This window comes from Eretmochelys imbricata, chromosome 8, assembly GCF_965152235.1.
Source record: "Eretmochelys imbricata isolate rEreImb1 chromosome 8, rEreImb1.hap1, whole genome shotgun sequence".
In the NCBI taxonomy this organism is placed as follows: domain Eukaryota; kingdom Metazoa; phylum Chordata; order Testudines; family Cheloniidae; genus Eretmochelys; species Eretmochelys imbricata.
Genome location: NC_135579.1, coordinates 71,031,759 through 71,320,116, shown reverse-complemented (window position 1 = coordinate 71,320,116; position 288,358 = coordinate 71,031,759). Strand labels below are relative to the sequence as shown.

At 41.1% G+C, this 288,358-nt stretch overlaps 4 protein-coding genes and 1 pseudogene across 11 annotated transcripts; 3 read left to right on the top strand and 2 right to left on the bottom strand.

Moving 5' to 3' along the window:
- Nucleotides 1-32,466: 32,466 nt before the first annotated feature.
- LOC144269682 (U2 spliceosomal RNA) lies at nt 32,467-32,671 on the bottom strand (annotated as a pseudogene).
- A 42,012-nt stretch (nt 32,672-74,683) lies between these two features.
- Nucleotides 74,684-113,964, top strand: PALMD (palmdelphin). The gene is made up of 8 exons (XM_077825211.1): nt 74,684-74,728; nt 83,900-83,980; nt 94,805-94,935; nt 105,732-105,846; nt 106,942-106,975; nt 107,079-107,192; nt 108,246-109,343; nt 113,895-113,964. Exons 1-8 carry the CDS (start codon nt 74,684-74,686, stop codon nt 113,936-113,938), a joined length of 1,662 nt encoding a protein of 553 aa, XP_077681337.1. The 3' UTR covers nt 113,939-113,964.
- Nucleotides 113,965-118,833: 4,869 nt separating this feature from the next.
- FRRS1 (ferric chelate reductase 1) lies at nt 118,834-146,176 on the bottom strand. Of its 5 annotated transcripts, none has more exons than XM_077824815.1 (18): nt 145,870-146,012; nt 145,117-145,271; nt 144,398-144,533; nt 135,181-135,376; nt 134,716-134,852; nt 134,102-134,196; nt 133,141-133,291; nt 131,580-131,759; nt 129,743-129,841; nt 128,638-128,785; nt 127,904-128,020; nt 126,087-126,199; nt 125,691-125,777; nt 124,689-124,786; nt 124,409-124,467; nt 123,376-123,519; nt 121,190-121,251; nt 118,834-121,104 (listed from the first exon to the last, which is right to left on the bottom strand). In XM_077824815.1, exons 4-18 carry the CDS (start codon nt 135,374-135,376, stop codon nt 121,012-121,014), a joined length of 1,779 nt encoding a protein of 592 aa, XP_077680941.1. In that variant the 5' UTR covers nt 144,398-144,533; nt 145,117-145,271; nt 145,870-146,012; the 3' UTR covers nt 118,834-121,011. The 5 variants fall into 5 exon arrangements, with proteins under 5 accessions (XP_077680941.1, XP_077680940.1, XP_077680939.1 ...); XM_077824814.1 differs by lacking the exon at nt 144,398-144,533 and adding an exon at nt 138,344-138,488; XM_077824813.1 differs by lacking the exons at nt 144,398-144,533; nt 145,870-146,012 and adding an exon at nt 146,052-146,176.
- A 26,066-nt stretch (nt 146,177-172,242) lies between these two features.
- On the top strand, nt 172,243-229,237 carry AGL (amylo-alpha-1,6-glucosidase and 4-alpha-glucanotransferase). 4 transcript variants are annotated; one of them, XM_077823492.1, is made up of 34 exons: nt 172,243-172,306; nt 172,604-172,753; nt 176,526-176,736; nt 178,148-178,314; nt 178,788-178,991; nt 183,371-183,552; nt 183,780-183,891; nt 184,637-184,757; nt 184,987-185,089; nt 185,192-185,289; nt 186,866-187,005; nt 189,548-189,735; nt 192,543-192,666; nt 193,275-193,438; nt 194,031-194,132; nt 194,415-194,570; nt 194,651-194,801; nt 197,160-197,284; nt 197,382-197,494; nt 197,649-197,783; nt 198,718-198,848; nt 200,322-200,458; nt 203,831-203,964; nt 205,183-205,358; nt 207,670-207,772; nt 209,764-209,989; nt 210,563-210,674; nt 210,998-211,133; nt 216,125-216,237; nt 221,596-221,807; nt 222,321-222,418; nt 223,039-223,126; nt 223,223-223,356; nt 225,479-229,237. In XM_077823492.1, the coding sequence occupies exons 2-34, from the start codon at nt 172,672-172,674 to the stop codon at nt 225,594-225,596; spliced, it is 4,596 nt and encodes a 1,531-aa protein (XP_077679618.1). In that variant the 5' UTR covers nt 172,243-172,306; nt 172,604-172,671; the 3' UTR covers nt 225,597-229,237. The 4 variants fall into 4 exon arrangements, with proteins under 4 accessions (XP_077679618.1, XP_077679619.1, XP_077679621.1 ...); XM_077823493.1 differs by lacking the exon at nt 192,543-192,666 and adding an exon at nt 192,050-192,173; XM_077823495.1 differs by lacking the exons at nt 223,223-223,356; nt 225,479-229,237 and having other exon boundaries at nt 221,596-221,761; nt 223,039-223,124.
- Nucleotides 229,238-234,781: 5,544 nt separating this feature from the next.
- Nucleotides 234,782-281,892, top strand: LOC144268885 (putative ferric-chelate reductase 1). The gene is made up of 17 exons (XM_077824177.1): nt 234,782-234,901; nt 249,496-249,694; nt 250,655-250,791; nt 252,218-252,309; nt 252,755-252,839; nt 258,009-258,194; nt 260,711-260,812; nt 262,343-262,484; nt 265,221-265,334; nt 270,350-270,462; nt 274,023-274,109; nt 275,437-275,534; nt 277,236-277,238; nt 277,738-277,796; nt 279,329-279,472; nt 279,565-279,590; nt 280,613-281,892. Exons 1-17 carry the CDS (start codon nt 234,782-234,784, stop codon nt 280,700-280,702), a joined length of 1,797 nt encoding a protein of 598 aa, XP_077680303.1. The 3' UTR covers nt 280,703-281,892.
- Nucleotides 281,893-288,358: the final 6,466 nt, after the last annotated feature.

Below are 288,358 nucleotides of genomic sequence, written 5' to 3'. Positions count from 1 at the left end.
CACCTGCCCGGGGGAGCGCAGAGGTTTGGGCTTCCTGCCCACAGTGGGGTGAGCCGGTGCTCATAGCTCTAGCTCTATGGGGGCAGCTGAGATTCGGGGTTTCCCCCCACAGGGCTGGAGCGCCATCATGGGGAGGAAGCCCCAAGTCTCTGCGCCGCTCCCCTCCTCCCCCGGTGGGTGAGTTGAATGTGTGTGGCCCGCAGGCTGGATGAAAATGAGCAAGGGGCCAGATCTGGCCCAAGGGGCATCGGTTCCCCACCCCTGGCTTAGCGTTTCATAGACATCCTCAATAGACCAATTCAGCACCAGACTTAATGAAGTAGACGAATGTTGATCAGGTTCACCTAACAGAGATGTCAAAAGTACAGGCCGTAATCAAGAAGCTGAAAAATAACAAAGCTGCAGGAGATGATCATATAACAGCAGAAATGCTAAAAGCATTTGATACCATCATCCTAACAAAACTGACAGAACTGTTTGATAATGTTTGGGGAAAGAGACCCCTCAGGACCAGTGGAAACATGGAATCATTGTCAGAATACCCAAAAAGGGTGAGCTTACTGACTAAGTCGTAGTGAGGAGTTACACTACTCTCTGTTGACAGAAGGCTTTCCCTACATCATCAAGGCCACATACAGTGATCTATAACAGTGAACAACCAGACAAAATGGTACAGTGTGCACACTGGCATAAAACAGGACTGCATTTTATCTTTGTTGTTTGACATTTCCATAGCTTGGATAATAGAGAATTGTATTAGTGGTATAGCATGCTTAGATGACAAATGCCTTGAAGAGCTAGACTTTGCTGATGAGATTGTGCAATTGTACTGTGCAACACCTCAAAAAGTTACAAAGACAGATAACCTGGCAGCATCATACTGGCCAACAGAAACCTCAAAAAATAAGTGCAACAATAGGAAAGACATCCTCAGCATGTACTAAACTTAGTAAATGTATAGAAATCAAAGATACATTGCATCCTAACAAAACTGAGAATTTTCAATTCAAACAATTTTCTGTGCAAACAAACCTGCAAAGCTGGACAGAAAACTAGATGCCTTCAAAAATAAGTGCCTACTTAAGATTCTGGAAAGCGGTTAGAAAGACTTCACTACCAACAAAGAGCTCTAAGAAATCACCAACCAGCAGCTTGTTTCCGTCAGAATCAGAAGGAAATGCTGGATATATTTGGGGCATGTACTCCACGTGCCAACACACAGACTCCCACATGATGCTGTCAGGGGGAAACCAACTGGTGTGAGGAAACAAAGGCACTCAAGAGAAACCTTAAGAAGAGCCCTTATCGGGGAGGGCAGAACAATCAATCTCAACACCATACAGCAGATGGAAGCAGCAGCTAATGACAGAGAGGAATGGAAATCGGATAGTTTGCATCCTGTGCACAAACATTGGCTCAGAACGTAATAATGAAAATACTGTGAAATATTCCACAGGTATTGATTACCATTTCTGAATGAATAGTCATTGTGTTTGATTTTGCTTTCTGCAAACATTTCTGAGATTGAATATTACCGATATGAATGTTCATGGAAAGTGGATTTACAACTTTTCACATTAAAACACTCAGTAAAAGTGAGCTGCAAATATTCTTTCCATGAACTTCTCCTTCAGAAACTCGATTGTAAGAAGGTTACATCCACTCAGATAAAACAATACTATGTGATGCATGTGATTGCAGAGCCATTGGCCATTATCTCTGAAAACTCATGGCGATCGGGGAGGTCCCGGATGATTGGAAAAACGCAAATATAGTGCCCATATTTAAAAAAGAGAAGAAGAAGAATCCAGGGAACTACAGACCAGTCAGCCTCACCTCAGTCCCTGGAAAAATCATGGAGCAGGATACCTCAAGGTATCCATTTTGAAGCACTTAGATTCATCAAGGGCAAGTCATGCCTGACCAACCTGATTGCTTTCTATGATGTGATAACTGGCCCTGTGGATATGGGGAAGCGGTAGACATGATATGTCTTGACTTTAGCAAAGCTTTTGATGTGGTCTCCCACAGTATTCTTGCCAGCAAGTTAAAGTAGTATGGATTGGATGAATGGACTATAAGGTGGCTAGAAAGCTGGCTAGATCGTCGGGCTCAATGGGTAGTAATCAATGGCTCAATGTCTAGTTGGCAGCCGGGATCAAGTGGAATACCCCAGGGTCAGTTTTGTTCAAGATCTTCATTAATGATCTGGATGATGGGATGGATTGCACCCTCAGCAAGTTCGCAGATAACACCAAGCTGGGGGGAAAAGGTAGATAAGCTGGAGGATAGGGATAGGGTCTAGAGTGATCTAGTCAAATTGGAGGATTGGGTCAAAAGAAATCTGATGAGGTTCAACAAGGATCGGGGGGAGGGATAGCTCAGTGGTTTGAGCATTGGCCTGCTAAACCCAGGGTTGTGAGTTCAATCCTTGAGGGGGCCATTTGGGATCTGGGGCAAAAATTGGGGATTGGTCCTGCTTTGGGCAGGGGGTTGGACTAGATGACCTCCTGAGGTCCCTTCCAACCCCGATATTCTATGATTCTAAGGACAAGTGCAGAGTCCTGCACTTAGGACAAAAGAATCTGCAGGTTGGGGACCGACTGGCTAAGCAGCAGTTCTACAGAAAAGGACCTGGGGATTACAGTGGACGAGAAACTGGATGTGGACGAGAAACAGTGTGCAAGGGGTTGGACTAGATGACCACCAGAGGTCTGTTCCAACCCAACCTTCTATTATTCTATGTGACCAAGCATAACTAAGTAACAGCTTGAATTTGGATTTTGAAGAGCAAGTAAATAAAATGTGTAATAAATATCATGGAATGTCAAATAAAATATAGCTAAGAAAATCATGATCTGTGTATGGACATTTTGGGCCTAATTCCAAAATGTTTTTCTACGCAAGGCACTCTTATGAGAAAGATAACCCATGTAAAGGAAATGCATTATAAATATTTATCTGCCTTAAATAAATATACCTTTTAAGAGAGTGATGATAGAATGATATACATGAAGAGATTCATGGTCCCAATTCAGAAATTATGGCTAACATACCTTGTTAGGCCTCCCTGAACTTATTTAGACCCCCTAGCATTAGAATTAGAACTTATTTAGACCCCCTAGATCTGTTTACACCTGTTCTAGCCATGTGTATGGGAGGATAATTTGATCCAACTTCTGGCTCTTTGGCATCCAAGTTACTCCATCTGTGACTCCTTTAGACATGCATGGTGGTGGAAGGTGTGTTCAATATCCCAATATGCTTTATTACTGCATTTAGTCTATTATGCTATATGGGAAATGAAACCTCCAAGTTCCTGGAGCTGGGCAGGCCATGCAGCCTTCATGGCTCTATGAAGTTCAGAGCTTGCTGCTGCATCATAGTTTTAAATGTTTTACAAACAATCTAGAAATGAAAGTTAAATATTTGTTATGGTGGCACTTTCAAAAGTAATTATCAAAATCACTGTCACACCCAGAGCAGTACAGAAATTTTCCATTTAAACAGTTTTGTTTTGTTCTTTTAAAAATATGGAAAATTTGGTTTTTCCAACTCAAGAAGTTTTTTCATGAAACGTGTCAGCTTTCCAGGGAGAAATTTCCATTTGGATAAAAAATGGAATGTCCTCAACTCAAAATATTTCATCCAAAACCTGAAATATTTCAATTCTCAAATGCTGCCATGGTGCCTCCTTGGAGTTGTAGTTCAAGTGCCTCATGCTCCCACTCTCCTCTGTGGATCAGGTTTCCCAGTGGACTCCATCTCCCATGACAACTGCATGGCTGCAGTGCGTCATGATGTACTGCCACACATCACCAAGAGGTTGTGGTGTGTGATGGGAGATGTACACTCACCAGGATGAGCCCATGAGGCACCCCAGCCACATTTCAGAAGAGAAGTATTTCATTTTGGGGCTGAAATATTTTGAGGTTCCATTTTTCTCCAAAAACTCAAAATTTTCCACAGGAAAAAAATCCTATTATCTTACCATAGATATATCACAGGGTTTGTTCTGGATCAGATCTTCCCCAGAATTTAAGAAGCAAGTTTGGATGCAGGTTCAGGACTTTTGGTTCAGGACTGTCTCTATATTTAATACGTATCATGCAAAATACAAAGCAAATAACGATAATACTGGGGCAGATTGCACACATTTAAAATGGCGTTCAAAATGCCAGAATTTTACATGGTATGGAGAGTTCCATTGCAGCTTCCATTTAGTTTCACTGTCTTCCTTTGCACTCCATTGGTTTTATTAAAAATACCTTTAAAAAGATGTTTAACCAATATCCCTTCCTGGCACCCATACTATTAGACGGTACATATATCTCCTACTACCTACCTACCTCCATTGGGGATTTAGAATTGCCTGTGAGCTAGTTGACACATTTTTTCTATTCCTCAGATGAATCATCTGGGATTTTTTTACAGGTCTAAGATAGACTTTAGCTTCTGCTCTGTAATTACTTTTAGAGTCTTTTATGATTTTTTTGTTCAGAGTTGAGTATTCAAAGTAGTAAGACTAAGTAATTATTCATTGTGAAAAGTATTCCTTGAAAGTTCATCGATTTTTTCTGATTTCTGCGCATGTATTTGTTCATCACAACTATTTGCTGGGTAGTTGGCATCACAGTTACAAGCTGAGCTGCACTTTAGACCCTATTTAGTCTCTCAAGTGAGGACAGGTTTCACTACCTTCACTAACACTGCATGGAGCCATATGGCCCTATCACTCTTAGAAAGGAGGGCTACAGCCTAGAAATATGGTTTCTCAACCATGTTAACATAGCAGGCCCAACTACATTTGGTACCTGTTAAACCCTTTCTTTCCAGAGACTCATGACAGCAGCTGATAAAAGCAACTCTAAAACAGAATCTTCAAAACAAATAATTACTTATTCACCACCACCACTCCCAAAGGCACAAAGCAAAGAGCAAAAACAATAAGAGGCCTATACTGATGGGTTTTACTATTACCTTAATCTTTCTTTGCCAGCTTTCGTAAATTCCCCTAAGCCCAGCTAACCCCTGTCTCTGGCTGGGTGAAAAAGAATGTCCTGCTTGCAGCATGCACCTCCTATTTCTGTGACTCAGTCAGTCTGGATGTCAGCTTCAGTCTACTGACAAGTCTCTCACCTCTCCTGCTTCCCCAAGCCAGTGTTTTTAAGGTTTAGAATCCCCTTTGATCCTAGGCTGTCAGTCCTGGGTACAGTAACCTATGCCAGCCTGGATAGAGCCATTGCCAATGGATGGTGCAGCCATTGATATCTTAACTCCTTCAAAGCTAAAACGAGGAGTCCTTGTGGCACCTTAGAGACTAACAAATTTATTGGTCATAAACTTTTCGTGGGCTAGAAACCACTTCATCAGATGCATGAACACGGCTACCACTCTGAATCCTTCAAAGCTGTTTACCCCAGGTGTCTTGTCTTTGTCACTGTTTCATTTCCTGTTGGTTTCTCCCTTAACAGCCTCTTTGATTTTATTTCTGTCAGTCAGGCATGTTAATATCAAACAGATATGCCCCTCAGGTTACAATATTGATTTAAAAAAAAAACTGACCTACAACTCCCTCATACTCCACAGTTGGGATGAACGGTGTTCAGACTATGGACCATTCACACAGAATTTCATTCAATTATTGGAGAATTCTCTCTCAGACAAAGATACATGGTATAACAAGTTCAGGCAATAGACAGTTGTGTGAGTGTGGCAGAGTGGGGCACGGTCGGGGGGGGAAGCAGTAGACAAAGATGGTTTCCAGGAAAGAAGAATATTTTAAGGAGGGATTTAAAGGAAGAACTCTGCACTTGTATTTATGTCTCTGAAGAATACCAGTTTATGGTCCCAAGACTCACTAGGACTACATTTCACTGTACAAATAAGTCATTGAAATATCTTCGAAAGTAGGTTTCCTTTTTTAATATTCCTAGACACGAGTATGATGCTACAAACTTTGTATAACTGGGCATGATTTAAGCCTCAGGCTCCTGCTACTGTATTCTCAGAATAGACAAAAATGTTGTTACAGACTAGAATCATAGCATATTACAGTTGCACATTATTTTCAAGCCATGCTCAAGAAAAGGTAAAGAATTGCCAAAATACTGCACATGGTATTTCAAAGACTGCTGTATATCGCAGCATGGAAAATTATAGCAATTTATTACATCCCATATTGTACTGCCCTTAAAACATTTGCAATGCTATCATATGATGCACTGTTGTGTGACTGTTTACACAGACTTTCCTCAGTATCTCAGAAACAGTACCATACACTTTAATTGAAGTGGAGGCTGATTATTGATTGTTTACCAACTAACAGATGAAGAGGACAGAAAACCAACATTCAATCAGACAAACTCATGCTGCTGCCTAGTGTGGTACACTCTGCTTTTTTTAAGTTCTCCTTAATATTGCTTTAACTGAATATCTGTCTGACTTTGCCCCCTTGTGGCAGTGCGTGGCATTCCATCTTCACCTTGGATTTGTTGTTCTGAGAAGGATGGGGGGCGGGAAATACAGTCAGGAACAACTTCATACACATATAAAATTAGCTCAGGAGAGGGGTTAGTGAAATAGAGGAAAGGCAATTATGCAGTATTATGCAGTATTATGCAATATGCAGATTTATGTTGGCTGAGTTACAGTTTAATAGAACACATGCATGTAAAAAGCTCTTTCAATCTTTTAAAAAAACAGCAGCAATGTAGCAATAAATATCCTTTTGTCTTGTGATGCTTCTGTGTAATCTATACAAAGCTGTAAGTATCAAGCAGAAATGGAATAGGAATGGGTAAAATAAACAGAATTATATCTATGATTGTTTAAAAAGGATGTAGGTTTTTGCACAAAATCTGTATTTTTCTACAGTTGAGAGAATGAGTTTATTCTCCTTTATGTCTAAAATAATCTCTCTCTGTAAAGATGAGAACATGTGCTACACCTTGGTAATTTATAGGGTAGTTTATACCTGAAGGATTGGGTCAGACGCCTTCCAAATATCTTCTAGGCAAGCTAATTTGTGTCATCCATTTGATTGCTGCTTCCTACAAAATGACTTCTTGTGCATCACCAAACCATCCAGGCCCTGAGTTTCATTAGTCTGCCTCTATCTTTTAGAATCGTCCTTTGACATAGCTCTAGCATGAGCTCTTACTCTCTCTTCAGTCTTTAAACCATTCAGGCCTCACCCAGCATCCCTGTGAACTCTGGACATTACTCCCAACACAGCCACCAGGAATGGATCACGTTCCTTTATATTAAGCCCAAGCTGCTGCAAATTTGAATATCATTCTCTGGAGCATGCAATACACTCTGCTCTTGTCTACACCAGTAACTTCCAGCAAAAAAGTCTGCCCTCCTTCCCTCCCTCCCAGTGCTGCCACTGGCTAGAGCCCCCAAATCCTCTGGATGCTGCTAGAGACTTGGTTGCAAGAGAGCTCACACCAGTGCAGCTGAACTGATGGTAGAATCAAGGGGGATTTTTTTCCTGCATGGCCTAGGTGCAGTCCAAGTGTATAAAATATTGGAATTAAGATGCACTGGAGCCCAGGAGAAAGACTGAAGGGAGTGGGACCTGTCACTATTGAGAGGATTCATGCTGCACATAATCTAGTACCTTTGTTGATTGCAGCTGCTGCAATTTGGTGCAAGGAAAGAAGCAAACTCTCAATCTGGACCCAAACCAACACCTTCAATTCTACTGGAAATTCACTAGAAGCCAGTGCAGTTTCCAGAGCACTGGTATTATGTACTGTCAGCATAAGGCCCTGCTCAGCCAGTAACTGAAGTTCCTGAAGAATGTGACAGCCTTTCAAGCAGTCTCCAGATGTAGCCTCAGCCACCTATTATCAAAATGACAATGGCACATGTAAGAGTAGCAAGGCCAGCATAACAGGATGTCTTTGCTGGGCTGGAGATCCTGGGGCCAAGCTAACCCTGATTACAGCATGAGTCCACCTAAGAGGAATCAGGCAATTTCCTATAAGGAGCAGCAGGTGGCCACAGTAAGGGGAAAGTTCAGGAGGCTGTAGTGAGATGGAAGAGAATGAGAGGGACTCCTGCAGGGAGGGCCCTGAGACTAGGGGAACTGCCCCAGCAAGGAAGGGCTGGGAGTAGCGTACTAAGACAGGAAGGACTCTGCCCAAACCATGGGAGCTTGGGTGTACCCAGCTGAAGGATGGAGGGAAGACTTTTGAATTTAATTAATAAATCAGACCCACGCTAAGGAGCGCAGTTGGGGTTGAAGTGGAAAAACCCTGTATGGGGATCCAAGTGGGTGAGAGGCTGTCTGTAGGGCTGCCCTGAGGCAGCCACTCTTCTATAGTCAACGTAAGAAATAAAAGGTTTCTCACCAAGCACTGACGCAAAAAGAGTTCCCTTGATCCCAGCTACCACCTGAAAGCTAGCTACAGCCTCAGCTCCATCCTGACCCACAAATTATGTGTCTGTTACCATTGACAGCCGCCCTGCCTTCTATCTGTTGTGCCATTATTATCTCTACTAATTCTTCTGGTTGCTTTGTCTAACCTATCAGCTTATGCCACATTGAACTCTATCCACCTAGCTCTCTTCTAGTCCCTACTTTACACTGGATCATCCCCTCTTGGTGCAATGAATGATCTTTGCATTAAGTCAAATAGATGTTCATAAATCATCTTACCCTTCATTTATTACAGCAGATAAAAAGAATTGCTTTTGAATTAGTATGTAAAACAATGAATAGCACTGACTAAACAGAGTGCCCAATTCTGATCTCACTTAACTGTATAAATCAGGAGTAATGTCATAGAAGTAAATTACATAGTTGCAAAATGGTAAAACGGATATCAGAATCAGACCCAGAGCATTTATGGTGCCTATACCCTGTGGCCCAGACCATCAGCTGCTGTAATTCAACATAACTCCATTCACTTCAATTAAGCTGTGCCAATATACACCAGCTGGAGGATCTACCCATGTGTGATTGTTCTGGGCATAGAAATAGAAGAAGGCATTACCCATCTTATTACAATCGTGTAACAACTCACCACACTGTGAACTTACAAGTTACAGAGATGGAATGGCCCAGCAAGTGTGTGTGTGTGTGTTTTGTAAAATGTTGTAAAACACACAAGTGTTGTAAAAACTCCTTTGGATAAACAGTACATAGTGAAGAAATGTCTAATTTTAAATGATAATGAACACCATAAGAGAAGTAGTTTGCACCAGAAATTGGTTGGTTTCTAGTAGCTGCCAATTAAAAAACACAAACAAAGAAAAGTTAGAGAGCAGCTTTAAGTCTCCATCTGAATCTGAAGAGGAACCAACCAACCAATTCCCCACATGTCAAAGCAATGACTGGCAATCAAGACTGATTCTTTCACAGGCATGTGAGAACTGGATAGATCTATAGACTGGTGAGTGGGGGATTTAAAAAAAAGTTGTGTGTGATAAAATCTTAATCCTATACAATCTAAATAAAGAAATAAGAGCCTGATTCTATTACTGTCATTGAGAGATTCTGGTGTACCACCACTGACTTGATTGGAGTATCCCCCAGTTTATCTCAGGGTAAATGAAGTGAGAATCAGTCCCTAAATAATTAAAATGAGGACCTGATTCTGAAGCCTTTATTCACGCTGAGTAGTATCAGATGAATTAACTTTTTAAAAAATGGGTAGAAGGAGCAGTATAAATCATTCCTACATTGTTGTGGATTATCAGAAACTCCCAGAGATCTCTTGGGGCCTGAACCAACACTCATGGACATTAGTGAGTGTTCCCATGACCCTGACACAGATAGCTCAGAACACTTCATACACCCAGTGTGCGATTTATATTAAGACAAAGGGAGCAAGAGAAAGGAAATGTGAGAAAGTACACACATATTGGAGTACCAAGAAATTGGCAACAGGACAGATCTGGAGACTTGCCTTTAGCATAGGTATGTCACTAGTTTACATCCTTGTCAGGTCAGTAAATCAATAGAAGTAAGGAGCCTAAATACCTTTGTGGATCTTGGTCTAGTTGTCTAAAGTTTCCATCATCTAATAGCTGTTGACAATCTAAGCCTAGCTCCTTGTGGGCAGCTCTGCACATCACATAAGCCGTCATTGTCACATTTGGCCCCAACGAGCACCTTTTCGGATGTCTCAGCAAATACACAAATGATTTGCCACAGATATTAAATTACCTCTCATCCTTAAAGATACTGGGTAAGGTTCTGTGTTAGCACAGCACTCAGAGCCCGGGATAAGGGGAATACTGTGGCTTTATCCACCTTTGCATCTTCCAGATCCTGGATTGGTCAGGGAGCTGGAGCAGCCCCCATGCACACTCTGTGCAGCTCTGAGGGCCTGTCTGAGTTATGGCAACCTTCATGGAACTGCACTATAGACCACAGCAGTGCTATAGTCCTACACCAGCCAACCCCCAGACACCAGAACTTATAAAGGGGTCCTCAGAGGACAGCCTAATCGCTAAGAGCCAGAGGAATCCTTCCCTAGTGTCACCTGGGGCTTTTACAGCCTCTTTACACCACTCCGCCCCTTTCACCCAGTACAAAGAATTTGGAATGAGGGCAGGGATCTCACCTGGTCCTGTTCCTATCAGCTCCCAGGCACAGCAGTGGGATGGTGTGAGGAAAGTTGCACAGCCACCACCAATTCTGTAGTAAAATAGAGGTCTGCAGTTTCCAGAATTCTCAGTCCAGCATCATTCTTAAAAAAACAAACAAACAAACAAAAAACCCCTCTCATAGAAAGTAAGCACAACATCTGTTTAATGCTAAGGTGGGAGTGATGATCACACTGTTTCTTGGTGCTCGTGTTACTAATATGGAATGTTGACACACCCACATTTAAATTATGCCACTGGCTAAGAGCTAAACTTCAGTGTGTTCCATTTCATGCCACTCCCTTTACATGGCATATCCCAGGGCTGGCCCCATAGACATCCAGCTTAAAGATGTGCTTTAATGAAAGCAGTGCTGAAGGAGGGTGGTGTTTCATCCATCTTCTAACAGTGATACGCAGACCCATGGCTCTTTAATGGGTCTCCTGTGGCTCTTTGCAGTACATGATGGTAAAACACTGTGATTTAATTATTAACCAATCAGGGTGCTTTTAATATGTTATTAACCAATTGTAGTTGATAAAATAATAATATTTGGTTAGTCATTTTGCTGTGAAAATAATAATATATATAAACTAAATATTTCCCCTAAATATTTCCCCCTAGTTAAATATGAATAGGAAATTAAACAATGAGTTCACACTACTGTGGCTCTTAGGTATTTTTGATCACTAATTTGCCTCCTGAACCACTGAGGTCTGAGTATCACTGTTCTAGAAGGTGGGAAGGCTCCTGTATAAGGTGTAGGTCTCTATATAGCCTTGGACAGCCTGACATACCCATGGAGAAATGTACAAGTTGGCATTCCCCATGGTCAATCATAAGCACAGGGAGCTGGTATTTAGGAGTGTTTGGGATACATATCCCATTATAACACCACTAGGGTGCTTCTGTTCTTATACTTGTCTTGAGCACAGTCAGTACCAGTTATTGGAACCCCCAAAAAAGATTTGAATGATGTTTACAATGAAGAAACAAAGAATGTATGCCATAAGCCTGAAGGACATATTGCTTTTCATAGTAGTATTACATGCAGCAGAGCAGGAAATAAGCATAAATAATCAGTGTTATACAGATAGTATAGTAAACATGAAAAAAATCCCCATATTTGTAACAACTTTCAGCCAAAATATTTTAAAAATCCATTGGCACTCACATTCTGGAAAGCTATATCATGCATGACACAGTAACAAAAACTCACTTTGTGCTGCACAATCCAGATTTAAAATATTTGTTTTCTCTATTAATAGAAACACACTTGAAGTGAGCTGTAGCTCACGAAAGCTTATGCTCAAATAAATTGGTTAGTCTCTAATGTGCCACAAGTCCTCCTTTTCTTTTTGCGGATACAGACTAACACAGCTGCTACTCTGGAACACTAACTAACTGAGTATCACATTGCCTTTGAAAAAGGAAACAATGAGAATGGAGCCTAAGAGGGCTATTTGAGCTCAGCTCACTGACCAGAAATTAATAATTAAAGAACCTGCCTCAATTGCAGCATGTGACATTTGTCTGTTTATTATGTGTTTAGTAGTTTGGATCTTCCTCCCCTCGACACTCCTTTCATTCCATTTCCCCAGCCTACTGCCATGAACTAGTGGTCTCTGGCAGGGATTGTGTGCATTTATTGTTCCCTAAGGCCTAAGTAACCATGTTTGCTTCCTTTTTGTTTTCCAATGATGTAAAACATAAACCTATGTCATAAAAAAGGCAAAAGAAAAATATCAGTTATTACTAATCTCAGAATGACAGATTCTAGCCCACTTTCCCCCACTGCCGCCTGCGGCGTTTTTCACTACTGCTGCTTCTTTTTAGAAGCTAGAAAGAGCTTTGTGTTGCTCTGTCAGAGGGTTAAAAAAGAACCAGCTGATCAGTGTTGTGAGGTTCTCCATCCCAGTTATCTTATGGTTTGTTTGTTTTTGAGGGTGTGGGAGTTGTTTCCCCCAGCTGTTTGGAGAGGGTGGAAAGCAAGGCTCTTCAGCCTCATGATCCAAGTTCCCTGGACTCTACAAGTGCTTGGGCTACTTCCTATTCATAGAATCATAGAATATCAGGGTTAGAAGGGACCCCAGAAGGTCATCTAGTCCAACCCCCTGCTCGAAGCAGGACCAATTCCCAGTTAAATCATCCCAGCCAGAGCTTTCTCAAGCCTGACCTTAAAAACCTCTAAGGAAGGAGATTCTACCACCTCCCTAGGTAACGCATTCCAGTGTTTCACCACCCTCATAGTGAAAAAGTTTTTCCTAATATCCAATCTAAACCTCCCCCACTGCAACTTGGGACCATTACTCCTCGTTCTGTCATCTGCTACCATTGAGAACAGTCTAGAGCCATCCTCTTTGGAACCCCCTTTCAGGTAGTTGAAAGCAGCTATCAAATCCCCCCTCATTCTTCTCTTCTGCAGGCTAAACAATCCCAGCTCCCTCAGCCTCTCCTCATAAGTCATGTGTTCTAGACCCCTAATCATTTTTGTTGCCCTTCGCTGGACTCTCTCCAATTTATCCACATCCTTCTTGTAGTGTGGGGCCCAAAACTGGACACAGTACTCCAGATGAGGCCTCACCAATGTCGAATAGAGGGGAACGATCACGTCCCTCGATCTGCTCGCTATGCCCCTACTTATACATCCCAAAATGCCATTGGCCTTCTTGGCAACAAGGGCACACTGCTGACTCATACCCAGCTTCTCATCCACTGTCACCCCAGGTCCTTTTCCGCAGAACTGCTGCCTAGCCATTCGGCCCCTAGTCTGTAGCGGTGCATTGGATTCTTCCGTCCTAAGTGCAGGACCCTGCACTTATCCTTATTGAACCTCATCAGATTTCTTTTGGCCCAATCCTCCAATTTGTCTAGGTCCTTCTGTATCCTATCCCTCCCCTCCAGCATATCTACCACTCCTCCCAGTTTAGTATCCTCCGCAAATTTGCTGAGAGTGCAATCCACACCATCCTCCAGATCATTTATGAAGATATTGAACAAAACCGGCCCCAGGACCGACCCCTGGGGCACTCCACTTGACACCGGCTGCCAACTAGACATGGAGCCATTGATCACTACCCGTTGAGCCCGACAATCTAGCCAGCTTTCTACCCACCTTATAGTGCATTCATCCAGCCCATACTTCCTTAACTTGCTGACAAGAATACTGTGGGAGACCGTGTCAAAAGCTTTGCTAAAGTCAAGAAACAATACATCCACTGCTTTCCCTTCATCCACAGAACCAGTAATCTCATCATAAAAGGCGATTAGATTAGTCAGGCATGACCTTCCCTTGGTGAATCCATGCTGGCTGTTCCTGATCACTTTCCTCTCATGCAAGTGCTCCAGGATTGATTCTTTGAGGACTTGCTCCATGATTTTTTCCAGGGACTGAGGTGAGGCTGACTGGCCTGTAGTTCCCAGGATCCTCCTTCTTCCCTTTTTTAAAGATTGGCACTACATTAGCCTTTTTCCAGTCATCCGGGACTTCCCCCGTTCGCCACGAGTTTTCAAAGATAATGGCCAATGGCTCTGCAATCACAGCCGCCAATTCCTTCAGCACTCTTGGATGCAACTCGTCCGGCCCCATGGACTTGTGCACGTCCAGCTTTTCTAAATAGTCCCTAACCACCTCTATCTCCACAGAGGGCTGGCCATCTCTTCCCCATTTTGTGATGCCCAGCGCAGGAAGGGCGGGAAGGGTGCAAATAAGGGCAGGGAAGAATAAATGGATCATGAGACTGAAGAGCCTTGCTTTCCACCCTCTCCAAACATTTACAATAGATACACTGAGGCCAAGTACTAGGATAGTATTTGCTTTGAAAAAAACAGTGGCGGGGAAGGCATAGTACTCAAAATTAGCCGAGTCAATAGCACGCCCGCAAGATCACCAGATGTGAGCAAATCTTATCAGACAAAAAATGACTATAATTAGGGTGTCTAAAGGAGAAATAACTAGTAAATATGTAGCAATGCAGAACTTCACTCCTCATATACTGTATATGTGCTAGATGCATAGCTGGAGGATACAGAGTATTCAGTCTAGTTGTGCAGGGTTCACCATAGACTGCACCATGCTGCTAACTGTAAAGTGTCTATTCCATTAGTAGATAAAAGAGGTGCAACACTCTGCACGCTGATATGAAGCTGTTCTGACAAGATTTTCACAGATTTGGGATCTGTATCATTGGCTTGTAAACACTTCTTTTTATACATTTTACAGGGTATGCTATGTAGTTACTTGCACAACTGCTTTAACATATACCCTTCTGCAGTTTTTGGCCACTTATTAAAAAAACAAAAAACACTGAAGGGCATCATGGTCTCTATGAGAGAGTGAGATAAGCAGGACTTTAGAAATGAGAGTCTAAGAGACAGGAAGCTGAGAGAGAGAGAGAAAGCGAAAGTTTAAAAAGAAATCTCAGGACAAAGGGCATTATCAAGGAATCCAACTAAGTGAAATTCATCCAGATGAGAGCTCTCTTGATTATTGTATTGATAGCTATATTGATTATTTTGTTGTTGTTGGATGATTCCAGACAGTTCTTGTTAGAATGTGCTGAATTCCCTCCCCCCATAACTTCCCACACACACACACTTTCCTCTTTTTCCAAGGTAGCTTCATTTTAATAATAGGTGAAATAATCTATGATTCCCCACAGTCAAGAAAGCATCCCATCCAATCAGCAAAGAAAAATATAAAAAAAGATGAAGAAACACCATAGATTATTTCACCTATTACTAAAATGAAGCTACCTTGGAAAAAGAGGAAAGTGTGTGTGTCTGTGTTGTTCATCTGTTATTCCAACAGATACTTACAGTACAACAAAATGAAGCTTGTTATATAATAAACCCCTTCTTCTGAAAGATCTGTGCATAAGATACAAGCCCACTTATCTTCTATTAGTTGTTCAGGGCAATCTGAGTTCAGGTTGGGGAAGACAGCCAGAAACTCAGACTTCTGGAAAATTTTCATGTAAGGATCAAGTCTTTGTCTTACACATCTGGGCCCTGATCTGCAAATATTTTCATAGATTTGAAGGCCACAAAACAGGACATAGAATTTCATCCAGTTAATCAGTACGAAGCCAAATAACTTGTGTTTGTCTAAAGCATATCTTCTAGGTAGGCCTCCAGTCTTGATTTGAAGACTTCAAAAGATGGAGAGTCCACCACTTTCCATTGATAGTTTGTTCCAATGGTTGAACATTCTCATTGTTAAGAGCATGCCTTAAACACTTAGAACATGCATAGCTTTACCCATATGAGTAGTTCCCTAGACCACAATGGATTACGTATAAGTAAACCTACACACGTTTTAAGTATTTGCTGGACCAAGACTCAGATTTTTACAGTCTGAGGTTAGAGAAAGAAGGTGGTACTGAATGGGCAGAGAGTCCAGAATCCATCCTGCCCCTTCAGTGCTGTGAAACATCGGTGAGCTTGTTTTTCCAGGCCTGATTGTTTTCCCATCTGATGAGCACTGCAAATATTCTCCTGCCCCTGCTGCTGAGTGGGTGAATTAGGAGAGAAGGCTGTCTGTGCCTCCTCTCTTCATTAGATTCACCCAATTTACACCATCTGGGGATGTGGCCCTTCATTCTTTCCCTTGGAGTAGACTCAGGGATGGTGTGGGGAAGAAATCATCATGAGTTATAAACTGCTGGCTAGAAAAAGATTTAGAAGTCACCCTGTTATTATTATTTATCTTTTACACTGCAGTAGCAGTCAGAGGCCCTGCATTAGGAATATGAGCCCCATTGTACTAGACTGTCTACACATGAAATATAAAAGCATGTTACTGGGCAAACAAGTTTACAATCCAAGTGTGTGTTAAGAGACAACAGATGGAGAAAACCCTAGAGTATTAAAACCACACACCAGAAGGGATTCTTTTTCCACAAATGAATTATACTGTACACTGTTGCTACTTGTACTGAATATCCTTGGACTAATACCACTTTATGCAGGAATGGAGGTGGAATTAGATTTTCTTTCAAACTCTCCAGACTGAGTGCTGCCTCCCATGCATTTTGTTATCCTGCTGTCAAAGGTCATTCTGACTTGCATTGTCATTTTTATTTTGAAGATATTTTTAGATGACAGGGGCTGCAATGGAAAGAAACACCGACACAAATTTTGCATGTTTTTCTGTAAGCAATAGAGAAGGAAAGGAGTTTCTTTCCATCACAATCAGTGCATCCAGCTGGTCAGAACGTTGTGCAGTTCTGATATGAACGCAGCATTGAACATAGCTGCAGGGAAAGCTGTCATTTATCTTTGTCTGCACCCCTTTTTGTGGCCAGATACTGGGGATAAAATTAACTATTTAGCAAATTCTCCTATGTAGAGGTAGAGTTTGTGAGTTCAGCACATTGCTAAAGCCAGCCAATTATTGAACCAAGTCCCAAGTGGTTTGTTAACAGTACCTCTAACAACTTGGTTTCCCTCTGACCAAGCCAAATTAAGCTCTAAGCTTGTTTCTACTGTCTCTTGCATATCTTAATTCAAACACTATATTTTTCATTTTTGAGTGACTTTGTTTCTTTCTGGTGTCTAACATATTTGAACTTCTTTAGAAGTACCAATCAAATAAAAAACTCTTCCTTACATACCAAAGATAGATGAACATCCACTAGTAAATCTTTATTTTTATAAAATAGGACATGACACTTGTGGACCCAGCTGTGCTTCCATTGACATTACTAGGAGTTTTCCCCATGGATTTCAACGGAAACAGGAACAGGCCATATGGTACTAATGCTAACATATACAGCACCATTTATCCCCAAATATCACAAAGCAACTTTGCAAATATATCCTGTACAGAAAGAATTTCACTGAGCACTGAAACGCAAACACCTTACGGGTGAAAAATGGCAGATGTTTAACAGCACACAACAATATTACCAAAATGACTTAGAACCAGCAGTGAAGAATACCATCAATCAGACAAAGTGCATTTGGAATCTAGGTTGACACAATATAGTTACCAAAAACTGAGGTTATCTTGCACAATTTGACACTCTGTGAAGCAACAATTCTTTAGGGCTAAATTCTGCTTATAAATGCATACACACAGCTCCTACTAAGTGACAGGTGGGGAGGGGTTACCCACAATGACAGAATGTGACTAATAGTAGTGCAGATTTATTAACATATTGTGACCTTTTATGTATCAACTTATTGGGCTTGTTTCTTCAAAACAGTGCCTTCTTAGGTTAGCTTCTCATTGCTTTTTGAATGACCCAACTTCTTTTTTCCCCCCACCTCTGAACATGTTTTGAGATGCCTCATGTGGATGTATTTATATTATGATTTATGTATACCACCAAGTCCAATCCAAATACTGCTCAGCAAATTAAATTAATCTTTTAGCTGACAAAATGTAATTGAATTTATACTTTTGTATTTGTAGAGTACACAATTTTCCAGGAAACTATTAATAGAACTTAAAAGGAAAGAACAAAAGGTTAATCATCCCCATGATACTGTACATTCATATCAATGGATTTGGGATGGGATTTTCAAAGGAGCACTGAATTGGAGTTGGTCATCTAACACCTTTGACTCCTTTGAAAATGCCAGCTGGTGGCCCACCATTTTGTCTGTCTTTTTCTAACAGCGGGGACCCTCCAGTGCCAGGCACCATAGCTTGAGTATACTACATCACACTATTGACCGTATTGATCTTAGCAGCATTTCTTAAACCTAGCTTTTGGTGGTCTCCCTCTTCACAGAAAAGTGGACTATGTAGCCTCCTCTAATCACTCTAATCACTGTTACTGACACTCACTTTTCTGATGCCTTATTAACTGACCAGTAGGTCTTGCCCTCACTGGAGATCACTGGAGATCAAGTGTAGCAATTTACAACTGACACGTTACACCCCATATTCTTCATAGAAATATATGAATATGGCATAACTAAGATATACTTTATGCAAGATGGGTCATGTAAGATATCATTGGAAAGGTTATGATTTACTGAATGTGATTATCCAATTTATATGCATGTATCATTTCTGTATCTAAAGTTAGGAATATGGACTATGTAACAATTACAACTGTGTGTGTACTTGGGGGGAACGCCCACAAGACAGTAGGCAATCCTCCTGAATGACCCATTTAAGAAGGACAATAGAACTCTGAAGATGCTAATCTCCCACCTTCCTGGGGTGCTTCCTGGGATGCTGCATTGACACTATAAAGTCAGGTGATAATGTCACCTGATGAAAATACCCCCTTGTACACTGCTGGTACTTTTCCTCTGTAGGAGGATGGGGATCAAACAAAGGATTCCTGCCTTAGGTAAATCCTTTTTAAGGGCTGGGGTGGGGATTGATAGGGACTCTCCTCCATTGCCTACCCAAGAAGACTGCTGAAAGTACCTGAGGGGAAAGGCAGGGGTCCAGTCTGTAAGAAGAGATAACTGGAACTCTAAGCCACAGAAATTCTTTATCCTGCCAAATTCAACATTTAGGGTGAGAAATTACATTTTGCAACCTGTTTATTTAGTGAATCAAGCTTAGTTTGTATGTTTTGTTTTATTTGCTTGGTAATCTGCTTTGTTCTGTTTGCTATCCCTTATAATCACTTAAAATTTGTCTTTTGTAGTTAATAAACTTATTTCTTGTTTATAACATAACCCAGTTTGTGCAATCCATATCTGGGGGGCAAGAAGCTGTGCATATCTCTCTTCACATTGAGGGAAACGGCGATTTTTTATGAGCTTGCACTGTGCAGATTTTTCTATACAGCGCAAGACAATATACCTTTGGGTCTGCACTGCAAGGGAGATGGGCACCTGAGTGCTGGGGCAAGTCCCCTGAGCAGACTCTTCCCAGAGATGATCTCTGTGTCTGTGACTTTCTGCAGCTGGGTGTGGCCCTGCCTCTGTGTGTGCATGCTAGAGGAGGCTTAAGAGCCTGTCTCAGCAAGACAGAGTAAAGGGGACTAGGCTGGTGGAACAGACAGGGTCAGTGTCATCCCACTACATCAGGTGTCACCTTAAAGTGGGACAACCTGTCACAACAACATGCCTGATCTTTGGGAGCCTGGAGTGCAGCCTTATCATCCTGGCAGCTTTACTGTTATTAACCCCTGTATGGGTAAATACTTCATGGCCTTTCCCCCTTGAAATCAGTTACTGATTAGGAATAAATGTTTTTTTAAAGCTATTCAAATGCTTAAAAACTAATAGCAAAAAGAAATATTATAATATTTCTGTCCACTCCAAAGGAGTAACTGCAAAGTATGCACAGTATGAATACTGCTGCTTTCCTGGCTTGAAAATTATAGGGTAGAAAAAGAGGTAAAGATAACATGAATAGAAATTAATATTTCTGGAGAAAGCAGCAAATAAACATGCTGAGCCACCATGTCATGTGCCTAATTAGTATTCTAAGAGAGATCCTTCATCTGTTTATAACACCATTTCTCCACAATTATGAGGCCCTTTGTCATGGACATGTTTTGTTCACATGCCTGATTGTAGTGCTTGTAATCAGGGATGCAGGCTAGCATGAATGCAGTGTACTCAGCCTCAGGAGCGATTTTGTTCTTTATTTCTTTTTAATAAGAATCATACACTCTAAAAGGATGTGAAAGGACTATTATTAAAATACCTTTAAATATGCTTAATGGTGCCACCTGCTGACTCAAAAATCCCTTTCCTCCAAGCCTGTACAAAGGATTTTGGCTAATTGTAAGTGCCCTCATCACTGTGCCTATAAATGTACCACGTCATTCATTCTTTTCAGAAAGACTGGATAAAGACTCATTTCTAATAAGAAGCCTTAAGAGAAAACTCAAATATTTCTTCTCAGAAGAGCAAGCTTAATATCTAATAATAATAGCACGAACTGTATTTTAGATCTTCAAAGTGCTAAAAAGATATTAATTAATCTGTGCCTCCATTGGAAAGGTCTGAATTTAACTTTGTGTTGGATGATGGGAAATGAATATCAATAGATAGCCGGTTTCCCTCTTTCAGTTAAAGTATTTTCCTTCCCACCTTATCATGTATAACACAAATTAAATTGTGGCAAAACCTCTCTGTTTCTTTGGGAATTCCAAAGGGCCATCTGGAATTCCATATGACTGTCTTTTTGTAGTGTATGAGATACAGTAACAAGGGGCTGGTGAATTTTCAGTTTTTCTGGTCTTTTTTCCTCTCATCCCCTATCAGTTTTCCTCTCTAGAGGTTGCCAGCCTAAAATCTATTCTCCCATCAAAGCAGAGAGGAGTTCATCAGATAACAGTCATCAATGCTTACTTATTTAAGGCTAAATTATAACACTATCTTGAATAGGGGGTAGCGCAGAAACATGGTGCCCCAGATGGAGCTCAAGGATGGTTCAACACACGTCATTCCTCCCTCTCCCTACCAGTACTTCCAGCCCACTCCATAGGCTGGTGTGTAGGGGGTGGAGCCATTAGCCCTGACTCCTCTGCACTTGACAACCAGGCACACATAGAGGGAGCAGTCCATGCATTCTCCTAAGTGACTTGTCCCTTGTGTACCCAGCACAAGGGGGTGCAGATCCCTCTAACACCTCCTCATGCCTCTCACACCTCTTCCCTGCACACCTATGGAAAGGCCAAGGAAAATCCAGCCCAAAATTTGTATCCAGCACAATTACAACAACATAGCCCCCTCTATTTTATTTTATTTCTCCAGCTTGCCTTCAGAGATCATCAGCTAGAGCTAAAGTTAGTTTTAAATTAGCAGGTACAAATAACTCGCATCCAAGAGTTTTAAAAAGCTGGCTGAAGAGTTCACTGAACCCTTAATGTTGATTTTCAATAAGTCTTGGAGTACATGGGACATTCCGGAAGACTGGAAGAAAGCTAATGTGTCAATTGTTAAACTGATTAAATTTGCAGATGACACAAAAATTGGGGGAGTGGTAAACAAGAGGACAGGTCACTGATTCAGAGTGATCTGGATCACTCGGTGAACAAGACACATGTAAACACTATAGTTTTTAATAAGGCAAAATGTAAATGTACACATCTAGGAACAAAAAATCTAGACCATACTTATGCAATAGGGGATTCTATCCTGGGGAGCTGTGACACTTCTTCAGAGTTCAGGATTGTGGGGTGGACAATATCAGGGTTGGAAGGGATCTCAGGAGGTCATCTAGTCCAACCCCCTGCTCAAAGCAGGACCAATCCCCAATTAAATCATCCTAGCCAGGGCTTTGTCAAGCCTGACCTTAAAAACCTCTAAGGATGTAGATTCCACCACCTTCCAGTGCTTCACCACCCTCCTTGTGAAAAAGTTTTTCCTAACATCCAACCTAAACCTCCCCCACTGCAACTTGAGACCATTACTCCTTGTTCTGTCATCTGGTACCACTGAGAACAGTCTATATCCATCCTCTTTGGAACCCCCCTTCAGGTACTTGAAAGCAGCTATCAAATCCCCCCTCATTCTTCTCTTCAGCAGACTAAACAATCCCAGTTCCCTCAGCCTCTCCTCATAAATCATGTGCTCCAGCCCCCTAATAATTTTTGTTGCCCTCTGCCGGACTCCTTCCATTTTTTCCACATCCTTCTTGTAGTGTGGGGCCCAAAACTGGACACGGTACTCCAGATGAGGCCTCACCAATGTCGAATAGAGGGGAATGATTATGTCTCTTGATCTGCTGGCAATGCCCCTACTTATACAGCCCAAATGCTGTTAGCCTTCTTGGCAACAAGGCACACTGTTGACTCATATCCAGCTTCTCGTTCACTGTCACCCCAGGTCCTTTTCTGCAGAACTGCTGCCTAGCCATTTGGTCCCTAGTCTGTAGTAGTGCAAGGGATTCTTCCGTCCTAAGTGCAGGACTCTGCACTTGTCCTTGTTGAACCTCATCAGATTTATTTTGGCCCAATCCTCTAATTTGTCTAGGTCCCTCTGTATCCTATCCCTACCTCCCCAGTGTATCTACTCCTCCCAGTTTAGTGTCATCTGTGAACTTGCTGAGGGTGCAGTCCACACCATCCTCCAGATCATTAATGAAGATATTGAACAAAACTGGCCCAAGGACCAACCCTTGGGGCACTGCGCTTGATACCGGCTGCCAACTAGACATGGAGCCATTGATCACTACCCTTGAGCCCAATGATCTAGCCAGCTTTCTGTCCACCTTATAGTCCATTCATCCAGCCCATACTTCTTTAACTTGGTGGTAAGAATACTGTGGAAGACCATATCAAAAACTTTGCTAAAGTCCAGGAATAACACATCCATTTTTTTCCCTTCATCCACAGAGCCAGTTATCTCGTCATAGAAGGCAATTAGGTTCGACAGGCATGGCTTGCCCTTAGTGAACCCATGCTGACTGTTCCTGATCACTTTCCTCTCCTCTAAGTGCTTCAGAATTGATTCCTTGAGGACCTGCTCCACGATTTTTCCAGGGACTGAGGTGAGGCTGACTGGCCTGTAGTTCCCCGGATCCTCCTTTCCTTTTTTAAAGATCGGCACTTCATTAGCCTTTTTCCAGTCTTCCGGGACCTCCCCCAGCTGCCATGAGTTTTCAAAAATAATGGCCAATGGCTCTGCAGTCACATCCACCAACTCCTTTAGCACTCTCAGATGCAGCGCATCCGGCCCCATGGATTTGTGTTCGTCCATCTTTTCTAAATAGTCCCGAACCACTTCTTTCTCCACAGAGGGCTGGTCACCTCCTCCTTATGCTGTGCTGCCCAGTGCAGCAGTCTGGGACAGTCTTGTTCGTGAAGACAGAGGCAAAAAAAACATTGAGTACATTACCTTTTTTCCCACATCCTCTGTCACTAGGTTGCCTCCCTCATTCAGTAAGGGGCCCACACTTTCCTTGGCTTTCTTCTTATTGCTAACATACCTGAAGAAACCCTTCTTGTTACTCTTAACATCTCTTGCTAGCTGCAACTCCAAGTGTGATTTGGCCTTCCTGATTTCACTCCTGCATGCCTGAGCAATATTTTTATACTCCTCCCTGGTCATTTGTCCAGTCTTCCACTTCCTGTAAGCTTCTTTTTTGTGTTTAAGATCAGCAAGGATTTCACTGTTAAGCCAAGCTGGTCGCCTCCCCTATTTACTATTCTTTCTACAAATCGGGATGGTTGTTCCTGCAACCTCAATAAGGATTCTTTAAAATAGAGCCAGCTCTCCTGGACTCCTTTCCTACTCATGTTATTCTCCCAGGGGATCCTGACCATCCATTCCCTGAGGGCATCAAAATCTGCTTTTCTGAAGTCCAGGGTCCACATTTTGCTGCTCTCCTTTCTTCCTTGTGTCAGGATCCTGAACTCGACCATCTCATGGTCACTGCCTCCCAGGTTCCCATCCACTTTTGCTTCCCCTACTAATTCTTCTAGGTCTGTGAGAAGCAGGTCAAGAAGAGCTCTGCCCCTAGTTGGTTCCTCCAGCACTTGCACAAGGAAATTGTCCCCTACACTTTCCAAAAACTTCCTGGATTGTCTGTGCATTGCTGTATTGCTCTCCCAGCAGATACCGGGGTGACTGAAGTCTCCCATGAGAACCAGGGCCTGTAATCTAATAACTTCTGATAGTTGCTGGAAGAAAGCCTTGTCCACCTTATCCCCCTGGTCTGGTGGTCTATAGCAGACTCCCACCATGACATCACCCTTGTTGTTCACACTTCTAAACTTAATCCAGAGACTCTCAGGCTTTTCTACAGTTTCATACCAGAGCTCTGAGCAGTCATACTGCTCTCTTGCATACAATGCAACTCCCCCATCTTTTCTGCCCTGCCCGTCCTTCCTGAACAGTTTATATCCATTCATGACAGTACTCCAGTGTTGTGAGTTATCCCACTAAGTCTCTGTTATTCCAATCACATCATAATTCCTTGACTGTGCCAGGACTTCCAGTTCTCCCTGCTTGTTTCCCAGGCTTCTTGCATTTGTGTATAGGCACTTAAGATAACTCACTGATCTTCCTGCTTTCTCAGTATGAGGCAGGAGTCCTCCCCTCTTGCGCTCTCCTGCTTGTGCTTCCTCCAGGTATCCCACTTCCCCACTTACCTCAGGGCTTTGGTCTCCTTTCCCAGTGAACCTAGTTTAAAACCCTCCTCACTAGGTTAGTCAGCCTGCTTGCGAAGATGCTCTTCCCTCTCTTCATTAGGTAGAGCCCGTCTCTGTCTAGCACTCCTCCTTCTTGGAACACCATGCCACGGTCAAAGAATCCAAAGCCTTCTCTCCAACACCACCTGTGTAGCCATTCGTTGACTTCCACGATTCGACGGTCTCTACCCAGGCCTTTTCCTTCCACAGGGAGGATGGATGAAAACACCACTTGCATCTCAAACTTCTTTATCCTTCTCCCCAGAGCCACATAGTCTGCAGTGATCCGCTCAAGGTCATTCTTGGCAGTATCATTGGTGCCCACGTGGAGAAGCAGGAAGGGGTAGTGATCCAAGGGCTTGATGAGTCTCCGCAGTCTCTCCTGAGTCTGTCAAAATCTGAATTCTAACCCTATCCTCCAAAGTACTTTCAACCTCTCCCCGCTTGGTATTGTCTGCAATTGTCTCTATGCCATTATCCAAATCATTTATAAAGATATTGACTATAACTGGATCCATTACATATCCCTGCAGGACCCCACTCAATACTCCCTTCCAGCTTGACTGTGAACCATTGATAACTGCTCTCAGAGTATGGTTTTCCAACCAGCTGTGCTCCCACCTTAAGTAAGTTCATCTAGGCTATGTTTCCCTAGTTTGCTTATGAGAAAGCCATATGAGACAGTATCAGAAGCTTCCCTAAAGTAGAGAGATATCACATCTAGTTCTTCTTCCCATCCACAAGGCTTGTTACCCTGTCAAAGAAAGATTAGGTTGATTTGACATGATTTGTTCTTGACATGTCCAAGTCAAGTGTTACATATCACCTTATCTTCTAGGTGCTTACAATCTTATTATTTGCTCCATTATCTTTCAGGGCACTGAAGATAAGATAACAGGTCTATAATACCCTGTGTTGTCCTTATTCCCATATTTATAGATAGGTACTACATTTGCCCTTCCCCAATCCTCTAGGATCTCTCCCATCCTCCACGAGTTCTCAAAGATAATCACTAATGGCTCAGAGAGCTTGTCAGCCAATTCCTTAAGTATTCTAGGATGTATTTTGTCAGGTCCTGCTGACTTGAAGACATCTAACTTGTCTAAGTAATTCGTTACTTATTCTCGCTCTATTTTAGCCTCGGATCTTACCCCATTTTCACTGACAGTCACTATGTTTGTCATCTAATTGGTTGGTGAAAACTGAAACAAAAAAAGCATTTAACACTTTAGTCATTGCTGCATTTTCTGTTATTGTCTTTCCTGCCTTATTGAGTAATGGGCCTTCTTGTCCTTAGTCTTTCTATTGTTTCTAATGTGTTTGTAAATGGTAACAAGCAAACATTTTATGTCCCAAGATAATTTAATCTCATTTTTTGCCTAGGCCTTTCTAATTTTGTGCCTACATTTTTGTTTCTTTTTAAATTTTCATCCTTCATAATTTCACCTAGTTTCCACTTTTTGAGTTTCAGGTTCTTGATCTCCCAGTTAAGTGACAGTGGTCTCTACCATACTTTCTCTCTCTCCTACGCATTAGGATAGTTTGCTCTTGTACCCTTAAATAATGTCTCTGAACAACTGCCAATTCTTGGAGACCACCATTTTTCTCCATCACCCACATACCCCTTGTAGATGGCCAGGAACAGAGTTGAGGCAAACTGTATTATCCAAGGCAAATGTCATTTCTGCTCCAGAGATTCGGTGGCAGCTGGAGCTTGTGTAGCAAGAGTCTGTCACTACAGCAATGTGTTTGAATTATGATGGCTAGAATAATTTGACATTCCCTGGGGCACTTGAACTTGGGTCTCCTGCACCACCACCACTGCTCTGAAGCCACTATGTTGGCACATTGAAATATTCCTTTCAATTCACAGTAGCTTTAGTTTTTGTAAGTTTACAGCTGTCTAAACTATTCTTTTTCCTGTGGTTTCTAATTATGTCAAGGAGGATGGGGATTTTGCTAAGCTAGACAGTGTTAATTTAGCAGTCTCCATTGGCAGGAAAATATTAAATGTTTAAGTGTATGATAGAAATTATTTCCTGGATAGTCTGAGGATAAATGACCATGAGCTTATAGGGGGAAATTATGCAAATGGATATTAAATACAATCATTGGAACAGCTTGACTTTTAGAATTTATCCAGAAGTTGAGAATTAAGAAGCAGGAGTAGAATATTGCTGTGTGTATCACATCACCTGCTCCCACAGAGAAACTACAGAAGAGGACTTGAGAGGAAGAAAAAGTCCATTATGTTTATCAGATGGAGATCCTTGGGAATTACGCTCTTTAAGGAAGTCTTGGGGTGGAGCACAGAGTTTGCAAGGGTGCTTCCAAACAAATGCAATAGATCCTGGGAATCCACAGGCAAGGGGGGGTCCTCATTAGCAGATATGAGCAATCCTGCGCTGACAACCGGCCATCCAGATGGCCGCCCTGCCAACATTCCCTGCCCCTAGCAGCATGGGTCTGGCAAAAGCCCCACTGCTCTTGGTTAAGTCCCCTGTGTCTGCTTGGGTACAGTCGCAAGGTGACTTAACAGGAGTTAACACAGCACCAAACCGTGCTACCTCCCAACTGTATTTGCACATAGAACCTAGTGGGCCTAGAGAGACTGGTGCTGGTACAGTGGCCCTCTGCCTTCAGCCTCCACCCCACGTGAGCAGCACCCCCTAGGACTCAAGTAAAAGGACACAAGCAGTGGCATTGCAACAGCAATGGCACTTCCTCCCTGTCACATGATCAAAGCGAGTGCTCAGCTTCTTAAGCACACAGTTGTCTAAAAAACAGCTATTCCTTCTGTTATGCTCTTTCCTTGACGGGCCGGCACTGGTGTGGGGTTTGTAAGCCCCATCACATTCGGTATCATCTTCTGGGTTCTGCTCCTGTAGCCACCAGGTTTATATTAGAAGTAACGATAAAGGTTTCAGCAGAACTGCTTCCATTGACATCACATAGGAAAGATTTTTCAGTGGTTGCTGCTTCGGAGCTAATAGATTGTGTAGGCCATTAAAGGTCTCTTTATGTGTAAGGAAAAAAAATCATTGCTTTCCTTTCTCCTTCCAAGGGTCACAAGTGATTGCTACAAGAGCAGCTTCCAGGAGCAGGTGGTGAGGTGGGAGGGTCCAAACTTGTCCCATAGCAGAGGTGAGGGCTGAACCCCTGGTTCTTTTATTTGCTATTTAACGTGGAGATTTACATAGCTTTCTAACACATTCTATGCTGCCACCATCTGGCCCTTGGTATAATCTTAAATTGTCTAGTTTTCAATTACCTACAGCCCTATCAGTTTTTTCCATGGGCTGGAAAATAGCAATACTTTTCCTGAGGTGATTTTAGAAGACTTTAAAGCCTTGCCCTTGACCAAGAAGCCCAGGAGCATTTACACTGATATTTGTATCACAGATATGTACCTCAAAATCTGTCAGCATAGGAAAGGCTGGCACCCATCAACATGAATAACTATCTGTGGCACTCACTGCAAAAGTGCAGACATTCTGACCTGCTCTCCCTCACTTCTTCTCCTGAGTGAGGTGCTTAAATGTCCCTTACCACCAGGATATAGGCCAGGTCTACACTACACACTTACTTCGGTATAACTACGTCGCTTGGGGTGTCACTCCAAATAATCTAGTTATAACAATCTTAGATGCCCCCCGTAGATAGCACTATGTCGGTGGGAGAACTTCTTCTGCCAGCATAGCTACCACCTCTCGTGGAGGTGGAGTTAAGCCGACAGGAGAGCCATCTTCACCAAACGCACTACAGCTGCACAATGCAAGTTTGTAGTGTAGCCCTGCCCATAGTAAGCTAGAGCTATTTTCTGCAGCCAATGCCTTAGAAATTCTGCAACAGCTTTATTTGAATTAAATACTAGAATATTGTGCAATAATCAGCATGCTGTTTACTTGGATATTAAATTCAAATTACAGGGTCCCTACATTTTCAGTTTTCAAGGTGGGCAGGGGGTTTTCAGCACTTAGGGAAATGATTTGACACTCTGCAATAACCTAAATGTTTCTGCCAATATGATCAGCAATGAAATAGTTAATCATATTGATATTTAAATTATTACACTTCCAAGTTAACATCCCTTTGCGTGAAGGGCAGCAGCTCAGAGCACTCCGAGCTATTGTTTCAGGCTGTCTGCAGCCTCGGGGAGACATTGCTACATCAAGTTACACTCTGGTAATATTTTCAATGTTTTCTTCATGGCTAAAAAGACCAGAAACATTTTAAAATGAAAGTTTGAATCTGGAGCAGTATTCTTCAGCTACATAATGAAACAAATTTCCCTAGGTATGCTGTGTGCTACCCAACATCCTGACTGTGGGGTGTCTACACAAATGGGGGAGAGAGGTTGTGAGGGACCAGGGGTGACTATACTATGGTCACATGCATGTGTACACACATATAGTTAGCCTGTCGTGATCCTTCCATCTCCGTATGCATCTACTCCATGGGAATTATTTACATCTTCTTAATAGATGGAGAAAGGGAGCAGACTTTGTAGAAGGCCACTTGAGTTACGGGGAGTTCATGTACAAGAGACACATGGTACCTCACACATCCCTTTCAGTTCCAGTGACAGATGAAGTGTCAGATCCCTCTGTGCTCCTTCCATATCCAGTATATTCTTAGAACTGGTCACGCAAGTGACTGATCTAGAAAATAAGATATATATTCAGTGTACTAATTAGAGGAGCAGCTGTTTTCAATATCCCTGGGTTGAAAACAACTGCTTCTCCAGTTAGTATAGTGGATGCTTATTTTCTTGTTGAAAGTGTCAAACTGTCATTACAACACATACAGAAGACACTTTCAACAAGAAAGAAAGGAGGTATTTCAATCTATACTAAATAGCAGCTTCCCTTTGTTTTTAAAATATAGACTATTTTGATTATATTATTTCAGTAATAGTACATATTATGATGCTATTACTCACTACTACTGCTGATATGCCAAATTATGTAAAAATAATTTGAAAGTTAAAAAAATGAAATTTTTCAAGATGAAGTGTTTCCATTTATTTTATTAATTGAAATAATATAATTTCATGATAAAATATTCAATTCCAATTAAACAGCTTTTTCCGACAAACAGTTTTGATGAAAAATTTCCTACCAACTCTACTTAGGGGTTCAAAATCTGAATCTGAATTTTGCAATCTGTGACCACCTGCATTTTAAAAACATTTGTCAGTGTCAGTTTTGTTATTTCTATGTTATGGTTATTTTGCACACACAGAGAATATCAAGTACTTTCTGTAAAGATAACCTTTGATATTAGTATAAAGAAAAGAACAAAAAGAAGAAATGTCTCCATGTCCATGAGACAACACACAGTGTATGTCCATCCGTTTTCTGAAAAGATCATTGAACTGCATACAAAATGGCTGCCTTCCTCTAGTCCACAGCGATTTAGAATGAGATTTTCAAAACTGCCTAAAGGAGTTGGACTCCCCAGTTCCCATTAAAGTTAATAGAAATCCCACAGCCAAAATGCCTCAGTTTTAGAGATACTATACAAAGAAAGTAAATGCTTGACAATTATATAATTAAATCCACTAGAAAACAAAGTTTTCGCTTCTAAAATGGGATCATTACAGAATGGTTTTGTATCTGAGCTATAAGACCAAGAACTGTTGGATTTTTCAGTTAGTTGGCAATTTTTAAAGAAAAAAATCATTCCGGATTGAATGAAATGTTTTGTTCAATCCACAAAGTGTTTCATTTTGGTTTTGAGCATTTAATATTTAATTTTAAAAAATTAAGGGATGTTTCTAAATGAAGCCATTTCAAAAATTTTAAAAATGAAACATTTCATTTTGAAAATATCAAAATGAAATTTTTAAAAAAATTTTGGTTTTTTATTTTCACCAAATTACATCAGCAAAAATTAACACAATTTTATGAACTGTTTCGGTGTCACCAAATCTGTATTTTTCCACCAAAAAAAGTTTAGTTCAAAAAAATGGTCACCCAACTCTAGTTGTAAACCTTTGAAAATAGGTGTTTGCATCAAAAATATGGACAAACCTCAGAATTATAGGTACTAGTTTAGTATAGTTGGTGCTTGCTCATATATCCAGTTTCTCTGGCCCCAGATTTTCCTTAACCATATTTTGGTGGGAGGGGTGAGGAGAAGATGTGAACACTATAGGAACTGGCGGGCCAGATGTTTCCTCACTTATGGGGATGAACAAAATAAAGAACGCTTCATTTCATTTTTAAAGCAGGCTCTGAGTGATTTGGGAGTACACTGATGCCCTGTGATATCTGCAGAACACAGCACTGGGACTGTAAACTCTGTATTCCTCCTTACTTTTGTAATAAAAGAATAATGAGCTCAGTGATGCAGAAGCAACACACCACACTCAGAAAGATACCTCAAAGCCCATTCTGCCGCTTCATTGGTGTGTATTAAAATTAATGAGTTTCTGCTAGAGAAGGAAGGAGGTGTTCCTACATGCAAATGAAATCTCTAATTTTTACATTGTAGCACTACTGCGGAGCAAAGCAGCAATTTTTAGTCTCAAAAGAGTTGGCTGCTTTTTTTCAGGGGCAAAGTGGGGACAAAGTGAAGATGCTGCAGGAGGAAACAAAGCTTTTCATTTGCATGTTAACATTAGTGAAATCTGGATTGCCAGGAACCATTGTGTTTTCCTAATTTCATTTATATAACAGAGTAAAAAAAACTGACCATGCTGAAAGCCAGCCAACACCTGAGGCTGCTAGCTCAGCCAATATAACCCTAACAATTAATGGATCTCAATTATCGATTCTTTATTTTTGTTCACAAGAACAGATATCTGGAAATGAATGCATGTGAGTTACACATTTTGATTAACGTGTCTTTCACAGTGGTTTTGAGCCATTAATGAAACATAATTGTGAAACACCTATTGCATTGTTACTTTATCCAATTATAAAAAGGTGGTTTCATTAAAACTCTTCGGTTTCATCCCAAATTCTTCAAGTTTCCATGTCATTTCAAAGATGAATCAGTAAGACATTGCTGCATCAACATCTTTTTCAAGTTTTTTTCCTGCTTCTGAGGTCCAGTGGTGGATCTGAAAAGCTATTCACCATCCTGAGGAAGAAATCAGGAAAGTTTGACAGATGGAAAATCATTAATTTTACCAGCAGTTTCAGGACTGATGTCTGGTGGTGGGCTATGTTACCTGGAGATCTGTGCAGCATCAGTGTGCTTTCTGCATATTTTCTTGAGGTTCAAGCCATGTCAGTTAGTACCCACCGGCCTCAGTTTTCAAAAGGGGCTGATAAGTTTGGGTATCCAACTTGACAAACTTCGGAGGATTTGGATTCTCAGCAAGTGGAGATCAGCACTTCTTTGAAAGCTGGGTCCCTTCCAATGTTCTTCAAGTTGAGAAACTGAGCCACCCCAAATCACCAGTAATTTTTGAAAATGTAAGCCCTAAAGTTGAATGTTGGGCCTAATCCTGTGAGCTGTGCCATACCAGCCTCATGGGACGCAGAGAGAGGCCAGCTTAGTGCATAAAGGAGAAAAAAAATACCACCACATGGGACAAGGGCAAAACAGTGCCACTCCCTGGAGCTGCACAGCCTGCAGAAGCTGTTCCAAGCCCAGTGCTGTAAAAAACCCTGCAGGGATCAGGGAGATGGATGGGTCCCAGAGGGTGTGTTAACAGAAAATATACATGTGCTTAGTGGGAAGGAGGCCTCTTCTTCCCATGAGCTCTGCATAGGAGCTGATAATGGTAGAGTAGATAATGGTAGAGTAACCTGCTCCATCATTACTGAAGAAGGGGTTCTGCACTATGACTTTTTGGTGCACCTTTCCTGGAGGTACTACAATAGTAGGTCGATGTGTGGAATGGATGGAGCAAGCTCCTATTCCATCACCCTGTTCTAAAAATCCATTTAATATATAGTCCTCAGATAGAAGACGTATCAGATATTAAACAGATAATAACAGATACTACAGATCTTAACTGCAGGGTCCTCCCCCCTCCAAATGGAGATTGGTGGAGAGCTCAAGGCAGTCTCCCTGGCTGTGCTCCCTACCAGGGTTGTTCACTCAGGAAGAAGGATTCAGGCTATTAATCTTCGTACAGACAGATTTTAGGCCAGTAGTTGTCCAAGAACCTTCCACTAGGGATCAAAACTCACAGAAGCATTAGAGTGATTTTTTCAAAGCATGAACAGAACCTCTGGCTATACAGCACCATCACATGAGAACTCCGATGCATACCTCACTTCCCAAAGCCCTCTACCCTGGGATGGGAGGAAGCACAACTTAAAGAAGATCAGTCTTTTCTTATAGATATCTAGTGGGCTGAAAACAAGACTTATAATGGAAAGCTAGCATCAGTCTTAACTATGGAGTTACTAATGCTGAACTGTAATAAAAATCAGTGCCCAAAGACCACCTAAAACTAACCTGGCTCCTCCTATAGACACCAAGTCTGTCTGTTTAATTGAATTTACAGCCATTTGATCCCAAATTCAATTTGAATTTCATGTGCTCTGGGGATTTCGCAGAGAAACCTATTCAAGCTTTTATGGGCAAAACTCTGGAGAAGCATCACCAGCTCAGTCCACGAACGTGGGCAGCTTCCCAAATTTGTTTAGCACTTTGTGGCTCTAATTTATAGCTGAAAATCTTTCCCATTGATTGATCTAGGTCTCCATGCTTCCACAATATAGCCGCAATCTGCTTCCTGTTCTAATTTCATCAGGTTCTGCCTTTTAATAGAATTCTATAAAGGGCAACTATTCTATTTATCTCATGAAAATCTAACATTGTGCTACACTGCTGCAGAATTAAATGCCAGGCCATTTAGGGGCATTCCATTATGGCTGCATTAGTTCATCATTACTGCAATTTATTTTTTTCAGTTTAATCTCAGAGTAAAAGTCTTCCCCAAAAGTGGTAGGAGTGCAAAAATGGGACATAAGAGAATTACCCACCTTCCCCTGCCTCCCTCAAGGTAGCAGAGAGGGAAGAGAGGATAGGGAAATGGGTTCTTGAAGCCAGCACAGAGAGGAATGTAGGTGGTACAGCAAAGCTGCGGTCCAGTCTGTCATTTCCTTGCTACTGGCTGGCAAATCTCCCTGTAGTTCTTTCTCCTCTCTTCTACTCTTTCTAGTAGAGTTGGGCCTGCAGCCAAATTCCAGATCAGAACATCTCCACGGAAGCCTGAGAAAGTTCAGATCCAGAAGTAGCAGCTCACTCATCTTCTCTGATTAAGCCAAAGCAGAACCCCAGCTCTGAACATCCTCCCACACCTTTAGGCAACATTCAGCTTGGACTCAGCTCTGTTCTCTAACCCACCACCCTTCCCCACAGAGTGGAAGGCACAGCTGGAAGTGTTACAACAATGTAACTGTGAAGAAATGCTAGTGCTTTAATAATGGGCCTCTCAATTTGGAAGGGACAGGTCTCTCCTGTGCTAAGAGGACTGCATTGGTAAGATCCTTGCATTATGTGGAGATGCCCAAACTACTCTAGTAGGGAGCATGAGAGAGAAAATATTCCTATGGGCAGCAGATTAACCAGGGTTTCATGTTCACAGTCTGAGTCAGGGCATGCCTTATAAGGAGAACTGGTCACAGTTGCGAAAAATGTGGAAGAAAACCAAATTTCAAAACCTTGACATCAGAATAAAAATGAGACTGAGTTTTTTGAAAGAAAAAAAAGAGAGAGACCCTGCCCTGACCCCACAATAGCCAGCTGCAATGTAGGGACCCCAGGTTCAAGTCCCTGCTAGGCCTGATATGGAGTAGGGACTTGAGCATCATCTTCCCACATCCCAAGGGAGTGCCCTGATAACTGGGCTATTGCAGGGTGAGTCAGTCTCTCCTGTAGGAGCTGTTCCACTTTGTTTATGTAATGAAATATTAATTGGACGAGACAGAGAGAGGAGTGACTCTATAGGAACAACTGAATAGGGCACAGCAGGAATTTGAACCTCAGTCTCCTATGTCCCAGGTGAGTGCCCTAACCAGCAGGCTACTAGCTATGCCGATATACAGGCTCACGTTCTCTCACTGAGAGAATCCCATCGCTGACCTGAGCAACAGTTGAAACAGTTTCAACAAGTTGGCTTTTTCTGACAAAAAGACACATTCAATCACAAAGTCCCCAACCAGCTCTATAAACTTAGGTTCATTGAACTACAGGAAGGAGGTGGGGTTCTTCAACCTGGAGAATATTTAATGGGAAGAGATCATCTAAGAGAGAAATCTTTTTTAAGAGTGGAGATTAATTGAAAGCAGGTGGTTTAGTATCAACTCCTGATTCACACAATGGTAGGTGCCTGGAGTTGTGGTTTGGTACAGGTGTATAGCAGTCTAGCTTTCCTTCACCTACTCTGAGGGCCTGACACTCATCTCACTTTCTAAGTGAGATCAGATCATTTTCTTGGGTTAAGGGTCTGAATACTCAGCATGCCAATGTCTGAGTCCTTAACCTGCCTGGGTTAGAAATACATCCACTTGGGCTTGTCTACATTAGCTAGATTGATGGGCAGCGATTGATCCAGCAGGGGGTCGATTTATCATGTCCAGTCTAGACGCAATAAATGACCGCTGAGCACTCTCCCGTCAACTCCACCACGGCGAGAGGCGCAGGCGGAGTTGACGGGAGAGCATCAGCCGTCGACTTACCGCAGTGAAGACACCACGGTAAGTATATCTAAGTACATCGACTTCAGCTACGTTATTCACATAGCTGAAGTTGTGTAACTTAGATTGATCTCTTGCCCCGACCCCAGTGTTAGAAACACAAACATTTAAGTCAACAACAGAGAAATGAGGCACAATCACAAACACACAACAATCATCTGTTTTCAGTAGGGAAACCACCAGATATTAAGAGTTTTTTATTTGGAAATCTTATCTCCACACATACTTTAAAAATAGATATCTAACATAACATAGGTACCTAAATCCCACACACTCAATCAAAGCAGCACTCACGTTTCAGTTGGGTATTTGACTGTGTTTCTCATCACACTGTCCACTTATTGGAGGAGATCTGTATAACAGGACAGACACATGAAGTTGGTTCAAATTTGAACAACATAATCTATAGTATGAAACAATGTGCTGTATTATAATAAATTATAGAAAATTGTATTTAATTAGTATATTAATTTTAGAAAAGATCTAGTACTATGTCAAATATGATAATTAATGAGTGAAGTTGGACCAGTCCTTAGTTATTACAGACAAAGTTTTCAAACCTGGGTACTTAAAGTTGAAATGTAGATTTACAGCCTAACATCTAAATAAAGCTTCCCAATTTTCAGAAGTTCAAAGCGCCGCATTGACTTCATTGGCATTTGTGCAGCCATTCTTGGAAAATGTTAGCATTAAATACTTTGCTGCTGCCTCACATATCTGGCAATTTGGATAAAATACAACACCATGTGCCAAGTACATCAATTGCCAATGTGCCAAGGCACTGTTACCACTCCCTTGCCAGGGCAGAACTCAGCAAGGAAGTCCTGTACACAGGGTCATGGGTTGTTTCCAGATGCAAAGAGTGAATCGCCTTTGTTTGCACTAAATTGATTTTAAATTACAGAGTCAATAAAACAGGAAAGGCCCAAAGTAATGTTACCATGAGAATATGTGTTGCCTCGATCATTCAGCAGCAATCCTGAGAACAAAATGGCTGCCGTTTCTGCACACTTTAAGCAAACTTATAAAAGCAAATTTTACAGTCGGGGGATATGAGGAAAGGTCCTCTCATGGCTCAGAAACTTTTAAAAGACAGGAAACAAAGGGCAGGAATACATGGTCAGTTTTGAGAAACCAGAGAAATAAATAGCAGGATCCTCCCAGGATCTGTACTGAGACCAGTTCTGTTCAACAAACTCATAAGTGATCTGGAAAAGGGGGTAAACAGGAAGGTGGCAAAATCTGCAGATGATAAAAAAGTTACTCAAGAGAGTTAAGTCCAAAGCAGTCTCCAAAGAGATACAAAGGGAACTCTCAAAACTGAGAGATTGGGCAACAAAATAGCAGATGAAATTCAATGCTGATAAATGTAAAGTAATGCAAACTGGAAAAAATAACCATAACTGTACACACAAAGAGATGGGGTCTAAATTAGCTGTTTCCACTCAAGAAAGATCTTGGAGTCATTGTGGATACTCCTGTTTTGCAAGATTAAGTCTAAACAGATATTCTCGTAAGGACTTGAGACTTTCAAATTGCTCTTAAAGTAATTGTTTTGGTGCATTTGAAGCGCTAAATTTTAGACCTAGACTTTGATTTTCCTCTGCTTACAGCAATCTTGAGGTACCATGTAATTGGCAGAGTTATCAGCTCTTTTGTTTTGCCTATATTGCTGGTTGTATGTCTGATGCTTAAGCACTGTTAGTCACCCCATTTTTGCTGATTTAATGCAAGTTATTCAGCAGTTATCCCAGAAAGGCAGAACATGAGACACACAATTCCTATTTCCCCCTTGATTTCTGAAAGAGCACAACATTCACTCCTTCCTCAAGTAGTCAGTCACTTACTCAGTCCACCCTCCCTATGTAGCTGGCATACACCCCCCACACATATTTTTGTGTAAATCATTGCAATACCACAGAGCTCCCACAAGGGGGAACTTCACACTAGACCTAATTATTTATTTAAAATGTAACTACTCTTATCAAAGTCAAATCAACATCTATGGCTGGACAAATAAGGACATTTGGTGAGACTTAACTCACATGTATCCTTTTTTAAAAGCAAATATACTAAAAAATAAATAAATATTGCTTCTTATCTGATACAGAGATGTGAATTGTGCTGGAAAGCAGTTGGGCATACATTTACTTGTAGTTAAAAAATTTAACAAATAAACATGTTTTTATATATTATTCATTAATCAGTGTTTAATATAGTTTTAAAACTTCTCTCTGAAAGCAAACTGCTTGGGCTGTATTTACGTAGCAAGTATAATTTCATCAGGAGTTTTCTCTCTCTAAACTACACAGAGTGCACCTAACAGAAGGTTTGATTTTCCAAGTCATTAGGCCTACTTATCTCAAATACGTGATCACTAGATTACCATGGGACTGGGAGTTAAAGGGAGGCTGGGTAGGTAGAATGGATTAATCCACTAACCTTCAACTCTGGTAATCTGAGGCCAAACCCTGATTTAGGTTAGAAGTGAAAAGGAGTTGTCTCTCTTACCTTAGTCTCCAAACTGTAGGCAGATATCAAAATAATTGAAGGCCAGATCCTGCCAGCCTTACTTACATTAAGTAAGCCTTAGTTCTAGGGATACTCCCACTGAAATCAGTAAGCCTACTCTTAGAGCAAGACTCTTCTCAGTCAAAGTAAGGCTGGAGGAATTTGGCCCTAAACCACCACACAACTGGCCACTCTGATATTACAACATCAATTCCAGTGGAATACAGCTCAACATTCCAGTTGACCATTAAATTTTGCAGTATTGTATCACAGGTGAAGACTGTCAGTTTGGACAGAACTGACAAACTGCCTTATTATGGCAGTTTCGAGATAGCACCTTTGCAGATACCCTCAGTTCTAATTTTAGCAATAGCAGTTTTCACCAAACACTCGTATTTATTTCTCATCTCTCTCTCTCTCTCAGCAGGCCTGTGTGTGTGTGTGTGTGTGTGTGTGTGTATATGTTTGTCTTGTTCCCAAAGGATCCATTTAGACGAGAGATTGATATACAGTGTGGGGGCTGTGTGTACTCTTTTGGCCAAATCCTTTGCCATTTGATCCATACATTCACTGCAACAGAGAGATAGATGGTATATTTTGAGCTGTCTAAGTATTACCCAGCTGGAAAGCCATACTTTGTCTCCTTTAAAACTTGCAGCAGCGTTTCCTTTCATTCTTCACTCCCTATAAATTGAGGTGTCGTAAAAGTCACCACACTGCAAAATTCACTGGTTGCCATGAAATTACTGATCTCAAAGCATTCTGGTATGAACCATAATGCATACTGATCCCTCTCCCTGAGGAAGGGGGCATGAAAGAGGCCTTTAGGAAAAATTATTCTGTCCCTTAAGTGATAGTACTGCTTTCCTAAAGAAGAAAAGGAGTACTTGTGGCACCTTAGAGACTAACCAATTTATTTGAGCACAAGTACTCCTTTTCTTTTTGCGAATACAGACTAACACGGCTGTTACTCTGTTTCCTAAAGAAGCTTTAGATGCTGTTCAGAAGTTAGTTGGTCATAGAAGTTAGTTTTTAGAGGGTTTTTCCCCATGGCATTTTATGCTATTATTGGTAATGTATTTAGCTCATTCATACTAACTCATGATAAGTGAAGTTTTACCTTTTTTGCTAGAAGTAACCCATAAAGCCTGCCATTTTCCACACTGACCCACAGGGGTTCAGATTTGGAGGCAGTCCTACAATTGTGTCCTTTACACCTGCTGCATGAGACTTACAGCAGCTTAGCCTCATTTAAATTGAATTAGGCCTCCTCAGAATTTGGGTCAGTATGGGCAGACCTGTTCACATCTGAGGAAAACATATGTGCCTTTGCACCGACTCAGCGAGCCTAGAGTCAGGCAGTTTTCTGGTCAGATGTGTTCTCAAGAAGTGGAAATGCTGTGGTGATTATTTATCTCTGTTCCTACTCATTAATGAATAAATATCTATTTTCTGTTGCCCTGTGGGTCTGATTTTTAAGAGAGACTTTACTTAGCTTCCAGTTTGTAGGTACTGTACTTGTGATATTTACCTCAAGTTTATCCAAACCCAGGATTTTAAATGACTCCTGTCTCATGACCCTCTACCATTCCTATGGAGTGTGCTTCACTGCCCCCAAAAGAAGCTTGTAGCAGCACTGGTCTTTTTCCTGCTCCTCTCAAATTTGGTACCTATGTGGCTTCCCAGATACAGATGCCTCAGACTGTAGAGGACTTGTAAGCTCTAACTAGTCTGAGACTTCCAAGACTGTTGTGCCTTTTAGGGTACCATTCTCGGGGAATACTCTAGACAGCAGCAGCAGATTGCCAGTATCCAATAAAAGGCAAAGATGAAGGAATTTGAATAACTTTCCCCAATTTCAGTCCAGTTTAGATTTGGTTCTAGTTTAAGGTGGCTGAAGCCCCATGATGTTCACACACACCCCAACCCTTCTACTGCTAACGTTTTTTTTCCTTAAAACTTTTTATCTTCTCTTCTGAATGAGAAATATTCACAATCACTGTTTTTTCCTTAGGAATGTCATTTCCCATTCTCCATGGAGATTTTGTGGTCACAGTGGTGCTATATTCCATTTCAATACACTTCTTTCATTTGGTGGAACAGTGAAGTCAGTACAAATTTGACCTGAGTAAGCACTGAAGGATTTGGGCCAGTTGGCCAACTCATACATCCCTTCTTATAGGCACAGATCAGGCCTTGTTACATAGGGGGCAGGACACAGAGCCCACACAGAGTTCATTCCTGCTGCACACTACAAAGCTGTGGATGAATCCTTCCATGTCACAGTATACAGACACAGATTCCCCCCGTCATTTCCCTGTGGAGAAAGATCAGAATATACTGCATGTGAGGGACCCTGAAGTTGTAGTAGTGGCATTAAGCTACACTGACTGTCCACCCAACTGCTAATTTACCCAAGCAGTGTCCAGAACAAAGATTTGCCAATAAAGCCACACCAACATACATTACACAGCCCCAAATTCCAGATCTATCAAGTTAAATATTTACTAATATTGCTGTGACTAGCAAATCTTTTACAGTAACAATACGAGAGTGGGGCTGGCATGTTTAAATCAATACATGATTTCCTAGAATATACCCTGCTAGTGTGGAGCTTTTAGCTCCCCTGAGGAAAGTGGTTTCTAAAAATGACTCAAGCTATCAGATTTAAAATTTGTTTATTTAATTGGTTTGGTAAACACTGGCCAATCATTCATGCAAGCATCTGAATAAAGGAGTCCAATAGAACAGCATCAGATGGAGTCTATCACTATTATCTCCCTCCCATGCAGTCTCTGACCCACATTAATTTTGATGTGGCAGTGATGACCATGACAGAGTGAGGCAGTCTCTTGATTTCATTTCTACAGAGAGTCATGGAACAGAAGGTAAGAGCCCAACTTAAAACTTACATAGCCTGAATGCTATTTTTGAGAAACTTGGCACACAAAATTCAGGTCATTTCCTTGCAAAGAGTTTTACAATCTGCAGTTAGCTTTTTCCTTGGAGTTATTTAAAAAAAAGTTTTCTTGTTATATATTTACAGTGTTCTGCATTTGTGTCAGACAAGAGGGTAGGCCAGATCCCCCACTAGTTTAAATCAGCATAACTTCAGTACAGCTATATCAATTTACAACAGCTGAAGGATCTTGACACATATTCAAAGTTTGAGCTACAGAAGCCTTAATATACCTCAGTGCAATTGCAACAATTCTTTGGGAAGGAATTTAACTTCAGTTGTGTTGAATAAGAGCGATGTAACCCTCTTTCTATAGGTTTCATAAGATCCTGTTTTATTATCTAATGACAGGAGGTTGCAGTAGCACAAAATGGACTTAAACTGTAAACCAGAGGAGCCCTACACATCAGCAATCACAGCTTACTTATGTGCTTTTGCACTAATTTGTACTATCTGAAATGGAACGGTCTGTTCTGAGGTAAGGAAGTCTGATTAGCTGCCTTTGGTTTAACAGGTATTCTATATAATATGGTCAAAAGGGGTGGAAAAAGTTATTCTGAGATGTGTCACCACAGTAAGACAAGTACAAACAAAGTAACCATTTGGCCATTAATGTGCCTCTTATTGTTCAGTTGTTTAAAGTCCAATACAGGGTTGTCTTAAGAATTCCACACAATAGGGCTTTTATCACTTCTCTCGGGAAAAGATTCCACAATCTGAAATCTCACTCACACGAAGTTCATTTTTATCTTCTAGGGTTCATTTCATTATTTCTAGTTATTCCATTATTTATTCCTCTCCACTGGCACTTCAAGTATTTGCAGGCTGCCTCCTTAAGTATTTGCAGGCTTACTCACTTAGTTAAGCTAACTATTCACGTTTAGCTCTTTTAATTTTTCCTCCTAAGTCAAAACCTCCAGCTGTCTGATCATTTGTCACTCTTCTCTGAATTCTCTCTTATGCGCCTACAACTTCTTGCAGTTGGTCTATAGAATCACCCTGGAGACATGGAATCCTTTAAAATACATGTGATTCTCTCATGGCTAGTTCTTTTTGCACATGTCCTCCTTTAATATTAAGGCCTCCAATTTTCATTTCAAAACAAACACTCAAAAAATAAATTAGATATGGTCAGACATTACTGTGCTTTCAAATAATAAATCAGCAGTATCTGAACTAGAATCTGGATAAAAATTTACTGACCTCTTTCCATACTGTTTCCTCTATCTCAACATCGCATTTAATAATAAAGGATTAGCGTTCCTTTAATTTTAAACAAAAGCAAGAGCATAATATAAGCGATTTAATTTCAACATGTTTACTTAGAAGCATTATTAAAAGTTTTCCTGGTTAGTATCTGGGAATGTACAATCTCACTTGTTGCCATGATCTTGGCCCACAATAATCGTATCAGGTCATGAAGTTCAAGAATGAATGTGGTGACAAGAGGTTAGGTTGCATAAGGAATAGAGTAGTAAATACGACGAGTAATATTATAAAGCCTTTATGTAAATAAATGGTGGGGCCTCATCTGGAACACTGTGTACAGTACTGGTTGTCCTAGCTCAAAAAGGATATTGAAGAACTATAAGGGGGGTCAGCAGACAAGGGCAAGGACAATGACCAAGCACCTGGAAGAATTCTCCTATGAGGATTGATTGGAAAAGATTGGATTTTTAAAAAAAGCCTTAGAAAGGAGACTAAAGAAGAGTCCATACATAATGAATGGTATAGAGAAGATAAATCAGGAGCTGTTCTCCCTGTCTCAAACACACAAGAACAAGCAGACATTCAAAGTGGAAAATTCAAAAAAAAAAAAAATATTTTCACATAATGTGTAGGCAGACTGCAGAACTCACTGGGCATTTATATGGATATCAAGAATTAATTATAAAGAATGTTAATTAATAACATTATTGTGGAAGAGAGATTAAACTTCATGCTTCAGGATTTATCTTGATTTCTAGTAGTTGGCGATTGGCATGAGAGCTCATGTGAGGGGGCAGATTATTCCTCATTTACCTACTGCAAAGTTCTTATACCTTCCTCTGAAACACCCAATACTGAACACTGAGAGACAGGATACTGGATTAGATGGGCATTGAGTTTGCTCCAGTATGGCTGTTACTAAGTTTAGTTACAGTCACAGAGCTGTGAAAGGTTTCAGAGTAGCAGCTGTGTTAGTCTGTATTCGCAAAAAGAAAAGGAGTACTAGTGGCACCTTAGAGACTAACCAATTTATTTGAGCATAAGCTTTCGTGAGCTACAGCTCACTTCATTGGATGCATCCGATGAAGCGAGCTGTAGCTCACGAAAGCTTATGCTCAAATAAATTGGTTAGTCTCTAAGGTGCCACTAGTACTCCTTTTCTTAGAGCTGTGAAAATGATGCATTTTGCCAGCAGTTCTGAAAAATTGGGGAAAAATTCGTTTTGGGTTGAAGAAAATGTTCAGTTTCAATTTTGACCATTTTAAGGTTGATAAATAAAAATTAAAAAAAGACATTTTGAAGAAGAGTTGTTGCAAATTGGAAAAATCCAAATGTTCCATTTAAAAAAACATCAAAAAACTACACTTTTATTTTCACTAGGGTTGTTTTTTTAATATATTTTGTTCAAATGAAAACAATTTGGTGAAAGAGACAAAAATTTGTGAAATGTTTTGGTGTTGCTGAAACTGCATTTTTCATCAAAAAAGTTTGGGCCAAAATATTTTACTCTAGTTAGCAGTCCTATAAGAGTTGAGAGGTTACTAAATGATCAGGTATTATGGCAATGGATGTGGTCCAAAAACCTAGATGAATAAAATACAAGCTTCTGCTCTTACCAAAGCTGTTCCATTTTGTTTGCAGTCCTTGTCGACCCTCACTTGCCTAGAAATTGGAAATGTCCTAAACTCAAACCTTTTATGCAGAACCCTGATTTGTCGACAGGGAAACAAGTACATCATCATCATTACAAACCCCACTCCAGAACTTTCGTGCTTCATATAAAATATCTTCCCAGCAATGTCACGGGAAACCCCACTCAGAAATCCAGGTTCTGGTGGAACATAAATTAATTCCAGAGCCCACAATCCCTCACCCAGAATGCCTTGTTGCCAGCAGAAAGGCGGTATTAGCTCAAGTACTTTGGATTTCAGCTACTGTGATCTCACACAAACAGAGGCAGTCGCCCAAATAGCTGAGGCTCAAACCATTTTAAAAAGGGGTCTCAAACTGGGCACCCAGGAACTGAAGCAACGCAAGCACAATAACTTAACCTTCACCCAGCAAATCAACTGGTAGTCAGTGCCAATCACAGAGCAAGGGGGAGAGATTCTCCACTGTCAACAGAACATTACAGTGCCTTTCATTTTGGCCAGCTACCTCTGACAGCACTACTGCCTTCCCTGGATCCTCAGAGGGTTCAGTTTGCTGGTGACTGAAATAGCTTAAGTGCAGGAGAGATTCATTTTAAAGCATTTTTTCCCAGGGTCAGAGTACTGGCTGGATTGTGTCCCAGCGGGATACAGCATGACTACAAAGAGAAAAAGGCACACAGCAAATAGACACAGGCACAGCCTGGCACCATGTGTATCACCTCAGTGCTCTGGTCATGGACTTTATGATCACTTACAACGGGCTATGCAACTGATAGCAATGTTTATCTTGCACACAAGGCTACGTGAGTCCACGTGATTTCACTAACGGAATAATTTGGATGCAGCAGAAAAGCTTCATGCTGGTCTGGGTCTTGTTACGAAGTTCTGGAGAGGAGCTGTGGAGAGGACAAAAAGGCCAGGGTGTTGAAGGTGGTGGTCTAGAATGAATCAGAATAATATCGGGTAGTTGTGTGTGCAATTTGTGGCAATAATAGAGCATAATAATCAAGGCAGTAATCACAAGCCACCACTTGCCTAGCTGCTTTCAGATGGCAGTTTTCTGTAAGTATCCCAGCAGAGGAGAACTTTAGGGAGGGATTTGTATAAGGACAAGGTGGTACTTCTAGATTGTTAATTTAGGACTCTAAGTAGATTCTTGTATTTTGCTTAAAGAGTCTTTAGCTTGAGTGATGTGGAGTCTCCAGATAAGAAAAAAATTCACCACCTAGTCTGGGACCAGGGCCAGATCCTCAGCTGGTATAAACATTCATAGCTCCATTGGCTATCAGTTTACACCAGCTGAGGGTCTATGCCATATATTTTTGGAGAAGGGGACAACATGGGCTTCCTCACCGCCTTAGAGAGTCAGTTTAATCTGTGCAGAGAGGATGTAAAGTACTACCCTTCTGATTTACCGCCATCTCACAATGCTTTGCATTGGTGTAAGTGATGACAAAGTGCAGGGCAGTGAAGAACAAGGGCTGCAGCAAGCACTCTAAGGTTTAGTTATACCCACCCTTCTGTTATCTCACACTGACCCCTTCACCCATTAACCTCATTTGCCTCCATTGGAGCTCATGGAGTTCTGCTGCCACCATTTCATCACAATCTCTGTTCACTGCAGCGTGAGTTAATTTATACGGATTACACGAGTCAAAGAAGCAGCAAGATTCTAACGTGCCCGTGATCAGGCAGGAAGCGAGAAAGACCCTTGCTAAAAAGACAACCTAAATGAACACCAAAACTGTGAATCACAAACCAAAACGTTCCAATCATCGTGCCATAGGACCTGTTGGCCAAGAGTTAGTTCTGCAGCTAGATTAACTAAATTTGATGAACCTACCTGGGAAAAGGAGCTCTCAAATAGTATTGGAGGCAGAATAATTTTTAAAGAGTGAAGAGCAATGCAAAGAGTCAGAAGGATTTGGATTATTTTAGCTCCCTTATGCTACAATTAAATGCACAGAGTTTTGTTGTGCTGACAGTCCAGTTCATTTTCCTTGGTGGACATACCAAGCACTGAATAAATAGATCAATACAGGTCTTTGGACAATTTAAATCACAGCAGAACAGGTGAATTTTGTTTCCTTGTTTGCTTTATAACTTTGAAATCATCTTTGACCTGCAATAAAATCCCTGAAGGATGCATACGACAGCAGTTCTAGGTACGTTGTCACACAGTGCATGCTCCGAGGGATCACTGACACAGCAAGCATTTGACAGGCTTCTCAGTTAATGTTCTTATGAAAACAAATAGGTGAAGCAAGTGAGAGGTTCTTGAACTTCTCAGTATTTCTGCTGAGTGACCTGACACCAAGTGATTTATCAGTCACGGTCTCATGCCTCCAATATTTCTGCTAGCAACTATTTTCCACATTTACACTGAGATTTAATACATTTAAATAAATTAACTTAAAGTGCTGCATTGGTAAATGCCACAGGAAAATTATAGTAAAACATGAATTTACTTTGAACTGAACAGCCCATTCATCAGATTTTTTCCTCCCCACAAACTCAAACTATCTACCCTAAAGTGCCATTCAGTTCTACAGGTAAAGTCGCAGAATGCAGGAAATGCAAATCTTAAGATTTTTTTCCAGTGATGTCAACTTAGTTGTGGGCCTGTTCTCATTTACACTATTTTTTTCACCTGTGAAACTACATCAATAGGTCCAGAGAGGAGGAGTAACTTTGTTGACACATTTCACAAGAACTGCGTCGTCCCCTGACTGCATGGGGGATAAAGTGACTAGCAATGCTGTTATAGTGACATAAAACTGCTGAGAGGAGGAGAGAGAGAAAGAGCTAGCGCTGCAATATCACCTAGCCTCCATCCAAAACTGCAAAAGGCCCTTTTTTTTTTTTTTTTAGGAGCACTGCATGCATCGCCTCACACTCTGACTGTGCCCGTCATTTTTGATGGTGCTCACTTCTAGAGCTGGGTCAGCCAGCTCATAGGAGAGCTGGGGATGCCTTTGCAAGTCTACAGCTCCACTCTGAGATAGGCATTTAACCACCAGAGACCTGGGCTTCAGTTTCCGTTGGTGGCTACTGCTGGAACCTGGGAGTGAACCCATCTGTTTTACATATCTCTAGATGAGCAGGAGGAGGTAGACCAAACCAGTATCCATGCACAGGGTTACATTTCCTCCTGCATTGCCTGCCCTCCCTCTTTGCCAAATCTCCCTTTTGTAAATAAGGCCACCTCCCCTACACTTATATATTATATATATATATACACATACACCTCCTCTGTGTATATAAATCTCCCCACTGTATTTTCCACTGCATGCATCCGATGAAGTGAGCTGTAGCTCACGAAAGCTTATGCTCAAATAAATTTGTTAGTCTCTAAGGTGCCACAAGTCCTCCTTTTCTTTTTGCGGATACAGACTAACATGGCTGCTACTCTGAAACCTCCCCTAAGAAGAAAGTCTACAGGAGCAGAAAGGGAGAACAATCTTCTCAACTTAGTGAGATGCTTACAATGCTCATTTCTATGCAAATTTCCAGAATGCTATACTAGCTCACAGCTATTTCAGACAAGTGCCCAAGGCATAAGAACAAAGCCCATTCTACTTGGGTATTCACAGTAAGCTGCCTTTGTGCTTTGTCTATAGCCCCTGCGCAATTACGTACTTTCCCTACAATTGGCAGAAGCACAAGAACAGGCTGATGCTTCCTTCAGTGAAAAGTTTCCATTAGGCTGGGAACAGATAGAATTGGCACTGCTGGCTGGAGAAACAGTGAGTCAGAAAATACATCATCTGTTACTTAAGAGCATGAAGTGGGAAACTAATGAGTGTCACTGTTAATCTTGAAGCATGGGTTTGCCCATCAATTAGAGTTCAGGTGTGAAGGCTGCTTGGTAGCAAGTTCTGTATTTGCAGCTAAATATTTGTGTAGCCCCTGGATGTGACCCCAGGCATTTGACTTGCATTTGTAATTTGTGGGAATTTGTTCTACTGAAGTCACCTAAAGGAGCTTGCTAAACCAGTGAGATCAGACTGGAAATCTAATTTAAGGACTGTGAAGTATGCAGTAGCAAAACCACCCATTCTTTAGAGAAACAGGCAGCCACAGAGAAAATGCCATGGCCAGTAGCAAAGATCTGGGGTTGGATTATGCCTTGGCCCTTATGTGGGTACACAGACATGTGCAAAAAACAGCTTCTACTAAATGTCCTGCTTCTTAGTGGAAAGGCCCCATCCTTGCACTCAAGGGAGCACAGGTTTTTCACCCTTGAGGTACAACCCATGCCAAAGGTGGAGCTGAAACCAGATCCTTCTCCACTTGTCCCACCCTGACGAACAGACCAGGTGAAGAAAGGGGAGCACTGAGTCATATCCTGACCTACCCCTGGGAGCGCTGGGAAGCTCCTTGTGGGGTGGTGCCGCTCCTCACTTAACCCTCATACAGGATTGTGTACAGAATACCCTATTTTGCCGTTTCACTGGTTGCTCTACTTACTGCCGGATGGCACTGCCTCTTGGCGGTTCTGGGGATTAGCTCAGTCAGGCTGATGCTCCTTCCAGTGGTTACACCCTCCCAGTTTCTCCTCTGTACCTCCTCTCTCACTCTCAGGGGCCAGAGTTGTCCTCTTCATGGCTCCACTCAGGTCACGGTTGTGATTTCCCCTCCTGGGGGGCAGAGGGGAGCATATCAAGGTTCCTGCTCTCCAGCAGTCCCAGGCAGTTTTCTACTTCACAGTGCCACTCCCACAATGGCTGGCAGGGGAACCCAGGCCCACCCGCTATTCTAGGTTCTGGCTCAGGGACCCTCTACACAGCAGCTAAGGTCCATTCCCTGCACCTTTCTGCCTTTCCCTGTATCACTTCCATACCTCCTGGCATTCCCCATTCCTCTGGGTTTGCCAGTCTCTTCTATCCCTTCTCCCAGAGAGTAACTTTAAGCAACTTCCAAGCACTTCTCCATCTTCCCAGGAAGAGGCTGCTTCTCTCTAATTACCTCCTCCATTTGCAGCCTAATTAGCTGATTGGGTCCACCTAGCACAATTCAGCTCTTGCAGGGCCAGTGTGTGGAGCACACCCCATCTCCAGCCAGTAATGACAGAAAAACCTACACAGTATTTTTGGCATTAGGAGTCCTTTAAATGCAGTAACAGAGATGGAATAGCACCAGTAAAATAAACTCCACCGTAAACATCCTGTCTTCTCATTAAACTACAGTATAGTGACTGTTCAATCAGAATGCTAAAGTGTTTTCATATGATTTATATTTTACTGACTGATGAGATGAGAACACTATCACATATATCCATAGCAAATCAGACTTAGAGAGAGGGACGGGGTGACTCATGCTGAATAATAAAGGAGCTGAGCTGCAATGCAATAATTTAAAGAAAAGCTTTCAACATGGATCCTCCCAGAGGGCTTTGTTGAGTCCTCAGTGCTAAGACTATATGGGCCAAATTCAGCTATATTATAACTCCAACTTCAGTAGTTACACCAACGATGAATTTAGTCCAGCTGGCTTCTGTCACTCCTGCCTCACTATTATATTCCAAGTAGTAACTTAAAAGTCTCAAGAGGTACTAAGCCAATCAGGTTTCCATCTCCCCTAACATACTGTATGCAAACAAGAGAGTTCCCCAGCAGATTTAGAATGGCCATGCTGATTTGTGTCTTGGCTATCATTTACTCACATGCTGCTGCTGGAGAGCAAAGATTTATCCTTTCCGAACAAATCCTCTCCAATTGTCCTTACAGCTGGAGAGTAACTTAAACAGTGCAGTGAAACTTACCAGCAAATGAATGCACTTTGTCAGGGGGTTTGAACTGGGGGCCAAAATGAAATCTGGTACAGACCAAATCCCGCTATTGCTACCATTTGTTTTCATAAAGTCCTTGCACTAGTACTGTTCCTGAGTCTGACACAGGATCTGCATGTGCGGATCTTTGCACCTGGCAAGAACTCCAGAATCACCTCCACAGTCAGTGCACCGCACAGGAAGTGGATAGGTCTGCATAGTCTAAGAAGCAGTCAAACAACAAATCAAATGAAATAACCTGCTAACCATTGTACTGCTCATTATAACAGGACCCAGATAGGAGACGTCTCTCATTCCTCCTCACTTTTCAAGATGGCCCCTTCACTACAGCAAGTTGAAAACTAAACTCGATTAGTTGCTAGAGAGGGCCATTTATACTTTAGTTTAGAATTAAACAGTTCTGTGACAATTCTGGTTTTGGTCATGCAAAGCTGTAAGTGTAGATAGGGCCAGTAATCAGCACCTACAAGTGGGATACACACACACACACAAAAAGATGTAGCTTTCAAAATATGTAGCTCACTCCAAGGCACCTCATTCCTCACCATGATCCCACAGCGTGCATAGAGGGGACCTCCTATCTAAAGTGGGAATTCAGCTGGAAGTAAAAAGTGATATTTCCCACACCTTTCAAGGTCTTAGGTGCAGGAAAGATTTGGATTCTCTATTCTGACTAGTATAACTTCACCATATCTATCAAAGCAACAGGCTGTGGTATTTGATTTTCTTTACAGACACCATTCTAGAGGTACCTGACTACGTGTTTGGCTTTATAAAACTAACCCACATGAAAGAAAATTATTTTAGAAAGCTAATCCCAAAGGGCCTACAAATGGAATAAAACCTGAATTTGTTTCTCCCTCTCAAAGTTACCCTATGCAATCTAGCTTCCTAGTCCACTTTTGAGCGTTATAATAACAACTGTTACCTTGTGGCTAGTCCCCTATGCATAGAATAACTGCTAAGATGTTTTTTTCAAAGCTTCGTCCCCGGTGATGCTATAAAGAAGAGAAATTATGCTGCAGTCAGAACCTTCTTAATGAGACTGCTCTCACCAAATAATTAAAGCTATAGTTTTCCCCCACCAAGTGAGAGCTAGCTCAGTGTTGTAATCAATGGATTAAAGTACTTTTGAACCTAACATTTCAGACCTGGGATTAACACCACTTCTAGTTGTTTTTTCACAGAGAACCCAAGTCTCCACATATTTATGCTTATGTAAATCTGAAGCAACTCTGTTGAAGTCTATGGAGTTAAGTTACTTTTGAAGTGGTGTCAAGGAGAGAAGAATCAGGCTCACTATATTTAATCTTTGCCAAGTTTCTCTCAGCTGATTCATTTGATAATACTGTTTCCCCAACAACATAGCCTGGAAAGGCAAGAATTAATATATAGGGTTTCCATATGTTACTGGTGTACAACTGATATCTATCCACCCATGGAGGTACTCAGGTAGCACCCCTAACCATAGTATCTAAGTGCTGTATACATTAGCAAAATAGGTTTCATCTCCATCATGAAAATGTGTTTTAGGAATGGTAGGAATAACTGCTGGCAGCTGTCACTGTGAGCAGTCACCATTTCAGGATCTCAGAAGAGGGGTATCACCTATTACTACTGTAATTTTCAGTGTCTCTGTTAGCGGTAGGCTTTGTATCAGCTGGGGATTGTGCCCTTGTGTTGTTTTCAAGCCACACTGCAGCCCATATGATGCTCCATCTTTACATGGCATGACAACAATCCAGCTTTCTTCATGGACAGCACTGGAGCTTACCATGATGTGCCGTATGATAAACATAGAATCTACCCATCTGCCACAGAGAGCAAGTCTGCAAGACTCGGCAGGTTCAACTCGGCAGTACTGCCAGCCTCTGTGATTTTTGATTGGAAGTGCTGCCTCTGACTCCTGCTGAATTGGCAATGCTAACTGTGCTGTCAGTCATCCCTTTCATTCTCTCCCTTCTGCTACAAACAATGGTTTGTCACTCTGCCAGTCCTCTATTATTCCACCCGATGCCACAGTGGCTCCTGCTTATTGCTTGTCCTGTAACTCAATTTATTTGTCAGAATGGGGAGATCAGCTGAGCACGCTGGCCTGCCTTATTCTCAGGGTATGAGCAGGAACTGTTGATCAGAAAACTTTCTACTTCTGACATGCCACATCTGTTTTTGCTCAGCACAGTGACCAGACTGCAGAACGTGAGCATTGCTTTACAAGCAGGCTGCTTCCTCCAATACCCATCGATTCTTTCCAAACAGCCCATGTGACCTCTGGTTCTCATGGTTCAAGAAGGATCTTGATAATTGGAGAGGGTTCAGAGAAGAGCCATGAGAATGATTAAAGGGTTAGAAAACATGCCTTATAGTGATATACTCGAGGACCTCAATCTATTTAGTTTAACAAAGTGAAGATTAAGGGGTGACTTGATTCCCATCTATAAGTACCTACATGAGGAACAAATGTTTAATAATGGGCGCTTCAGTCTAGCCGATAAAGGTAGAACATGATCCAGTGGCTGGAAGTAGAACCTAGACAAATTCAGACTGGAAATAAGGAGTAATTTTTTAACAGTGAGAATAATTAAACTTTGGAACAATTTACCAAGGATTATGGTGGATTCTCCATCAGTGGTAACTTTTTAACCAAGACTGGATGTTTTTCTAAAAGATATGCTGGAAGTTCTATGGCCTGTGTAATACAGGTGGTCAGACTAGATGATCATAATGGTCGCTTTTGGTTTTGGAATCTATGAATGATCACATCCCGAGAGCCCCACTTCTTGGAGTGATAAAAACTCTAAGATCTGTTCCATACACAGCCATGCCCTGTCCAAATGTAGTGTATTATTTGAACATTTCAGGAAGTATTTATTGCTTTGCAGCAGGGAGCCAGAGTTAAAAGCAGATCAGTGGCCAAAGAAGTGCTACTGAAAGTCAGAGGAAGGCAACCAACAAATAGGAAGCAGACTGGTTGCTTTTTTGGTTTCATTTTATCCTTTGTTATTTTTCTAGCTCTGCACTATCCTTTCTGGGCTAATTTCCCACCCTCCACCCCCGAGCAGCAGCCATCTGTCAATACCACCAGCCCTGCCATGTCTCCCATAATGATATACTTGCCCTTTGATGGACTCACCTGCCAATTCCCTACAGTCACCAACCCATCTGCCTGCTTTTGAAATAGCTTCAGGCAGGCCTTACATTGTGTTTGTCCAGGGTCTTGACTGAGAGTCTCTCCTGCTGTTGCCCCCATTACATTGGATAAGCTCTACAGCATCCTGTCAGGCCACGTCTGCAGTGGGGAAATGTGTTTAATATATTTTCTAACATGACATTAAACAACTTAGCAGCCAATGTTATATGGCTGCGGTTAAACTTAGGAGGCGGCCCAGGGTTAATCAGCTAACATGTTTTTAAATATGACAGTCCTCGATCACACTAAGCCCAAACCTATGGTGTGTTAGAACATGTATTCATGCACTTTAACTAACACACTGCACTTTCCCCAGTGTAGATAAGGCATCCTCTTTTTCTGGAAAGGCAAAGCCTGTTAGAAAGGGAGGAGCAGATTGGATCACAAACCCAATGGCTGGAAGGCATTGGGGCAAGGCCTCCATGAAGGTCCATTTTATCTTCTAAGTTCCTCAGGGCAGGGACTATTGCCTGTGTTTGTAGGACCCTAGCACAATAGGATCCCAATCCTCATCAGGGCCTGTAGGTTTATAAAGAACCTGTGATATCTCTGCAGACCACAGCTGCCTGGAGGAAAAGAGAAGTTATTTATATAGTAGATGTGTGAGAGAAATATCTGATTTTTCTGGGACGTAAGTAAAAAGATACACATTTTCCCAGCGTGCACAGAAAGCAGGTGACTAGAACTGAGTAACATGTTGCTATCGCGTCTCCTAGATACTGTGGTGACTTGTGCTCTATAAATACCTTAGATATAATCTGTCTTTGTGCAGTGCCAGTTACTGAGCCAGACGCAATTATATGTCTGAGAATCCCTATGCATTGGCATGCCAAATGCTCTTCAGAATCCAACACGCAGTTACCCAAGTCTTTGAAAATAAAGCAACCTGTACTTGGTTGTTTGCAAAAATGTACGGTTATTACACACTGAGGCAAATTTTCAGAAGTCTGACGCCCACTCTCCAAGCAGATTTTCCAAAGCGTTCACATCTCACTTAGGTGCCAGATTTTCTAAAGGAGCTCAGCACGTTGGGGGTTGAACTATTTAGAAAAGTCAGGCCATTAAGTGACACAATGGGAACTGAACTTCTGGAAAAATCTTCCCCCAGTTGTGAATACTGAGCACTTGAAAAATCTGGCCCCTCATTACCACATGATGACTTTTGAAAAAGGTAGCTGGGTGTGCTACCACAGCTATACAAAGTCAAAAAGATTTTGCTGTGCAGTGCAGAGATCTTGCAGGAGGCAGTCACTTAATTCCAAAGGTCGTCTTTCTGCTGAATGAGTATATCCACATCATTCTTTTCTCCCCGTTATCATCCATCATCATCTCATCAAGCTGACCCTTGCAGAGACAAACAGAGTTGTCTTAAGCCCTGCTAGTTATATTTCCCCCTCCATATCAAAATGGTGGCCTTTGCACCAGCCCAGGATTTCTCCTGCAGCTAAGGCAGCCCATGTCTGAACCTCCATCCTGCCAGGGTGAAAAACACCCCTCCTTGCCAATTCCAACTTCCGACATCTGTGAATTCCTAACGTCAGTCTGGGGGCTGATTTAGGAGAGCACTAAGATGTGATATGAACTGTGGCTCTTCAAGCAGACAGTCAGCCTATTGTACTTGAGCAGCCTCAGTGTGCAGAGAATTGAGGAGCCAGCCAAGCCGCACTGACTCAGACGTTTTTCAGAGACACTAAATCACATGACAGGCTCTTCCTTTGGCAGAGTGACAGGTGCAGGTTGCACTTATTAAATGAAGCTACTACTAAAAAAGGATGGTGAGATCATGAAAGGATTAGCATATGCACGTCTGTTCAAGGGCAAATCACATTTGCTGATGACAGCTTTGGTTTATGTGGCTGCGGCTGTGAATGAGCCATCCTCTCAGTCAAGGATTCTTCCCAAGCAATTCATTAAAAATAATAAGTTATGGATTCCAACAGAGCAGAGAGGTATACTGCAGTGGAAATAGAGTAATACCAGGAAGGGAAGAAGTGTTTTGGAGTCAGAATGTCATTTAAAAAGCTAGAGAATATGTTAAGGCTTAGATTTATCACTGCCAATCACAAGGTAGGGTTTTATCCTGAAAGGTACTAAGCACTATTGGCTTGATACAGTAAAATATTTAGGTGTATGCTTAACTTTAAGCACGTGCTTCAGTCCCATTGGCTTCAGTGGGAGTTAAAGCACCTCTTTAAGTACCCTTTTGGATTGGGGTGAGAAACAGTAGCAGAATTATTGAAGTCACAATAATTTCTGAGATCAGCTACTTCAGTGGAATAATTTTAGCAACAATCAATAATTAGCTCTTTACTGTCAGTTGTTACTGGTATTCTGCTTGAACGCTAGTAAGGAAGAACTGCTGCAATCAGTTTTCTTGAAAGTACATCTTTTTTCCCAACAGACAAACTGTAGTTTCATTTGGAGTCAGTGTTCTTTCCTGGCCTAAATTGCCATGCAGTGAACCGTTAAATAGCGGCTATATTCCTCCCCAAGGGTGGAAGGCATTACTCTGATGAATGAAGTGATTTCTATATAGCTATAGAAAGCATTTTGGAATCTCAGGATGAAAGGCCCAATAAAAGAAAAAGAGGATTCAGTGGATCTATCATACATATAGAATATCAGAGCCTCTCACAATCTTTTATGTATTTGTCCTCAACACCTTTGCAAGGTAGAGAAGTATTGGCCTGCCCATTTTACAGATGGGGAAACTGAGCCGCAGAGTGAATAAGTGACTTAACCAGGCTCAGACTTGAAGTCTGTAGTGGAGCAGCACTGATTTTTCCACTGGTGCAACTCCATTGATTTCCATAAACTTATTCCCAATTTACATTCACAGTAATAGAGTGAAAGGAGAATCAGGACCTATACTTTTGGTTTAATACTAAGAAGGACAGAACTTCTTTTCCCAAATTCAGACCCCACTTGAAAGCCCTTGATTTAAAAGAGATTTAATATCTCTAGATTTAAAAGAGAACTCAAGATGTACAAGGTTCCAAGCATTAGACTATAAGCAATTTGGAGCAGTAACCATCTTCCTATTAAATGTTTGTGCACGGACATGTACATAGGGAGCCTGACTGAGATCTTAACTGCTACCAAAATAAATGCAATTAACCACCAAGAATACCATTTGCCTCTGTCATATAGCAAGTTTTAGCCTGTATATTTTTAAATTTATTTTCCTGATTATGCTAGAAGTCAGGCAAAAATTAGTTTTAAACATAATTTTCAATGTTTACATAGCACAGGCCATGTTCTTAGAAATACATTAGGGAGAAGGTTAAAATTTAAATTTGCTCCTGGGAAATAATGATTTCAATTATGATGAAAACTATTTCATGAACTGAGAAATTTCACTTTTTTTTTTTAAGTGAAGCATCAGTGGTGTCACAAAACCCAAGATACCATCCAACTTCCCAGTCCCTAGTAACTATGAATAATTAAGACTGAATGCTTTCATTTATCTACAATTCATAATCCCCAACTAATACTAATCTCCTGTAAAGAAGTAGCTGAAGAGATCATTGTATTCAGTGGATACATTGTTCTGATATGGCTAGTCTTAATTAAACTTAGTTTTTAAACGAGCCATTTTTTTATTTGCAGTATTGCTCATGCCTGATGTTTCTTCGGAGGAAGGCAAGGAAAATGCCTTATTGGAACCAAAAATTGATATTTGAGAACTCTCTGGGAAAATTAGGAGTTGCCACAACTTCTTAAAAATTGCACTAGAGAAACTGGGAACAGAGAGCCTTAGAGATGGCTGAAGATGACAAAATGTCATTCAAGTGTCATGGCTTCATGAGAATATACTTATGTGAGTGAGTAGTCTGCATTTGTGTCATTCACATTTTCAGCTCCCCAGCTGTAAGTTCAGAATAGCAGTAGCTCTGAAAATCATGTTGGGTACTGAGACACCAGAATGAGGTGTCCCTTCATGCAGAATTGTTGTCTATCATCCAAAAGGCTAAGGTCAAGATCAGTCAGAAATAGGAGAGAGGCAACATCAATTGTTTTTCCCTCCACAAAACCAAGTTTTCATGAAATTGCACCATACTTGTATATATATCTTTAAGCTGCTCCACTGAGGGAAGGAATGGAAAAAGATGTGTGCTGGGAACTAGCTGAGAGGAGCTAAAAGCAAAGGTCACCTGAGACAAGGTAGAAGAGATGGAAATACAGGAACAAGGGAAAAGAGTAATGAAAGCCAAGAAAGATAGTGAGAAATGGAGCTTTAGAAAGAGAGGACAATAGGGATTGAGATCCTGCAAATAAAGAGGAATCTGGCTCTGGAAGTAAAGGAAGTCTAAGTCTGAAACTAGAAAATATATACTTTAATATGATAATTTCTTTATTCAGCTACTAGGTATCTGTATGCCTTAGAGTTTCACAGTGTGTGTGGTCCCTAGTAAACCCTGGGGACAAAGTTGGCACTCCAGTTCTGTAGAAGCCTGTTTGTGCCTGTAATTTCCTATAATCAAGACCCTCTGCATTCTGCAGGATTTACCACAGAATTTACCCCCATAGCAAAGAACTGTGCTCCAGAATCTGACCTTAAAATTAAAAAAAAAAAAAAAAGTTTCTTGCCCTTATGGTTTCAAAGAAAACCTCAAACACTAACATATTCAGTTTCATCAGCAGAGAGCCTGAAACAACAGCTTTGCCAAATGCCATGTGCCCCATTAATCTGAAAGTAGTGTGGATTTCATAAGTCCGCATCTCTATAAATTGGCATTTCCCCCACACACGACAACGTGCAAAGCAATTCAGAGTTTTTGCCACAAATTCATCATTTTGCTTCAGCCAGCCATGCACCCACCCAACCAATAAACTAATAAATGGCCCCTGTGCAAGACAGCAATATCAGAGCCCGTGACACTCCAAGGAATGGTTAAGAGGCTGAGATTTGGAGGGGGGGAGAGAGTAACTATGAGTCTCACCGAAAGAGAGAGAACCAAGGCCAAGACTTTAGGTTTGGTTTTAATACCACAGAAGTCCAGCAGGAGAGTAACATAGTCAGCTAGAAAGCCACATGGTAATTTGTGTAGTTGCAATGCATAGAAAGATAGATGGATGTGCAGACTGTTTCCCCCACTAGTATCCTTAGCCATATTTCATTCTGCTGCTGGACTTTGAATTCTAACCATGATCACCCATAGTGCTGGAGGAAGATTAATTTCAGTTTTTGCTGAACTCTAAAGCATTGTCAGTTTGCAAGAAGAAGTTGTGATATATAATCTATGAAAAAAGGCCTTTCCCATCATGATGAAGATAAGCTGTATATCATCAATATACTTGTTTACTCTTGCAACATAACGCAACAAAGAAAAACTTTTGGAGATGCTAGTAATTTTCCACCACTGACTTATTAATCCTAAAGCACATGCCACTTTAGTTGAGAAATCTAACATCAGGGAAGCCTTTGCCAATTGTGTTAAATGTTTTTGGGGTTGTTTGCTATTAATCAATTTCTATCTGTAAAAAACAAAACAAAGCACACATCACTGCCAAATAGATTTCATAGTACAAAAGTCTTCTTATAATTTGAGAAACATAATAGTTTTCCTACTGACATGAAGCATTTTGGATGTTGTTCAGCTATATTAGCTCCAACCAAAGTATTTAATTTTGGGAACTATAATAATGAGACAGCTACTGTCTTTTACGTTATTCCTTCTATGTCAAGAAACTTGATTTTTTTTTTTTTTTAAGGACTCACTTTCTTAGATCTGGAACAGGCATATTCCCAGCAGTTTTTCATTTCTGAACTGCACAGGGAGCAATTGTAAAAACTCTGTCCCTCTGTCGTCATAACTGGCAAAAGGAAGACTAGAAACAATCTCTTCAGTTAAGAATCTTCCTGGTGTTCTAGGAACCCAAAGGAGACCCAAAAGTTTGTGGTTTATCTGTCCTTTCACATTCCTTATATTGACAATGTACAGTGTAACAGAACCTAGCAGCATACACATCTGTGCACGCACACACAGACACTCACGTGCACAACCCTTGTTAGACAAATCTAATGGTTTTATAATTAAGCAGATTGGAGACAGATGCCATCAAAGATTTTCTCTGTAAACTTCTGTGGATGGAGAGAGATTAAACTAGGCTGATTACTAATTTATCCTACAGATAAAAGGTAATGCATGACACACAACTCCCATTCTGTTTACAATGCCATCCCTCATCCACTAACTCAAAGGAAGAATTGGCACCTGGATTAAGAGTCCTTATAAACCTTTTTCCTTTATGTGGGAAGATCCAATTATTCAGGATGATTGAATGCCAACTTAATTGAATATAATCAAAGCTATACAAACCTGAGAATTAAAACAATTCTTATTCCACTTTCATATCTGAAGCTCTGGATAACTAGGGATCAGGTGCCTGAGTTGCAGAGAATTAGTCATTGTCTCACAATAGGAATTTCATTATAAACCAGACCAAAGTTTATTGGCTAGTCATTCAGAACATGGATCAGGTAAATTAAAGGCAAAGGTAAATTTCAGATAAAACTGATAAATTAATCTAGACATGATATTATAGGATCTAATGGGGATGGTGTGAGGAGAAAGCAAATAAAAAACAACGGTTAGAACTACAAAAGCAACTCAGATGTATCCATCTTCTGCACCAAATGGTTTTCATAACTGCATTACAAACAAATTTTACCTGCAACAATTAAACAATCAACTAAATTACTACTTAAAACAGCAAGTTAAAAGGAGAAATTTTGAGTTAAGAGGGCCTTTATGAAGTCAAAGTGTTTTTTTTTTAAATCACATTACTGAATTGCAATTCCTCTTTTAAGGCTCAATGTAACACAAACCAAATCCTAATATCCTTGCTTATGTGAGTAATCTATTGATTACTAGTAGTCTATCCCTCATTCATTGCTCATGGCATTTTCAAAGCTGGCATTTTACTGCACCCACACTGACAAAAAGCCCAGTGGCTGGAACTCACCAAGAAGGTGGCTTGGAAGCATGGTCTGGTGTACAGATGCCCACAGAGGATTTGCAGAAGGGCCCAGGACAGCTCCAAGGCTGTTCTAATCGCTCAAAAATTAGTTGCAGTCTAGATACAATTAAGCCAGGAGACACAGGCTATAGTGTCCAAACAGCAGCCCAACACACACACACGTAACTTGAAAGACACAGAAAGGGGCAGACAGGTTTTATAGGATTAGTATGGGGAAGAAGGAAGGGCTAGGAGTGGTGAGGAAGAGGAAGTAGAAGAGACTCAGAGAAGAGACACTGTGGGTTAGGGGAACAGTATCAGGAAGAGTCTCTAGAGCAGCATGTGATCATGTGGGACTGGTACATCATGAGACAATTTAGATAGGAGCCAGTAGGCCAGGGGTCGTCAATAGGCATACCACAGGCCAAATCCAGACCAACAGATGCTTTTGAACAGACCCCCAAAATTTTTTATTTACTTATTATTATCAGTATTGTTGTTATTTTCTCTGGAGTCTGGACCTTAACTATACCTTGGCCAAAAAATTTGGACCTTGACAAAAAATAATTGACTGTATCACTGAAGTGGAAGCAGGACTCAGAGGAGGAGGTGCATTTACTATCCGAACAGGATCTATGAGCCTTGAAGGACTTTCATCATCCTAAGGCACAGGTCACACAGAGATATAGGCTATTCTACCCTGTTCTATTCAGGTTCTTATGCCACACTCAATATAGTGGCATTTGTATGCCTAGACTCACTGATGAAGTCATCCAGCATCTCTGTACTGAGCTGAAGGGGAAGCTATGGAGGAAGCCATGCCACCTCTGTAATAGTCAGGGTCACCGTAGCATCCAGTAATTCTTGCCACTTGTCCTTTCAACGGGTCCTCTCTGTACCTAGAGGATGGCTTAAAGGCTACAATCCACAGGGGTTTAAGCTTCCCTGTGGATCAATAGATCCAATACCAAAGTATATAGTTATTCTTTGCCGTGGATCTCTTCCCATCTGTACTGGGCACGGCACAAACAAGTTCTGAAGGGACCAAGTGGAGACGGTACAGTCAATACATAGACCACATATCTATTCCATGGATAGATGGATTGTTATGGTGGCTATCTACCCAAGAGCATGTCACAGGTTTTATATCCTGCCATAGACACACACAGCATTTATCCAGGGCATAGCCTGAAGGCACAGACTCTACATATTGTCAGCACAGAAGGTTTGTAAATATTTGCCGAGGAGCTCATCCTTGAGAAGGAGTATTTCTGTCATTCTGGTGTAAATTTCTTAATCTCCTTAGATAAGCTTCCTTTTGTCTGTCCCCATCCTCTCATCACCTGTCCCTGCCTGTAGCAACTCTCCAAAGATGCTTAAAATAGCATATGATTACCCTGCTCACAACTGGTATCCAGGCCTCAGACATGATGTGCTAATTTACAACTGGCAGGTTCCTGTTCAACTCCCACTCCTCAGGTAATTGGCATGGGTGCAAGCACCAGGTGCTCAGGCAATTTGGGTGTAGCCAAACACAAGCTTTGAAAATTCCCTGGGTGCTCAACTTCCACTTTAGCCCCTAGATCGAGCTCCACATTGTTATTTGTGCTTCTCCAAACTTTTTAAGAGGGTAAGCCACAGCGTGTAGAAACTGCTCCTTGTCCGCTTCACATTCCACTTCCACTACATTTGAGCAATGTGTGAAAAGTTGTCTTCACTTTTGAAAACTGACCAATTCTCCCTGTTTATTTGATGCTATTTCTGAAGCTCCATGAATTTAGAGGCTGGTGAGGCCATTTTACTGTCCCAGCAGGCTACAGGTGCCCCATGAGAGAACTGCTGAGGTGACTTGCATGAGTGACCTTAGAGCAGCAGGGAGAGATCATGCATTTAGAAATAGGAGAGCACAACATCATCTAGCAGTGAAGATGTGACAATCCCTGTGCCTGGGTACCCAGCAGAACTGAATACATAAATGAAATGGGCTCCCAGAGTGGTTAGATTTACAGAAAGCACCATCTCATTCTACTTTGAAAATTCCTTGTTTGAGTTTCCAGAACTCCTTGCTCACATCCTCTGCAGAGTGTCCAAAGGGGGCCATTTGAAAAATCCCCCGGATGTCTCTTAGATGAAACACAGAACCTCAAGCTTAGAAGCTAGTTAATTTTGCCAATGGATCTCTTGGCCTCCTGCTGTCTATTGCCACATGAGAATGAGAGTTATGTTGTGTTCTGTACACTCTCTGCATCCTTATTGCAGGAAATAAGATTGTATCTCACTAGTAGGTTAGGATGCAGTCCTCCAATAGGAAACTTTAGCTGTTAAATTGAAAAACATCTTAGCCAAGGCTGTCCAATTGTTCTCATTCCTGTCTCCTCAAAACTGTCTGAATTGCATTAAAAATTGACCCATGTCCTCACTGTGATCAAATAATTCTGAAGGGATACAAACAGATTCCAAACTGATGTGATCAAAAATACCAGCTATACAATTTGCTTAGAATGGTATTACTCTAAAATATAGCTATAAATCAAACAAGCTATTTGCAAATGGGCACATTTCTGTAGTCTTTATTTGAGCAGAATTCTCATTTGAATCTGGGTCTTGGAATGTGTGGACTTTATGGAATTTAGTGACTTTGATGCTTTTAAGGAGTCAGACTGGATATCCCACACAGAGCTTTTTGGAGCCAATTCTGCCAATGGGCCCTGATCCAGCAAATCATGTAAACATGTGCCTAACTTTAAGCATCCAAGTACTCCTATTGAAGACAAATGGGACTATTTGCTTTTCAGGGTCTATATGAGGGCAGAATTGGCAGCTAATGAAAAACCTTGTAGAGAAAGAGTCCTGTATAACATACAGAGAATACCACACCTCACTCTTATACAATGTTTTTGTTCTATAGATCTCAAAGCACTTTACAAAAGGAAGTAAATTTTATCATCCCTGTTTTACAGATGAAAATATGAGAGAGACAGAAAGATGAAGTGACTTACCCATAGGCACCCAGAAAGCCAGTGTCAGGCCCAGGAATAGAACCCAAGTTTTATATTGATAGGGGACAGAATAAGAGTTTTAGGAGGTTTGGGTCTTAAGAGTCAATTTAATTTTACTTATTCAGGCTTGTGTATTGCAATTAATATCCAGGAAGGAGCCTGTAATCCTGGTCAGGCAATACTGTACTGAGATCTATAAGGAATTTTAAAATAAACTGTGGAAGATGATTTCAGGAGTCTGCCTGATGATTAACAGGCATTAGTTCTCAAGATCTGCACCAGCCGTGAAATAAATTCCATACAATTACATTGGTTAAAAAATAATCAGCTTATAACAATAATGACCTTGATGTGGGGCATTTCCCTTGGGATTAGTGGACACATGAGGCTCCTTGGCTGTGTTTTAAGCCATCTAGTCCTTCCAGCTGGCCATTAAGCCCTACAAAATGCCCTCCACCTCTTGCATCATTGTCTAAATTGATGCTATTAAAAAGTCACACTTTAGCTTTGTTATTCCAGTTTAAATTTAGGGTTAGGGTTAGGACCCGCTGAGTCCTTGCTCAGATTTACCCTAGGAGCCAGCCTCTTTAAATCTACCTACACTGCAAACTTTTAAAAATAAAAATATATAAATAGAAAGTATGCTTCACTGCATCAGGACTTGAGCTAGCTAAATTAAAGCTAGTTTGGGTTTGTCTACACAAACTGCAGTCACACCCTGTGACTTCAGTGTGGACATATCCTGAATCTTATCCTTATTGTCCTCATGTATCAAGCTTCCACAATGCTGTAGGGAAGGTGAATGTAACCAGTGGACACCTTACCCAGAGGTAAAAATATATATATATCCTTCTTGATCCACAGCAAGCCTGAAAAAACAGCTCTGACAGCTGCACCAATATGGTAGGGACAGGGCAGCTTTCAGCAGTAAGAATGGCTACTGTGTGTGTCCAGGAACACTTAGACATACGGGGAAGGTGGATCTGAGGGATCCCTCAGACAATGGGTCAGTCAGCTCCCTCAGACAATGGGTGGTTAGAGGAGGTGGTGTTTTACCCTATTTTTTCTGGTCCATGGATACCCAGGTGTGTTCTGGTGCAGTGAACTACCTGGAGGGTGTCCATTCCCCTGGTAGACCAGACACCACCCAAGTCTTAGCAGGAATTAGAGGCATTTGGACAGGAAACCAGGTGACAGGGGCTCTAGAATTCACTAGCAAAACCTAGTTTGGTTTCCCTGCTGATACTTCACATTTTTATTCTCTGACGTATACTACTCCTGGGGGAATTCTGCACCGAATTTATGCGTGTCCCCTCCCCCCGATTTTTTTGTTTCCCTGCACAAAAATTATTTTCTGATGGGGAAGCAAAGTCACATCAGAGCGGACATGTGACTCTCCTCATCAGCAGGATATGTTTTATGTACCCAGGGCAGCCAACAGAGAGGTAAATCACTGGGGGGCAGGGGACCAGACTGGGGAAGACCTGGCTGATGGCTCCTACCCTGCACTGGGCTCAGCTGCTAGTCCCAGCTGGGCTGGGGAGGATGGGACTTCCTCTTCCCCTGCATGGCATCCAAGGCTGGGTCAGACCCACCCCCAGATTTCTCCCCCAACTGCAGAAAGCTCTACAAAATCACACACACACACACGCTTCCTGCACCCATCATTCCTCAGCTGCAGGGGGAGGGATCCCTGCAGAGGGAGCTGCTCCCCCATCTGCCCAACCCACATGCATCCAGAACCCCTCATACCCAGACCCTCCCGCTGAACCTCCCCCTCTCATCCCCTGCACTCAGAACTCCCCCAATGAGCCCCACTCTCCCTGCACCTGGACCACCCCAATGAACCACCTGCACCCCCATCCCACTGATTCCCCAACCGGCTGCACCTGGATCCCCACCCCGCTAAGCCCCACTTGCTCAGCAACTGGGCCCCCCACACCCAGATCCCCCTGCCAAGCTCTATCCCCCCAATACCCAGACCTCCCCCCCCCCCCCCCCGCTGAGCCCCAACCACCTTCACCTGGACCCCCCTGCAAAGTCCCATCACTGTGGTACCCAGAACCTCCCCCTGCCAAACAAGCCCCTGTGCATCCAGATCCCCCCTGTACCCAGATCCCCCACTGAGCCACCCGCACCCAGATTGCCCCACACAGGACCCTCTCAACCCACACCTGGATCCTGCCCCTCCATACTTGGATCCTGCCTTGCTAAGCCTGCCTGCCTGCCCACATTTGGTGCACTGGGCATGAAGGGCCAGGACCCTGGGGTGTTTCTGGGACAAGCCTGGTCCTTGTGCTGTGTCAGGATTGGGTGCAGCCTCACCACTGAGTCCGTGTCCCGGGGGGAGCTGCACAGTGATCTCCCACCTCTGTGCAGCCAGTGGACTGTGCTCCCCAATGCCATGCTGGAGCCTCCACATTTATTTGACAAATAAAATTTGCAGAATTTTTCAGCATTTTAAAATATTGTGCGTATACATTTTTTTGGTGCAGAATGCCCTCAGGAGTAATATACTGGGCCTTATTCTTTAAGAGACTGGTGTACAACCAGTATAGCTCCATTGACTTCAGTGGGGTGTCTTCTGATTTCAGCCAATGAAAATGAGAGGAATATGAATATCTGGTGCTTAGCTGTAGTTACCAAACATAGTAATCTAAGTAATTAATAGTACTCAGTCTGTGATATTAATGATAAAAGTCATAAATGGACAATACTAGACAACTACATTAAACTGTGTATTCCTTGCCTCTGTATAGTTCTCACTATTTTGTCATATTTGGTGGATACTTACCAATACTGAATACATTAGCCAAAAAAAGAGCCAGGATTGGTTTGCAGAGTATGTTACTTGCTACAAATAATTTGTTCTGCTCCACTGACAATGTTATGCATTAGCTCCTGCCATTTCTTTTTGCTCTTTAGTACTATGAAAAGCTTAAGCAAAGTGACTCCCGTGTTAGCTGGTTTTCTGACCACCCACGCTCTACAGGATATAGTGGAACTGAGAGCATGGCAGGGATTGACAGATGTCTGAAGTCACCATTCTTTCTAGCAGTTTTAAATTTCAAGGAAACAGCTGGGTGCATAAAGGAAGTAAACAGTAGCTAGACAACTGTTACACCGCTGACCAAAGCTCCAAAAGTACAATATGTTTTGAAGCTAGGGGAAGGTTTAAGCAACGCACTATTGGGAAAGTTTCCATACATTGTAACACTAGTGCAGATAATCCAAAGACATTATTTCATATGTAGCTACATGAGTTACATATTTGCAGTCCAAACAACTGCATGGATGTTTTCAGTAAGTGTAAGCATTCCAAAATCAGTGTTACATCTAAAAGGACTGGGGCTGGAGAGAAAGAGAATGGACGCTCACCTCCACTGAGCTTTATAGTTTACTTAAGGTCCCAATCATTCTCTTGCTATGACAAAACTCCTATTGGAATTGGTGGGAATTTTGCCCAAGACAGATATTAGGACTGAGTCCTAACTTTTGTACAGAAATCCTGACCTGCCTTACACATCTGCGGAAGACTTAAAACCGATTAGCCATGAAATGGAGGCCATAACCAGCAGAGTTCCCAGACAGAGGGACTCTGCACATCCCTGAGCATTGTGGTGATCTCAGTAATGGATCTCTGCAGCCCCTTACTGTGCACCCACACACTACTGATCTACCTGGTCAACACCCCGTATGGAAGGGGAACAGCAGGCTGCATCTGCTTTCCCCCTAATGCTCTGTTTGAATAGCTGCAACCCAGCTGCGTAGGAAGCCTGGCTGATTGGAGCACAGGTGCTCAGCCGCAAGCCCTCTAAAGTGTGTGTGCACGTTCAGCACAGTGCTTTTATGTGAGCTTTGTCCCATTCCCCAGGGTTTGGCCTCGCTTACAATGTGTTGGATTTAGGTTAAAATGAAAACAGCTCTACTACAACTCAGGTTTGAGTCTCACAGCGCGCTGCTAAATATTCCCAGCACAGTTGGCATTGTGGAGTTTTAAGTCCTGCGCTATTCTTAGATGGAGCTGCAGCAGTTAGAAAATGCTCGGTTGCAATCAACACATCCCACAACATGCTCAAGGGCTGCTATCTTAAAGAATCCTGCCGGCTCTCCTGGCTTTATTTATTTCAGTTTGTATAAAAAGCGCTTGTCCCTGCTCTAGGCACTTGAATCATTTCTATTAAAAAAAACCAACAACCAATATTCATATCAAAACAGCAACTTGTTTTAAACTAAAGTTGCAGCTGAAGTGGGACATTTAAATACTAAATAGAAACCATTTCTTAGTTTCTTTGGATGAATTTCCATTTTCAGAAATGTATAAATGCTTTTCCAGGTATTTAAGGTCCATGAATTGCTATATTATCAAGGAATATATGGTAAATCATGGAAATGATTCCAAAAAATTGAATATATTTGGTCAGTTTATTGAATAATCCTAAAAAATGGACAAGATACAGTTAGTACAATCGCTTTTGAGGTTGATTAATCTGTGTAATAGCAGGTGTGTTGGATATAGATCCAACACAGATATATACACAGTAGACGCTCTCCAGGATGTGCTATGCTAAGCAAATATTCCTAGGACAATTATACAGAGAAGTTAATCTGCAATGTAACATTTATATATCATCTTTTATCAACTGTGACAAAACATTTTACTATAAAATATGATCAAGATAATCAAAGTTTTAAAATGATCAAAAAAGGCAATGGCAAACAACTGTTTCTTTAGTTTGGTTTAAAAGCTATAACAGATTGGGGGTTATGAATAGAAACAGGAAGGGAGTTCCACCAACAGAAACAATCACTCGGAGCTCTTCCTCCCAAAGATTCAGGGTGTGGGCTTGCTTGGGCAAGCAAGGAAAGCAGGATTTTTTCAAGGGAGCTCAACATGCTGGGTACCAAGTGCTTGACAGTCTGAGCTCTGGAAAAGTCTGACACCAAGGGTGAAATCCTAACCCCGTTGTCATCAATACGAGTTTTTCCATTGACTTCAGTGGAGTCAGGACTTCACCCTTATTAACTAAGAAGGAGCTAGAGAGAGAGATTTAAATTACTATGTAAATTGATGGAAAGCCAATCTAAAGTAATACGTTACATCTACTGGGTACCTTTGAGAATACAGGACTACTGTAGTGTCATTGTAAAATATAATAGGGAACATCTGCAAACAAGTTAACAGTAGCTAAAGGGAGTCAGAGTAAATCTCCCAGCCTGATGATACCATGCGTATGGTTGGAAAACATTCCATTTTCAAAATATGTAATATTACAAGTCAGTAATAAAGTTCATAAACTCTTTAGTCACCACCAGTAACTACCCATGTTCTAAGGGTGATATTTAAAAAGCCATGTGTTCCCAGTTCTTCTAATTGTTTTAAAGCTCGCTCATATTTGGGACCATTTCTTATTATGGAATCCTTTCATGAGCCATTGCCCCTCCCAATCCTGCTCACAATTTGTAGTCGTTGTGGATACAAGTGTTTTCCAAAGGCAGTATCAAGATCCAATGAAAATAAACTCCCTTTAATGTGCTGGGTGTTGCTTGTTGGTAACTTCCTCCCATTTTGTATTGTCCCTGTGTTATTTGTTTCCATTCCCTGCATTTAAGATTTTATGTTTTTGTGACTGAATCTTCTCTCATTGCCTAAGTCTGCCAGTGCACCAAATCTCCAATTCATTTGCAGGTTGTTCTGGCCTACTTGTGAAACATCTGTTCCGTGGTGTGCTTGTTGGTCAGAAAGAGCCTCTATAACCCACAAACAAAGTTCTAGATGGGGTAAAATGAGCAGGGCATATCTCTGGCTGAAAACTGACCCATGCCACAACATTCTGAAAGCCAGGGCTGGCTCCAGGCACCAGCTTTCCAAGCAGGTGCTTGGGGTGGCGTTCAGAATGGGGCGACCGTCCGTGTCCCGCAGCGGCAATTTGGTGGCAGCTCCGCCGCTGTGGCAATTCAGCGGCAACTGCTTGGGGTGGCAAAATTGGTCGAGCCGCCCCTGCTGAAAGCACAGCTGGATGAAGCAGCTCAAAGTGCATTTCAGAATACCAGTGAAATTGGTCCTTGAACTTGAAAGACATTCTGGGTAGCCTAAGGGTGTAACTGCTGGATTTCATTCCTCAATGTTGAGAAAGAATACACATAGCTGATGGGCAGATCTCCCCTAGCTTGTTTAGATAAGTGCCCACAAGTTTTTTATGCTTATCTAAGCTTCTTTTGTTTATCATAAATTCACCATGACTTCCAACATTGACGGGAAAAAAAACCAAACAATCTCTCATGAGAATGGTCTTACTTGTTGTATTAGTTATCTTTAAAGAACTAAAATTGCATGCAAGATACCACCTCCTCCTCAATGGTATTACGGCATTCAAGTTCAGCTGAGCCACTCCAGCCAGCAGCCTTCTGGTTTAATTAACAAAAGGTTATGGCAAGGCATTCTCAGTGAAAGAGGCCCATGACTCTAGAATTTATTCCCGCCCCCTTCCCCTCCCACACTCTGACAAAAAGACAAACTTAAAGCTACATATAGACAAACTCATGGTGAAGGCAAGTTTACTCTCTTAAAAACAATAATAGCACTTTGCAGGAAAGAGAGACTAGACCCTCAGCTGGTGTAAATTGGACTCTCTCCATTGGATTTAAAAAAAAACAGATGTTAATGGGAGCTTGCCAATTTACACCCACTGCGAATCTGGTCCTATAACTGTAGTCAAACTTCTATTCCCTAACAAACAAAGGGGTTATTACCTGTTGACTAAGAGGAATTGCTTATAACCTCAATAATACAGAATTCTCTTTTGATTTAGTTTAGTGTTTCCCTTCAGACTGAAACTGCAATTTCAGTTTTCAGGGCCCATTTCTATTTTCAGTTATGCTGGATTACACAGTTTAACACTATTTTTTACAATTACCATTAAAAGACATAAGCAAGGATATGGAAAAGTGGGTGAAGGGACAGCTGGTGCAGTTCTGATGTGGCATGATTTTTCTGTGCTGCTCTTTAGAATTTGCTTTCAGGAGCACAAATCTCAGAAACAAGATCCATATTCATTTCCAGCTGTGAATGTGTGTCTTCAGGCCCACTTGTGAACTTTTATCACAATGTTCTATTCCCCTAAATTCCCACCCACTTCATTACATGACTATATAATGCAATTGTTTCACCATTTGGATACACATTAGGCGATCTGACTCCTACATTAGGAATCCATGGCAAAATGGAAACAAATGAATAAAGGGGATGAACACAAAAGAATGTGGTTTCCATGACAGATCAAGTGGCACAACCATCCTTTTCCAAGTAACTCAAAATATCAGTCCATCCAAAGTAGAAATATACATTACATTACCACCTACCATAAAAAAGATAAGTTAAATACACTTTTCCACTTGAAGATTTTTTTTCCTTTTAATTTGTGGACTAGGTAAGATATTTCCAAAGGAAACTATTTTAGCTGTCAGCTTTCAGAAATCTTGCAGACTGAAAGCACAGCTGTTTGGATCCACTGATTTGACAATAAGTAATGTCTTAGTTATTGCACTGTCATTGGTGAAACAGGCTTAAAGGCAGACAAAGTGACAGCTGGCCCATTTCTTGTTTTGCCATGTAAATCCAGTTTAGAATAGGATTAACATAACTGGAAAATAACCCAGCGGCTGAACCAAAAATTCTACCTAGCAACAGGTTAATTGAGAAACACACTTTAAATACTTTCATAATAATGGGCACTTACAGAGCCCAGTAGCATTACTCATACTTGCCTTTCCTTTTTAGAGTAACCATGAACTCTGCAACATAGATGAGGGAAAGAAAACATTAACTCTTAGCTAGTACATCTCCTTATGGCCACTTAACTGGTAATAAAGTACTCTTTAATAAATCCCACCTGTAGACTAAGTGATTTAGGAACTTACTTCCTGTTGAAAGTCATTTGGACTTAGGCACTTTAAGAAATGTTACCATACATCGATAGCATCTACTATAGTTGAAGTTTGAATGATACTGGTAGACACCAAAGGAAGTCTCATCTAGCTCCTTTCAGCTGGAGGTGTGGTAGATAGAGAACACCTGATTCTGTTCCCACACACCTTGGGCAGTCATTTACATCAGTGCTAAGTATAAAATGCTCCCAAATCCAAGTGGCAGGATTTTACACCCACTATGCAAAGGACATTCAACATGGATTCATCAAGGGCAAGTTATGCCTGACCAACCTAGTTGCCTTCTATGATGAGATAACTGGCTCTGTGGATATGGGGAAAGCGGTGGATGTGATATATCTTGACTTTAGCAAAGCTTTTGATACAGTCTCCCACAGTATTCTTGCCAGCAAGTTGAAAAAGTATGGATTGGATGAATGGACTATAAGGTGGATAGAAAGCTGGCTAGATTGTCGGGCTCAATGGGTAGTGATCAACAGCTCAATGTCTAGTTGGCAGCTGGTATCAAGCGGAGTGCCCAGGGGTCAGTCCTGCCAGTTTTGTTCAACATCTATATTAATGATCTGGATGATGGGATTAATTGCACCCTCAGCAAGTTCACAGGTGACAGCTGGGGGGAGAAGTAGATATGCTGGAGGGTAGGGATAGGTTCCAGAGTGGCCTAGACAAATTGGAGGATTGGGCCGAAAGAAATCTGATGGAGGCTCAACAAGGACAAGTGCAGAGTCCTGCACTTAGGAAGAAAGAATCCCAGGCACCGCTACAGGCTGGGGACCGACAGGCTAAGCAGCAGTTCTGCAGAAAAGGACCTGGGGATTACAGTGGACGAGAAGCTGGATATGAGTCAGCAATGTGCCCTCATTGCCAAGAAGGCCAATGGCATATTGGGCTGTATTAGTAGGGGCATTGCCAGCAGATTGAGAGAAGTGATTATTCCCCTCTATTCGGCACTGGTGAGGCCACACCTGGAGTATTGCATCCAGTTTTGGGGCCCCAACTACAGAAAGGATGTGGACAAATTGGAGAGAGTCCAGCAGAGGGCAACAAAAATAATTAGAGGGCTGGGGCACATGACTTACAAGGAGAGGCTGAGGGAACTGGGCTTATTTAGTCTGCAGAAGAGAAGAGTGAGGGGGGATTTGAGAACAGCCTTCAACTACCTGAAGGAGGGTTCCAAAGAGGATGGAGCTAGGCTGTTCTCATTGGTGGCAGATGACAGAACAAGAAGCAATGGTCTCAAGTTGCACTGGAGGAGGTCTAGGTTGGATATTAGGAAACACTATTTCACTAGGAGTGTGGTGAAGCACTGGAATGGGTTACCTAGGGAGGTGGTGGAATATCCATCCTTAGAAGTTTTTAAGGCCTGGCTTGACAAAGCCTTGGTTGGGATGATTTAGCTGGTGTTGGTCCTGCCTTGAGCAGGGGGTTGGACTAGATGACCTCCTGAGGTCTCTTCCAACCCTAATATTCAATGACTTTACAAGGGTGCAGATTAAGGGTGAATCAGGGCTAATAACTTGGATAGAATGGGGGCTTCTCAGAGCTACTCCTTCTCCAGAAAAAGATTGCTTATAGATTTAGAAACATTAAAATCTTTGTCTTGAGCTGAATTACTACGCACATCTAGCTGAATCACTGCACACAAGTTGTCTGCCCACATGTAATTACTATTTTGGGGCTTGGTCTGAAAAACATCACATCAATAGCTCCACTGGGCCTAGTTCTCCAATGCCTTGCACCTTGTGTAGTCATTTACACCTCTCCAGAGTGAGTGTTACCAAACCAGTTCAGAATGGTAGCATTTTGTACACTCTTTCCATAGGTGTGAATGATTACAAGAGGTGCAAGATAATTGAATTCAAGGGGCTATTTGGGCTCAAGTTTGAACCCATACTGGTTTTACATCCATGGAATTCCACCGATGACAGAGCAGAATTTGGCCCCAAACCTGCTTCTTTATTTTGGTCATTAGCATTCATCTCCTTTAGGAATAGGTTAGGTTCTAAAGCTCAAGTAAGTATCCAAAACTTAAGACAATTCCTATAGATTCATTAGGCCAGAAGGGATCTCTGATCATTTATAGATTTTAATAAGGATGAAACAAGTAGGAGTCTATGAAAAAGTAATAGGTTCTATAGAAGTATATCATGTTACAGAAAATAATTGTCTCACTATAGGACTCTATAACAGGGATATTATTAAATTCTATGGGTATAGTTAAAAAGTTGTTTTCTTTTAAATCCATAAGGGAATGTTTATCTGGACATATCCAAACTTCCATGGGCTACCACACTTGCACAATCAGGCTCTTGTGATAGCTCGGTACTTCAGGCTTTGAACAGCAAACTTCACCTTTCTTGTGGTATTTTTAATTTTAGGTGCTGACCCAAACCAGGAAGAGCAGAACATGTTAATAGTGAAACAAATTAGTTCTCTCATCACACAATGAACATGGGTTAATTTCAAGTTTTGAACAAGAGTTCAAGGTGGATCTTGAAGACATTAATGCATCCCTAATCTCTGCCTGAAGGGAAGCGTACTGCTTAGATGCATGGGCAAATGATGGCATAGCATAAATATGGGATATGCCATTAAGTATTGAATCATAGCAGGATCTGTCGAGGGAAGATTCACTCACTGGATAGATCACTTGTAAGTTGTCAATTCTGTTACATCTCAGCATTTGTGAGGAGCTGGTCTATACCCATTATGGTGATGTACTGCTAGTTATGTACGTGGGCAGCTTTTGGACCCAGCCAGGGGAATAAAAAGTGTTAACTCAGCAGCCTGAGACAAAGGGGGTAGGATTGGAAGTGGCTTGGATCTTGCCTGTGGTTCAGGAGCAAGGTACTGGTGGTGCTGACTCAGAATGGAACATGGAGGGAGGGAAAGATAGTGAAATACCAAGGTACTTGCTGGACGTTTTTACATCTGTAAAGAGAGAGGATCAATGGCACTGAGGCAGGTTTGGTGCTTTGCTTTGCCTATGGCTATCAACCCTGGCACAGGGGGGCATAAAAACATACACACCTACCATTCACAGCATGAGAGGTTAGAGCAACAGGCAAATAGTCTCATCCATCTCTCCTTAGCATAGGTGAAAGTCATTTCCTTGCACTAACTCATTACATGTGAAGTAATCCCATGATTTGAATCACAGTCTATTTAGTGTCTGTGCATTAAGTGTAAAAAGAGTGGAGACACCGACAGATCCCTGCATACACCGAATTTGCAGAGATTACAGTTACACTGCTGAGGTCTGAAGCGCTTCCAGACTCAAGTTCCATCTGATGTATACCCAGCTTCAGCTTTTACACATGTGCTGGGATTTTTTCAGTGAGTGGATTTTATTTGAGGCAGTTCCACCCATTCTGCAGGTTTCCTTGTGTGATTTTAGAAGGCTTGCTCCCACTCATGTAACCAGAAAGGTGAAAATGTACACCATCCCTTAAGCAGCATAATACCAAGTTCCAAAGCACATGACAGATATACACATCTCATTCCAGTCAGCTGAATAGCCACCCACTATGAGAGCTCTGTTAGAACACAAGCAGTAGAATTGCAAAAGGCATACTAGTAATGTTCAAGTAGAGAGCCTGACCCTGTAGTTCTTATCCAGGTTGTTGAAGCCTCTGAGAATCTGACTCCTTTACTATGTACAATTATTGGTGCTCTCAAGTCTGCAGCATATTGCTTTAAACTTTTTTCATTAAAGACTACATATGAGGAAAAGTGGCATGTGTCTGAGTGCATTTGTGCCATGTTCCTGGAAATTGTGCTTTGGACATGAAATAGTTAAAGAAACTATGGCCAGCTAACTGTGCACATTAAAACAAAGAGTTGGCAGCTTCTGAAGGAAAAGGGCTTGTGCTCCACTGTTCAAACTTGTCTGTCAGCTCATGCCAGCACTCTCCACGGCTGCCTCCCCACCGCACCCTCATTACATGTGGTCTGCCTCGGCTGATCTGCTCATCTGTTCAGAGACTCGTCGGATAAGTCAGGCATTCTCCCTTCTCTCTGCTGTGGAATTGGATCACAAACCACCCCGCTTTTCTTGAAACCCTCACAGGTGGCTCTTTGCCTGTGGTATCATTTCTTCTCCCTTCACCGCTTGTCTGTTTTTAATTTCCAGAATGGAAGAAGCTGAACTGCTGAAGGAAAGATTCCAGGCCATAACAGTAAGTGCTTACAGTTATAACTCATGAGGATAGTCTTCGAAAAAGCAATGTATTAATGCAGTACTGTATGTTTTCTGAAGAATCATTTGTTCCATAAAGGAACAAGAAAAGGCATCTATTTCTGCTTGAAATGGTTACTTTTCCTTTATTTTTCTTTGTAGGTTATACGCTGTGATACAGTAAATTTTATTATGGTTTAATAGGTTTGAAGACTAAAGCCAGTGCACTGAAGTCATTATTATACCTCATATCATACATACGTAATGCTATCTTCATATCAGAGTGTGTGTGTGTTTGAAGGACGCCAGGTCAAAAAGCAGGTCTTCTTGAGCTAGAAGCTCTGCAACTGATAATTACCATATTTCACAGGCAAAAAGTAACTCTGCAGGATTTCTAATTTCTGCAAATGTTAAAGCTTAAGTTATAAAAGTCAGAAGGAAGAGCATGGGCTGACTGAATTCTAAGCTATCAGCTTTCTGTAGAACAACAGATTGAGGGATATTCATAAAGAATGTAATGTATGCCAAAGACTGTAGAAGACACCTTCATTCCTGCTCTAAACAGAATTCTGCTTTGAAAGTCTGAACGTTTTTTTGTTGGTTTTTTTTTTTTGGGGGGGGGGGGGACTTTTTGATCTCTTTAAAACAAGGAGCATAGATGGCGGAAGTTAATGTAACAAAAAAAAGTCACTCAGATCTACAGGACCCTGATTTAACCCCCAACAAAATCAATTAGATTAGAGAAGGGTTAAATTGGGGCAGACTTCAGCTCTGGGTGAGAAAAAAGAAAAGAAAATCTGTAGTAGGATAGTTCAGGTTTGATTAATTACAGGCAACCTTTAAGCCAGTGCCTTTATTTTCAAGGTCCCCCCCCCCACACACACACACACACTCTCGCTCTCTCCATGTGGTGGGTTAGCATTACATGATCTTGCAATTAGCTGACAAAGATTATATAGTTTGGATAAATAGCCAATGGCATTAAAAAACCTGACCAGCACTAAGCACATCATGGATAAACATGAAGGATCCTCGATGGAAATACTGATAAAGAGTTGAACTGGAGTTTGTTTTTACTTGTTGCATCTTAAAACACCACCCATCTACTAGACACTAGGTGGAAGCACAGCAAACAGCATATTCATTTAAGGCCTGATCAATTCCCCCCTAAGATCTTTGGATGCGTTTTCATTAATTTTAATGGGGTCTAGACCAGGCTCAAGCTGCAACCTGGTTTTCAGTGCACAGCCTCAAAGCTGAGAAGTTTTTTAGAGGGTTATCAGATGGAATAGCTGGAAGGGGTTGCACTTTTCTCTCTCCACACAAACACTTGAGAAGCAGTTTTTAAAGACTTGTGACCGCTTCCTATATCCTCTGCTGCCTATTATAAGGCATGGGGAGTCAGGCTTGGGATTTTAGCCAGGTTCTTATATATTGCACTTGCTGCCTGAAGCAAATACTTGCCCCTAACTGTAGAATCTGTAATATTTGCCATAGCAAACTCAAACTGAGACAAAAACCAGGGCTAAGTCCTCCCTTCCATGGGAAAAGGTCCTGGTGATGTCAAGGAATTATGACGTGATTGGAATAACAGAGACTTGGTGGGATAACTCACATGACTGGAGTACTGTCATGGATGATTATAAACTGTTCAGGAAGGACAGGCAGGGCAGAAAAGTGGGGGAGTAGCACTGTATGTAAGGGAGCAGTATGACTGCTCAGAGCTCCGGTACGAAACTGCAGGAAAACCTGAGTGTCTCTGGATTAAGTTTAGAAGTGTGAGCAACAAGAGTGATGTAGTGGTGGGAGTCTGCTATAGACCACCGGACCAGGGGGATGAGGTAAATGAGGCTTTCTTCCAGCAACTCGCAGAAGCTACTAGATCGCACACCCTGGTTCTGGTGGGTGACTTTAATTTTCCTGATATCTGCTGGGAGAGCAATACAGCAGTGCATAGACAATCCAGGAAGTTTTTGGAAAGTGTAGGGGACAATTTCCTGGTGCAAGAGCTAGAGGAGCCAACTGCGGGGGAGCTTTTCTTGACCTGCTGCTCACAAACTGGAAAGAATTAGTGGGGGAAGCAAAAGTGGATGGGAATCTGGGAGGCAGTGACCATGAGTTGGTTGAGTTCAGGATCCTGACACAGGGAAGAAAGGTAAGCAGCAGGATACGGACCCTGGACTTCAGGAAAGCAGACTTCGACTCCCTCAGGGAACGGATGGGTAGGATCCCCTGGGGGACTAACATGAAGGGGAAAGGAGTCCAGGAGAGCTGGCTGTATTTCAAGGAATCCCTGTTGAGGTTACAGGGACAAACCATCCCGATGTGTCGAAAGAATAGTAAATATGGCAGGCGACCAGCTTGGCTTAACGGTGAAATCCTAGCGGATCTTAAACATTAAAAAGAAGCTTACAAGAAGTGGAAGGTTGGACATATGACCAGGGAAGAGTATAAAAATATTGCTCGGGCATGTAGGAATGAAATCAGGAAGGCCAAATTGCACCTGGAGCTGCAGCTAGCAAGAGATGTCAAGAGTAACAAGAAGGGTTTCTTCAGGCATGTTGGCAACAAGAAGAAAGCCAAGGAAAGTGTGGGCCCCTTACTGAATGAGGGAGGCAACCTAGTGACAGAGGATGTGGAAAAAGCTAATGTACTCAATGCTTTTTTTGCCTCTGTCTTCACTAACAAGGACAGCTCCCAGACTGCTGCGCTGGGCATCACAACATGGGGAGTAGATGGCCAGCCCTCTGTGGAGAAAGAGGTGGTTAGGGACTATTTAGAAAAGCTGGACGTGCACAAATCCATGGGGCCGGACGAGTTGCATCCGAGAGTGCTAAAGGAATTGGCGGCTGTGATTGCAGAGCCATTGGCCATTATCTTTGAAAACTCGTGGCGAACGGGGGAAGTCCCGGATGACTGGAAAAAGGCTAATGTAGTGCCAATCTTTAAAAAAGGGAAGAAGGAGGATCCTGGGAACTACAGGCCAGTCAGCTTCACTTCAGTCCCCAGAAAAATCATGGAGCAGGTCCTCAAGGAATCAATCCTGAAGCACTTACATGAGAGGAAAGTGATCAGGAACAGTCAGCATGGATTCACCAAGGGAAGGTCATGCCTGATTAATCTAATCGCCTTCTATGATGAGATTACTGGTTCTGTGGATGAAGGGAAAGCAGTGGATGTATTGTTTCTTGACTTTAGCAAAGTTTTTGACATGGTCTCCCACAGTATTCTTGTCAGAAAGTTAAAGAAGTATTGGCTGGATGAATGCACTATAAGGTGGGTAGAAAGTTGGCTAGATTGTCGGGCTCAACGGGTAGTGATCAATGGCTCCATGTCTAGTTGTCAGCCGGTGTCAAGTGGAGTGCCCCAGGGGTCAGTCCTGCGGCCGGTTTTGTTCAATATCTTCATTAATGATCTGGAGGATGGTGTGGATTGCACTCTCAGCAAATTTGCGGAGGATACTAAACTGGGAGGAGTGGTAGATACGCAGGAGGGCAGGGATAGGATACAGAGGGACCTAGACAAATTGGAGGATTGGGCCAAAAGAAATCTGATGAGGTTCAATAAGGATAAGTGCGGGGTCCTGCACTTAGGACGGAAGAACCCAATGCACAGCTACAGACTAGGGACCGAATGGCTAGGCAGCAGTTCTGCGGAAAAGGACCTAGGAGTGACAGTGGACGAGAAGCTGGTTATGAGTCAGCAGTGTGCCCTTGTTGCCAAGAAGGCCAATGGCATTTTGGGATGTATAAGTAGGGGCATAGCGAGCAGATCGAGGGACGTGATCGTTCCCCTCTATTCGACATTGGTGAGGCCTCATCTGGAGTACTGTGTCCAGTTTTGGGCCCCACACTACAAGAAGGATGTGGATAAATTGGAGAGAGTCCAGCGAAGGGCAACAAAAATAATTAGGGGTCTGGAACACATGACTTATGAGGAGAGGCTGAGGGAACTGGGTTTGTTTAGTCTGCAGAAGAGAAGAATGAGGGGGGATTTGATAGCTGCTTTCAACTACCTGAGAGGTGGTTCCAGAGAGGATAGTTCTAGACTATTCTCAGTGGTAGAAGAGGACAGGACAAGGAGTAATGGTCTCAAGTTGCAGTGGGGGAGGTTTAGGTTGGATATTAGGAAAAACTTTTTCACTAGGAGGGTGGTGAAATACTGGAATGCATTACCTAGGGAGGTGGTAGAATCTCCTTCCTTAGAAGTTTTAAGTTCAGGCTTGACAAAGCCCTGGCTGGGATGATTTAATTGGGGATTGGTCCTGCTGTGAGCAGGGGGTTGGACTAGATGACCTCCTGAGGTCCCTTCCAACCCTGATATTCTATGATTCTATGAAAAGCAGTAGTGGAAGTACTTGGGAACAGTTCTAGATCACGGTGTTTCCTTGGCCTCATCCCATTAGGGTGACATTTCCCTCCCTGCAGAAGAGATGAGGGTGTGTCCTTAAAAGGCTATTGTCTACTTGGATGAACAACAAGCACTCCCAGGAATCCTTGTAAAAGCAAAGGTGCACAGGCTGGCTGGTTTGCTGTTCTGATAGCTCTAACAATACGGACCCTCTGCTGGGGGACCTCGCAGACAGGAGAAGAAGATGGAACTGCTGGGAATGAAAGACTATGGGTGCATTAGGACTTCTGTGTCAGATAACATTGATAGGGTCTGTATTTTCTTATGAAGTATACTTCTCCAGCTCTGGTGGTGGAGGAGACCGTGGAGAGTGCTAAACGTTGGCTCCACGCTACCAAAGATACACATTCACAAGCAGTGGAACCGCAAAACCATATACAGTTAGCCTGGATTGGAAATTGGAAGATCCATGATGTGAGACTGCTGTCTCTTCCCTTCCCCTCCCACAGGGTTTGCACAGATTCCTCCCCTCCGCACATGAATTTTGAAGGGCTTAAGGTGACCCTGAGTATTTAGTTAGGCAAGACTCCCATAGACTACAATGGGAGTCAAAAATTAAGGCACTGGGCCATGTCCCACTTTGGTATATGGATGAGAGAAAGTGGCGTAGGTGCCTCTTCACCCTCACACAAACAGGGCAGCTCTCTCTCCCCATTATGAAGAGTGCTAAGAGGAGCCTTGCCTGTAAGCCTCATCTTCAAGGAGTGTCCATACCCAGCTGACTAATACTTAACATTCATTCATTCAAAAAAAAAAAAGGAGTACTTGTGGCACCTTAGAGACTAACACATTTATTAGAGCATAAGCTTTCGTGAGCTACAGCTCACTTCATCGGATACATGCAGTGGGAAAATTTCCCACTGTATACATTCGATGAAGTGAGAAAATTTCCCACTGTATACATTCAATGAAGTGAGCTGTAGCTCACGAAAACTTATGCTCTAATAAATGTGTTAGTCTTTAAGGTGCCACAAGTACTCCTTTTCTTTTTACGGATACAGACTAACATGGCTGCTACTCTGAAACCTAACATTCATTCAGTTATTTAAAATGTTCAAACCGCTGTGCAGACCCTGTACAGACAGCAGTAAGATCTAGACAATGCACAGCAAAGTGCAGCTTAGGGAATGCCCCAACCTGCTTTAAATCCTTTCATGACTAGCAGGCTGCACATGTACTCAGACTGTGTGTGGAATTTGGCCCACTGTGTTCAACAATCAATTTCAGACAAAGTGCTGTCCATACAGCACCAAAAATTTATTTTACTTTACTTAGTTAATGGGTAGTTACTTAGGGAGGTGTTAGCAATAGCCACAGATATTATGAAGGATGCAAGTACAAAACCTGAAGATGAAGCAGAGCATAGGAGGAAACATGGGGGTAAAGTAAAATAAATGTGCGAGGAGTTCGCTTAAAAAAAAAATGATTCCTTCTTTTAATGTTGTACATTGATCTCATTTTCAGTTGGATTGTTTTTTTTTTGTTTGTTTCTTTATTCTACTTTTATCCCTTTAGGATTGCCTTTTTGTATAGTATTCTTATACGCTACTCATCTGTGTTAGTTTGGATACAGTACAGAAAAATGGTTCAAGAGGAAATTATTGTTATCGCAGGATTTTTGTCATTTTGAAAGTGTATTTGCTGCCTGATTGTTTACTTTGACCTCTTAATGCTAAAATAAGATTTTTTTTTTAAGTGAGTATGTGGACTCCCAGGGCATCTTTCATAATTTACTATTTGTACCAAAGTTAGCACTGGTATATTTTAGCATAAACTTAAGCTGGGTGCATTCTCTGGCTTAAAGTGTGACTATCAAGAAAACACGTTCCTTAGAAAGTGGACCAGTCTGAAAATGTGTGTAGTCAGTCAGTTCAATGATGACGTTTTCAGAATCCACAAAAAGAGAGAGCCTGGAGTGACTCTGAAGTCCAAAGCATGATGCGCATGCTCATGAGCAGATTGGGCAGACAAAGTCATCGGTGAGCACCTTGGTAACTATAGCAGTAGTAACAGGTTTCAGAGTAGCAGCCATGGTAGTCTGTATTCACAAAAAGAAAAGGAGTACTTGTGGCACCTTAGAGACTAACCAATTTATCTGAGCATAAGCTTTCGTGAGCTACAGCTCACTTCATCGGATGCATCCAATGAAGTGAGCTGTAGCTCACGAAAGCTTATGCTCAGATAAATTGGTTAGTCTCTAAGGTGTCACAAGTACTCCTTTTCTCATAGCAGTAGTATGATGCTTTTACCTTGCAGCTAATAATCTATTATTGATGTCCTCTTCAAAGGCTTGGAAAGCTCTGAGTGTTGTGTGCTGATCTATTTAATGCAGCCTTCTCAAGATCATCCAGTTTTATTGCACCAAAGTGTATGCTGTTCTTGATGCTGTCCTTGTAGTACTTTCTGGAGCAGCCTTGAGTCCAGTGTCCTTGTGCCAATTCTCCATAGAAAATTTTTCTGGGGAGTCGATATTCAGACATCCTAATGAGGTGTCCAACCCAGCGTAATTGGGCTTTTCTCAGCATGGCCTAGATGCTTATGGCATTTGACTTTTGGAGAACCTCCAGGTTGGTAATTTTGTCCTGCCAGCAGATCCCCATAATGGTGAGCAGAGATTGCATATGGAAGTCCTCTAGGTGTTTGATATGCCATTTGTATGGTGTCCAGGTCTCACAGCCGTAGAGAAGAGATGTGAGCACAAAAGAATTATAACGTTTTATTTTTGTTGAGAAGGTTATGTTGTGAGATTTCAGGACTATGTTAAGTAACTTTCCTAATGACTGAGAAGCTTTCTGTATCCTATTCTGTAAATGCAGGCTGACTTAGTGACCTGTTCATCTAATGATTGGATTAATTCAGGAACACTTATACAGTGATATTAGGAAAGTTCTGTATTAAAGAAAGCTGTGAAGTTCAGAGATGGCATATTCTTGAAATCAGAATAAACGGAACAGTAAGAAATCTATGATAGCAGTTCTTAGCCAAAGCATATTTTATAATAGATGCTGCTGACAAACAACACCCACAAATATCTTAAATCCATTGGTAGTTAGGCAAATGAGTTACAGAAGAACAAAGAATCTTTGATGGATAAATGTTATAGGGACTGTGTCAAGCTATATTCCAAATCTAAACTCACCTTTAAAAGTTGTATCTTGTATCGCAGAGGTAGGTCAGTAGCACCTTTCAGGGAGATGGAAAACAGAAGTTATGTCCACTTGTCATTTGACACTTTTCAGAAGAGAAAGTGTGTCAATGCCAATTCACTTACTACATTCCAACATAAGGCAATCATACTCTGCCAAGCTACATTCCTCCCCGTGTACTTCCAATTGATTAGGTGTTTATCACTTGCTGTCTCCCCCAGTCAGGTACTGTTCCTACCAAGGGTCACACAGTTGACAGCCTTCACAGGAGAAGTGGCTGACTTTCAAAAGCAAATGAAGGGTTTCTCTGATAGCACACTAGCAATCCCTGTGTCTTGAGGCTACATCTCCATTAAGGCAGGTCCAACATCAATCAAACACACATGTTCCATCTCAATCATAAGGGGGAAAATAAACCATCACTGCAGGGCAGTTTCCTTAGTCATGGCCCCTAACTGTAATGCCAAAACAGGGCAGCCTCTCCCCACCCCTACCCCAAAATGTTCATAAATGATCAAAATATAAAAGGATTGCCTTGCACCAAGGAAGGCTTCTCGTCCCCTATTTACTCCTTTTCTTGCTTGGATCAGGCACTTCCAGGCAAGACAGTGGAGTAAAGACCAGCTCCTCTCCCTTCCAAAAAGAGACTGAGCAATCCTTTGGGAGATGCCACTTCCCTTTTCTCCACAGCTGTCACTTCCTCCTCCTAACAGCTAGGCTCATCCTGACTACTCTTTCCACCAGGTTTGGCAGCTCAGGTAGTCTTTGAGAACCAAACGTCTTCCTCTTTTCCCAGTAGAAGGGCATAGCCTTTTCCTAAGTGACGTGGGAGGACCATACACCCCTGTCAGAGATCCCTATATGCAGTCTTTTATAACCTCTAGTCATTACATCAGTTTTTACTATGGTGCATCAGTTACTGTATAGAACAGCAGGTGAGACATGAGTTAGTTATTGCCCTACCACACATTAATGTAAATGAATAGGTGCCAAAGTTGTTATATCTAATAGCAGTACTTTGTGGAAGCAATGATTGGCAGCAGAGTGGCCCGTTAGGGGTGCTTGTAATGGTACAAGTTACTCTGTGCTTGATTCAATGCCCACTGAAGTCAATAGGAGTCTTTCTTTTTACTTCAAAGGGAGTTGGATTAAGTCATCTATCACCATTGTATGTTCTCCCCTGATTCAGGAGGCTACTGAAAGTGGTACTGGAACAATTTTTATAGTGCGGGTACTGAGAGCCATTGAACCAAACTGTATATGATGAAAAACACTTTAAGCCAGGGGGTGCAGCAGCACCCCCAGCATCTATGCCACTGGGCGCCAAATCAGTAGTCTCCTGGTGACCGGTAGAGCAGCCACAAGTTTATTTTATATTATGGCAGCTATCTGTGGCTCCAAGAGGTCATCCCAGCAGGTGAGAATTGCCTGGGTGTAGGGACATTCCAGGCATAACCCTTTCCCTTAGCCATGACCTCTGTGCTGTAAATAGGAAGGAAGATGGTGCTGTGGTGGTGCTGTATCACTTGAGAATTCCCCTCGGAGGTCCAAGTTAAAGCACCAAAGCAGTGACATGTCATTTTTAAAATTAATTTGTGGGTTTTTTAAATTTCCAGGACAAGAGAAAGCTTCAGGAAGAAATCACACAGAAGCGTCTTAAAGTAGAAGAAGAAAAATTAAAATACCAGCATTTGAAGGTATTATTTTGTCAATATCAGCAGCTTGTTATTCAACATTTCAAAATATCTATAAGAGTCAAATAATAAAACACAAGGAAAGTCCTAGCCCTGCTATTAGCATTAGGCACGACTGCTATAATTAAGTGTTGCTTCAGCCTTCAATCTAAGCGTCCTTACATTTATGGGTTTAAAACATGCCTTTACTGTTACATTTGCTGAACAGTTTTGAGTTTTACCAGGACTCCAATGGACTTTAATAGGCATCGTGCAAAAGCTTCACACAAAGGGGTTAATGTTGTTTGATAATTTTTGTATCTTAAAGTGAGATCAGAACCAGAAATAATTCCCAGCTTAAAACTGGGCTTCACATGTCAGACTGAGTGTGTTCCCATCATAATTTCAGCACAAAATGCAATATAATCATGGGATGCAACCAAATGGCAAATAACAGCTTCTTGCTAAAATCATTGAGTAGCAGATTATTTTTATCTAGCAAAACGTCTATCAATTTATTTAATGCATCTCCTAAATGAAATAATGTTGTGACCCTGTATGGGAAGCATATAGGAAAAGCGTCTGCAAATTTTGCACTGATGTCAGACTTGGCAAGTTCACCTTAGTATGGTGTTCAAAACACTGATGTGACCGGACAGCCTGGAAGGGCCACACTGAGAATGCTACACTCAGGGCAGACTCCAAGGATTAGGGCAGACAATACCTCAAACTGCGGGTTTATTCTGTAATTAGATTCACCAAGCCAGTAATAAAATAACTTCTCTAATACCATGTTGGTTAACAAGAACCCAAATACAGCCCCCTTTAAGCGTTCCACACTTGACTCCCATCGAGACAGCCAAGTCTAGTATAGTGAGGGGTTATTGAAAACCTGATCCACCATAGGTGAGTTTCACCAATCCCAAAGGACGGGACACTTATCCCCAGGTCAATATGAGTCTCAGATCTTACCCAATAATCACGCCAATCGTTAATAGCTAAATCTAAGATTTGAATAATAAAAGGAAAAAAAGAGTTGCAAATGGTTAAAAGATCAATATACATACAAATGTGTGTAAAGTCCTTGGGTCAGTTTCATAGCAGAGATGGTGTGGCTGCTGATTTGTAAAAGTCTTTCTGGAATCAATTTAGGCAGTCCAGATATAGAGTCTGTCCCAGTCTTTCCACGCATCTTCCAGGTTATTCCAAATCATTATTTGAAAGATGTCTGTTTTACAACTTGTACTTTCTCTGTTCAAAGTTTAAGCAGACTAGGGATGAAAAAGATTAGGCCCAGGGCTTCTTTCTAGTTCTTCTAGCAGGCTGACAAGCTTCCTCACAGATATTGTCACAGCAGGGCCTTCTCGGGAGGAAGAACACACAATGTATTCAAAGCAAGGTCTTTGCTTTGAAGCTAATCTTCTATTTCTTATGCATACACTGGTAAACTAGTTACACTCATTCACATAAGGCAATTAACCAGTCATGCATTGTAACGGAGATATTTAAACCAAAGACAATGTGGATAATATTATTAGTTTCCTGCAGTATCTTATATCTTTGATCTTAAGGTTAACTGGACACAGTTGCATACATAATTAAGGCAAATAAGACATGAAAGGGAATTAGCATCGACAAGATAATCCGGTTACATTGTTAAACTTCTAACAAGATATAGGTAAACACAGACCAATACACTTAGCGGCTACTCTTGATTCCTATTATTACAAATGAATGAGCTGATTGCTAGTCTAGTACAGCTCTTTGAAATTCACATACAAGTAGATTGTCTTGATTACCATTTCAGAGTAACAGCCCTGTTAGTCTGTCTTTGCAAAAAGAAAAGGAGTACTTGTGGCACCTTAGAGACTAACCAATTTATTTGAGCATAAGCTTTCGTGTAGCTACAGCTACAGCTAAAGCTTATGCTCAAATAAATTGGTTAGTCTCTAAGGTGCCACAAGTCCTCCTTTTCTTTCTGATTACCATTGTAATGCCTTCTGTTACATTGTTATGGTTCATACACAGGTTGGCTGGTCTGTCCGGTGTCACAACTGATGACTCAAATGCTCCACCTCTTCAATCATATTATTTAAAAAAATGGGATGACTATTTTCTCAGGCATCCCTTCTGCCTAGGACAGATTGGCATTTCAAGTAATTTAAATAGGACATAATGCTTGCTTCTTGAAAGTATGTAGAACTGATATTCTGCTATCATAAAGATCCTAAGCATATCTTGGCCCATATTAATTGCGTGTTTGGAAGGAGGCATCCAGCAAAGGAGTATTGATTTCAAAACCAGGGGTTTGGCTTGCTTTCCTGAACAAGTTACACAGAATCGCCTCTCCCACGACACAGAAGTGTATCTAAAACTGAAACATCTTCAAATTAAGCACAGGTAGCCGGTCCCATTCATCTTCCTCTTTCACCCACACAAGAACATAGGAAGCTGTGTTTGCCATGCTAGATCATTACATCCTTCAGTGCCATGTCCTACTGCTTTAGAGGAAGGCAGGAAAAACTGCAATAACCTGACCCGTTGTGCAGTGCTATATGTGGAAAAAGAAACTCTCTCCTCCATAAAACCTGCAACTAACAGACTGCAGGCAAATCATTTGCTTGTCCCGGTTTTAGCACATATACATATGAAGTAGTAATTTCAAGGGGATAATACCCTATTCTTATACACTTCAAATATTGACAGCACCAGAGGGCTCTGTTCTTGACTATTACCTCTAGGCCATTTGTAGGCAACCTGCAGCCCATCAGGGTAATCCGCTGGCAGGCCACGAGACAGTTTGTTTACATTGACCGTCCACAGGCACAGCCACCTGCAGCTCCCAGTGGCCGTGGTTTACCGTTCCTGGCCAATGGGAGCCGTGGGAAGTGGTGGCCAGCATGTCCCCGTGGCCCGCGCCACTTCCTGCAGCTCCCATTGGCCAGGAACGGTGAATCGTGGCAACTGAGAGCTGTGGGGGCCCATGCCTGCGGACAGTCAATGTCCGCAAAATGTCTCATGGCCTGCAATCAGCTAACCCTGATGGGCTGCATGCGGCCCGCAGGTTGCCCGCCACTGCTCTAGGCCCTACCTTGACTCAAATAGTGGATTTAAAAGATTTGTCTCTCTGTGTCCCCAAGCACTTGCAGTAAGTGAAATATCTTCCTATACTTAAGGAAAGGGAGGCCACGTGATCTTGCAATCACTGCAGCATGGCAAATGGGGCCCAGTGTCACTGGTGGCCAGTGATGCTCAATCCCATTTTAAGTCCCCTCTAGCTCTTCTTTCATAATAATGGTTTTTGCAACCTCCCATCATATTTAAGCCTGGCAATATCTACAGATATCTTATTTGCCATTCTCTGGGCTATTGAAACTCAAATATCTCTTTCCACATGCTTCCCAAAACAGAATACAGTATTAGGAACACGAGTGTGCCGCTATTTAAGATAGCATCATTGTAGTATATTCAATACTATTTATTTTCTGTCCTTATATGAACAAACTCAAGCATCCCTTTTGTTCTTATTAATGCTAGGGCATGCTGAAGGGCAACTCCGCCCCCCCCCCCCCGGCCACCTTTCAAGGACATGAAATTGCCTCAGTTTTAGTAAAAGTTAAGATGCCATGTGGAACTGGGGGACATAGTGACTATGGAGATTCTTTCCCCTTGTTCCTGGTATCTTAAAATACACAAAAACAATCCCTATGTTGCAGGAATAATGACCTATAATTATTTTAAATAGTAAAAGTGTACACACTGCCCTGCACAGGTGCATATTAAAGACAAGATCTTCAGTTGGTATATATCAGTCACACTAACTTAGTGTCTGGTCCTTGAGAGCTATTTTTTTCAGAACCCAATTGTATATGGGTATGGATATGGATACACACACACACGCTCACACAGTTTGAGGAGTGAGAGGGTGGGTGGGAGGGGAAGAGAAGAGAATGACTTTAAGGGCTCTTTAGTTTGTGAGCAGTAATTTCCTACCCCAATATTACCAGTGCATGTTCCTTGGTCACTGCATTAGAAACCATGTAGAAGCTACTTTACGTTGATCATGGTGGACAAAAAGACAGGTAGATGTGTCGCAAGTACAAGGCATAGTCTAACTTTCAAACTAGATGTGTTTGAAAGTTGCACACGGTACACCAAAGTGATTTAGGCATCTAACGCCCATTGACTTTCACTTTTGAAAATGGTACTTCTAGTCCATCTCCATTCTGCTAATGCAGAATATTTCATTCATTTGAATTTGTTCCCTATTACACAATTATCAGTACTTTTTCCAGTCTATCTTTCAATGACTCACACAATGGAACAAAGTTGTTCCTGATACTAAGACTGGATTTTTCCTTTCCTAATTTTGTCCTATGATTCCTGTGTGTACTCCCTGGTACCAGCCTAAGTACATTATTCTCTTTCATTAGTGTTTACTCTCTTCAGGTATTGTTGGCTATCCTATCCCACTTTAGTAGTTTCAGCTAAGCTACTAAAAGAGCTAATTATCTATCTTTCCCCATTAATCAAATCCTCTGTTCCCCAAATAACTTTGCTTGCTCTTCTCTGAACTACCTCTAATTTGTCAGTGTCTTTCTGGTAATGAAAGGTTTCAGAGTAACAGCCATGTTAGTCTGTATTTGCAAAAAGAAAAGGAGTACTTGTGGCACCTTAGAGACTAACCAATTTATTTGAGCATAAGCTTTCGTGAGCTACTCTTAGTCTCTAAGGTTAGTCTCTAAGGTTCCACAAGTACTCCTTTTCTTTTTGGTAATGAAGTGTCAGAATAGAATTTAATATCCCCATGTGTGGCCACAGCAGAGCCATATGGAGAGGGATTACCATCTCCTTTTCCATGACTGGTTGTATTAGCACACAATATATAAACCAAGATTATATTGGCCTGTTTTGCTTGCATATTACACAGCAAGCTGATCTCTCATTAACCATCCACTATCACCCCTAGATCTAGTTCAACATTATGGCTTTCCAGGTTTGTCCCTTTCACTGAATTGCTTTGTGTTGCGTCACTTTTCTCCATCCCATAACTATGGGCTACTTGCTCCTCTCCAGTATGGTGGTAGAGGGAAACAAGACTGGGCAGGTAAGCCCCCAACCTGAATGAGGCTTTCATGGATTAGCCCCCTTACAGCAGTCTCACTCCCGATCAGTTAGGTTAGAGCTCTGTGGGTCAGGAAAGGAGGTTCCCCAGGGCCAAGGGTAGCATGCCTCCCCTAATCAGAGGGCACATTAAATCTGCATGGGAGTGATTACTGGTGCAGCCAGCAGTAACTCCCCTCTGCACCTACAATCATTCCCATTGAGAGGATGGGAAAAGGTATAGGGACCAGAGCTGTGCGGCTGGAGGTGGCGTGCAGAGAGGATGGGACTCTCATAGTTCTGGGTAGACTTTCCAGCAGATTTTATGGATCCTTTCATTTTACCTGCTGAACCTGTCTATTCCCACCCCCTTCAATGTGTCTTTGACTCTCCGAGTGCTATCTCATGGAGGTCACATGTGTTACCATCCCAGGGGTTTATTCTGTGAGAATAGTAAGTGACCCTATTTTTAAAAGCTGTTAAAATGTGAAAAACTCAGACCTCTTGCTAGATACAGTGTATGGGTTTGCATTTTGCACATTGGGAAAATAAAATATGCATCTTATGACCAGCCACAAAATTTACATCAGACTGTGGAACACCTATGCAGGGGACAAAATGATGACATCCTGCTACATTACTCCAGACTTGTTCTGTGGTCCGTGACCAGCTATACCCCACCCACCCCCCGAGCATGCTCAGAAGTTTGTTCACAGCAGTGTAATCTATTGTCAGTACCACTAGCATGACAGAATATGAACCACACGGGGCAATGATAGCATTCCAGCCATTCTGAGAGTCTTAGCTGATCATATTGTATTCACATCCTTTTCCTCTACACAATGTACAGAAGCCAACATGATATCATGCACTCAGAGGTACAAACATACTGTAGCATGCATAACTTTGTACTGTACTAGAACCACTTTCATTCTTTGTAATGAAGGAAGAGCAACATGGCTCTGCAGAAAGTTTCTGAGTCCCTAAAGGCAGCTGGTATCGCTATACCTCAATGAATTATACTGGTTTCAGTGGAGCCATGCAGGATTCTTCTCTAGCCAGAGCTTCTCCCTTTATACAACAAACATTTCCAAATTATACAGCATGTAAGCCATTCATAAAAGTGTGACTAATTAAATAAAATGTGCAAGAAAGCTATTATAGGAAATTTACCCACATTTCTTATTTTTTAGATTATTGTACTAAAATGGATGGTGTTCTGTTTTCATAGGGATTATCCTTATAGTCCTTGTACACAAAACTTCCATTGATTCTAATAGACAATATGCATGTCTGAGAACTACAGGATCAGATCCTATGTCATATTTGGAAATTATAATCTCCTTTCACCAAAAGCAGTGCTAGGTCAATTCAAAGCAGAGCAATACCTGGAAAGTCATTACCCTGAAAGCCCTACCTATCATACACATTTAAATAAAAGATTCCTTACCTTAAATAAAAGATAGGTAATCAGACTAGATTATTGTAGGAATTGTCCTGATCTGGCAAGGGGAAGACACTCTTTGAGTGCCCAATCTTATAGATTCATCGATATTAAGGTCAAAAGGAACCATTATGATCATCTAGTCTGACCTCCTGCACAATGCAGGCCACAGAATCTCACCCATCCACTCATATTCTGGCTTAATCCCAATTATCTCCTTTCTGGTCATAGACTATCAGGGTTGGAAGGGACCTCAGGAGGTCATCTAGTCCAACCTGCTGCTCAAAGCAGGACCAATCCCCAATTTTTGCCCCAGATCCCTAAATGGTCCCCTCAAGGATTGAACTCACAACCCTGGGTTTAGAAGGCCAATGCTCAAACCACTGAGCTATCCCTCCCCCCCACAATCATGCCAAGACCAAGACACATTCATTGACAGGGCTTGGTGAAACAGTTACAGAAAGAGGATTGTGCTTGCCTTGTCAGATGTACACTGTCCTCTCTCTTGTTTTAAGTCTCTACCCCCCTTGCAATAAAATGATGTTCTGTTACTCAGAGTTACCAAATGCAAGTCCAATGGAGGCTGCATTAATATTCAGAGCTGAACAAATAATTGGGGGGTTTGGGGGCCAATGGCCAAATTTAACCCTCCCCCACCAAAAAAACCCCAAAATTGGTTTCTTTGAACCAAACTGGGTTTTTTTCAGTTTTTCCCTCAACAAACCAAATATTAAAAAGTGTTTGGGGGTGAAACAAAAATTTTGAATGGCAATTTAAGAGTGACATTTTGCACTGAAATAGCTTATTTCGAATATGCTGAAATCAACAGTTTCAACCAAAAATAAGGCAAGGATTTTGGGGGAGGGGTTTGGCTGAAATGATTTGCCAAATTCATAAGGTTTCGGTCACTCCAACGGTGTCTCTTTGAATATTAAATTTGTTAATGTAAAGAAATCCACCCAGCTCTAGTAACATTTTCTTTGCCCCCTCTGCACTGGCCCCCCTTCTTAAAGGTAGGGTCCCAGAGGTGATTGCTAGCTGGGGAGTCTTTGGCAGCACTACTGTGATGGAGTTGTACTGCCTCGGAGTTGAAAAAAGGACAAGGAGGCTCCAGAGCTAGTTTGGAGGCACAGGGCTTCAGATTCTGCAGGTCCACAGATCCACAGCTTATGGAGGCAAAAAGAGCTGGCCATTCTGCCACGGGGAGGGGTGAACCCCATCCTTGTGCTCCACAAAGGAACCATCTCAGGAAAATACTGCAAGGAGAATCACACAGATCCTCGATCCACATTTCCCCTCCAGTGGGTACTTCCATGGAAGAAAGTGAGGGATCCAGGTGTGTGTTAGCAGCCAACGTCCACCTTTGTCACATGCGTACATGGGAACAAGTTTGAAATGGGTCTTTTGTTTGCACTCTGTCCCCAATATACCCTCTGTCTTCAACTGCCCTCCATCAATAACCCTATGTCTAGTGCAACGTGACTAAAGATTTTCAGAATCAGCCCAGTCCAAAAAAATGGGTTGTGTGCCTTTCTTCTTTGCACAAGCACAGACCTAGCTTCTTGTGGTGGTTTAGTGGTGAACGAAACGAATCCACTTCCTGTCCAAACAGTTGTCATTAGGAAGCTGATGCTGTGCTGCCAAAATGAAGGAAGCATTTGTCAAGTTACAGATTGCTCGCAGAACACAGCAAGGGGTGAACAGACTAGGGATCAGCCAAGGGCTTCAGTACCCACCAACATCCCGGGGTGGCCTCCAATCTTAGGCTGAAATATTATGTGAACATAAAAGTAAGTCAAAATGCCAGTTTAACATCTCCTCCTAATTGTTTTCACTAGGCATTTCAATATTGTCCTGCAAGGCAAGAGGCATTATCCATCTATGGCCCATACGATCTGAGCACTTAATCTTTGCATTTCTCCTCATACCACCACAGTGAGGTAGGGAAAAGCTGTTCTCTTCATTTTTCAGATGGCGAACTAAAACACAAAGAGGCTAAGTGACTTGCCCAAGGTCACACAGGAGGTCTGTGGAACAGCAGGAATTTAATTCAGGTTTCCCAAGTCCCAACCATAGGACCACGCATCCTCTGCCACATCTGCATCAATCAGCAGCAGGTTGGAAAGATACAGGGAGTGCAGTTCTTAGGGATGGAAAGGCTATTCCTGGTTGTCTTCCTCAGGGCTACTCTTCCAGGCCTTCGAAGTGCAAGCACATTGAATTTGGCTTGGAGAAAGTTTCAAATGCTGATCAGCTCCTCACAGCTCAAGCCTATTTCTATTTGAAAATGAATCTACTCAGTGAAAGAAAATGTATATATGCGTGAAAATACACTTGTAGCTTCTTAGATGCACTTTGACAAATTAACACATTTCCTCTTATTTATTTTAGATTTCAGTGTTGAGTGCCTACACTTTGCATTCTAGATGTCTTTCATTTACAAAGTCTGGGCAAGACTCTCTACACACAGTTATGGGGATTTGCAAACTTTCACAAACACCCCAGAGAGAATTCACCTGTTGGAAGGGAGCTCCCTGCTGGCATAAACATGCCGGATCTGGGCCCTGTACCCAACGCATCCTTCCCCTCTCTCCCCACTCCCTCAGTCTTCCCAGCACAGGAACGCATCAGGATAGGAAGGGGCATGCTGAAACATATCTCTAACAACCCTACACCAGTGGTGCAATTTAGAGGAACCCAGCAGCTGTGTTGAGACTAGAGCAGCTCCTGTTCTTGCACCAAGCACAACTCTGGCATAGGAGAGACTATAGCCATCTGCCCCAAAACAAGTTCTCAGACAATGGGAGTAATAACTGAGTGTGCTTTATAATCCTGTGCAAAGTGGATCAGCAGCCACTTCATGCAGTTGACAAATATATAAATGAATAAGTGACTTAGAGCACCTTCTGTGTGATCAATTCACCAGCTCAAAAAAAATAGAAACCACAGATGAAAGACAGGCTTATGTTTTAATTAAGTAACGCTCATTAACAGGTGCAAAAGTCCAAACACCTACCACAAATGCATGGTTCCACTCTTTAACCAGCCATGAGTGCCACTTCATTCTACAGGGACTGGGATGTCTCCATCTGTACTGCTGTGGTTTTATCTTTGAGGGGTTTAAGGTTTAGCCTTACATTCAGGAGGCTATGATGGGGCACCACCCGCAAGCATGCCCCTTCACAGCCCACTACCCTTTTACTGTCTTGTAGTGATTTACTCCTGCACCAGAGTACTCAAAGGCTAGGATTCCTGCTTTCTGGGACTTATGTATTCATTCTCATACAGAGTCCAAACTCTCTAACGCCTCAGCACCCAGAAGAAGGGCAGACCTAATTCAGGCAGGCCTCCTTTTCTAAATTCAGGAATCCTACCACCTCCCCCTAGGTCTGTGTAATAACTCAGGTAGGCTTACACTGTTGGTATTGAAGAGTCCCACATGTCTTATCTTGGGGTCTGCTTTAATAATTCAGTCCTTCCAGTCCTGCACTGGGAAAGCTGAGCAGGTAACAATTCTCCTACTGTTTTTAGGAGCTCCTCTAAATAACCCTTGCAGCAGGAATTTTGCACACACAGCAGAAGACTGACCCAATGAGAAAAGGGCAAGGCAACCTGGGACTCTAGGCATGCCCTGATACAGGCCACTCCCCTACATCATAGCTCCACCTCTGCAGCCCCACTCTTGTACGACATTCAACCTCCAAGTGAGCAAGTGACACCTCTCAGAGCTATTGTTTCAGGCTGTCTGCAGATTCAGGCAGTCATCACTTTGTTGACCGTTTCAAAGTTTTCTTTATAATGATCCTGGCTGGAAATGGTCATTTAAAAATAAAAAGATATAAATATACACAGATGTAATTGCATGACTTCAGTAAGCTGGGGCTCTAGGCATTAGCCTATAGAACCTATGCTTTAATGCAGCACAGAGTAAAACAAAAAATTTCAAACACTGGGTCAGTTTACAAATGTTAACCATCACAGCTAATAAGTGACATGTGGTCTGCTCGCCTGTTAATTCAGCCCATCTGTAAAGGCAGAATGATTGATAATGAAAATGTTTTGCTGTTAATTACTCTATTGTTAAACCAATCACTGAACAACAACAGTTTATTCTTGTTCATTTATATTTCTATTATGGGAGTCCAGATGCCCCCCATCAGGTCTCGTTGTGCTAGGTGCTGTACAAACATATACAAAGACATAGTCCATGTCCCAAAAAGCTTACAGTCTAGGAAGCAGATAAGCAAAGTTACTGATTAGCATTTTTTAAACACACTTGTCTTTATCTTTCCTGAAATTAGAAAAAGGCCCTTCGGGAGAAATGGCTCTTGGATGGTCTGAGTGCTCTCACTCCAAAAGAGCAAGAAAATATGCAAAAGCACAATAAGAAAGACCAAGAATGGACCAACGAGCTGGAACAAAGCATCCTCAGGTACAGCACAAATTTGTTGTGGCCCTCTGTAGTCATTAAAATGATTCATTCTTAAAAGCATGAAGAAAAGGAGAGGTCCCACCCTCCATTGTTACAGGTAAAATGAAGTATAGGCTAAGGCTAATAATTTGCAGTGTTTTATTAAATTCCAAGGGTGCAAGACAGTCTTTAATATATTCTAAGGGCTCCTACAACTATCAGAAGTATAGCATGTGGGTTTGAAAGTCATTATTCCTCAAATCTATACAATACCCCTAAAGGATTTGTTTTTCTGACTCCAAATTCACCATTCCCTGTACTCTACAGAGGCAAGCACCAGCATGTGGTTTTTGCTCAGAGATGCCAGCAGTTGAATGAATATTTTAGTAAATCAGATAATGCACACTTAAAATTAAGATAACCAATAAGTTCTTAATTTTAGCTAAAGAACATGTAGCCTTCAAAACTTGACCCCTTGCAAAGCATTCCACATCACAGTATAGTACCTCTAAGTCATGTAAGCATTCGTGTCCTGTGATTATCTCCAGTCATGCTTTCACTCATAACCTATAATGTTAAGCACGTCCTAAATTTAATCCTCAGAACCCTCCTGCAGAGTCCTTCCTTTACCCTTTTGCTACCACGTCATACCAGTGTTTCTACAAATCTCACAGCTTGGCTCTCCACCACATATAGCTATTTTAAAGCTGCATAAACAGATTCAGACATGGTGGACCTATTGGATCACAGGCATGTTCTTCAGGATTGTTAGCTGCATTCACTACTTCTTGACGGCTGTGGGGTTTGTACTGTACACATGTTGTCACTCCTCTGTGGTTAGCAGTACCGACATTTGCCGAGTGAGGACTACAGCAAAGATGAAGAGCTGTTTCTTTAGATCCACAAAATTGCCTTGTCCCTGGAGCCTTGATGAAGCTTCTTCCTACCTTATTTTAATTTAACAGCATCTTCATCTGGAGAGTCCTCTTCCTCAGCTCTCCTCCTCCGCCCACTCCTTTGGCTAAATTGTCGTCAAGATTATCTCCTATCCACCTCCTCTCTACTTCTTGTCTTATTGGTACAAGTGATATTTATTTGCTGATGGGCTGCACTGCTGTGCCAGCTTGTGTCCCATAATTAGACTGATTCCTTCCGTGAAGCACTTTTCTCAAGGGGAATCACTTTTTGAGTACATCAGTGGAATGCTTTGTTGTGGTGACAAGGGTATAGCTGCCTCGCTGGTTGTAATTATGAAGACCCAGGTAAAATGCATCAATGTATTCCACTGACAATGTGATTTTCAAATATTGCTCACACACACACACACACACACACAGAGGGAAGGATAGGCTCAGGACCAAGCAGAGGACACACAGCATGCTATGAGCTGCTCTCCTACTGTTAAAGCCACAAGGAATCCTGTTTCTCGGATATACCAGGAGGAGACTTTTTCCAAGGCTTGCTGACTTTCAGGAGGAATGGGGCATCTAACTCCACTTTGAGCCTTTGGGAAGAGAAGAAAAAAAACAAAAAACAAACCCCAACCTAGCCTCCCCAGCAATTTTTTTAAAATGCTATTTTTAAAGCCATAGAATCAGGTCAAGACTGTTCGTGTTTTTCCTTTCTCCTCCCTGCAGCAGTCCTCTACACTGTTTCAAATTCATTCAGTGGCACCTAAATAAAGAACAGTGCCCTTATCCTGCAGCTCTGTGAATAGTAGTAGAGCTAAATTGAGAGTTATTGAACTCCTGACAGATTAAATGCCTTGGAAACCCAGGCACCCCAGCGGGAAAGTACTGTAACTCCAGAGTATAAATCCAATTTGTCACCTGATGAAGGTACCTTAAGTGTTCTCAGTGCCTGAGTCATAGTATCTGGCAGGTCTCATGGCAACAGTTGCTGCAGGTCTCCTGCATCCTGTCAATAGAGAGGACTTAGAATGAGCATCAAAATAACTCCTACAGTATTAGCTCAAAGCTTACAGCAAGTTTTTAAATCCTTATAATAAGTGGTCAGACTATTGCACTGAAAAAAAAAAAAAAGACACTACATTCTTAAAATTGACTTAACCAGGTTTCTAATAAGGTTAAATCCTATTAGAATCACCTGTGTAGTGATGATATTTTTGTATCTCTTACGATGCTTAATTCCTAAGGACTGTTAAGGATGTTGCAGGATCTCATTACAGAGTACATACTGTCCTTCGATGCTGCCTTTATTCAAAATATAGCCATTATTTCCTCCTGGACAGGAGGTTGTATACACTGATCGTACACTTTCTTTTGCACCATATGGAACCTTTCTATTTCATCTCACTTATCATTGTTCTTACTATAAAGTCAACATACTGTAAAGGAGAGAACCACCCCCCTCCAAAAAACACCCAAAACAGAACTAAATACTTCTTTGTATTTCAGGGAGGTGGATTAGAATCAGAGCCCCTACTTTTCATTCCAGGTTGAATACAAAAGTAGACCAGGGGTAAAAATTTCAGAAGTGCCTAAGTGACTTAGGCTCCAAAGTCCCATTTTCAAAAAAGTTACTTAGGCACATAGATGCAGGTAGGCTCTTAGTGAGATTTTCAGAAGTACCTAGGCATCTAATTCCTATTTACTTCAATAGGAGTTAAGCACCTAGATACTTCTGAAAATCCCACTAAGTGCCTATCTGCATCTTTAAATGCCTATAATTTAAAAATATGGCCATTAAGCTCCAAGGTCACTTAGGCACTTTTTTGCATTCTAGATCATATTTTTACCAAAGCCTAGTTTGTGATTCTGGTTCAGATGTAGCCAAAGCTTTACAGCAACAATAATTCTCATGAGGTTTGGCCCAGAGATGTTGAAAAAAAAAATCTCACTGCTGGCAAGCTTTCTACCATTTGGAAATAAAACTGCATAAAACCAGCTCATAGCTATAAGTGTCATCTAATCCATAATCTAGATGTAATTCAACCTTGAACCTGAGCCTAAGCATAACCCTCCAACACTGATCCAAAGACTTTCTTGTCCCTAGCCCATCTCTGATAGTTTTCCATTAGTTTTACATGCAGAAAACAATCAAATAGCTTAGTTACAGAATACAAATATCCATTAAATTCCTAGTGGAATTTTAGCCTGAGAGTTTTTAATTATTTCCACTCTATCTTCACTGAAGATCTATTTGAAAATCCCTTCCCCAAACACACAGTGTTTTCCCGTATACCGGGAAGCCAATTTTTTAAAAGCTAACTTCTATTTCTGTGCCTGTACATTTCAGGTTCGAGCAACTGTAAAAGCAAATTTGAGCCTTCAGTTGTTTACAGGCATGATTAACATGCCGTGGGTGTCTAAGCACCTGACTGTGACCACAAATCAGTTATTTAGATTGCAAAATTATTTCAATTGCTCCCACAGTCATTTACAAATGCAAAATCAGAAGCTTAGTTAAACTCAGGATGAAAATTTCATCTGAAATGTCCACTGCCCCGCAACATTAAAAGCTTCCTCTCTTCATATTAGTCTACTTCATTTTGCTATTCATGAATAGTGGAACCCAGAACTGTTGCTGATTTTGTATGTACCCTTGTGGCAGGTGACCTTTTGCAGTGCGATATGGACATTTTCTCAGCTCTGTGCTATTATTATTTGCGTCATCTACTTAATTTTGTTGCCCAGCTAACTTCTCCTTCCCTTTGACCTTTCTTTGCAAGCACTCTTAGATCATTTTCTCCTCCAGAGGATTTCCACTTCTTGATGCACATACAAAATATCCTAGCTTTAACTGAAGTGCAAAGAGAGCCTGACACAAATGGCATGAGTATAAAACTGCCAAGGGAAATGCAACACAGAGACAGTCACTGTACCCTTCTTAAAGTGAGAAGATCTAGTTATGATGTAATGCTACTTAAATAGAAATGAGTGTCAGTAAATATCACTTAGTTTTGTTTTGAATGTGCTGTGTTTGAACGAATGTAGAAAGGAATCAGTGCTATTACTCAGCAAAAATATCTCCCAAAAGATATAAGCGAACTCAAGTGTAGAAGAAATCGCAGACACAGCTCTTTCACATAACTCACATTCTTTAAGCTAACACATTTGGCAGCCAAAGGACTACATTTAGAACCATTATAAAATACTGCGGGGGACGCCCAGAGCTCTGAGCCATTGTGTTTTCTCTCTGCCTCAGGAGGAGTGGGTTTTGCTCGAGATTAGAGTGTGTGTCAGCTCCCACCCTGCCCCCATAATGTGTCTTCCTCACTAGCCATCTCCACACTCTTCCAATCTTCACATGCCTAGCAGGCAAAAGTTAGTGAACTCCAGCCCCAGAGCTCCTCAGAGATGTCTTTCTTCAATGCACAGCCCCATCACTGCACATTCACTGAAAATACTACATCTGTTGCTCCTTTAAACCGTCAATACATTTCAGCTCGTTAATGTAGCTGGTATTTGACACTCTTATTTCAGTCACAGCACTGAACTGGTTTATAGTAAAGGTAAAACAAGATTCCACAGAAAGCCATAGGTTTAAGTGATACCAAGTACTAGGAATAAAGGTAAAAAGGTTTACAAACAAACAATGGTAAGAATACACTTTCTAAAGGGCACAGACTTAATTTAGCAAGCTGTAGTCTTCATTTAAGGTAGCTTCCCCACTAATATTCCTTTTCCAGCAATAGCTGATTAGCTCATAACCAGGCCCTGGCTTTCCTTGTCTCCTCAAGTGAATGATAGTCTTTGTGTGTGTCCTTATATCTCAAAGTCTGCCTTTCTTTCCAGGGTCAAATTGATCCCTTGGGGTTCAGTCTGCTGTCTCCGCCAGGAGACCAACTGCATCTTGATTAAGGTGTCCCCTGGTGTATTCCAATGTGATGGGTCCTGCTGCCATTTTACAATGCAAATGTCCCTATAGCAATTCCCCATGCCAAATGACTGGGAATTGTCCTTCCTTTTGTTTACCACAAACGTAAATTACAATCCCATCATCATTGATCAACCCTGCTTTGTTTGTATTCAACTCCTGGGCAGACACGTTTTCTACTTTGTTCAGATACAGACTTTACAGGCTAATATCAGAAGCCATCCACACTCAGCCTTGGCACATACATTTCACAATGATATCAGTGACCAGTCTGTTGTAACTTGCCAAAGGATACCTCACAAGGCATACTTTGTATAAATATTTATTGCAATAGTGTGTAGGGTGTGAATACAAGGGTACCTAGTGAGTCACACCCAGGTCTGACATAATGCAATTTAATTCCCAGAGAACTTAAAAGACAAGAAACAGGAATCAAGCTGAAATGAGTAACACTCCAGGAAGTACAAAGGTATAATGAGATGGTGTTAGCTGTTGAAAGCATGATCTGAATATCATCAAATTCTAATACCACAAAATAGTTGGGGGTTGATCAAACTGTAACAAGCTAAAACTCCATGCGAGCAAAACATAGCATAAAAGCATTAAAATCTTTGCAAGTGAAAGCCTCACCATCTTAGTGCTGATCTATAGATGGCCTTGTGTGGGTGTGCCAAAGAGGAGAGAAAGTGTAAGAAACTCCCATCATTTCACCACACCTGCTAGGTGTAGTTCAGCTGTCTGCGCACAGGAGCACAAAATATAGTGACCTCCTAGCACTAACCAGGCCAGAATGGGTGTGGCTATGGTCCAACCTTCCTGTACACTGGTAAGTGCTTGCAGGTGAGCACAGTTATACCTTTTTAAAAGATATAGCAAGACCTACTCCTGATCAGACTTCCCAGGCCCTTTGTTCTGTATTATACAGGTGTAATAGCTCTGTCTACCATTGGCGGAGATCTAGATATGCTTTAAAGGTTTTCAGGACCTTAATATACAAGAAACACCTAACTATTTACATGAGCACCTCACAATCATTAATGGATTTTATCCACAATACCTGTGAGAGGTAGGGAGCCATTATCCCCATTTTACAGATGGAGAATTGAAGCATGGGGTAGATTAAGGCCCAGACCACAAAAAGATGTAGGCACCTTACTCCTATTGAAATCAATGGGAGTTAGGCCCCTAAATACCTTTAAGGATCTGGGCCTAAGTGTCTTGCCCAAGATCACATAGGAAGTCAGCGTGTGAGCAGGGAGTTGAACCTAAGTCTTACAAATCTTAGTGTAATGTCCGTTCCAATAGCCCACCTTCCTACCACTGTGCTATAACTGCCTATCCAACAGCTCTGAAAGAGAAGACAGATACACTGCTCATGTGCACACTTGCCACTGAGTAACACTATATTATTGAAAATCCCAGAGAAAGAATTTTACTGTTCATCTGAATGTCAAACTAGAGAGTGGCTGTCACATGTACTACCAAGGGGTGAGTTATTCTGTGCTTCTTTCTTTCTCACTCTTTTTAAAGAAAAACATGTAAATTCCTTTAAGGAATATTACAGCATTTCTTTAGCTCCTGGTTTCTTTCTGCAGTTGCAGGCAGATTTCATAGTGAATGCATGCATCTTTCCCTCTCATCCCACTACGGGGCCTCCAGTTTGAACCATTTCTTTTTTGGAGTGCCCAGTAGGTCCCTTCCAGGGTTAATTTGTACCTGTTGATCATCCAGTACACAAGCAGGATTTCTGCTTTTTTAGATAAAAGAGAGAGTTCCGTTCTTTGTATCAATACTGAACAATTAACAGTGACCTGAGCCAAAACTGCAGGCGAGTAGTTCAACACTCAGGTTACAAGCCGGAATAGCATTCACAGTATCTATCCCATAATACTCTGTTTACATGGTAGAGGTTACAGGGCATAAAGCCACACATTCTCAGCTGAGGGTGCAAACTGGCTGCAGAATCAGGTAGACATATTTTGTCACTTAACTGGACAGCTTGGTTGCAAAAACCGTTCATTCTCGGTAGAATTAGTTGCTAGACAACTTATTTAAAAAAGATTACAAATAACAACATGTTACCAAGCACCATCCAGGCAGTTGGGAATATCCAGTATACTCCCAATTATCCAAATAGCAATGGGAACATGGATTTTATTCAGATACTCAGGAATTTGGATCATTGAGAGGGCAGGAGCCATTCAGCAGCTGAGTGGCCTCCCCTGCAGCCTGGGGCTTATCCTCTGCCTCTTCCTCACCGTCCTGACCAGGGGTTTCTGCTCTGCCCACCAGGACTGCAGTCTTCTCTGCACCTTGCACCTGCAGGGATTGGGTGTCCCCAGCCTGGTGGCAGCCCTCTGCAACTCTGCTGTAATGGCCCCACTTACTCATTCCTGTGACAGTGGTCTGCCACAGGAGCCATTGAGCAGCAGTGTGGCTCCCCTGCCACAGAGTCTAGTCCTCCTCTTTGCAGTCCTGGCCCAGGGTCTCTGATTAATTATTTGAACCTCTGCATTATCCAAATCCATCCCTTGTCCCCAAGCATGAGATACCTGCCTTCTGCAGCATGCATCTCATGCTGCAGGACAAGGAAGGGGCCCAGATAAGGGGAGGTTCGGATAATAGGGTTTTGGAAAAATAGAAGCTGTAATTTATGAAGGGAAGTTATGGCTAGATGGAGCCCAGAGCTGCTAAAATGTTGGCCCTCCCCGAACTGACTTTTCCTCTCTTTCTGGTATCCTCCAGCCAGACTCTTGTCTTTCTTTCACTCCTGCCTGGGTCCTTGTTCTTTCTTCCAGGTGAGGCAGAGCTGCCTCTCCCTGCAAGCAGCAGCAATCAGCTGTGTGCTGTACTGTTTCCTGAGTCAGTCACTGCTCTGATTGGGCACTCTCTGACTTGAAGTCCCATTTCCAAAGATCCTGCCTTAATCTACTGATGGAAATGGGAAACTGCCTTGAGCCGTGAATGTTACTCAAGGGCAGATGGACAAATACCCACACCAGGTATTTAATATCAGTAGATATGCCCAGCTTCCCTACACCTGAAACCTGTACAAAGCAGTGAAAACCTCCAAAGATAAGTACCCCATAGCAGCCAAATTCCTCTCACAGCATATGTATTTTTAAAAAAATAAACACTAAGAATGGGAAATAGTTAAATATCAGAACTTTTTTCCCCCAAATAGAACATTTAAACATTTCTAAATCAGATTAAAAAAAATAAATTACAAAAAGCTATTCTGGCACAATTTTCAGCCTCTCCAGCTATGCACGTGACACATGCAGCACAGGGCTTTTGCAAGAATGCATCCCTACAAGCTTCAATGTGCAAATGTATAAGATTCTTTGCAAACTGACCCTAAAAGTTTTATACATAAACATGAAATGATAGAAACAAGTGCAAAAGCAATTATTTTAGATCCAGATCACTGAAGTCAAGGGGAATCTTTCGATGAATCCAGTGGAAATGTACCTATGGATTTAGCTTAGGACCATAATTACTGTTCTCTGCTGTGGGCTTGAGTAACATATAGAGGGCTGGTGAGAAAACAAGCCTTCCTTTTCACAGAAAATTACAAAGTTTCAAAACCTTCATGACAACGTTTTCCTCAACTCCAATCCCTTTCTGTGAAACATTTCAGTTTTGACAAAACAGCATTTTTGATGGTAAAAAGTTGTGCTGAAGCATTTTTGACCAGCTGTAACATACAGTTCTGCATAACAACAACAAAAGAGAGAGGGAGGGAGAAAAGAATTGTGATTCCCTATAGATATACAGGATGTACAGAGAGGCCACACACAACTAGTAAGAAGACAGGGTGAAATCCAGCGTAGACTAAGAGATGAATTCTTTCAGCTGGGTATCAATGTGCCTCTTCTGTAACAATAAAGGCTTTAAAAGCTCTCAGACACCCAACATGTCTGGCAGGGAGGCTATTTTGGGTTAGTACTATTGAAATCTGGAAGGGAGATAGTAGGATCTCCAGTAATGGATACACTGTCTTATTAATACCCAAATTTAGTTTACTAAATATTCGTGGAATATTGCAAAACACAGTGGTATTTTAGGTTTATGCTTGCATTGTATCTAATCTGCTTACAGAGGCCTTTGGTTACAGCCAGGCATGACCCAAGACACTTTCCTTTAATAAATGGGTCCCTTAAAATTACCTTCTTGTTATAGAACACCTAACCCAAGTGAGAAGAAGGTTCAGAAAGGGGATGTCATTAATATCCCGCTGACATATATCCTGCTTATTGAAGCTGACAAGCTTCTCTTGCAAACTGGCTGCAATTATGAGGACATTACCTTGTACACTTGAGGCCCTGCCTCAGCAAGCACAATAAATGTTGTTCAGCTTTCCGTGCTGCCTGTCCTTGGTGCATTGAATCAGCATTTCTGGGCGTATTACTGTTCTTCTGAAAAAGAGAGACTTCCAGAGATGTGGAGCCAGCACTTCTTCCACAGAGCAGGATGTATAGCAATGTTGAGTTATAATGGTAAAGGGCATATGGCAGGAAGGAGGATTTTAGAGACCATTGATAGCTGGGACATGGCTTTATGACTCCATCTATTTAAAACTGGTCAATGTTGTAAAGTTGTAGAAGGTACACATCCAGTTCTCTACTTGGACTAAGGTGTGCCACATCTAAAACCCCATCATCACAGTACTTTGCATTTATGCATCACCCTTCCTTTCACAATTAATCAAGCCTCATGCAGTAACATGCCTGGGAGTCAGGTATTGTTACACCCTGTTCGTGGATTGTAAAGTGAGAGACAGAGATGGGGGGAGGGTCAATGTTCATATATATGTGCACTTGTGGACACACATACAGAGGAGCAAGTGTTAGACCATTCATCCCCCAAACCCCTTGTCACAACTGTAAATCAGTTGTACTTGGTCCCAAACAAATGAAAGTGAAAGAAGTAAAGCTTTAATCCCAGACTTTGTAGAAGTTTTTTGTACATGGGTGGCTTTGTTTTTGCCAGATACACAATTAACACTGGTTGGAAGGATTTGTGCTAGTATAATACTATCATCAACACAATTATGATTTGTAACAACAATTGTTTTCTAAATTGAAATAATTACACTGAAGAAAGATAATGAGATAACTTTATTGGTTTACTTTAGTCCTACAAAGTGAACTTTAGGTATTTGTAGCTGTGTTTTAAAACTCAAACAAGTGCTCATAATCCCAGTTCCACTGTGTGCCAGCAACAAGGAACAAATGCAATTTTATCTCCAAGGGCAGCAGTTTAGCTCTCTTATCTTCCTCCACTCTTTTGGAGCTCACTTCTGCCACACTTACTCACACAGAGTAGCACCTTACTCCACAAGAAGTCCAACTGAAATCATTGCCGTTATTTATGTAGTAAGGCACTAATCCACATTATGTAAAAATTGTCTGAATCTGGCCCCTTAATTATAATCTTGTAAATTGCTTATAACTTTCCTACCCACCAAGCAATGAAATTGCTCTGCTTGTTCTAGACATGGGAGAATGAGACATGGGAGAATGGTGATCCAGAACAAAGAAGTGAGCAAATAAACACATTCACCCCAGTCTGTGAACTGGCCTAATACGTTAAGTCATTGTTATATGGGGAGGTGAACACCATTTTAGTTGTGATAATGCTTGATAATGAGAGAGTTTAGTTGAAGGTGAAGAAATCCTTTAGGGGCCTGCCCCCTTCCCCCGCCTCTTCTAAACAAGTTAATAAAGAAACTTTACCAGAGTGCCTTAATCTGCTTATTTTCAAAGTATCCTCTGAAGAGATCTGTGACAAACAGGCATATTCTGATTTCATACCTTCCTAAATCAAGAGCAAATCAGTTTCATCAGTGTAAAAATGGTGTAAGTGTGAGAGGAATCAAGCCCATCGGTATCTCTATAGGAAATATACTGAAAGCATAATTGCATTTTAATACCTATTCTTTAAATATTGTTATATAAAATATGTTATACTTGCAGACTTGAGAAAGAAATTGAAGCTCTGGAAAAAGAAGAGATGAAAATCTCAGTTAATGAACAGGCAATTTTAAAGAAGCTTAAATCAGTTGAGAGAACAGCAGAAGATATCTTAAAGGTTGGTGTTACAACACTTCGGAAAACAGGATTCTTTACTAAAATCTATTTGTTATAATAATGAATTAAAGAGGAATTGAATGGATCATGGGACTGATAATGAGATACGGGGTATTTCGCCTCATTAGTTCAAATCTAACACAGAAGAGTGACCAAAAGATTACACTACCCAATGGCTACATGATCTATATGGAAAGAGTTTGGTGGTTTCAGCCCATTACTCTATGGAAAAAATATCTACAGCACATCACGAAATCACACACTGCAATTGGCAGCTTTGCAGGCAATCTCAGCAGAGAGGGCAAGGAATGAATAACGAGCATGGACACTGAGCTACCTAAACCCTTGAGGTGGTCACTCCAAGCAACTATATTGTGACAACTAGTTTGTCTCTCTAGTATCCTGGGACTGACAGGGCTACAGCTATACTATGTTGTTCACCTGTCATAGAGCCTAAGTGCACTTACAATAAAAATTGTATGGTACCATTAATCATTAGTCAGCTACGCTGACAAAATGTCAACAGCATTTTTTAAAACCCTCTTGTCTCCCTCTTGAAATAAAAGAGAAGCCTTAACCCATAACTTCAGGAAAACCCTAGCTTTAAACAGATTTTCAGCAATATGCCTGAAAGTCAACAAACTTGGGGCCAGAGTACACAACGCTTGCTCATGCAAATAGACTCACTGACTTCAATGAGATTACTCACAGCCACAATTGCCTGGTGGCTTTGTCAGCTCCAGGGAGAAAAGTAATTCCTGAAGTGAGGGCCCTCCACTAAGAACACCCCGTCCTCTACACTCCAGAAGTACTATGGGTTGTTCTCTAGTGCCACGTGAAACTGTGAGAGAGAGGCCATCAGGAGCCAGACTCTAAGGGGATAGATAAAGCATGCTGGCAGAGTGGAGTGGGAAAGCTTGCCCCACCACTGCAACTGTCCTGTTGAGAAGTTGTTTTCATTTCCAGGTATCTTCCAGTTCAAACTGAGCTACACAGAAAGTTAAAGAGTTGTGCAGTAGAAAAGTCTCTGTGTTTTGAGTTAATTTCTTAAAACTGAAATAATCACATATCACATTTTGTTGCTCTTTCTTCATAGTCTGTGAAGGCAGCTAAAGCAGGAATTCAAGAAGGTATGTTCAACAGAAGCATTTTATATTAAAATTTTTTTTAAATGTTTGTTGCATGAAGCCAATGAAAAGTACTGTGGATCTCCCATTTATTTATTTTTAACAGAGCCAGTGGACTACATATATACCAATATACCCGACCTTCCAAAATCCTTCAGACCTTCTGCACTGAAAAGGGCAGGACAGGCAGGAACTGAGGATGATGAGGAAAACAGAAGAGGTACAGACTGGTAGTAACTTTAGAAAGAGTGCAGATTTGTAATGGTTCATAAGAATCTTAAAAAATTAAAGCTAACTTATTTAGGGAAAGGATCAAGAGACTACAGATAATAGGCATAATTCTCTTCTTACTTACACACAGGTTACAGCCGTGTTAGTCTATATTCGCAAAAAGAAAAGAAGTACTTGTGGCACCTTAGAGACTAACCAGTTTATTTGAGCATAAGCTTTCGAGAGCTACAGCGAAAGCTTATGCTCAAGTCAACTGGTTAGTCTCTAAGGTGCCACAAGTACTCCTTTTCTTTTTACTTACACACAAAAACTCCATTGTAGTCAGTTGAGTGGCACTGCTGTATAACTGGTGTACCATTGAGAATGAGGCCCCATGTTTTCTAGCACTTTCATCCAGCACTGACTTACTGTACTTGAGGTAACCCCTATCTGGTTCTGATAGTAGTCCACATAATGCATTTTCCATGAGCAATTATGCCTGCTGAGTAACCCAAATCTAACCATCCCCTGACCTCCACAAAGCTTCCTGTCTCCCACTGTTCAAGACCAAGACTCTACTCCTGCATAGTATTACACTCCCTCAATTCCCATTGACTCCCACTGCTCGGCACCTTGTAGGAGCTGGCCTCAAGTTTAACCTGGCTTTCTCATTTGGTGTTGCATATTAGAGCCTCAAACAGCTGATTTTCTATCTGAGATGAGTCCCAACCAAAATATTATTTCTTAATATCTTCAAACTTTGAGGAGGACAGCAGGGGATAAAGTGGGGGTTCAATCTCAGAACCCAGACCTGGATTCAAGTGACAAGGTTGACCATTTTTGCTATTCTATGCTGAACCAAAAGCTTAAATCTTAGTGCATGCCTCATTCTTTGGTGCCTTAGACTCAGGATCCAAATTCTGCGGCACAGGACAACAATCTCTGCTGAAAATTGGACTATGAGATTTGACAGTTTATCCAAACCACCTATCATAAGGATAAGATCTAAATATTTGTTGCAGCTACTATGTTATCACTGTTAAGTTCTTATTTCTCTTAACAGCATTGTTTGCCATGGAAATTAAAGTTGAGAAAGACATGAAGACTGGGGAAAGCACAGTTTTGTCTACCATACCTCTTCCGTCTGATGAGTTTAAAAGTACAGGAGTAAAAGTCTATGATGACGGTAGGAAGTCAGTCTATGCAACGTGGTCCAACGGCAGCGTAACACACAATGGCATAGATGAGCTTGCACCTGTTGAGGTGGAAGATCTTTTAAGAAAAGCAACTGAAAAAAATGCTAAATCTCCTACAGAGTATCATGAGCCTGTGTATGCAAACCAGTTTTATAGGCCAACAACTCCCCAGAAAGACAAATTAGTTCCTGGACCAAATTTGGAAGACACTGTTAAAAAAGAGACTAATGAACTTGGCAATCATCAAAATGAATCTTTCTATAACAAAGGCAACAGGCAACATAATGAAGAAAATGGTTTTGATCTTCCCAAAGTAACACTGCCAAAGTCTCCCTCTCCAGGGTCTCAGCAAAAAGAGGGAAAGGTACACATTAATCCAAAAAACAGGATAATACATAATGACAAAAGAGGAGTTCTACAAAAGGATTTGGAACCCTATCAGAAGACAAGAGAGAGTCATTGTGAGGCAATGTTTATGAACTCAGAGGATACCAGTGAAAAGTCTCCTGTAACTCAGGATGCTGATGAAGACATTAGGTACAGCATTGTTCAAGCTGTGCCATGTTATGTGGATGATACAGAACCTGTTACAATGATTTTCATGGGTTATCAGCATGTAGATGATTATGAAGAAGCAGAAGCAAACAAAAACTTGTCCAGATATGATGGAATTATCCATGCGGAACTGGTTGTCATTGATGATGATGATGAAGATGACAGCAAATCTGAGAGACCATCGTATCATCCTGTAGGCCATTACAGTCAAGTTTACCAGCCACCCAACAAACAAATAGCAGAAGTTCCACAGAGGATCCCGGAGGACAACCTAGGTGGAAACATGAATAAATCATCCCACAAAAATTCCATATCACTGGAAGAACAAGAAGAAAGTTTGAGCTCTATGTACCATACTCATCTTGATGGCCAGCTATCTGGAGACGGTACAGAGGATCCCTCGTTAACAGGTAATAAAAAAGGAAAATCATGTCACTGCTGTTCACTCATGTAACAACTGATTGCATCACTCTTTTTTCCAACTAACAATCCTTTTCACTTTCCCATTCTTCTGCTGTCTTATGGACAATTACACAATTATTGGTCAATGTCTTTACTCTTTTTATTTGTTAATGTATGCTAATCTGAATTTTTAGTACTGTGGAATGCTTTTTTCACCTTCAGCAATGCTCTAGTTGGCATATTTTGAAATAATGATCATTTTGAAAATTAACTTCCAAAAACCTATTTCCATAATGTTCAGAGATTAAAAAAATGAAACAGAAATTTAACACTCTTGATTCTTCTAGAAATCCCAATTTAAAATACTACTTTTGACATATGATATATGAGAATACATTCACTTTGCTTCTGGGTGACTAATAGCATTGCTTCTTACACTATGTATCTCCTTATTGGGACATATCTGTGCCTGTGTTCTAACTACTTCCTGTATAATCTAATTTATGCCTTAAACTAGAAAGACTGTTTAGCAAGCAGCTTTACATTCTTCTTGGATCAATTTTGCCTACCTTGCCTTGACTATGTTTATGCAAATTAATGTATTTTCTAGCCTGATTTATTTAGATATTTTTATAGTTTTTAAAATATGACAAAATGCCATTTTCCTGTCTGTATATTAACTTCAGTCTGTCTGTATTGTCTGTCTTTATTTATTAAAATACCTTACTTTTTTCTAATCTGTTAACATATACAGTCTTGCACTCTTTCTTGGTGTACAATTTTATAAAAATGTTAAAAAGAAATCCTCAAATACCAATAGTTGTCTATCAAAGTAAGCGAATATGTTTTATATTTATACTATAATTTAGCTATCAGTGAAATATATCTAAAGAATAAGAGGAGCATGTTTCAATCAACTGGTAAAGATTATATTACATTTAAAAGAAAAAGACATCATCATAATATAACTCAAATGTATTCAATTGCATCCTGATCCTGTACCCCTCCCACCCTCCAAAATTCCCAGTAGTTTTGATTGCAGAAGACATGCAAGATTGGACCTTAGCTAACAATCCACTGGTGATCTAGCAATAGTTAGAATGTTAGGAAAGGAGTAGCAATTTAAATGTAAATATCTCCACAGGACATGGATACTTCATTGTAGCAAGCTAGCAATTTCAAGTAACATTGCCTGAGTATCACTGTGCTTGGAGAAGCTTCTGCATAGCTATTGTGAAAGGATGCATTCACTTATTTCATGTTGGCATGGTGCGGTCATGCACCATGCAGCCAGAAATTTTAAAGTTTACTTTTCTTTCATTTTCAGAAGCTGAATTTCTTTTGGCAGATAGAAATACACTCACAGGCTGGTCCTGCCTCATTTTAACAGTAAACTAACAATTATTTCAGTGGGAATAAGGCAAGCCTTAAATGTAGTTCTTTTAAACCATTTTTATCTTTGCCTAATTCCACTGATTTAAAATTTGTATAAGAGAGAGGAGAAACAGGTCATTGGATGTAATCCTGGCCCCATAGACATCAATAGGAGTTTTGTCACGGACTTCAATGGGGACAGAATTTCACCCCCTATGCGAAATACTATCTCTAGCAGCGTATTTTTAAGTTCCCAGTGGAACATGGAACAGGGCCACATCCCTCTCCTTCCCCCATCTTTTTGTCACCACCCCTTGCCCTATTAGATGGTGGAAAAAGCCAGGAAATGACTAATTGTTCCATACAGCCTTGTAGTCATACTGGTAGTTCTAAAAAGGAAACAAAACCAGGAAAACCTCTTATATCCAAAGTAACAATGTATTACAAAGGGCTACTGCTTAGAGAAAGAAAAAAAACTGTTTACAAATCAATAATTCGCTCAAATTCAACTACCAAGTTCATCCTGGTAACTCCACTGAAATCCATGGAGTTACCCCACGGATGAATCTGGCACATTACCGTTAATTGTTATCGCATTGCAAGCTCCTGTTTTGGGTCAGATGCTACAGTGTAGCATAGAGAGGAAAACAATCAACTAGGCACTTGAGGGCTGAGGAGTCAATGGTAGCATGTGCACACGAAGAACATGTATCAGGGACTCTGCTAAAAATGAAGGGGAAGTGGATGGCAAATAAGACTAGGGAACAGATATCTTATGGCAAAATTAATTTGAGAAGAATCTCCAGAGTAAATTGCTGTAGAGGTTAACGGTAGTAAGGGACAGCTCGGAGGCACATGAGCCATGTTCTTTGCCTATGTATTTGGGGATCCATGGGTTTGAACCAGTTTCCTGCACATCCCCCCCGCCCCATGCAGTACTAGAATTGCAGAACAGACCCCTCCCCTTTCCACATGGCAACCATACTTGCCTCCCTCTGAGAATGGTGGTGTACTCATGACCCCAATCTACAGTTACAGTCTACTGCTTCCATAGGGTCTAGCCCCAGGATTACAACTTCTATTTTTTAAAAAAAAAAAATTCATTTTCTTCATTTAATTTCCAGCATGTGAATTTGGCTCATGCAAACATTTGTAGCGATTTAAAAAAATTAATCGCAAATAATTGCACTGTTAAATAATAGAATACCATTTATTTAAATATTTGTGGATGTTTTCTACATTTTCAAATATATTGATTTCCAACTACAACACAGAATACAAAGTGTACAGTGCTCACTTCATATTTCTGATTACAAATATTTGCACTGTAAAAAGTAGTATTTTTCAATTCACTTAATACAAGTACTGTAGAACAATCGCTTTATCATGAAAGTTGAACTTACAAATGTAGAATTATGTACAAAAAATTACTACACTCAGAAACAAAACAATGTAAAACTTTAGAGCCTACAAGTCCACTCAGTCCTATTTCTTGTTCAGCCAATTGCTCAAATAAGTTTGTTTACATTTGCAGGAGTTAATGCTGCCCGCTTCTTGTTCACAATATCACCTGAAAGTGAGAACAGGCATTTACATGGCACTGTTGTAGCGGGCGTAGCAAGATATTTACATGCCAGATGCACTAAAGATTCATATGTCCCTTCAAGCTTCAACCACTATTCCAGAGGAATTGCGTCCAGGCTGATAATGGGTTCTGCTCGATAACAATCCAAAGCAGTGCAGACCAATGCATGTTCATTTTCATCATCTGAATCAGATGGCACCAGCAGAAGATTGATTTTCTTTTTTGGTGGTTCGGGGTCTGTAGTTTCCGCATCAGAGTGTTGCTCTTTTAAGACTTATGAAAGCATGCACCACACCTTATCCATCTCAGATTTTGGAAGGCAATTCAGATTCTTAAATCTTGGGTCGAGTGCTGTAGTTATTTTTAGAAATCTCACATTGGTACCTTCTTTGCGTTTGGTCAATTCTGCAGTGAAAGTGTTCTTAAAACAAACAACTACCAAGTCATCATCCGCGACTACTAAAACATGAAATATATGGCAGAATGCAGACTAAAACAGAGCCGGAGACATACAATTCTTCCCCTAAGGAGTTCAGTCACAAATTTAGTGAATGGATTTTTTTTTTATTTTAAAAACGAGCATCATCAGCATGAAAGCATGTCCTCTGGAATGGCGGCCAAAGCACAAAGGGGTATACTAATGTTTAGCATATCTGGCACATAAATACCTTGCAATGCCGGCTACAAAAGTCCCATGTGAACACCTGTTCTCACTGTCTAGTGACATTGTAAATAAGAAGTTGGCAGCAGCAGCATCTCCCATAAATGTAATCAAACTTGTTTCGCTTAGTGATTGGCTGAACAAGAAGTAGGACTGAGTGGACTTGTAGGCGCTAAAGTTTTCCATTGTTTTGTTTGAATGCAGTTATGTAACAGCAAAAGAAAAACCCAGAACCCACATTTGTAAGTTGCACTTTCACAATAAAGAGGTTGCACTACAGTACTTGTATGAGGTAAATTGAAAATAATCTTTTATCATTTTACAGTACAAATATTTGTAATAAAAAATATAAAGTGAGCAGTGTATACTTTGTATTATGTGTTGTAATTGAACTCAATATATTTGAAAATGTAGAAAAACATCCAAAATTTTAATAAATTTCAATTGGTATTCTACTGTTTAACAGTGCAATTAATCGCAATTAATTTTTTGGAGTTAATAGTGAGTTACCTGCAATTAATCAACAGCCCTAGTTTAAACTAAACCAGTAAGTGAAGGCTATAAACAAAGAGTTTAGTTTAATTACTCACATTTTCTTTTAAACTTGTCACCTATCCAAATCAAGAATCATACAGCTGTTCGCTCTGCATTAAATTAACATTAAAGAAAAAAAATTAATAAGCTTTGAAATTTAGCCCAGCTATCTTCTAAAAGTGTTAATGGATTCATTCTCTGTACTTTGTCTATGCTGTGAAATTACCAACACTAATCCTTTCTACTAATTTCTTTCTATAATACTAAAATAATGCTTAGTCTGTTGGATCTAACTATTCGGGGTAAGTACATTCTTCCTTATTCTAAACAAGGAGATTTTGATTCAGAAGCAGAAAGCTAATCATACTATTCACTGAGGTTTTCTGTTCTCTTTTCTATCCACAGCTCTGAGGATGAGAATGGCAAAGCTGGGGAAAAAGATGATTTAACAGCTGGAATGATATGGAACTCACATTTAGGCTTTATTAATCAAAAGAGAATAAAGTTAAGACTTCCTTTATCCCTGTTTTTCTGGACTTCGTGTTTTGCTTATTCTAAAATATAAGTGTGTATTACATATTACACATATGCAGCCCTGTCCCTCTGCAGAAATCCAGTGACTTCACTAGGATTCCTCCCAGACATAAGGGGGCATCTGCACGGATAAACAGTGCAAATCAAATCCTGGAGTCCTTACACCTAAATAAAACTACTACTGACATCAATAGGAAATTTTCCTACATAAGAACTGTCAACTTTGGCCCTGTACGAGCATACTGATATATACCTACACCCACGTGCTCTCACACACACACGCAATAATAGTTGCCATGAATACAGCACGGATAAGCAATTAAACACCCCTTGAGGAAATTCCAGTCTTCAATTTTTCAGACACATGCACACACTTGAAAGTGAACTAACCCAATTGAAGATGCTGTTGCAATGTATTTCTAGTGAAAGTTTATTAAGTTAATGTAAAAAAGAAAAAAGCAGCGATTTAAGGTAGAAATATGATGAAATGTAAATATGCTGAGAGATTCCCATAGCATAAATAGATGTTGCTCCACTGGACGCTGATGGATTGGTAGCAACTGACAACAGCTGAGGACTTGGCTCAAAGATGTTTTAGTCAATAATTACAGTTCAGGTTGTAGCTTCCTAGCAGGAGGCTCTTTCAAGTTAGCTGTGCCCCCGCAGGGATGTAAAAGCAAATCCAAATTCTCCCTCATTAGATGGTAACGGTCTGTCACCATGCTGGCTGTGGGTGGGCATTCTATAACTGTACTCCTACACATGGGCAGTGAGCAGGCAATAGCTAGTGCTAAATCTGATGCTAGACTTAGGTGCAACTCACACAAAGCACCCCATTGTGCTTGGCAAGCCCAGCTCTGCTTTTTTAGCTCCCCTGCTGCCCCACATGCAGTGAGCCATCATCATACCCAACACAAACACCTTTTGAGAGATACACATGGGTGCTTAAAAGGTAGGGCTGCAAAATCTCAAATGTTAGAACTTGGCCAAATGCAAGAAAATGAACAAATAAAACTGAATAAGGTTTAAGCTGTCGTGTGGCAGTTCTTTTCCACTTGCATTGTTTTCTCTCTCCTTCCATCTTTAGTAATCTTACATTCTCCTATTTTTTTTGCTTTTCCCTTTTGTCCGTTTTCTCCTACTAATCTGACCACCCCAGCTCTCCTAGTACCACACTCTCTCTCTCAGGCATTTTCATCCTAAGAAGATGGAGTCCCTTCCTTTCTCCTCCTGTGCTGGGGGACTCCTTGGTTCCTTTTCACCTCACATTCACCATCCCCAAAAAGTTCTGGGATAAGGAAGTTGGAAGTCAGAGGCATGGGTGTGTAGGAGAAGGGGATGGGATTGGCTTCACTTTAAATCTGGAGAAGTTTAACTTAGTGTTACAGCTGGGATAAGTTTGCTTACTAAGACAACTTCATCCATGCAGGACCAGTCCAAATGCTAGTGGGGGTGCTGAGTATACCCATGGTTAAGCAGGGATAGAATCCTCAACAGGCTGACATGCAATTAGAGAGAGGTTCTATGACTGACTACAGGACCCCTCCAGGCCTCATGCATCCCCTCTCAAAGGATAAGAGTGGGGAAAAAAGGACCAGCAGCAGTAGATTTTGCCCCTACCCACAAGCAGACAGCCAGCCTTCACAGAGCTCACTGTGGCCCAGGACCACAGACTCAGCAAGACCTGAATTCTGGTAGGGCCTAAAGATCCACTCTTAGGTCTTCTCCTGGAAGGAAAAGAAATACTCTCTTTGCAGCAAGAGAAAGGATGGAACTTTTCCTAAAGTAATGCCGCCCATGCATATTAAGCAAATTAGGAGGCTAGGAGCCATTTGATGTTGTATCTGACTCTGTATATTAAGTATTGTAATTTAAATATTTTTCCACAATGTAAGGAAAATGCTCAAGTATTAATGCCCAATTTAAATATATTTCAGACAATCCAAATCGATCAACAGAACATAAACATTGCTTGAATTCATGAGAAATGCGTGGTACGATGCCTCAGTCACAGGCTGCCTATGTTGCCACTGCTGCGGGAAATATGCTGCCCCCACACCTTCAATACCTCTGGCCAGACTCTCCTTAGCAAAACAATCACCGGCATTAGTTTTTCAGTCGTAGCATCGTTTTTACAGTGACTTATCTCCTCCCCATCTCAGCACAGAAGAGCTCAGTGCATCACAAAACTGAAGGGCAGCAGGATGGGGGGCATTAAAAGACGACTGGGATTTTCCTTGCTAAGGGGGGGGAGATGAGGGAGGAGAATCATACACAGGATCATGTACATAGCTTCCCCAGCAGCATTAAATAAAAACTTTTGGAACTTAACCCTAGTGAAGTTGTACAGGTGAAAATAGAAGCTCTGTCAACCTATTGCAGTCAGTTCAACCATGACCTCTTAAGTAAATACCAGTTTCATTACATGTATCTGTGAAATACATTCAGTTTATTCACTCGCTTATCTAATATTCTGATATAGTTCTAATAGGCTCCTTTAGGATAAGTTTCTTTTTATTGACCCGCTTTAGTACATATCTCCCATACCTAGGCCCCCACATCTACAGTTCTAAAAATTGGGGAGGGGGAAAAAAAACCCACACCCAACAACCTGTACAAGCTCCCGCTGCATACAATATTAAAGTTCTGTTGAACAGTTTTCATAGTCAAGAGAATTGACAGTCTCCACCACCTTTATAGCATCACTTGTGTGTATTTTCACCACTTCATTTTTCCTCTAAAGTAGATCAGGGTGAAACACTGCTTCAGCAATAGGACTTTTGCATTAAAGGAGCGAACTGTGGCCCTATTGACTTTATTGGCCCAGGAGTGCATTTACACTGCGCCTCAGAATGCTTCGTTTCCTCTTTGGGAATATTGGAGGGTGACAGAACTTCAGCATATCAGAAGAAATGACTTGTAACTAAAGCACCGATCCTTAAACCCTAACTCATGGGAGCAGTTCTGTTAACATCAATGACACAGTGTAAGTGGAGCCAGAATAGGGCTTTAAAGGAGAAATGCACTAGCATAATGGAACTATTCATGTGACTAATTACATCTTGTGTCACAAAGAGTTGGAAGGAAGGGGTCCTGCTCACCTTCTCATTGGAGTAGTCCCACTGAAATCTATTGGGTTCCACACAGGAGTAAGGAAGCAGGATTTGATGCTGGTAGTAAAGTAATGTAGTTCATGTTTGATGTAATGACTGGCATGGAGGAAGTAAAAAAAATCAGTATGCCTAATTCTATGCTCCCTTACACAAGCAAAATTCCCCTGGACTTCAGCTGGGAGTTTTGACTATGCCATGATCAATTAGTTATAATTTTGATTGAATGTAATTTAATAGCAAGATATAGCCCAACAATAATTCACCCGCCTTTATTTAAAGCTAGATTACCAAATGATTGGAAAGGAATACTAATAGCACTCAATGGCTCTGGAAATAAACCTGCTGCCAGGGCCATCTGTTCTGCTGCTGCCATGGGATGGTCCATTAGTCTTTAAACAGAGTTATAACACCTGAGCAGTGTTTTGTACTCCTCCCTGTGCTGAGCCTGGTCCAACACACATTGTCATTAATTCAGAAACTACTATCTTCACTGGGTTTCAGAGTAACAGCCATGTTAGTCTGTATTCGCAAAAAGAAAAGGAGTACTTGTGGCACCTTAGAGACTAACCAATTTATTTGAGCATAAGCTTTCATGGGTAAAAACCCACTTCTTCAGATGCATGGAGTGAAAATTACAGATACAAGCATAAATATTCTGACACACTTAGAGAAGGGAGTTACCTTACAAGTGGAGAACCAGTGTTGACAAGGCCAATTCAGTCAGGGTGGATGTGGTCCACTCCCAATAATTGATGAGGAGGTGTCAATACCAAGAGAGGGAAAATTGCTTTTGTAGTGAGCCAGCCACTCCCAGTCCCTATTCAAACCCAAATTGATGCTGTTAAGTTTGCAAATTAATTGTAGCTCTGCAGTTTCTCTTTGAAGTCTGCTTTTGAAGTTTTTTTTCCTTGAAGGATAGCTACTTTTAAATCTGTTATTGAATGTCCAGGGAGATTGAAGTGTTCTCCTGCTGGCTTTTGTATGTTACCTTTCCTGATGTCTGATTTGTGTCCATTTATTCTTTTACGTAGAGACTGTCTGGTTTGGTCAATGTACATGGCAGAGGGGCATGTTAATATTAATATTAATTAATTAATGTGATTAATATCACATTAATAGATGTGTAGGTGAATGAGCCCCTGATGGTATGGCTGGTGTGGTTGGGTCCTCTGATGGTGGCACTAGAGTAGATATGGGGACACAGTAGGCAACGGGTTTGTTACAGGGATTGCTTCCTGGGTTAGTATTTCTGTGGTGTGGTGTGTAGTTGCTGGTGAGTATTTGCTTCAGGTTCACTGGGTGTTGGTTAGGCCCATTGTGCAGAGACTTTAAATAAGGCGTACCAAGTGATAAATGTTAACAGAATGATCCAGTGATTTTTTCCCCCCTTTTGAGATGAGGAGGTTAGTCTCACTATCATGAGCAGCAATCCCTGGAAACCTTTTTGGGGAAGGCCAGTAGTGCAAGAGATTATTAAACAAAGAAACAGACCATTAAGGTTTAAAAGTTGAATAGGTTTTCTTTTGTAGGAAGGAATCGTACACAATATTTTTAATTTAGAAAATAAAATTCATAATTGTACGAAAGTGGTGTCAGAGAAAAGCAGCAGCAGATCAAAGGAGAATTTTCTAAATTAAGCTATTCTCTTGCTTTTATTTTGAAGTGTCTTTATCCCACTAAAAAGACAAGAGACAAACTTTAATTTCAAAGTACTTATATTAATGTTTAAAAAAAAAAAATCAAGAATGTGTTCACGTTTCCATGACAGAATAGACAATGTTTGAGGTATCAGAGTACACAGCACATACAGCTATCAGTGTAAAAGCCATACAAAAGAACTCAACACTGATAATTAAACAAGAATAAAAACCCAGTGAAACATCTGGTTTGACAGGTTTTTCTTCTGTAAAGAAATACATTTATATGCAGAGTCCCTAGCGACTTTAGAACTGATCTGGTCATATGACAGTAGGGTAGCAGCGGTTCCCAAGCTCCCGAGACTGGAAATCCCCATATTCCATTGCAATTTAGTCCCATACTCACATCCCAGTATAGTTCCTGCTATTTCTTTCCTTCTGTATCCACACCTAGGGTTTTTGGTAAGTACTTATTTTTTTCCCGCTTGGTGGGGTTTTTTTGGGTTGCCCCACTCCTTCCTTTCTGCTGCTGGTGGTTCTTCTTTCCCATTCCTACACCCACTTGAAGACCACCATTGCTACCCATGAGGTTACCAATCAGCAGGTTGGGGCTGAAACACATGCTTGTGCGGCTGATAGCTCTGGAGGAGCCAAGAAGAAAATAAGCTTGAACCAACAGCCTGAGCCTGTAGCCCTCCACTGAGTTGTTCCTTTAACTAACTACATTAGTGGGTACCAGATGGAGGGAGTACAGATAGGTTATACAGGAGACAATATATAGCCACCACTTAATTCCCGTCTGTGACAAATTCCACAGCTACGTCATGCTTGTTAAGAGAGCGGAGGGTGGACAGGTCTGGATTCATATACCTTTCTTCATCCCCAATCTCACCTCTCACAGCTAGTCAGGTATTCCCTGGTTGGCAAAATATTCTGTTATAACATACCTAAATCTTTGTGCTTTGAAAGTAAGCCGTTCAGGGTTCGCAGGGGGTATTATTGCAGCGATCACTAGTAAAACACTGGCAACTACATAGTCAAAGCGTTCTAGAAGCAGAGCTACTGCCACCCCTAGAGAAACCCACAAAACAAACAATTTAAAACAAGTGGAGAGAGAGTTGTTTTTATCTAGCCAATATTGCTTATGGGAATCCCTTACTGCTCAAATTGGGGAGAGGCACATTTTCCCCCCTCCCCCCGGTCTCTCTAGTATTCCCATGCACATGAAGCAAAAGGTCATTATGTTGGATAGACATGCTAATTTCAAAAAAAAGAGCTGTGGGAAAGCAACTTCTATCAGGTTAACCAAGAGGTCAAGGAAACTCTTTGTTTCTATCTAACAGTACCATATTTAATCACAAAGTGATGGAGCAGATATTTAGACTTAAGTGGCCAGAAGACACTGTGACTATCTAGAGACACTGTGGCACAGTTTTGCTAAAAGTTTCCCATAATGAGTTTTGCAGTGTGTCTTCTCTTTATATTCAAAAGAATTTTTTTTTTTTTAAATCTTGTGACTGATGCAAGCAATGACAAAGTTACAGGACTGAAGCTCAGCCCACTGTGTGTGTTATATGGAACTGCTCTTAGAGCAGAAAGTAGTTTTTGCATTTAACTGCAGAGAAATATGCCAATGTAGTCCTTGATGAATCAACTTGTGTTTGTGACAATCATGCTGAGATTTTTGGAGTGCACAATACTAACATCACATACTTTAAATAAGAACCATTAGGCAGTACATTATTCATTAAGCAATATGGTAAACTGAACTATGTGACAAGCAGATTTAGGACTGGTCTATTCAGTATTCCAAATAACATATGTGTAGGTTAAGAGAATGACGACAAAAAATCAAAACAGTGATTTCCACCCCTATCAACCAGTAGTTATCATCATACCCACTCAGCCTACACACTTCAAAACAAAAAGTTAAATTACTGGATTAAGAGAGTTATTGCAGTCCTTACTCAGGGAAAGACTCCCATAAAAAAAAAATATCAAAGATTGATGTTGCAGTCCTGCCCAAACTGTCTTTAGAATCTAAACATACATTCTCTCTGTTGATGATCATGAGAGCACAGACTGATGAAGTCTTCTCACACACACACACAAATTATTCTTCAAGTGTAACTTCAGGAAGGTATTGCAGCAACACTGGAATCTGTAATAATTCCTTGAGTGGTGCTTCACTCTTGATTTCACTGCAAATGTTCAACATCTAATGTCCTTGCCAGAAATTCATAGTTGGTGGATTGCTGCCAGGAAGGTAATAAGGAATGCTGTATTTCCACAGATGTAGATGGTTAACACAATCTCTTTAAATGTATGACCCTACAAGAGAAAATACACATTTTACAATTACAGTGTTGTAAAGAAAAGCACACACCGTGAAATACTTTCCAAGGTAGCAACTTGCCTCTGCCTCTGCCGATGTAAGCGACTGCAGAATTTGTATTCTATCTTCATCAATCACTTCAACTGCAAAACCAAAACAAACAGGTGGTTAGCCCTGTACTTGATAAGAAGAGATGCAGTGTTTCATACACACACTTCTTTCTGGCTAATGGTTGATTTAGTCAATGGAGGGCATGGTATTAAGACTGATGAACAGGTCTCTCTACAGCCAGTTCAGAAACACCACTGAAAAAGCCTCAAGCAATGCATCATCTCATGGCCTACACTTCAGTGTTCACAGTTAAGTAGAAATAAGGATAGAAGGTTAATGAAAATTTGGAAGAGCTTGCCAGAAGCATAGAGGACACTCTCAGGTGTTTTGTCTTTTAAATGCTAAAGAGCAGTGGTTCTCAACCAGGGATAGGCAGAGGTCTTCAGGGAATACAGCAACTCATCTAGACATTTGCCTAGGGTTTACAAGAGACTATATATAAAGCACTACGAAATCAATATAAACTAAAATTTCATAGATCAGTATAAACAAGTCAGTCTCTATGTACTATATGCTGAAATGTAAGTACAATATTTTATATTCCAGTAGATTTTATAATTATATGGTAAAAATGAGAAAGTATACAATTTTCTGTGACACTTGCATTTTTAGGTCTGATTTTGTAAGCAAGTAGTTAAGTGAGGTGAAACTTGGGGTACACAAGACAGACTCCTGAAAGGGGTCACTCGTCTGGAAAGTTTGAGAGCCATTGCTAAAGAGGACAATTCGGTTAGGATTTCTACATCAGCTCCTGGATTTCTCATGGTCAGCTGGAATTTAACTCTTCTTTCCTCCAAAAATCCTCAGTTCTTCCCCGCCCTCATTTTGAGCCATTTGATGCTGCTTTCCTCTGGTTATTCAAGACAGAAACCAGAGTCACGCAATTCTTCTCCCCTCATGTATAGGCAGCATCTAACTCCTCCCACTTCTCCACATAGTAGCTAAATTGGTCATTTCTCTGCATTCTATTTTATTAGTAACTATCACCCTTCTTGTCTACTGTAACCAGGGGTGAAAGTAGGAGGGTACCATGTACCGATAAGAAGCCAGTACCAGCCTATACGCAGCCGATGTTAAAGCGCGACCATGGCAGCGCTTTAATGTCGCTACCGGCAGGGCTGCCGACTGCGGGGGCGGCGAGGCGGGCAAGAGGGGAAGCTGCCCCAGGGCCAGTGATTTAAAAGGGCCAGAGCCCCGGGCCCTTTTAAACCTCTGCCAGAGCCCAGGCAGCGCGGGCCAGGTAGCATGGATGGGCTGGCTGGGGGAGGCTGACCCCCTAGCCCCACCCCTTCTACCCAAGGTCCTGTACCGGTAAGTATTTAATATTACTTTCACCCCGACTGTAACAACTGCTCTCCATCCTTCTCGGCAACTATGCAGTGGTTTATTTACTTGTGTATATAATCTTGACTCCTGGTGAGATACTGACCAAAGTGAAGATAAGAATTTGGTATGAAATCCTGGGCCTTACTGAAATTAACTTCAAAACTCCCATAGACTTCAATAGGGCCAGTGGCCCTGGTATTTAGCAGCTAATGAGTTACTCATTTTTGCTCAAATAGCATTTGTGCTTAAGGTCCCCTGCTGTTGACCAGTCTGTTCCTAGGTAGGCAGCTACAGCTAGTTACAGTAATGGTTTATCGCAGAGGATCCCAAGCGACAGTACCTGCTTTCCTATCCAGATTCAAAGGATTGAGTTCACTCCCACACTAAGCTTGACTTTCCCCATAATATCACAATAGCCAGTGTTGAGCTAGCAACACAAACAGATGATTTTTGGAGTAAGTTTTAGAGAATTGTGAGATCCTCTAAGTTTTGGGATTTCATGACACGCAGTCCAACTGAAAAATGCACCAGCATTTATAGCCAGGAAATTCTAACCAAAAAAAAAAAAAAAAAAGTGTCAAAACAATTCACCTATTGTATGTAAATTTGGTGACCACTCTTGAAAACAAGTAGTCATCCATGCATCTATTTCACATATCCAAAAATCACCTAAACGAGCTGATATTTGCAAACACAACATTAGTGGCTGGTTTAAGCTTCCTAACTGAGTGAGATAAATTATTCAAGTTTTTGCATTTCACCTGGGAAGTCCTATTTTGCACTACCTGGCCACTATCTGAGTGACACTAGCCATATTGTTTGGTTTGTACCTTTGCGAATGAGACAGTAGCTATGTATCTCCAGGAGAATATCAATACCGACGTGCCAAGCTACAAATCCAATCATTGTATATGTGTCCCATGGGTCTGGAAGGTTGAGTGCTGGTAGGTCCATTCCCAGGAACATAGTCACCACTGTTGTTAAAACAAAGTCATAGTTTAAAGATGTGAAAACAAAACATTGAGAAGTACTGTCCCCAAGACAAAGCGACACAAGCTTATGGCTTAGTGGGTGAAAGGTTATCAAGAGTTAAATATACTTCTGGAGGCTTAAGAGTGAAAAACCACATCCAGCTATCTCTAACTGTATGGCTCAGGATAACCATGATCCTTGTTATACATTGATCCTATGAAATAACATCATAGGATCATAAATTAGCTATGGTCCGGAGCTAATTTACCATATAGATTGTAAACATACTAATCTAAAAAGAGGTTTAGAAGGACAATGATGTGATACACAGCCACCATGTGTGATACACAAATTCCTCCAAATAAATGGAGGACCCCAACCGATTTGGAAACTCTGGTGATTATACATAATTTAAAAAACAAACCAAAAAAACCCAAAACAAATGGTTTCCCCCAAAACTACAAGATGAGGAGAGAGGTGCCTTGTGCCCACTTAGGCCCTGAAGGAGATGGGCCACCAGAGTCCCCAAAGACGAAAGGCACAATAGGGGTCCCAGTACTCCATATGGATAGGTGGAGACTTAGGGAAAGGAGAGGAGCTTTGAATACACAAATTGTACAGATTTGTCTGGTTGTTGCTTACCCTTGCTATTGTACAGGATTATGTCTGGTTTGTATAGCCCACACAGACAAAACCCTTATTTTAAGACCACTTTGGTGATTAACGAGATTGAAGTGGTCATCTACATTAAGATCCATGTTTGTGTAACTAGAGTTCAACCACCACTCCATTTCTGCAATACCAACATCTCAAGATGCCTAAGCAAATTACAAATGGGCTATAAACAATGAGGTACACTAGATATGCCTAGACAGGATTACAATTACTCACCAGCTAGTATTCTAGCTGTTGTGCCAGCACTCCAGTGAACCCAGTTAAATACTTGCCTTCTACAAGGTGAAGAAATAATCAGTGTTATATCAAGTAATTTAGTTGCCAACCTGAAATCTTCCAAAGGATGGAAAAAGATCCTTAAATATGCCATGTTACAAACTTCATATTTTTCAAGGTATCTGTATGAAACATGTTTAAAACTTGTTTTGTATACTATCAGTGTAACCTCTTGGAGAAGTACATTATGACATTTTAAGGAGTGTAAATATCAGAGTACCTTGGTGCATGAGGAGGTGGTCTGAAACCAGCTATCAGAGGTTGAAAGATTGCCAGAGCCATCACGGTACAGCCAAGATACGGGTGAAAGCCTGCCCACTGAACAAAGGATTTCTTTTTATTAATACTGTGACATTCATGCTAAACAATGCAAGCATTATTCAGACCAAAGAACAGGTCAGGAACAACTGTACACAATTGCAAAGCCTTATTTTAATACAGTTTCTTTCAGGTACATTCCAAGGCCCTCTCCTCAGCTACTAGTGTTCCCACCTCACATGCTTTTTGCTCCAAGTCTTGGCTATGAGTAGAAGCACTTTTTCTCCCAGTGTATGTTTTTAAATTAAATTTAAAACTGAATGGTTATTTATAGTGTACTAGGCAGCTTGAGAAAAAAAGAAGTAGTGGACCATGGGGACAAAGCTAAGAGCAAAGGACATAATTAGGAAAAGGAAGATTCACACTGAGCGTTAGGAAGATTCAGACTGAGTGTTGGGGTGAACTTGATATCAAGTACTATCATCACACATAGAACACTTTTCTTAAGAGAAGTGCTTTGCATTCCATCATTTAAAATTAGGCCAGATAAAGCACTAGAAAATTAAACCACACAGAAGAGTTCTGTATTAGCTGGATGAGGGGAGGGGAAGAAGCAGCAGATTGACTCAGGACCTAATAGATCTTTTTCATCTTTAGTTTCTGTGGTGAAACTAGAAAAAAAGTGGGCTCAAAGCAGGTAGAATAATTCTAAACAAGGGCTTTCACACACAGGGGGAAAACCAGAAAGATAAATGCCTGACTTATACTTGTTTGTCATCAGGAGATCACTCAAGCACAGCAATGAAGTAAGCGCTTTCATCGTAATTTCTTTGGAATTAAATAACTACCTAGGACATTGAAATTTAAAAAAACCCAAATCTACTGTTCATACTTCAAATGACATTTATCCTGGAACCAATACACAGACTTAAAATCTCAGAGGCAGCACAAAATTTTTACTCACTTTACTCCAGCCTCCTCTGTATATAAAAGGAAGAACAAAAGCGATGCTCGTAAGAAGCACTGTGGTCAGCATCAGCATACGATGTACCTATGAACATTTAAATAGGTTTAATGGCAGTGTATTTTGGAGTTTTATTAGATGAAACTGTTAGAGTTTGCATTACATTGGCAGGCAAGCAGAGATTACTAGTAAAGGCAAAGTCCATTGTAAATATGAGACAGTACCTAACTGAGCTCATTGTACTTCACAAATCCAAATGAAAGTTATGGCCTGTGGCACCCCAGGTCAAGAAATAAAAGAAGATTTAGTTTAAGGAGCATGACAGTCTCTCGTGTTTTATCCTATTTGTAATAAGACTAATACATACTAAACTTTTATGTATAGTTTTTTGCCCACCTGGAACCAAATCTCCTTTCCAAACAACGAATGAGGCCAAACTGGTTTGAAGAATCTGGCAACAATAACACCAATACTAACTGTAGTCATCCATGCAACAAACATTAATGAAGCTGAAGGAGAAAAATAGTCACATGTGAAAATTTGGTTATAACACTGGATATGAATAAAATTGACCAAATATTGCAGAGGATAAGCTTCAAAATGTAGCATTAGAAGAACATAAAAGAGTAGAGGGTCAAATCCTGCTGGTACTTGGTTCAAAAATGCCTCACACAAAGAGGTGCATAGGCACATTGGTGTACTCTAGCTATGTTATATCTCTATTTTTTTGAGCTGAGATCAGCCAATAATAGGACTAATCTGTATGGATAGCACTGTAGAGAGATCTGGGCCAGGTCAGAGAAGGCACATGCACAAAGATATAGATTTCACTTCCAAACCAGAGGGCAGTCTATTGCTGCCTCCATGAGCCGGTTCACTGTGCAATAGCACAGGTCAAAACAGAGGCAGTAATGAGCAGCCCATGCGTTATCTGCTGACCACAGGTTTTCTGGTGAGCACCTAACACAGTGAATTTTTGAGTTAGATTTTAGTAGCAAAAGTTTAAAGTTAATTCAAAACAGGTCTTCTTTCTTTGACAGAAGGTAGAATTTTCATTCAGCTCTTTAAGGACCTGGTTCAAAGCCAATTAATGCGAATGGAAAGAATCCCATTAACTTCAATGGGCTTTGGCTCAGGCTCCAAACCACCACCCAATGAGTGTCTCATGATTAAGTCTGCGTGACTGTCAGAGGTCACGGAACTCATGGATTCTGGGACTTTCCATGACCTCCATGACTTCTGCAGTGGCCGGTGCTGGCTCAAGGGCTGCCTGAGTTGGGCAGCCCCTGGGCCAGCAGCAGTTTGAGTGTGTGGGATGCAGGGTGGAGCTTACCTGGGGGGGGCTCCCTGGCTCCCACTGGCATGTCCCTGCAGCTCCTAGGTGGAGGAGCCAGAGGGCTCCATGTGCTACTCGCACCCACAGATGCTGTCCCTGCAGCTCCCATTAGCTGCCGTTCCCAGCAGGAGAAGTGCATGGAGCTCCCCTGGCTGCCCCTCCCCCTAGCAGCTGTGGGGACATGCCGGTTGGAGCCAGCTAGGGAGCCTGCCAGCTCTGCCAACCCTCCCCCCACAGCAGGGGTCCCAGGCCATGAGCCGCACCAGCAGAGGTCCTGGACCATTTCTGCACATCCCCCCGGCAGCACCTACGACCTTCCAGCCCAAAGTTTTAATTAAGGGTATATAGTAAAGGTCATGGACAGGTCACGGGCCATAAGTTTTTGTTTACTGCCTGTGACCTGTCCATGAGTTTTACTAAAAATACCTGTGACTAAAATGTAGCCTTACTCGTGGTACATGCATTTATTTTACATTGTATTGGAAAAAGGGAACTTCAAAATAGAAATACAATTCTAAATTTAGACTGCCAAGTCATAAAAATAAGAAAACAAAATTCCTTTAGAAACAAGAGAGCTAGTAGTATGCTTAACAAATGAGTAAAACAAGTTCCTCTCTCTGGATGAGTAGAATCCTGCAAAGCCAAGTTACAGTTTGTCAGGTTTTTTAAACTTAAGCAAAAAAAAAAAAAAGTGTTCCTACTTTTCCCCCCTAGTTTTCCAAACCAGCTCTTATATCAGGAGAAGCAGATACCCCAGTGGACTGACACACCACAGGAAATAGCTACTTTACAAAATTTTCATCCTTCTTTCTGCAATCAATAGTAGCCTCTTCAGCACTCGGCAAATCTAGTATTTGAAGTTAGAACTGTAACTTGCCATGGAGTTTAAGAAGAAGTGGAGAGCGGGATCCCCCTACATCTTTTGGAGAGTCTGTGACATTGTACATTCCATTGGTGATCAGAGGCTGACGATGATGTTTGTGAATTAGACCTCCTATGCAAAGATACAGAGTAGTTTATAGATCATTAATTAAAGTCGCTGTGCTTGTACCCCTTCCCCTCCCATCCTTTGTTTACAATTCAGTGAGCATCATGTGTTGTAGGGGGATGGTGATTGTGTTTGTAAATTTCACCTCTGCAGATTCTGACTGGAATCTTTTGGATTCAGCTCCGCCCGTCCCACTATAAGAGTTTTTCAAAAAATTATAAATATGTATAATCTACCTTAAAAAAAAAAAAAAGAGATAGCATTCTATTAGATCTATAGGGGTTTGAAGATTATCTTGTATACAATGCTATTTAGTTTCCATACTCCTTTTAGTTTAATCCCTATTAAAAATTGTATACGATTCTCTCTCAAGAATACTACTCCAAGCACCAGATGGTTATGGAACACATTTATATTAAAAACAAACCAGATTTTTGTTACAATTCCAGAGATAAGCCAGAACTCATCACATTAAAGGTCATTTTCACTGGTTACATGTGAAACTTGAGACAGAAGTCAGATTACTTCTCATGTTTATTTTTAATATACCTTACAGGGGATAGTCCTTGTTTAGCATGTTTGAGAAATGTGAATATTTAACCATATCTTCAAATCAGACTTACCTTCACTTGCCCCCCCATCTGCCAGAAAGATGTAATAATTAGCATCTAGATTAAACCTCCCTTTATAAGCAGGAAGACGAAGGTTTCTTCTGAAAGAGCACTGAACAAGACCATCAGCCACTCTCCATGAGATATCTTCAAGGCCATTCTATGAAACATACAATTAACATTTAATACTCATTTCAAGTTTGAAAGACCCCACACAAATTTACTGTGCTCCTTCCTCAAGGCCAGTGATTTTGGCCAAGCTCTGCTTGACCAATGTTGGATAATGAGCCAATGTTCACTGTCTCCTAACAGCCTACATCATAAAAAGAGAGAGTTAGCTGCATCAGCATAGTCCATGATGCCAGCAAAAATCTGAGAGTTCTGCTGGTGTGGTAGGTTTCTAGGCAACAGCTGCAGGCACATGCTTTCACACGTTACATTTTAGGGCTCGGTCTTCAAAATGGTGACTAACAAAATTGAGTCTTACACGGTGCATTTACAGAAAACTATTTTTAAAAGACAATAGCTGCACAGGAGCACTGTTAGGTTAAATTACTTGCTCAAGGTCACACACAGAGAGCATAAGGCAAAGACAGAGTGCTTCCCTGAATAACAGAATCAGGAAATTTGCATCGTATTACCCATTTGTCTGCCACCTCAGCATGACCTTGGGGAAGTCACTCCCCGCTATCATTTTTACTCTCAGTTAACCTCTTGTAGAGTTACTGCAGGGCTCTCAAAGATCACTTGCCCTGTGGAGCTCCATCAGCATTAGCAACAGTAGGCGATTTTTAGAAAGTTTCCCTATCATAGACGGGGCAAAAAAGGACAAGTTCCTCAGACCACAAGGAAACTACCCCACAAGTTGTTCAAATAGAAGTCATAAAGAAGCCAGCAACAGATCTGGGTCTTGACATATCTTATGCATCAGAAATAAGCACCTTCTATGTGAGGTGGGTCAGTAAGGCCAGAGAGGGAAAAATCTTGGGGTCTTGCTCATAAGATGGCTGGTTATAGAGCTACTGCCTTATTAGCTCCATTCAGAGCTACTGGGTTAAAAAAAGACAAATTTAGGACCCAGCTGTGTGCAAAGTGACTTAACGGTCACATACCATACCTCTGAGTCCAACACAGGAGGAGTTCGCCCACTAAGATAGGCCGTGTTTACATTAATACGGTGATCTTCATTAATACACAGATAAGCATCATCGTCACCCTGAAAATAAAAGCATTTTCCCCCAATTTAGATAGAAGTTATAGACAAAGCCATATGCAGATGAATGGTTTATTCCAAGCTCTCCTTTCCACCTGTGCTATACTCGGAGTAACTCCATTGCCATTACAGCAAGTTTACAATGGAGCAACTAAACAGAGAGTCTGGCCTGAAGTATTGTAAAAGTTGAAAGTTTGAACTTACAAAATCAAATGGAACTACTACTTTTTTGGATGACATGAGCTAGAAATCTACAAGGTATTAAAAGTTATTTAATTGCACACCATATGCCAATACCAATCTTTGCATTGTCAAGTTGAAGAAGATAATGTTAAAATTTAAAAAGTTTACTCCAACACAGCAAGCTATAGTGCCTGAAATTATAAAGGCTTACCACCGGGGGTCAGTGGTACATGTACTTTTTGAAGTATTTATGCAGGCAGCACCAGGATAGTCGGTAAAATGGTTTGATCATGGTGTCCAACAGCCCATCGACACAGTGTTTTTGGGATGCTAAAAGTGTTTTTATCTAGACTTTTTGAACATCAGTGCCAAAAAGGGGTGGGATTTTAACTCAAATGAATAACTTATTTATAAATAAAATTACTCCAGGCTTTTTCTACAAAGTATCCCCATCCACATTGCCAGAGCCTCTTAAATACCTCCCCCCGCTCTCCTGCTGGTAATAGCTCATCTTAAGTGATCACTCTCCTTACACTGTGTATGGTAACACCCATTGTTTCATGTTCTCTGTGTATATAAATCTCCCCACTGTATTTTCCACTGAATGAATCTGATGAAGTGAGCTGTAGCTCACGAAAGCTTATGCTCAAATAAATTGGTTAGTCTCTAAGGTGCCACAAGTACTCCTTTTCTTTTTGTGAATACAGACTAACACGGCTGCTACTCTGAAACCTTAAATACCTGTGATTATTTAAGCTAAGTAAATCAATTTACATTATCAAATTCTGTGATTAAAACTGGAATTAGCTGTTGAGGTCAACAAAGAAGAGAACATTATTTCTTCCTATATTTGTAGAGTGAAGAACTACTTTTTCCTGTGACAACAGACATGTAGAAATGCTTTAAGAATGTTACTCTGTTCAGTAAGGAAGTTAGATATACTGATTAGTGCAGAATACTCTTTCACATTGTAACTCTCTTCAGCCATAAGAATCTCCAAGGGGCTTTCAGGAATGAATGCGTCCACCCCCGAACTGCATACTTATTTTGGACAGAAACCACAGTGAACATACAGCAGATTCCTTTTAGGACAGGCAGTGGAGAATATCGCATCTAACTGCAACTACCCAGGAATTTAGTTATGCTACAACGTAACTGTCTGGAATTTGATCAAAGGCAAGTTCTCCTTATTCTTTCAGAGAGTGCCAGAGGATCTTTAATGCAAGTGTTAAGTCGGGGACTACATTTTTCTATCCACACTTGTAAGAGGCTACCTTCATCCAGCAATGCTCTCGAGCACCACACTGGAGTAATTATTAGTTGGGGAAGTTCCACTATTACCTTTTCCAGCAGCATTTCAGGTTTCTCTTGAAGGGTTCTCATCTGACTACTACTCAGGCTCAGGTCTATTTAATTTAGAAAATCTGACGGACGTGCAGCTGAGAATGGTGGGGCTACACCAGTCTTCATCCTCAATTTCTTGACTAAGAATAAATTATTTATGTATTTTGTTGTGCTACTTGGATGGTATAGGAAATACTGTAAAAAGGATACTCACCATCCACTGGTCATGAGATAATGCAAAGGCTATATATCCTTCACTAGGACCACTCATTTCAATGAGCACTGAGTGGTTATTTTGTTTGAAGGACAGAAAGAAACAATAGGCAGCCCCAGGATCACATTTTGGAGGATTCCTTATGCAGAACTTTGTACTTCCACAGCCGGAGGCATTAAACTGGACAGACAAGTAGAAAATTAAGTTAACAAAAGAAGCTGGTCATTCTCCACCCCACCCCACGTACAACTACAATTACTGTAGTCCCAACTAATGTAGAAGTGAAGATTTACACAGAAAATGCATAAAGAAACCCCTCTTCTTCTCCCCCACCCCACCCAGCCAATAATTACTAACCAGGATTAGAATTCACTGTCATGGTAGTTATTAAATTGTGAGCTTTGAATTCACCAATCAGTTCAAATGAAAGAGTTTGACATCATAATAGTAACAAGGCTATAATTTGGAAATGTAATACAATCCTCTCCTATCCAAGGACATTTCTTCTGTTAAGTTAATTATAACTTATTTTATTAAAGTAAAATGTTTCTATATACTTTTTCAGACTTCCTGGTGTCTCACTTTTCCTAGACTATTCTAAGTCATTAACAACCCCATAGTGCTTAAGTTAGAAAGATTAGAAAGATGCTACTGTGGACTCTTACCAACTCAAAATAGCACATACTAGGGGAGAAAAAGTGTCTATTTTTTCCTGAATAGTTAGTTAAAAACCCACCAAGAAAAGATAAGTTGTACAGAAGCCCGATACATAGCACTGAACTTTGAGAGTACTTTAAATACAACAAATTCAGAACAAGCATATTCAATATAGCAGTAAGTGGAAAAAGATGTCATATTGCTAAACCTGGTCATGTTAAATGAGAATACTATTGCCCAACTAATGTTGCAACTTTAATTAGCACTTCAAGAACCAGTAATGGAAGTCCATACGAAGATAAATCCATGTGAACAAGCAGTTATAAATTAAGCCTACCCACTAATGTATAGAAATAATCTACTGTGTTCCTGCCAACCCACACCCTCATTTTTTTAAACCCGAGTTTTATTTATACAGAACCACAGGTCAGCATGGCTCTTTATACATAAAGCATGACATCACTCCCCAGAGGAGCTTAGGTATTTGTCTTTTCACCTTCTTACTAAAACAGTGCTTGAACTGAGTTTCCTTCCCCCACTCCTTTTCTCTCAACACTTCAATAGTTAATAATCTGAGACACACATGATGGGTGAGGTAATATCTTTTATTGGACCAACTTCTGTTGGCAAGAAAGACAAGTTGAGACAAAAAGAGAGAAGTTGGTCCAATAAAAAATATTACCTCACCAACCTTGTCTCTCTAATGTCCTGGGACTAACCTGGCTACAACAACACTGCAAACAATAATCTGATAGGTTATTTCCTATCTTCCACCTTCTGCCAACACAGTGGCAAAGAAAACCGTAACCGCAGCCCTACTTAGGAAAAAACTCCTGTTGAAACCAGGCATAAGAACAGAATAAAGGTTGCAGAATTTAGCTCATAATAGAGAAGTGATACCCACTGATTTTGTTAGATGGTAAACTGGCTGTGAAGTTGGTAGAGTCTCTGGTGTAATACTTGTAGGTGTCGTCAATGGTGGTGCATTAGGCTGGGAAATGATGGGACCAGGAATCTTCACCCAAAAGATTTCATATTTCTCTACAACTGTAGCTCTGAGGGGAGGGGAGAAAACCATACAAATATTCAGTGCTGTGAGGGGTGTGTAAGTACTAAATGAATGACTAAATAATGCTTTACGAAAAAGGAGGGAGAAACTCCTTTATTTAGCTGGGCCAAAACCAAACACACGTGTCATATTATGTCATACAATTAATCTCTCCAAACTTGGCATCTACACAGGTACCTGATGGGGTGGGTTGGTGATTGTTGGTTTTTTTTGGGGAGGTGGTGGGGGGTGGAAAAGAGTGAAACCCTCCAGCTAAAAGGACCTACCACATAGCAGATCAAGCTTCAGAAACGGATTCAAGGCAGTCACTTCCCAACTGCCTGCTGCATAACTTGCAGCATCACAGAAGGGTGGCATTTAATTTCTATTTCAAAAACATGAGTGTCACTGTTCATACCATACATCCTGGGTCCAAACTGTAAAGCCATATAACGGTAGCACACGTGTGCAGTTTTGCTTAGGAATTAAACTAAAATTCACACATCACAAAAATATTTCCATCACTACATTTGTAAATCACCCCTTGCCAAGAGACAGGAAAAATCCTAAGTAGTAGGCCAGTGTCAGCTGGTAACATGCCTTGTAACTTCCCCCACTTCCAAAAGAGGAGAGAATTTTGATGATTTTCCATAAGCGGCAGAGCCAGTTCTTGAGCAGGAGTTGGTGTGGGCAGAAGAGGGAGGTTTCCTCCGGAGACATTTCCTGGGTGCTAGTCAATATTTATGACAGAGATAACACTATATATTCATCTAGTTTGCATTTCTAATAAAGTAGCTCCAATGTTGTGTTTACTTACAGAAATTGTACATGTTCTGGTGCATCTGTGGGAGCAACCCAATAAGCCTCTACATGTTTCTTTTTTGATTTACTAGTGTGACTGACAGCAGAATTCTGAAACAGATATATCCAGAATCAGAGAGAACCTGCACATAGGAGTATATATGACAAACTATGTACATACAGCAGCACTCCTATAGTTATTTTACAAGGCAACACAATGGTGCACCAGAGATGCAGTTCAACTCGGTCCTGAACAAGCCCAGACCCACCCCACCTTCCAGTGGGGTCCTATGAAAGGGAATCTGTTACAACTGGGCTGTGAAAATGACCAATGTCTGCAATGCTGTGTGTTCTACTTAATACTGACACACTAAGAGGTATAGTCTACTTGCTGTGTGCAGAGCCAGTTGGCGCTAACCGTTGCACATTAGTGGAAGCTAGAGGCTCTGGCCAGAGCTAACTGAAGAGAGCCACACCTCCATCTGCAAGTCACTGCCCAACTGTGTTGAGCTGCTGCCTAAACAGAATGAGAAGGGCTAAGAAGCTTAGGGCATGTCTACACTGGGGATTTTAGCTATTGGTGTAGCTACACCAATACATCTTAGTCCCCATTTGAAACACATACCATACCTTTATAAGTCCACATGTCAGGAGCTGAGAAATCCTCTCTTCAGCTAGCATAAAAGAGCCAACTGCAGGGCCAGCCAAGTTCTCCGCATTCCGGGCTTGTATGAAAAATCCTTCAAAAACGGGACCAGATAAATTAACTAAAATAAGGAGGGGAAAAAAGGTAAGATGTTAAGATGTTTCCAATGTAATCTGTAAAGGTGGAAGTGAACAAATATGCTTCCCCTGCCCCCCGAACCCTGTGCCTTAGCAATGACCACTGTTTAACGCTATTTTAGAGGTTAACTGCACTGACTTGGATGAACGTTCATAAGCATCATCAGGACATTTCAACTTTCTCAGGATGGGGCTGTCTATGGTTCCTTAAACCAGGTAACCACAAGGAATCTACAGAAGAGGAGTGTGAGGCAAGACAAAGCACTCTCTGACCACCGTACTTTACCACAGCTGCAATGCTGGACACAATACCTTTTATATGGTCCCCTGGTCTAAATTCAGTCTCATTCACTGATATAGTGTGCTTAGGCAATGGCTGTGGAGAATGTCCATGGCAAGGCATCATACTACTGCAGGCCTCTTTTACTTTTCCATTTGGATAACCAGCCGCAGGAACAGAAAGAAAGGCAAATATCCAAAGAGTGAAAGCCAGTCCAGGAGGCTCCATCTGAATAAGTTAAAGTCACACATTATTAACCAACACTGTAAATGCTATGCTGTTTACAGAGTAGGAAGACTAATGATTAAATTTAAAAAAAAAAAAAAAAAAAAAGATGTTTGCAAACATCTTCACAAGCGAGGGCACCAGGTTCAAGAATCATAGCAAACTGGAGTATCCAGACAATTGCCAGGCATTCATGAGATTGTTTATAGACACCGAGCATTTAACAAATTTTAGCATGAATGATTATTTGTTCAAGAACTCCTGTGGTTGTGGAGGATCACCCAGCCATGTGGTACTGTTTGTCCTCTCTGGCCAGATTTGTGTTGTGGACAGGCTACCATTTAAAGCAAGGTGTAAGTTTATTTTCTCCTTTTAAAATAGCCCTTTCAGAAGAGTTTTTTCTGCCTTTCTGCTGATATTTATGGGTCCTCTCAACAGTGAGGAGAAGATAGGACCATGAGCAATAGCCCCCAAACATGTGTGGGCTCACCCTTTGCTTCTTCTATGCTCAGATACTTGAAGTGAGGATACTTGGCCCTTATTACACAGTATAAAAGACACTCCTCACTTTCCTTTTACATTTTCAAAATGCTTCACAAAACACTAACATTCTCACATATGTAAATATCACCCCTGTTTTACAGATGGAGAAACAGAGGGAGAGAGATTATCTGACATGATCAAGACTGCAAAGAATCTTTGTCCTGGGAGTAGAACTCAGGAGTTCCTGCTTCCCAGTCTCGTGCTCAGCCCATGCTACAATCTTCAGTTGCATTCTTCAGTCAGTCCTAGAAAAGATAAGTCAGCCCGAAGCAGGGACCTGACTCAAAACCCTCCCTACATGGCATTACACCCTTCTTCATCTGACCAGTCCAGTCAGATGAAGCCCACCAGTTACACGGGACATATGCAGCTTCAAAATCATAGAATATCAGGGTTGGAAGGGACCTTAGGAGGTCATCTAGTCCAATCCCCTGTTCAAAGCAGGACCAACCCCCAATTTTTGCCCCAGATCCCTAAATGGCCCCCCCTCAAGGATTTAATTCACAACCCTTGGTTTAGCAGGCCAATGCTCAAACCACTGAGCTATCCGTCCAAATGCAAAGGATCATAGCATTAAGGAACAACAAAAGCCTATCACAAGTCCAGACGTTTATTAATCAGAATGACAAAGTAGTCCAAATCAAGCAGTACAGATGGAACTAGTCATATATTTATTCCTTTTTATATGACTAAAGATTCCCCAGTGACAAGATCTTCCCCAGTGATTACAATGGCCAAGTAGTGAAAAACATTTCTTTAAAGTCAGATGAAACAAACGATTTTTAGAATGTTGTCACAGTAATAAAGCTACTGTTTCAAAGTACAAAGTTACTGGCTAGAACTAAACTCTGATCTTATGCACTAGAAAAATATTTGTTTATTAGTTTGTGGGAAAAAACCTGTATTTCCATTAGCTACAAACAGGTTTTCCCAAAGCACTCCCCCATGGAATCACCTTTTTGGATTTGAACAGAGTAGTCCTGGACTTTTTTTCTCCTTTCATCATGAGAAACAAATATTGATGCAAAGAACCTGATCTATTAGGACTGAAGATCATGACGGAGGGCAATGTAAATCTGACACCAGAGGTTTAAAAGAAAGAAACTTTAATTTGTTCTGCCACAATGGGGAGTATGGCAGAAAGGTAGGTCTGGGTTTTTAATGTTACTTTTATGTACAGTCAGATCTTTTATGGGGATGGGGTTGCTATTCTGCATGTTAAGAAGAACATTGTAAATAAAGTTTTCAATATATATATATATATATGAGGAAATTGTTCAAAATAAGAATACATTTTATACTGATTTTGCCTCATCCTCGTGTTTTCTTGCATTATGGTACTGTTATATGAACAATATTTGTATACACAATACGTTCTGTACTTACAGGTATAAGATAGCCATTTGATATTATGCACAATATTGTTCCAAGACAGATGCTCTGAGTGGCAGCATTATTTCAGGGTATACTCATTAAATGGTATCTGGGGTTTTGACATGTACCTGGTGCACCTTTACCATATGATGAAAATAACTTGTTTCTACTATGGTCAAACAAAATGGTAAGAAAGACTCTTCACCCTCACTGAGGCATCTCAAGGTTGAAAGCAGATTACCAGAGAGAGTAGAGTTCCCCTATTCAACTGTGTAGGAGAGACATACCCAAGTCAGAAATATACTAATCTGAGGTCCAAAGATCTTCTTTCTGGGAAAGTACTCTATTTTACACAAATAGATCAGAAAAAATGAGTTTGGAAGCTTCCTAAGCACATATGGATGTAAAGATAACAGAGGCACAGCACCATTTCTCAGATGAGCTGAGCCCTGCCCTGTGATAAAAAAGAGAAACCAGAAAGGCTACAAGGTCAGAGTAACCATTTATTCACTCTAGAACAGGGATTCTCAAACTTCATTGCACTGTGACCTCCTTCTGACAACAAAAGTTATTACATGAGCCCAGGAGTGGGGACTGAAGGCTGAGCCAGGGTTGGGGCAAAGACGAAGCCCAGGGCTGAAACCAAAGCCTGAGTCCTGCCACCCGGGTCAAAGCCCAAGGGCATCAGCTCCCAGGTGGTGGGGCTTGGGTTTCACCGCTCAGCTCTAGCAAGTTTAACACCAGCCCTGGCGACCCCATTAAAACAGGGTCACGACCCACTTTGGGGTCCTGACCCACAGTTTGAGAACCACTGCTCTAGAAGCATGTAATATTAGCTCTTTTCCCAGAGTGCTGGATGCAATTGTACAGAACAATGCAGGATTTGTGCTTCTACATAAAGTCAGCAAACAGCTCTAAATTTGAGAAAAATCCAGGTCTTCAGAATGATTATACTTCAGGGACTACTAGAACAACCATCACCACCCCTAAAAACAAAACTATTGTTTTTCTTAAGAACACTGAGACACAAGACAGGCTAGTATACAAACTCACTGTGTCATCGATTACTTCTAGAGAGCTGGTTTCCAAGCTTATTGCAGATGACAAATTAGAATGAATTTGGTGAGCTCCTCCTAGTCCCCATTCAAGCACATCTCAAAAATCCGTCACAATTCTCAGTCACCACCAGAGTTCTGTGCTGGAGGGGCAGAGGAGCACATAGAGGATATAGTTTGTAAGAACTGAGTTGCATTTGATTTTTGGTATAAAGAAAGCTTGCATAGTCCTTGTTGAGATCACAGTATGCTGGCTCAAGTCACTGCAACTTCTCCCTCCCTGTCATGAACTCTTAGTAACAGAAGGTAGAATAAGCTTCAACATGTTTCAGAGTAGCAGCTGTGTTAGTCTGTATTCGCAAAAAGAAAAGGAGTACTTGTGGCACCTTAGAGACTAACCAATTTATGTGAGCATAAGCTTTCATGAGCTACAGCTCACTTCATCGGATGCATTCAGTGGAAAATACTCCATGTCCCCAGCCAGCTTCAACATGTTGACAGTTACCAAGAGATAAGACGTGTATGTGATAAGGCGATAACAAAACAATGTTTAGGGTTCCAGTTTAAATAGTAGATGATGTCGTACAGATTTTTTTTTTTTTAAAGAGAAGCCAAGGTTATTCTTCTGCAAACTGAATTGGTAACAATGCTACTTTTTTCCATAAAGATAAAAATGGCTTTGCACAGGGGAGAGAAGAGGGAGATGTGAAATAATGGTCATGCTGAACAGTCATTTAAAATGGGAGATGGGGTAGGGACACATTTATACAGGGATAAGTGAGTTTCTGCTCCATATCCCAACTTTACTACTAAAATTTATTCCTCCTTAAAAAAAAAAAGCGCAGCTGAGTTTCCTAAGAAAGTCCCTTACTTTCTTTGAGTGAAGATTCTTTTACAGCATAACATTTTTCTCAGGGTTCTTCTCCCAGTAACAGGAAGTTATTCTTGAAATGCAGTTCCTTCTACTACATGTATATACACAGCAGTATTTTAAGTCTTTTGGAGATTCACTTTCTGTGGAATGTCAGAGAGAAGAGGAATTTGGCACTGAACAGAAGCCAATTTTTGTAAGAGGTGAATCCAACAAAATACTGTACCTCAGATTCAAAATTGCCCAAATTCTCTGAAAGGAGTTCAGTGTTTGAAACCCAATCCAAAGCAGAATGTCATGCCAGATACCATTCCACATAGTGGTAAAGCCCCAGACCTAAACACCTTGAAGTTTGGGAATTAAAGCGTAGCACCAAAGATCATTCTCACCTCCAATCTATTGCATATCTTACCCTTCCTTAAGGAAAGAGAAAAACTAGACCAGGAGAAAATGTCAAGGAGCTGACTTACAATAAAGCCTCAGTATAGGTACATTTTAAGACTTGTGTCTTGTTTGCCCTGAAGTCCATAACAGTAATAACTGAGACAGAACACTTCACAGCCTTGTGAATATGACACCATCAACCACACATTAACTAAAAGCCATGAAGGAAAAATTGAATTGCTTGGAAAATTGAATATATAGATTATCAGTAGGTCAGGATGGTGTGATATTCAGAGTTTTAAAGGGAATTAGCTAATTAACTTACTGAACCAGTAATAATTGCTTCAGAAAAGTCACCATAAACAATGATGAAAGTAGCATAAGATCTCAATAATTCAAATAATGTGTTGAAATCAAGAGTGGTAAGAAGATAAACCTGGTAAATCTATGTCAATCATTAGTAAAATTACAGAACATTTGTATTCACTCAATACAGCTGTTCTCCTTGGAAGGTTCAGAAGAGTCAGTCCAGGGTCAGCCAAACTCTCCGATCCCTTTCTCATATAACACCTTAATGGAATCTAGAATAGCTACCCTTCCCTCCATAAAATTACAGGGCTACTTTTTCTGATAATTACAGTTCTCCAGTCGGTAGCATAGATTTGCTTTATCATCATAGGCAATTTCCAAAACATGAAGTCATTCATGTTATTTGCTAAAAATGAGCAACCATCACAGAAGATAAGAAAAATAAAACTCTTAACCAACACATTAAGATTATTGCTACACTTGCCTAATAGGTAAACAAATTCAAATGTTATAGTCTGTCCAAAAGCTATTAAAGTTGCAATAAGTGTATAAACAATATAGTGTAGAGCTTAAGAGATATATTTTCCCAGGGCAGCATTGAAACAACAAGTTAAGGAGGAAAATTAGAAAAAAAAAAAGTTCCTAATCATGGTGCTCTGAAAACACACTAGAAACATCAGACTTCACGTGCACCCCATTTTTTGATCAGGCTCTTCTGAGGTAAAAATGCACATAGATCACATTGGAGTTATTCTGTTTGAATACCACATTTGTTGTTTACATTTGTAATTCACCATGAAAGGGAAGAGGACTTTCAAAAAACTTTTAAACACGCCTCCTTCCCCCAACCTGTATTGAATAATTTGGAAATGATCGCAGCTATAAATGTCTTACAATAATGAAAAATAAGATTGTTAGATTTTTTTCTCCTCCAAAGGTATGGCTTATTAAATTACCGTATTTCCAGCTCAAAAGCAGTGAATTGATTTTTGTCAGCTGATCTAAGGAAAGCTCAATCAGAAGGTCACATTAAATCCAAGACTCTAGAAAAATTCCACTAAATCATAACTGGAAAAAGTTAAGCCGCACTACAAATAAAACTGAAGGCTACCCACAGATGACTGGTTTTATACCCAATGTGAAGCAGAACTCAGTTAGCTACACTGGTGCCATACGTGAAGATCCATAGTGACCTTATAACAGGAACACACCCATTAGAAGACAGCAGTTCTTGTAGTATGGGATAACTTAATATAAACGCTAGAGAATATTACTTTAGAGCCATCTGTATACAATTTGAAATGGAAAAACTTCATGGAGTTTAAGGTTTTGTTCACAAGTTAACCAAACTGCAGTAAATCACGAAAAGCAAGTCAAGCTGTTTTACCCTAGCTTTTTTACAGTCCAGAAGTATTTTTTTTAAAATGACCTTATGACATGGTTGTCCTATATGGTGTGAGAGCTGGCAGACCTTAATGTCAGCAGATTGTTAGTTACAGTTAATCATATTATAACTATGTATTCTAGCACAGTAGATTATCAAACTGTTACAGGATTTATACCTTTGTTTTACAGCGGTGACTTGGGAAATGCTTTAGAACTTGCCAGTTAGAGGGGGGCTTTTGTGTGTTCATTATGTACTTTGTAACTCATTTCTATGCAATACACTACTCCTTTTATGCTCTCTCATTACAGAGAATTGGCAATTCCCTAGCTTCAAAATATACTGATCTGAATAAACCCCCACTTGCAGAAGTGTCATACAGCAATGCTTCAAACACTGAGCTATAAAAAGTACTGAATCTGGAACTTTCCACAGAGTCCTACAGCCCTCTAATTATGCAATGTTCAGTAGATCATGATATTTGACAGAGTCTGCTTCCAGTCTCTGCTACCAATCCTAATTCAGGAGAGACTGACTCTCTGGAAATGAATATATAGTTTAGTTTCCACATCCATTTCATCCTTAGCTTCTCCATGATCAGACTAACCTGATTAACAGTTAATGCCAGCTCTGGTGCTAGTATTTAGTTGCAACAGGGCCATGACTGTAAAACAAGTTTTACAGAGGTCACCTAAACAGCCAACAGCTGATAGGTAACTTGTAATCAGTACTGGCCTGAGCTGGAGTTGAATTGGAATCTTCAATCTATTCCCCGAGCCATTGTTACCCAATGTCTTCCATTTTAAGAAGTCTCTCACAGGATAGGCAAGCTACTCAGGGCTCAAGCAGGAGACTTCTGCCCTGGAGGCACCCTGCCCTGACTCCTGCACTGGGGACAACCCATGCAAATAGGGTAAACATGTTGGCAGGCCAGCAGGGATTGCCTAAAAACCCAAATATTGTTCCCAGGAAGCTAGTGATTTCAGAAGTGAGGAACAGATATTTTGGTTTTAAACAGGATCTGGATTTCCAGTCAGGTCTTCTGAGTACCTGCAAGAGACACTCCTGAAGTCCCTCCCTCCCCAGCTTATCCAAACTAAGGGAAAACAGCTGTGCTTATTTAGATATGCAATAGACCAGAGCAAGACCACTAACTGATGGAGTTTACAGAGGTCGTTTTGACCTCAGAAGAGAGACAGGAGGGTCTCTCCACAAAAGCTGTTATGATCGAGAAGCCAGATTGTTCATAACAGGACCTGCCAACTCAAAGGTTTATCCCCGTTTGAAGTATTCAAGTATCTAGCACTGGCTAAGTTCTTTGGAGGGACAGATTGGAAAATAAGAGGTTGTACTTTCATGGACTACAATGACCTTTGGATCAGGCCCTTAGTAGATGTGGGACAGTGAGGACTGAAAGATGCTGGATTTGACTTCAGCTATTGTTAAGACAATGTATAGTATAGAATTATTAGCTTTGGATTTTGTGCAGATCAAAAGTTGTAAAAACAAACCCCATAAATGTCTGTTTTTAAAATTGAAAATGGATTCCTCCTGAATGTGCCCAGCTGTGCCAACTTTCCCTTTCCATCCTGCCACACCCAACTATCATATTGCATTTTTAGAGGGACAATATTCAACATTAATGGGCTAAAAAGTTGCACAATCCTCACACTCATTTTTCTAGAGGACTAAAAGCTGTATGAAGATTAGAATCCCACGACCTAATCATTCCTTTTCCCACCTGACATGTGTGTGCACACAAACCTGCCCCCCCCCAGATGAGAGGTCCACACTAGGTAGTCAGGTGCCTCTGTAGCACCAGCATCATCCCACCTCCCAGGACATCATGGGGGGGGGGGTTCTCTCAAAGATCAACAATCTCCAGTTAAAGGGAAAACATCAGCTGGACCCGTGGAGAATTTGCAGAAAAAGCAGCGAAGCCTCAGCCTGTGCTATCTCCCATGCTAAACCCTCTACACGTGGGCAATGTTCCTAAAGGGGGGCCCTGAGGCAACTGCCAAGGAAGCTCTAGGAGCTTGGCCTCACTCAAGCCATACTGCCAGGGATTCAGAGAGGAAACAGTGCCAGTGCATAATCACTGGGCCTCTATACCGAAGGCCCTGGCATCCAGCAGGTCCCCCGAGCTCCATGAGGTTTTTGGGGGTGGGAAAACAACAGCTGGTTCCACTGGGTTGATAGCAGAGCTCACCCTTTCCCCAAATGGAACAGTCTAGGTTCCCACACTCCATCCCTGAGGGATTTCTTCAGAAGAGGGAGACGGAGCATCTGAATTAGAAACTAGGTGAGCCACTGTTCAGATTCTGTATGCACTTCTGTGCGAGTGATACCTGTGCATATCACACTATGCCATGTTTTCACTATTCTCACAGGGCAACAGGGGACAGAGAGCCCTGCTGTCTGAGCTCCACTTCCCTGAGCAATACAAAAAAGAGGGTTGTGGTCACTTCTGATCCCCTGCCACCTCTAAAGAACAGAGTAGTCACAGAGAGCAGGACAGCTCTGTTTGCATATTCAGTTTAGCAATAAACTCAGCACCCTGTACTAGTAAGTCATTTAGAAGTTGGGACTTTAAGACTGAGCTATTAAGAAGTCTAATAGATATTTCACCATCCGGGTGAAAGAAAAAGTTGCATTTCAAAAATTTCTTTTAGAATAGAGGAAGAAGGTTGTATTTTAGTCCTGTCATCCTGAGCAGCATAGTATCCCTTTTTAAATTGGGAGCTCTCTGTATTCTGTACACATTCTTTGTTAACTCGCAAAAGACAAAAATATACAGTTCAGTGCAAGAGCAGGAATAATCACAGACCAATTCAAGTCTGAGCAAAGGAAAAATTGGGTCTCATTTGCTGTTTGTAGCGTGGGACATGTTACAGTGTTTTCTATTTCAGTTAACATTAAAGCTGCATACATGGAAGATTAAATGTGTCTTCTTAGGGCAGGTCTACGCTACGAGATTAAGTCAACTTAAGTTATGCAACTCCAGCTACGTGAATAATGTAGCTGGAGTCGACATAGCTTACGTCAACTTATCGCGGTGTCTTCACCGCGCTGGGTCGATAGGAGAAACTCTCCTGTCGACTTACCTTATGCTTCTCATTCCAGTGGAATCAACAGGAGAGCGATCTGTGGTCAATTTAGCGGGTCTTCACTAGATCCGCTAAATCAACTCCCGGTGGATCGATCACCACAGCATCAATCCACGGTAAGCGTAGACATACCCTTAGAGATATAAAAGCCACACAAAAGTGCATTTGCTTTAAAATAAAGAAGCCTGACACTGTCATTTTTAAAGTAGACTCCCAAGTTCAACCCACAAACATTTCACACATACATGTATGTAGAACAAGAAATTGTATACAGGTGAACAAGGAGCTAATCTTGCAACTTGTTGCACATTGGCTCACTGCTGTGCTCGTACAGGATCAGGGCCATTTTTTTTTTTTTTTTAAGCACACATGTTTTTCTGGTACAAATCAGGAAGCTTCTCTGACAACTTTTCCTGAAAATGCATTTTTGCTCTGTCATTTTATACAATAATTTCTGGTTATAATACACGCTTGTTTTGTGCCAGGTGCAATTCTTTTTTTAAAAAAAAAAAAAAAAAAGAAAGGGATAATAGCAACTTAAAAAACAAATATAAACCACACTTCTTTCAGCATATTCCACTGAACAAGTATAAAAGTGGAAGAGTAGAGAAGAAAGTTTTCTCTTTTACTTATCCAGTTTACTTTGGTCACTTAATAACACTGTGCAAGATTGGGGCTTCCAGCTAACATTTATGCACATGCTTAAAGTTACTCACATGTTTAGAATATGTGCAAGAGTGGAGTCAGCTTTCCCACCTTTGGCTCCAATCCTTCATCCAATTAATAGGGTTCACTTATGCAGGTTGAATGATAAGATCAGGACCATTGGATAGTTTTTTTTCCCCCTCGCAGGAATAGAGAAGAGAGTTTTCTTTTAAAAAAATACAAAGATACAATTGTAAAACATGAAGAGGCAAATGTATTTTTTTAAAAGTCAAAATTGTTTCTAGATAAAGAAATTTAGTTTAACAGTATCTCTGTTAATATCTCAAACTTGCAGCAATGAACATGCTTACTAAATAATTAGATCTCTTCAAAGTCTTCCGTGAAAGGCATTGTATAAGCATTATTATTATAAAACACTAAATGCAAAGCATTTTCATTTGCTTTATAACTGTTAGAAACATAGCTTTCTCTTTGCACAGGTTGTCCTAAGAAATTTAGGCTTTAGTATAATATAAAAACAATCCTGGAAGTGTATGGCATTAAAATAGTTAATTTGTGTTCATTCAAAAGCTTCTGGACTTCCAGAAAAAAATTATATATAAAGCTTAAAATAAAAGTTATATTCTCTGCATATACCAAATTATAATAACTGAATTTTGCTGTTCATACCTACATTTCTGTATAGTACAGGGAATACAGAAAACTGAGTTTCTCCCCCATCAACATACTTTTTTTAAAATTCCATTTACAATTATTACTTTCTAATCACAGGAAAGCAATCATTAACCTTATGCCCGACCTACATTATCACAACAGACACTCTTGAACCAGACTGTAGGACACCTGTTCTTTACTTGCTACATACACCTTGCTCAGGATAAAGCAGTCACTTCACCTAGTACCACAAACACTCTTAAAACTAGTATTTTAGTACACGGTTTTCAAAGCATTTTGGCTACCAAGAGAATCTTAACATCATGCTTACCTTATCAAATCGTGCAGAGTGCTCTAGCCACACTTCCTGCTTTCTGACAAGTTGTATCATACTTCAGCAGAGGGGTGGAGTCAACCAGTATTTTAATCAGAAGGGAAAACGCCCTAGGAACAGCTTGTTAAAGTAAGTGTGAGGCTAGGAACAAAGAAAAAAATAGTAACACTTTAAATTAACTTTTAGAAATACCTGTCTTAATACATTGTCTTACACATTTACCACACCACATTTAAAGTCTACTTTACTTCCCTTTACCCTGATGTGTAAGTAATGAAAAATACATAATATTTTACTCACTGGGGGGGAACACTCTTCTTAGACAAATAGGCAAGAAGAATTTTGCCAGGCTGCAACAATTAATGCATATAATTATGCACACACTTAACTTCACTACTGAATGTAGCCCATTGATTTCAATGGGACCATTCCGAGTAGTAAAGTTAAACAAATGCATGTTTGCAGAATTGAGAACTAAGGCCTAGATCCTCACAGGTATTAATTAGTGCCTAACTTCCATTGAAATCAATCTGAGGATCTGAAAGCTAAAGTCCTAATTATGTAATGAGCTCTAGGCAAGCAGACCTATTTCCATGGACAGCTGTATTAATTTCTGAGGGGCTTTATGTGTGCACAAGCCTCTGCCTGCATGTTCATTTTGGGATTGGGTCCTAAAAGATCAAATTCATTTTTCATTAATTTGTATTTTTCATTTTAATTTTCATTAATAATAAGATGTGTTAAAGCAAATTGCAGGGAAATCTTAAAAAGTTATAAAAGCAGGAGAGCTATATTTGCCTCCAAATGAAAACATTTGAGGATATTTTAGAATAATTTATTGGTGGGGGCACTATTTCTAATAATTGTTAATTTGTAATTAAGGGTGTTGTCCTGCTATCATTATATAAGAACTTCCTCCAGTTGCTTCTATTGAAAGGCAAATTCAAATGGTTTGTGTAAAATTTAGGACTGATCCTGCAAGCTGATCTCTACAGCTTGACCCCTAGGCAGACCACCAATCAAATCAATGGGGCTTTGTAGGAGTCAACCTTACAGGATCCAGTGCAATAAATAAGCATATTTTGTTTTGCAGACTTGAAATGTTAAAAGTTACCTAGTAATGCTCTCAAGATCCTTGTACCTGTGAGGTGCCCTGTTAACTTCATTGAGGCTCTGGCCAGGATGGTCAATGGCTTCTAGGCACCTAGCTCCCACTGAAATCAATGAGGATTTGGCTCTCTGTGGCTACACAGGATCCTTCCTGCAGACCATTATGGCTATGAGAAATCTTACTGACTTCAATGTAAAATTAGTCCTGAGTGTGCATGTTTGCCAGATTGAAGCTTTTATTACCAACAAAGCAAATATGTACTGTCTTTAATTGGAAGTCTGCTTGCATAAGATTGCCAGGGGCCCCTAAGTATTTATGCAGACATCTTATGTCACAACTTCAATGTCCCTCATGTTTTGACTAAATCCTTTATTGCTCAGAAACCACAGTATCTTTTTAAAAAAAAGGAGGGGAGGGGAAAGAAGCAGCAACAAATATTCATAAAAACTCAAAGATATTCAGAAACAGGAAGTATTGTCCCTTTTCAGCCCTTGTAGATCCTCTCCTATTTACTGCAAAGAGAGAAGTTTTATTAGGGTTTCCATAGTGTCTGCCCCACTCACTGAGATAACACAGGGCCTTGAGATAACAAGCTCTTATTCTCTTTTCCAGACCAGCCAATATAAGGAGCATAGTTCAGCTGAAGACTCAGCCCACAGACTTTAAGAGAGAGCATAAGTCTTCCAGTGAAATACATTAATCAAATGTTCTTATTGTGTGTTTGAATGCTGTGCAAAACTATATATCTATATTTGGCTGCTTATATGTTAAAACTGAAGGGAAGTTTGGAATGAAGAGTTTGAGAGTGTTTAGATATCTTGATGTGGTATTTGGGGCTGGTATGGAGGGATATCTTGTCTTAAATGGTGACTTTGACTTCCTGGAGTTTTAGGTGTTGCTTTATTAGGAAATGCACTTATGCAAACTCAACTGTAAGTTAAAGATATTTTTTGTGGGTGGGTATTTAAACTGAGATAATGACGTAACATTAGGATTTCCCTAGCGTGCTCTCAATGAAAAGTCAGGACTTTAATAAAGATACTGATCTGAGTTTCTATATCCCTCCCTAACTCCCCTAATGCATTGCTGGCCTCTGCACAGGAGTGAATTTCACTTATGATGATGCACAGTAGCAATACCATATTTACATTATGTTTTGACATGATGTGCAGTTAATCCACTCAGAGGCTTATTTACTAGTAAACTGGAACAATTTTTATGACCTCATTGGCATTGTTATAATTAATGCTAGTTAGAAAAATATAACTATCTACTGAAATACAGGAGACTTGCTTAGTATCATATAATTTCTCTCTAGTCCCACTTTTCCTAGAATATGTCGACCACCAACCAATTTCAATACTATGATGAATTTTAGAGATGCTCTGTAAAAGCATATTCCAAGGTAGGTTTATGGTGCAAAATAATAATGAAATATCAATTCCATAAGCTATCAAATTGTTAATGTTTTAGGCCCCAATCCTGGGGTGATCTTCCTCAGTGAAATCATTGCATAAGCAGGTCTGTATTTTGTAGTATCTAAAGAAACACCATACAAAATCAAAATATAGGGGTGTTTGTTCCAGGTCAGTAGCAAATAAGGTTACTTCATGTCCACTTTCCACTCATAAGTAAACCTAAAAATACAGTATTTTTGATAAAATTATGAGTCATAAAACCCACAAAATAAGGTAAATCCGATTTGAAAAGTGCCCATCTGTTCCTAATCCATTTCTCTGTTATAATTTACAACCACCTTGCTTGTAACTGTTATTTGTAAACCACTTAAAATATAGCCAAGTTAGGAGAACTCAATTAGAATTAAGGTCTCAGCAGTTGGCTTGTGCAGATCTCATTACAATATAAAGATCTGTGCCCCTGAACGATGAGCTGAAATTATAAAAGATACAGCTAATTACCAGATTTTCACCTTCACAGAGGGACGCTCAGCTTTGAAAATGTAGCCCTTGATGCCACTTTAGTGTACATTTTGCTGATAACAGTAGTTAGACATTGGAAAGTGAATCCATTTGTCCCTCCATGTTAAACTGGGCAAAAGGAGGGGATGACATTTTGTTGTTGCTCACTTGTTCAGCTCCTCTGATTTCAATAGCTGTTAATGATTGTTTTATAACATTTTGGCAAATATTATTACAAAAGAAAAGAAAAGAAGGAACCAATAATAATAAGTGAGAACAGGTGCATATACTCCCACTAAAACAGAAGTCCTTAATCTTTCTCCAGGGATTCTGCAGCTTTTCAAGCTTGTTGATCCCCTTTTCAAAATACACAAACAGGTGCACAGTCCTAGTGAAAATGTTTCCATAAACAAGGCTCTTATGCTATAAGAGACAAATCATTCTTAAACTTAATATTTCTGCACAATATGCAGTCAAAGCCAGAAAAGAGTGTCAGAGTGTATCAAGGAAATATACCCCTGCAGGGTATGTACTAGAAAAGGCCCTCAGCTGGATCCTGAGGCCGCAGGAAGTGTCACTTACTTGTAATACGACAAATATATTGCAGTTATAACAACCTATGACTTGACACTGTTTAATCAGTTTAAGGAATAATATACACATTGCAGACCACAAGCTCCCATCTGAACTGAATGACCCATAAAAAATACAAGCTTTCATCCCACCAGCTTCTTATCTCTTTTGTTATCTTTTCCCTCTCCCGCTCTACCCACTTGTTCTTCACTATGAAAGAGCTCTTTCACACTACCCTTCTTCTCCCTACCTGCCTCCTCTCCACTGGCCTAGGTTTTCCAGACAGAACCTCTCCCAAGCCAATTTTCCTGAGCCCAGCCAAGTAGTTCAAAATGCTTTGTAAATATTACACCCTAGTGAGGTAGATAAGTATTATTTTGCCCATTTCACAGTGAAACTGGGGCAAAGAGACTAAAGCTGAAGTTTAAACATGTCCGCTAACAAATTCTGAGCACATCAATATTTAGGTTCCCAGTCTGAGGTACCTAGAATCCAATTTTCAGAAGCACTTAGCACAAAGCACTCCAACAGAAGTTAATGGGAGCCACAAGTCCTCAGCATCTCTTAAAATCAGGTCCTAAGCATCTCAGTCTGTGCCCCTAAAAATTGAGGCACTTAAAATTTGTAGACATTTCAACATTTTAGTCCAAGGACACACAGCAGTTAGTGGTGGTTCAGGGTCTAGAAACCAGGCATCCTGGGTTAATTATGTGTAACCCCTTTAGAGGAGAAGCTCCTGTATTACCACACTGAGCCTCAAGGAGGCTGGCCCCTGGACTCCAGAAGCAATGGCGATACAGGCTCAGGACTCTGCTTCTCAGATTATTTTAGGCTCCGGGGCAGAGATGGAATTTGCTTGCAACACAACCAGACCCAAGCATAAACTAGAACTCAGAGACAAAGGGCTTGGTTTTGGTTTTGCTTTCAGTTTTGGCTTTTGTTTGGAGTGTAGCAGAGAGAGAACCATCACAGCTAGGAAGAACCCTTCTATTATCCACACTCCTAGCCAAGGGAAGACTTAGAGCCCTTTGAGGATTTCTGGGACATTGGACTGTGTCATCTCAGCAGAAACCAGAAACCCAGGAGGCTGAGGAGAGAGTCACAGGCTACCAAGAGGCAGCCTAACTCCACATTTGAATGCAGACCAGAGAGCCACAAAGACTCTCTTACAATTCTTGGTGTGGATACTTTAAGAACACCTCTGTTTGTTTATTTTGATATTGTGTTTTAAGCCATTCTCTGACTTCAGCACTGCACTGCCCAACAAAGACTGTGCCTAAACTAACTGTTTGCCTAAGCAGGTGCTGGGAGGGGGCGCATGGTGATGTGCTTGTAACTGCTAGCCGCTGCCTCCATCTTCTGCAGGCGAAATGCCACCTTTGAAACACCTGCCACCAACTCTTGGCAGCAGTGTCTGCAGAGGCATGCCAAATAAACAATGACTCCCTAAAAAGCAGCAGCTGTCAGTCTCAATTATTAGGGTGAGTGGGCTCCATACCTTCAGCACATAACAATGCACCACCCTGCCAGCTTGGATCCTGCCAGGAAATGAATTTCCTGGCCTAGCTCATTTCCTTCCGCAGTCCCCAGAGTGGGCAGACAAGATGACCCACAACAGTCTTCAGCGATGAGCATCGAGCGATACAGTGCATTGTTGCACTGTGAATCACAGAATACACATCTAGAAAGCTGTATTGCTTGTCACAGTCAGATGCAAGGCCAGTGCAAATGCCAAGCATGACGACAGTGTGATGATATTGACAAAGTGGTCTCATGGTAGTCGTTAATTTACCCATGGTTAGCATGCAGTGAAGACATAGACAAAGAGGGTCAGGGTATCTTTATACAATAGGCTATTTCTGGGGTCCTGTGATGAAACAATTGAATGGCTAAGCCATATACAGGATTTAACCTACTCTTGATTAAAAGGTATCTACTGAGCCTGCAGCTTTACTGGTCAAAATAATAAACTAGGATGGCCTGTTGTAGCTCAGATCATTGGTTTGCTTTCCCCAGCTAACTGGATTATATAGTCAGAGGTAAGATTCAGAATAGAACTTGTTCACAAATAATTCACTGCAGGAATTAAGGGCTACCAATGGTACTATAAAAAGAATGTTGATTTAGGTGAGCCAGGCCTGGCTGACCTGGGACCCAAATGTAAGCACTATAAAAACTCAAGGTATTCTAATTTCATTTCTACCATTTGTGTCTTTCAGATATGTTATGAGTTGTGTGGTTATACACCCCATTTTATCAGACTAGTCTATTATACTTCTAGCAAGTATAATCTAATGGAGACTGCAGCTATCCCAGATGTGAAGTGAGACTCTAAGGTATTTCATCTGCTTATTACAGGATTGACTATTAGATGATCCGAACATCAAGTGGTGATTGTCATGTTCCTGTACCAGATATGGACTGGCCACAGACTTTCCCTATAGATGCCAGATGTGTTCATCATAAGATTCTTTAATGCTCTGCCAGGTATAGCTGAGGTTCATTTAAATAAAATATTTTATACAGTGACATCTAGTGGCTGAGCAATATAATATAGATTAGCATTCCATTCCGGGTGACCGGAAAGGCGGCATAACATCTAGCTATGTGAAAGAACATAGGCAGTTCTTATGGACTTTTTTGCAATCCTAATATCTTAAACTATCTGAAAGCTTATAGCTATCTGTTGGTATAAACGAAACCACTGAAACGCAAACTGTATATTCAATGTATGTTAAACTCCCCTTTACTGCTGCCTTGGGATGGAGGAAATGGCTGTGTGACATATTTTTAGGGAAGTGTTATGCAGTTCTGGGCATGTACTGGCTGTTTCTGTTTTAATTTGCAGGCAGATATTTCAAAAAATGTTGAGCGATATGTAAAGTACTGAGTAAAAGGAGTGGTCATCCCAATATTCTGGGGCTCCTGGCAATCAGGTTGTGTCCTAACTATTAGGGTATTTATACAACCACACTGATGTTTCAGAAGTCCTGTACTTGCTCAGTACACATACAGCCTGTTTATATAAATACAAAAATACCAGAGGCATAGACAAAAGTGAACCTAGGGATTTAGCTTATTTGTAATTCTACTACATTGGCATTGCTGCCTGTGAAAGCACATTCCCTATTTTCATCTGGATACTTACACCACATCATTGAGCAATGCTGGAAAAAAGAAAGGTTGATCTTATTTGGTTAGCATTTAATTAGGATCTAACAACCATATTAGATCTCCCTGATGTATATACAGGAAATTTTCTCAGAAGCCATCTCCAGTCATTTTGATTTATGATAGTGTGTTCTAATTGAAGGGACATGTGTTCATATGCATGGAAATATACGCCAAATAAGTTTGAGATATTCTGGATGATTTCAAATGAACTTATCTCCGTTATTATTATGTATTTATTATTTGTATTACGATAGTGCCACAGGAGCTGACGACGAGAATCCCCCAGTAAACACCTTGTTCTCCAGTTACTATATTTTATATTGCTTAGACTATAAATTGGTAACGTAAAGGTCCATGCATAAAGGAAAAAAATAGTTTACAAATTCCTTAACCTTATTCTAGCGAACTCCTCTCATGTGTTTAGTATACATATAGGGGTATCTATTACCACTAATACTAGTACCACTTGAGAGATGGTGCCTTCCATAGCTCCCCACAACATTCCCTACTCTCTGCACATTTGTGCCTGGCTGGCTACAGGCCTGGACTTGATCTACATGTGCAGACACTTTACATGTCTGCCTCTTCCCCCATGTCACTATCATGCATACTGTGGTTCAGTGACAAAGCTTCTACACTTTGGTCTGAAGTTTCCTAATGGGCCTTATTATGTTAGCTTTAATTTTTTTGTCACACTCTCAGTAAAACATATGCATGAGTTTAGATGATGATTCACCCAGACCAACCTACATAGGAAAACCAGCCTTAATAGCCTTAGCTCTTTTGAAAAAAAAATCTTTTGAGTCATGGGAAGAATCCTGATCCTCTCTGCCCAAATTAGCAAATACAAGATATTGCAGCATTAGTTATGGAGAAAATTACACTGTCTTGAAGTGATGATCTTGACTGAGTTTATTTTTCATGGGACCCTTTCAAAGAGATGTAGAATCTATTGACCACCTGCTATACTCTGAACCCTGCAAGCTAGTTAAACCTATTCCCCTGGTCTCTAAAATCTTCTTATCACTTAATGTTAATCACTTCGTTACTCCCTCTTTTTTTACTTTTTCTTTAAAAAGACTATGTGTGTTTAATTGCGTTATGTACATGCAATAGTTTCAGAGAAGCAGCTGTGTTAGTCTGTATCCGCAAAAAGAAAAGGAGTACTTGTGGCACCTTAGAGACTAACAAATTTATTTGAGCATAAGCTTTCATGAGCTACAGCTCACTTCATCGGATGCATACTGTGGAAAATACAGTGGGGAGATTTTATATACACAGAGAACATGAAACAATGGGTGTTACCATCACTCTTGTTACAGTGTGTATGGTAACACCCATTGTTTCATGTTCTCTGCGTATATAAAATCTCCCCACTGTTTTTTCTACTGCATGCATCCGATGAAGTGAGCTGTAGCTCACGAAAGCTTATGCTCAAATAAATTTGCTAGTCTCTAAGATGCCACAAGTACTCCTGTTCTTTTTATGTAATTTATTTATGAAGAGGTTATGGAAAAGACACCAATCATGCTGTACATTTAAATGGCCACATGATGGCGTCAGACACTAGGAAAACAGGATAAGCTTCTCCACTTCATAATGGCTGAATATGAACATATTTTCTTTTTGTATCACCAGTATTGAAAGACAACAGCTAAGGAACACACACAATAGCTTCTTAGCAAGATGTTCACTGCTTAACAAGTTTTATATCTTAGCTTCCCTCCTCAGTATTACCTCTGCCAAGTCTGCTAGATGCAGTGAGAGATTGTATACAGTATATTCAAAGATATATACACAGAAGTTAATTTTCCACTCATATTCCAACTGTGTTACATGCCCCAGACATAATCTGCATATTCTGTAAAGCTTTCACTGTTGCAAAGTATTAGCATAGACATTTTGGACCCTGGCACATAGATTAAAAGAGACCTATATCTTTAGAGACTTCTTTCTAGCTAGATAATTACACACACCCATTAAAATATTAGTAACATTGTAAAGTCAAGCACTTAAAAATTAGGAAATGCAAAAATTAGAGTTGCCTGGTTAATCTTAATTCTGCCCCTTGTGCACATGCATTATGGTACAATCATTAATCACATGCTATTTCTTTCACAGAACCTCTGCCCCATTCAGTGCACAGGATGGCCAATGCTCACGTAATGAGCAGCTATTCAATATTTTCTTTTATCCTCATTGCCCAGTGTGTGACCCCATGCCTTATTTACTGCATACTATTCAAACCCTGTTCTGAAAACAAAATAATTAATTTTCCTCATGAGCTTTCGTATGGCACTCATCATTATAGTATCTGAGTTATTCACAAACATTAATTAACCACTAATTTGGGGTACCCAGTTTAGGATGTCAAGGACCTGATTTTCCAGAGTACTTAGCATTATATAGCACTTTACAGATACCCAAGCACTATTTCCATTCACTTCAGTTGCAGCTATGAGTGCTCAGCAAATCAGATCCTAGGGTCTCAAGTTGGGCACCCAGAAATTGATGAACACAAATTAGTGACCACCTATGAAAAGTTTAGTTAAGTGACTTGCCCAGCATCACATAGGAACTCTGTGGCAGAAGCAGAGAGAGAGAATCAGATTCTCAAGGGCAACTACTACTGTCTTAACCGTAAGACCCTCCTTTCTCTTCCTATAATCCCCTGCCTCCTTCCCTACCCACTCCAACTTCTGAAACAAACAAAGTAAGGGTCCTACAGAGAGTAGCCTCCTTCACTATAGAAGCCTGATTCATTTCCAAAGGAGGTCTAGCCTGTATACTGAATGAGGCAGGGATCCTGTGGAAAAAAACCTCTGTGATCACATAATTAAAGACTGTACCATAATGCATATGCACAATGGGGGGCAAGCTTAATTCTAGCATTTCCTGACTTTTCAGTGCTTGACTTTGAACTTTAATAATGTTCTTTAGTTTTCTATAGTTTTTCTGTAATTTCCTATTTTTTTAAAAAAGAAAACTGAAAAACCAGAAATTCCATCATGTGGCATTATATTGACACCCACATGGTTCATCAGCAGGGTTAGAACTTTAAGATCCACTGCACAGACCTCTGCTGCTTTACCTAATGGAGTAACTGATAGCAATAGTAGGTTGTCATCCTCCAGGTGTACCAACACAAGAAGGGGGTGAGACATATGCTGTGACAGTGTGTTTCACAGAGAATTGTTGACAGCAGAGGAATGGTGAGACTCAGGAGTTTTGGGTTCCGTTCCAGGCTCAAGAATAGCGTGCTTTTGTGTGCACAGATGCTTTTGCCCCTTTTCCCCAACCTTGACCCCTTCTCCCCACCCTAGTCCCCGTCCCAGTCCCGTCCCTTACTCGCATCTAGCTCCTTATTCCCATCCCATTCTCCTTGCCTACTTAAGTCCCAGTCTCCACTCCTCAGGCATCTCATCCCAGTTTCACTCTCCTTACACAATTAGGCCTAGTCTCCCACTCCAGGTTTGCTATCCAAGTCCCAATCTCGCCACCTCCCTGTATCCCAGTGTCTCCTCCTCCCCACACCCAATAACAGTCTCCTTGCCCTGCTAGTCCCAGTTTCTCCCTCCCAGATCCTCATCCGATTTGTCTCTTTCCCTTCACTGGCTCCCAGTCCCAGTCTTCCTCCCTAGGTTCCTCATCCAATCTCAGCCTCCTCCTCCATCCCTCCCCCTGGCTCCTTGCCCCCAAACCTCAGTTCCTTGTGAGATCTGTCTGTCTCTCTCCTCTCCCCCATCCTCATTCCCTTCCCACTAAATCCTAGTTCCAGCCTTCTTGTCCAGCCTGTCCCAGTCTCCCCACTTTCTTGAACTCCACATCCAATCTAGGTCCCCCTAGCCAACTGGCTCCCACTCTCCCCATTTCCCTCACCAGCTCCCAGCCCCAGATTTCCCTTTTGTGACTCCCATACCCAGCCAGTCTCCTTGCTCAACCAGTCCCAGCCTCCCTTCCCTCCAGGCTCCCAGTCCCAGTCTCCTTGTCCAACCAAAACCATTCTCCCCTTCAACTCCTAAATGCAGTTTCCCAGTCCCAGTCTCACCAGACTCCTTTGTCTCAATCTCTTTTCCTTCCCCCTGGTCCAGCTTTTATCTCAGGTGGCTTCCTCCTTCTTATAGATGTCTGCAGGGGGAGGGAAGGTTCATTGAAAGCACAGGAGAGACCAGATCCTGCTCTCAGTTCTGGTGCCCAACCCCACTCCCGCCTGGAGTGGTCATTACAGAGAAAGTCCAGCTTTGCCCATGTAGGTCTAGGTTGAAGTATGCTCAGTTGCTTTACAGACATGGCACATGCGCAGTCCTGTCACATGTGGGAGCTGTGATGAGAGCATGCTCGGCTGCTCTGTACAGATGATCATATATCCAGGCAGAGTTCCTCTGGGCAGCATCTGCTGGCTCCCTAGACACCTTTCAGGAGCAGTCAGCGCTGTCCAGGGTTCTCTGCTCAGTGTCCCCCTCCAGATCCCTTATTATGACCTCCATGCCACGGACCTCAGTGGCTCCTCTTCTTAGGCTGGGGGAGGGGCCTTCAGCTTGGCCAGCCCCCTTACCAGGATTCAATAGGTGCTCTGTGAGGATGATGCATGTCAGTCAGGTAAGCACTAGGAGCTGTGAGAGGCTCAAGCATTCTTGGTCACTCTGTGCAGATGTTGGCTGCACAGTCTGGTCAGCACTAGGAGCTGTAAAAGGCTCAAGCATGCTCAGTGAGGATAATACCTTCCACGATTTTAACTGTTAAAACCAAGTCTCCGTTGAGCATGTAAACTGAGAAATTTCAAAGGCTTATAACTTGGCCAAATTTGGGTGGATTTTCCCAAGGACAGCAAAAGGCACATCCTGGACACAAAGGCCACCCAACTGCCAAATTTCCAAGCCCTTACCCCAATCTTGTTCTCAGAAATAGCTGAATACGTTTGGCTGGTGGGGTGGGGGCAGAATTAGCCTGAGGCAGACACACAGCATAAGAAATCTCAGTCCAAGCAGTTAAAGTTTGGCAAAGTTATGAGCAACTGAAAAACAGGGTCTTATAATGGGAAGCGTCGGGCAACCTTAATAATAGATCGTGCTACCAGACCAGCCTATAATTATATGTGCCATCACTGTTGTATCTTTGCATTTGAAATGCCCAGTAAAGTTTGAGAAGAGAGTTAACACATAACTAAGATCAGCTGGCAATCAACAATTGAGAACCAGTTTCTCAAAAATACTCATAAGGGCAAGTTATTGAAGATAAGTGCATAAAAAAAAATTGGAGTTTCTACACCAAGCCATTCCTGGGACAGGAAGTTCTAACAAATGTTAAACCACAGTAACAAAAACCTTCCATTTTTCAAATGTCTGAAACTCTATAAAGCACCTCACCCAACTCACTGAAAATTTAGCAATGTCAGTTCTTTAAAGGCATGATACCACAAGGGATTTGTTTTGAGGAAGTCAGATGAGGAAGAGGTCAATTGAGTTTATAATTTAAAGCTAGTTACATTCTTAACGATGTACAGCCTACTCTCCCACTACAACACATGCAATGTCCCATTTTTGGCACCCTGTAGATAGACTGTTCAAAATATTATGGTCTGAATTCTGCCTGCATTGACACCCTGTACAACCTCATTTACTTCAGTCGGGCAGAATGTCATATATCAGGGCAGATTTTGCCCCTACTTGCACATGTACTTTTATGTGAACAATCATGTGTCCATAGTGTTAGGCAAAAAGATTCTTTTCCCCAAGAATCAGGCAAGCACAAACAATACTGAAGGGGGTTTATTCACAGTACCAGGAAGACTGATAAACAGCTTCAAAAATATGGTGCCACCGTGGCCAGATGTATACATTCTTTTATTAATTCATTTGCATTTATTTGTACATACAGAGACAGACATTCTTACAAGTTAAGAGAGAACCTGAACAAAGATTAAAAATAGGAACAGTACATACATATAGAGGTCATCCTGATTGCATTAAGCATCTATGGCTACCTTGCAGGGGGAAAGGGGGGGGCAGTAAGGGGGGAGGGATGAGTGCTTACGGATATCCAGTGGGCTGTGAAGGGAGGGTTTGTTCTGTTCTAAGAGCTGAGTTACTGGGCAGGTATTGACCATATACGTTTTATTAATTGTTTACAGTTGTCAGTGCCCTTGGCTGAAGCATTCCTGCTTGATCTGAGGTTTCCATCTTAGCTATTAGCTAAATTTTAACTCTTGTCTGACAATGCCCTCGTGTTGACATATCGAACTTTTAGGTAAGATAAAGTCAATACTTCAAATGCTTTGATATACATGATTTGTTTTAGGGTTACCCAAGGTAGGGGTGACGGAGGAGGGAGAGGGGATTTGGGGGAAGGGGGTAAAGGTAGGAAACATAGTAAGATTTTTAAGCATGTGTCTAAAGTACTCACACATGACCAGAGAGGTTAGTAACACAATATAGAAGCAGCAGCAGCTGTTATTTGGACAGTGGTCCACCAGGAGATGGGGCCGTAGGATGCATTATGAACAGGATCAACCAGTCGGGTGATGGTTTGGTTGGAGAGCTGGACCTGAATGTGACCTTTGGTACGTGGTTATGAACAGGTTGTTACACTATTGAGGAGCCATTGTCATTCCAGTGAACACCTGGCCAGGGAGGTGCACATCACCTAGGGTAAATGAATCAGTAATTTGCAGGCACATGGAAGCATTTGCCTGGCACTGTAATGGTCCGTATATGTAATAAGTTGCAGCGGTGATGAAACACCACTGAGTAGTGGATACTTGTACAGCAACTTCACCATCTGCAAGAGGAAGAGGCTCAACAACAGAAGAGGACGAGGTTAAAGGATGAAGGGTAGAACAGGAACACATGATGTAACTGTCCGTTTCTTTACAACAATCCGAGGGTGTCATCAGTGTAGTGTTACTGGGGGATGGTGCCAGGTATCCGGACAGCCCTACTTTGGACAGTATACAGTTAGTTACATATTTAATAGACTTAAAATGGAAAGAAGAAGGAAACACATTGGTAGGGATAACAGAAGGGTAACAAGAAGGAAATTAAAGGAGAAGAGTAAGTCTGGAGGAAGTAAAGAGGCTACTATTAGTTGAGTAGAAATGCCTGCAGTGTGGGCAAGGGTGGGGGAGGAAAGGGTATGGGACGGGGGGAAAACCCAGGCATACATTTAACATATTGGTTTTTTGCAGTGTTAAACAGATCAGGAGCCAGCATATTACAAGAACAACCTTTAGCTTGTGACTTGGCCAGGCTGACTATAGCATTTGAGGTTTTCTTAATGATTTTGTAAAAATCCTTTATGGGTACATTAATTGCAGTTAGAGCATAAGATAACCCGGTGTTAGTAATCTTAAAGGCTTGGGTGGTTTGGCCTTTGACCCAAGAATTGTATGACCTTTCAGAATTAAAATTAAGCATATTTAGTGCGGAATTGGAGCTTTCAAAAAATCCTCCAATGTCCCTTAACAAGCTACGTTCCTGTTTTTTGGCTTTTTTCCCAAAATTTTGTGATCTTGCATCCCAAAATTGGGGGCCCTCTATGTGTGTGCCCACATCCCCTGAAGCTAAATACCCAGTTACAGTCCAGATCCGGTGAGATGCAGGGAGGGAGCTGAAGGCTGCTCCCGGGCTGTTGTAGTCGGATTGGGACCTTGGAGCCAGGATTCTTCTGGGGGCGAGCCGTAACCACGATAAGTTCCAGGTGCTCCGGTCTGGGGGTAAGACAAGTGTCTGGTTTCTTTACCTATGTGCCACTGCCTCCTGCAGGGAGTTGCACATACTGCCCAGCTTTGAAACGGGCATTTTGTGTAACATGTACCAAGGCGGTTCCCAGGAGAGGAGGCTGCATCAGGTATGTTTTCCAGGAGGGTTAATATGGGGGGTTACATTTGTTACCTAAAAGGGTACAATATAAACAAAATTAATTCATTTATACATTTTAATTTTGGTTTTATGGACCCATGTTGGGATTCCTTGCACTTTTACAGAGGTATGTGTATGGGTCAATACCATGTGCGGGCTGGAGTATTTTGGCTGAAGTACCCTGGGGTTGTATGTTCTTACCATGACCTGATCTCCCTCCTGTACGTCCGCCCATGGGTGGGTTTCTGGAGGGTCCTGGGCTTCTTGTCAGTCTTGGACAGTTAGTCTCAGGGGCTGCGAGACTTTTTAGGCCTTTGATATATTCCTGTGCAGTGTCAGAGATCAGGGGGAGGGGAGCCTGGACTACACATTCTTACCGCAATAACATAGTTATTCCAGTTATGAGTTTGAAAGGGTGAAACTCCTGTACTGGCCTTAGGGGTTGCCCTCATGGAAAGAAGGGCAGCAGGTAGTTGTACTACGCAGTTGGTTCCTTAACAATAGTATCCTCAGAAAGGGGGCACTGACGAGATTTCCCTGTAGTCAGCATCAAGGTAGAAGGATTAAGAAGATTAAAGTGTGCAATTGCAAAGTGTTAGCTTAAGAGGGTGCATTTGCACAAGGAACCAGTATGCCTTGCTGAAGTAGAGTGAATAGTGTTACCTGCTGCATCCACAGCCTCAGGTGTGAGAGGGTATTGCTTCGTAGGTGGAGGGAGTTGACTGGCAACCTGGCTGGGTGGGCAGAGATGAGCAGGCACCGAAACTGCAGGACAACTTCCCCCCCCACCCCCAACTGAGGGGAACCTGGAACATAATACCTGAAAAGGGTTAGAGGTGTCCCAAGGGAAAGCCACAGATTTGGCAGTTGCAACAGAAGAGAGAAATTTATTATTAAGGTGAGGAATGGTATGAGTAGCATAAGTTTATTAGTAAATGTAACTGTACTCTGAGCAAGGTTGAGAGTTGCTGCAAGGTCACAGAGGATGTCCATGCCCAAAATAGTTCCCTCTGCATTTGGAGCTACATAAAAGACTGAGTCCAGAAGAATAGATTAGATTTTACAAGAACAGGGTAGCTTTTATAAGCTGTGAGTTGTGCACCTCCTACCCCTGAAATAGTAATATACTGTTTAGTAGTGGGGAGGGGGAGGTCAGTAACGGGAACAGATGCTTTCATGTCCACGAGAATTGTGCATGACCGGCCCCTTATTCATGTTTGTAAGTGCGGCCTTTAGGGATTTATATCTACACTAGCAGTACTGACAAGCAAGGTGGGGGCCACTGGATCCTAGCGGGTCATAGAATTTAAAAGCCTGGCCATTTCCTCTTTGCTTAGGTGTGAGTGAGGGTTGGCAGCTGGTTGAGATACTGGTTTGGGCCGGTTGCCCAGGGCTACTTGGCTTGGGCATCCAGCTGCCCAATGTCCAGTTTTCTCACATACAAAACACTGTGAGGTAGGAGGGGGGGTGCAGACGGGACTAGGACCAGATTGAAAGGGCAGTGAGGTGCTGCAGGGATTCAGCTGGCCATGATTCTGTCCCTGACTAGGCTTTTGGGCCTTGTGCCTGCAGTTCTTATGGGTATGCCCAAGACACCCACAATTATAGAAGGCTACATTACTTTTTGCAGTTACCACAGAAACGCGAGTAGCCTTGCTTTTTATTTCTTTAGCTTGTCTGGCTTCACATTCAGAGGCCCACATACAGATGGATTCATAATCAGAGCCTGGGTTCAGTCCCAAATTAAGGGCTGTTTGCAGGTGGGAGTTAAAACCTTCCTTTAACATTTTTAGAAACTCCTGATCAGTTTTCTTTGGGTCCGCAATGTCTGCATTGCTGGAATACACCCCCTCCCTTTTTTTTTTTTAACAATACTGAGCCGCAGGCTTGTCCTTGCCTTGTACGCAGCCCACGATCAGTCCCCAATTACTGGCTCCGTTCCCCAAGGCTTCTTAATGGCTTCCTTAAACTCAGTACAGGCACGGGTCATATCATTTTCGGATTCAAATTTAACAGAGCTCAAACACCGTTTCGGTGTCCTTCTGTAGGGATCTTGGCCCATGACAGATCGGGGCATTTAGCTGTTGTTAAGATATAAAGTTCCCTAGGATGTAACGTATAGGTGGTAACCATCTGGCTTATTCTTTTCCAGAATATCAAATTTGGGTCTTTGGGCTTTAGATGAGGGAGATCTTTCAGTAAGCCCCTCATTTCCTCTGCTGAGAGGAGTGTACTTGTAAGTATTATGAACCACTCTGTTTTCACCTTTCCCTGACCACTGAGTGGTCACTTGGAGAGGGGCCAAGGGAGCACTGGCACTTAATTCTGGGTTAAAAGGGTGGGTAGGTGGAGGAGGAGGGGGCCAATTATCTCGATCTTCCCCCATGTGTGCCAGGTTTCAGTTCTGAATTTGTTTCTTAAGGTGTTTCCAATTAATTTCATTTTGGTCTTTATTAGTATTGCTGCCTAAACCAAAGTCAGTGAAATTATCCTTTTGTTGTATGCTAGCAACAATACAGCGTGCAGAGGAGTTGTTTTCTTTTAGTTTTGCTTTTAGAGTCTTGTTTTCTGCTTCAAGCTCACTCAGCTTGCGGTTTCAATCTGCCTTTTGATTTAGCTCTGATGTAAGAGCCTCTTGGAGTATTTCCAGCTCTTGTAATTTCCTTTCATGTTCGCAATACGTTATTACAATCCCCTTCTCTAATCTTCCTTTTGTCTTACCAGACCACCACAACACACTGTCCATCATACTCATACCCTTATTCCATCCATCTTTTGCCACTGTTTTTTGAACCTTCTCATGTTTCCCTTTTATAAAATCAATGAGTCTCCCTCCCATAGAGGACATCATTGGTGCACCCTGGGGCACACCAACCAGTCCCCCTCCCGTAGAGGGAATCGACGCATTCTGGGGCAATTCATACAACATTGTATCCCAGCTTCCTGAAACCCACTTAAGCGGCACTTCAGGGGAGACCGACTGATCACACCCTTGTACTCAGTTTACTGCAGCACACACTCTGGTGCTCAGTACCTGGCAATGCAGCCTTCGCCTACAGCGATCCCTGCACCCCAAAAGTTTATAATTTAAAGCTAGTTACATTCTTAACGATGTACAGCCTACTCTCCCACTACAACATATGCAATGTCCCATTTTTGGCACCCTGTAGATAGACTGTTCAAAATATTGTGGTCTGAATTCCACCTGCATTGACACCCTCTATAACCTCATTGACTTCAGTCGGGCAGAATGTCATATATCAGGGCAGATTTTGCCCCTACCTGCACATGTTGTACTTTCTGGTGAACAATCATGTGTCCATAGGATAGAATAGTAGCAGGACTATTTAATTATTTAGCTTGTGAATTCCATTAAGAGCTACACAGATTGAATTAAAGGATCTTCTATTTTTATTAGCCATTTTTTTCACTATGTTTTTACCATAAATTGGCTCAGTGATCCTAAGGCTCTTGTAGAAATGTGATGGCAAAGCTACAAGAATCACTGGCATATTTTCAACATTTCTTTTGGAGGAAGAAGTTCATATGGCTAAAGTACAATTCAGTGTAGTGAAGTAATACCTGAATTCCTTCCAAAACAGGGTTTTTAAAAAATCTCAAGGATTGGCATATCTGACAAGTATGCATAGGAACCAAAAGAGCAGAAATTCTGGGAGAGGCCCTGAACATATTACATCAAAATACCATATTTCACTTTGTACGTGAAAACTGGTGCTGTATGATATGTAAATAAGAAAGAAAACAGGATTTTTTTTTTGGCATTTTTACACTTTTTCATTAAGTTAAATTGTGCAGGTAAGAATATCATGGATATATTTTAAAAGGTATCAACCCACACTTTTTAAAACTCTGTTTGCCATCCCACCACATTCCCCTAAGAATATCATAGCAAAATTAGTCAAACTGATGCTGTCAGCTGAAGCTCAAACAAATATGTCTTCAGCAAATGTGCTGAAAACTATAATAATTATACTTAGTATTTACTCATTACATGACCAAAGCTGAACAACCATAACCTAATTAAACTCCCAACTTCCTTGTGAAGTAATTATTCTCATCCAGATTTTATATAGAGAAACTGAAGCAAACAGGTAGCATGACTTGCCCAAAGCCACACAAACAATGGCAGAGCTGGGATTAGAAAAAGCCGCTTTGATCTAAATGTTTCTAACCACGTGTAAGGTTCAGATTTCAAAGGTCAAAGAGCTATTGTCAGGTGCCCAGAGTAAAAGGCCCTCACTTGTATTAGCATACCATCAGTCAGGATCCAGATCTCTATGTATCATCTGATAACTCACCTAAATGTATGCAGTGTTGTTGTAGCTCCCCTAAATGGCTTTTTTACGCCATCAAACCATGACTCCTTGCCTGCATTATTAATTGTGCCTACCTGACTATATAATCTACCTAGCTGTTTAGAAGGAACCTGAATATCTTTGTGACCCTTTTAGAAAAGTATAGGCTAGAGGGCATAACCCTAGTGTCCTGGACAATGATAGGTTTCAGAGTAGTAGCTGTTAGCCTTTATCCACAAAAAGAAAAGGAGTACTTGTGGCACCTTAGAGACTAACAAATTTATTTGAGCATAAGCGTTCGTGAGCTGTAGCTTACGCTTATGCTCAAATAAATTTGTTAGTCTCTAAGGTGCCACAAGTACTCCTTTTCTTTCTTCTGGCCAATGATGTTTTTTCTCAATTGTAGGTTCTGTCCAAAGGCTATTTGTGAACTTTCACTGAACAAATGACTGTCTAATGATAGCAGTGTTTGCTTTCAGACACTGCACTGCTGGAATCTAACTCATTAGTTTGTAAAGTGATTTGAAGCAACTCAAGTATGAAGGTTCTGTTCTATGGAGAGTGCCCTGAGACACCACTTCTGTTTCACTGTACTTTAGATAAATACTGAAATTCTTTTAAAACTAGTTTCAAATAAGTAAATCAAATGCCTATTTCTTGAAATAGTAAATCCCATATTAAATGTGCCTAAGTGTGATGGGGTGTATTCCTGAAAGGGTACATGAGGTCAGGCAGGCCTAATTAACCAATTAAGCAGCCAGCTGGGGAGAGATATAGGCTACAAGGAGGCCACTAATTAGAAACAGGCTGAGCTGCACAGGAACAGACAGTGCCTGTATAAAGCCCAGGAGCCACCAGTAGTGGGGGTTTTAGGAGAGGAGTCTGTCTCTTTTTCTTAAGAGGTAGGTGAGTGGAATAACAAACCTAAAAAGGAAGGGGAGTTAGTTATGTAGGAAGATACCCAGGTGAATAGCAGCAAATGCTAAGATAGTACAGGCTTGGGATCCAGGGTAGGAACCCAGTGTAAAGGATGGGTCTGTGTTCCCCCTACCAGCCCCTGGGTAGTGGCACAGGGCATTGGAGATATCAGCCAGGCAGCTGCTCTGGAAGGACTGTGGTATCTCTGGAATGGAGGAACTTAGTGACCTGGCCAAAGGACCAAGACATTACACAGTCTTCATCTGAGAGGAAGCCATGAGACAGGAGGCTGATCAGGAGAATGAAAATGACATAGCAAATGTGGTTCAGGTGACTTTATTTGTTATGTACACATGACAAAATCTGCCATAGCATACAACCCTCTGTCTCACATACACAGGTACATGAGAGAGAGAAAGCATGCGAGCAATGGGATTTAGTTTATACACTTCAAAAGCTACCATATCAATGTGCTGTAATTAAAAGATCCAGCCTAGTTAGCTAAATTTGTCACCATTTTAGACTACCCTATATTAATATAAAGCTTAATTTTTATTTTCCCTTTATTTTGTATGCTAAATAAGCTTGATTTCTTTAGGATTGGAAGTGTTTACTGCAATGCTAAGGGATAATCACAGCAGAGATTAACAGTGAAGGTACTATGTTCTAGGTGTTCAATAAAGGCAAAGGAAACTTTGAGACCCTTGCCCCCAAAAATGTTGTAAACTAGTCAGGGTGTGTGTGGCATGCAGAAGCCGCTATGGTTGACACCAGGAGAAACACTAGATATGTTGGTTGGCAAAGTATGTTGAAAGACTACATCCTGTAAATGCTGTGAAAGGTTTCAAGGGAATATGTCTTAACACCGATTAACTAGTAGCATGTATCAAAATAAGTCAAATTACATGCAATGTGAGTCTACATAGACTCCACAAAAGGATTTCATTTTCGCCTAATTCTCATGGTAACCTGGACACTGAAGGCCAAATAATGTCTTTAGATACAAGCATGCAAGGGAGATTTTCTAATAGCCCAAGGCAGTGGCTCTCAACTGGGAGTATGTATAGTTTTACAACAGGCTACATAAAAAGCACTAGCGAAGTCACTAAAACTAAAATTTCATGTTGACAATGACTTGTCTATACTGCTTGATATGCTACACAGTGAAATATAAGTACAATATTTATATTCCTATTTATAATATGATAAATGGAAAAAGTAAGCAAGTTTTCAGTAACAAGTGCTGAGACACTTTTGCATTTTTATGTCTGATTTTGTAAGAAAGTAGTTTTTAAGTGAGGAGTGTTGTATGCAGGACAAATTAGACTCCTGAGAGGGGTACAGTAATCTGGAAAGGTTGAGAGCCACTGGCCTAAGGGATTTAGGAGAGCAAATCCTGTAGATTTATTAATTTGTATTATTACAACACCTAAGAGCCCTAATCATGCATCAGGATCCCACTGTACTAGATATCATACAAACCCAAACAGAGTTCCTTCCCTAAAGATCAGAAAATTGCAAATATAAGATGAGATACAGACGAGATACAGACTACTGGGGGTACACAGAGAAAAGAGACCGTATTCGTTGGCAGGATTGTGGACTCAATACTCCAGCATCGTAACAGTTGTGGGCATCATGGTAAAGGAGTTTTAAGGAGGGATCTGAAAGAGAACAATAAAGTGGTTTTACAGATGGTTACAGGGAGTACCTCCCAAACATGAAACACAGCGGGAGAGAGAGAGAGAGCACAAATGCTTGTTTGAAAATTTAATAAGTAGGTGATGGAGAATTGCATCATGAGCCAATCAGAAACATAAGTCAACCTCTCTATATTGAAGGACTGATGATAGGTAGGATGGGGATAGGTCAAAAATGTTTGATATGGTAGAGAAGAGGGAGCCAGTGGACAGATGCAGACAGGGGTGTGATATGGTCAAAGCAATTGCTCAGAAGAATGATCTTTGCAGAAGCATTCTGAATGTGTATGAGCAGGGGAAGATTATATTTATCAAGGCCAGAGGGAAAGATGTTGCAGTAATCAAGACACAAGCTGATGAGAGCCTGAACAAGAGCTTTAGCTGTGTCGATGGATAGGAAATCTTCTTCTCTTACAGATGCAATACAAAAAGAATCTGCACATAGGCGCCCACTTCCATTGGCGCCGGTGGGTGCTCGACCGCTCCCCCCCACCTGACCCCACCCTGCCTGGACCCCTCCTGCTCCCATTCCAACCCCTTCCCCAAATCCCTGCCCTGGCCCCACCTCTTCCCCTGAGTGTGCTATGTTCCCGCTCCTCCCCCCTCCCTTCTGGAGCTTGCTACAGCTGTTTGGTGGTGGCAAGTGCTGGGAGGCAGGCTGAGGAGCGGGGACGCGGCATGCTCAGGGGACGAGGTGGAGGAGGAGATGAGGTGTGGTGGGGCAGGGAGCTTGACTGCTGGTGGGTGCAGAGCACCCGCTAATTTTTCCCTGTGGGTGCTCCAGCACCCGAGCACCCACGGAGTCGGCACCTATTGTTGGATCATATTAAAGAAGTTCTGTATTAAAATCACAGATGAGTTTGATTCCCCATAGTTTAAATTCCCCATAGTTTAAATTCCAGGGTATTACTAATTAAGAGGTCTCTTGGTTTTTGGTACTGTTTCTCTCCCTCTATGTGTGAAACTTGCAAACTGCTAATTGTGTTAGTACATTCTAAGACAGAGTCTGTTCTCAAAGCAATTCTTTGTAACAACAACTACTCACACAGAGAGAGACTCAAAGCAATACTCTGTAACAATAGAAACAGCACCCAGAGACTCCCCGTCCTTTCGTTGTATTCATCTCGCTTTGTTAACATTTGTGATTAAAATAGAGATAGAGGATGTATGTGGATGGATGCTTGGTGTGGATAATAACTGAATGATCAGGGAGGTGCCAGCCTAAGAATCCAGTGTCCATCGGCTGAAGAAGGCGTCAAGTGGAAATAACCAGAGGACCCCTGGAGGGCAGACTGGAATCCACCCAACAGCCTCAAGAATGGGAGAACCAAAGAACAAGATAACATCTAGCAGCACGGAGCCGTCAAGAATGTGCCATCTGCTGATTGATTCAGCAACAGCATGATGAAGCAATTCCCATAGACTGGCATAGGAAGAAATTCCTATAAAAATGGACTCTGGAAAGTGAGAACTTTGGGGTCTGATTCTGCAAACCAACTTCCAGGAGCATCAGATGAGTATCTGACGAGGCCCTGCTCCCTCCTCATGTCCAGACCACCTGACCAGTGGCTTGGCATGAGCAACTCTAAAGCTGGTAACTATGATAACAACCTTGCAGAACCTCTGTGTCTGTGTGTGTTTTTGTATGAATGAATGTGTGAATAAATATGAGATTGAATGAAATGTTATAGCTATAACTGCTTACTATGATTCTTTCTGTATTCACAATAAATGTGGTATTTTGCCTTTTTCCCTTTAATAAGATCCTGCTGGTTTTTATTTTATTGGTATAACACTATGAATCTGCAAGAGTTAGACATAGTCTGGATATGAGAACTTGCAGACAGGTCCGTGCCAAAGAGGACACCTAGGTTATGGGCCTGAGTGACAGTCATGATGCTCATGATGAGGTAGCGGGGAGGTTGGGGGGGGGATATTTGGTGAGAGTGCTGTTTTAGCCACATTGAACTTCAACTATTAGACATGCACTGGGAGATGTCAGAGAGGTCAAGATTTATAGTCCTAAACCCCGTACAGGCTTGGAAAAATCTTCCCCAGCAATTCCTGTTGACTTCTAATGTGACAAAAGGTGTACCCAAGGGAAGAATCTGGTTCTGTATTATTCATGTAAGATTACAATCACTGGAATCTTGCATTAAGTAACTCCCACTTTATATTTGGATTTTATTTTAAATGTATTACGGATGTGGACTATGGGGGCCAATCTTGCAAAATGGATTTTGGAATTTGAGGATGGTCATCACCTTTCAGAAGATGCTTGTCATTTTGCAGAATCAGACCCACAATGACTTTTGCTGTATGTCCAGTAATGGCTAGCTGCTTTGCCTTCTCTCATTCACTGAAAATGTGCTAGATGAACAGGGTAGTTTCTCCGTCAGTATATCTTTCCAGATGCTGTATTACTAAGATTTTTTCAATTTGAAAAATGTGTTTGAAATCATAGAATATCAGGGTTAGAAGGGATCTCGGGAGGTCTTCTAGTCCAACCCCCTGCTCAAAGAAGGACCAATCCCCAAATAAATCATCCCAGCCAGGGCTTTGTCAATCCTGACCTTAAAAACCTCTAAGGAAGGAGATTCCACCACAAATGTTATCTGCTTATGTCTTAATCTTTTTTAGGATTCAAAATGTTTCTCCTATCCTCTTGCATGAATTCCTTCTGCTCTTTTAGGGGTGCTTATGAATGGAAAAAAGTTGCTCTAATAGTGGTTTTATAAATTAATAAAATCTTTAAAATGCATTCATAATTTAAAAGCTTTTTAAGAGACTTTTAAAAAAAAGGAAAAAATATTAAATATGGTGTACAAACTCAGGAGTCTTTGTGAACTTTAGGAGAAAAGTTAAAAGATGAATATATTTAATAGGATACCAGTTTTTAGTTTGTTACAAAAATAAACATTTGAATAATGGAATTAAAAATGTGAATGAATTCTAAAAATATGCTTATTTACACTCTCTCTCCCAACAGAGAAACCTTTACTTTCCTGTAGTGGTGAAAGCATGCATACACCATTCTAACTGCTTTAATTACTACAAGAACAGTTGATTGTTCTGCTGCTTTGTGTGTCTGTAAGGTACACAGTGACTGTAGAAGAAGAGGAAGAAACCTTTCAACAAATATCTAAATTTTCTACTCTCACTAGCTTTTTTCTTATTGCTCACTTCACTCAGCAATATGCTGCCTGTGCAAACATAAAAAGCAATAAACAGTCAGACAGGGACTGTAAATTGAGAAGTAGGATTTTTTTATAGTACCAGGCAATGAAAATAGACTGACCTTCCCTAGCTGCAAGATTGACCTTTTTGGTGGTGTCAGTTAATGATGGATCAGTGGTGAGATGCTTGTAGCAACTGTTCTAACTATTTTGTTGTTGCAATATTAGGCTGCTAAGGCAGTGGTCAGAGAGGCTAGGTGACCATATTTCAGATTACAGTATTCTTCATAAGAAAACCAAGAAACTGAAGAGATATACAGATCATAATACTGTAGAGTAATTGCCTTCACAGAAGAAGAGTTGTGCAGTTTCCAAAGGAAAGACTATGTATTGTACATGTAATAGACATTTTAAGGTTTCTTTCCTTCCTTACTTTTTGGCTCAATATTTATCCTTATACTTTAATCTTATTCATTGGTGGTATATACACCAGTTGACATATCACCTTTTTACGGTAGAGTATAGCAGAAGAATGGGAACCTATGGATGGCTTTGTCCACTGGAAGCATGGCGCACTGTGACTATTTACCACAGCTTCTTTCCACTGTCATCTGTATGTATTGTATAATGCCCCTTTTTCTGCTGAAAGAGCTTGTGGAGAACGGGTGGTGCACAGACCATTGAATGATTAGGCCCTTGGTAAGAGACAACTCTGTATCATGTGGTTTTGAAACAGGTTTAAAAAAAACTGTCCATTTAAATGTGTCCATTTTGCTATTACAACGGACAGATAATATTACCAGAAACGTTTCTTTAATCACATCTCCTCCATAATCTGTGGTGAGTGCACTAATTAGCACATTATGCTTATACCTAGAACGATATGTTAAATTCAGTGCCACCGTAGCAGTTAGCAGCGAAGTATTCCTTCGAAAAACTGAACAACAGTGAAACTACCTGCCCCCGATCTCTGAAAGCTGTTAGGGTACAGGGGGCTTGGAGGGAATTACGCAGGGTGGAAGAAGACAGAAACGTGGAACGGGTACAGGGGCTAGGGCAGGCAGATGACTAGAGCTGTAGGGTTGGGGTAACTTCTCCTGGAGCGGTGAGTGGAAGCTGAAGGGCCCTGGCTTGACCTGTGAGCTCTCCTCCCTGCCGAACTGCTGGGCGCTGTCAGGACCGCCACAGGCCTTTGCTTTTAAATAAATACAGTAGCTGAGTGCGCAGCCTTTAAAATTCTCCCTTGCAAATGCCAGCAGCGCTCCAGCCACCCCTGCCCCGCGCAACCCCCTCTCCTCCAGCCGCCGCTCCGGGCCTCTCGCGGGAGCTCCGCCGCCCCCTCGCCCAGGCAGCGTCAGGCCGCGGCGGAACCAATAAAGTTGTCGCGAGGCGGGCGGCGCTGGGCGGTGCGTGCCGCTGCCGGGGAGGTGAATATCCGCCCGGCCCGTAGCCGCCGGAGAAGCCCCTGGTGCCTCTACCTGGCCAGGCTCTTGGCGCGGAGCAGCCGCCGTGAGTAGCCCCGCGCCCGGCAGCTATTTATATAGCCCCTGGGGTGGGACGCGGGCCCAGGGCGCATTGTTCGGGGAGACTGACAGGCGCAGCTGCCCCTCCGCCTGCGCGTCCCCCGGCCGCCGCTGTCTGCCTGCGGCTCGGCCCTGCGCGGCGGGGCTGGACTCCCAGCTCCCGGGGCTGCCTCCCCGCGGGCGCTCTGCAGGCTGGGGCAATGTAAGTCTGGCTCCCGCGGGGCTGGGACTCCTTCCTGTTTTCCTGGCTGTTGACTTGTGGGGGGGTTGTTTGTTTTTGTAGGGGTCGCGCCTGTATTTCCGACACTAAGTGTCCCCCCTTGAAAGAGGGCAAGTCGCCAGGCAGCAAAAATGCCCCCCAGTAACCAGATTCGAGTTCTGCTTCTCAGCGCCATGGAAAAGCTGGAGAAGACCCTCTTCAGGCTTGAGCAAGGTCAGTGCTGACATGTAACGGGGCTGCTCTGCGCAGCGCTGGTTCGTAACTGAAGCGAGAGTCTAGGCAGAGGGTAGGTAAGAGACCACTGAAATTCATTCATTAAAACGATCGTGGAGAGCTGTTGTTTTTTCCCTCACCCATCATCTCTCTCACACACTCTGTGTGTTCAGGTTAGTTGCTGTCCTCTGCTATTGTAGTGCTCTTTTTATGTTGTTGATTGTTTGTATGGTGATAGCTTTAGTGACCACAACTATGGATCAATGTGGGTTATAAAACACTTTCAGGCCAAAAGGCAAATTGTATAAAAAAAGCAAAATCACTATTCCAGTTAAATATGAGCCTAGTTTAAGACAGTACCTGAAGGATGGTATAACTATAGCACTCCCATATCCATTGCTGCTTCAGTCCTTGTCTTTGCTATTTATAAAACTCTTTGCAATCCAACTTTTTTGTGCAGTACTAAATCTGTTATGTACAAATCTATTATGTATCTTAGTCGTAGGTATATGAACTATATTGATGTTGTCAGTACTTTTTTTGGGTTACAGGTAAGATTTGGAAAAACATGTTTGTGTGCTAAATGTATTTCAGCAATGCTGTAATTTGCAATTATTTCTCATGTTCGTAAATACTTGGAACTATTTTTATTTTTAAGTATACCCATCAACCTGTTAGTGAAAGATATGTTTGGACCAGTATCCTCTTGGTCAGCAATCTCAGCCCATAAACTGTTCAAGATGAAAATGCTATCTGATATCTTTATTCTTTCTTGCGTACTTTTTTTTTTTTAAGGGGCAACCGTAAAAGTTTTAACTTTCACCAGGAAGATTTAAAAAATATTGTCCAAGAATAGTTGATTTATGAATTTACAGTACTTTCAAAATACTTTCAGAACAGCCCAACCTTTTTTACCCTTCTCTAAAACTAGAAGTCTGCTTAAATACTTTGATTTCAGAATTTGCTGAATGATTAGTATGTGAATTTACCAGAAACTTTTATCATTAACGAACAAAGTGCAGAGTCAGTTCTGACCTCCTTATTAACTTTTCTTCAGGCTATGTAAGCTTTGTTTGGAGGCTGCTAAATATTTGAAAACCATACATTTCAAATTGTCTAAATTGATAGCTACTCTCTCCCTCAACTAGCTAATTTAGGCAAAGCATTCCTGGTATCAGTACTGTTACTATAGGGAATAAGATATCTAAGGCATATAACCCTGTAGCCTGATCTAATTTTAGCAGACTCAATAAGGAAATGTCAAGACTATAGTGGGGAGAAATTGCCTGAACTTTTTGAGGGCACGTCTTCACTAGCAATGTTAAAGCACTGCCGTGGCAGCTCTCCCAGCACTATAAAAAACCACCTCTATGAGGGGAATAGCTACCAGTGCTGCGAGCGTGGCTCTTAGTGCTGGTGCACTGTCTACAGCGGCACTTTACTGCACTGAAACTTGCAGCGCTCAGGGGGGTGTTTTTCCACACCCCTGAGCAAGAAAGTTGCAGCACTGTAAAATGCCAGTGTAGACAAGCCCTAAGAGTGATTTTTTTGTGTGCAATTTTTGCAACCAAGTTAGCTAGGTTTTTAATTGATAGGTACCCAAATCCTGAAACTTTTGTTAAGCCTTTGCACTATTATGTGCTTGGAGGGTGGGTTGTTTTTTTCTCTTTTATGTTTAGTGGATGATAGGGTAAGTAACGTACTATAAACTTCATTGGCATGGGCTATTTAAATGTCTTTGGATAGCTGGAATCTGATATTTGGTCGTGCTAGCACAATTCCATTCATTGAGCAACTTTTTTTATTCAATTGGGATAGCGTATTCAGCTGTTTAACTTTTTTACATGTTACAGCACAATTTTAAACTCTTTTTCTAATACATGGTTGGTTTATCTATTCTTTAGACTACATGTAGAACTTCCTTACTAGGAAGACAAGACAACCAAGAGTATTTTGCTTTTTAACTGAAGAATGGGTAAAAAAGTCATGGATTCCAAGATTCTGATCCTGCAATTGACTGTCCATGGAAGTCACTGTGGCCCTGCAGGGTGCATGGCTGTGTGTGGGTGTAGGCAGTTGCAAGGTTGAGGCCTCAATCAGTAATGGTTGTTGCCTTGCAAGCGCTTAAGTATCTGTCCAATTTTACTCACGTGAGCAGACCAGGCTTTTAAGGCCCTGATACTACAATCCGATTCATTCAGGCACATACTTGCACTGAGACCTGTTGGCTTAAATGAAATTCCATGTGGACAAGTGTTCACCTGAGTGGATTAGATTTTAGGATTGGGGGACACATGTTTCCGTTTTAGGGTATTAAGGCGTCAATCTTGCAGTTTACAATTTGTGGATGAGCGCTGCACCCAGGCAGAGTCCCATGGAAGTCAGTGGGGTCCATGCAAATATAGCTGTCCAAGCTGTAAATTGCAGGAGTGGGGCCTCAGTCTGTAACTTCATTTATATCTTCAAAAAATGTAAAGGTTTTTGGATTTGTTTAATTGAACATTCCATGAAATGTAAAAATACCTAAAGTAAAATATTTTCATTTTCAAGTTTGGTCTTCTGTTTTTCACAAATACCTATCTTCCCAATTCAATTAAATTTAAAAAAATGAGTGTCCACTTAGAACCTCATCAGTTTAAAAAAAAAAATGATAGAAAGTAAATTCAGGTGCTACATATTCCCAAGTTCCTGTGCCAGTGTATGTGGTTTGAGAGTCATATTTTCCTGTTGTGCTTTTATTTTTGAGAATTATTTTCTTTCTCTGTTGCTATGGGTATGTCTTCACTACCCGCCGGATCGGTGGGCAGCGATCGATCCAGCAGGGATCGATTTATCGCATCTAGTTTAGACGTGATAAATCGATCCGCGAGCGCTCTCCCATCTACTCCTGTACTCGAGCGCTGCGAGAGGCGCAGGCAGAGTCAACAGGGGGTGCGGCAGCCGTCGACTCACCGCGGTGAAGACACCACGGTAAGTCAATCTAAGTACGTCGACTTCAGCTACGTTATTAACTTAGCTGAAGTTGCGTAACTTAGATCGATTTCCCCTCTCCCGCCGCCCCATGTAGACCAGGGCTATGTGAAAGATTCACATAAATATGAGAAACTGACTAGACAGCAAATGTTTCCAAGTGCACAAAGAGAAACAGACTAGAGAAAAATAGCATTCTTCCCCACTGTGTCAACTATAGTGTCATTTATAGTCTTTTCCCCCCCATGTGTTAATTATAGTGATATAGTAATTGGGTGTTACACATAACAAAAATAGGTAAAATATGGGTTTTAAGTTGACATTTAAATTAAATAAAAAATGTGTACCATCTCTATATATTATATATTAAAAATGAGGTGACTGTTTAGATAGTAATACTCCTGTCACCTCACAATTCTTCTAAAACTGCAATAAATAACTTTTTCCAGGCATTTTTAGTTACTGTATTGTATTTGAACAGAAATAGAAATAAAGTGCTCTGAAGAGGGATACATAATTAGTTTCCCATTTCCTATTTCAGGGTTCTGGTTGGTTTTGAATGGTAACACTAGCAGAGAAGTAGAAATAATTATTATAGTATCATTATCTGTTGATGAGAAATGCCAGTAAAATAAAAACATTCTCTTAACTTTACACCCAATATACCTATTTAGAATTACAGTACAGTACATCTATTAACTTAAAATCTTCATATTGTAAATCACAATAATAAACCAAAGATTTAGTCTTTAATTTTAATAAATGAGATTATTTTTTTAAACCCATTCTCTTTTCTGTTGAGGTTTTGAACTGCAATTCCGACTGGGCCCAACATTACAAGGCAAGCATGTTACAGTGTACACTAATTACCCAGCTTCTGGAGAATTATTCAATCGCCGCAAGTTCAGGGCACTATCATGGCACAACCCAACAGGAAGAGAAGATGATTCTGACAAATATTGTAAACTGGATCTCCAAATTTCTGGATCATACCAGTATTATTTCAGTCATGAGTAAGTGGAACTTTTTACATATGAAAAACTGCAGTCTTCCCCTCACTACTCCATGTATCTCAGTCTTGACCTAGAAGGATAACTATGAGGTGTAAGATGATAATTCAGTTTCCATTTCAGTGCAGTCATTGGCTTCTGCAGAGGACTGCCCACAAAGGCTGCAAGATGTGGTTTTTGATGCTGCAGTGTTTTGGGGAGTACTCGGAACAAATTTAATCTTCTATTTGTTTATGAATTTTGGAAAGGCAATCCATGCCTGAAAGGTTTCAAAGTCATCAGCATTCTAATGGTAATTAATTAATAGACTTGGAAGGTTGTGAGAGATCAGACATTAAAATAAGTAGTCTTTCTTACATATCTTCATGTTTTGTTCCACTCAGTTCTGACATATAGCTGCTACCAGAGCTAGAAACCATTATGTTCAAAACCTATGTAATAACCCATTCATCTCTAACTTTTCAGTGATTTTTTTTTTTGAGGTCTTGAGACAGTATAAGAATAAAAGTAAGATGGTAATAAGAATTCAGTTTTTTTATAAAGTCTAATGCAATCAATCAATCTGTAGTGTATTGTACCTCACCTATTACCATTGTTTAAGAGCTGATAGTTTTGGGACCATTGTGGCTGATCAGGACCATAAAAATCTTCCAGGTTCTCAGCCTGGACCAGTGATCAGAGGAAAAATTTTGATCCCAGTTTATAATTTTCACCATCAGCAATACTTCCTCTAGTAGTTATCTCATTGTGGTTATGGGAATACTCATGTTCATTCTATTAAAAAATTGCTTAGTAGAGGAATTTCTTGTAGATTATAGTCAGAGTACCTACAAAAACAATGGTGGCTGTTCTGATACATGATTTTTAAAGTTTTATAATAAAACTTGCATTCTTACTTTTTTCCCATTTAATCATTAGCCTTGGTGTTACACAAGAATAAGACTCGGGCACAGTTCTTCAAGGTGCTGAATTAAATCAATGTGGGGGTTAAGAATACTCAGCAACTCATAGGTTCAGTCACTGTTTTTTGACCCCAATTCTTCACTTCAGTCCGTGCAGGCTGATTCGCATATCTGCACAAAGCCCCAGTGAAATCCATGGGACTTCAAACAGTCCTAAAGGTCTACTTGCATGGATCCAACTGCAGGACTGAGGTCTTTTGTATGTTCTTTCTCCAGAAAAAGGCCTTGTTGTAAATTTCACAGGTAGAACATGAAGTAAATTTGAGTCTAAATGCATCCATAAATTGGGGAAATGCTGGGAACAACTCTAAGTTTGAAAGATCGATAACTGTTTTGTGGCTAAAATGGAATGATTTTAAACTACCAGATTATAGATTGGCTTCTGGTGTTAGAAATGGCTGGTGCAATGGGCATTTGCTTTTCCAGTGGTTAATAGACTCAATTTATTCTAGAAATGAGAAAAGTGGTGGAGGTTACATAGTTGTGGACCCTATTTTGCGTGTTGGAGCTGATAATCATGTATTGCATTTGGACTGTGTTACGCTCCAGACATTCCTAGCTAAGTGTCTGGGACCATTTGAGGAATGGGAAGATCGTCTTAAAGTTGCAAAAGAATCAGGTAATAACCACATACTCTGTAAAGGTCATTTTTAAGGGATACGGCTTACATTTATACTGGTTAAGTTCTACTGGTATGTGTTACACCGTTCATATATCTTTTTTTAGTTTGCAGTTTAAGTTATGAAAATAGTTATGAAACTGAATTCAATGCTAAACATATAATAGAGCAAACCAGTCTGATTAGTAAAATATTTGCTTTGAAAGACAAGTATTTGGGATTCACCTTTAAAAATGTGATATAAATTTTTAGATTGTTTCACATAGATGTGAAGCTTTGTAAACTTGATTGAAATGGGGGACAGGAGATGGGGATAGAGAATGGTTTAAATCTTACCCTAAAACTTCTCTTATTTATTTGAAAAGTTTTGTTTTCAGTACATACTGTGATAAATGGTATAATCATAGAATTTCCTCATCTTCATTGTAACATTTTTCTTGTATTAACAAATGGTTTCCTTGTCATTTTTGTAGGTTACAACATGATTCATTTTACACCATTGCAAAAACTTGGATTATCTAGATCATGCTACTCTCTGGCTGATCAGTTAGAAGTAAATCCTGACTTTTCAAGCCCAAACAAAAAGTGTACTTGGAGCAGTGTAGGAAACCTAGTGGAAAAAATGAAAAATGAATGGAATATGCTTTGTATAACAGATGTAGTCTACAATCATACTGGTATGATTTTTGTTACACTATCTTGATGCTTTCTGTTGCCAACTCAGTAATGCTGTCAAAGCTAATCTGGTTATTCCACTAGTCCATTTTTTTTTTCCTGAATAGACCTTTTAAAAGGCTTTTTAAGGAACTTCTTCTTTATCTGCCTTCTGAACCCTTTAAGTCTAAGGCATCTCTTGTGTCTGTCAGGGAGAGTTGTCTATTAAGATGGCAAAATGAGAATTCTTTATCTGTGCTTAAAGCACCAAAAATCTAAGGACATCCTCATAGAAACAATGTATCTATCGAACACCAATATGCATGTCTATATTTTCATACTAACTGTAATTATATATACCGCAGGGCATTGCTCAGGCATAAATTCACTGGATTACACTGTGTGACAAGTGTGATGTTCTTCGTTGTTTAAAAAAAACACACCAACTTAAGGATACTATTATTAGAGGGAGGAAGAAAGGAAAGCAGTAGTGGGCGTGAATGGGGCTGATGGGAAGAGAAGGTATGGAACAGGTCCATATAATACTTTTAAAAGAAGAGAGGTTAAAGGAATATGTTCTCGACATTAGTAACAGGATCAATTTTGTATCCCAATAATTAAGTCTAATTATTCCACATAATAGTGCGAAAATAGATCATATGTTCTCAGTCTTCCAGTTTCTTTTATAATGTACTCTGTAGAGCTGCTACTCATAGCGCACTGCACCCCTCTATTTTTGGAACTTCTGATTCTTTCAGATGTTGGAGTGCTATTTACTTAAACATCAAAGATGCTTTTAAAATCCATTTCTTTGACTCAATGAGCAATGATTAACAAAAACAGATTAGGAATAAGATGGTTATTTAAAAGAGTAAGATGAATTCTATCATATACATTCTCCCAGATCCCATGAAAGACTGTACATTTCCACAATGTACCAAGGAAAACCCTTTCCCCACACACCCACTCCTGTGCCCATTTCCAAAGGTCATGTGTGTCCTTGGTACCAACTCTGTATATTTTATTTTTTGTAGGAGTCTAATATCTAAATACAGTTCAGTATGTAATATTTCTATGGTACCATTAGTTTGGCCTATGGTATTTTTATAGCTAAATAATAGATGGTCCCTACTTCAATGGCTGTAAAATGAAAGAGCTGAAGCCTGCAAACTCTTAGTCACATGAGTAAGAGCTATTCACATGAACACGTGTTTGGAAAACAGGACCCAAGTTTGGACATAACATAAGTCATAAGAGCAAGCAGTGTAGGAGTGGTAGGCCAAGAAGAGGCAAGTGAGGACAGCCGTTAAAAACTTTGCTTGGTTAGATATACATGCATTTTAAAAGGTTCCATGATTTTATTTTTTGTTTGCTGCTGATAAACTAATATAGGTGGTGGTTCTTTTTCTATTTAAGTGGTGAAAAAGATTTCAGTTGGAATATTTTAATTCTAAGCCGCTTCTGGGAAGTATCTTAATCATTATTTGACTAATCAAAATAATTTGATAGAATATTTGGCCGTTTGTATATTCAAAAAAAGCTTAGTTTTATGCAGTACTCTCAAACAACTGAATGTCTGATAACGGGATCAGCAATAAAATGATTAAACATGTTAGTGTCACAATCCTTTCTTTAAATGAAATGTAGCTCTGTGTAAAGCAAACAAAACTTGCAGTTTATTTCTTTTGAGCTAGCTAGCCTTGCAGACAACAAACACCCCTGGCCTCATCTGGTATTCTTGCTACAATACGCTTTTTTACAAATATAGATTAAAAGCTTGGGCTCTGAGTCTACAAATTCTCATGCATGTGTGTAACTTTACTAACATGAGTAAAGTTATGCTCTTGTGTGTTTGCAGGGCTGGGGCCTTATAATGTCCCCACAACACCAGATGAGAATTTGCTATATTTTAACATCTGTAACTACAGTTCCTGTACCATTCTCAAGCTACCAGCCCTGCTTATCTCTTCTGTCTTCTTTCTCTGCCCAGCGTGTATGTGTATTGCAGTTTAGGGAAATTTCTCCCATTTCCCTATAGCCAGAACTATTTTAATCAGTCTTCAGTAGCACTTAAACTTATGTGGTAAATCAAACTAGTCATCAGAGTCAACACTTATTTGAGATGAAAGGGAAAAAGTCTGAGTGCTATTGTTTTTGTGCATCTGGCTGCACACTCAAAAAGACAACATTGCATTAATTTCAGTTCTGAAACTAATCTTCACAACAGAATGGGCTAGTAAACTTCTTCCTTCCTCTTTTCTTCCTTCCTTCCTTTTTTAAAATGAAGCTAATATTATGGTGAATATATTATTTGCTGAAAATCCCTACATCGGTGAATTTCTCTAATCAGATATACATATATTTTCAGTCTGTTGCATTTCACAAAGCAAGAATAGTTTGTCAAGCATAATGCTGTGTGTCTAGTGTTTCTCCAGAAATAAGTTTCTCTCACTAAATTCCAATTATTGAGAGGATTAATCTTCAAAGCAATTCCTTTATCACAATGATTAGAAATATTTTCATTTCCTCTCTGTAGGCTAGAAAGGCAGTTTCTCAGAATCAAGTGAAAAGTAGTCATTTTGCTGCCTTATGTTTTGTTGGAAGGAATCAATCAACCATTTCTGAGGCCAAAGGAGAAGTCTTTCTTAGAAGCATCTATCATGCTTTTTGCTCATCTACGCAGAATAGGATAACTTTGCTTTTTAAAGAAAAAAAATATTTTTCATACAGATGTCTGAGATAGCATATGCATGTTGAATAATTCCCCATACAAAATATTTACAAGTGAAGCTTTTAAAAGCCCAAGGTAATGTTGCTTTGTTCCTTTCAGTTGAGTAGGCTGCTTTTAGTTGTGGATGGCAGAGTTCCATATTTATAAAGGTCGAACAGTCAAAGCCAAATTCTAAATGATATTGAGCTGCAATGTTAGAGGTCACTTTGAACAAGAGAGACCTATACATACTATAGGGTGAGCAGCAGTGCTGTTTCTTTTCCTTTTGATATAAAAAGATCCCCCTCCATTCCCCCACAAAAAACCTCAACAAACCCCCCAAAACAGTTGGTAGTTTTTATTAATCAGCCCATGTTGTTTGTGGTTCCATTGTGATATAGGGGATTTTTGACTCTTTCTTAATATTTATTCTGCTGTTTTACCAAGGTTAGAAATTACTTGTGGATAGTAACTGACACAATCCTTTTTTCCTCTTTCTTTGAGTTAAGTACCACATTTGCTTTACTTCAGTCTCTCATGGCTCTGCTAAAACAATTCAGTGCTAAGAAAATGCACATCTAAAAGTCGTGTAAGAATTATACAGAGGTGAAACCAATAGTGATGAATGAAATTGCTCCCAGAAAAACCCCATGGAATTTAATAGTGATCATTTTTGTTTGGTTGTTGAGCCATTCTGTAGCAGTTCTAATGCTCTATTATATTACATAGACTCGTTCAAAAGATCCCATGAAAATAATAATTTTCTATTCAACTCTATCTAGGACTTTTCCATGAGGAAAGAGAAATGAAGTAATGGGAGTTAGATGCTTTCTTTTCTTCTCTTTCATATTCCCCCAGTGATTTATAATCTCTTCCACCCTTCAGGGGTACCCACTATTACTACAGGCATAGCCTTGTGTATAGTGCAGTGAGTTGCACTCAGTTTCTGTGATCAGGGCTCCTTGATTTCTGTATTGTGTTCATTTTTAATTTTATTTAAAACAAACATCAGTATTTTTCTCTATGCTGCTACAGGAGTGAAGATAAAAGGGGTCTTACATGAACCATCATTCAGCTTGCTGCATGCACCAGAGGGAAGGATGTGCTTATTACTCCGTATCAGGGCTTTGTAATGAAGATCAATGATTTGCCTCCCTTCCCATCGCTACATCTGGTCCAGTGGGCTGATCAGTTTATTTACAGCATAGGGTCATATATAAATCCTCCACTCTGGGTTCACCTCTCCTCTACCCTCCCAGGCATCCAAATCACTACTCTGAAAGGTTCTGTTTCTTTGGAACATCTTGTATCTTTAGGCCATTTTTAGCACCATACTTGGTGAGAAATGATATTCTTGACCGTAAACATATTAAGGGGCTATTTGGAGAGAAATAATGCCCAGCAACCAGTGTGTGTTGTTTTGCAACAAAAAATGTAAAATTCTCTCTGCTATACTAGAAGTGATACCTGTTTGTCTACTGACTTTCTATAGTCCTATCAAAGACGTTAGTGGAATGCAAGCTTTCACATGGCCTGATTCTGTATTGGCTGAAGTCAAACCCTTCCATTGGAAAAGGAACTGATTTTACCTCCTATGCTATCCTAACGTTTTGGTCCTAAGATGTTTGTATAAAAGTTAAATAATTCAACTTGTTTAATTATTCTGTTTTTTTTTTTCTCTTCTTAAATAAGCTGCTAACAGCGAATGGATTAGGGAGCATCCAGAATGTGGTTATAATCTTGTAAATTCTCCGCACCTGAAACCAGCCTGGATCTTCGACAGGGCTCTCTGGCATTTAAGCTGTAGTGTGGCTGAAGGGAAATACAGAGATAAGGGGCTGCCTCCTTCAATTGAAAATGACCATCACCTGAATGTAAGTAAATGAGAAACATAGCATTTCACTTTTGTAATAATAATCAGTGAAACTGGATGAAGAAATGTTCAGTTATCTATACTGTGGGAGTGCCTAAAATGTGCTGATGTTTTTTAAACATATAGGAAGACAGTTCCTGCCCTGAAGAGCTTATTTTTTAATGTCAACATTTAATAGTTTTATAGGACTTGTGTATTGTAAAAGTAACTTTTCTTTCTTTTTTACAGAGTATCCGTAAAATAATTTGGGAGGATATTTATCCCAAGATAAAACTATGGGAATTTTTCCAAGTAGATGTTAACAAAGCTGTGCAGCAATTTAAAATCCTTCTGACTCAAGGTAAAAACATGCCTGTTACACATAAGTAATCCTTATACTTCAGTATGTTTATCTGCTGTTGGGCAAACCTTGTATGTAAACGATAAACACAGTGGGGTAGGGAGGAAAAAACAATGTAGGAAGTCTTAACTTAGATGATGTGTTGAAGGCAGTAGTTTGCCCAGCTCATTCATCTACAAAAAAGTTTTGGTAGAAAAGTAGCAATTGAAAAAGTTAATTCATGCTAGACCACGGAAAATTAGATATATAATTCTGCTGAAATATTTTTATTGTAATATGGAGAATATCTAAAATAGTACAACATATGAGACAGGTTAGTAGTAGTTAGTGGACAGTATTGCAAGAAACCCACAGAGTATAGTGGGTTTTGTTTTTGTTGGTGTGTTTTTGTTGGTGTGGGGGAGGTTTTTGGTGTTCTGTTTGGTTTGCCTCTGAGCATGCATTCATCTTGAACACTATCAATTCTGACAAACTTTATTTTTGTATCTTTCATCAGTATGCACAATTGGCAAGTACTTTTAAAAACTACTTTATCTAAGAATTGAGCTAAAATCCTGACCCGGCTGAAGTCAATGGGTGTTTTTGCAATTAACTTGAGTAGACCTGGTTTTTCTCCCTTACTGTCTATATTTCAGTTTCTAGGTAAACTGGAACAGCAAAAACTGTATTCTTTGTTTTTAAGATTTATTCTGTGTGGTTTTAAACTTCCACCCTACTACATTTTGTGTTAAATGTTTTTCTTCAGGTAACAGGAAAACTAAATCTGATCCAAACCAACATCTTCAAATAATTCAGGATCCTGAATATAAGCGACTTGGCTGTACTGTAGACATGAATATTGCATTGGCAACATTCATACCACATAGGTACTGTAATATAGGGTTTGTACAAGAGAAACTGAACCTTAACTTTAAACTGAAAAATCTAGTATGGTGGTATGTTCTGGGTGGGGGAGGGAATTAGAATTTTCATTCCTCAATATTTGAGTTACCTTTGATTATAAATATATATATTTTTAAAATTTAGGAGCTTTAGACAGGTGTCTAATGATATCTGAACCTAATGGCTTTTAATTGCTGTTTTTCTCTTGTTTAGCAATGGGCCAGCTGCAATACAAGAATGCTGTAACTGGTTCCAAAAGAGAATTGAAGAATTAAATGCTGAGCAGTTTCGGCAAACTAACTACCATCAAGAGCAGGTCTTATTAATGCTGCATTTAAATGTTGAATTCTTGCTTTCTGTTATAAATCATAATTTATTCTATTTTATTGAACTAACATTTATATTAATGTACTTCCAGGCAGTCACTTGTCTTCTGGAGACTGTGGTTTATGAGAGACTGGCTGACCATGGTCCTAAACAGGGTCCTGTTAGCAGAAAATACCCTTTAGTTACCAGGTATTATGCCTTTGTCTTCCTCTCAAAAACCCATTTAAAAATTTTCTTTCTTGGATTGACTAGAACTTCCAGATTTGATGTTACATACAATATTATCGGCCTGATTCTTATCATCTCTAAGGCCACGTCCTATAAGGAACTGATCACTGACATGAACTTCAGCAGTCCTGCTGAGCACCTTGCAAGATTGGACCTTTACACTGATATAAGTTAGGAGTAACTGCTCCTTAGGTCAGTGGAGTAACAACTGTGTAAGAAGAGAAGAATCAGGCCTTATATCTTAGAAACCAAACTATGTGGAACTTATTTTAATTGAGGAAGTATGAATTTGGAGCTTCAGCTTTGCTTCAGCGAGGGTTAGTGTTTCTTTTGTAAACTGCTTGTGTAAGTTGCACTTATGCCTGTGGAGGAGAGACATCTCTGGTGAGGTGAATGCAAAATTCAGTAAAACTAAACTTCAAAATAAAGCTCACCTTTTTATCATAATAACATGGGATGCCTTCCTTATAGTAGTTGGCTTCATGGCTACTCTAATTTTAAGACTAAAATCTTCTGTTTTGAACTACTGGCCTGCAAAATTTCATTTTCACATTCTGAGCTACAGTGTAAGCCTTTGCAACTCTTTCCCTATCTTTCTCCTCCTCCCTTACCCACACAGATGGACAAATGGTCACTTAGTAAGACTAAACACTCATAATGCTTTGTTAGCAACTTTGTTAGCAATGACTGAACTTGATAAGAATTTTGGATAAAATCCTACCCCCAAAAAAGTGATCATCAGATGAGACTATAGAACACAGTATAGTGTTCAGGACTCCATTGAAATCCAAGGGATTTTGCATGTTGTTCATATAGCGCTCATCTTGACGGAGCAGGAAAAATTATACCACGCTGCACTTGCCAGGTCAGCTGCATAGTGGAGTTTTGCAAGGGTGTGAAGTGCAGCCTGAGGGAAATCGGATGCGTAGGGGATCCTTTGTGTGGAGCTGTTAGAATCTCTGCACTAGTGTGGAAGCAGTGCACTACTCAGTAAAGAGGATACGATGACCCAAAATCCCTACTTATTGAGTATAATTTGGAATATGGAATAAAACTTAAATGGAACTATTTATATGCATTAAAATTAAGGATATGCATGAGTGTTTGCAGGATTGGGATCTTAAACCCAGATTTTTGAAAGGTATTCAGGCTTTGCTGTGCTCAGTGATGCAATCCGTAACTGATTTAGGTGTCTAAATCTAATTTTCAAAAGAGAGTTAGGCATTTAGGAGCCTAAATTCCATTGTAGGTGTTTACAGCCATACTTTTAAAAATGTGGGCCTTAGTCTTCAAAATATCAGTGAACTATCACATTTCAGCAGCTTATCTTGTCATCCCAAGTTATCCAGCTATGTTGCAAAACAGAAAACGGCCCTTCATTTATGTTCTAGCAATAGCAGATACTTTTTACAATGAATAAAAGCTAGGCGGTCTTGCAACTTATTGGTTGATATAAGGCAGGAGGTATTTCAATTGTCTTCAAAAATTAAGACAAACTAAAATGCACTTTAAAATTAAGTATTTGTGCAATCTCTAGATACTTTACTTACCCATTTAAAGAGATGACCTTGGAAGAGGAAGAATCTCTGATGCATCAGCCTGATAAAGCTTGTCATTTCTTGGCTCATAACGGTTGGGTAATGGGAGACGATCCTCTGAGAAACTTTGCTGAACCAGGTTTGTGAACTGAACTTCAAATCACTTTATAAACAAAGCAAAAAGGGCATTTTTCTGTGTCTATCTCAACACAGTTCCAAATTTTAATTGAAAATTGTGCCAGTATGTAGTATTTGTGTTCCAATTCAGCATGCTAGTGACACTAAAAATACTTCAGGATTTAGAGAGAGAGTCTTTCAATGTAGATAACTTTTCATTCTCTGAGTGCTGTTGACTGTTATCTTTCCATGTTTATAGCAACCACTGGTAGTACCTACTATAGTTTAAGCTGCAAAACACTTCGCTTTCTGAATAAGTAAGAATGGACTTATGCTGTGATCATGATTTTCTGAGACATTCACTTTTTTTAAATGAAATTTTCTATGCTTAGTCTCTCTACTTGAAGGGATGCAATTTAAGTTTAAATGCATCTTTCCTGGCGTTTGAGTTAGGAGAACTGAACATAATATTTTTCCCTGTTTTTTTTATTCTGACTGCATTTTTCTATATAGATAGCTCAAATACATCTGAACTTTGAGGGCCAGATCCTCAATTTTGCCTTTAAGGTACCCCATGATTGTCTTAAATTCTCAGATCACCTATAGCTTTTATTTTATTTGGGGAAAACTCAGAGCAGTGGAAGTTTTGTCTAGTGTGATGGAGTTTTAATTCCAATTCGGGAACCAAACTGTATCTTCGTCTGCACAGCCTGGTCTCTGGTCTTGGATTCTCTTATTCCATACCCCCTCTAGACTGGAAGTTTTGCTAATGACTAAATTGAGAACATTCATGTTGTTGGTAAAGGAAGGAGAAGGGAAGCTCCGTAAATCTAGCCTGTGGACAACATCACAGCAACTGTTCGCTCATAAAGTGAGACTCATAAATTTACTGAAAACCTGTCAGAGCTCTGCCAATAGGTACTTTCAGTATGTGGCTCTTAATTGTTGCAGAATAATTGACTTTCTTTTTTTCTGTCTATATTCTCTTTAAATAAGTAAAAGTCAAGGCATAGCTGAAGATAATACATGTTTGCCCAGTGTGGAATTAATTCTTTTTTAATCATCCTTCAGTTGGCTGACCTTTTCGTGTTGGCAAATATACATGTATTTGGCTAGTGCAGTTGTCGCCCATTGTCTAGTTTTCACTAAATGGGTGAAATCTTGGCCCCATTTGAAATCAGTAGGAGTTTTACCATTGAATTTGGTGCCAGGATTTCACCCGGGTGTTAGAAGACACTTGTATCTCAATATATGACAGTCCTTTGTATTCTCCTTTTAAATCAGTTTGCCTTAAGGGGCCACTAACCACATGACTTGCACACTTCCATTGATCAAACATTGTGCGGTGATGCACAGGTAACTGCGGTGCAGGCTATCAGTGTGTCATAGCTCTCCTTTTTCTGTGATCGCAGTGAACAGGTGTTCACAACTTGCCAGGGCCCAAATGTTTGGAGTGAAAAAATTCACAAAAATAGCAGAAGGAGAGGTTTGAAGTCATGCAGGATTAGTTTCTCAAGTGTGTGCAGAAAGTTTTCCTTATGTTTCATGATTCAACCTTTTTTACTTCGCTAACTGAGTAGAACAGTGAGAATAAGAAGACGTCATTGTAGAATCAAAGCAATCAGACCATCAGAAAGCCTTATTTCAAATGACTCTGCATTTGACGAGCAATATGTTCCTTATGCATGATTGTAAGCAATTACCAACTGTGGCTTGACAGCCGATGCTGAAAATCGAAGTAGCTTCTGCAGCCTTCTTGGATGTCTTCAGTAGATCATAAACACCTTTTTCCTGGTCTGACTCTGACAAAATACTTTTAATAAAATCTTCCAGGGCTGTGCCTTTTTAAAATAGTAGAAAATCTCATGTTTTGTGGTGCAATGGAGTGGAGCATCATTTGCAGATAAATTGTGATTTTAAAATTTATACGGATCACCTCTAAAAGACTGCAATAAGTGAATAAATGAAACAAACAGATTAGGAGTACAATTTTCAGAGTCAACTCAGTGACGTAGGTGCTTTTTCAAAATGTAACCCTAGATTAATAGGAATAGAAACTGCTGCTAAAATTGATTAAATTTTAAAATCGAGGCTGTTTATATTATACACACAGATGCCGGTACGAACCTGTTCACTATGAATATTTTGTCAGTATTTGAATTATTGTTTTGTAGATAACTGAAAACATGGAAAAGATTGTAGAGAAAGGGAAACCTTTCATTGAGTTTGAAGTGCTGTTAATTTTAATGCATAGTACACTGTTTTCTTTTATTCCATTCTTTCATTCAGCCATTGTTGTACCTTATTTGAGATTTAAAATACAAATTGGTTTACTGATATTAATATAGTTCTATAAACAGAAATCTTAAATACACCTTTAGAATAAACTGATATGGGGAACTGTAATTTAGCATACAGTACATAATTTGGGAGTTGATATGGTATAGTTAGGAATCTTGTTTTAATCTTTTTTTTTTTAAACTTCTTTAGTCATAAACTCAATGCGTCTCATGCACTTGCTCCCAGTGGTGTATTGTAGCTAAATGAATTTCTTTTCTTTACAGGTTCAAATGTTTACCTAAGAAGAGAACTTATTTGCTGGGGAGACAGTGCCAAACTGCGCTATGGAAATAAACCAGAAGACTGCCCTTACCTGTGGGCACATATGAAAAAATACACTGAAATTACTGCCAAATATTTCCATGGAGTACGTCTTGACAACTGTCACTCAACTCCTCTTCATGTAGCTGAGGTGCGGAAAGAATAGGCATTTTTATGATAAAGTTGTTTTTGTCTGTGAAATAAGATTTACAATGCTGTTTGTGATGGAAGCCTGTGTATGTCCGCATAGCAAAAGTTGCTCATGCATTAGCCTATCTGAGCTAGTTTGAACCCAGGTAATGCAGATAACAATAGCAGTGAAGGCCAGCACAGGATTCACAACAGGCTAGTGAGCTGAGTGCATATCTAGTGAACTGAGTGCGAGGCTTGAACTACCTGTGCTGAAGCCTGGGCTTGTATTGTCTTCACCGTTGTTGTTCGTTGTGCTAGCTGGGTTCAAGTGTTGTAGAGCCATACCCTGTGTATCTCCTGTCACAGAGCTTTGTCAGAGAATATTGTTTCAGGTGTGGTATGAAATTCCTTGAATGTTGTCTATTTTTTTTCTACTTTCCGATGAGTGCCTTCTCTCTTCAAGACAAAATCACTCTTAAACAATATAGGCTACTCATATCTAACTCATTGCAATTGGTGTCATCCTTTGTGAATTAATAATTTGGGCATTTGAATCTAATTTTGTTTTAGATTACTATGGAAAATATTTTTTTCAAAGCTCTGTCTGATCAAGCATAGTGTGAGTGACTATCCAACTAGCTCTCCAAGATACATCTTTTTTCCAATTTAAGTCCAGTTAATGAATATTTACACAATAGTTATTTTTCTGATGCCTGTATCAAAGCAGGATTGAAACTAATTGCAGATCTATAAGTGTTTTCTGCATTTAGGGAAACAAAATATTGATTCACTTAAACCAGTTCTAAATGCCCTGGGAGCCATAGTGCAGACAAGCTTCCCACAGCTAGACCTGCTGTTACTACCATTTTAATTAGATCTGCTTTTCAGCAGGTTTAACTGAACTGCTCATAAAAGAGGGCATAGCCATGAGACTCTTGTCTAAGGGTATGTCTACACTTAAAATACTACAATGGCACAGCTGCACCATTGTAGCATTCCTCTGTAGACACTGCCTACATCAACAGGAGGGTTCTCCCATCAGTGTAGTTAAGCCACCTCCAAGAGGCAGTAGCTAGGTCAACAGAAGAAGTCTTCCGTCACCTAGTGCTATCTAGTCAGAGTCTTAGGTTGAGTTAACAGCACCGCTCAGGGATGTGAAATTTTTCACACCCCTGAGCAACATAGTTACACTGAACTAATTTTCTAGCATAGACCACGCCTAACTCTGGTTTAGCTGAAATGGCAGTAGAACTGATGAGAATGTTTTTGTTTGTTTGTGTTTTGTTTTGTTTTTTGCACATTTCCCCAGAGTAGACATGGATATATCAAGACCAGTACTGAGTGTCACAAATATCATTTTTCATCAACATCACCAGCAACAGTGGGTGCAAATGACCATGAATTTGTTTTCAGCAGCTTTTCATAGTTACTATTATTATTGATGATGCTAGTGTTTCCTATAATGTAAACTCTTGTTGCCGACCTAAACTGTGTTTCATCATAGCCTTTCACAACTGGTAAAGTATAACCTACAACAGTATAGTTTGAAAGGGTTATTTTTAAGTGTTCTGCTTGTTTTTTCTTTTTTACCTTAGGACTTTTCTACACAAACAGCTGCATCAATATAACAAAATTAGTTTCTAAATCAATTTAGTTAAGCAGATGCAACCCGTTTGTGTGACATGCTTAGATCTTAATGCAGTTTCTTATTAAATTAAGCCAAACTAATATAAGGCCCTCTTAAACTGATTTCAGAGTATCCAAAGACAGGTGTTGCACAGATTTAAATCAGTTTTTAGAAATTATTTTAATTAATCAGTACAGTTTCTAGCTGTAGACTGGGCCTTAGAAATATGAAGTCTCATTTCTCTACTTTTGGTTCTTGAAGGTGCAGAGGACTAGAATGGGAACTTTCTCACCCTTAATTTAAGTATTGGTGTTGTGTCTTAAACAGAGATCTTTCTTCCCAACTGTTCGTTCATGCAGTTGAGTTTAAAAGGTATTGACAAAAACAAGCAAAATACCCACAAAGTTTGAAGTAGTTTGACTAAAAATCCTGTGAGTTTTTTCAAATTATTCAGGAGGCTTTCCAAATAATCTTTATCAAAACCATACCAGATCTTGTAAATGTTCACAAGTACACCATGGGGGTCTAGCTTTTTTGCGATAAGTTCTGTATATTTATTGAATTCAGTATATTTTTGTTTCCTTGAACAAAATTGTTTAATTACTCAATTATTTGGTTAGCATGCATAATAATATATTATGATAGATGCCTAGGTTTCAAGGGGTTTTTGATGAAGATAATTAAAAACAATTATTATGATCTATAGGAGATGCTAGCAGCAGCTAGGTCAGTCAGACCTAATCTTTATGTGATAGCTGAACTCTTCACGGGGAGTGAGCATATTGACAATGTCTTTGTCAACCGCCTGGGAATTACCAGTCTTATTAGAGGTACTATAGACACCTGAAAGCCATATAGGATTGCTATATATGGTTCAAAGTTTTTTAATGTGAAACTAACATTGGTTTGTTTTTTATTCTTCTTGTATCTTTGTCCTTTGCAAATTCAAACATCTTTCCTGCTTCCTTTTTCTTTTAACTCCTCCATCTGTTGTATCCTTCTATTCCTGATTTGGCTTTTTCAATTTGTTAACTTTTGTATAATTGAACTTGTTTGGTTTCTTCATATTTTGGCTTTCCATTTTGTCTCTGCTGCATGGCACTTCCCTGCTGCCCAATCCATGCCTAGCCTTGTATCCTTTCTTTTTTTCTGTTCTGCCTTTTCCTTTTCTGTGGCTTTCTTGGCTGTGCTTTTTGCAGTACATGCTGGACACAGCTAGAAAACTGCGTGCTGATTTGTATGTAGTGGCTGAGCTGTTCACAGGAAGTGAGGAGTTGGACAATATTTTTGTGACTAGATTGGGCCTTAGCTCCTTAATAAGAGGTAGGCTTGCTATGTGTGTGGTTCCCCATTACCTCTCTGACACTGCATGTATGGTGTGCCATTTATGAAGAAAATGTCATATATTAGAACTGCACAATTTATCATATTTCATATATTTAACGAGTGCTCAAAGATGCATTTAATAGTATGGTTCATTTTATATTTATCTATTTAAGTATGTTATTGCATCTTAGACGGAGAGATGCATCCTAGGTGTAAGGAGTCTAAAAAGAATAGTTATATGTCAGTCCGGAGGGGTGGGAGTATTTGTGGCATAGCTTTCCCGTACTTCCTGCCGATTGGTTTTGTTTTTTTTTTTAAGAAGTTTATCACCTCCTCTGAAGCCTGGTAAAGGGGATCCTAACATTTTAAATGTTTTTCCCCCCCTTCCACCCTAACACATGATGATAAACTACATAGTGGATGCCCTCAAATTATGGACACACTGCCTATAATTAAAGTTTAATGTTCTATTAATATTATTCATTAATATCTTTGATTATTTAACATGCCAAATGTAAAACCATTTATTATAGTCTCCCTATTGGATAACCTTTAGTTATGGTAGTAATTCTCCTATAAACACTCATGCAAGTTTTGTTCTGTAGAGGCAATGAGTGCATATAACAGTCATGAAGAGGGAAGATTAGTTTACCGCTTTGGAGGAGAACCAGTTGGTTCTTTTGTTCAGCCACGTTTGAGACCTTTAATGCCAGCTATTGCACATGCACTGTTTATGGATGTTACACATGATAATGAATGTCCTATTCAGGTGAGCACTTAAATTATGTTAGATTTTCATGTTAAATACATATTTTTTGTACTGTGATTCAGTCATGCCAATTCATAAGGGTTATGTGAAATGGAATTACTTTTGAATGGTGTTTCGGAAAGTCATGATGGTAGTTAAAAGGTTGCATGAAATAAGTGGAATTGTACAGTAGTTCCCACTGCCTTTCAACCTTCTGTCCCTTTTGGGAGAGAAGCATAAAAGCTACTAAATATGTCCTGTTTTTACTCTTGCATGTCCAACTATTATGAACCTAGTAATGTTTGCCTGTTCTCTCAAACTTACCCACTCTGTCCTTCCCAGGATAATAACGGGAGGATCAGAGGAAGATTGCTGGGAGTTGGGATGACATTGTTAGGAGCTCTGCTCTTTTAAGCCTTGTGGTGATTTTGTTTGCTTGTTTATTTTAAATAAAAGCCTGTAGAAGTTTTAATCTGTGATTACAGTGTGATAAGCACATCAGTAAACAATGAGTTCTTCTGTAAAACAGGTATTTCTATGTATCTAAGTGTTTGGAAGGAAATAAGATGATGATAGACTAGGTTCATTTGTCTGTTTTTATTCTTCTCAATAGCACCGATCTGAGTATGATGCTCTTCCCAGCTCAATGATTGTTTCCATGGCATGCTGTGCTACCGGAAGCACCAAAGGCTATGATGAGCTAGTACCACACCAGGTCTGTGTCTCCTCTTTAAAACTTCAGTTGACTCAGTTAAAAATAAAAAAAATCACTATTATAATACTGGAACACACATATTAAAGTGTATACAGTAACTTGGGTAATTTACTCATTTAAAATTCCAAGTAGATAGCTTATTAGCTATTTCACTATATCAGTGAATAATAAATTTGTAATATCGGATAAATGTATCTCTGTGTGTGTGTATAAGTAAAATATGGCATTTCCAATTATTTTTCAGAATAGTTCATGTATGGCTAAAGTTTAATTTATTTGCAGATTTCTGTAGTCTCTGAAGAGAGGTTTTATGCCAAATGGAATCCAGCAGCAACACCCTCCACTCCTGGTGAAGTTAATTTCCAAACTGGAATTATAGCAGGAAGGCTGGCCATGAACAGGCTGCACCAAGAGCTGGGAGTCAAAGGCTTCATTCAGGCAAGAAATTAAAGTAAAATGTTTCACTCGTTTAAATTTTTTTCAGAATAAGAATGTGTGTTAATTTATATATTTTGTAGGTGTATGTGGATCAAGTTGATGAGGATATAGTAGCAGTGACTAGGCATTGTCCTAACACACACCAATCTGTAGTGGCTGTGTCTCGTACTGCTTTCAGAGATCCTAAAACTTCCTCCTACAGCAAAGAAGTGCCTCAAATGTGCATCCCAGGTATTCAAACCTGTTTTTGAAGAGTTGACCATATCAAGGAAATTAAAGCTTAAAGCTGAAACTGAGTGATTGACAGACTCCATGCTCGCCATGTTGATTCTAATTTCTTGAAGGTTATGTGATTAGGATGCAACATTAGGTACCTTTTTATATGCTTTAATATCTATGCATCACAAATAGTTAAAGGGACACCAACTGAAAATAACTTTTGACTTTAAAAAAAAATACAGTAACTCCTCGCTTAACGTTGTAGTTATGTTCCTGAAAAATGCGACATTAATCGAAAAGATGTTAAGCGAATCCAATTTCCCCATAAGAATTAATGTAAATGGGGGGGTTAGGTTCCAGGGAAACTTTTTTCACCAGACAAAAAACTATATATACACACACAGTATAAGTTTTAAACAAACAATTTAATACTGTACACAGCAATGATGATTGTGAAGTTTGGTTGAGGTGGTAAAGTAAGAGGGTGGGATATTTCCTAGGGAATGCCTTACTGCTAAATGATGAACTAGCATTCGGCTGAGCCCTCTAAGGGTTAACACGTTGTTAATGTAGCCCCACTCTACAAGGCAGCACGAATGGGGGAAGGGGAGACAGCATGGCAGACAGAGAGAGAGAGAGATGTGGATTGCCCCTTTAAGTACTCTGACACCATTCTAAGTACATTACCTTTAAAAAGATCAGGAAGTTGAGACAGCAGCTGCGGAGACCTTGGGCCAGCAAGCTCTCTCCGTCCTGAGCCCTGTCCTGTCTCCACCCTACTCTATATGGAGAAGGGGTAAGCAGGGAGCAGGAGTAGTGGGGAGGGGGATACCCTGACATTAGCCCCCTCTTCGCCCTCCTCCCCTGCACAGCAAGCAGAAGGATCCGGGGAGCAGCTCCAAGGCAGAGGGCAGGAGCAGCATATGGCGGTGCCGGGGAGGGACAGCTGAACTGCCAGCAACTGATAGCCTGCTGGGCAGCTGCTGCACAGGGAACTTAGAGGAGCAGGGAGCTGATGGGGGGCTGTCGGTCCACCCTGGTTCCAAGCCCCCACCAGCTCGCTCCAACGGTCTGCTCTTCCTGCAAGCAGTGGACAAAGCAGGCAGCTGCCAAACATCGTTATAAGGGAGCATTGCGCAACTTTAAACAACCATGTTCCTTAATTGATCAGCAATGAAACAATGTTAACCGGGATGACTTTAAGTGAGGAGTTACTGTATGTCATCTGCCCCAATATCCCCATGGAAATACTGTGGTTTCATTTCCTCTCTTGCTGTTTGCGAATGAGCCACATAAATGGGAAGCTAATTAACTCTAGCAGAAGACCACTGGAAGTGACTGTATGAAAAGTGTCTATTTTTCTTTTTGTCCATATACAGCAATCTTAATATCTTATTTTACAGTATTCTTAAGTGTTACTAGTAGTTATAGGTAAAGAATTTCAGATGTGTGGGTTTAAGTTGGTTGAGAGTGATAGTTTAAAAAGAAGCATCAAAGTGAGAGAGAACTGGCACAATAAATTGTACATACGTATTTTTGCAGGTCCATAAGACTGACAGTGTAGACCTCATTAGATAATTGAGCATTCTGCATTGAAGTCAATATTTGATCTGAGCTGGCTGTAACATTTCTGAAGAAGCCATTGCAATTTTTTGTACTAACCTTTAGTAAGGACCCAAGCCTGCAAACATTTCTTCACTTGCTTGACTTTTCTCACATGGTAGTCCCACTGAAGTCAATGGAACTGCTAAAATGCTTAAAGTTAAGCACATGTGTAAGTGGTTGCAGCATTGAGGGCTTAGTTTTTAGATCATTGGATGGATAGAGCAAATAAGGTCTTGAATGTCAATGTGGTTGCTCTGGTATTTAAAAACTGATGTGCTCCGTTTAAAATAAGATCTGTGACTGCTGTTTGGGAACTGGTGCAGAGCTTTGCCTAATTCAGAACCCCCAAATAGTCACATCTAGCAAGTCACCTGTTGGGTTTAAAGGTGCAGGGTCAAGCCCTTATTTGTAATCCATGACTGATATCCCCATAACTCATTGTGAGTTAGGAAAGATCTATCTTAGATTACACCATGGCCAATAAGTGTGTAGTGAACATGTTTAATCAATCAAGATTGAGTGACTGTAATGTATAGAACAGTAAAATATAGATAAATTCCCTTTCAGAGCTGTCAAATGTATTTAGTAATTTAACTGTGCAATTGAGACATGCATTTTCTATAGTTAAACTCAAAAATGTTGTTTAATTTGTGTTTCAAGCAAGATTTAAACTTATTTTAAAACCAAGAATGCCATATATATTTGCTATCAATATTTTTGTGTGTATGTATTTTGAGTTATGATATGTGATTTAACTGTTTATAGGCAAAATTGAAGAGGTAGTGCTTGAAGCTAGAACTATTGAGAGAAATGTTAGTCCTTATAAAAAAGATGAGCATTTTATCAACGGATTGCCTAATTACACAGTAGAGATCAGAGAACACATTCAGGTAACTACAATCTTTTCTCTATACTAGCAGATGCAACAATTTATCAGAGAAGGAAAACTGAATTCATTATAGTTTCAACTATTTCTTCTTTTCTAAGATCAGAGAAAGTAAAATTATAAAGCAAGCTGGAACTGCCATAAAAGGTCCCAATGAATTTGTTCAAGAAATAGAATTTGAAAACTTAACACCGGGAAGTGTGATAATATTCAGGTATATGATGATCAACTTACTAAATGTGTGTCAATTGGCTGCACTAGATTAAAGACAATGGAGGGGTGGGTTTTTTCAGTCTGTTAGTTCCATTACTTCAAAAAATAGTAGGTGGAGGTGCTAACTTCTACAATTTGTGCATTGATATTTACAGAGTTAGTCTCGACCCAAAGGCACGAGAGGCTGTCGGTGTACTCCGTAATCACCTGATCCAGTTCAGTCCTCATTTTAAATCTGGAAGTCTTCCCGATGACTGTTCAGCACCTATATTAAAAAATCTTTTTTCTTCGTAAGTATGCCTTGTTAGAGTACATACAGTAGAGGGCTGGATTAGAGGCAGAGATCAGCCTGCAAATGCTAACGAGTGACAATTCTTTGCCAAGTTCTCGGTCTGTCTTGGTTAATGTATGAACAACTATGTTTAGCCATCTTATTGCTTTATACAGAAAATAGTGGTTCAGACTTTAAAAACTCCTCTTTTCACATGAGTAGTTCTCAGAGTAGCAGCCGTGTTAGCCTGCTGTAGCTCACGAAAACTTATGCTCAAATAAATTGGTTAGTCTCTAAGGTGCCACAAGTCCTCCTTTTCTTTTTATGAGTAGTTCTGTGGGTTTGCTGGTGGCAGTAGATTTTATGCCAGGAAATTTTACATCCTGCAGCAAGGTGTTCAGATGACTTTGTTGTCAACATACTATGTAGGTTACCAGTTCCATCTAAATGACTTTCTTAAAAGAAACTCACATAGCAATCCAAAAACCAGTGGATACTACATTATGCTTTTGTGGAGAAAAGATGTATCACTTTTAGTTGAATAATATTGAAATCTGTGATCATTTACTTAGTATTTTCTGTACTTATCTGCAATGATAAAAAGAGATCTCGTGTATAGTTAACATTGTGGAAAAAAATAAGCTAATTTTAAATCTTGTACAAGAAGGGAGGTTTTTTGTTTTTTGTTTTTTTCTTTTTAAAGGGAGCCCATAGTTACTCTTAAATCTATTCCATGGTTCCTAAATAAGTGGCCAGATTTTTAAAGTCAGTGATAGCTGCAAGGTGCGTGGCACCCTTGAAAATCAGGCCCTGTTTTCAGGAGTCTAAACATGGAGTCTAAGCATCCCTTTTTAAAAATAGCTTAGCCTAGACCAAAACCAGAATTCTTCATGAAATTGATGTCCGTTATATAGTTAGTTATCAATGTTGGGGTTTTTTTTTCCCTTTCCCAGTATTGCATCTAAATTAACCTTGGCTGATTTGAATCAAATACTGTATCGGTGTGATGCTGAGGAACAAGAGGATGGTGGAGGATGTTACAACATACCAAACTGGTCGCCCCTTAAATATGCAGGCTTGCAAGGTAACAATTCATGCGTGCTTTTTTGGGTGGAGGGGAAAAAAGGAGAATGGATCATCTCAATCTAGATCTAAAACAGAGGTGGGCAAACTATGGCCCGCGGGCCACATCCGGCCCACGGCACCCTCCTGCCGAGCCCCTGAGCTCCTGGCCCAGGAGGCTAGCCATTGGCCCCTGCCCTGCTGTTTCCCCCTCTCCCGCAGCCTCAGCACACAGTGCCACCGGCACAATGCTCTGGGCAGCCGGGCAGTGTAGTTGCAGAGCTGCGGCCTGACCCAGTGCAGCGGTAGCACCACCAGCCACCAATGCTCCAGGCAGTGCAGTAAGGGGGCAGGGAGCAGGGGGTGTTGGATAGAGGGCAAGGGAGTTGGGGGGCGGGAGGGGAGTGGTCAGGGGATGGGGGTGTGGATAGGGGTCAGGGCGGTCAGAGGGCAGGGTACAGGGAGGTTGGATGGGGCAAGGGTCTCAGGGGGCAAGTCAGGAATGGGATGGGGGGTTATATGGAGTAACAGGAGGTATTCAGGGGTGGGGTGGCCAGGGGACTGGGAGCTCGGGGTGGTGGATGGGGTAGGAGTTCTGGGGGGGCCGTCAGGGACTGGGGAGGGGGGGTTGAATGGGGGCAAGAGACCCCGGGGAGCCGTCGCGGGGCAAGAAGCGGTGGGATCGGATAGGAGGCAGGGGCTGGGCCACACCTGGCTATTTGGGGAGACACAGCCTCCCCTAACCGGCCCTCCATACAATTTTGGAAACCCGATGTGGCCCTCAGGCCAAAAAGCTTGCCCGCCCCGATCTCGAATAGTGTTAGATTTTGTGCACTGTTTGCTGTTCAAATAGAAGAGAACAAGTTGCTTCTGCTTGGTCTATACAGTATGTGCTTGAAAGAGAGTAGCAAGCAAATGGAGGCAAGATGCTGAATCAAGAAACATCTCTTAATATTGGGGTAGAGGATGAGTTTAAATATTTAATTTTACATTAAAACTTTGGTAATCTGACCTTTGGGAATACTTTAAAACATGTTTAAATAAGTACACCTCCAGTCACAAATGGCCTTACCTAAAACCCACAAATATTACCTGTTACATGAAGTGTAAGTAATAGCTGTCATTTTAACATCTGAATGCTGTTGTGTGACATATTTTATAATTATCTGAGTTAGATTTTAAACCGTAAAGAAGCATGGGCTCAGTGATTACACAGTATTTGTCTCAAACTTACTGTAGGTCCACTGAGCCATAGCAGGTGGGTTGGGTCCCTTCTCATTGTACAATCAGGCTAGAGCTTTAGCCTTTCTAAAGGCTCTCTAGCCTTTAAAACACACGAAGAAAAATGACATCAGGTTAAAAAATGTATAACTGGTCCAGCTCTGGTTCATAACTTTTCAGATCTGCAGTGTTGGATTTACTCCTGGAAACTGGAATTGCAGGTTGTGATAATGATGTGGCCAGTAATATAGTGTGCTGTTTGTTTTATTTTCAGGATTAATGTCAGTGATGGCAGACATTAGACCAAAGAATGATTTGGGTCATCCTTTTTGTGGTAATTTGAGATCTGGGGATTGGATGATTGACTACGTCAGTGACCGTCTAATTTCACGTTCAGAAGCCTGTGCAGAAGTAAGTAAATCTATTAAGTGTTTGTTATCTATAAGGATGGAACCTTTTGGTCTACTTCACAAACCTCTGCCACTTGAGCACATGGAATAACTAATAGCAGTAGTAGGTTGTCATCCTCTTTATTGACCAGCACTAGAGGGGGGGTGAGAAACACACTCTGCCAGTGGGTTTCACAGATACTCGAGGACCACAGAGGAATGCTGAGCCCCAAGAATTTTGGGTTCCAGTCCAGGCTCTAGAAAAGAGCATGCTCTTGTGGTGACAGCCCCTTCTGCACCACTACAAGATTGACTGACTCGTCCCGATCCCTCCCCCTTCTGACCCATCCCCTCCAATCTTTCCCCATCCTAGTCTTAGTCTCTCTTTGCCTACCCAATCCTAGTCTCCAGCCCTCAGGTTTCTTGTGCCAGTCTATTTCCCCCTGCATTCCCGGCCCTTCATCCAATGTGTCTCTCCTCTGCGCCCCACCACACTGACTCCCAATCCCAGGCTTCTCACCCAGTTAGGCCCAGTCTCTTTGCTCAGTCAGTTCAGTTCTTTCCTCAAACCCCAGCTCCTTGTCAGATTTGTTTCCCCATTACTCTGACCTTGATCCTCCCCGCAGCTCATTCACCAATCGGAGTTTCCTCTCCCAAATGCTATTTCCCTGACTGGCTCTCGTTGGTGTCCTTGACCAATCAGCGCCCCCCCCCCCCCCCCGGTCACAGTTTCTCTCCTCCCTCCCAGTCTTCAGTCCCAGTTCCACCTGGCTGCTTGTCCCAATCTACTCTCTTTGCCTCTTCCCCCAGTTCGTTCCTTGACCCCTCTGCATTTGATTCAGTCAGCGTCTTCCTCTGCCATGTTGCCTGGGCACCAGCAGGGGGATCATAGAAGTGAAGGACTGGAAGAAACCTCAGTAGGTCATCTAGTCCAGTCCCTTGCACTCAAGGCAGGACTACGTAATAACAAGACAATTCCTAACAGTTGTTTGTCTGACCTGTTCTCAAAAACCTCAAATGATGGAGATTCCACAACCTCCCTCGGCAATTTGTGCTTAAGTATACAGACAGGAAGCTTTTTCTAATGTCCAACCTAACCCTCCCTTGCTGCAATTTAAATCCATTGCTTCTTGTCCTATCCTCCAGAGGTTAAGGAGAACAATTTTTCACCGTTTTCCTTGTAACAACTTTTTATGTACTTGAAAACTATTGTATTCTCTCCCCCCCCCCCCCCCCCCGTCTTCTCTTCTCTAGACTAAACCCAACTTTTTCAATCTTTCCTCATAGGCATAGGCGCCAACTTTTCCTGGTGCCGGTGGGTGCTTGCCCCTGCCCCGCCCCCATTCCAGCCCCGTCCCCAAAGTCCCTGCCCCAACTCCGCCCACTCCCTGCCCCTATTGGACTCCTTCCCCAAATCCCCACCTCGGCCCCGCCTCTTCCCCGAGTGTGCCGTGTTCCCCCTCCTTCCTCCCAGTGCTTATTGCCGCGAAACAGCTGGGAGCTAAGGGGAGCAGCAGGGACGTGGCATGCTCAGGGGAGGAGGCAGAGCGGTGGGGGCAGGGTGGGGAGCTGCCGGTGGGTGCAGAGCACCCATCAATTTTTCCCCATGGGTGCTCCAGCTCTGGAGCACCCACGGAGTCGGCGCCTATGCTCATAGGTCATATTTTCTAAACCTTTAATCATTTTTGTTGCTCTTCTCTGGACTTTCTACAGTTTGTCCACATCTTTCCTGAAATGTGGTGCCCAGAACTGGACACAATACTCCATCTGAGGCCTTATCAGCACAGAGTAGAGTGGAAGAATTACTTTTCATGTCTTGCTTTCAACACTCCTGCTAATACATCCCAGAATGATGATCACTTTTTTTGCAACTGTTATTCCGTTGACTCATATTTAGCTTGTGATCCACTATGACCTCCAGATCCCTTTCCACAGTACTCCATGACTCCCTAGGAAATTCCCATTGTTGTATGTGTGCAATGGATTGTTCCTTCCTAAATGGAGTCCTTTGCATTTGTTATTATTGAATTTTATCCTATTTACTTCAGACCATTTCTCCAGTTTGTCCAGGTCATTTTGATTTTTAACCCTATCTTCCAAAGCACTTGTAACTCCTCCCAGCTTGGGATCATCCACAAACTTTTTAAGTGTACTCTCTGACATTTATCTAAATAATTTATGAAGATATTGAACAGAACCATAACCAGGACCGATCCCTGCAAAACCCCACTCGATATGCCCTTCCAGCTTGACTGTGAAACACTGATGACTGCTCTCTGGAAATGGTTTTCTAACCAGTTATGTGCCCACCTTATAGTAGCTCCATCTAGGTTATATTTTCCTAGTTTCTTTATGAGCAGATCATGCAAGATAATGTCAAAAGCCTTACGAAAGTCAAGATATGCCACATCTATCGCTTCCCCCCATACATATGGCTTGTTACTCTACCAAAGGAAGTCATTGGGTTGGTATGACTGGATTTGTTCTTGACAACTCCATGTTAACTTACTTATCGCCTTATTATCTTCTAGGTGTTTACAAATTGGTTGATTTGCTTTATAATCTTTCTGGATACTGAAGTTAAACTGATTTCATTGAGAGCACTGGAGAGAGAAACTTCCTTCTTTTGGTTCTAGTGCCCTGACCTGAACCAGAGCAGCAATTACAAGGAAAGTGAACCTCTCTACACCTGCTGTGGAACATTCTCAGTCACTCTACGAGCTGATGAATGCGCAGTTTGGTCAGTACTAGGACCTGTGAGGGGCCAGGGCATGCCTCATTGAGGATGCACTGCTAAATTCTTAATTTCTAGTGAGCATGTGCAAACTGAGATTTTTTTTTTTTTTAGAGGCTTATAACTTGGCCAAATTTGGGCAATTTTTCACAGGAACAGCAAAGGGCACATCCCTGACAGAAAGGCCACTCCCTGCCAAATTTCACGTCCCTGCTCCAAAGCACAGAGTCTCTAAAGTCTCAAATAAAAGGTGTCCAAATTTTTTTTAAAAAAAAAAACATTACAAAACAACATTTTTTCCTAGCCTCAGTCTTTGAAACAGCTGAACCATTTTGGCTGAAACTTTCAAAAAAATATTTCTTTCTGAGGAAGACCTGTGGCATTGAAAACTTCAGTGTGAATGGTTAAAGTGTGGCAAAATTACAAGCAACTGAAAGTAGGATGTATAACGGGAAGTTTCTGCCAACTGGAATAGGTGGTGCTACCAATCCTGCCTATAATACAAAAAAATATAATAGGGGCCTAAAAAGTGTAGGGAAACTGTAACAGGAATTCTACCCATTTTCCAGCGCAAAATGCAATTGCCAAAGTATTAATTCCCTGAAAGTAGCCTTTGCTGCATTTAGGAGTTGTTAACTTACAAAAATGTTATTCTAATAGGTCGGTAAATGGTTGAAGGCCATATTTGTCTACCTAAAGCAGATTCCACGTTACCTTATCCCATGTTACTTTGATGCCATATTAGTGGGTGCATACACAACTCTTCTAGATCTGGCATGGAGTCAAATGTCTAGGTATGTCTAATAGTGTTGAAAGAAATGTATGTGTATGTTTACGTTATGTTGTATTATCATTTGTGCATTAGGATAGTCATTTATCCACTTTACATATGCTTAAAAGGCACTAAAAGTTTTCTGGCCAAAATTTTGTCTTCCTTGAAACTGCAACAATCTGATTAATAAGGAGAGCACCTTTTATTGTATTCTAATCTTCCAATCCATTGCAAATGTTAAATGCACAAATGCAGTGTCTTCTGTTAGATCTATCTCAGATGCCTAACATAATTCCTAAACTATATGGCTGCCTGCATAACAGTACTGATGTACAAGAAGATACACTGGCATAAGGCAAAAATATTCATGTTGGCCAATGGAAAAGCATAAAGCTGATAGAAGGTGCATATAGTTTTCACTAAGGGAAAATTATAAACATTAGACTAGAAGGTCAAGAATTTATTATTGCTACAGGACTTGGATTTACAGCTAATGCTGGCAGTGCAGTAATGGGGAATGAGACATTAAACCAGGGTCCGTCTTCCAGTCTTCGAAGGCTGCCTTCATATTTTTGTAATTGTCCCTTTTCTCATTTTTTGTTCCTATTCTTGTTTTAAACATGGCTAATATTACTTTCCTTTAAAAATAGATATCAAAACTGTGCCAACATGGACAAGGTATCTGAAACTGGTGTTTTTTGGGTTGGGGGAGGAGGTAGTTTGTTGTACTAGTCCAGCATGTAGACCCAGGCACAAATTAATAATCATTTAATGCATCATCTTTTTAAATATAGTAATTGAATTTTAAAATACTTGTGCAGAGCTGAGATTTTTCTTTGCTTTGAGATCAACTAGGTAATAAAATACCCGAATGTTTTATCGTCTCCTTTCAATATAAATCATTTTTAAAAAATGAATATAAAAGTAAAGGCCATGATTTGGAAGGGAAGAAAAAAAGGGGGAGGGGAGAACCTGAAATTTGGTGCTTAAATTTATCTTTAGGCACCTAAATAAATGGCCTGATTTTTAAGTGCTATGAACTCAGCAGCTCCCATTGGCATTAATAATTTGACTTAATCTTAGGAACTCACTTTTGAAAATCATTACAGTATTTTGCAACTGAAGCACCCTTATGAAGCTGGTTTTTAAACTATGGCAAGGGGGGAAATGGGTGAACTTTAAACAATGAAGTTGTTGAATTTGAAATTTTTTTTTCTCAATTCAACTACTTTGATTACAGCTTTGTTCAGAATGGATCAACATTTGTTAAACACCTGTCCTTGGGTTCAGTTCAGATGTGTGGGATAGGAAAATATCCTTCTCTGCCAAATCTGTCTCCTGCTTTACATGATGTTCCCTATAGGATGAATGAAATCACAAAAGAGACAGAACAGTGCTGTGTTTCCTTAGCAGCTGGTAAGTAAGGGCTCATTTGATGATTGTTGAAGCAGGTTGTCTTACAAAACCATGCAACTACTTAGAAATGTGTAGACAGCAAGATCAATGTGCCAGGACTGTGATGTTTAGAGACCAAATAAAAAATACTGTTTCTTTGGTCAGTAGCTGTTTACTTCACCCTTCCACTGTCTTATTCTGCTCTATTTAATGGGAAGGTTTTGTTTGTGTCTGAGAGAAGCATAACCATGCAACGTTTCTGCTATTGCTGTAAAAGGAAGACTTGTGAAGAATTTCACTTTTGCTATATCTTGAACTATAAGCAACCTGAGCTACTCTGTCATATTCTGAGACCTTTTGAGCTTCAGAATTATGTTATCTCTTTCCCTGTAACTCTTCAGTAATTGAAATACATTGTGGAACACTTCCCGCAAGACTTTTGGTTTATCACTTTAACTATGTTTTTGTTTTCCTCAACTATCCCCTCTTGAACTTTTTTTAACCTCTATTGAACTAAAAACATTCTCACCAATTTGTTTGCTTTTGTTATTTAAAAAATTGCCACACTTGATCTTGACTTCAAATGGTCACTAATTCCACCAAATATCTAGAGAACTTTTCCCCAGCTGAACATGAAATAAAAATGGAAACTCTTGGTAAAATAGCTTCTTAAATTGTCATGCAGAAATTGCAGGTCTGTGACAAAAATAAATTAGAACTTGAGCATGGCAGAATCCAGCATTCAGCTCCAGAAAACTCATTCAACAAGACAGTAACCCTTGTTTTAGGAGAAGATAGTAATTATGTGGCTTCCAAACTAATTAGGTTAGTTAACTGCCTAGAAAGTAATTGAGAGAGGGGGCCTGGGTTGAATGGCAGAGGCAGATTGTTTAGTGCAATTTCTCCTAAATTGAGATTAACTGTTTCTGGTTTTGGATCGCTCTTTGCTGCAGTTATAAGCAGTCTTTAAAAATATATGTGTTCAGAAGAATAAAGCATAGAGTAGTATGTGAGATTTTTTGAATGAACTTAACTTGCAAATTTCTATATATATTTGTCTGCCTAGTATATTTTAGAATCTGTCTAAAATCTGAATCGTTTCTAAATATAAAGACAGTTCTTCTGGGAAATATTTTTGCCTTTGTTTCTTTCAATAAAAGTTTCACCTCTGTTATAAAAGTATTTTGGATTATTTTTTTACATCTCTACATTTTATAGGTTTTAAATCTTATTGAAATGGGTTTTTCTTCCTTCTAGAAAGACAAGTAATGAAAGATTTTTTTTTCTAATTAAGTAAAACAAAAGTATGAACATTATACTTTTAAGACTTAAAATGCTTTGTTTCTATCAAAGATATATTCAGAACTTTGTATCCTGCTTCATGCTGACCTTAATTCTGTAGCAAGCTCCCATGATTTCTGTGGCAAACAATCCCTGAATTGTTAGGTGAACTGAAAATTCCATGTCAGCATGATTCTACCCAAGTATTCTTTCATTCGCTTTTGAAATGCGGGGGCTCTAGGTGCATGCAGCAAAGGGAACATTTTTCCCCACCTCCAGCATCTAGTAGGACAGTTGTAGAAAGCATGGGACTCTGCATGTAATGAAATTATACATAGCGTATATTTTTGTAATGTTCTACAGGTGAACTTTCTTTAAAGAATTTTTGATCCTGAGTAGTTTACACACACATTTAAAGTGCATTTTTAGAAAGTGAGCACATGCTGTACAGTGTATACTGTGTGTCATAAATAAGGCTATGTTTTAGTCATGGGTATTTTTAGTAAAAGTCATGGACAGGTCATGGGCAGTAAACAAAAATTCATGGCCCATGACCTGTCCATGACTTTTATTATATACCCCTAACTAAAATTTGGACGGAGGGCTGCGGGTGCCCTCTGGGAGGGGTGGTCTGGGGGCGATGCGAGGCTGGCAGGGGCTCCCTACCCCGTGTGTCTCTGCAGTTCCGTGGTGGCAGAGGGGCCAGGGAATCCATGCGCTGCTCCCGCCACAAGCACTGGCTGCGCAGCTCCCACTGGCCAGGAACCGCAGCCAGTGGGTGTTGCAGGGAAGAGGCCTGCGGGCATGGGCAGCGCCCGGAACCCCTTGGTCCCTCCGCCTAGGAGTAGCAGGATCATGCCAGTGGGAGCTGGGGAGCCCCACTCCTCCCCAAGGTAAGCACCCCCCATGCATCCCCAGCCTTGAGCCCTCTCCCCCACACCTTGGGCCAGCAGCAGCAGTTTGGGGGGTGGGTGTGAGTTTGTGTGTGTACATGTGTAGAATCTTCATATTAAACAGTCTAATGAGTTAGTTCATCACGTTTACTCTTTAGGTTTACCACATTTTTCATCTGGCATTTTCCGCTGCTGGGGAAGGGATACCTTTATTGCACTGAGAGGTCTAATGTTGCTTACTGGGCGTTATTTAGAAGCAAGGTAAGAAAGAATGTATAAGTATTAATCCATCTTGAAAGGTTTCTCCCTTTCTATGTATAACTGGAAGAAAGAGGTACTTTTTTTCCGAAACAATTAAAATGCTCTCTTATTTACTGTGGCCCCAGGCCATTTTTGAATTCTCATCAGATAGAACTACAAAATTACTTATGTATCTCAGTTGTTTTAAATGTTGTTGTGAAGCACCTATTCCATTTTTTTTATATGCATAACTTTTTTCTCCAGCACATTATAGTGCTCATACTAAGTTTGAACGAAATGTGTCTGCTATAGGTTTTTATTTCAATATAAAATACTTTTTATCAGTATTGGAGAGCAGTACGTTTGAGAATCTCTTTGCAATCACATTTGAGGTGTGGGGAGGTGTATGTTGTGTTTTGTGATGACCATTAATATAGCTATCAAAGCTGGAAGTCCGTGGTTTGTGGATCATTGCAAACTAAATTTTGTGTGTGATGTAAGTCTAAAACCTAACAAATAAACATAGGAAGTTTGTGTAAGATTTGCGGGCATGCCCTTTCCACTAGTCAATTTTAATTTTTTTGCCATGAAATGTTGGTGCTGAAGTGAGCTGAAAATGAAAGTATGGATTTCTCAAATTTAACTCATTCTTAGTGAAAACTTGTGTATGTATTTACTTTATATTTGCATAACCAAAAATCAATGAAAGGGTCAAGTAACTACTGGCCTCACCCTGCAGCCCTTTCTTAAACCCTATTCTTACAAAGGGATCCACAGTCTGCTAGTATGGTCCCTTATACCAGCCTATAGTTCCTCTTAAAGACAATAGGATTCCTATGATGACATTCAGTACTACAGACCCTTACATTACTGGATTATGCCTTTTAGGTAAAACTCCCACTAAAGTCAGTGGAGGTTTTGCCTGATGTAAGGAGCCTGAGACTGATCCCTGTAAAGAGAAATTCTCTCATATATATGAAATTCTCTTCGCCCATTGCCTCCTTTTCCTTTTTGAAAGGATCAGAAGACAAAACCACTTGAGAGTGTCACACACAGGATGAGGCATTCTTTTTGAACTTTGCAAAGGAACTTGGTTTTATTCAGTTATGAGATTCCTAATCTATTGTGTTTTTTTACAAATACAGGAAAAATCTGTTTTAGGATCAAGCACTCAATATTAACTTTAAAGTAGATCTAAAATGCGGCTGAAATGTTAAGCTTTCCAAAACACAGTTCTGTTTAGAACTCTTTGCTATATAATGGAGGTATTGAGTTCTGCTAGTATCTCTCTTTTTTTTTTTTTTTAAAGGAATGTGGTTGAACATTGAGGACCAGACCTTGAGGTCTTTACTCAGTTTTTACTCCATCAAATGCCTGTGACTGACTGACAATAACAATAGTGTAAAAACTGGGTAAAACTTCAGGTCCTTAGATAATATACATATTTTGGTTGTAATTCATATTTTTGTAAATTATCATCAAATAAGGAATGCATGTAAGAATGAACATGCATATGTCACTCTTGAAGCCTATTGCCTGGCTACTAGGGCCTGATCCAAACCTATTGAAGTCGCTGGGAGTCTCTGCATTGATTTCAATGGACTTTGGATCAGGACATTACTTTCACGACATGTTGAAAGTAAAGCAACTTTTCTATATTGGCACAAATGTCTCATTACCTTTTCTGCAAAAAAAAAAAAAAAAAAAAAAAGGAAGAAAGAAAGAAAAAGAAAAGGTTGAGCGTATATTTTAAATATATCCTTCCACATTTGCAGTGGTCGGCATTACTGAGTATGTGGGGGCTTATTTTTTAAAAAGCTTGTATTATGTGTAATCACCTTTTGTACCATGAAACACCAGAATATTGACATTTGCCATTCAATCCTAATTTGTTCCCCAACATATTTTGGTATAAAAATATATTGTATTTTTTAGTTTACTACTTGGAACTTTCAGTACCTTGAAAACCAATTCAGTGTGTATCGGATTTTTTTATTTTATTTTTTTTAAAGGAACATAATTTTAGCATTTGCTAGTACCCTGAGACATGGTCTTATTCCCAATCTGCTTGGCCAAGGGACCCATGCCAGATTCAATTGCCGTGATGCTGTGTGGTGGTGGCTTCAATGTATACAGGATTACTGTAAAATTGTTCCAAATGGCACAGACATTCTCAAGTGTCCCGTTTCCAGAATGTATACTACAGATGACTCTCCCGCTCAGCCTGCAGGCACACTGGTAAAGATCATTTCTAATAAACTATTTATATACTACAAACATAATTGTAAGTAAATGAAATCCTAAAAAACCAAAAGAATCCCTGTTCGGCATGTTGTTCTCCTACTTAAAGAAATGTTTTTGCAGAGGTCAGCTTTTACTGGGGACAGCATTTGTAGTATTTTCAGGGGCCATGTTTGCTTATTAATGGAGGGCTTCATGGAAGATTTTATAGCTGTAAAATCTTCCAGCTGTCATTTATGGTGGAATGTGCAGTAAAACAGGGATGTTCCGCTTTTTGGTTGTTTGCCAAACAGTTGGATGACTCCTATCAAGCACACGTTGGATGGTGGAGAATAAAACTTTTTGAAACAAGGGGAAAAAATGTTACCAGTTTTATTTCTAGCTTTCTCCATTTTTTTTTCAACATTTGAAATTTCAGATTTAAAAAAAAAAGAATTGGCCAACTCTAATTGACTGGATTCCTGTTGGATTTCATATAAAGTATAGTAATCTGAAAAGTTGAAGTACTCGGTATCTGGATATTTCATACAACCTTTGTCTTTCTCCCTTGTCACACAACAAACAAACCAGGATCAACCACTGTATGAAGTAATACAGGAAGCTATGCAACAACACATGCAAGGCATAGAATTCCGAGAAAGGAATGCTGGTCCACAGTTAGATCGAAATATGAGGGATGAAGGTAAATAACATGAGTTACTTAACTTGCTCATATATAGATCACTTATAGTGAAGTTCAAATGTGAGTAAAATTGTTGTACAGATTTTTTTTTAGTTAAACTAATTTCTGCAAAACTTTTTACATTTAGTGCCTCTAACAATGTAATGTTTATAAATATACATATGTTAACACTTTAATTTCAGCTATTCTAACATGAGTACTGTGTAAATAATATCACATCCATAACAAAAGCATTCGTGGTGGTTCTAGGAAGACCTTCACCTTTTTCTTTCTGTGGTTCTTTAGAAACAAGCTGACTTCATTCTGATTTTCTTGCTGGGTAGGTTTTAATGTGACTGCGGGTGTCGACCATGAAACTGGTTTTGTCTTTGGAGGGAACCGCTTTAATTGTGGCACATGGATGGATAAAATGGGAGAAAGTGATAGAGCTCGCAACAAAGGAATTCCAGCTACTCCAAGGTACAAACTTTAAGTGTATTATGTAACTTTAGAATAAGTCAAAGTTTAGTCTCTTGCATGGTGAGATCCTTGCTCTTGGTGTCTGTGCCACCAGTAATAAAACATGAAGAGTGAAATATTCTGAACTCTTCCGAATTCTATTTGACTATTATAAAACATTAACAGAAACCTTCTGTGTACAATGCAGATTCAGAGGAAAAGATCATTGCAAAACATATCTGTTGACATACTCAGTTCAATATGCTATTCAGATATAATAACTCTTTGTCTGATGTAAATTACACTGCTGTAGCACTAAATAATTTAAAAAGTTAACTGATTAGATGCTGTTGAGAAAATACCCAGTAATATTCTCTGTTGATGCGTGTTGTGGGATTTGAGTACTACCATATGTAAAACTTGAAATATTTGCAAAGATTTCTTTCTTATCCTCCTTCCCTAATGCCAACATTAAAATGTTGTCAGTGAAAGCTCTGTATTCTGCTGACATCTATTCAATTTTAGATAGATGAAACATTTTTTTAAAAAATGTTACTATATGCCTGTAAACTGGTGCAGGCTCTCTGGCTTTGACCCAGGACAGGAGAAATAAGTTGGTTGCTCAGATCAGATCAGTTTCAGTTGTGAGAGCGAATCCAAAGGAAAGGCATTTGAACTATTATTGCAAAGCTTTCAGTGTCTTTCTACAAAATTGAATACCATGTCTGTTTGGTGGTTCTTTGAGTGCTTGCTCATGTCCATTACGTTGTCGGTGTGTGTGCTCGCCACATGCACTGGTGCCAGAAATTTTTCCCTCTGTAGGATCCGTGGGGGACTGGCTCTGGCGCCCTCTGGAGTGGCATGCGTATGCCTTGGTATAAGGAGTGCCACTGGCTCCCCACTCCCTCAGTTCCTTCTTACCGCCAGTGACTGTGCTGGAATGTCTCCTTGCTTTGGCAAGATTTCCTGTCTCTACTGTATCTAGTAGTGAATTTGTTGTATATAGTTTATAGTTTAATAATTCCCTTAGCGTTAAGTTAGAAATTAGTTGCATGAGGGACTCAGCCTAGGGACGGGGCATGCCCCGGTCCCCAGGCTTCAAACCTTGTGACTGTTGCAAAAAGCCCGTGATCCCCATAGAAGCTGCCTAAAGTGTTTAGGGGAAACCCACGTGAGCGACAAGTGTCTCATTTGCAAGATCTTCAGGCCATGGACCAAAAAGGAGTGGGACGTTTGTCTCTGAGTACTCCTTACGGAGTCGGCCCTCGCACTGTCCTCAGAGCTGATGAGACTGGACTCTGCTGCAAGCACTGCGGCCTCTGTGCAGAACGCCCTACTGTTACTGACCTCTGACTGGCACCAGTCCCCATCCTCAGTACCAGCTAAAAAGCAAAGAAAGGCCGGGAGAGGGTGTTCTCCTATGTCCCGTAAAGGAAAGGAGAGAGATGGAAGAGAGCAAAGACCTGTGCGGGGCAGCTCTTCACCTCCGGACAGTGACCAGGCTCGGACTCCCACAGAGCTGTCGAGCCCATTTCAAGACCCGCCCCCTCACCCTGGGAAGCGGCAGAGGCACTTGGCACCTGGCAGTGCCGTCTACACTGGAGGCCTTTCAGGCCACTAAGGACATCTGTCCCTTCCGGTGCTGGCCACTCCGGCCACTGAGGTGCCCTATTCAAGGGGTAAACCTGTCTTGGGACCCTTTCAGTTGTCTCCATCACTGCAGCACCATTCCTCACTGCAGGGGGTACCCTGCCGGCACTCACCTGAACAGTGCCACCAGCCCCCAGACGTGGGTCAGCTCACCTGCATAACAAGCAGGCATTTTGAGGATGTGTTCGAGGGTGACCTTCCAGCCTGTGGCGCGGATTCTGCTCCCCTGTAATTTCCCGTTTGTCACCCTTCCTCCCTGCCTGAGCCACTATAACATCGGACCAGTGGGTCCTCAGCACAGTGTCAGGGGAATATACCCTCCGGTCTATTTCTGTCCCACCTTTCCTCCCCTTCCTTCTTCAGGGACCCTTCTCATGAGCATCTGCTCGCTCAAGAGGTGCAGGGCCTTCTGCAGGTGGGAGCCATGGAGAAAGTCCCTGTGCATTTGAGGGGGAAACAGTTTTAGTCCCACTATTTTTTTTATCCCAAAAGCCAGGTGCGGGGGGGGGGGGGTGTACACCCCATCGTTGACCTGTGGAGCCTCAATAAGTATCTTAAGAAACTGAAGTTTCACATAGTTTCCTTGGTCTCTATCATTCCTTCCCTGGATCTGGGAGACTGGTATGCTGCCCTCGACCTGAAAGACACTTACTTTCACACATCAATATTTCACAGACACAGATGGTTCCTATGTTTCGTAGTTGGGACTGCCCACTACCAATTTGCACTCCTTCCTTTTGGCCTAGCAGCGGTGCCGAGGATGTTTATGAAATGCATGCTAGTGGTGGAGCTTCTAAGGTAGGTCTCCACCAGACATCGGGGTATCCATATTTACCTGTACCTCGACAACTGGCTCTTCAAGGGCTGCTCCAGGGTCTGGGTCCAGAGCAGCATCAAGACATTGCTTTTCAGGCTCTCGGCCTGTTGATAAACAAAAATCAACATTGATCCTGGTCCAACGGATAGATTTTATCAGAGCGGTGCTTGACTCTATCTGAGCCAGAGCATTCCTGCCAGACACCAGGTTCAGGGCAATACCAGATCTGATTTGCCAGCATCACCGCCCATCCACTCACCACGGTCAAGGTGTGGCTTATACTATTGGGGTACATGGCAGCATGCACCTACGTCGTCTGACCTGCGAGACTCAGGCTGCGTCCCATCCAGTTGTGGCTGGCATTGGTCTACTCCCTAGCCAGACATCACCTAGACAAGGTCATCATGATCCCCCTGGGAGGACTTACCTCTCTGTTTCTCAGGTGATCCGACCCAATTTTTGTGTTGGAAGGTGTGCTGTTTGTGACCCCGCGACCCATGGTCTCCCTTATTTCAGATGCATCCAACCTCAGTTGGGGAGCGCATCTCAGTACACTGCGGATTCAAAGGTTATGGGAGCTCAGAGCCATCTGCCTGACTTGCGGTGTCTTTCTTCCCTAGTTGTCCAGTTGAGTGGTGCAGGTGTTGACAGACAACACGGCATCTAAGTTCTATGTCAACAGGCGGAGGGAGCTCGATTTGTCGGCTCTGTGCCAGGAGGCCCTCCATCTGTGGGACTTCTGTATCCAGTGGGCAATCCACCTGGAAGCCACCTTCCCGGCATCCGGAACGTGCTGGCAGATCACCTCAGCAGGTCCTTCTTCTCTTGCCATGAGTGGTCCCTTCGCTCAGAAGTCATCAGAATACTCTTTCAGAAGTGGGGAGCTCCCGAGTGGATCTCTTTGCCACTAGACAGAACAGAAAGCGTCATGAGTTTGTTCTCCAAGGCCTCAGCAGAGGCTCACTATCCGATGCCTTTCTCCTGTCTTGGTCAGGAGACCTGATGTTCATCTTCCTACCACTTCCAATCATCAGCAAAGTTCTCTTGAAAATCAAGATGGACAAGGCACGAGTCATTATGATCGCCCCAGCATGACTTCACCAGCATTGGTTCGGCATGCTCATGGACCTGTCCATTGCAGCCCTGTGGCCGCTTCTCAGCCGCCCAGACCTACTCTTGCAGGATCACTGTCGACTCCTGCACCCAAACCTCACGTCTCACCACCTTACAGCTTGGATGCTGCATGGCTGAATCCAGAGGAACAAGCTTGCTCTAGTCAGGTACAGCAGGTTTTTTTGGAGAGTAGAAAGCCTTTCACCAGAACAACTTACCTGGCGAAGTGGAAGCATTTCTCCTGCTGGGCATTGGAGTGGAATATCTCCCCGACCCAGTCATCTCTGCAGTCCATCCTGGATTATATGCTTCACTTAAAGTATCGGGGTCTCTTGTCTTCCCTTTGATCAAGGTGCATCTGGCAGCCTTATCGGCCTTCCATCATCACATCCATGATAGATCAGTGTTCTTGCATGAGATGTCTATCAGGTTCCTGAAAGGCCTTGGAAGACTTTCTGCCGATCTGGGACCCAGTTCCCCAATGGGACCGTGACCTGGTCCTCTCCAGGCTCACAGGTCCACCCTTTGAGCCTGTGGCTTCTTGTTCCCTTTCTCATTTGTTGTGGAAGGTTGCATTCCTTGTAGCTATTACCTCGGCGAGACATGTCTCTGAAATTAAAGCCCTCACTTTGGAGCCCCCATTCACGGTATTCTACAAGGACAAGGTCCAGCTGTGGCCCCATCCGGCCTTGCTGCCAAAGGTGTTGCCACACTTCCATGTCAACCAGGATATTTTCCTTCCCGTGTTCTGTCTAAAGCCTCATAGGACCAATGAAGAGAGGCGACTACACCACTCTAGATGTCAGGCGCACCCTGGCTTTCTACCTGGAGCACATCAAACCCTTCCGCAGATCGACCCTTGCTGAGTTATATGGATGCCATTTGAGTAGCTCTCTTCTTCCCAGAGAATCATGTTGGACATTTTGTTTATCATCTTCAGGCCTGTGTGATGAGACTATTGCCCTTCCCATCCCACCTTATTTTAATATGTACATGAGGCCACTAGGAGAGAACCGTAAGTGATATGATGCTGTCACTATTTGGATGACTGGCAACTAAATCTCCTTTTTGCCCCCAATAGTCACTTGTGTTTCTAGTTTCTTGGCAGAGATTGAAAATTGAAGTATTCAGTCAGAGCAAGTTGGGTTGGGCTCATCACAGATGCTGGGAGGTAATGGAAAGTGTTTGGGGAGGGCATCAGGAATGGTGTCTGCCTCTGTATATGGATTTGTCAAGAAGTTTCACTTTCTAGAGCATCAAATGTGATTTTTAAACTGACAGTAATGAGTGTTCTTTTTTTTTTTTAGAGGTTTGAATACATTCATGGGGGGAAAAAATCCTCAAATGTTGGTATCTGCATAAAAAGTCTGTGACCTAATATCTTCCTTTAAGTTTCTTCTTAAAAGCAGCAGCTGTTCTTTTTTCATCTTAGAGATGGATCTGCTGTGGAAATTGTTGGCCTATGTAAGTCAACTATTCGTTGGCTGCTGGAGTTGTCAAAGAAAAAAGTGTTTCCTTATCAGGGAGTCACCATAAAAAGGCATGGTAAGCTGGTTTATCTCACAAATGTGTGATCAGTGTAGAACCATGATAATTGAATCAGTGGATCAGGATCAATATTGTCTTGCAATCTGTCTACCTTGTGAACATTTTAATAAATATTATGTTTGGGGAATGGGTGTTCATAAAATTCAGGATAAGGCTAATTGTTGTTTTGTATCTAAGTAGCAAAATCTGTGCAAAGCCCACAAAACACACTTTTTTGTAGAGTATCTAACTAAACCTCACTAGCCCAGCTTTGCACTTCTGTAGGGTATTGATATGGCTATGAATTCACTTGTTTGTTTGAGCTGATTATGACAGGAGTTATAAGACCTCTTAACCCTTAAGTGAAAGATTAATTTTTAGTTTTGTACTGTATCGTCGTCTTATGATGATTTCTGGGGAGAATTCAGTACATATTACTGAGATTGAATATATAAGCTGTTTAAAATCTCTTAACCTTGGGAAGCAACTGTGTTAACTGTTCCTTTATGCAGTACTATACCCCAGCCCCAAACCCAGTCCCAGACCTGCCGTGGCCGGGGGAGAGGCGTCCCTCTCCTGGCCCCAACCTAGCCCTGGACCTGCCATAGCAGCAGGACAGGCGCCCCAGACCTGCAATGGCCGGGGGAGAGGTGCTCCAGACCTGTCACGGGTGGGGGAGAGCCACCTCTCCCCTATCAGCTTAGTTGCTGCTGTGGGGAGAGAGAGCTAGGGGAAATCCTCTCTCTCCGCTGTAGCCCCAGGACAGCCTCCATGCCAAGCCCCTCATCTCCGGCACCACCTCAGAGCCTGCAGCCACAGCCCTCACCCCCGCACCTCAACCCTCTGCTCCAGCCCTGAGCCCCCTCCCACACTCCAAACCCCTCACTCCACTCCCGCCACATGAATTTTGTTATGTGCACCAATATGAAGGTGATGTGTCACCCATCACCTCCATATTGGTGCAAATAACAAAAGTCATTCTGCACATGCGTAAGGAAAAATTAGAGGAAACACTGGTTAAAATTCCTATGTCCACCCAAAGACTTGTGCCTCCATTTTGTATTTATTTTTGGAATGGCTCTTAGATACGCAGTGTTTTTGCAAGTGATTATATGTAGTACATGTAGAAAAAGATCAGCTGTTAAGTGGGATTGTACAGGTTTAAGTCAGTACAGAATTGAAATCAAATGTTATGATTTATAATGTTAGTGTTTTATATACTCTTTTTTAAGAGACTCTAAAAATGATAGTGCAATTAGATATTTGTTTAATACATTGCTTAAAGGAAGAAAAGTCCTAGCTTTTGGCAGATACAGCAAAAAGCAAGCTGGTTTGTTCAGCAACAAGGGGAACAGAAAATAAATGGCTATTGATGTCCCAAAAGCAACCAGAGTAGATAGGGTAACACTAGAAGTAAGTAATTTTATATGTCTAGGGAGTAAGAAGTCCAGTGATGGTGGCACCATGCTAGATGTCAACCACTGAATATTAAGAGCAGAAGGCAACTTTAATAAACTTTTGAAAAGATTTGGAAAAGTAGTATGATTGCCACTAACAGAAAAATACAAATGTTTAATGCTGGCTTCATGTCTGTCCTCCTTTATGGAGCAGAGTCATGGAAATCTACAATAGAAATTGATAAGATCAACTCCTTTTGCAGACATTTACTTTAGTATATCTTCAGAGTTCAGTGAAAAGAGTTTCTTGCAACACTGAATTTGTTTTCCTTAGAATTTCTAATGTAAAGTAAGAAGACAATGATGGGGATATTTAGGAAACGCTTTAAGGATGTCACCAACACAACTTCCATGTCAAGTGATAATATGGACACTATCTGGAAAGAGAAGAAGGCAACTTAGAGAAATGTTACATGGAACAAGGGAGAGAGAAGCCAAATCCATCAACGTGACTCTCAGAAGCCTGAATAGGCCAATGAAGATTAAATTAAATGGCGGAAACTGGTGGATGCCCTATGCACCTAAGATAGCAGGAGGATAAAGAAAAGATATTTGAAGGAGAACAGTGAAGTGGCTTTACAGATGATTACAGGGAGCTCCTCCCAAGCATAAAGAGCAGCATGGGAGAAAGCATAAAAATACTTCTTTGAAAATTTTCTATAATTTCAGAGTTATCTGCCAATGATAGTGTTTCAGTCACATTATGTATGTCACATAGCCACAATATATCACCTGCAGCAAAAAGGAGAAAAAATCTCCATTATCCAGAAACAACCATAGATAAGTTTGTGATAAGAACCAGCAGATTACAAAAAGAGGTAATTGATGAAAAAATTGCCCAGTTTGTTTATGCAACAAACTCTCCTTTCCGTATGATTGAGAATCCACACTTGGTTAACATGGTTCAGTCATTCAGACCAGGATACAGTCCACCCAACAGAGCAGATGTCACAGGCAAATTGCTGGATGAAGTGTATGAAAGAGAAATTTGAGCAGTGTGCAAAAGGTCTAGAGGGTAAAATTTGTTAACCTGAGTCTTGATGTGTGGAGCAATGTCCACAATGATACTTTTGTATGTGCTTGTGTGACAACAGAATAAGGGAATGTCTTCCTTACAGAAACAATTTATACATCAGGAAATGCACACACAGCAGAATACTTAAAAGAAGTAGCAGTAAAAGCTATAACAAACTGTGGGGGGGGGGGGGAATCAAATGTCTAGTACGCGCTTGGTTACAGACAATGCTGCAAATGTATCCAAGATGAGAAGAAATTATTTAGAAGAGAGTGAAGAGAGTCCCAAGCTAATAACATACGGTTGCAGTGCTCATTTGATGCACCTCCTAGCCAAAGTCTTCAGTGTTCCAGAAATAAAGGTGAATGTTGCTGAAATTGCAAAATACTTTGCAGCAGCTGCTCTGAAAAAAGTGGAAGGAACCAAGCTAACTCTCCCACAAGACGTGTGATGGAACTCAGTAGTGGACTGTTTTGAGCACTATATCAAGAACTGGACTAATCTGATGACAGTTTGAGAACAAAATCGTGAAAAAATAGATGGCACTGTCACAGCCAAAGTTCTCAACATTGGGCTTAAGAGAAAAACACATGCTGAGTACCCTGAAGCCTATTTCTGTAGCCTTGAACACAATGCAGGGAAATAGCTGTTTTATTGCTGATGCTGTTGAAATTTGGAAGGAACCGCGTGAGATCTTAAAAAGAGAAATATGCAATGATAGAGTTAAATTACAAGCATTAAAAAAATGAATGGGACAAGCACTATCTGCAGCTCATTTTCTTGCAAATAGTCTCAGTACTCGGTACCAGGGTCAAACCTTAGCTGCTGAAGAAAAGGAGTTGGCTATAACATGGACATCCAGCAATCATCCCTCCATAATGCCAACTATAATAATCTTCAGAGCTAACGGTGAACCATTCAAGAAATATGTGTTTGCTGATGATGTTTTAAAGAAAGTCACACCAGTGAACTGGTGGAAGTCACTTAAGCACTTGGATTCAGAGACTGTTGAAGTGATGATCTCACTTTTAACAGCAGTAGCTTCTTCTGCCAGTGTAGAAAGAATATTTTCTTCCTTTGGACTACTTCATTCCAAATTGAGAAAACGTTTGGGACCTGAAAAAGCAGGAAAGCTTGTTTTTCTTTTCCAGATTATGAACAAACAGGAAAATGAAGGTGAAGATGACCTAGTTAGCTGCAGAAGCCAATATTTTAAGTTTCTCATGTTGACCTGGCTGACAGTCTATTTTAATTTTTTTTTAAACATTTTAAACTAGTTTTAGTTAAAAACAATTTTAACAAAAACAAACCTGATTTTAAAAAACTTGAATGTTTAACTAAATTCAAAAATTCACATGCTGCTTTTGTTAAAATATGTTTGCTGTTGAAGAAAAAAAATCTAGACCTACATAACATTGTTGTTTTAATTTAAATAATTTAAATGTCTGGTGATGTTCTCCTCCTAATACAGCATGGCAAGAAAATCCTCCAAATATTAATGATTAATCTGTTGAATTGGAGCTAGTTCACTTCCCAGTGACTTCATAAATATCTGCTTCAATTACCTTTGTTTAATGAAATAACCAAACAATCATTCATTTTCTGATATACCTGTAAAATTAATCTGAAAAGTTTTCAAAATAAGTCACTTAAAAATGTATAGTGTTTACCTTCTAAAAATGGAACCTACATCTCTCTTGAGTTTTGAAGAATATGTATTAAGGTTATAACAACCAACAAGAATGCACTTTTATGTAAAATCCATGATTTAAATCGAGTCTTCCTGACTAGTGATTTAAATCATGATTTAAATCAAATGCACCCTGCTAATCTATTGTTTAGTCAATTTGCGGTGGGTACCAGTCAGCACTGAAAGGCTTTAAAAGAGATATCTGTGGAGAATAGGAAAACCTTTTAGCTTCATTGAACTGAGCTTTTTAGAGGGATAAGGGTGGGAAAATGATAAATACTTAACCTTAAGGAGTCTCTCAAATATTGACAGGTATCTATGCTAGTTGTTGTAAAAGTAGAAGTCTGCTGCCCTGTCAAAATGTGTCCTGAAAAACTACAGATTTATTCACAGAGCAGTTTAACAATTGTTATATATAACAGAGGCTACTACTATTAGTTTTCACCTAAGGAGAAAACCCAACCTAAAAAACCAAGCAGATCTGATAAATTCATAGTTGGTCTATGTTTAAATCACATCCCAGAGGAAGACAGACTAGGCATAAACAGATATAAAACAAGATCTTCTACATCTCATTTTTCAGCAAAAAATACAACATTTACTCCCTCCCAACCCCTGGCCTTGGATTCACTTAGCTCTTGTCCATCTTGATGCAACAGTTTAAAAAAACTGAACTGTATTTTTTAAATTCTATTTAAAAACTAGTTCATAATAACAGTTTAAACACTATTTTCTGGTTAGTCTGGATGAGGCATAATATATGCTAGACTGCAACCTAACTAGTAGAGCCTGGTTTAACTACATTATTTATTGAAATGGCTACTCCCCATCCAGACTAACCAGGCAAACCCTTTGGGCCTGAACCAGTATTAAGCCATGTTTAAAATCTACTCTCCTAATACTGTTTTATTCCCAATATTGATGAGATTTCAGTTCACACTATCTTGGGAAAAGGGAAAAGAATTTCCCACGCCAGCTCTTGAATCTAGATAGCCTGCATATCCTTGAAAGCATTTTGGGGGCCATTGGCATAACCTTCAGTTTTCACATTTATAGTAATCTACACATTGTTATAATGGCCATTCCTTATTTTATCAGCAGCTGTAGAAGTCTCTTAAGACTTCAAGTATGCAATAGTCAATAATATTTATAAAACTAAGGAGAGGAGTAGATTTATTGCCAGAAAACAAATCCTGTATATTAACATTTTTCAGGAAAAAAGGAAACCATCACATATGATGAGTGGAACAGGAAGATTCAAGGGCACTTTGAAAAGCTGTTCTTTGTTTCTGAGAACCCAGGAGATCCTAGTGAAAAACATCCAAATCTGGTTCACAAGCGTGGCATATACAAGGACAGCTATGGAGCTTCAAGTCCATGGTGCGACTACCAGCTCAGGCCAAATTTTAGTATAGCAATGGTTGTGGTGAGTGGAAAAACATGTTCAAAGTCACAGCTCCTTTAACTATTTTGATTGAATTGAACTAAACTTGCATGAGGGGGTTCATTTGCATGGGGTAAACCAGGAATTACTTGGAATGCACTTGTATCTTTAATAGAGTAGTGGTTTTTTCTTTAATAAACTTTCAGAATTGGCCCATCTAGAACCTCTTCCAAAGGACTAACCTAATTATGTTTGGGCCTGCTAACCAATGTGTCATTAGGATAAATATAAAAAGGCACTTCCTATATTGAAGATGTGTTTGCAGGATGCTAATTGAAAATTGCCATTTTTTGTTTGTTTTGTTTAATCTCTTTATGGAATTTGTGAGAAATCGTGATACATTTTAAATCTATTATAAAGGGCTGTAGCTCTCTCTGTGAGCATATTGAAAAGTAATAGAAATGTTTGATGTGAACTATGCAGTTTGTTGATTTCATAAAACAATACTATTTTTTAAATGCAAAGTTCATTGGCTAAATCTGTTAATTGTGCCAGGCCCCTGAGATATTCAGTCCTGAGAAAGCTTGGAAAGCACTTGAGATAGCAGAGGAAAAGCTGCTTGGTCCACTGGGCATGAAAACATTGGATCCAGAGTAAGCATATTAGAGATTGTTATGTGTAGTATGCATAGTTTTAATCATGCAACAAGATTAACAGTAAGAAGTTCACTGTGATACGTTTCGTTAAGAATACCTCAAGAACTGCACTAGCTAATTACAGTATATATTTATTTTAGTCAAGATTATTTAGCTGTTCTAAATCCAGTTCAGATTCATTTAGTTATTTACAAAAGTACCATTTTATTCACTATCTTGCTCCCTTTAGAAGCTGGTCATTAAATTTTCAAAAACTTCTAATAAAACTGGCTAGTATTAGTTTGAAAAAAGGCAGCACATAGAATTTTGAGCATAAGTTATGACAGAATTGTGACCAAAATACTATAGTTATGGACTGAACATAGAGTTCTACACTTACAGCTCTGTAGTTCATTGTATTAATACAATAGGCCTTGCATAAACTAACCACTGAAGAATATTAATGCTATAATCTTGTTAGGGCCAAGATATATAATGGTCCTTCCTTACTGTGCCCTTGTGCCGTGCTGAGTACAGTCTAACCATGTGAATTCATATTATTTTGAGTTATTTCTCTAATGCATTGCATATATTTTATTTAACTTGTTGCTTTGTCTAAATCCTGTACTTCCTTACAGTGATATGGTTTACTGTGGAGTATATGATAATGCCCTGGACAGTGACAACTACAATGTTGCCAAAGGTTTTAATTACCATCAAGGACCTGTAAGCGCTAAAATTCCTGAGTTTCACATTAAATTAAAATTTGTTGATATCTCAAATTGATAGCTAACATACTATCTCTTACATCTTTTTGTTTAGGAATGGCTCTGGCCTGTTGGATATTTCCTTCGTGCAAAGTTGTACTTTTCCAGGTTAATTGGTCCAGAGATGTACGCAAAGACTGTGTTTTTGATTAAGAATGTTCTTTCTCGCCATTATGTTCATCTTGAGAGGTAGGTCATCATACAGTTAAAATATTAATCCAAACTAGTGGTGTCCAATGTATTGCATTGCATATAACAGATGTAAAACACACACAAATTTTGTTCAAAAAATGAGTTTGAGCATTTAAGACCTACAAAAAAGCACCAGTGATTTGGTGTTTTCTGAGTGTAAAAGTCACCACTATGCAGAGTGCCATTTAAGTCCTACAGCAGCCTTCAACATAGGCTAAACATTACTGCCTTTTTTTAACCTCTGAAATATTTAATATCTGCCCTATCACAAAGTGAGTGAACAATTTTAAAATCAGTCATGGAGAAGAATAAATAGAAAATATTTATTAAGAGAAAACAGAATTTGAGGTCTAAATTGCTAGACCACTTACAAAAAATGTGATGCAGAAGAAAAAATATGGATGTGTACTTTCAAAAATGCTAAATATCAATATTTTTCAAGAGTTTGATGATGCAATCAGTTTGAGGGCTGATCGCAACAGGTTAAATAATGTAAGGAAATAACCATTAAATTGTATAAAATGGGAATACATAACTTCTGAAGTTGACTGGGTAGGTCACATGAATGTGCCAATTAATCATTACTATAGAACTGCATTTCAGAAACTAATCACTTCACTGCACAATGGAAATATTACTTCATTAAGAAAACAGAGGCATTTACTCCCCTACAGTGCATATGGCCTTCCCTAATCTCCTCCTCCACCCCTTGCCTTTTGTTCTCTTGTCCACTGTTGAGTCTTCCCTGTTCTTCCTGCAATATTTTTTCCTCTATACACTTGTTCTTCTCCACTATAATTCTGAATAATTCCCATTTTCACTCTTCCCAAAGCATTTCTAGATAAACAGAGATCCTTCAATATGCAACCCACCCAGTTCAATGGGTGGGAGACTTGATTGGACCTGCAACATTCTGGACAGCTTTAGAATAAAAGGAGAGAGTGTTCTGCCTCCCACTGTGTGCTCTGCCACCCATTGGCCAGCCAAAGGGAGATGGGAGCCAGCTGACTCCTTGTTCCCCAGCATTATCAATTTAAACCCTTGCATGGGGTTTCTCAAGCCTCTAACTCAATTTTATTTGAACCCACTCTTCCTTCCTTTAGTTATATTGAAGCATATAGTAGTTATATAGTAGTATAAGAACTGTGTTTGAGGATGCTGTGGGTCTGACCAATTGCCTGTGTTAGGGAGAAGGAAGCAATTTTTCACATTGGGACCAAATTAGCTGAGGCCTAGCAGGTTTTTTTCATAGCATCATGATGGCAGTTAGGTTACATAGGAATAGCACTTGAGAAATCTAATATTAGGAATTTGTAGGAATGGTTAATTCAACATAGCTTTCGGCTGGTATCCATTGCAGATGAAAGGCCAAAAGGAACAGCACCATCCTCAGCCTCAAAATACAATGACCAAACAAAAAGTAAAATTGGTAGTGCCGAAACTTGTGGCCTTGGGATGTCTGTGATTGGCAATCTGTAGTTTTATTTTCCTGTGTTATCTTTAATGTCTAATAGCAGCTCTCAACATTTCTCTTGTGTTCCCAGATACTTTTTCATTCAGTTAATGAAAAACTGAAGGTAGAAATGAAAAATATAAGTTTATTTAAAACAACTAGACTTACCATTTAATTTGGAAATCTTAAAATGGCTTGAAATACAACTTCATAAATAGCATGGATTTAAAAAAAACCCAGTCAGGCTGGTAAGAACCTTGTGCACGTTCACAAAACCATGCTGATTGCATTATTTCAGTATTATTACTTTCAAAAGGTAATAAAGTTGCACTGCAAAGATACCTGTACTTCTCAGGTTATTGAAGGCTCTGCTGCGTGGAGTCTCAGGAAGCTCCTGCAACATACACATGTTTCAGTATTATGATGTGTCTTGTCATATGTTAATGCTCTCTTATTTTTATTTCACCACTTTAATGCTTTTGTAATATTTTCATTGTGTTCGGTATTTCTTCTTTTGTACACTTGGCTTAATTGACTCATACTTTAAAAACGTGTTAGAAGTATAATCATAAAAGAGAAATGTTCTTTTAATTTGTTATGAAATATAGCATTAATCATATTTTATGCTGGGATTTTTAATTTTTATTTATTTATTTATTGGGCCAGGTCATCCTGGAAGGGGCTTCCAGAGCTGACCAATGAAAATGGGCAATATTGTCCGTTCAGCTGTGAATCACAAGCCTGGTCAATTGCTGTTATCCTTGAGGTTCTTTATGACTTGTAAAAGTTGGCTTTGATTGCTCGGTAAAATTTGCTATGCGCTTGTATTCAAAAAGTACAAATGAAAAGTTTGCTCATACTATAATGAAAATGTTTTGCACAGTTATTTAAATAACTATGGTCTGATTTTTTTTCAAAGGTGCTTAGTATCTGTATCTCCCATTTATGGAAGAGGTATTTAAGGGTGCTGTCAGCACTTCTGAAAATGAAGTCATTAGTATGAAAATATATACACACATGATACAGAAAAACTTATAAAGCAGTAACTTGGAGAATGTACACAAATGCATTTAAAATAGCTTTTGATTTGTACACATACTAAATTAAACTATATCCCCGTATAGCAAGATGTTAGAAGAATAGTCTGGTTCCAAATTAGAATATGAATGCCAAGTGGTTCCAAAAATCTGAGTTTAAACTCATGGGGTTCTCTTTTCCATATTTTCTGTTAGTCAATAGATGCTATGCACTCTCATCATGGGGGAGAATAGATTGTACTGTAGGTAGTATGATGTGTTTTCTGCTGCAGTCGTGCATTTCATAGATTGCACTTTCATTAGTGTTTTGTCCCTCTGTGCTGAACTGTGTGACTTTTCCTAACAATTTCTTCTCTTCCATGTTCAATTGAACACTCCATTAAAAAAATTAAGTTTTCACTCTTTACAGATAATGGTAGTAAATTAATATCTTCACAAACTTTAAATGAAATTTGAGGACAGTAATTCTGAGCAATGATGTGGATGTATCCTGTGTGAGATACTTAATAGGTTATTTTTTGTGTTGTGGACCATATGCCAAATTTTATTTCTTTAATTTAATTTGGCTTAAAATAATGTACATCTGTCAACAAATGTGTCCTACCAGTAGGAAACCAGAAGAAACACTTTATCATGCTATGTCCTGTACGTATATCAGGATCCAGGAGCCTACAGAGTTGGGTGCTGGCTTAATGATGAATTTGAAAGAATTGTAAATTTATTTCAGCCCTTGCTTCAAGTAATCTTCTTCACTGGGGGTGAAATTCTGGCTGTACTGAAGTCAGCTGAAAAACTCCTTTTGACTTCAGCGGGGTCAGGGTTTCACTCCAGTTGCAGAAAGGGGGCAGTCTGATTCCAAAGTCTCTCAATGTGTTGCTAATAAGAGCAAGGGTACTGACAGCTGCCTGTTGCTTTTCTTCCCTTGAATGTTACTTCCATAAGAGTATTTGTTCTGTAATATATAGACACACAAATAAATACCTTTACCTGATCTCAACCCAACCTTTTCAAAAATTGGGGTGGGTGGGTGGGGTGGGAAATGTATCCATTTGAATCTTCTGCTGGTCCTTAAAGTAATGAATAGACAACAGTTAGATTGACCAGTAATGTCCTCAACATCACAGAAGGAAGTACAGCACTGCATTGTAGAAGAAATGGACTGACAATACAGATTGAAAATACAAACCTGCCCTACTTATTATTATTCTGACATTCATATATATTTTACAGTCATGTTTTAAAATTTGCCCAACGCATTTAAAATTTGGTGTTGGCACATACCTACCTACTTCATGAGAATATACAGTTATAGGTATATTTAAGAACAAACTGCTGAGAGAAGCATTTAGGCAAGTGGACTAAAGATAAAAGTCCAGTGCAGTTTTATTTGTGATGGATTTCAGAGATTTATTTTATAGAAGCCAGAGTTTTTAGTTTTGTTCAGGTTATCATTTAAATTTATGGTACTTCATTGGTTACAGTTGCACTACTCAGATCACTTGGTCATATTCACTTTTTTTTAATCTAACCACTGTTTTTTATGTGTGTGACGTGGTAGTTTGGATACATGAGGTAATATCATGCTTTCCCCATACAGAGTTTTTAGTTGAATAGAACTCATAGTTTAGTAATATAGGTCACTCTGTATTATTAGTGTGTTCTTAAATTTTTATATAATTGACTTTCCTTAATATGGGTTCAAATAATTGGAAGTGATGCTTAAAGGAAATTTATCTTGTTCAGATTTTCTTTTGTGCTTCGGTTGTGAGCTGTTTGAAATGGATTCCTTAGAAAACTTTGTCATCTAGCCTGACAGATTTGCATAAGAGATGGGACAAAAACATAAGTTGAAAGGAAAATGATTCATTGTTCTGTTTAAAGAGTAGCTAATTCTTTATAACTTTAGTAATCAGGATTTCAAAATTAGGATCCAGATTATTTTGGTTCTTGAGTACAGTTTTTTGACTAACTGTATTTGTTGAAAAGTCAGCAACAACCCAGTAAAGGAAAATTTATATGCCTTCATAAATCAGCATGCCATTTTATGTGTTTCTGTGTGCATTTGAGAAAATTCAGACAGTTTTATTTTTGAAACATTTAATAATGATACATAAGGAACATAAGAAGTTACTGCTTTCCCATAAAATTATGGGTTTATTTCTAGCTTAGCTATTCATTACTGTGGTTAAAATTGGAAAGTGTACAGTGGGTTAACTTGGGTGAGGGGGAGGTGGGATTTATTCATTAAAGCTATCTTGAAATTGGAAAAGTTTGAAGAGCTATGATTGTTATAAATTGGGATTATATTGACTGCAATAACAATCTCTAAATGTAAGAAATATTCGGGAGAAATTTTGCTTCAAAACTTTCCATTTTATCAAGGCTAACTTTAAAAAGTTTTGTGAATTGCACTGTTGACGTGAACATAATACACATTTCTCATTGCTAGTTTATTTTTAACTTAATTAAAATATTTAAAAAGAGAAATTACAGAGATGTACACAGATATACATTATGCTAATTAGGAATTTTGCGAATAGATGCATGTTTAAAATGCTACTTCTGCACTGATTAACTGAATGTAATTCTAGTGACATACCTACTTTTAAGAATAAAGTAGGTAAAATTCTATATTATGGGCTGGTTTTGCCCATGGAAACAAGAAAATTTAGATTTTAAATTACTACTCACCCCTTCTAGCTTTGATCTCAAACACTTTCAATGCTTTCGGTCAGACTGGACAATTTAAGAATAAAGTGAGGAAGTCATAGGCAACATTTCTTGAATTTTCCTCTGAACACATTTAAAATAGCTGGTTTATGACTTACGTTTAATTTTGGAGGGTAGAGGGAAGAGAGAAGAACTGTTGATCTAATATTTTATTTTGTATGTTGGGCTTCAGCACCAAGTAAACCTGTATACAACCAAGTTACAAACACCTTTAAAAATAGTTGGCTGTAATTTAGAAATGTTGACTGATCCTGAACCATAGTGATACTAACACCATGGTATAATATACTGTAAAACTTACATGGTCAGTAAAATTCTTATTTTTGTAGGTAAACTGAGTGGGAACTCTGTACCTCTGCCATGTACCAATCTGTTTCTTGGTCTGTATGCTATAGAGCAGAAACTACTGGCATTGCTTCACCAGATCTTTTTTGTCAATTCAAGTAATGTGTATTATTTCTAATCTGTTTTCATTCATTTAATAGGTTTTTACTGATCAAAAATGGATAATTTTGAGAATCTTTAAAACAAGGACTCATTCTAGTACTGCATGTTGTAATATAAAATGAAAAGACTGAGTCTAGCATAGCAACTACTGAATTTAGAAAAATGTAATTCATTTTGTCTGTGAACAGCATAAAATAAAAGTATAACAAAATTGTGTTTTTCTTTCTTTGTCACTGTAGTTCCCCAACAGTAAGTTTTAAATCTTAAACTGTTAATGGCAAATCTTTTTTACAATTGTTGCTGCTGTTTGCAAATCCTGAAATCCTCTTACTTAACAGAAATGAACTGCTTATTGCCATTGTTTAAGCTGAAGATATAAAGCATCATTCTGTAGTTCACTTTTTTCACGCATAGCTAGATATTTATATGCAGCTAATGATGACCTGTGATGCCTATGTGCTTAAGTGCTTTAAGTCTGAATCCAAATATCTAAGTTGAAACAACACTATTACAAATTACCAAAAAACAATGAGGATAGCAGTCTGTAACATACCCTGTTGTAAAACTCTTTAATGGACAAATCTTCACCATGTACCTTGCTGTGTGAAGTCTCAAATGGTCAATGAAGTGTTCAACTTCAAGTTCTTTTGCCAAGGAAGAAAATACCCAGTCACATAAGCTTTTGATCTAAAGAAAAGAAGATTTCCACTAAAATGAAGTGTAGGAGTTGTGTAGTTGGTCGAAACTAATTTCACTTTCGATTTTTAATTCAGATGACCTTCTGAGGTCTTACCCTGAAACTAAGCAAGATTACTATAAGGTAATTAAGCTAAATTGGGAGACAGTTTTCTTTATAATTTATATCATAACTTCTGCTAGAATGTGAGAATCCAGGAAGTATTGTACAAATAGACTTGTGCCAATAGTCAAATCATATTACTGTGTATGAATCAGTGTCTAGTTACAGATAGTTTTTCAAAAGAGCACAATTATTAACTCATCTTTTTAATATGTAGAAACTTTGGATTCAAATCCTAAATCACAAATAAATAGAAATAAGACTACATGAAACATGTGCCATTGGTTTGTTAGCTTGCATTTCAGCCTTATTTCTGAGCCCATCACAAAGATGGTTTTCCAAAACTTTGTGAGGTAAAAGTCACGATCTCCATTTAGTAAGCTCTAAAAGAGAAGTGGAGAAGCAAAGGCCAGTGGGGAATGAAGCCAGAATCCCTTTTTAAGGTTGATGAGAACCTCACAGTTTTGGTTCCTGATTGAAACTAAATATCAAGAGGACTTTTTTTTTTTTTTGAGTTATCTATGCAGACTTAATTGAATCGCCTTTAGGCATTGTCCAGTAAATGTACTTCCTTTCTTGAATATTTCCCAAACCGTGAACTGTATCCTGATAGAGGCTGTGCAGTGGTTTATTTAACTATACTTCTCAGTTCTTCTAAAAGATAGCACAAATGATCATTTGCTTCCGAGATTATTTACCTGTCACTTTTTTTGGGGGGTGGAGGGGGTATAAGGAGACCATGAACATATTACAGCCTGCAAAAGGGTTCTGTGGGGAAACTCTTTTCTTGCTCTTTTTGCAGGATCTGTGGCTAGGCTGAGTAGAATTACTTTTGCAGCACTGAGTGTTTTCAAGATTCCAGTCATCCATTCATAAGTGGTCCCATTCTTAACATTATTCCTTGCATGTGACCTCTGTTTAAACTGCAAAGTGATATTTATGAAACACCATTTTCCAACAGATATACTGTAGGTCTGTAGTGAATGCATTAATAAATTATTATATGAAACTGTCAGTACATAGGAATACGTTAAGGCTGCCATAACCTTATTCTTATCCCCATTACTCTTGCCTTTGCAGCATGCTTATATTTTGACTTTACAATGTATCTGTTAACATTGTTTCACTGCAAAGGTACACAATAAAATATCAATTTTAGTTGATCGGTTTCTATTAAGACAAAGATTTTCACAAGAGAGGGATCTTAGATTTCTCTCAGGGAGAGAAAGCACAGCTAATTACACCTATTGCAGTAGTCAGTGGGTGTGGAGATACACAAAACCTATTTCATCATGGAAAACAAAGTACTAATTCTCGTTTGAGTTTATGGTATAAGTGTGTAATTGCATGAGCATTTAAAGCAGGGATGGGCAAACTTTTTGGCCTGAATCTCACATCTGGGTGGGGAAATTGCATGCTGGGCCATGAATGTAGGGCAGGGGAAGGGGGTGGGGTGTGGGAGGGGGTGCGGTGTGCAGGAAGGGGCTCAGGGCAAGGGGTTGGGGCAGAGGAGGGGGTGCAGAGTGCAGGAGGGGGCTCAGGGCAGGAATGCAAGGAGGGGTGCTGAGTGCACTCAGGGCAGGGGGTTGGGGTGCAGGAGGGATGCGGCAGGGGGCTCAGGGCAGGGAGTTGGGGTGTGGAGTGCAGGAGGGGTTTGGGCTCTGGCCTGGCGCCGCTTACCTTGAGTGGGTCCAGGGTGGCAGTGGGGCTAAGGCAGGCTCCCTGCCTGCCCTGGTCCTGTGCTGCTCCTGGAAGTGGCCAGCACCATGTCCCTGCAGCCCTTGGGGGAGGGGCAGAGGGTTTTGCATGCTGCCCTTGCCTGCAGGTACCTCCCCCGAAGCTCCCATTGGCCGTGGTTCCCCGTTTCCGGCCAATGGGAGCAGTGGGGGTCAGTGCCTGCAGGCGAGGGCTGAGTGGAGCCCTCTGCCCCCCACTTCTCTTAGGGGCTGCAGGGACTTCGTGCTGGCCGCTTCTGGGGTGGTGCGGGGCCCGCAGCACCACAGGGGTGGCAATCCCGTAGGCCAGATCCAAAGCCCTGACGGGCCGGATGCAGCCCGCGGGCCATAGTTTGCCCATCCCTGATTTAAAGTGAACAACAGAGTGGCATATTTCACATTGCTTACTAACAGAATATTTAAACCAAAAAGATCTCTGGTGGTAAATTTCATGATTTCACCGATATAAATCTGAAATGTCATTGTGTTGTAATTTTAGGGTCCTGACCCAAAAAGGAATTGTGGGTGGGGGGGGGTCGCAAAGTTATTGTGGGGGGAGGTGCGGTACTGTTACTCTTCTGCTGCTGGTGGTAGCGCTGCCTTCAGAGCTGAGCAGCTGGAGAGGGGGAGCTGCTGGCCAGGAGCCCAGCTCTGAAGGCAGAGCCATTGCCAGCAGCAGTGCAGAAGTAAGGGTAGCATGGTATGGTATGCTGCCCAGCTCTGAAGTCCGCGCAGAAGTAAGGGCGGCAAGACTGTGGACACGCCCCCTCACCCCCCCATAATAACCTTGTGGACCTCCTGCAACTCCCTTTTGGGTCAGGACCCCCAATTTGAGAAACACTGGTCTCCCTCAGTGAAATCTGTATAGTCTAGAATAAAAGTACTCAAAAGACCAGATTTCACGGTCCATGATGTGTTTTTCATGGCTGTGAATTTGGTAGGGCCCTACTCATGCCCCATTCTTGTATATTATGCCCTCAGGGGAGGCAGCAGCCATTCTGTTGTGGTTGTTGCCCCACTCTCCCACTTGAATAATCAAGGTATAGTTTGAGCTGTTTCTAAAATGCTGTGGGTCTGACCAAACACTAGTTTTCAGTATAGCTATACTGCCAAAGACCCTTAATGTAGATTCAGCTTATACCAGCAGCAGGAATTGTTTCACTGGTGTAGTTAAACCATCTCCCCAACTGTCATAAGCTATGCCAGCAAAAAGATTCCTGCTGGTATAAGCTGTGCCAATATAAGGATTTTTGCCAACATACCTCTGAGTTCGGAGTGTGATTTCTCCCTCCCGCCACCTCTCCAGTGACGTTGCTCGGCCACTAAAACTTTGTAGGGTTGACCTGGCCTCAGCATTGGGCTCAATCCTTGGGGTTAGGCTGAAAGGCCAACCATGAAGATGTGCTTTTTGACATGGAGACTGTTTTAACAGCACAGTAGACCTAAATATATGTAATAGTAGATCTCAAAGTACAGGTACCCCTCCAAAGAAGGTATCCTTACCCACATTTTATAGATAGTGGTAATGCTTGCTGGGTTTTGTTTTGTTTTTTTTGTTGGGGGGGGGGTTGTTGTTAGTATACCCTAAAATTGTGGCCTTCACATTGAAACACAGACATGGGAATGGATTGTATTCTCCTTCATGTCCTATAAGGGAAATTTCATACTGTGGAGAGTTTTGACTTATGTAGAGCCTGCCTCAGTATCTCATGTTTTTTATTTGGACTCTTCCCCTTCACTGTGAATCATAAAGGTGATTTTTTTTTAAATCCTTTCTAACTGTGTTGAAGCAATTGGTTTAAGCAAACTGAGTTTGCCCTTCTAATGTACAAAGTGTCACTAATGGAGCAGATAGAAACTGGAATTCCTTTTCCTTGGGAAATTCTGAAATTTCAGAAACAATATTTCTAAATTGGAATGAAATCTCAAAGTTTTGTTTTGAAAAAGTCAGTGACGCTGTTAGACCTTTCTGAAACTTTTCTTGAGTCTCCCTGTGTTACCCTAGACTCTCAACAGGTGTGCAGGGAAACCTTGCCTAGTTCTTATCAGGTTTTCACAAAAATGTCACAGTCCAGTAGCATGCTTACCCTTTTAAATATCTACCATCAGAACACTGTCTATCCAGCTCTTGTCATCACGTTATTGTAGGCTATATCTTGACTAACAGCAGTACTCCTAAACCTTTTGCAAGCTTCTAGCAATCTGAAAATACGTGCCTGAAAAATCTGGCATAGTCAATAGCTATTAATCAACTATTCTATTTTGAAGTGTTTACCTATTACCTTAATAGTATTTGACAAAAGTACTTGGCTCAGATGGAGCAAAGAGGGGAACTAGGGTCAGACCAAAGATCATTTTTGTATAGTCCAGCTCCTGCTAAGTTTGTAATAAATATCAAAATAATTGCTAGCTTTAGTATTGAGCAATTTTGTGCACATAACTCTTCTAACAAATGTGTTTTGACAAGTTAAAAAAAATGACCTTTCTCATCATTGGTTCCTATTGTCTAGCCTCTACTGGAGGGATAGCTGGGTGGTTTGAGCCTCCTTAACCCAGGGTTGTGAGTTCAATCCTTGAGGGGGCCATTTAGGGATATGGGGCAAAAATTGGGGATTGGTCCTGCGCAGGGGGTTGGACTAGGTGACCTTCTGAGGTCCCTTCCAACCCTGATATTCTATGATCCTCCAGGTTGCACATTGTCCTTTGGTGCCAGGTTAGCGGAGGGTGTTTTCCCTTTTGTTTGTATTGCATTAGTACTTGGCATCCCTTCCCTTCCTTTACATCCCCGGCTTGGTTGCCTGGCGGAAAGGGAGGGGTTCTCCCCTGCCCTCGGGAACGAACGCAACAGGTGCCCGGTCTGGTTGGAGGCCAGGGCGTCTGCACCAGCACTGTGGTTTCCCCACTGGCTCTTACCCTTGGGGGCGGTTCTACGCGGGGGCGGTGCAGGAGAGTTTTCTCCCACGGTGGGGGAGGACTGGTTCCCTCCCTCCCGTCCTATCCGGTTAAAGGCTTCGCCCCCCAAGCGGCGGGCTCTGGTACACATTTGCCCCTGCGGCCAGCAGCCCGGCGTTCCCGCCTCCCCGGGCGCGGGGTGGGAGCTGGCCTGGCTCGGGTAAGCCGCGCTGCTCTGCACCCTTCGCCGCAAGCTGCCCTGGGCTGGCTGCTGGGGAAGTCCTAGCGCCGCACCTCAAGGCTCCTTGCGGCCCCAGCGGCCGAGCGGGGCAGTGTGTCTCCGCCTGGAATGCGGCTCTGCCGGCTCAGGCCACGCCCTGCGGCCCCTCGTCTGTCCTCCCCAGGCGGGCGGTGCCAGTCTGCAGGCCGCGGCAACCGAGAGGAGAGACGCAGCCGGGCAGGGGCAGGGGTAAGAGACGCGGTGCGCGGGGACAGCCCCGGGCAGGAGAGGGGCTGGTGGCAACCCCGAAGGTTAGTGCCAGTCCAGCACCCTGGGGGGCTGCTAAGGACCCAGTGGGGTGGGTCTATCTGTCCATCCCTCACAGCTATGGTATCTGAGGGCTGCTGAAGCGTTAAAGAGCAGCACGGATCTGAGTGGGGAGCGGTCCAGTTCATCCCTCTGGCTTCGCATCCAGACCGGCCGGTGTGAACGCAAGCCCATGAACCAGTGTAGGTCTGAGCACCCGTTGTGTGTTTGGGCAGCAGCAGCGGGCTGGGTGCTTGTCAGCCAGAGACGCATTTCGCTGCAATGAACCTGAGCTGCCTTTCAGGTCTGTGAGGAAATCAGGTGAAGCTTGCCCTGTTCAAACCTCGAGGATGGGGAACTGGGTTTGTCTTGCGTTGTGATGCCAGCTTCAGAGCTTGTGGGCTTTTCCTTTGAATGCTTGAGAGCTCTGTCCTTGGAGGTCCTGAGTGGCTCTTGGAAGGTGAGGGCGCTCCTTACTCCTGGACTTTAGTGGGATTTGAGTGTGCCTGATACCTCAGAATCACGGCCTGTACTCACTAAGTTAAAATTGAAGTATGTGGGTGGGTTGGTTGAGTCTCCAGAGGTTTGTATCAAAGTGCAGTTGTGTGCATCAGTGATCAAAGGAATAAACTCTGCTCAGCGTGGCAAAGTCCACTTCTAATGGGGTTAAAGAAATTAATTTTAAAACACTACTTGGATGTAAGGAACAGGTGCTTCAGGCTAATTATAACTTCTATATTGTTCACTTTAGTAACAAGGCAAGTTCAAGGACACAACAGAACGGGCAGGCAAACTTGCTGATAGCAAATGGGAAAATCATTGTGGGAGCAATGCTGAGAGGGGAAAACTGGGCTTCTGAACAACTTTGGTTGTTGGTGGATTGACCCTAAGAGCTGTTTTGACACTGTCTCTTCATGGGTCACTTGCAGTTTTGCAAATCCATGCATAGCTCTGTTTCTATCCTGGAAAACGATCCCCCAATCCTCGCCTACAGACAGCCCCCCAACCTGAAGCAAATACTCACCAGCAACTACACACCACACCACAGAAACACTAGCTCAGGAACCAACCCCTGTAACAAACCCTGTTGCCTTCTCTGTCTCCATATCTACTCTAGCGAAACCATCATATCCAGCCACACCATCAGAGGCTCATTCACCTGTGTCATAAATATAAGGGGAAGGGTAAACCCCTTTGAAATTCCTCCTGGCCAGGGGAAAGCTCCTCTCACCTGTAAAGGGTTAAGAAGCTAAAGGTAACCTCGCTGGCACCTGACCAAAATGACCAATGAGGAGACAAGATACTTTCAAAAGCTGGGAGGAGGGAGAGAAACAAAGGGTCTGTGTCTGTCTGTATGCTGCTTTTGCCAGGGACAGAACAGGAATGGAGTCTTAGAACTTTTAGTAAGTAATCTAGCTAGGTATGTGTTAGATTATGATTTCTTTAAATGGCTGAGAAAAGAATTGTGCTGAATAGAATAACTATTTCTGTCTGTGTATCTTTTTTGTAACTTAAGGTTTTGCCTAGAGGGGTTCTCTATGTTTTTGAATCTAATTACCCTGTAAGATATCTACCATCCTGATTTTACAGGGGGGATTTCTTTATTTCTATTTACTTCTATTTTCTATTAAAAGTCTTCTTGTAAAAAACTGAATGCTTTTTCATTGTTCTCAGATCCAAGGGTTTGGGTCTGTGGGCACCTATGCAAATTGGTGAGGCTTTTTACCAAACCTTGTCCAGGAAGTGGGGTGCAGGGTTTTGGGAAGTATTTTGGGGGGAAGGACGCGTCCAAACAGCTCTTCCCCAGTAACCAGTATTAGTTTGGTGGTGGTAGCGGCCATTCCAAGGACCACGGGTGGAATACTTTGTACCTTGGGGAAGTTTTGACCTAAGCTGGTAAAGATAAGCTTAGGAGGTTTTTCATGCAGGTCCCCACATCTGTACCCTAGAGTTCAGAGTGGGGGAGGAACCTTGACATGGTGGCATAGTGGTGGGATTAACCTGAAATCATTTTGAGATCCAGTTGAGATTTTTTGAACTAGAAATACAGATTTTAAAAAGGAATTTTTTTTTCCTGTGGCTTTGAAGCAGCTTTGAAACTGAAAGCATCTTGGGTTTTCCCTGCTTTGTGGCCAAGCAGAGACAAAAGGGGATTATCTTGTGAATTGCAGGTTTTCTTTGCCTGGAGGCAGGGTACTTAACTCCTGCAGGGAAATTCACAGTCTTCCAACCCAGAGGTTTTTTTTTCTTTTCTTCCTAAGAGTAAATAAGGGGTGTGTGTTCTACCCATTTGCTTTTTCTTTGGGCTGGGTAAGCAGGTTTCCAAGTAGTTGGAGGTTTTTTGCTTTAAGTTGGGCCCAGAGCAGAGACAAGGGAATTGTCTTTTTCTGTAGGCTGACAATCACTATCAGAGAATAGGTATTCTATTCCAGCACAGCAAAATTTTACAGCCAAGTTTTGTTTGTTTATTTCTAAACCTCGGGTGTAAAGTTAGTTAAAAACAGAGAGGTTAGAATGACCAAATCCTCAGCTCGACTACAGCTGGAATTAGCCAAATTTCAGGCTGAGGAAAGACAAAGGGAACATGAAAGACAGATAGAACTCATGCGGCTGAAGAAGGAACAAGAAAGGGAGGCAGAACAACACCAAGCGGCTGCTCACAGGAGAGCTATGGAAGCGAGGGACAAAGAACTGGAGGAGAAGGAAAAAGAGAGGAAGTATGTGGAGGAGATGGAGAAGATAAAGGCTCAGCAGAATATCCCAACAAACCCTAGTAATCCTTCTCCAAGTACCACTTCCCATCCCAGAAAGTTCCCCACCTACAAGGCAGGCGATGATACTGAGGCCTTCCTAGAAAACTTCGAAAGGGCCTGCCTTGGGTACAACATCTCTACTGACCAATACATGGTAGAGCTGAGGCCGCAGCTCAGTGGACCCTTAGCTGAGGTGGCAGCTGAAATGCCTAAAGAACACATGAACAAGTATGAACTGTTTAAATCCAAGGCGAGAGTCAGAATGGGGATAACACCCGAGCAGTCTCGTCGGAGGTTCAGAGCCCTAAGGTGGAAACCAGACATGTCATTTACCCGACATGCCTACCACATTGTGAAACATTGGGATGCCTGGATATCAGGAGCAAGTGTTGAATCTCCAGTAAATTTGCCCTTCCTAATGCAAATGGAACAATTCTTAGAGGGTGTTCCTGAGGAAATAGAAAGATACATCCTAGATGGGAAACCCAAAACTGTAATCGAGGCAGGAGAGATTGGAGCCAGATGGGTGGAGGTGGCAGAGAAGAAGAAAACTGGTCGCAGTTGGAGCAGAGACCAGAAGGGACCACCCCAGACCACACCCTATTACCGGGGGCCGCCCAAAGCCCCACCTACCTCCCAAAGAACCCTCCAGACCCCTTATCGTCCTGCCACCCCGTTCTCCAGCAACCCTCCTCACCCCAGTGACCCGTCAGCTGGACGATGTTTTAAATGTAACGAGCTGGGGCATGTAAAGGCCAACTGCCCCAAGAACCCCAACAGATTACAGTTCATTGCACCGGAATCACACCAGAGGTCCACAGGCCCAGATACTTCCCAGATACCCTTGGAGCGGAGGGAAACTGTGAGTGTGGGCGGGAAGAAGGTCACCGCATGGAGGGACACCGGAGCACAAGTGTCAGCTATCCATGCTTCCTTAGTGGACCCCAATTTAATCAACCCAGAGATCCAAGTGACGATTCAACCCTTCAAGTCCAACTCTTTCAATTTGCCTACAGCCAAGTTGCCTGTCCAGTACAAGGGCTGGTCAGGAATGTGGACTTTTGCAGTCTATGATGATTATCCCATCCCCATGCTGTTGGGGGAAGACTTGGCCAATCATGTGAAGCAGGCCAAGAGGGTGGGAACGGTCACCCGCAGCCAGGCTAAACAAGCCGTGAGGCCTAGCTCTGTTCCGGAAACTGCTATCAGGACCCAGTCAGAGGTGATGGACCTGGACCTCAGGCCAATGTCTGCAACAGCAGTAGTGGATCCAGTCCCAGAGACCCAGACGGAACCAGTCCCAGAACCGGAACCAGCCGAACAACCAACACCAGACCCAGTGTCAGCACTGAATCCAGTACTTGCAACCTCAACACCAGAGGGCCCCACCGACCCTGAACTGGCAGCAGCTGATAACCCAACACAAGAGGCTCAGCCGGAGCCTGAATCCCAACATAGCGCACCAGCGGAGAGCGGTGCACAGTCAACAGAAACAGCTCCATTCCCTATATCGCTTCCAGAGGGACCAAGCCTAGGTCCACAATCCAATGAGGGACTGATGTCTCCAGCATCAAGGGAACAGTTCCAGACCGAACAGGAAGCAGATGAAAGCCTCCAGAGAGCTTGGACGGCGGCACGGAGCAACCCACCGCCTCTCAGCTCTTCTAATCGATCCAGGTTTGTTGTAGAAAGAGGACTTTTATACAAGGAAACTCTTTCTGGTGGACACCAGGAAGACTGGCATCCTCAGAGACAGTTGGTAGTTCCAACTAAATACCGGGCCAAGCTCTTGAGCTTAGCCCACGATCACCCTAGTGGCCATGCTGGGGTGAACAGGACCAAAGACCGTTTGGGGGGGTCATTCCACTGGGAGGGAATGGGCAAGGATGTTTCTACCTATGTCCAGTCTTGTGAGGTGTGCCAGAGAGTGGGAAAATCCCAAGACCAGGTCAAAGCCCCTCTACAACCACTCCCCATCATTGAAGTTCCATTTCAGCGAGTAGCTGTGGATATTCTGGGTCCTTTTCCGAAAAAGACACCCAGAGGAAAGCAGTACATACTGACTTTCATGGATTTTGCCACCCGATGGCCGGAAGCAGTAGCTCTAAGCAACACCAGGGCTAAAAGTGTGTGCCAGGCACTAGCAGACATTTTTGCCCGGGTAGGTTGGCCCTCCGACATCCTCACAGATGCAGGGACTAATTTCCTGGCAGGAACTATGAAAAACCTTTGGGAAGCTCATGGGGTAAATCACTTGGTTGCCACTCCTTACCACCATCAAACAAATGGCATGGTGGAGAAGTTTAATGGAACTTTGGGGGCCATGATACGTAAATTCGTAAATGAGCACTCCAATGATTGGGACCTAGTGTTGCAGCAGTTGCTCTTTGCCTACAGAGCTGTACCACATCCCAGTTTAGGGTTTTCCCCATTTGAACTTGTATATGGCCGGGAGGTTAAGGGGCCATTGCAGTTGGTGAAGCAGCAATGGGAGGGATTTACACCTTCTCCAGGAACTAACATTCTGGACTTTGTAACCAACCTACAAAACACCCTCCGAACCTCTTTAGCCCTTGCTAAAGAAAACTTACAGGATGCTCAAAAAGAGCAAAAAGCCTGGTATGATAAACATGCCAGAGAGCGTTCCTTCAAAGTAGGAGACCAGGTCATGGTCTTAAGGGCGCTCCAGGCCCATAAAATGGAAGCATCGTGGGAAGGGCCATTCACGGTCCAGGAGCGCCTGGGAGCTGTTAATTATCTCATAGCATTCCCCACCTCCAACCGAAAGCCTAAGGTGTACCATATTAATTCTCTAAAGCCCTTTTATTCCAGAGAATTAAAGGTTTGTCAGTTTACAGCCCAGGGAGAAGATGATGCTGAGTGGCCTGAAGGTGTCTACCACGAAGGGAAATGTGCTGGTGGTGTGGAAGAGGTGAACCTCTCCATGACCCTTGGGCGTATGCAGCGACAGCAGATCCAGGAGCTGTGCACTAGCTACGCGCCAACGTTCTCAGCCACCCCAGGACTGACTGAACGGGCATACCACTCCATTGACACAGGTAATGCTCACCCAATTAGGGCCCAACCTTACCGGGTGTCTCCTCAAGCTAAAACTGCTATAGAACGGGAGATCCAGGATATGTTACAGATGGGTGTAATCCGCCCCTCTGAAAGTGCATGGGCATCTCCAGTGGTTCTAGTTCCCAAACCAGATGGGGAAATACGTTTTTGCGTGGACTACCGTAAGCTAAATGCTGTAACTCGCCCAGACAACTATCCAATGCCACGCACAGATGAACTGTTAGAGAAACTGGGACGGGCCCAGTTCATCTCTACCTTGGACTTAACAAAGGGGTACTGGCAGGTACCGCTAGATGAATCTGCCAAGGAAAGGTCAGCCTTCATCACACATCTCGGGCTGTATGAATTTAATGTACTCCCTTTCGGGCTGCGAAATGCACCCGCCACTTTCCAAAGACTTGTAGATGGTCTCCTAGCGGGATTAGGAGAATATGCAGTCGCCTACCTTGACGATGTGGCCATATTTTCGGATTCCTGGGTAGACCACCTGGAACATCTACAAAAAGTCCTTGAGCGCATAAGGGAGGCAGGACTAACTGTTAAGGCTAAGAAGTGTCAAATAGGCCTAAACAGAGTGACTTACCTTGGACACCAGGTGGGTCAAGGAACTATCAGCCCCCTACAGGCCAAAGTGGATGCTATCCAAAAGTGGCCTGTCCCAAAGTCAAAGAAACAGGTTCAATCCTTCTTAGGCTTGGCCGGTTATTACAGACGATTTGTACCGCACTACAGCCAAATCGCTGCCCCACTGACAGACCTAACCAAAAAGAAACAGCCAAATGCTGTTCAGTGGACCGGAAAGTGTCAGAAGGCCTTTAACAAGCTTAAAGCGACACTCATGTCTGACCCTGTACTAAGGGCCCCAGACTTTGACAAACCGTTCCTAGTAACCACAGATGCATCCGAGCGTGGTGTGGGAGCAGTTTTAATGCAGAAAGGATCTGATCAAGAATTCCACCCTGTAGTGTTTCTCAGCAAAAAACTGTCTGAGAGGGAAAGCAACTGGTCAGTCACTGAAAAAGAATGTTACGCCATTGTCTACGCTCTGGAAAAGCTACGCCCATATGTTTGGGGACGGCGTTTCCACCTGCAAACCGACCATGCTGCACTGAAGTGGCTTCACACCGTCAAAGAAACTAACAAAAAACTTCTTCGGTGGAGTTTAGCTCTCCAAGAGTTTGATTTCGACATCCAACACATCTCAGGAGCTTCTAACAAAGTGGCTGATGCACTCTCCCGTGAAAGTTTCCCAGAATCAACTGGTTAAAATCGTCCTTAAGATGTGGAAAATATTGTTAGTCTTTATGTACTTGGTAGTATATTTAGAGATGCATGTGTCTTATTAACTCTGTTTTTCCTAGAGCTCCAGAAAGAAATCCCAGCCAGTGTTTCACCCTAGCTGAGATTTGGGGGGCGTGTCATAAATATAAGGGGAAGGGTAAACCCCTTTGAAATTCCTCCTGGCCAGGGGAAAGCTCCTCTCACCTGTAAAGGGTTAAGAAGCTAAAGGTAACCTCGCTGGCACCTGACCAAAATGACCAATGAGGAGACAAGATACTTTCAAAAGCTGGGAGGAGGGAGAGAAACAAAGGGTCTGTGTCTGTCTGTATGCTGCTTTTGCCAGGGACAGAACAGGAATGGAGTCTTAGAACTTTTAGTAAGTAATCTAGCTAGGTATGTGTTAGATTATGATTTCTTTAAATGGCTGAGAAAAGAATTGTGCTGAATAGAATAACTATTTCTGTCTGTGTATCTTTTTTGTAACTTAAGGTTTTGCCTAGAGGGGTTCTCTATGTTTTTGAATCTAATTACCCTGTAAGATATCTACCATCCTGATTTTACAGGGGGGATTTCTTTATTTCTATTTACTTCTATTTTCTATTAAAAGTCTTCTTGTAAAAAACTGAATGCTTTTTCATTGTTCTCAGATCCAAGGGTTTGGGTCTGTGGGCACCTATGCAAATTGGTGAGGCTTTTTACCAAACCTTGTCCAGGAAGTGGGGTGCAGGGTTTTGGGAAGTATTTTGGGGGGAAGGACGCGTCCAAACAGCTCTTCCCCAGTAACCAGTATTAGTTTGGTGGTGGTAGCGGCCATTCCAAGGACCACGGGTGGAATACTTTGTACCTTGGGGAAGTTTTGACCTAAGCTGGTAAAGATAAGCTTAGGAGGTTTTTCATGCAGGTCCCCACATCTGTACCCTAGAGTTCAGAGTGGGGGAGGAACCTTGACAACCTGCACATCTACTAAGGTGATATGTGCCAGCAATGCCCCTCTGCCATGTACATTGGCCAAACTGGACAGTCTCTACATAAAAGGATAAATGGACACAAATGAGACATCAGGAATGGTAACATACAAAAGCCAGTAGGAGAACACTTCAATCTCCCTGGACACTCTACAACAGATTTAAAAGTAGCCATTCTTCAACAAACAAAGTTCAAAAACAGACTTCAAAGAGAAACTGCTGAGCTATAATTCTTTTGCAAACTTAACACCATCAATTTGGGCTTGAATAGGGATTGGGAGTGGTTGGCTCACTACAAAAGCAATTTCCTCTCTCTTGGTATTGGCACCTCCTCATCAGTTATTGGGAGTGGACCACATCCACCCTGACCTAATTGGCCTTCAACACTGGTTCTCCACTTGTAAGTTAACTACCTTTTCTTCACGTGCCAAATATATTTATGCCTGTTTCTGTAATTTTCACTCCATGCATCTGCAGAAGCGGGTTTTTAACCCACGAAAGCTTATGCCCGAATAAACCTATTAGTCTTTAAGGTGCCACCGGACTCCTCGTTGTTTTTGTGGATACAGACTAGCACGGCTACCCCTCTGATACTCTGTTTCTTTTGAAAGGTGAAAATGGAGAGGGCTTGTGGCAGGGATGCCATTTCAGATTTGGGTGGAGGGAGACTTTAACCATGATTCCAGGGCATATTTAGGCACTTGAAAACTCTAGTTTATTGGCAGATAACTTAGCAGTTAGTTGACAGGAGCACTGTATCTAATTCCTATATAAACAAAAGAAAATTAAATATTAGACCCACTCAGCTCTAATACTACCATCTAATACTGACATCTTGTGGCAAGTCACTTAAGGGACAATGGTTAGGTTTAAAATTTTACTTTGTTAATAACTCTGGGGAGAGAGAGAGACAGAGAGAGGCCCCATCAGGACTCCTTGGCTCTATCTCAGCTCTGGTAGGGGAGTTGGGTCTAGTGAGTTACAGAACAGATAATCATCAAGTGATTCATCCCCTGTTGCCCATGCCCAGCTTCTGGCAAACAGAGGCTAGGGACACGCAAAACATGGTGTTGCATCCCTGCCCACAGGCTAATAGCCATTGATGGACCTATCCTCCATGAACTTATCTGGTTCTTATTGGAACCCTGTTATAGTTTTGGCCTTCACAACATCCCCTGGCAGCAACCTGTGGAGCTTTACTGCAAAAAAAATTTTTGTTTTAAATCTGCTGCCTATTAATTTCATTGGGTGACCCCTGGTTTTTGGGTTATGTGACGGAGTAAATAACATTTCCCTACTCAATTTTTCCATTCCATTCATGATTTTATAGACCTCTATCATATCCCCCTCCTTAGTCATCTCTTTTCCAAGCTGAAAAGTCCCAGTCTATTTAATCTCTACTCATGCAGAAGGTGTTATGTACCCCTAATCATTTGTGTTGCCCTTCTCTGTACCTTTTCCAAATCCAATATATCTTTTTTTGAGATGAGGTGACCAAGTCTGCATGCAGTATTCAATATGTTGGTGTACCATGGATTTATATAGAGGCATTATATGATATTTTCTGTCTTATTATCTGCCCCTTTCCTAATGATTCCCAATATTCTGTTAGCTTTTTTGATTGCCACTGCACATTGAGCAGATGTTTTCAGAGAACTATCCACAGTGACTCCAAGATCTCTTTCTTGAGTAGTAACAGCTAATTTAGACCCCATCATTTTATATGTATAGTTGGGATTATGTTTTCCAATGTGCATTACTTTGCATTTATCAACATTGAATTTCATCTGCCATTGTGTTGCCCAGTCACCCAGTTGTGTGAGGTCCCTTTGTAACTCTTTGCAGTCAATTTTGGATTAAACTATTTTGAGTAATTTTTTATCATCTGCACATTTTGCCAATTCACTGTTTACTCCTTTTTCCAGATCATTTATGAATAGGGTGACCAGATGTCCCGTTTTTAAAGGGACAGTCCCATATTTAAGCCCTCCTGTAGGTGTCCCAACTTTTTCTTAAAAACAGGCAACTTGTCCCATATTTACTGTCTTCCTCCCCCTCCCCCCAAACAGTACTGGAGCATCCTGCTGCTGGCAGGGCCGGTGTAACCACTAGGCGAACTAGGTGGCCGCCTAGGGCCCCAAGATTTGGGGGCGCCAAAAAGCGGTGCCCCTCAATATTTTTTTACACTATTGCTCCAGGCGGGGGGATGCTGTGGCTGGCAGTGGCAGGGGAAACAGTGCAGCCAGCAGCGCCTCCCCCTGCTCCCGGGGGGCTGCCAGCCAGGGTGGCACAGCCAGACACACACCAACACCTTCCTGCCTCTCAGAGAGACTGATGCAGTCTGGTGCTGCAGCTCCTGCTTTGAGCCAGCCTCTCCCTCCCCACTCCCCAGCCCTCTTCACCCCCGGTATCTCCTCCTCCCCTGCCCCGAGCAGCGCCCAGCCCAGGACTCACCACTCTGTGTCTCTGCCCAGACTCAGAGCAGCCCCCACTCCCGCCATGCCCCGACAGGGGAAGCAGCCCGCTGGTAGTGCTCCCCCTGCCACAGGGGAGCCAGCCCCTCTGCCCTGCGCCTTGCAGCCAGGGGGGACTTTTGAGCGATGAGATGGCTGAGTTGCCAGCTGGCTTTTTCTCTCTTGGGGATCTTGTAGATCGCTGCTCTCCTCTTCTTCCTGGGGGCGAGGAGGAGACTAGAGGTGGCAGGACCCGAAGGGCAGACACCAAAGGTAACGAGCACCCGCTTCTCTTCAGGGACTGGTGGCTGGGGTCCAGCCCGGATCGGCGCAAGGGGGCTTTGTAAGAGCAGTGTGGTGTGTCCAGCTGTCCCGCAGGCTAGAGCCCCTGCAAGTGGCCGCAGGGAAATGCCCCGAGCACACGTGCAGCTTTGAGAACATTCACATGTGGGAGAACCACTTCGTTCGGTGCCCTCCCTGCCCCTGTGCTCATGCTGTATGCCAGGCTTGGGGAACTGGGTGCCAACTTCTTTGCAACAGTTTCCCAGTGAAGTCCTTTAGGCTCTTACTTCCCTTAGAGAAGGCAACCAAACCAGGGCATGATGCAACTGAGAGCATCATCACCAGTGGCTTACATCTATCCATTTAACTCCTACCACCATCTCTTCCTGCCCAAAGGAGCAGGAGGAGCGAACAGGATTGCACGGTAGCCTAGCCATAGACGAAAGGCAAGCAGCGTTTGCTGTGATAGGACTGGAGATTAGCTCACTGGTTTCCTTGCAATCTGCAGGAGTTTTGCCTGAATAAGACCTGAAGTGCTCAGCATCTCTGAAAATCAGGCCCAGAATGACACTGACGCCTCTGCCCTGGGCCAGAGGCTGAGTAAGGGGCTTCAGCAGCGATTGGCGTGGGGCAGAGTAAAGCAATCAGGACGGTCATGATGGAGGCTGGAACTCTGTCCTCGCGTCACACCCATGGGAAGACAGGCCTTCAGATACCGCTCCTGCCTGCATTGCACTTTCCAGCCCAGGAGCAAGGAACCATTTCACACCTTAGCGCTGTGGGGAGCTGAAGCCCAGAACGGGGAAGTCACTTGCCTGAAGTCATCCAGTGAGTTGGTGCCACGGTGGAGAATAGAAGCCAGATCCCAACCCCCAGCTCTGTGCTCTGATCCCCAAAACAGTCCTTTCCAGATCCATTGGGAGGCGGGGGGGAGGGACTCTAGCCACGTGCAGGAGACCCAAGGCCATTTATTTTCATTAAATATGTAGACTAAATAATTAAATTAATTTTCAAGCCGAACGTGTATTAATTCTAAAGAACAATGCCACATTATGCAGTATTCATTTTTGAAAGTTTATAATAAGTGATGATCTGGGAGGTGCAAGGTGGAAGTTTCACCTAGGGCGCAAAATATCTTTGCACCGGCCCTGACCACAGGAAGGGAACCTCACGGGACAGGAGACCCTGGAAAGGGGATAACTGTTGGGGGATAAAGGGGACTATACTGTGGCGCTGTAAATAAAAGCACAAGGGTGAAACACTGGAAGAAGGTGTGAGGAAGCTTATTTTGCCAGCCTGGGCACAGGGAAGAGAAGGAGGAAACCTGTGCAGACCCTGTGACAAGAATTCACATTTTCTAATGAAAAGCAGTTCTAGAGAGCAGGTAAGACATTGTAGTCTGGAGAAGCATTACTGGCACCTGAGAGATGTTATACCAATAAAATAAAAACCAGCAGGATCTTATCAAAGGGAAAAAGGCAAAATACCACATTTATTGTGAATACAGAAAGAATCATAGTAAGCAGTTAGTTATAGCTATAACATTCCCTTCAATCTCATATTTATTCACACATTCATTCATACAAACACACACACACAGGTTCTGCAAGGTTGTTATTATAGTTACCGGCCTTAGAGTTGCTCATGCCAAGCCACTGGCCAGGTGGCCTGGACATGAGGAGGGAGCAGGGCCTCGTCAGATGCTCATCTGATGCTCCTGGAAGTTGGTTTGCAGAATCAGACCCCAAAGTTCTCACTTTCTAGAGTCCATTTTTATAGGAATTTCTTCCTATGCCAGTCTATGGGAATTGCTTCATTATGCTGTTGCTGAATCAATCAGCAGATGGCACATTCCTGACGGCTCCGTGCTGCTAGATGTTATCTTGTTCTTTGGTTCTCCCATTGTTGAGGCTGTTGCGTGGATTCCAGTCTGCCCTCCGGGGGTCCTCTGGTTATTTCCACTTGATGCCTTCTTCAGCCGATGGACACTGGATTCTTAGGCTGGCACCTCCCTGATCATTCAGTTATTACCCACACCAAGCATCCATCCACATACATCCTCTGTCTCTATTTTAATCACAATTGTTAATACAACAAAAGGGCGGGGGGTCTCTGGGTGCTGTTTCTGTTGTTAGAGTATTGCTTTGAGTCTCTCTGTCTTAGAATGTACTAACGCAATTAGCAGCTTGCAAGTTTCACACATAGAGGGAGAGAAACAGTACCAAAAACCAAGAGACCTCTTAATTAGTAATACCCTGGAATTTAAACTATGGGGAATCAAACTCATTTGTGATTTTAATACAGAACTTCTTTAATATGATCCAACAGAGAGATTTAAAATTTGCAAGTTGAATCTAGAACAGAGGTGAAATTGAGCAGGACTCTGGTATTTGGAAACCTGGGAGGAACATCAGCATATGTTCTTCTAATTTTTTGGGAAGAGGAAGGATAAGGCAATCTAGAGCTAGTGAAATACATTTGAGAATGAAGATCTTAGGCTACCAGGAGAGACATAGTGGGAAGAAAAGCAAGGGAGACAAAATTTGACAAACCGTGTTCTTATACAGCTGCCATCATAAACTAAATAGGTCCATTTAAATTCTGGTGGACAGTATCCTAGAGAAATGGAGCCTTACAGAAAGGAGCATTAATAAATCATTTATATTTTTAAATTAAGTACAAACACTGTCTTAAATTCCCTAATAATTTTAGACACTGAGACAATAATTGGATCGGGAGTTTCAGGACTGTGGTAACAATATGCAGATCTGTGAAGGGAAAGTTGAAGAGTAATCCTATATTACTCTTCAGTAACTGGTCATGCTATCTGTTGTTCTAGTGCACAACAACATGCTTGATAGGATCATTATACCTTTGTTTTAAAATTTCTGCTCCCATGAACCATGAATAAAATACTGCAGCCAGTGTTTGTTTTGCAGAGAATGCATGCACATACAATTTAAATTACTTAGCACAGTGAGCAGATTTTATTTTTAATTCAATTTTCTCTTTAGATAATATCTTCCCAAAATTGAAAAGGGAAGGAAACAGTCTTTTCAAAGACACTGTGGTCTGCGTTGGAATTAAGCTGTTACACTACTTGATATTTTGTTATCTGCTCCCCTGGTGGGGCTGATTTAACTACAAGTGTGTCCTTTTTTCTTTAAAACCATTTAACTTAGGACTGCTTACAGAATATTGGTTGGTTTGTTTTTTCTGTAGACTATGTCTCTGATCAAACTGATGGACCAATTATAGTATTCAGTGGTTGTTTGAGAAAGTGGATGTAGACTGAAGAATGTTACCAGGCCTACTTTAGAAATGAGATATCTAGTTGGTGTAAAGGTCTTGCTTCAACAAGTTTATATTCATATTATTATTGTAATTATATTCCTTTCTAGAATAATGATTTTCATCTTTTAAAAATATTGTCCTATATAAATCACATCTTGTGAGTTGGAAGTGTTTCCAGGTTTGTCCTATTTAGGTATGATCAGAAGTCTGAACCCACCTAGGAGTGAACAATTGATAAAATTTTATTATGTTGGGTTTTTTGCTTAATATGAAACTCTTAACGACTTCCAATAAAAGCAAGTGGACCAGACCCTATATGTCATGCACATGCAAAATTCCTATGGATTTCAGTTCGACTATTGGTGTGCAAGTAGATTTTCAGCAAGTACCTGTGGGGTTTTTTTTAATTATTTGCTTCTTCCCTACAGATGGAAGACTGGATTTACTGTCTCTTTCTTTTTTGTGCGGTGTTTTCTGCAAGGGTCCTTGGTTTTCCACATGGAAAAATCAGCCCAGCTTGTGATTCCATGTTACCTAGTCATGGTAACTCTGTTTCACAAACTACCTCAGCACCTTACAGGATCTCCATATCCAGCACTTCATTTGACCCAGGAAACAAGATCACAGGTAAATTAGAACTTTGAATAATTTGGAGTGTCTGGATGGAATGTAAATGAATGTAAAATTTTTAAAGAAATATCAAAGAGGCTCATTATTTTAGCTCACTGATTGTGGCCATTTCAGTTGTATTACATTGCACTGTGCAGAACCAGAATACCATTATGGTTTTTACAGTGTCTTGTGCTCTCCCCCAGCAATCTAGCCTTCAGAATTCCAACAACATGGGACAAGACTGAGCCCTGTTCACAGGGGAGAAACCTCCTACAAGCCTCTAGTTCATCTTTGTTTGATTTAGCCATGTGTCCTATTTTATTGATTTGGTTTTAGATATGTTTAAAATGTGCCTTGCATGGTCTTCAGGTGCTTTTACTTTAGTTATGTAAATACACATAGCTCTCTCTCTGCCTTTAGATATCTTCTTTGTTCTTTGTATTTATAGATCACAAAATTACAAACATTCCGCTTGCAGGAAATCTGCTGTTGTATGTAACTGATAATACAGAATTAAGGGGTCGAATCCTCAGTCTGCAATTCTTATTTTCTTCATTATCAAGGTTCATATGTTCAGAATGCAATACACATTTTCACAAACAATACACAATTCCGCTAGCATCAAACCATCCCTCTCTCTGGTAAGAGGTGGAAGCAAGCCATACTATTTCTTAGAAAGGTTATTCTTAGTGATACGAAGCTGAATGATGCTATAACTGGTTATTACTTTCACTGTCTTATCTTGTATGCGGTGCTGTTGTAGCCATGTCAGTCCCAGGATATTAGAGAGACAAGGTTGGTGAGGTAGTATCTTTGGACCAATTTCTGTTGGTGAGAGAGATAAGCTTTTGAGTTTATACCAAGGTCTTCTTCAGGTCATCATTCTTACTAGACAATCTCATGAAAGAGAGTGAGTGACAGTAGCTAATATTTAAATTGACTATTTTAAGTAACTTCCATATCTTTTTCCCTCAGTGACTCTACAAGCAATTGACAATTCCAATTTTAAAGGATTTTTACTGCAGGCCCGAGCAGTCAGAGGAGATGGTATTGTTGGTACTTTTCAAATCATAGATCCAAACACGCAAGGTATTTTGTGTAACCAAATTCAGGTATGCGGTCACATTTTAAACTAGTTTGTTGAACTCATAAGATATTTTCCTTGCATTGTGTAAAAGATATGATAAATATTGTCTTTTTGCATTACAGGTAACACTAAATGTGATCTGGAGGCAGCTTCATGCTTTCTAAAGTGTTTAATTCTGCTAAATCACTTTAAAAATAAAAGATGTATACTAGTTTTTCTGTGATGTAGACTAACGCCTGTGAGAGTAGTAACAAATAGGGCTGGTTGGAAAAGGTAACAGTTTTTGTGGGAAATACTTTTTAATCGTTTTCAAAATATTTCAAAATTTTATAACAGAAATTTCAGTTTTTGAAAAGCAGAAAAGTTTCTGGGTTTGAGTGCTCCCCCACCCCCTTTTTTGTTTCCCCTATAAGAGGAAAAAAGGGGACACGGGAGAAAACAAACTAACAAAAAAAAAAACTGATTGGGGGGGTTGAAAATGAAACCAAAGTAAAAAATTATTTGATTTAAAACACAACTAATTTTTTTTCATCAAATTCTTTTGGAATTTGCCTTTGAAAAGCCTTTTGTCATTGTTGAAAAAACTTGACCCATGGAGTTTTTCAGGAATAATTACTCCATGGGTAGACAAGCCCTGAGAACTGCATCCTGGGCATCCAGATTTGTGTGTAAGTGATTTCTGCATCAGATGTGCCTAGTTTGTTCTAACGGCCAGCTTTGCAAATCATCTGGGCCCAGAGAGCCAAGCGGAGTGGGTTTTTTTATGTCCTGCTTCGGAGTGAGTGCAAACAATTGCATATTAAAATCATGTGTGTTTTTTCCTATTTCTGTGAAAAAGCACAATTACTAGGTATGTAGCTAGTCTTGTTTTCTAGCACTTTGAATCTGGACAGAGGCCACAGTACTTCTTTGACCTTAGGTACCAGGCCTAGGTCTTACATCATTAATGGAAAATGTACCCCTGTGATTCCACCTGCTAATCTTTGATTTCAGGCAATTGCAATTGAAAGCGTTTAAAGATTATCTTCGAGGAGAAGGCAGTTTGGGTTAGATATTTTTACTGTCAAGGGAGGAGATAAATGTTTGGAAGCCACTGTAGGATTCTTGCCCCTCTGGCGACTGGACAGGGGACTTTGTATTTTACTTTCCAGCCCAATAGCTGCTGGTCACTCAGCAATATAATGGTATCAGAGGAAACTGCCTGCCCTCTCATTTCCAGGGTGATTTAAATTATCTTTGCTGCTGTTGATGCCTGGGAAGAACATTGTACTGTTCAAAGGGAATAGTTGGCTCAGAATGAAAGTATGAGTGGAAGCTCTAAAAGTCAGCCAGCTTGAACCAGTTAATATCCTGGATCACTGCTTCAATGAGAGGAGGACCTCATGATATTTCAGGGGGAAAAGTACATTACTTTCTTTCATTCGAGCATTCGGCTTGGTTTTTAATTGCAGAATTCTGCAATGAGTCACACAAATCGCAACAGCAAGCAAAATGTAACAGCAATTTGGGTAGCACCACCAGGCACAGGAAATGTACAATTCAGGTACGTTTTTGATTCCTAATATACTAACATTTCATAAAGAAATTAATTTGCAGAAGGAATAAAATCTGTTAGATTTTGCAAAGGACTTATCCTTAGCAGTATTGTAATGAAAGTGATTTGAGATTTTCCCATAATTTTTAGTACCTCCCTGGCCTTTGTTTCATTTCTAATACTTTTAAAATATGCTGGCAAGATGAGGTTTCATGTTTAGTTTTGTCTTATCATAAGTAGTTACTGAACAGTGCTTTCCCAAACAATGGACACCCTTAAGGTTAAATCCCACTTCCATCTCTAAAGGTAAATGCCTTTATCTATTTGAAAAAGTCAGGATTGATTACTGCCAGCAAGATGTCTGATATATTTAGAAACGTTACTGGTGCCTTATCAGAACATTTCCCAAAATAATGCCTCAAAACGATGCGTGTGGTGTTTGTTTTGTTTCTAGAGCAACTGTTGTTCAGAGTTTGAGTGTTTTCTGGGCTGATGTCAGAAGTCAAACTCTTGTGTCTTCCAGCTCCCCTGTTGACTCAGTAAGTTGTTTCATTTTGATATGATTGTGAATATATTGTTTCACAAATATACATAATAGTGAGTCAAATGAATGAATTTGGGGCAATTTTTCCAGGAAACTTTTGGTGAGAGGTTTATTAGAGCTAAACTCCTAAGATTATTATGTTTTCTAATCAAATGAACTAAATTTAAACTTAGATGTTTAATTTGCTTTTAGTCCATTTTAAATACCTTTATGATAGTGATGGTGATTTCACTTAATTGTAAATATAACTCTTGTAGCTGTTGCCTCTTGGGCAAAATCTGCAATAGCTGGTCTTAGAATAGCAAAGAAGGGGAATAGAAAAGATGTTGTAGGCCAGGACTGAGGTGATTTGATAGAACTACACGGGGAAAGAGTGTATAGCCTCTGTCTGAACCAGACCTGTCTTAAACCGATGGAATTGGCTTTTCATGTACAGAAACCCTCCTGTCTACCCTCATGGCATTCCTTCAGATTTCTGTTGCTGTCACAGTACACCTGCCTAAGAGTGGCACAGATGGTGTTTCCAGGGAAAGTACCCTAGAGGATCTATTCTTTAAACTGCTGCCTTAATACTCAGATCTGATGTGCGGAACCTCCAGACCATTTCTACCCATGCCATCCATTCAGTGTGGAACTAGATCAGTGGGCCCTGCTAAAGACTCTTCTGTCTCTACTCTCTCTCTAATCCTCAGAAGGCAATCAAACATACAGGACCTAGTGTGACCATGTAGTCATACTATTTGAATTTTAAAGCTTCAAGTTATTTGTCTCCATTGCTTTTTTTTTTCTAGTGCAGCATGTCCTGGGTCATTGTGAAGGGAGGGGTTTGCATCTCACCACTGATATGTGGACCGCGGTTCAGGCCACTGACTACATGTTAGCAGCAGCAGCGCAGGCAACAGGTCTGCCCTCAGTCAGCAGCATACCTCACTGTCGGGGCGTGAGTTTGGACAGCCCCACACTTGCAGGGACATGGAGAACCTGTGTGGTCTCTCAAAGGAGTGGCTAAGGCCCTTTGCTCTCTCTGCTGAGGTTGTGGCAGCAAACAGTGAATTAAATATCGCAAAGGCAGTGCATGATTGTGGTTTCCAGCGTGTTTCTTGCGTTGCTCTCTGCCTCAGTCTGGTTTGTAAGGGAATTTCTGAAAGGGGATGCCCAGTCCAGGGATTGCTCTCAACAACCAGGAAGATCTGCAGCCATATCAGCCGATTCTGAGCAGTGTGCCGCAGCCTTACACAGCCGCAGGCTCACTCTTTCTGCCAGGCCACCAGACGAAGCAGGAGGTGGTGACCAGATGGAATTCCATCTTTTACCTGCTGGAACGTCTGTATGGGCAGAGAGAAAAGCTGTGCTAAAGGTGGGGAGTCATCACAGTCTGGGAGCAGCTGTTTCGGTAAGACCATGCTTCAAGTGGCCTGGCTCAATTTGTATTTACTTATTTATTTTTGGCCAAGGTACTGACCCCTGGTGACCTCCCCTGATCTTTAAGCACTGAGAAGCTGTGCAAGTGTTGTACATCCATGGGCCCACACAAGCACAGACAGACATCAGCTTCCACTTGTCACCCTTCCACTGACTGCTCTAGAAGCTAATCAACATCCAGTGGCATTTTGGTGAGGCTCTAAAGCTGGTCAGAGGGAGTGATATGGGAATGAGCCAAGAAATTTCCTTGCTCTTCCTGCTGGAGAGAAAACTGACTCATGGAGAACCTCTTCCATCAACAGAGCGACAGGGGAGTTGTCCTGTCTGCTCTTCTGGGTAATTGCCATCTCCAACCCATCAGGGAGAAGAAGCACTATTTGATGGCAACATGTCTCAACCCCTGATTGAAAGCACCATGGCTTCCTCCATCTCAGATAAAAGGGAGGCTGAGGCAGCCATACCTGACTTTAAAAATCATCTGGGAAGCATGAGGGCTGAAGTCATTGCTTGTGGCTCTCCAAAACGTGGGCCACAGCATTATCCCCACCAGGAGGCTCAGACACTCTTCAGTGCCAGCAGTGAAGAGGGATGTGCGACCAGAATTGCATCCGCTGGCTGTTGCCCACCTCTCCTATCCACCATCATGCTGGCATTTGGAGCGCCTCTTTAGTGCACCGGGCAGTACAGTTTCTGACAGGTACACGTCTCTCCACAGGGAAGGAGGAGAGACTATCATTCATCCAAGTGAATAGAAACTGGCTTCCCCAGAAGCACACCCTGATGGGAAGATCCTGAGGCCACAGCAGGAGAGGAGGAGGACCCTGCTGAGAGCCTAACCTCTTATTTGTGTCTAGACCCAAACCCTTCCCTTGTGAAATGATGCAAGTGGAGGGGCTTACTTCAGTGTCCATGTTGGGACTTGCAGAATGGGCACATAACAACACAGTCAGACACCAGTCCTGGTACCATCATGTGGAATGTCATTTATTTTATATACTGCATCCTCATACAGAAAGAGAAAGGGACCAGCCTGCCAGCTGTACATATAGAGGAATGAGAGACAGATTATATCAAGAGCCTCGGGGAAGTGTGCTTGCAGAGCACCTGCTCTCAGTGATGCTGGAACAGTTTTTGGAGTAGGGGTACTGAGCTGCACCCCTCTTACCCCTGTCTGTGCCCCTTGAGCTGGGGCCGGGAGCAGAGATGCAGACAGAGGTAAGGTGGCGGAGGCTGGGGCCACAGCTGGGGGGCGGGGTGCGGAGCCCTAGGCATGGGGCCAGTAGCCAGGACCCCGGGACTGACGGCCAGGACCCCAGGCATGGGGCCAGCGGCTGTCTGGGACCCTGGAGCCAGTGGATGGGACCCTGCATGCGGGCCAGCAGCCGGGACCCTGGGGCCAGCAGCAGAGTCCCTGGGTGCAGGACCTGTGGCCAAGCGGGACCCCGGGGTCTGCGGCCAAGCAGGACCCAAGGCCAGCAGCAGAGCCCCCGAGCAGCAGCGGGGCTGGCGACTGGGACCCTGGGTGGCAGGGGTGCAGGGCCAGTAGTTGGGACACCAGGTGCAAAACCTGGGGGTGCTGCAGCAACCCCCTGCACCCTTACTTCCCGCGCCTATGCCTGCTGTACCTCTCTGATCGTCTTCCTTTGTTATACAGTTTACGGGAAATTTTAAAAATACCTTTTTGGGGGTTTGGGGTGGTGTGTGAGCGCAAACTCCTTTTCCTCCACTTTACATTATTTAAAAAACAAAGTGAATGTGAAAACCACACAGGGGTGGGGTCCCACTAGATTAGATTTGTTAATTAGTCAGTGAGTGAACAAGTCAGCACTTTTTTTTTTTCTTTTTTTTTTTAATTTCTCTCACACCTGCTCTGGCTCTGGTTTCAGTGTAGAAATCCCAGAGTAGGTGGGTCAAGTGTACTGGGAGGATTTTCTATCACCTGTCTGAGGCCATGATCGATAGTAGAATTTATGGTTAAATTTCCCATTTGTTGTTTTAGAAATCAATTTCCTTAATAAAACAAAAGTGTGTTTAAAATGAGAGGTTGGCTCCCGAATTGTTTCATTAAGTTGTTTTTAGGAGCATAATGAAGGAGTGGCGATCAGGGATTGGGAACACCCGCCCTCACGCTCCAAAGCAGGAGGAAAAGACTCTAAGCAAAGTGTAGCAGTTGTGAGTGTCAGTAATATCACACGCGCAATGCAAGTGAATACTGTATGCAGTCAGGAGTCAGCAGCGGCATCACACAGTGTTAGGGAGCAGGAAAGAGGCCCCTGCAAGGGGCTAAATGAGCCATGTGGCAGCAGTGTTTATGCATGGAGGCCACACAGAGCTGTAAGGTGTGTGGCTAAGAGCCATTTTTATGCTCTGGTAAGGGAGGGCAATTATGTTGGGGAAGGTGTTCTAGGCCCCGTGTTGCCAACTCTCATGATTTTGTCATGAGTCCCATGATAATTGTTTTCTTTAAAGCTCCAGTTCTAACGATTTTAACCTTCATTAGAAAAAGTAAGCTTCCAGCTCTTGGCTCTGGAGAAATGTGATCCCAGTGCACCCTAAAGACTCAAAAAGCAGAAGGAAAATAAAGAACTCAGAATCTATCATTGTTTATGTGATCTCCTGATTTTAAAGCCAATCTCATGATTTTTGGTGAGCCTGAATCATGGCTTTTGGACATTTGGGGTTGGCAATGCTGCTGCTAGGCCCCAAAGAGCAGACAAATAGAACTAACGTGAATATTCACGTTATCATTGAACAACTTTTTATGTTTATACTTTTTAAAATAAGAAATAAAAATTAAGGGAGGGGAGAACCATCTCTCCTGGATCCATTAGCCTTCCTCCTTTAAAGGAGGACTAGAACCATCCCCTTCTACTAGGACAGAGGGTAGATGGGTTCCAGAGGATGGAGCTTGGCTTAACAGCCAGTCTGTAGGCTCTGCCTTCTATTTCAGGAACCCCTTCCATCCTGCAGGCATTGGGCATGGAGGTGCTGTTGGGTTACGGATAGAATGTAGGAACCTGTGAAGGAGCAATCATCTCCCATCAGGCATGTCCCCAGGTAGCAGTTAAGGGAACATCCTGTAGATGCAGGACAGCTGCAAATATCCAATAAGCAGTGGCAGACCAACTGGCAGCATCTCTGAACAGGGTGTGGTGGGGTAGCTGGTGCCGTGGCTACCTCTATAAAATGCCACAGAGGCCCTATGATGAAGACATCAAGGCAAATAAAGACTGCCTAAAAACAAGTCTTGCTGGGGCAAGTGGAGTTTGGTAGGCAGCTCACCTAGGAGCAGGGAAACTCCAGTTTCAAACCAAGCGTGTCAGGCTTGAACAGCCAACCTGGAAAGCTTGTCCAATAGATATGGTCACACCAACCCTCAATAAAGAAGTGGCAAGGAAGAAGAAGAGGATAAAAAAGAGGAAAATGTTCCAAACAGCTGCAGAGTTGCTGGCCATCCAAAAGCCAGCATCTCCACAGAGTTACAACAACAAAATATCTGAGATAAACAGTTACTCCCTATTCTAAGCATAGGGAGATATGGTGATATCAAATGTTCTTTAAGGTGGCAACAGTTCTACATATAGATCTACCTATTTTATTTCTCCTAACAGGTGAAGAGTTGAAAGTGAAGTTTTGTTTTGGTAAATAGGAGACCGTAGCTTAATTTAGATAATATTGCCTAATTAATATTGGTAAATTTAACTTACAATCTAATAGTTTTTCATGCTGTTGTAAATTACAGACCTCTGGACGTAAAGGCTGTGGCACACAGAAGTTCTGTTTCAGCAGTCCCACTGGGTGTGGTCTGGATGATCCAAACTGTTATTTCATGTCTTCTGAGTCACTAGGTGGTGATGCTTTTAAATTTGAAATGAGCGGCTTTTCTGATGGATATATAGCCATTGGGTTTTCTGATGATACACAAATGGTAAGATACTATCACTGAATACACTATTGGAACAAGAACAAAGTTCTGTTTTGCAAACTGCGGAAACTTGACAATGAACTATTCAGTGATTACAGTAGAGAGACAGGGGAGACCTGCAGAGCAGGACAGTTCCATTATTTTTAGCAAACCTAGTAAGAGTGTTGATTATTCACAGATTCCAAGGACAGAATGGACCTATCTGATCATCTCTTCTGACCTCCTGTATAACACAGGCCATAAGAACTTCCTTAAATTAATTCCTAGAGCATACCGTTTAGAAAAACATCACATCTTGATTTAAAAGAATGATGAAGGATCCACCATGACACTTGGGAAATTGTTCCAGTGGTTAGTTAACCTAAAATTTACACTTTATTTCCAGTCTCAATTTGTCTAGCTTCAACTTCCAGCCATTGGATTGTGTCAGACTGATAGACCTATAATTACTGGGGTTATACTATTTACCCTTTTTAAATATTGGCACAACACCAGATTTCTTCCAGTCTTCTGGAACTTCCCAGTGATCCAAGACTTACTGAAAATCAACATTAATGGTCCAGCAAGGTTCTCATCCAACTCTTTTAAAACTCTTGGGTGTTAGTTATCTGGGCATGCTGATTTTTAAATGTTTAACTTTAGTAGCTGCTGTTTAGCATTCTCCTTAGATACCAATGGAATGGAAAGAGTTATTGTTATCATTATCTAATATAACTGCATGATCTATTCTTTCCCCAAATACAGAACAGAAATGTTTATTGAACACTTCTGCCTTTTCTGCATTATTAATGATAACTCTACCATTTCCATCTAGCAATGGGCAAATATTGTTAGGGTTCTTTTTGTTCCTAATTCACTTACGAAACACCTTATTATCCTTCATTCTACTGGCTACCTATTTCTGTGTCCCTTTTTCCCTTTTCAGTGTTGTATAATTCCTTGCTTCTGATTTATATTCATTACTATCAAATTCCCCTTTCTTCCTTTTGTTATAGATCTTATAGCTGACTTCGCTTCACCTCTAAACAAGACAATTTCCAATTATCATTTACCTTTTTCTGTTAACATTCTTCCTCCTAGCTGATTTGGCCCATAATTGCTTTCAACTTTGTGAAATTGGCCTTTTTAAAGTACCAAGTATATATATTATTGGTCTGTACTTTATTCTTTTTGCATATTATTAATGTAATCAACTTATGATCACTTGTACCGATGCTACCATTAATTTTTAATTCTGTGATCCGTTCCTCTTTGTGTCATTGTAAGGTCTAGTATAGAATTCCCCCATGTTGGATGCATCACTTTTTTTTGAGTTAGGAAATTATCTATAATATTTCAAAATTCTAAGAAATCATGAGGCACCATAGCACATTACCTGAATAGCAAACACTGTTATAATATTACAGTTCTGTGCACCGCAGAGACAAATTCCAGTTAATTGGCATTGTTTATGAGATTTCATTTTTCTTGATATTTTTTCAGCTCCATAGTTATATTTCTGTCACCCGATTCAGCACTTACACTCTGAAGTCAATTTGAATGGGGTATTAGTCTGAGTCAATACAGAATTTGGCCTTTATACGTAACTGGTATCTGACTATTAGGGAACTTGATTGCCACTGTGCTTGTTGTGTGCTGATATGGCACGACATCCTTTAAGTAATACATCCCAATAATCTTTTTTTTTCTTTTTTTGTTAAAGTATAGTGTTATGGACATCTGCAACTCAAATCGCTGCAGGACAAGATTCTCAAAAATAGGAATCTAAAGTTATGCTCCTAAATAAGACTCCAATTTAGCAAAGCACATAAGTTAACATGCTCAAGTGTTTTGCTAAATCATGTTCTGAGTAGACAAATTTTCAGAAATTCTGAGCTGTCTCCCATTGAATTCATTGTGTGCTTGGTCATTTATATAAGTACCAACATATGGATTTAGGAACCTAACTTTATGCTCTCATGGTTTAAAATCTGGCCTTGATCAATACATTGCATTTTTAACACAGACATGTGAAAAGTGGTGGAAAAAAATCTAAAAACATCTTTTAGGCATTTTTTCCCCCAAATGAAAAACTGATGATGTAGATCCTCCAGGTACACTGACTGACTTTAGTTACAGTGATCTTTTAAAGCATAGGTGCCTTAGATTGGAATGAAAAGTTATTTGTAAAAGGAGATCATTGTTGCAGTGGCTTCTTTAGAGCCAGAGTGGAAAAAAGGCTTGTGTGATGAGAGTGGCACATGTTATACACATGCTCTAACTATTGCTCCTTTGCAAGAAACTGAATGGAAGATTATATTTAAGGTGCAAAGCGACTGGACATTATGCCAGTTGTCTCTAATGTAGAGATACCCTCAAATATCAGTAGGGTTTTGATTTTATTATTATTATGGTGCTCAGTTCTGTAGTCTTGGTGCACCTGAAACTCCCATCAAAGTTTGTGTGAGATTTCCCTGTGTAAGATCTGCATGCAGCTTTACTCAGTCACCACTGACCTGGGCAAAACTCTGCTTTTCCAGGGGAATGACGACATTTATATCTGTGGTAAGAATGCAATAGGACAAATAGAAGTTCAACGTGCCTTTTCAACTGGACGAACTATTCCCAACATTTTGTCTCTGGTAATTTAATTCCAGATTATGTTGTACGTATGTGTAGAATAACGCTGTTTCATATTTTTTAGTGTTGCATGCGTTTTATTCCTGAGTTGTTGCTGAGCTACAGTCTCAGTGCTGAATTCCAGACAGGATGATAAGATCACCAAACTGTGAACTATAGTATTGAAAGCTAGCGGTATAATTTTGCTCTGAACAGAGTTTATCCCTTAAAATTGATTTGGACCATCTACATATTTTCATTCACATTAGCTTTTCTCCTGGCTCTGCTCTGATTTGGTATTAGCAAAGACTAATAGCTAGACAGAGACCAAGATAGACAGGAGAGGGGAAAAAAGTGGATCAGCCACTGATGTATGCAGTAAAACTTAAATCAAGTAATATGCTGCTAAACATTTAACCAATCAAAAATGTAAGCCTCATAAACAGAACCATGTTGTTTATGCCTCCTGCAGCAGTATGGGAAAAAATACAGTTTAAAAAAAATTAAGACAAGAAAATAAATGTTGGTTTTATTTTTTAAGTACTTATACCAGAAAAAAAATTATTAGCAAAGGAATAATCAATAGATCTTCTGGAATATGCTACATCAGAGATTTCCTGCTTTTGTATATCAGTTATGAATATCTGCTATTACCTATACCCTAGTTGACCCCACTAATTTCATTCTAGTTACTCCTAATTTACATTGATATGAGTGTCCCGCGGAATGAGACCCTAAGCCAGTGGTGGGCAGCCCGCAGGCCGCATGTGGCCCATCAGGCTAATCCACTAGCAGGCCATGAGACAGTTTGTTTACATTGACTGTCCGCAGGCATAGCCGCCCACAGCTCCCATTGGCCACGGTTCGCCAGTCCCAACCAATGGGAGCTGCGGGAAGCAGTGGCCAGGACGTCCCTGCGGCCCGCGTCACTTCCCACAGCTCCCATTGGCCGGGACTGGTGAACCACGGCCACTGGGAGCTGCAGGTGGCCGTGCCTGCGGACGGTCAATGTAAACAAAGTGTCTTGCTGCCCACAGTGGATTACCCTGATGGGCCACGTGCGAACCACAGGTTGCCCACAATTGCCCTAAGCTCTGATGTCATAGTTAACACACTGGGGAAGAGCAATATACATATTTTATTTGTGTCAAGTTAAAGAAATGACAGATTTTAACTAAATGATCATATAGTTTTCGGTCTAACCATGCACACATTTATGCATGTGAATACCTGCTCACGTGAGGAATCCCATATTCACATGGGTATTTCTAATGAAGAGAATGGGATTTCTCCCTTGACTAAAATTTCTCAGGTGCATGTTTTCAGAATCAGGCCCTTATTGAGCAGTAGTAAAGAAAAACTAAAAACCCGGCATTGCTGAATCACTGTTTACTTAAAGTTGTAACGTGGTGCAAATCCATAAATGACTCTTTACTAATAGCCCATAATTTTGTAATGCTATTTCTGCTGAACAATTTATAAATTCTATCATTTGTTTATTGCTGTATGATGAATGTTCTATGTAATAATAATTACAGATATTCTGGTTTTAGGGTGATGTTCAGAGCATAATGACTTCCTTTAACAATGGAATCATCAACTGCTCTTTCATTACAAGAAATCCCATATTGACTCAGTCAAAAGCTGCCAGCAATTTGTGCTTCATATTTCTGGCTCAGGGACCATCATCAGTTGGTGAGTGTTACTGTATCATGCAAGGTCCAAATGGAAGAGTAACAACTGCGGAAGTGTGCACACATATACATACATACGCACACGCACATACACATATATATTTTGTGGAGGAGAGGAGGCACAGAGAATGAGAGGTTTGAAATGTGAGCAGGATAACAGATCTTTTACGGTCTGAGAAGATAACATGCTGACGTGATGGCAGTAGCTTGATACATGTGAAGCTTACGCTATTGGAAAGAAATATATTCTCAGTGTATTTGTGTTTTTTTATTATTGCTTGTAAAAGAGCAGCACAAAGAGGCTCCCTCCGAGATCAGGGCCCCATGACAATAGGCATTGTACAGACAGTCTCTGCATCAAAGAGCTTACGGTCTAAATCAGGGATCAGCAGCCTTTCAGAAATGGTGTGCCGAGTTTTCATTTATTCACTCTAATTTAAGGTTTCGCCTGCCAATAATACATTTTAACGTTTTTAGAAGGTCTCTTTCTATAAGTCTATAATATATAACTAAACTATTGTTGTATGTAAAGTAAATAAGGTTTTTAAAATGTTTAAGAAGGTTCATTTAAAATTAAATTAAAATGCAGAGCCCCCCGGACCAGTGGCCAGGACCCGGGCAGTGTGAGTGCCACTGAAAATCAGCTCACATGCCGCCTTTGGTACGCGTGCCATAGGTTGCTTACCCATGGCCTAAATAAACAAGACAGAGGGTGGGAGAGGAAGTAGAATTTGGTGGCTTACCCAAGGTCACACAGGTTTCAGAGTGGTAGCCTTTTTAGTCTGTATCAGGAAAAAGAACGAGGAGTACTTGTGGCACCTTAGAGACTAACAAATTTATTTGAGCATAAGCTTTTGTGGGCTAAAACCCATTGCATGCATCCGATGAAGTGGGTTTTAGCCCATGAAAGTTTATGCTCAAATAAATTTGTTAGTCTCTAAGGTGCCACAAGTACTCCTCATTCTTTTTCCAAGGTCACACAGGAAATCAGTGGCACAGCTAGGAATCGAACCCAGGACTCTTGAGTCCCATTCCAGGGGCGTACATACTGAGTCATGCTACTGGGTTAAAATATGTACAAAAATATAAAGAAATATTGGCCCAACCCTTTCCTACACTCCAGCGACTTTGTGCCACTCAGGCAATGCAAAGCAACTGGAAGGCTGGCTTAGCTGGCTCCACTCAGCAATCCTTTTGGGTACAGGAAAATCATTGGTGGGTTAGAGCTCCCATAGTGACTCTATGCTCCCTTCCTCTTTAACCCTTGGCATGTAGGGGTCATGGCTGGGGAAAGGAGCCCTGCTCTTCTATTATCCCAGCTATTAGAACGTCCCTTTTAGACCATGCACAGGTAGGTGTAGCTTAAAAAGGGCTCAGAGGCTGCCATGTTGAGGGGACAATGGCACTAGGACAGGACAGAAATAGGGGGTGTAAAGGAGGCTTTAAGGCACCGATTTTGTGCCCACCTTCCTGAACTGTGCTAAATACTGGCATGGTTCAGGATTTGGCTCATTCTGTTGCCATCATGACTAATGCAGCATATTAAAATATTTGTGCTGAGGATTGGGGAAAGGTTTGTTGCAGTCTGTATAAGCTTTGCCACTGTGCACTTATCTATTTGGTGCAGTGATGTGCACTTCAGGGGATGTGATTTCTAAAGCATACTAACGTGTTGCACACTCACTTGTCTGTGTAGACCCTGCTGGTGTGCACTAAAAGTTTCCTAATGCACTTTAACATAGTGCTGTTTGAAACACTACTACATCAAAGTGCCCTAGGGAACATTCAGTGCACAATAGCAGGGACTACATGGACAAATTAATGCCCAACACATTAGTGTGCTTCAGTAATCACACCCCTGTAGTGCACATTACCCCACCATGTAGACACACCCTAAGATTCCAGCTCTGCAGGTGAATCAGCCAACATGGATCCTTTTGCCTTCCTGTAGTTCTATTAAATCTCTCATTTTTGTATTAAAATAAAAAGTAATTTTGTAGTTAAATCCCAAGAAACAGTGACAAATTAGAACAAATGACATTGCATTTGCGGAAGAAACTGTGACTCCAAAAGATCACTACAGACATTTATTTGGCCACCCTAAATCAACTTTAAATCCAATCCAAAGTACTTTAGTTTGAATATGAATTTAGGGTCTGATCCTGCAGTGTGGCCAGTGCCCTAGTCTACAATGGTTTTTTCAGGGGTTCAGCACCTCTGAAAATTAAGCTATTTGTTTAATTCCATAAATATGGATTTAGAAGCCTAACTTTAAGCATCCAAGTTTGTAAATGTTGGTCTAAGCGTTCTATATGCAAAGAACAAATGATAAAATGGTTAACAATTCTGATAGCATGGGCTACATGTTCTGCAAATGCCAGAGATGATGATAAGTGTATGAATAATATTTATTATTTGGAAGTAGCAAATCTGAGGTGAACCCGTAGACATGAAACTGATTTCTGGCTCTCCTAGCATTCTGTGGACAAACATTCAAAAGAAAATCTAAACCTGAAACAAAAAGCCTCATCTTGAGGGATTTGTTGGAGGAGACATGCCAAAATAAAAATATTAAGCTGCTGTTGTGACACACATTCTTGGTTCCTAGGATGTGCCAGCATGTATTCAGGCAAATTCAATACTTACTGCTTATTCTTGGCCAGTGAATAACCTTTTTATTTCTTCATTTGTTTTAAAGAGCCCAATAGCTTGAATAATGGTTGCTTAATGTTTGCAGGACAGATACGGAAGCATCTTAGGACACCTTTTATCACTCCTCAGAAAGTGAACATTTCAAGCTATGAAGCAGTAGGTGGCACCAGTTCTACACCTTCTATTATTAAGGCTCACGGTAAGAATATTTTAAAGAAAGTAACTGGATGAATCAACTATCCATCCCTTCCTTGTAAGGGGGAAAGTGTATGTTTTTATAGATATGCTCACACTCACATCCTTTTCTATGAAATAAGGCTCCTATTTCTAGTCCTGCAGATTCAAATCATATTGGACTTTAAAGTCTTTTTTTTTATGTGTAGAAAATCGGTCACTGGTGCTGGACTGAATTTTACCTATTTTAGAGGGATGGAGTGGGAGAAGGAGGACAAGGTCATGCCTGACTAATCTAATCGCCTTCTATGATGAGATTACTGGTTCTGTGGATGAAGGGAAGCAGTGGATGTATTGTTTCTTGACTTTAGCAAAGCTTTTGACATGGTCTCCCACAGTATTCTTGTCAGCAAGTTAAAGAAGTATGGGCTGGATGAATGCACTATAAGGTGGGTAGAAAGTTGGCTAGATTGTCGGGCTCAACGGGTAGTGATCAATGGCTCCATGTCTAGTTGGCAGCCGGTGTCAAGTGGAGTGCCCCAGGGGTCGGTCCTGGGGCCGGTTTTGTTCAATATCTTCATAAATGATCTGGAGGATGGTGTGGATTGCACTCTCAGCAAATTTGCAGATGATACTAAACTGGGAGGAGTGGTAGATACGCTGGAGGGCAGGGATAGGATACAGAAGGACCTAGACAAATTGGAGGATTGGGCCAAAAGAAATCTGATGAGGTTCAATAAGGATAAGTGCAGGGTCCTGCACTTAGGACGGAAGAACCCAATGCACAGCTACAGACTAGGGACCGAATGGCTAGGCAGCAGTTCTGCAAAAAAGGACCTGGGGTGACAGTGGACGAGAAGCTGGATATGAGTCAGCAGTGTGCCCTTGTTGCCAAGAAGGCCAATGGCATTTTGGGATGTATAAGTAGGGGCATAGCGAGCAGATCAAGGGACGTGATCGTCCCCCTCTATTCGACATTGGTGAGGCCTCATCTGGAGTACTGTGTCCAGTTTTGGGCCCCACACTACAAGAAGGATGTGGATAAATTGGAGAGAGTCCAGCGAAGGGCAACAAAAATGATTAGGGGTCTGGAACACATGACTTATGAGGAGAGGCTGAGGGAACTGGGATTGTTTAGTCTGCAGAAGAGAAGAATGAGGGGGGATTTGACAGCTGCTTTCAACTACCTGAGAGGTGGTTCCAGAGAGGATGGTTCTAGACTATTCTCAGTGGTAGAAGAGGACAGGACAAGGAGTAATGGTCTCAAGTTGCAGTGGGGGAGGTTTAGGTTGGATATTAGGAAAAACTTTTTCACTAGGAGGGTGGTGAAACACTGGAATGCGTTACCTAGGGAGGTGGTAGAATCTCCTTCCTTAGAAGTTTTTAAGGTCAGGCTTGACAAAGCCCTGGCTAGGATGATTTAATTGGGGATTGGTCCTGCTTTGAGCAGGGGGTTGGACCAGATGACCTCCTGAGGTCCCTTCCAACCTTGATATTCTATGATTCTATGATGAAACAGCTGCCATTTTTTAAAGTTGCTCAGCGGATTGGACTGCTAGAATAAGTTCTAGAGTAGATGGATTACTGAGTTGGGCGGAAGAGGGTAGGAGAGGAAGCCAAAGGTGCACAATGCATTTATTTATTATATTGTTCTGCAACTGAGCATATGATTCTCTAATTTATCACATGGGTATTTATCTCCACATGTCGGGGGGGGAGGGTGGATATACACTGCACACACACACGTAGTGAACCAGATTCTCAGCAGGTGTAAATTAGCATGGCTTTATTGAAGGTCTGTTTCTGTATTATGTGAAGTAATTATCTTCTGCAGCTGACACAATAAAAAAGCCTAAATAATAACAAAATAAATTTGAGCAGGAACTCATACAGGAAACTTAGATGAAAATTCATATTATACAGTTGATAACCCTCTGTATCAGTTATGAGTTATTTTACAGTGATCTAGAAAATTTGAAAATTGATTTTCCACCACACAACAGATGACCTTTAATTTTCCAAATCTCATTCATAATCTGATCTTTCTTGTGTGATCTTTAAAAAATAGCATGATAGTTTTACTTCCAGGAGAAATATTTTGTAATATAGAGCATAGTAGTTTTTAAAGGGTGTATATAATACACTTCCAGTATGTTTCAAGGAAGATCAAGTGCAATCATTAAGGCTAAAAAAGATTAATCTTCAACTAAAAGATACAGAATAGAAATAGATTTTGGAATATCTAAAATCCGTATATTTGAACATTTGCTTTCTCTGGTTTATGCTCCACAGAGAGCTTTGATCTTGACAACTGGGATTTCTCTGTACAGAATATCTTCAATATATTACAAAATATGACAATAACAGATTTACAACAAAGGATACCTAACTGTTTCCTAGGAATGGCACAGTTCTAGACATTAACTGTACAGCTGGATTAAAACTCAGGAAAATTTATATGGTTCTTGCATGATAATTTACCTGGTCATATTAATCACCTAGATTTTTGTTATTAAATCTTTCTTCATTTTTACAGAGTAACAAAGACACACATTTTGCGACATTGTCAGGTAAAAATCACTGCTGTGTGTGTCTAGTATAGGAAAGAAGATGGCTATAAAGAGAGAGGCTTAGAAAAGAAGAGAGTACCAGGGAGAGGAGAGAGATCCCCCTACAGAGACTCAGGGTATGTCTACACTACCCACCGGATTGACGGGCAGTGATCGATCCAGCAGGGGTTGATTTATTGCAGCTAGTCTGGACGCAATAAATCGATCCCCAAGCACTCTCCCGTCAACTCCTGTACTCCACCGCCGCAAGAGGCGCAGGCAGAGTCGATGAGGGAGCGGCAGCAGTCAACTCACTGTGATGAAGACACCATGGTAAGTCGATCTAAGTACGTCGACTTCAGCTATGTTATTCACGTAGCTGAAGCTGCGTAACTTAGATCGATCCTCCCATTGTGTAGACCAGGGTTCAGGGCTCAGGGAGAGAGAGAGATAGAAGAAATGTATAATGACCCAGTAGGTGACTCATTTATCAGCTACACTTGTTATTCCTGGGGGCATCTGTGCCAAAAAATTAAAAATTCTTCAAATTTTATTTGTCAAAATAATGCTACATAATATTTATCTTAGTAATTTATTTCAAAATACCTGTCAACAAGTATGTCTGTAACAATACAGACACACAAGACTCCTCATAAGAAATGGAAAGGGAGGTGGATATTTTTTGCTGTTTTTAAAATTAAATAGGCAGCTAGTTTTGTTTTTAAAATTATTATGAAGAACAAGTTTAAGCTTTGTTGTAATGTGCGTTGTTTGCCTGGACTGCTCAAGACCTGAATGCTTGTGTAGGAGGAACACTTTGAGTTGGCTTCTTAAATACTTTCATTTTGTTTCAAATCTGATACTCCTTGATGAAACATAGAAGCCTTGTCTTATAACAGGCTTATTCAAAGTGATACAAGCTACGAACTTGAGATCTTGGAAGAGTGTTGCCATTTTCATAATGTAATAAAAATACTGTAATGATAAATGATTAATAATAAATAGTGTCATAAGCATGTCATAAAAACAAATTTTATATTTCCAAGATCATTGCTTTTATAATTTATACTCAGGTAAAGGAGAAAATCCCAGGAAATATTCATTTTTAGGAGGAGGTTCACGAGACTTGACATTTTCGTGAAAGGGATTCACAGGTTGTTAAAGTTTGGGAACCACTGCTCGAGCTCCCTCTCCTTCCCCCCAGCAGTTCTTCTATGTGTGAGCTGGGCTCTGCTGGATCCAGTGGCCCCTAGTGGCAGCCAGCAGCACTGCAGCCCATTTCTGTGGGGGAAAGGAAATTCTGCGTGCACGTTAATTTCTGCAAAATTCTGCACAGTGGCGCAGAATTCCCCCAGGAGTAAAGACTTGTATATAAAATACAATTGCATAGCGATGTCTGTAACGAAAAGAAAGTGCATCAATCCTGCAACTTTTTGAGTTCTTGCCATTATTTGTATGAGTTTTTCAAGGGCTGCAATTTTTGATAAGTTTTATACCAGTCCCTGACTTCTGGAGACGAACTGTGTTTCCACCTTTGCAAAATAAGCCATTTGGCTACAAATGCAGCCTGAAGGAACTAGAGTTTTTGACAATTTGTAAAGCCTCATTTTTATCTGCCTCTGACCTAGGGCTTGTCTACGCAAACATTTCATTTACTCCAAGCTGGGGTGAGACACTGGCTGCACTAGCCTGCTGCAGTGTAACTGTTTGTATGCATGCTGCTGATGTGAACTAACAGTCTGCCTATGCGCTTTGATTTAGTCCTGTTTCAAAGAATACTAGATCAAAGTGCTCTAACGAATTTTTAACATCCATCCCCAAAGAACACAAAGTTACACTGTAGCAGGTTAGTGACGGCTAGAGTCAAACCACAGCTTTCTGCAGTCTAATTGTTTGTGTAGGCAGTCCCTAGTATGAGAGTTTCAGTGTTAAAGGAATATTATTAACATTTAACATAAAGTTTGTTCTGTTACACACCTCTCTCTAACAGCCTTAATAATACTGTTATGTTATTGCTTGAAGAAACAGAAATGTAGGACTTCCCTCTTAGCAATTAAAAACAAGTGTTTATTATTTAGTTTGAAAGAAAGAGAGGGAGAGAGAGAGAATGTTAGCACATTAGCTTAATTACACTAAAAGAAAGAATCCTTTAGGGATCGATCCTGGAAAGACCTGATTAGCCTGGCCTCTATCCAAGAAAGTACTTTAAACACTTGGGCAGTCTCACTGAAGTCAATGGAATTACATACATGCTTCTAATTAAGCACATTCTTGAGTGTTTTGCTGGATTGTGGCCAGAGTGCTCAGCACCTTGTAGGATCAGGCTTGAAGTGCAGCATTATAGTGCTAACACAAATACACTTGCCTTTGTTTTCTGCTTGCTTAGTACTGTCTGAAAGTGTGATTTTGATTGTTTTTAATTAGGAGTGGATTGGAATTACTGTTCAGAATTTGAACATATCCTCTATTCATTGTCTTGGTTTTTCATAAGGGGCCCTGATGCTGATTGCCTGGATGACCACAGGAAGTATAGGAATGATATTTGCTAGGTATTTGAAGAATGCCATCAGAAAAAGTCTCCTTGGCAAAGATATTTGGTTTCAGGTATGTAAATAAATGGAACAAAAACTATCAATGACCATAACAGCATCACTGGCAAAATGAAACGATACAATGGGCAAACAAGTGAAAAGAAAAACTCTGATAAGATTGTTTTCTCTATTTCTTCTACGATTTTGCAGTGAAAATGGAGAAACCGTTTCTAAACAATAACTGATCAAAGGGAAGTATGTGTACACACACACTCACAAAATGCATAGGTCATCCCATTTATTAGAAAAAACATCTGGAACTTTTATATCCAGTAAATGGTTATGAAAAATGACTATATTAACCAAAATCAGGGTTGGTAGCACTCAAAACAAAGTAGAAGATTCACTACCCTACAAAGAGACTAAATGTGTAGCAAATATTATTCATTATGAACAGTTTGACCAGCTCTAATGTTTGAAGAGAGTATTTAAACAATGTTGAATACTACAGAACGTCACAATCATATGCATGACATTATTTTGGTTAACAACAAGAAGGAGAAAATGAGATCAATACGCTTTAGGAAATGAAAGGTCAACACAGGAAAGTTCTTGCATGATGTAAAGAATGCCAGTTTACATCTCTTGCTCTCTTCTTTTTTGTAGGGTTTATTCCAGGGTAAGGAAAAGGCATGTCAGTAGTGTGAGGAGGTAGAGCTGGATGACAGTGCACTCTAGCAGCTCTGTGTCTGCTCTAATTTTTTTTGCTGGGGAACCTTTTTTGCACCCATATGCTCTCAGGGTCAGAGAAGGTATAACAGGGTAGCTTAGAACCACCTTTGCCTTCCTTTCCTGCAATGGTGTCAAACTTGGATCTAAGAAGTTGTAAAATAATCATTGTTAACGAAAGCTTTGTTTGAATTTCCACACTATTGATAAATTTAAAAGGGTCATCTTAGACACCACATGACTTGTAATGCCTCATCACAAACATGGAAGTTAAGAACAAGCTCTGAATTTATTGCCTTAATTTGGTGGTTTGACCACAGCTATTAGCTGAATTGTTATAAATTCTTTTGTATTTCATGTGTCTAAGTTATGGCTATTCACAACTGTTCAATGGAGGGTATTGCTATCAAAAGATTGTCATGCGGTTCTATGGGAAGTCTCATTGAAAGTATCCTCCTTGATGCAATAGACCTCTGTGTAGTAAAATTAGTACACAATGACTGTGCTGCCTGGAGTGTTCAGAGTGATGCACTTACTTGACATGATTCGCAAGAAGCTGTTATCCTGGAGGATCTCTTAATACCAGGGGTGTTGGTCAGACGCTTGACCACTGAATGTATTTATTTGATGTTCATGGTAGATTCAGATTCTTGAGAATGGAAGCTTTCATTAAAAAAATAAAAGGAGTACTTGTGGCACCTTAGAGACTAACCAATTTATTTGAGCATAAGCTTTCGTGAGCTACAGCTCACTTCATCGGATGCATACTGTGGAAACTGCAGAGGAGGAGGTATTGTTTCATGGTCTCTGTGTATATAATGTCTTCTGCAGTTTCCACAGTATGCATCCGATGAAGTGAGTTGTAGCTCACGAACGCTTATGCTCAAATAAATTGGTTAGTCTCTAAGGTACCACAAGTACTCCTTTTCTTTTTGTGAATACAGACTAACACGGCTGTTACTCTGAAACCTGTCATTAAAAAAATAAGTTCATAATCTGGGATTTTTCAAAGGAGTCTATGGAACTCCCAGCCCAAGTCCATGTGATTGAGAAGATAGTCTTCCCAATGCAGAACAATGTAGTGCTGTTCTAGTCAGCCTGAAATGGCAGCTAAGACAGGCATGAACTGCCCTATTTATTTAACTTATGTTGTTTCTGAAGCTTAACAATGGCACTTAAGCCCATATTTTTCAAAGGTAGCCATGCCATCTCATGCCTAATTTGCACTTGTAGTTACCATGATTGTCATAGAAATTTAGCAATTGCACACCCAAATGGTCAGTTGTCATCAGTGGGAGATCTGCCATGAATCAAGGCCAATATATCACCCTAAATTTGTAGGCTCTTGCTGTGGAGCACAGTTAAACATAATTCAGCCTTCTTTGTATAATGAATTTGACACTCCCATTCTATGTGATATTACTGTGTATTGGAGCCAAATTTTTCCCTTTTTTGGAGAATGGTGCGGACAGAAATATGCTTATTTTCATGCAATTGACATAGCAGTCAAAAAGTATTTCTCTGGTTAGAAAACCATACACATCTTGAAACCATAAAGGTGCCCAGTGCATTGCTTGGGGTACATATGTATGACATGGTGTGAACATGGAGATGAAGATGATAATTTGAACATTGTATAGAAGCATCATTAGCTATGTTTTTTGCTGAGTAGACTGAATTGCCTCAGAACCTGATATGCTAACCAAGGATGTTGTTGTTACATAGTGCTATCAGCAGATGGAGACAGAGAATATATAAAATTTACAAAGAGTACCATAGCAGCTGAACTGTACCCCATTCCTCCCTGTCTCCCAGCAGCTGGGGATCTCACCAGGTGGACTAATCTGTTTGGTTTCTCACACTACAGTTTTCAGTTTCACAGAGCTCACTTAAAGCAAAATGTTCTAATTAGGGCCTAGATGGTACCACCCTTACTCACCCAGGAAAGCTCCAACCCAGATGGTCCCAGTGACTTCAGCATGAGGGTGTACAATCCGTGGGGCCCTTGGTACCTAAAGTTAGACATCTTGGGGCAGTTCTTCAGCGGTGAAAATTATCAGAGCTCCACTGAAATCAAACGAGCTGCGACAATTTACACCAGCTATGGATCTACCGCATAATTACTGACCCAATTTTCAGAGGTTCAGAATTGATCTTCCACAACTTCCATTGATGGGAAAATGTTGACCTTAGTTTTGAATGTAACATACTCCACGGCATAGCATTTTATTTTCTCCTTTCCCCTTTGCTCGTAATGGAAAGTGAGCTCACCATTTTTGGTATCTTTACTTCCTCCTCAGAGGCAAAGTTCTCTCCTGTTGCTTTATGTACATTTCTGAAATTATTAATTAACTAAATGTAAGCCCTTGGTTTGATAAGAAGTATTTTAGTTACAGCTATTTTGGGATAGGCGGGTGAACGCAAGAATTCCATTTCTGCTACTTAATCATGTGACCTGCTGTATGGTAGAGTTTTCTAGAAATTCAAATGTTGGTAATAAAGAGTTAATTCATTGACCTGTAGATAGACATTTTGCAAACTGTTTATAAAGTAGCTACTTGTCAAACACTAACCAATACACTGTCTTCTAGTGGTGCCCTTAAAAAATGAAAGAGATTCTATGTTCAGATAAAACACACATATATGTGAAGCTGAATGAATCAATGGATGATCAAAGGCAAAAATAGAATAATATTTTTCATCACTTTAAGTGAACCTTTACCAACTTTGTCTCTAACCATACATATTAAGATCTTACAAATTTCCAATATCTAACAAACTGTGCACTTTTTCAGTTGTGTACTAACATAATAATTCTTCAACTTGTACTATTGCAACAAGACAACAAACACATTAATATATACTGTGGATGAGTTTAATAACCTGTAATTTGTTTTTACTTAGATTCATTTGTCTCTGATGGTGATAACCGTCGCAGAAACAATAACTGCTTTCATACTGGCCTTTGTAGCAGTAATGGGATGGGCTAGTGTAAGTTTTACCCAGTTTCTCGCCACCAACTTTCTTGGTTCACACATTATAGAAAACGTTTCCTTCTCGTTTTGGTGCCTTCAAATGTAAATACAGAACTGAGTGTTTCACTAAAGACCTTCCAGTGTATAACCCACTGCTGTTAGATTGTTATGCCCTTTTGCTAGTTTAAGAAAATTGTTCATATGCAATATAATCTCTCTTGTCATTCATATTCTAGACACAATACATCCTGCATTTTGGCAGGAGGTTAGACAGATGACCCTCGTAGTACCTTCTAACCCTATGATTCTGTGATCCCCTTTATTTATTTCTTGCCATTATGATGTACTGAGTAGCTGATGAAGTAATTTCTCTACCTGTTCTGTCACCTCTTATCTCTCCTTGTTTGTTTCACATCTCAGCTATATACATGCCATCTTTCCCTATCCTGGAAAGCTGCTTACCTTATTCTTGTCAGAGATCAGCCTGAATCAGAGGCCTAGAGCCAAACCCTCTGAATCCCTGAAACTCTCGGAAAGTTTGTGTCCAAATGTCACATCTGTGATGGGGCTATCTACGTAATTACTCTAAATCAGAACTTCTCACAACCTTGGGAAGTTTCAGATCTGGAATCCAGGTTGTGTAATTCATGTTGCAATTACAGGTCCTGATCCTGCAAAGGGATTACGTCACTCCTTACTGCTGAGCAGAGTGCCACTGATGGCAATGGGACTGCTGTGGGAGTAAGGGTGTGCACATGCAGATCACTTTACAGGATCAGAGCCATATAGCTACCTACCTAACTTCCTGTCTGTAATGTTTTTTTATCTCGCCACGTAACATACCGTAACACATGACCCTATTTTTACTTTTTCCTATCAAAACACAGTTTTTCTTTAACAAAAAATGCTGCTCAGCATAATCAGTATTACCTAAAGTTTGAAGGGAAAGGGTTAGGATAAGACCTTCTGATTGTTATTCTGATTATTATTGTTCTTACTTACATTACCCCATCTTTGTGGGGGAGAATGGAACTTATTTCAATACTTTACATAATGTGGAGCTAAAACTATAGATTTCTGCAAGGAAAAATAAATTTAAAGATTCATTACTATACGCTGGCCCTTTGATGGATTTATAGTAAAATTTAAGGGTCAGATTCTACTTCCAATTGGACCAGAATAAATCTGGAGTGACTTCTTTGACTTCAGTGGAGTCATTCCAGGTTTATTCTGGTATAACTGAGAGCATGATTCAGCCCTAAGCTGTCAAGAAACATCTTTAAAAGCAGCGATGAAGAAACCAAATCCCAGACATCAATGCTATGTGCTGTTCTCTTCCACAGGATGCAGAAGCCCATGCTGTCATCGGATGCATTGTCATGATTCTTTCTTTCTTTCAACCAGTGATAGCTTTTTTTCGGCCTTCTCCTCAAAGTAAAAGGTATATACATCTAAGTGATCCAACAGAATGGACTTTTAAACCTGGGTCATTTATAAAAAAGACTTACAAGGTTGTTATTCTGTAGGTCTATCATATTGGAGCACATATTGTATGTAGGATTTCTGAAGCCAGATCATGAGGGGATGATTTGTTGGAAGTTAGTTGGAGCAAAGAAGTGTGCCACAGCATGAGGAGACAGTCCTTTGAATCCACCTGCTCACTTCTAGGATTTACGCAGGGCTTCTTTGCAACAAAATAGAAAGAAGTGTAGTCACTATGGCGTGTAGTCCCTATGGCTTCCACTCACTTTTAAAGGTGACTTACATCAGGGTTTTGTATGGTTGGGGTTTGGTGGGTGTTTTCTGCTACTTTTTGCTATTAGAAATTCAGATCCAGTCTATGCTGGAAGACTGAATGGAGAACGAGTGGAATGCTGCTATCACAAGAGTCAATGAGGGAAGGGGAAGGGATTTTCACTGAGACCGTTTAAAACACTTATTGTTTGGTTTTCTGAAGACCTATAGAACTCAACGACTAATTCACTATTCTGGAGAAAAAGAGACTGTGTTAAAGATGCAACAACCCAACCCTTTTCATATACAGCTGGAGGTCCTCCAGCAAACAAGGGGGGCAAGCTAGACTTAGCACATGGTAAACAAACAAAATAACCCTAAAAGCCAAGCAGCAGAAACAAATACTAAGTCTTACCAGCCTTCTTTTTACATTAAAAAGAAGGGAAAGGAAATCAGTCCAATTAAAAAAATCCTCCCCTGCTCCACCCATGGTCTGTGTGGTGGCAGTAAGATACTTCCCCCTATTTGAGGATGATCTTCCTCTCCGCCAAACTGTCTGGAGAGTGCGGCTTGTCCCATTCTGTGTACCTTTCTGCTCCTCCATGCCAGCTTGCTGATCAATATCAGAAGGCCCTCCCTGCCCCCCACCCCCTTCCAATGTGGCCAGAGTCTCAATATGAGCAGGGGATTAAGGTGGGTCTGACTCTCCCTTACCCTTCTACATGACCAGGTAAGAGCTATGGCAACATAACCCCTAAACTCAGATTGCTACTACAGTGGCCTCTCCCTAGAACAAGTGGTGCACATGATCTGCCCATGGCCGCCTTCTGACAAATCCAACCCATGCAGAATTAACAAGCTATTGTATGACTGATGATTGCTTCTAGATGTTAGGAAAGCAGCTTACCCAAGATTTTGAAGTCACTGTTTTAAGCAATGCTAATGGGTGGTAGCTGAAGTAGTCATCGGTGTACCTACCTTTGGATACAAGGTCATATTAGTTTTCATTTAGAGCAAAGAGCTCTGTGAGCCTTCTCAGTTCTAGGATCTGCAACAACTTATTTCTTATCCATAAAAGATTTTGACAACTGTGTTGATTGACTCATTCACTTCAAACCACAAGTTGGAATGATAGCTCAGATTCATCAGGTCTTGTATTTTCACTTACAAAAAAATTGACATCTCACTTCATTGCATTAGGTCTCTTTCAGTCCACACTTGCTAATACATGTTTCTACTACAGATGAGTCAGAACCAAAACTCCATATTCAGATACCCTTGAAATTTGGGCAGTGTTAATTTTTTTTTATCCACTTGAGAGAACAATGAGTCTTGGGAAGTTTAAGGGTCACAACAAATAAGTTGTGATGGATTTATCAGACCCTGGTCATTCTCGACCAATACCTAGCAGGTAAGAACTCTAATTTGGAATCAGATTGTAAAAGGCAAGTGCGCAATCTATGGGAGGTAAAGAGAAAGAGCGTGAGTGTATCCTGGAGGATGAGGAGGGCAGCAGAAGGAAACTGCAAAAAGTGGAAGGTGAGAGGATCTTGAAAAGGTTACTTCTTGTATACAGCATAACAAGCATTCAGTAACAGACTGCAAAAACAATTTTTTTTTTTTAAATGAGAAGTGCCTTTTGCAGTTCTCTACAGGGAAATCCCTCCTATGTGAGCCATCTGCCATTTCTTTCCTGGGGTTCAGTTGAAAAATGATCTAAAGATATCTAACACCCTTAAGAACCTACAGTATTTCCCTGAGGGATTTATTATCTCTTCAGTTTTTCAAAAGTCTTGTCTGGCATGTTATTGATTGTCTGTGTTTTTCTTTGTGAAGTAAAATTTTACCACATCACACTGCTGTCACAGAAATGATGTGTTAAATATTGTTCTTTTATATTATACCAACAGGAGATTTATTTTTAACTGGTTTCATGCTCTAAATGCTTTCATCATAAAGGTCCTGGCTGGTGAGTTGTTGTTTTAATATTTAAATAATGTGCTTATAACTACTACAGAGTCCCCTTTGGCATGCCCATATATTCAGACTAGAACTATTAAACTGAGTTTACAATTCCATTTTTAATATTATTCATCTTATTGATCAATTTTTCAGAGGAGGCAGATCTGGGAGTTGGGATAAGGACTGGCTGAAAAAATTTAATCAAAACTGTGTTTGACAAAAAATTGTTTTTTGATTAAATTACTTTTTTGTGAAAAGTATCTGCTTCCTACTGAAAATTTTTCATTTAAAAACTTTGAAAGTTTCCAGTTGTCAGTTTTGGCTAAAATATGAAATAATTCAATTGAGAAATGCTACCACAGTTCTCATCAGAGTTATAGTTCAGTTACTTGATGTCCAGTACACGTCATCCTCACAAGGCCATTACTGGGAGTCAGGAGTGGTAGGGAGTCCCATGAACTGGAAATAGAAGAGTCATTATTATCTGTGTGTGGCGGGGGGCCCTTGTGGCAGGAAGCACCCATCCTTCTCCCCATGCCCTGGCTCCACATGCTGCACCCAGAGCACTTAGGGGGCTTGAACATAACTTCAAGTGCTTTAGGCATCCAATCACATGGACTAGGGTGGTGAGTGCAGGCTTGCTGAGACAGCATTTATTTTTGGTCAGTTTCCATTTTTGTTCCTCTCCTCATCGCTCTGGTTCTGATTCCCAAGCCACTCGGCATTTGTTTTCTGCTGACATCAGCAATGCTGATGGCACCATATCCAAACTGTCAAGCCAAAAGTGCCAAGTTGGCCTGGCAGACACAGTCTGAGAGGAGTCCTCTCTACTGCTGATGTCGCCCGGTGGGGATTCCAGGTACTGCTGCTCCCACTGCTGGTGCTGCTACTCTTGCCCTATTAAAGAAGAAGGGTGGCCAGGAAGAGAACAGAATCCTCAACCCCTTTGCTGTCCGGCCCTGATTCAGGAAAGTGCTTAAGCACAAACATAAGCTTAAGCACATGTTTAAGTTCCAATCAAGCATTTAAAGTTAAGTACAAATCCTGAATAGGGATAGTCTTTAGCAAGTGCTTAAGTGCTTTCCTGAATAAAGAAGAGACTCCCATCAGCTCTTCTCTCTTTCTTCCAAGTGCAGTGCCCTGCTACTGAGACCCCACTTGTGGCATTCACTTACCAAGCCCTCACCAATCTCCATAGGATCAAAGCACTGAGGTCAGGAGCTAACTATCTGCTTTCACGGCATATCATCTTGGCTGACACACAGGGAATTAAATGGGGGGCGGGGGCAGGAGTTTCTACAGCTTGAGCTGTACCTGATTCATATCCTCCATAGATTGGGCACAGAGGATCTGTAAAACAAACCTACTAGTGGGTTACATCACCATTATTAATGCTGCTTTCCGAGCTTCTGAATAGTATTTGCAGATCAAACAATCACACTTTAAAAAATGAAACTGTCTATTGAAATTATGAATGAAATCCAGAATGATCAATGGTTTTATATCAAGTGTGTGTTGTTTTGTGTTGTTGTTCTTTAGTTGCTGTCATATTTCTCGGACTGCAGATGCTTGACCCCTCTCCCAGCCGATGGATGGTCAAAACTATGGGAGGATTTGTAGGTTGGGAGGCATTAGTGTACATAATGCTTGATGCAAATGCTTGGTTGAAAAAGAAAGGTAAAGGTCAGCCACAGTTCATATGAAGAAATGTTTTTCTTTTAGCAAAGGCAAGAAGTAAAATGAAGACTCATAATTTTCTTGGTTATATTTTTCAGCGAAATATGAAGATCCACATAGGAAGGTAATGTTGATATCACACATTTTAAAACATTAATAAGGTGTAAAATGTTTTATTTTTCATACTGCTGAAAATACGTTTTGCATCACTATGGGATGTGATTTTGTCAGATCTCTTGAGTTAACTGGAGTAAAGCTGAGTCAATACTCAAATAGGAAACCACCACACAAAACCCAGGGTGCTGCAGGAAGATGCATTCATAGATTTGTATTTTTTTTTAAGGCCTGAATTACGATCATCTTGTTTAGCCTCCTACGTCAGGCCCTTAGTGCATATTTTCAAAAGACCTTCAATCTTGATTTAAAGACTTCAAGTGATGTAGAATCCTTCACATCACTTGGTAAGTTGTTCCATTGGTTAAGTACAATCACTCTTACAAATTTACGCCTTATTTTCAGTCTTAATGTGTCTAGCTTTACATTTCAACCACTGGATCTTGTTATATTTTGTCTGCTAGACTAAAGAGCATTCTACTACTGGAAATATTTTCCATGTAGGTACTTCTAGACTGTGGTCAGTTCACCTCTTAACTTTTCTCTTTGGGTTGAGTTTTCAATTGGTGGCAGTGAAGTGGCACTGAATAAGTGACAGTGATGAGAGATGGGGACACTGTTACTGGAGGTGCTCTCTTTCAGATGAAAGGCAAACTGATGTGATCCCAAACATCCCCTGAAACTTTTTGCAAGTGTCGAGTTCCTAACCCCAGTACCCTGGTCAAATTCTAATTTGGATAATTACAATCTCATTACCTGTATTTAAAACCCTCAAGCATTTTCAATTAGACACACGGCTTCTGCTCTTTTCTCTTTTCCCAGTTTTCTTCAGAGTGACTCCTTCTCTAAATTCCTTCTAGTGTTGCCAAGTGTGTATTGCACTTATATCAATTCTATTTAATTATCAACAGATAGAAAACTGATACAGCTGCTTAGTATGTACTTGGGCTGTTACTAAAACTGATGTACAAATAGAATTTAATTTTATATTTTCTTTTAATAGCTCTTTTTTAATGTCTTTATCCTTTCTAGATAAAAAATGAAATGGTTCTATTTTTAATATATACATGTGGAAACCTGGCATTTTTAATAGCACTGCTTGTTGGAATTGGAAAATCCTAAAATGGACGGAATTTATCTTGGAGGAATGAAGATTATTCCTATCTTGAGATGCTTCTAGAGTAAATACAAAGAAACAATGAACACTGAATAGATGTTTTAGCAAGTTTTTAATTTTGTTTTATAAATATTTTAGGTTCTCTAATTGACACATGATCATTTTCTACACAATAATTGAGAATAATTTTTATAAGTGAGATTCCATCAGCTACTTATTGGAGATGTTCTACGCGGTATAGTATGATGCAGATAATTATTTCTGACATATGAAAGGTAAAAAGGCAACATATAAATGCTAGGTGTTCAGTTGTTTCATATTACACTCCTTTCTAACCTTTGTTGATGTTTCCATCTTTAACAAAAGAGGATTTGTTTGCGTAGAGAAAAAAAAGTTGAGGACCTGATTTTCATATGACTAATTTAGATGGAGAACTGCACAGGCAAATCTCTGTGCTCACTGGGAGTCCTGTTGACTTCAGGATTTCAGTGAGGCTCAGTGCAGGCTCAGGGGTCCATCTGCAAGGTTCTCAGTGCAAGGTCAGGGCCACAGAGTATGTCTACACAGGATCTGGAAGGTGTAATTCTAGCTCAAGAAGATATACCCTTGCTGTCTCTGATAGAGCTAGCACTCAAAAAAACAGAAGCGTCATCATGGCAGCACAAGCAGCAGGACAAGCTAGCCACACTGAATACATACGTATGGTCTTCGACAGGATCATACTCAGGGCAACTAGCCCATGCCGCTCTCATGCCACAGTGGCCATACTTCTTTTTTTAGCATGTTAGCTTAATCAGAGCTAGCTTAGCTATGTCTCCTTGACCTGGAATTTATACCTTCCAGCTCCTGTGCAGACATATTCCCAGACTACTGTAGGCTTCTGTTCCCATTGATGTCAACCAAAAAACTGCCTCTGACCTACATGGTGCAGGATCCGATCTACAGTCAGTGCCTGGCCATGTTCATGCTTGTTCAGATCTAATGGGTATTTCTAATATAATTCCCTGTTTTCAAATGCTCATAACTTTCTTTTTTAGTCTGAAAATAGGAACACAATGAAACTTTAAAATTCAGCTATGTTTTGAAAATCTTAAAGTCCCAGAACCCATGGTGTACTCTATATAAGCTTCTTTTTTTTAATTAATTATATTTGATTGTAGTTTTTGTAATGCAATGTACATATGACAAATAATAAAGCAGGTCTCAAAACAGGCTAACTAGTCCATAACCTTCAGTTGTGTACAGCCACATTATGTAGTCATCTACTGGATAGGATGTATGTAGGGCCCAAATTCTGCTCACCTGACTCCTATGAATGGTCCCACTGAACTTCAGTGGGATTTGGCCCATGGTGGATACTTTTGAATTTTTGTTGAAATATATTTATAACACTTAAGATATTAAAAACAGTTATCAAAAGAATGACCCAATGTACCCTAGACTTAGAAGAACCCATTGATTATGGTGCAATAGACCTTTGGATGAAAAATGGCTTTATGGGATTTATAGGACTGCAGCTTTTACTCAATAATATATTATCCCTTTTGTCACTGCTGAGATAATAAAGCCATATCGCTGCATACAACTGTTTTATGCAGTGTTGTTGTAGCCATGTTGGTCCCAGGATATTAGAGACACAAAGTGGGTGAGATATTATCCTTTATTGGACCAACTTTTGTTGATGAAAGAGACAAGCTTTTGAGTTTACACAGAGCTCTGGGTAAGTACCTGAAGAAGAGCTCTGTGTAAGATCGAAAGCTTGTCTCTCACCAACAGAAGTTGGTCCAACAAAAGAAATTACCTCCCTCATCTTGTGTCTCTACTACGGCATTACTTTTTTAGCCAAACAGTAGGTTTGTGGTGTTATCCAAATATCTAAAGAACAAGTTTATAATGTGTAGTTCTTTAAAAACAAAAACACCCTACTACTCATTTCCATGCCAAGGAAACATGAATTTTTAAATGATCCCAAATGATGTTGCTTTACACCTACAAAAAGGGGAAAGGAATAGAATTATGAAGGTGACAGGCATCTTACTTCTTGGATTTTAGGCCTCTTTCCACTAACCCAAAGCTGAATTGAACATAGTTGATCCCAAACCTGAGTTCTCAGGAATGCTAAATTATGGGACGTGCACATTCTCACCCACTTCTTTCTTACCTGAAACACAGAATTATATTCGGTTTTTTTCTTTTGAGAACTCTGTTACTGTTTTGGAAGAAGTACAGATCATGATTTTTCTATATATCCAGTAATCTGGCCTACAGTTACACGGTATAGATGTATTGGTCATGCCCCTCATCTCAGACTTATGGCTACCATTATAGTTGCTGTTACTGGTTTTTTCCCATCCAGTTGTGGTACTTTATTTGAATGAATGGTTGCAATAACCCATGCTGAGTCACACCTACTCATGGTCCAGACTGTGTATGTCACCATTGTTTGATCCTTTGAAAATAAAGGGAAATATAATAAAAGTGTCGACACATCCTTAGATGTAGGCTGTGCAAACACTACTATTATATTGTTATAGCCAATGTGGTAATGAAATGTATTTTCTGGAGTTATTGCAATGGTTCCCAAAACCCCTGGTCTGTGAACCATGGAGGGTCAACAGCATACTTGGTGGTTGCGAGCTGGTCACTTTGGTGTTAGCTCTCCAACTTGTTTCCAGCTGCTAACTCTAATTAAAAGATGCATTTGTTATTTTCCTAATACTGTTTTTCAGTATAAGCTATTGCTGTGGTTACATTATGTAGTCATGAATGGGAGGGGAGGTGTCCACAAACAATCTTTCTTTCATAGTGCAGATCACATCAGAGTTTGATCCATTGACTTGGTGTGTTAGATTAATAGTTGGTATGAAGTCCTCCGTAAAAGGGTTTCACAAGCTTACCTCAGAATCAAGATGACCTGACCACAGCAGTCATCAAGAGGCTCATTCAGACTACTGGGTGGAGTGTTTGTTACTTGTATTAATAGCCAAACCTATTGGCAAAAATATGTACAAAGGCCTTTATGTTGTATGATTTTGACTATGCTACATTTCTTGCCAAAACAATCCCCCCTTTTGCTATCACCATTTGAGCTCCCTTAATGACAGCCCTGTTACATACATGTTATCTAGACCTGCTTTGAATGGCATTAGATCAGAGGTTGGCAAACTATAGCCCACGGGCCAGATCTGGCCCACGGGACCGTCCTGCCCAGCCCTTGAGCTCCCGGCCAGGGAGGCTAGATCCTGGCCCCTCTCCTGCTGTCCCCCCTCCCCTGTAGTTGTGCTGCCACGCGGGTAGCGTGGCTTCCGCCCACCCACTTCCCAGGCTTTCCGATAAGCCAGTCCTGCCGCCCTGAGCGGCATGGTTAGGGAGCGAGGAGTCGGGGGGGGGGGGGTAGGTAAGGGGCAAGAGGTCCCGGGGACAGTCAGGGGACAGGGAGCAGGGGGCAATTGGATGGGGCACGGGTTCGGGGGGGCAGTCAAGGGACAGGGAGCAGGGGCAATTGGATAGGTATGGGAGTCTCGGGGGGCCTGTCAGGGGGCAGGAGTGTGGCTAGGGGTCAGGGCAGTCAGGGGACAGGGATCGGGGGGTTTGGATGGGGGTGGGGTCCCAGGGGTGGTTAGGGGTGGAGGATCCCGGGATGGGGCAGTCAGGGGACAAGGAGCAGGGGGGGTTAGATGGGTCGGGGGTTCTGAGGGGGACAGTCAGGGGGCGGGAAGTGGGAGGGGGCGGATAAGGGGCAGGGGCCAGGCTATTTGGGGAGGCACAGCCTTCCCTACCTGGGCCTCCATGCAGTTTTGCAACCCCGATGTGGCCCTCGGGCCAAAAAGTTTGCTCACCCCTGCATTAGATGATATGATGTTATAATGGCAGTTCCTTATTTACACTAGTTCAAGTCCACAAGTCATAGCAACAGTAGGAAATTCAGGGGGAAAAGGTTAGTGCAGGCAGTGCCTTAATGACTGACATGGGTCCTTCTTTGTCAGCAAGAGGACCTAGGTGAACCAGCACTGACCCAGGAGAACTGGGCAAACCAACTCACACAACACATCCATGGCCCTCTGTGAAAATTAAGTGCTAGGCCAGATGGTTTCCCTAGCATGTGTGTATTTGGTGGTGACTGAGATACAGACAAGTAAGACACAGGATCAAAAATGTTGGAAGCAGGACCCAGACCCAGAATCAAATTGTGAAGCTGCCGCTGAAGGGCTGGGATGTAGAGGTTTTGGCTGGATTAGTAAGTAGTACAGCCGGTGTACAGATTTGCTGCTGTTTGCCATCTTTGTGCAGGGTGAACAGAATGTGTGTTCATACTGTTGTTTTGGTTTTTTTTAAATAAGAGGAAATATCCTGTGTCTGGGCATCACTTATCGATCTCTACCCTAAATAACAGACCCATTGTAAAGTTCCACTTTCTACCCCTGAAAATGAGATAGTGATTATTTTATTTGTATTATTAGCATTTCTAAGGTGCTTACTGTCATAGTCTCAGGATAACTGCATGTGTATCGCCCCCTCCTCCATGGTCCAGTCCACAAATGCCTGTCATCCAGCCATCACCTGTCTCTGGGTAGGGACCCTTGTCCTATTCCCTTCTGACTGGCTGCATAGTACCTTGCCTTACACTGTGATGTCCACAGATAGCCAGTCTGCCTTACAGCTAGTGCCTGTACATTGCTTTCTATCTCTAAGGCCTATGACCAGTGTATTGCCAGCAGTCAGGAGTTACTAAGCAAGCACATTTATTCTTAAGGTAAAAGCATTACACAGAAAACATAAGAAAAACAATAAACAGATTTAAACACACACTCAACATAGCAAGAGTCGACCATCAGTCTTATGGGGCCCGAGTAGACCAAAGTCTTTCCAACCCTTCCACAAGAGTTGTGGTCCCCCTTCAACAGACGGTCCTGTCCACTTTCTGGATCAGAAAGAAGGTCCTGAGTCAATTTAACTCCAGCTTTTTTATATCAAAATCCTTTTCTTTTTCTGTGGGTCTCTGGAAGACCCAATTTAAAACCAGTTTATGCAAGCTTTCCCAGGAATAAGGAATGGAGTACTTGTGGCACCTTAGAGACTAACCAATTTATTTGAGCATGAGCTTTCGTGATGAAGTGAGCTGTAGCTCACGAAAGCTCATGCTCAAATAAATTGGTTAGTCTCTAAGGTGCCACAAGTACTCCATTTCTTTTTGCAAATACAGACTAACACGGCTGTTACTCTGAAACCAGTTTCCCAGGAATGGTACCTCTCTAGAGAGGATTACAACCTAAGCGATTCACCTTAATCATCCCCCACTGTTTTTGGTTCCTAGAGGAGCTGTGGTAACCCTCCCCTGTGGAACTGTATACAATCCCTGGCCCACAATGATACATAAACCATTCATAAAGTGAATGCAATACAGTCCCCAAAGATATTGCACAGGGTTGCAATATCTGTCACACCTATATCAATGTATGGAGGTACCATTACATAGCTTTAGAAAAACAACACTTCCTTATGGGGAGGGAAGCAACAAATAATTATCATTGGGGTGTGTAGCATCCAGCCTTGAGTCTACAAATATTATTCAGAAAATGGAAGGAAATTGTCGCTTGAGCAACCCTTCTGAGAATGCCAGAGTTCACTCTAGAACACAGGACCTCAAGTGTGTAATGGGACGCAATTAACTTGTGCCAGTTTCTGTCTTTTATCTCATTATGTACAGCTCTTACAAACATCGTGTGAGGGCTGTGTGTACAACTCCTACGGCATGAGAATGCTGTAACCTAGTTTTCAGATCTCGCCCTGGTGCTTTCTCTTCCTTCCCCTATGGAGAGCTTTTCACTCCCCCACTCAAAGGTTAGCAACATCTGGCTGCCTCTGTCTTCACTCTTCCAAAAGGAATCTGCCGCTGGGCTGACTCTTCTCTCCTGTGCTGAGGACAGTAACAGCACCCAGCCTTCTCCTCCTCCCTCTCCTCTGGCTAAACAGTGGAGGAGGGAGAGAGATTATTACCTGTGGAATGCAGCAGATCAAACTTACTGGTTTGGTGATAATTGCTGCATGCTAAGGAGGCTAGCAATAAAAGTTCCCTAGTGTGTGTTGCTGTAGTACTGCTTGAAACAGGGCACCACCCTCCTGAATCTTCTGCAGTACTTTCCCCTTTCTCTGCATTATTATTAATGTATTTGAGTAGTGCCCCAAAGGCCCACGCAGGATTGGAGTCCTGTTGTGCTAGACATTGTACAAAAACGCAGGTAGAGATGGTCTTTGCCCAAAGAACTTACAATCTGAGAAGACAAACATCATAATGTATTTATTTAGATTTTAAATGATAAAAAGACACCTATCTAAGACTCAAGGCACCCAAACACATTCATTAATTATATGATGCAATTAATCCTAGTGTTGTTCAAATAATAATGCCAACAGGAACCCTGCCAGCCAGACACCTACAGAAATTCCCTTCTGCCCATTCATCCTGGTGGGGAGCACACCCTCAACTCTCTCCAAAAACCCTATCAGTTAGGTGTCTTTTGGAGTATGCCCAAATTCAGCCTACTTCAGAACAAGGGAGGTAGTTTGTTCCAGAATCTCACAGCCCTCATAGCAACTATGAAGGACTGTTCATGTTTATATAAAAAGTGTACATGTGCATCCCACACACAAGTCTCTCCAACATTTTCGGGTGGATTTCTTGTAGGAATGATAAGTGTCTTGGACATAGGGCTGCCAGATGCCCGGTTTGTGACTGGAATGCCTAGTTGAAAAGGGACCTGGTGGCTCTGGTCAGCACTGCTGACGGGGCCATTAAAAGTCTGGTCATTGGTGTAGCAGGACTAAGGCAGGCTCCAAGCGGCTCCCAGAAGCAGCAGCATGTACCCCCTCCGGCTCCTATGCAAAGGGGCTCTGCACTCTGCCCACGCACCAGCTCCAAAGCTCCCATTGGCCAGGAACCTTTGGTTGCTCTGCAGTAGAGTCTACTCCAGATGGCCTGGCACTCCTGCGGCCTCTCTGCAGGAGCTACCAGCATAAGACTGCTCACTTGCGCTACCCACCCTGGCTGGACTGAGCTTTTCCCTTTTGAACTGTGCCTCTAAGGTGAGAATGTGCAGTAGGTGTGGTTGGGTGGGGCCTTCGGGGGCCAGAGATGCTCTTTAACCCATGGTTCCCTGGAATGGGGCTTAAACACCCCCATCACATCTGTACAATATGCATTTCATGTTTCCTGTATTATTTTACTTGTATTGACCACCAGAAAATGGCCTAATAACTACAAGAGGGTAAGAGCAAAAGGAATTACAATCTTCAAACTAGGAGAGCAGTGAGTTTGCCTCATTAGAGTCTGAAAATTGGGAAGAGAGGAGGAAGCCTGAGAAAGAAGCAGAGTAAAAAGTTTCCTCCAAATCAGCTGTTGTTTCAAGTCTCCACATTGTTAAGTATTAATTTCTCGTACCCCAAGGTCACTGGTGAATACTCTTTGATTAAATACATTATTAGACAGGGAGTCAGACAAGCCTTAACCTAAATTACTGTAAAACGGACAGCCCAATCAACTTAATATGTGAAGTGTCTCATTGCCTCAGTCCATTAATTTATTTTAATTTGATGTGTTGGTTTGATCATGATTAGATCTAATTAGAAAATGGGTGTCTTTTCACAATTTTTTTGACTTGTTG

What these genes read in the sequence shown, in the direction of transcription:
- PALMD (XM_077825211.1), top strand. Translation starts at nt 74,684, where the DNA reads ATGGAAGAAGCTGAACTGCTGAAGGAAAGATTCCAGGCCATAACA. An exon ending in AAAGATTCCAGGCCATAACA is followed by an intron (nt 74,729 to 83,899) that starts GTAAGTGCTTAC and finishes TTAAATTTCCAG; the next exon opens with GACAAGAGAAAGCTTCAGGA. An exon ending in AGAGGATCCCTCGTTAACAG is followed by an intron (nt 109,344 to 113,894) that starts GTAATAAAAAAG and finishes TTCTATCCACAG; the next exon opens with CTCTGAGGATGAGAATGGCA.
- FRRS1 (XM_077824813.1), bottom strand. Translation starts at nt 135,376, where the DNA reads ATGGAGCCTCCTGGACTGGCTTTCACTCTTTGGATATTTGCCTTTCTT. An exon ending in TGACATGTGGACTTATAAAG is followed by an intron (nt 134,197 to 134,715) that starts GTATGGTATGTG and finishes TATCTGTTTCAG; the next exon opens with AATTCTGCTGTCAGTCACAC. An exon ending in GAAAGGAGATTTGGTTCCAG is followed by an intron (nt 125,778 to 126,086) that starts GTGGGCAAAAAA and finishes AAATGTTCATAG; the next exon opens with GTACATCGTATGCTGATGCT.
- AGL (XM_077823492.1), top strand. Translation starts at nt 172,672, where the DNA reads ATGCCCCCCAGTAACCAGATTCGAGTTCTGCTTCTCAGCGCCATGGAA. An exon ending in GAGAAACTTTGCTGAACCAG is followed by an intron (nt 187,006 to 189,547) that starts GTTTGTGAACTG and finishes TTTTCTTTACAG; the next exon opens with GTTCAAATGTTTACCTAAGA. An exon ending in ATGAAAACATTGGATCCAGA is followed by an intron (nt 222,419 to 223,038) that starts GTAAGCATATTA and finishes ACTTCCTTACAG; the next exon opens with TGATATGGTTTACTGTGGAG.
- LOC144268885 (XM_077824177.1), top strand. Translation starts at nt 234,782, where the DNA reads ATGCGGCTCTGCCGGCTCAGGCCACGCCCTGCGGCCCCTCGTCTGTCC. An exon ending in CCCAGGAAACAAGATCACAG is followed by an intron (nt 249,695 to 250,654) that starts GTAAATTAGAAC and finishes TTTTTCCCTCAG; the next exon opens with TGACTCTACAAGCAATTGAC. An exon ending in ACAGGAAATGTACAATTCAG is followed by an intron (nt 252,310 to 252,754) that starts GTACGTTTTTGA and finishes TTTTGTTTCTAG; the next exon opens with AGCAACTGTTGTTCAGAGTT.